Raw genomic sequence first — 245,672 nt, forward strand, 5'->3', positions numbered from 1 at the left:
CATATTGTGTGCCAATCCTCTTCCCCTCTTAGCCTGCTCTTAGGGGAAGAACTGTTAAAATAATTCACAATGAAATGTCACTAACATAAGAGATTTAAAAATATTTTCCTCTCCCAAGGATTGTTGTTGTTCAGCCATTTCAGACTTTTCATGGTCCCACTTGGGGTTTTCTTGGCAAAGATACTAGAGTAGTTTGCCATTTCCTCCTCCAGTTTATTTTACAAATGAGGAAACTGAGTCAAATAAAGTTAAATAATTTGCCCAGGGTCACACAGCTACCAAGTGTCTTGAGGCTGGATTTGAACTCAGGAAGATGGGTCTTTCTGACTTCAGTCCTGGCACTCTATCCACTGCAAAAAACCTTAGCCTCTGCTTCTCTATAATTTCCTTAAACTCTCCTACATCCCCTATTACATATTTATAGCCATCTTTCTTGAAGTTTCTGAGGCTTGAGTGAAATGGAAATTATTGTGGTAGACTCTGTAGGGAGACAGTAGACTCTGACTCTTTCACCTCCCATCAGGATGCCATAGCTGCCTCTTCAGAAAGGAAGTTGTATTGGTCTTTTCCAAAGGGTTTCCATTAAGTCTAAAGGAATCAACTTACCCAAGAGCATTTTCAAGCTTGGAGACCACAGTATTCACAGAAGAGCCAATCAAATCTCCAGCACCTCCTACAACACGATTCAGAATTTGTCCAATGGGAGTGACCTTAAGTTTTTCCACTTCCCCTGTAAGGTCCTGACCAAGTACTGCGAATAAAACCAATCAAATAATCAATAAGCATTTATTGAACACCAACTGCCTAGCATGTGGGAAGGGGCAAACCAGAGATTAAAGAGGAATCTTCCTGATCCCAGAACTCATCTTCCTGAGCTCAACTCTAGTTTCAGACCCTCCCTATCTGTATGATCCTAGACAAGTCACTTAACCCTGTCTGCCTCGATTTCCTCACCTATAAAATGAACTGGAGAAGGCAAACCACTCCAGTATCTTTGCCAAGAAAGCCCCAAATGGGGTCACAAAGAATCAGAAGTGACTGAACAATAACAGTGCTTGAAACAGTGAAAAGAGGATTAAATCTGGTATTAACTGGATGATCTTGGGCAAGTAACTTTGACTCTCTAGACTTCAGTTTGTTGTTGTTCAGTTATTTTCAGTTGTATCTGACTTTTCATGACCCCATTTGGGTTTATTTGGGTTTTCTATTGTTGTTATGGTGGTTTGGCAAAGACACTGGAATATTTGCCATTTTCTTCTCCAACTCATTTTACAGATGAGAAAAATGAGGCAAGCTGGGTTAAGTAACTTGCCCAAGGTCACACAGTTAGTAAGTGTCTGAGCATGGATTTAAACTCAGGTCTTCCTGACTTCAAGTCTAGTACTCTATCCACTGCCATCCAGCTGGGCAAGGCCTCAGTTTCCTCATGAATAAAAACATGGGTTAAACCAGTAGCCTCTAAGGTCCCTTTGGGTTTTAAAGCTATTATCCTCTGACTACATGATTTCCAAGATTCTTCTTAGCTCTAAATTCTTTGATCTGCCCCCTCAGCAGTCTGCTGGTAGACGATCAGCTCTCTGGGGGAAAGATAAGCTCAATACTTTTATGTTTGATCTGCAGGATTAAAATTTTCTCTCTCACTCTCTTAATTCTGGATAATCAGCAAAACAATCCATCAGGCCCTGATTTTTAGAATTTGCAAATTTCTGAGTTGTGAATACTCACACAGATCATTTAAGAGTAGTCTTTGAGCCAGTCCCAGCACATTCCTGCCTTCATCCCTTTCAGTCTAAGATGTGATGAGTCTACCCTTCTTTTCATCAACTGACAAGCATTTTGTTACTATGTGCCAGAAACTATTCTAAGTGCTGGGGATAAAAAGAAAAGTAAAAGCACACTCCCTCCCTCAGGGGGCTCACATTTTAAAGGGAGAGACAACGTGAAAATAACTATGTGTGAACATGAAGTATACAGAGTAGATGGGAGGCAATCACAGAGAGAAGGCCCCAGCAGCAGGAGAGGCCAGGAGAGGCTTCCTGCAGAAGATGGCATGTGAGTTAAGCATTGAAGGAAATAAGGAAGCCAGGAGGCAAAGGTTAGGAGGGAGAGCATTCTGAGCATGGGGGACAGCCAATGCAAAGACATAAATTAAGGCGAGCTACACTCTAGGAAAGTCTAATTGTTAGATGCGCACATAAACAAGCATCATTCAGATGAGAGCTGGAATTGCAGTCATGGGATGCAATAGATAGATCTGGCCTTGCACACCTAACCTGTGCCATTCACTGTCACTCCTGTTGACTCACCTTGAAGCTTGTCTGTAACCAAAGGTGTTTCCTTATTCAGAGCAGATTGCACATTACCCAGAACAGGATTTAGGCTACCCAACAGGCAGCAGGAGGGGCTGATGAACAGGCCACACAGGAGAGTAAGTCTCCAAAGGGAAAGCATCTTCCTGCAGGGAAAGGAGACAGATTGTGAGCATCAAAGGACCTAATAAAAATGAGGTTTTTACCAAGTGGACACTCATAAGAAGGACTGTTACTTTTAGAGTACTTCATCGCATTTTTACTGCTATTTTAGCAAGAAACCTTGAAAAATAATCATTTATTAAATGCATACTATGTGTCAGAATCTGAACTTAGTCCTAAGGCTACAAAGACAAGAAAGAAATACTTATAAAATTCTAAGTTTAGAGGTAAGAGGAAGCTTAGTGTTCTAGACCAGCACTCATTTTACAAATAAGGAAACTTAAACCAGGAAAGATTTAAGTCTTTCCCAAAGTCATGCAAACAGTAAGTGAAAGGTCTAGGATTTGATCCCAGGTACCTCAATTCCACAATCAATACTCTTTTCACTGTACTATGCTGCCTCCCAGAAGTCCTGGCTAACAGCAACAACTGCCCCTGCCACCGCCACCACCACCAGCATTTGTATAGTGCCCTAAGATTGGCACAACACTTAATTTATCTCATTTTCCACTTTCAACAACTCTGGGAAGTAGGTGCTATTATTATCATCATTTTACAAAGGAGGAAACTAAGGTAGACACAGGTTAATTGACTTGCTCAGGATCACACAGTTACTAGGTACCTAGGTCTGGATTTGAACTCAGGACTTTTTGACTCCAGGTGTAGCATTTAGTCTACTGCTTCACATAACTACTGAGAAGCTGACATTCTGTTACAGTGTGTGTGTCTGTAGTTTACGTATATATATATGCATATATATGTATATAGTTTGATGGGGCCTGTGGTGCCCTAATTTAGGGAAATCTTGGTTAAGGAAACTCCTTCTAACAGTGTACGTTTGTTTTTTCTCTCAACTTAAAGTGTTTGAGAAGTGCTTGGGTTACTGAGAGATTAAATGATTTGCTCAAGGTCACATGGACTGACTGAAAAAGTAGGTTGGAGACAGATTGTGAGGGCCTTTAAGTGTAAGGATAAGGTGTTGATGGGGCAGCTAGGTGGTGCAGTGGGATAGAGCACCAGTGCAGGAATCAGGAGGACCTGAGTTCAAATCTCACCTCAGACACAACACTTACTAGCTGTGTGACCTTGGACAAGTCACAACCCCAATTGCCTCATCCTGGGTCATCTCCAGTCATCCTGATGAATATCTGGTCACTGGATTCAGATGGCTCTGGAGGAGAAGTGAGGTTGGTGACCTGTACAGCCCTCCCTCACTCAAAACAAAGTCAAGAGCAAGTCATGTCATTATTTCTCTGATGGCATGGTCTTCTTTGGCAACAAAGGGAACACACATATACACAGATACATATACAAATACCTATTTATATATGTATGTACGTATGTGTGTATAAATATATACACACATGTAAATATAAACAAAAGTAACCAATAGGAGTTAGTCATAATTTCATAGAACTGACAAGTTGTAGATTATTCAGAGATAATCTAGTTCACCTCTGATTTTACAGGTGAGGAAACGGAATCCCTGAAAAGTTACATGGATTACCCAAGGCCACACTAATTGCAAACAGAGTCAATATTCGTACCCAGTTCCTCTGACTTCATATGTAGTGTGTTGATTGCTATATTCTCGCTTTTTTTCAATAGGAGTAAACTTGTTTCAGAGGGTGCCTTGGACAATGTCAGGCAGTGTATCAAGGGCAGAACAGACAGCAAATGCCAATTATGCCCATTCTTTTGCGCCTACAAAGATTCCCAGCAACTTTTTTGCCCCATACTCACAGGTTTTACCTGGTTCAATGAGGAGATTTGGATCCTTGTTCCTACTCTCTTCTGGGCTCTGCTCAAAACCTCTGAGGAGACAGCTGCTCTTATAGTGAGAGCATGAGGGGGAATGAAGGACAGTGGCCCGCATGACTGGGTCTGGCTCTGTGTTTGACCTCAGTAGTCTCCAAAATAAATAATCACTATACACAATGAGTAGTAAGACATGGGACTTGATTGTTGCTGAGGATGCCTAGATTGGAGGTTGCTGCCAAGATCCATGATACAATGGAAAGAAAAATGGATTTAGAGCCATAGGAGGGAAGGTTCAATCCTGTCTCTGTCCCTTGCTACCTCTATGTCCTTTGGCAAGCCACTTAACCTCATTTTTCTCATCTGCAAAATGAGGGGCTTGAACAGGATTGTCTCTAATATCCCTTTCAGCTCTAAACCAATGTTCCTATGATTAAAGATGAGAATTTCATGTTTTAGTGGGTTTTGAGTGGTATCTTACTACTAGACAAGGAGCTGATTGCAGTTTGTTGAATAAAAGGAAGGTCAAAAAGTTATTGCTCTATAGATAATAGTAGCCACCATTACCATATCATTCAAACATTTATAAAGCATTTTATCCAAGGGCAATCTTGTGAAATAAAAAAGACTAGTTTTTTTTATCCCCATTTCCTATTGGGGACCGCATTGAATTTTACAGTAAGGCAAACTGAGTCTGAGAGAAGTGAAGTAATTTGCCCAATATCACATATCTAATACATGTTAAAATCAGGATTTAAGCTCATGACTTGAATTCAAGGGGAGGTTCTTCAATACCATCACTGCTTCTGTGTTATCAACTCATTGGTATTGTTTTCATTTTTTAATATTTTTAAAAGTAAATTTTTTACATTTCATTACTTATTTGTTTTTAACATTCTTTTCTTTTTAAATTTTAAATTGCAAATTTTCTCCCTCCCTCCCAACCCCTCCTACATGCACTGAGAAGGCAATTGATATGACATTGATTATACATGTGAAATTATGTAAAATATTTCCATATTAGCCATATTTTTAAAGCAAGAAAAATAAAGTGAGAAAATTATTCTTTAATTTGAACTCAGTGTTCATCAGTTCTTTCTGAGGAGCTGGATAACATCTTTTCATCATGAGTCCTTTGGAATTCTTTTGGATCATTGTATTGATCAAAGTAACCAACTCTTTCACAGCTGATCATCATTACAATATTGCTGATACTGTGCATGATGAAGTTCTAGTTCTTCTCATCTCACTTTTGCCTCAGTTCATCTAGGTCTTGTCATTTTTTTTTCTGTATCATTTCTCATTTCTTATACCACGACAGTACTCCATCACAACCATATACCACAACTTGTTTAGCCATTCCCTAATTGATAACCATTGTCTCAGTTTCCAACTCTTTGTCACCACAGAAAGAGATACTATAAATATCTTTATCCATGTAGGTCCTTTTCTGTTTTCTTTTAAGTCTTTAGGACGTAGACCTAACATTGATATTTCTGGGTCAAAGGGTATGCAGTATTTTAGAGCCTTTTGGACGTAGTTCCAAATTATTTCCCAAAATACTTGGACTAGTTCACTACTCCACCAAGAATTCATTAATATACCTATTTTTACCTCTTGTTCTCCAGCATTTGTCATTTCTGATAAGTGAGATTCTGATAAGTACCTCAGAGTTGTCCTGATTTGCATTTTTTTAATCAATTGTGATTTAGAGCATTTTTTCATATGACTATAGATAGCTTTGCTTCCTTCTGAAAACAGCCTGTATATATTCTTTGATTATTTGAGGTTTTCTTAGAAACAACACTGGGAGAGGGGGGGGAGGGAGTCAAAATGGCAGAGTAGAAAGACGCACCTACTCTAGCGCTTCCCGCACAGCCCACGAAATACCTGTAAAAAATGACTCTAAACAAATTCTAGAGAAACAGAAGCCACAAAGCGATAGAGTGAAAGGGATTCCCAGTCCAAGGTAGCCTGGTAGGCCAACAGGAAGGGTCTATCACACTGGGCTCTGAAGGGAGCATAGCCCAGCCTTGGCCACGTGGAACCAGCAGGAGCAGGACCTGAGCAGGCCTTGGGGGTGGAATCCCTGGCAGCAGCTGCAGTTCCCAGATCCCTCAACTCACAAACACCAAAGACAGCTTCAAAGGTCAGTGAGAAAGGTTTTTCACCTGGGTGAGAAAGGATCAGGGTCCTCCCCTAGCCTCAGCCTCAGGAGGCAGAAGCAGCAGCAGCATCCATTTTTGGAGCTCTCGGCCTAAAGACTCTGGGGGAATTGAGGCGCTGATCTAAATCCCAGACCTGAGTGGCGTCCCTGGGGTGAGGAAGAGTGCTGGTGTGGTGGAGCTGGTGGAGGCTCTGAAAAGGGAATCCTGCTTGCAGATTCTGGTAGCTCCCAGACAAGAGCACAGGACAGGTGAGGAGTAAACTCCTCTCCCTTGATTGTGCCACTTTGGAGGAACTGAGAACTTACAGGTCCCCAAAATATACTCTCCTCTTGACAAAGGACTCAAAAGTCAAGTAACTGGCTGGGAAATGCCCCAAAAAGGGAAAAAATAAGACTATAAAAGGTTACTTTCTTGGCGAACAGGTATTTTATTCCATCCTTTCAGATGAGGAAGAAAAATGCTTACTATCAGAGGAAGACATAAAAGTCAAGGCTTCTGCATCCAAAACCTCCAAAATAAACATTTAATGGTCTCAGGCCATGGAAGAGCAAAAAAAAAAAAAGGATTTTGAAAATCAAGTAAGAAGGGTGGAGGAAAAATTGGGAAAAGAAATGAGAGCAATTCAAGGAAATCATGAAAAACGAGTAAACAGCTTGCTAAAGGAGACCCAAAAAATGCTGAAGAAAATAGCGTCTTTAAAAATAGACTAACTCAAATGGCAAAAGAGATCCAGAAAGCCAATGAGGATAAGAATGCTTTAAAAAGCAAAATTAAAGCCAAATGAAAAAGGAGATTCAAAAGCTCACTAAAGAAAGTAGTTCTTTGAAAATTAGAATGGAACAGATGGAAGTTAATGACTCTATGAGAAACCAAGAAATTACAAAACAAAACTAAAAGAATGAAAAATAGGAGACATCGTGAAATATCTCACTGGAAAAACAACTGACCTGGAAAATAAATTCAGGAGAGACAATTTAAAACTTATGGGACTACCTGAAAGCCATGATCAAAAAAAGAGCCTAGACCTCATTTTTAATGAAATTATCAAGGAAAGCTTCTCTAATATTCTGGAACTAGAGGGTAAAATAGATATTGAAAGAATCCACTGATCACCTCCTGAAAGAGTTCCAAAAAAGAGAAACTCCTAGGAATATTGTAGCCAAATGCCAGAGTTCTCAAGTCAAAGAGAAAATATTGCAAGCAGCCAGAAAGAAGTAATTCGAGTATTGTGGACATGCAATCATGGTAACACAAGATCTAGCAGCTTCTACATTAAGGGATTGAAGGGCTTGGAATATGATATTCCAGAAGTCAAAGGAACTACAATTAAAACCAAGAATCACCTACCCAGCAAAACTGAGTATAATACTTCAGGGGAAAACATGGTAATTCAATGAAATACAGAACTTTTAAGCATTCTTGATGAGCTGAATAGAAAATTTGACTTTCAAACTCAAGAATCAAGAAAAGGTAAACCAGAAAGAGAAATCATAAGGGACTTACTAAAGTTGAACTGTTTACATTCCTACATGGAAACATAATATTGGTACCTCTTGAAACTTTTCTCAGTATTTGAGTAGTTGGAGGGATTTCATATATATACATATATGTATATGTACATATATGTATGTATTATAAAGACAGAGGGCACAGGGTGAGTTGAATAGGAAAGGATTATATCTAAAAAATTAAAATTAAGATGTGAGAGAGGAATATATTGGGAGGAGAAAGAGAGAAATAGAATGGGGCAAATTATCTGCCATAAAAGAGGCAAGGAAAAGCTTTTTCAATGGAGGGGAAAAGGGGGGAGGTGAGAGGGGAAAGTGAAGCTTACTGTCATCACATTTGGCTTAAGAAGGGAATAACATGCACAGTCAATTTGGTATGAAAATCTATCTTTTACTACATGAAAGTAGGAGAGAAGGGAAGTGGGGTGGGGGGGCAAATGGGAGGAGAGAGTAATAAGAAGTAATCACTTTAGGGGAGGAACAAGGTCTAAAGAGAGAATAGAATAAATGGGGGCAGGATACGATGAAGGGAAATATAATTAGTCTTTCACAATATGACTGTTATAGAAGTCTTTAGCAAAGCTACACATATATAACCTATATTGAATTGCTTGTCTTCTCAGTGGGGATGCGTGGGGAGGGAGGAAGGGAGAAAAGTTGGAACTCAAAGTTTAAGGAATGAATGTTGAGAATTGTTTTTGCATGCAATTGGGAAATAAGAAATACAGGTGATGGGGTATAGAAATCTATCTTTCTCTATAAGAAACAAGAGAAGATGGGGATAAGGGAAGGGAGAGGTTTGATAGAAGGGAGAACAGATTGGGGGAATGGGTAATCAGAATGCATGGTGTTTTGGGGTGGGGGAGGAAGAGATGGGGAGAAAATTTGGAACTCAAAATCTTGTGGAAATGAATGCTGCAAACTAAAAATAAATAAATTTTTATAAAAAAGAAAAGATACTGTAGTGGTTTGCCATTTCCTTCTCCACTTCATTTCACAGATGAGGAAACTAAGGCAAATGACGTTAAGTAATGTCCAGAGTCACACAGCTAATTAGTGTCTGAAGTCAAATATGAACTCAGGTCTTTCTGATTCCAAAACCTGGTACTGTGTCCACTACACCACCTAGCTTCTATTTACACCTCGGAAATAGACAAATACAATGAAACAGGGCTAGATTTATTGTTTTATTCATTTTCTAGACTTCAGAAAGTGATGGAGAAAGGACAAAATGTTAATAATTCAGATTAACTTAAAAGTGTTTCTTCTGTACACTTTCCCCCCGGGAGAGCTGATTGTTAAAATTCACCAGTGCTCCCAGGTCTCATACTATAGAACTTCCCCTGAATCCTCAGTTCAGCCTTTATCCCCTTCCATCAAAACCCTCTACTGAGTCACTGAGGGTGACTGAGCTGATGCCACGCACCGTGCCTAGGGTACCTGGGGAAAGGAGAAGATCTGTGTGAGTAGAGGATAAGTGAATTTCTCTAAGAAAAATTAATGACAGCAAAGGATAGGTAAGGAAAATTAGCAAGTTGTGAAATTAGTCAAGGCCAACTGATAGTTAGCTAGATGATTGCTAAGGATTGCTAGTTCTCCCAGTCAGGTATGTGCTGGAGGCAGCTGCAATGAGTTCAAAAGAGTTGGTTGTTAGATTTTGTGACCTACTGAAGACCAAAATAAGCTGAACCAAAGAAACATTATATATAATGACTACAATAATATCAATGAAAGGAATATTTAAAAGAAGCTGAAATCTGATAGACCAGTAGTGATCCTAGAAAACAGATTATGAAACTTGCTTCTCTCTTCTCAGCAGAGACGTGCAGATCTACCAGGACAGAATGTTATATGTGTTGTCAGATGCTGTTACCCTATCAGGTGTTTTTGCTTAATTGCATTTCTTCATTACAAAAGACAGTTCAGTTTTTGGAGGGGTTTGGGGTATTTCCAGAAATGTCTGATGTTAAAACCAAGGACAACACTAAAACTCATTTTAATAAAAGAAAGAATGAACTTGTCCTAGGTTGAGCCCAAAAAGGGGCACAGGCCAAGCTGATCAATAAGGGCCAACGTTCACAAAGCTGCTTTTCCAGATACTTTCCAGCTTCACAGAGTCTTAGTGGTAGAAAAGCACTGGCCTTGGAGTCAAGAAGTTCTGAGTTCAAATACTACCCCTGACCCTTACTTAGCTTTCTGATCCTCTGAGTCACTTAAACTCTGACTTAGTTTCCTCATCTGTAAAATAAGGGCAATAATATCACCTACCCGCCATGGTTGTTGTGAGCATCAAATGATATGTTTGGGTAGCTCTTTGCAAACCTTAAAAAACTGTAGAAATGCTAGCTGTCGTTATTATTGCTATTGTTATTAATTACTCCAACCTCTTATAGTATACCCCCAAAGTAGTCATCTAGTATCCACTTGAAGACTTAGAGTTGGGGGAGTCCATTCCCCTCTGGGATGGCCCATGCCACTGAGGATCAGCTCTGGCTAGTTACACTGACCCCAAATCTGCCTTTCTACAGCTTCTCATTTGTGTCCTGCATCCCAAGTCTTTGAGGTAAGAGCAAGTTTTTGAGTGTATTAATGCGCTGCAGATGTTCTTAGGCAGCTGTGTGTGTTAGGCAGAGGTTTCTGTTTTTTAAAGGGTATCATGGAGAATGTCATAGATGTATTTTTGAGCAAATTTTCTTCCAGCTCACAAGGATTCCAAACACTCTAAGACCTTCCTTATAAACCAATGCTATCTCAGAGACAGACTCTCATTTTATCAAGGAAGAAAATCAGGCCCAGAGATGAAATAAACTTGCTCAAGGTCACATAGTCAGTGGGCCAGGTCACATAGTCAGATAGAGTCAGGGCCACGACTCTATTCCATATCTCCTGACTCATCCTTTAGCTCTCTCTGCACTGCTCCTTTATACCACCATCCTAGTAAAGGAATTTGTTCAAGGTCAAGTGAGTGGCAGAGCCCACAGGACCCAGCCTGTGAAAAGTGGACCAGACTCAAAGTCAGAAAAGACCCGGGTTGATAGCCCAGGTCTTACCATCTATGGTCTTGAAATTCCAAGTCTTAGTCTTACTAGATATGTAGCACTGGGCAAGTGACTTCATCTCCAAGGCTCAGTTTCCACATAGGTGAAATGGGGATAATAATACCTGTAACACCAACTTCATAGGGTTTTAGTGAACAAAACTCTTTGTCGTTGCAGAAATGAGAACTGTTAGCATGATTCCAAACACTAAGATTCCCTACAGGCTTGTTCTGGAACAGTTAAGACAGAGACATTCCTAGGATGACAGAGGAAAGCCTGAAATCATCCCAGAAAAGAAATAAAAAAGAGATGGGGATGTTTTTGTTATAGGTACAGTCAGTCTTCTTGAGGAGAAAGTATTTACTTTTCATTAAAAAGAGCAAAGCTTATTCCTTGGGATGAATACTTCATTGAGCACCTCTAGCCAAGCATTAAAGGTCATAGGTTCTCTGGACCCAGGCACCACCCTTGGCAAGTGGATGGGCTAGCTGGAAGCTGCAGTAGCCCCTAATCCTGACCTTTGCAGTTTCATGGTACATTGATCACCTGTGCTCTGAAACCTGAGACAGTTTGATTCTTTCTCAAGCACACTTAAGAAAAGTGAAGGGACACTACAGCCCTCAGGATTAGGCTTGAGCAAATGGAGATCTCCTTCCTTTTTGCCTTAGTCCTGACGTGAATGAAAAGGCATTTAGGACACATATGGAATGGAACCTGGTGAAAAGAAGCTACACACACACACACACACACACCCGTGAGACAGCCTGCTCCAAGCTTTGGGATGGCTTATACTTAGAGTCTGGCAGCTTGATATAATAGAAAACACTGGCTTTGTAGTCAGAAGAATTGGGGTTCAATGTTGGCTCTGTCAGCATATGTAACACCTAACATTTCTTGGTCTCTTTTTACTCATTCTAAAATGAGTACTCATCTCTGAAAGCTCTTCTGACTCTCAATCTTATGAAGCTCTACTTTATCAAATCTGTTCCTCTGTCATCAGAGGACTCAGAGAAAGCAAAGAAAAACCCTGAGAAGCAGGGAAAAGGTACAGGGGAAGGCTGAGGAATAAGAACAAGAGGAATAATTTATCAGATACCCTGACCCTTGGAGTCAGAAGACCTAGGTTCAAGATACCACTCTGGCATATTTCTAAGTTGCATGTCCTTGGGTAGGTTACTGAAGCTTTTTGAGTCCATAAATAGAAGGGGATGCTCTAGGGGGCATTACGAGTTCTTAATCTGTGTGTGTGTGTGTGTGTGTGTGTGTATGTGAGTGTGTGTGTGTGTGTGTCATGGCCCCTTCGGCAAGCCTATAAGATCCTTCTCAGAATAGTTTTTAAATGAATAAAATTAAATGCATATGATTACAAAGGAAACAAAGTAAATATTAAAAAAACAACAACACACACCCTCTAGGTTAAGAATTCCTGCACTGAGGAGGCAGTCAACACAGTGGAGCAGAGATAGCAACCCAGCCTAATTCTCCCAACATTCTCCTCCAAACACCTTTAAAATAATGCTCCAAATTGAATTCTGGCATGATAGAGCCAACGAAAGGTTGGAGTGAGGCATTTCTCTAGCCTAAGACAATTTAATAGGATGGCAGGAGAGGTCTGTGACACCAAAGCAGGGCACCCTGGGACACACACTATGGCAGCATCAGCAGTGGGTGTTAGAGGTAGATTCACAGACAGTAGCAGCATCAGCTCTCAGCCCAGAGAAGCCAAGGGCTCAGACAATTGGTCAAAGGGGGACCCTATGCTGGCACCGGGTGCAGGATCTGGCACTGTTGGGCAACTCTGTTGCTCATATGTAGTTCTGTTTTGTAGTTCCCAGGAGGAGAGAGATGCATGTGGTTGGTCACAGGGGAGCAGGGACTCTGGTCATGGTTCCAAGGCAGAAAGGAACACTAGCAACACTAGTAACTTGTGGCTGCAGAAGAGCAGGGACCCTGATCAGAGCTGAGAGGATCACTAGCACTAGCACTCATGGCTGCAGGAAAGCAAGGACCTTTTCTAGATAAAGATCAGAGGACAGACCAGAAAAAACAGTCACTACACCTCTTTCAAGGGCACACCAGCTTGGAAACACTGAAAATTTACAGACCCCTAGAACTGCTCTGAAAACAGCAGTAAAAAAAGAAGCCTGAAGCTTGTGTCCATCATTGCCTTCCCACTCCCGGGTGAGCATAGTCTAAATTTAACATCAAGTCCAAAGTCAAGAAATAGATTGAGAAAATGAACAACAACAAAAATATATTTGACTATGAAAAGTAACTATGGTGGCAAAGAAGACCAAGACATAAACTCAAAGGAAGACAACAATGTGAAAACAGCTACAAGCAAAGCCTCAAAGAAAAGATGCTAATTGGTACAAGCCCAACAAGAATTCCTGAGAGAGTTAAAGAAAGAGATGGGTGGTAGAGGAAAAAAATGAGAAAAGAAATGAGAGTGATACAAAAAATATGAAAACAGCAATAATAGCTTGGGAAAAGAGGCACAAAAAGTACTAAAGAAACTAACACCTTAAAATATAGAATTGGCTTCATAAATGGTCAAAGGACATGAATAGGCAGTTTTTAGACAAAGACATCAAAGCTATCTTCAGTTATACGAAAAATTCTCTAAATTAGTAATGATTAGAGAAATGCAGATTTAAACAGTTCTGTATTACTACCTCATACTATCAGATTGACTAATATGAAAGAATCATTTCACTGAGTACCTCGTGATGTCTTTTTCATATTTACCTTCTTATATTTCTCTTGGGCCTTCTGATGAATACAAAATTTTCTATTCAGGTCTGATCTTTTCTCCAAGAATGCTAAGTCCTCACTTTTATTAAATATTCATTTTTCCCTGAAGGATTATGCTCAGTTTTCCTGGGGAAGTGATTCTTGGTTATAATCTTAGTTCCTTTGACTTCCAAATTATTACACCCCAAGCCCTCCACTCCTTTAATATGGAAGCTGCTAAATTTTGTGTGATCCTGACCATGGCTTCATGATATTTGGGTTCTTTCTAGCTACTTGAAATATTTTGTCCTTGACCTGAAAGCTCTGGATTACGTCTATAATATTCCTTGGAGTTTTCATTTTGTGATCTCTTAAAGGAGGTGATCAGAGGATTCTTCAGATTTCTATTCTGCCCTCTGGTTCTAGGACATTGCGTCAGTTTTCCTTGATAACTTCTTGAAATAGCATGCCTAGACTCTTTTTGATCATGGTTTTCAAATAGTCCACTAATTCTTAAATAATGTCTCCTTGACCTCATTTCCAGGTCAGTGTTTTTCTGATGAGATATTTCACATTTTCTTCTTTTTTCTTCATGTTTCTGCTTTGTTTAATTGTTTCTTGATTTTTCATGGAATTATTAGCTTCCACTTTCCCAACTTGTTCAACCATTCCCCAAGTGATGACCATCCTCTCAATTTACAATTCTTTGCCACCACAAAAAAGAGCTATTTCCCTCTTTTAAGACATCTCTTTGAGATATAGTCCCAGTAATGATATTGCTAGATAAAAGGGTATACACAGCTCTGTAGTTTTAGGGGTAAAGTTCCAAATTCCTCTCCAGAATGGTTGGATCAATTTAAAACTCCACCAACAGTGCATTAGTGTCTCAATTTTCACATATATCCTCCAACATTTATCAATTCTCTTTTCTGTCATATTAGCCAATCTGATAGTTATGAGGTGGTAACTCAGAGTTGTTTCTATTTGCATTCCTCTAATCAAAAATTATTTTAAAGCATTTTTTCACATGACAAATAGATTTGATTTCTTCATCTGAAAAGTGCCTGTTCTTATTCTTTGACCATTTAGACAATCAGTCCTTGATAAAGACACCCAGCAAAGGTACCATAGATAAGCAAATTCAAACCTTAGTTCAGGCTTAGAAGTCTCAAAGACATACTAAGCAAGGAAGTCTGTATAAAAGAATTAATGAAAGACAAAAGAACATATACTTGTAACAGAAAAAGATATTGTTGAAATATGCACAAAAAGGGAGGCAGAGCCAAGATGCGGGAGAAAAGGAGAGATTTGCCTGAGTCCTCCCCCAAACCTTTCCTAATACCTTTTTTAAATGATTATAACAAATTCTAGAGCAGCAGAACCCACAAAAAGATGAGGTGAAACAAATTTCCAGTCCAAGACAACTTGGAAGATCAGCAGGAAAGGTCTGTTGCACCACAGAGAGAGAGAGAAGTGCAGTCCAGTGCAGGCCAGTCCCAAGCAAACTGGAGTAGGGTTCAGGGTAACTGAATCAGTAGCAGCAGTGGTGGTTTTCAGACTTCTCAGCCCACAGATGCCAAAGACAACTTAAAAAGTCAGCAGAAAAGTTCTGTTGCTCCTGGGTGAGAGTGGAGCACAGTCTAGCATAAGTCACTCCACTGTAGCTCCAGCCCCAGCAGACCTTGAGAGTACCTTAATCAGCAGCAATAGCAGCAGGGACATCAGCTGCAGTCGTGGCTGCTTCCAGAGCTCTCATATGGTAAGGGGGTCAAACAACTGGGCACAAGGAGATTATATGGATCTTTTTGCTATCACTGAGGCAGGACTCTGTTGCTTTGCTCATATTCAGGTCTGGGTCACAGTCCTAAGTGGCAGTCCTGGGGTAAGGAGGAGCACCACAGCAGCAGAGCTTACAGCCACAGTAGAGTGGGGACCCTCCTCACAGTATCAGGGCAGAAAAGAGTGCTTATGGTGGATCACAAACTAGAGAAGAAGGGAGGAGAGGAGTAAACACCTCTCGTTAGACCATACCACCTTAGAAGAACTGAAAACTTACAGGTCCTTAGAAGCATTTCTGAAAACAACTGTACAAAACTCCTGAAGCTTGAAACAGTCTGACCTCTATGTTGGAAGTAGAGTCCTATTTTAACAGTTAAATTGGAAAATAAGCAAACAGTGGGTTAAAAAAAAAAAACACCTTTGACTATAGAAAGTTACTGCGGTAACAAGGAAAATTAAAACACACACTTAGAAGAAAGAAACAAAGTCAAAGTTCCTATATCCAAAGCCTCCAAGAAAAATGTGAATTGGTCTCAGGCCATGAAAGCACTCAAAAAGGATTTTGAAAATCAAGTAAGAGAGGTAGTGGGAAAACTGGGAAGCGAAATGAGACTGATGCAAGAAGATCATGAAAAATGGGTCAACAGCTTGGTAAAGGAAATACACACACACACACAAAGAAAAAAATACTGAAGAAAATAATACCTTTAAAAACAGACTAGCCCAAATGGTAAAAGAAGTTCAGAAAACCAACAAGGAAAAGAATGCTTTAAAAATCAGAATTGGTCATATGGAAAAGGAATTCCAAAAACCCACTGAAGAAAATAATTTGTTAAAAATTAGAATAAAACAAGTGGAAGGTAATGACTTTTTGAGAAGTCAAGAAATAGTCAAACAAAACCAAAAGAATGAAAAAAAATGGAGGGCAATGTGAAATATCTCATTGGAAAAGCAACTGACCTGGAAAATAGATCCAGGAGAGATACTTTTAAAATTACTGGACTACCTGAAAGCCATGAACAAGAAGAAAGCCTAGACATTATCTTTCATAAAATTATCAAGGAAAACTGCCTTGATATTCTGGAACCAGAGGGTAAAATAGATATTGAAAGAATCCACTGATCACCTCTTGAAAGAAATCCCAAAAGTAAAAACTATTAGGAATATTGTAGTCAAATTCTAGAGTTCTCAGGTCAAGGAGAAAATATTGCAAGCAGTCAGAAAGAAACAATTCAAGTATTGCAGAAACACAGTCAGGATAATACAAGATTTAGCAGCTTCTATGGTAAAGTATCAGAGGATTTGGAATGTGATATTCCAGAAGGCAAAGGAGCTAGGGTAACATCCAAGAATCATCTATACAGCAGAACTAAGTATAAGCCTTCAGTGAGGAAAATGCATATTCAAGGAGACAGAGGACTTTCAAGTATTCTTGATGAAAAGACAAGAGTTGAATACAAATTTTGACTTTCAAATACAAGAGAAGCATAAAATAATAAACAGGGAAGGGAAATCATAAGGGACTTAGTAAGTTTAAACTGTTTATATTCATACATAAGAAGATGATATCTGATAACTCATAAGACCTTTCTCATTATTAAGGTATTTAGAAGGAATATATATATAGACAGGGAACACAGGTGAGAGCTGAATGTGAAATATAAAATATGAATATACATGAAAATATGTAATATATGAAATATACATAATATATGAAAATATGAAAAATAAAATTAATGGACGAGAGAGGAATGTACTGGAAGAAAGAGAAAGGGAGAGGTAGAATGAGGTAAATTATCTCACATAAAAGAGGCAAGTGGAGGGTAAGAGTAGGGAGGTGAAAGGGAGTGAATGAACCTTATTCTCATCAGAATTGGTCCAGAAGGAGAATAATATACTCAAGAAATCTATGTTACTCTACAGGAAGATAGAAAAGGAAGAGGATAAGAGAAGAGGAAAAGGGTGATGGGGAGGCATATTGGGGGAAGGGGTAGTCAGAAGCAAAACACTTTTGAGGAGAAACAGGGTGAAAGGAGAGAGAGAATATAATAAGTGGCGGAGGGGAGATAGGGTGGAAGGAAATACAGATAGCAATAGCAATGGTAAAAAAAAAAATTTGTAGCAAGTTTCTCTGACAAAAGCTTCATTTCTCTAACATATAGAGAATGGAGTCAAATTTATGAAAAAAATAAGAGCCATTCCCCAATTGATAAATGATCCAAAGATATGATCAGTTTTCAGGTGAAACATATATAGCCATCTGAAGAAAATACTCTCACTATTGAGTGGAGACACTGAAATCAAAATAATTTTGAGGTGCTACATCATACCTATTAGATTGGCTAATAGGCAGAAAAAGCAAATGACAAATGTCAGAGGTGATGTAGGAAAAATGAGACATTAATGCACTGTTGGTGGAATTGTGCGCTGATTCAACCATTCTGTGAAACAATTTGGAACTATGCCCAATGGGCTATCAAACCCATACCACTAGTAGGTCTGTATCCCAAAAGAGATTTAAAAAAAAGAAAAGGGCCTATATTTACAAAAATACTTATAGTACCTCTTTTCTGGTGGCAAAATATTGGAAACTGAGGGGATACCCATCATTTGGGAAATGTCTAAACAAGTTGTGTTATGTAATTATGATGTAATACTATTATAGTAATTAATGATTAGCAGGACACTCTCAGAAAAACCTGAAAAGACTTACATTGGCTGATGCAAAGTGAAATGTACTGTGTAACAAGTAATAGTAATACTGTAAGAGCATCAGCTAGGAATGATTTAACTATTCTGAATAATACAATGACTCAAGACAACTCTGAAGGATTTATGATTTTAAAAAATGCTATCCATCCCCAGAGAAAGAATTGATGAAGTCAGATTGAAACACAGCTTTTTACTTTATTTTTCGAGCTTTGTTTTTCTAGTCTGTGTTTTCTTTCACAACATCAAGACTATTATGGATATGTTTTACATGACTACACGTGTAATCTATATTGAACTGCTTGCCTTCTCAGGAAAAGAACTTGGAACTCAAAGTTTTATAAAAGAATGTTACATGTAACTGGGGGAAATAAATTCACTAAAAGTCATGCACACATAGTACCATTCTTTCTTAATCTATAACTGGTTTCAGTGTCATGACAGTGAAAAATCAGGTTCAGGTCCAGTCTTAGGTTCAAAAAGGGCCTTAGGTTCACAGAATAGTCTGTGGCTGGGTGCATTTATTAGACTATGACTAAAGTCAGAGGCTTTGAACAGAGTTAAGAATATATCTGAAGCTGGACCAGAACCAGAGGTCAGCCTGAAACCAGAGTCAGGGCTAAGCCTGAGATCAGGGTAAGGTTTCAGTCTATTCCAAGTGTGGGGAACCTGCAGCCCCAAGACCACATGTGGCCTCACCCCTGGTCTAGACCTAGTATCAGGACTCATTCTGTAGCTGTGAAATAAAAACATTAACACATATATGTGAGGATAGAATCTTCTCTTTTTCAAATTTAACCATGCAGCCAACCAACTCTGACTGTCACTCTAATAGGAGAAAAGATTCTCTGTGACCTCTTGACATGAAGAAACTTTTCCATGTTTAAGGTTTTAGGAAGAAAGTAAAGCACTCTTACTCATTAAAGGAAACAGAATCTCCGCAGTGTTCCTTAGAGTCAACCTACATGACTAGATGAATCTCTTTTGGGAGTTTAGCCAGAAGAAAACAGAAAGAGAAGGTCTAATTACCTGAAATCAGAAGAAATTGATTTGGCAAATTATACCTCTCAACTACAGCAGTCCTACAGTCTGGTTTAAAGCAAAGTCTTGAAAAATAAATGAAACAAATCAGTCTTAGATTTTACAAAATTTTACATTTTTATCTGGTCTTGAATTTTACAAATTAAAGGTCTTTCTCGGGAGATAATGACAAGAAAATATTAGCATCACAGGAATTGACTTTAGATGAGACCTGGAAAACAAGGGGTTCAACAGGGTTCAACCCTCTCATTTTACAGGAAAAGAAACTAAAGCCTAGACAGGGGAGTGACTTATCCAAGGACACACAGATAGTAAGCAGCAGAGACAGGATTAGGGACAGGAGGATCTCCTGACTTAAAAGCACTGCAAAAATATTGTTGTTACTGTTGTTATAATAGTAATAATAATACCTCTCTGTGCCTCAGCTTTTTCATCTATTCAATGAGTCAGTCATACTCATACTGCCCACTCCAAAAAGTTGCTGTGAGCAGTTGTTAAACCTTTTAAAATATAGAAATGAGATTCATTGCTGTTGTTGATATACTGCTCTACTACATTAGGGTAGGGTTCAGTATTTGGCCAGGATCTGAGGTAGAGCCAGAGGCTGTGGAATAAGTAAGGAGCTAATTGTCCCAAACATGATGAATCCTGTGGTTCAGCCCCTCCCTTACTTCTGAATGGCAGCAATAGGTTCAAGATACATATTTTAATACTCTCTACTTTTTAATTCTATGGATTTGCTTCTTTCCTTCCTCTTCTCCTTTTTTTCTTTCATTACTCCTTTCCTTTCTGAGATAGTCCATATGAGCACAGGGTAATTATAAAAACAATAATGAAGATAATACTTAGACCACAGGAAAATATTAAGTTATTAAAGTACTTTCTTTGGAATTTAATCCATTGGGATGAGTCATGCAAGGATCATTATGTACATTTCACAGAAGAATAAAAAGGGTGTGTCAGAGAGGTTAAAGGACCGTCCCTGGATCACACAGCTGGTAGGTATGAGAACTGATCACTGAACCCAGTTATTCAGATTCTAAATTCAGCATGCACATGTGTATATATAGCGATTTGCATGGATGTACATGCACATTGGGGATAGGGAAGAAAACCAGGCTGTTTTAAAGGTGAACAAGAACAGGGCCATCCTCCCCACTAAGACTACTAGATGGCCTGCTGATTTGGCCCTTATCGTAGAGAAAGGGTAGAGGTTGGAAGGTGGTATCTGTACCAGGGACAGTTTCAGGCCAAGATGAGGAAGCAGTACAAGGAAATGGGCACAGTGCCCACATGAACTACCAAGATAGTTGCTGGTGGGGAGGGTGGCGAAATGGATATTCATGCAATCCAAAAGAAAGAAACACAAAGATTATGATAGACTGTCATTTTCTTGGCTAAAGAACATTAAGACCACAAAAGTCAGGTGGATCAGGTGTTTATGAGAGTGTCAGACCTATCACATGGTTAGGCCCTGACTATTATGGACACTTCATAATTGGATCATGTAGCTTTGAATTTTACAGAATGCATTTACTTTTCTTCCTTCCACCAGTGTAGTTGTAGTATCAAAGGAGAGAAGTCGGACATTCCACAGTTGTTGCAAAGATGAAATCAACGTACATTGGCAACAGATTAGATATGGGGATGAGAGATAGTGAGCATGGCACTTAGGTTGAGTATCTGGAGGATGGTGATACCATCAACAATAACAGGGAAGTTTGGAAGGCAAGAAGACTTGGAGAGAAAGATAATGAGTTCATTTTTGGACTTGATGAGTTTAATAAGTCTACTAGGCATCCAATTTGAGATATCTAATAGACAATTAGTTATTCATGATTGGAGGTCAGCAGAGATGTTAGGAGTGGGTTCTTATTTAATCTTCACATCAGCTTTTGAAACAAATATCATTAATACAGTTTTACACGTAAGGACATTAATTCATGGGGGGTTCATATAACCCAACCAGAGAGAGTGAGTGGTATGGACGAGTGGTGAAGCAAGTGTCTGTCAGTCCGGGCCTTTCTATCCTATGTCATTTCCCCCAAAACCTATTCACTTCCTTCCTCCTATCAAAACCTACTTTCAATTCCTTAATTTCCACAAAGGCCATGGATTAGCAACTAACAGACATTTCAAACTTGTTTGTCTTTACACTGACCTTGCCGTATAAATTGTTTCCTTGGTTCTGCATCATTCTGTTTTTCATTTTACAAAAGTCCTTAAAATGTTTTTACTTTTTTGAAATTGATGTTATATTTGTAAATTGTTCTCCTGGTTTTACTTACTTTACTCTGCATCTGTTCATACAAGTCTTTCCTTTGGAATCATAGATTTTCTCATTTCTTGCAGCACAATATTATTCTATCTCATTCACAATTTGTCCAGCTATTCCTTAATTGATGGACATTCTTTTAACTTCTAGGCTTCTTGCCACTAAAAAAAGAGCTTTTATAAATATTTTTGTACATAAAGGACCCTCCCCTTTTTCTTTGATAACATTATTACCTTATATTCTGTGTTCTGCCAACTGTTTGACAGATGCTTAAAATAATTGCTTTTTTATAATAAAATCAGTTTTTGAGTGCAAGGACATCCTCTGCAAGATTCCCAAAAGCATCTTTAGTATAGCTCTGGTAGCAGATAGGATGTCAGGGATGAGATATATATCAACTCCTCATGTTTCCCTAGCACTTGGTACATTGTCTGTCATATATTAAGCACTTAAAAATGTTTACTGACTTACTGACTAATTCTCATTTTAAAATAAAAAGATTTCCCCAGAGAACTTTTTCTTCTGATGCTAATCTCATTCATTTTGTTTGAACAAAAGCTCCATTTTTATGTAACTAAAATTGTCTGTTGTATCTCTCACAATATCCTTTGTTTGGTCAAGAATGCTTTCCTTTTCCATAGCTGTGAAAGTTATTTTCTCTTCTTCTAATATATTCATCATGTATACATTTGGAGTTCATTATTGTACATGGTTTTATATCTGTTCCTTCAAATTATAGGAAACTGAAGCCCAGACATGTTAAGTGACCTACCCAACGTCACATTGCTAGTAAATTCCAAAGTCAGATTTCAACTCCAGGTTTTCTGACTCCAACTCACAGGTTTTCCCCACTATACCACACCACATGTTATGATCTGTTATTCTTATCCTCCAGCCCTCATATTTAATTTTCCATGGGTTCCCAGAATCCTGCTGCTATCCTCACTCGTCCCACTGATCATGGAGAAAAGTATGTGATAATCTACAGGTTCATCAGTTCTAGAGTTGGAAGAGATCTTAGAGATTATTTAGTGTAATTCCCTGATGTTACAGATGAGAAAATTTCCTGCTTCCATATCATAGGGGAAAGAGAAGTCCTTATGGTCCCTGATTAATTGACAGGACACAAAAGAGGTCACCACCTCCCCAATCCCCAAGATAAATATAGGGGACCATCAAATCTCTCCCTGCCCCCTCCAGGGTCCTGTGTTTGGGGACAAAGACTCAAAACATTTAAGGCTTCAGGGCAGGGATGATCTATATAATAGGAAGTTGTAAAGATTAGGATTAGAGGCTATGTCAGGTCGCAGCTAACCCATCCATCTGTCAAAGGTGATAGTAGGGTCCAAGGAGTCCATGATCTTTAATGCTTAGAGATTAGTTAGAGATGCTCAAGGAACCAGGACCTACATGGCTCTGCTCTTTTTAATGAAGAGTAAATACTTTATAAGTCAATTAGCTATATATGTGTGATCTTGACTGTGGTTCCATATTTGAATTGTTTCTGAGTGTTTGAAATATTTTCTTTTTGACCATGGAGCTCTGGAATTTGTCTACATTCCTGGGAGTTTTTGTCTTAGGATCTCTTTCAGGAGGTGATCAGTAGATTCTTTTCATTTCTGTTTTACTCTCTAGACTGAAGATATCAAGTCAGTTTCATTCATAATTTCTTTGCTCCATCTGGACAAATACTTTCCCTCCTTTTTTTAACTGAAATTGCATTTCCAACATTGTTCAACTTATGATTACTCTTTAAAAGGTATTGGAAAAATGTTGCCTCTTAATTTGGATAGTAGTTCTCTTTTGTGTAAATAAATTTTAGTTCATGTCTTTTGTTTTTACATCATCATTTTTCCAGCTATCTCATAATAAATAGTATTTTTTAAAACAAAAAAAAAAGAAGTAAAAAAGGAAAAACTCAGCACAATAGATCAATACATTGAAAAAGTCTGACAATATGTTCAATAGGTAGCAGTTGTGGCCCTTCCACCTCCATGAAGGGGTAGTTTGGGAGTATCCTCTTATATCCCTCGAGTCAGGTTTGAGCTCCATAATTTTGTTACATTTACTTTTGATGGAAAATTATTGGCTATCACTCTAACCAGAGGATATGAGGAACACTAAATCACTCCTTGGTGACCTGAAGAGTGGAATTGTCTGGCATTAAAAGCATATGCATTTGAAAAAAGTCACTTTGCATCTCTGTTCTATGCCCAACACAAATAGTGTCAAATTTAAATAGAAATATATCTCTGCCGGCCACATACTGATTTAGAAAATCATAAGTTATCTTTATCTATGTTGCATTATATTTTTATTTTGTTAAAAAAATTCCCAATTATATTTTAATCTGTTTTGGGAAATACTCAGGAGTTTTGCAGATGCTTTCAGGGCTGCAAGTTTGATACTTCTGCTCTAGGTGAATGCCAGCTTTCTAGGTAATTGTCTCTATCTTGGGTACTATAAGATACTCTCTCTCTCCTTTTTCTCTTCTCCAGAAATAACTAAGAAACAATTGCTCCATCCATGTTCCCTATCACCTAATTAATGATATCATATCCCTACAATAAAGATGTTTCCTTATTGCTTCATGATAAGATATGCTGGCCAAGGTTCTCAGATCAAGACAATAGAGAGAGTCATAATTCACAAAACTACTATATGCTTCCATTTGACAGAGATGAGACTGGCTAAGATCCAACCAGGCCACCATATAAGCAGACCACATGTGGATTGATCCAGCCAAATAAGCCACAAGCCAATCCCGACAGAACATTGAGCTCAATCAGACTATAAAAACCTAACCTGATTCCTGAGTAATTCATCCAGACCAGATGGGTCAATCCAGCCAAACTATAGGTAGATTAATACCACAGATCTTCTGCTCAATTTAATCATACCACAGAGCAATGTATTTATGCTGGACAATTAAACCTGGTTGGTTCAAACTTTTCAATTAAATTACAGCACTGGCCAATCCATCTAGGTCATTAAGCATTTGAACTGTGGCATAGATGAATTAATCCAACCATATCATTGTCCACTCCACCCAGAATGCTGAACAGTCCATTCAGACTAAAAGTCAATCTAATCAGATCATGATTGATCCAGTGAGATCACAGATTTGTAAATTCAGACAAATGGCAGGGCAACCAATTCAAGTTCTGGTTGCTCAATCCAAACAGAGCTCTAGACAAACCGCTAGTCAATTCAAATAGGTCATTGGCCAATCTACCCAAATAATTTACTTAAATTATTTTTTAAATAGATTGGATATCTGGGGTAGGGGAGAAAGTATATATGAAATAAGGACTATAAAGTCCTATGTATAAATAATCTATATTGGAATGAAAGAGGAATTGTTCTCCCACCTCAAAAACCTATGTGGGAAAGCCATCCCAGTAACCAGATGAAAACTACAAGCCTCCAAGTGCCAGTTCATCCTACAAACCTAAAAGTCCTTGAATCAAGGGCAGAGGATGTAATATTGAAAATGACTGATTTGTTCAGAGTTGTTTTTGTTTAATTCTTGGTGCCCCTCACATGAAGAGAACAATAGAGAATTGTGTAAGAGAGCTGAGATAGATATCACCTTTCAAACTGAAAAGGAAATATACCTGGATGGGGGGAAATGGAGACATTGGTTTAATTTCCCCATCTGTATAATACAGGTGGAGTGATTGTGAGATTATTGATTCAGAGCTGGAGAGGAACTTAAGAGATCATCTAGTACAGAGATTCTTCTCCTGAGACCTGCGAACTAGATAGATAGACAGAGAGATAGGTAGATAGACAGACAGAAAGATGAATAACAGAGAAGCAGACATAGAGAGAAAAAATAGAAACAGGTAATTAAATTTTAATATAAATGGTTTCCTTTGCAATCCTGTATATTTTCTTTTATGCACTTGAAAACATTACTCTGAGAAGAGGTCCATATTTTACCAGATTGTAAAGGAAGTCCAGAACACAAAAAAAGGTTAAAAGCCCCAGGTAGTCCAAACACTTCATTTTACAGAAAAAGAAACTCAAGTCCAAAAAAATTTACTGACTTGACTGAGGTCACCCAGGTGGTAACAAAGCAAAGCTGGAGTTTGAGTCCAGATTCTTGGGTTCCAAATCCAGTGTTCTTTCCATTGCACTAACCTTCACAATTCTATGATTAGGACATGGGTATGACCAATTCTAGGGGACAAGGAGGCTCTGGGGACTGGACCCATAGGCCTCCCCCTTCCCCCAAAGCCTCTCATAGAGGTGAACACTCAGTTTTCTCATGCTACCAGTCTCTCTTCTACCTCCCAACTCTGATCCTTGGACTTTGAGAATGGCTCCAGGTTTATACTTCTGCTTTGGTGAAAAAAATAGGAATCCTTTGTACAAGGACAGAATCTGAGTGTGGAACAAAAACCAGTCAATTGGCAGGACTCTTAGAATATAGAGCATAGAATGTTAGGACTACAAGGAACCTTAAATATCTGAGGGCCCGAACTCTGCTTATTGTTAAGGCTATGGAGACTAACTGAGCTGGGCTGTCAGACCCTTGCCCCCCTCAGCTTCTTATCCTTGTTCCCTAACACATAAATACAGAGAGACTCTCTTTTCATCCAGAAAATTGACATCCTGATCAGCTCCATATACTAAGAGATAATAATAATAATAAGAGCACTTACATAGTGCTTTAGGGTTTGTAAACTGCTTTACAGATATCTCATTTGATCCTCACAACAGCCCAGGGGAGTAGTTATTATCTCCGTTTCACAGATGAGGCAACTAAGGCAAATAGAAGTTAAGGTCACAAAGCTAAGTGTCTGAGTCAGGATTTGAACTAGTCCAGCTTGCTATCCACTTCAACACCTAGGGGCCCTACACTGTTCACACTGATCATAGGGATCTCTACTATGCTCCATATTTATCAAATTGAGTTTAACTAAATTTATTGTAAGAAATTTAAATTAAAAAATATGACAACCCTCATTTCTCAAGTACTTTTCTAAGCACTTTCTTCACAATAACCCCATAATGTTGGTTAATGTGGGGTTATTTTCCCATTTTACAGTTAAGAAGACTAAGATCTGAAAGGGGAAGTGGTTTGTCCAGTCCCACAATTAGTAAGTGGCAGAGAAGTTCTTAGTTAAAAGATTCTTGGATCAAAGCTTATCATACCTTTCCAGTGTTCTAATACCTTACTCACCAACATATAGCCTACAATCCAATGACTCCAGCCTCCTTGTTGTTCCTCACACAAAACATTCCTTCTCCCAATTCTGGGAATTTTCTGTTTATTCCCCATGCCTGGAATGCTCCGTCTCCCCATCTCTATCTCCTGGTTTCCTTGGCTTTCTTCAAGTCTCACCTAAGATCCTATCTTGGAGGCCATCATCACTCTTCCTGACTGATGTCTTACCATTGGACTCAGATGACTCTGAAGGAGAGATTGAGGTTGATGACTATGGAGGAGACAGTGAGGCTGATGACTTTGCACAGTTCTGTCTCACTTAAATCCAATTCACTTGCAAGCCAAGATATGACCTTCTTGATGTCATTGATGAGAGAGCAAACGATGAACAACAAGATGCTACCTTCTACAGGAAGCCTTTTCCCACCCCCTCCATGCCAGGGCCTTCCCTCTGCTGATTATCTCCAATTTATCCTGCACATATATCTTGTATTTATATCGTAGTTGGCATGTTGTCTTCCCCCTTAGCCTGTGAGCCCCCTGAGAAAAGGTGCATTTTTACCTTTCTTTGTCGCTCCATCACTTGGCACAGTGCCTGGAACATAGTTGGTGCTTAATAAATGTTTATTGACTGACTGGTGCAGTGATGTTTCTATTAAATCACTCTTCTTCTCCTTCTTCTGGAATTCAATTGTGTTGGTCTGCTCATCGCTCACCAGACTGCCTGCAGTGAAAACAATCTCCTATTGAAGGAGAAACACCAGGCATCCCCATCTTCTGCCAAGGTGGAGCACCCCAATTCCCCATGCCCTAGGACTCCCTGACAGGCCTCCTCAAGGGGAACATCTCTTCTGGATTAATCATAGATCCAGGGAAAGTCTTTCAGCAGGAGAAGGAAGGATATTGGGGAGAGAAGAAAAGGCCGCTTAAGGTTTTTTTTCAGGATATTCTTGTCAGCTCCCAGCAAAAAGAAAACCAAACCACACAGGTCTCAGCAGGAATCCACTGATCTGGGCTGGCCTCAGCACATCACTGAAAAAATCTTGCAAAAATAATTATGATAAAAGTTACTAACCATTTCCTTCATCATGTCAGGAAACATTCCTTCTGCAGAAGACCTCGGACACTAAAAGTCTGCACCACTCATCCTAGCTTGCATTGTAACTATTTTGGGAACATGCCCAGTTCTTCTGAAGAGCAAGATCTGAACAACCCTTCTTTATAGCCCTTTCAATATTTAACACAGGGATGAACACATCACTTTGGATTTTAGGCCTGGCTCTGCCACTGATTCTGTGACCCCGGGTAATTGACCTCTTGACTCTGGGTCTCAGTTTTGTTGGAGCAGAGGCTTTTGAGGTAGGAGATAATTTTGATAATCAGCTATATATGGTAAATTTTACCAAAAAAAAAGTTTTGCAATGTTTCCTCATCCATTAAATAAGGCAGAAGAAATAATCTCAAAGATCCTTTCCAGAATGGACATTCTATGTTGCATCATCTAAGGTTCCTTCAAGTTCTGACATCATTAGGGACCTTCTGTCTCAGTAGTCTTTACAGATTTGTCTCCAGGGTGCTAACATCATTCTAACTTTAACCTACTCAGGAAGAGATTTCTTCTCCTGCTAGTACTACTTCAATGTAGGAAAAACCTTTGAATCTTCTTTTATTCTGCCCTCTAGAGCTCTCAAAAGAGTTTAACAATGCAAAATCAATCTTCAAAATTCATTTTATTTTTCAGTTAACAAATGAATTAATTTTAATTTAATTACTTATTTTTTTACAATTTAATTTTGTTTTTAATTAACAAATTTCTCTCCCTCACACCTTTCCCCCAAACACACTTATTGAAAAAGAAAATTTGAATATGCATCATCTAGTTATGACTAGTTATGACTTAACAGTGAGGAACAAGAGAGGGACGTGATCACAGCTGAGCACTGGGAGGATGACATAGGATAATGAAGGATGGGAAAGAGACAAAGAGGCTAGGGATTAGAAGACTGGATGTGAGAAAGCTTACTAAATTATCCTGCAGAAGAGGTGATAAGAACCTAAAGAGCTAGAGCAGTAACTGAAGGAGAGCTATGCTGGGGGGAAAGTGTTCTATCAACCACAGCAAAAAGGCAATATTCCAAGGGGGTGTTAAACCACAGCTTGTGGGATTTTGGATTCGTGGTAATAAAGGATGTTAAAGAGTCATTGCAGGCTGATTCTGTCTGTGGCTCATTGTTATGGCTTGGCAGTGTCCAAGCCAACCAACAGGCTCAGGAGTATTTATCCTGGTCTCAACAGGCATCCGTGGTATGAGGAGTACTTGCTGTGCTCTTCTTCCCCTGAAACTGAGAGCAAAGGGGTAGAATGATTAATTTCAGAGACAGAGATGCCTGGCACACAAGGCTATAACCAGAGGACAATAGAGCATATCAAGTTGGAACTGGAAGACATCTTAGCACATAGATCATAGAAGGTCACACCTGGGAAGAACCTAAGAAAAAAATATAGCCTGTCAAAGCTTGGAGAAAACATAAAGCATAGATCTGGAAGTGAGTTTAGACTAATGGACACAGAAAATTAAAACTGGGAGAGACTTTGTCATGTAGATGGTTCGAACTAGATCAAGAACAATGGAGGTCACAGAGGTAGAAGGAAATTTAACCCATACTTTATAGAATATCAAAGCTAGAGGGAGCTTAGAACAGAGAACATGAAATATCAGACACCTTAGTACATAAAATCCTAAGCTGGAAAGTATAACTACACCCCTCTCCACCCTACTCTTGGTTACCCTGTGTGCCCTTTACCTCACCTCTGGACAATTTTTTTTCTTTTTATTAATTTATTTATTTTTAGTTTTCAACATTCAATTCCACAAGATTTTGAGTTCCAATTTTTCTCCTCATCTCTCCCCTCCATTCACCCCAAGACAGCATGCATTCTGATTACCCTTTACCCCAATCTGCCCTCCTTTCTCTCACACTCCTCCCTTCTCTTATCCCCTTCTCATCTATTTTCTTGTAGGGCAAGATAGATTTCCACACCCCATTGCCTGTATGTCTTATCTCCCAGTTACATATAAAAGCAATTTTTAACATTCATCTTTAAAACTTTGAGTTCCAACTTCTCTCCCTTCCTGGCTCCCCACCCACCTCCATCGAGAAGGCAAGCAATTCTATATAGGTTATACATGTGTAGTCATACAAAACATTTCCATTAACAGTCATGTTGTGAAAAGCTAACTGTATTTCCATCCATCCTATCCTGCCCCCCATTTATTCTATTCTCTCTTTTGTCCCTGCCCCTCCTCAAAAGTATTTACTTCTAATTACCCTCTCCTCCTATTTGCTGTCACTTCTATTATCCCTCATCCCACCCCTGCTTACCCCCTTCTCCCTACTTTCCTGAAGCATTAGATCTTCATACCAAATTGAGTGTTCATGTTATTCCCTCCTTAAGTCAAATCTGATGAGAATAAGATTCATTCTTTCCCTCTAGTCTCCCCCTTCTTCCCTTCCATTGAAAAAGTGTTTTCACTTCTTTGATATGTAAGATAACTTACTTCATTCTATTTCTCCCTTTCTCCTCCTAATATATTGCTCTCTAACCTCTTAATTTTATTTTTTAGATATCATCCCTTCATATTCAATTCATCCTGTGCCCTCTGTCTATATATATATACGATCCTTCCAACTAACTACCTAAATACTGAGAAAAGTCTCAAGAGATACAAATATTATCATTCCATATAAGAATAAAAACAGTTCAACTTTAGTAAATTCCTTATGATTTAGCTTTCCTATTTATCTTTTCATACTTCTCTTGATTTTTGTGTTTGAAAGTCCCATTTTCTATTCAGCTTTGGTTTTTTCATCAAAAATGCTTGAAAGTCCTCTATTTCATTAAATGACCAATTTTTCCCCTGAAGTATTATACTCACTTTTGTTGGGTAGGTGATTCTTGGTTTTAATCCTATCTCCTTTGACCTCTGGAATATCTTATTCCAAGCCCTTCAATCCCTTAAAGTAGAAGCTGCTAGATCTTGCGTTATCCTGATTGTGTTTCCACAATACTCAAATTATTTCTTTCTGGATGCTTGTAGTATTTTCTCCTTGACCTGGGAACTCTGAAATTTGGCTACAATACTCCTAGGAGTTTTCCTTTTGGGATCTCTTTCAGGAAGTGATCAGTGGATTCTTTCAATAATTGTTTTACTCTCTGGTTCTAGAATATCAAGGCAGTTTTTCTTGATAATTTCTTGAAAGATGTCTAGGCTTTTTGTTTGATCATGACTTTCAGGTAGTCTAATAATTTTTAAATTGTCTCTCTTGAATCTATTTCCCAGGCTACTTGTTTTTTCTAATTATATATTTCACATTGTCTGCTATTTTTTCATTCCTTTGGTTTGGTTTTGTAACTCCTTGATTTTTCATAAAGTCCTTAGCTTCCATCTGCTCCATTATAATCTTTAAGGAATTATTTTCTTCAATGAGCTTTTGGATCTCCTTTTCCATCTGGTGAATTTTGCTTTTTAAGTCATTCTTCTCCTCTTTGGCTTTTTGGATCTCTTTTGCCGTTTGGATTAGTCTATCTTTTCAAGTATTATTTTCTTCAGCATTTTTGGGATCCCTTTTATCAAGCAATTAACTATTTTCATGATTTTCCTGCATCACTCTTTTTTCTTCCCAATTTTTGCTCTGTTTCTCTTACTTGATTTTCAAAATCCTTTTTGAGCTCTTCCATGGCATGAGACCAATTCATATTTTTCTTGGAGGTTTTGGATGTATGACTTTGATGTCTTCTTCTGTTTGTATATTTTGGTCTTCCTTGTCACCAAAGTAAGATTCTATAGTCTGATTCTTTTTCCAGTTTTTACTCATTTCACCAGCAATTTACTTGACTTTTGAACTCTTTGTCAAGGTAGTTCTCTGCTTGCAGTGGGGGGGTAAGGGAGTGTACTGTCAGCTATTTGATCCACCCACAATCTGTGAGCCTAGAGCTCCAGAAACAATCACTATCACTGACCCTGCTGCTGCTGTGACTGCCAGGTGCTCCTCTGCCCCCTCCACTGCCCTAGGGCTGGGGCCAGATCACTCTATTCTCTCACACAGGTCTGATAGGATTTTTCCACTGACCTTCCAAATTGTCTTCAGCATTTTGAGGAAGCCTGGAAACCACCACAGGTGCAAAAAGTTCAGTCCTTTTGAGGCCTGTTCAGGTCCCATCTGTGCTGGCTCAGTCGGACTATGTTCTGCTCCAAGTGCAGTGCAGTAGATGGTTCCTGTCAACCTTCCAGGCTGTCTTGGGCTGGAAATGTGCTTCACTCTATCATTCTGTGAGTTCTGCAGTTCAAGAATTTGTTTTGAGTCATTTTTACAGTTATTTGGCTGGGTTTGTGGGGAGAGCTGCAGCAACTCTACCCCTCTCCCTGACTATTTTTTTTCATAAAACAGTAATATCAAAAGCTTAAAATCTTATGACTCAGACTCATTGTGAGAAAAAATAATGTAATCTTAACATCCCTCATTCCTGGTCCCTGCTAGTAGTGAAGGATCCAGATTTCTCAAACACAGAGTTGGAGCTCCAGCTCTCCCACACAGCCTCAACCGTCTTCTTCTGTGCAATAATTCACTCTCATACCTCACTAAAATTCTTACTGAGTCCCTCATTCACCCTTATATGAGTCCCTGAAATCAACCTCACACTTGCCATTTACAGGGTACAACACTATCACATTCCCTCTACCCATCCTCTCCTCATTTCTCTGACAGTCTTACTCCAAAAACTACTTAAAACCAAAGATTTACAGCCCTACTGGAGGGATTTCTGGTCCTGTATTCTCCTTTCTTCCTGCTGTTTCTCCTTATTGCTTTCTCTCAGAGGACCAAGCCTTGCAGGGGATTTGCTTAACCCCTTCCTATGAGCCTATCCTCTCTTGTTATTGAAATCTGTCTCCTACTATACTCCTGAATTTAAAGGTCTTGATGGTTAAGGTCTCCTTCTAATTCCCTGACCCTTTGCCCTGCCTCCATCCCACTCCATGGTCCTCCATACTTCAAGAGGACCAAAATGACATCACCATGTTGGGGTCAAGGTGCTGTATGTCCAATTATGACTGAGCTCAGAATGCTCTACCACAGGTTGGGCACAAATAGTCCATTCAAATATTTCAGGTGGAGTGGTTTTTTTTAATCCTCAACAAATGTTTATTAAATTGAATAGTCATATGTATACTTAGAAAAATGATGGCATCTCATTCAGTGGGTGTGATAGCGCAGGTGGTAAAATGTAGTGTTCCCCATCACATAAGCATTCTGTGATGTCACCTAAATTGATTGACAAGAAAGACATATGGACCTATAAAGCCAGAGGCATTAGTGACTAAGTACACAGGGAAGAGTACCCCATACCTCCTTAAAGACAAATGGTCATTGATCTGCTATTTCCCACTCACCACCTCATCCACCTTAACACACAGTCCTTCTGCTCCAGTGACACACCCCCATGATTGCTCTGCAGGGAGTGTCTTGGCCATCATAGGCATCAAGAGCAATGCCCAGTTCTCCTGTCAAAGCAGGTATCACATTGCCTACATCAATAAGTCAACTGGCCCAAGTTCCCACATATAAAATACAGGCCTAACATGGTTTAAGTAGGAACTTAAAGCTTCCTTATGATACCTAGTAGCCATTTTCTCCATTCTCTGCTGGCCTCCAGATCCTTTTTTTTTTCTTTTTTAAGTATAAAATCAGCAGCCCCAGTAAGTAGTATGTGGAAATCACAAGCCCAGCTGCCAGTCCTGGGATACCTGTCTGTGCCAGTTTTCCTCCCTGCTTTCCCTATTAACTGCATGGGTTCTGAACTCAAGGTTGCCTAGCCCCCAAACTCTTCCAGTCCCTAGGGCAGTATGTTTGCCCCCCTCCACTATGATGCTGTAGCCAGTCAGTCAATCAGTCAACAAGTGTTTATTAAGTGCCTACTAGGTGCCAGGCACTGTGCTAACGCCTGAGAATACAAAGAAAAATGAAGGACAATCCTCACCTTCAGAGAGCTCACTGTCAGATAGAGGAAACAACATGTAAACAAACTTTGTTCAAACAAATGTATAGGCATTTATGTACAAATCAATACAGATTAGAAAGAGGATAATCTCAGAGGGAAGGCATAAAGATTAAGATGAAAAGACTTCTTGTGGAAAGTGGGGTTTTAGCTGAGAAGGTAGGAATGAAAAGGGAAATAATTAAAGCCATAAGGAAGAATCAGTGGAAATGTCCAGAGGAGGGAAATGAACTATTTGAGTAATAGCACAGAAGCCAATCCAATGTAACAGGATTGTAAAGTAAAAAGAGTCATTAAGGTATGAAAAGACTGAGAAAGTATGAGAAGATGAGGTTATAAAATGCTTTAAAAACCAAACAGATGATTTTATATTTGCTCCTGGAGGTGATAGATAACCACTATTATTGAGCAGGAGGTGACATGGTCATACCTGGTCATGCCTTAGGAAGACCAATTTGAGTAGAGTTTATGAGTTTATTAGAGAATGAGCTTGTGCATTGATACTGTTGGGTTGTTGGGGATCCCAGGAACATAGATTTAGGGGTACAACTCAACTGTAAACCTCAACCAAGACTACTTCATAGGTAGGTTGGGGAGAATGGATAATGAAACACCTCCATGGCAGAGACATAAAGACTACTAGGACAGAATATTATATGCATATAAGGATTCTATATCAAATATTTTTTTAACTAATGCTTTCCTTTGTCATAAGGGAATGTTTAATCTGAAGTAAATGAGAAATTAAGGTGAAATAAGGTCAAAGACACCAATTTTTTTTTACCAAAAGACTGCTTCATAGATTAATAGACTTAGATCTCGAAGAGACTCTGGTCCTTTGATGAAGGGTCTAGAGCTATGTTGGTTCCTTTCAACATAAGACAAATCAAATGTTTCAGTAAAATCATACATTTCAGAAAGTCTCTCTCCAGCTGGATGCTTAGCATTCCGCATCTATGAAAGCTTCTCAACATCTCTCATGTTCAAAGAGGTATATTTCCCCAGTAAGCCACTATTCTCTCCATCAACATCAGCACCCTATCCAAAGCACCCAGTCAACAAAGCTTCCTTGCCCTGCTCACTTGAGAGTATGCATGAATTTGCCTTCAGCACTAGGTGGCACAGTTCTCAATGTAGCAAAGTTTCTAGCTGTCTCCAGAATACCAAAAGAGAGTGCAAAGATGAATGACTGACTCCTGCAGGGTCACCAGAACATGAGGAGTAGCTGATGTGACCTGTGTGGGGTAATTTTTTTGGTCTCGTTGCTTATCATTAAGTACTTGGAGATCCTTGGCTTGATGCTCTAATTTGTGTACCACCACTTCCATCCCACCTCCCTAACAACCTATCACAAGTAACAGAGGAGGAAGGCACTTTCAGAGGAATTCAGATATTACAGTCTTCCTATGGACATGGCCTGCATCATTCTGTGGCTTCCTTCCCCTATCCTTGGGTCATCTCTTCAAGTAATAGAACTAGGAAGATTTCAGAACCATACCAACTAAGCTCTATGTGATGGAATTTTATCCTATGATCAAATAAGATAATACCAAGATAATAAATCACTCATCTCTTCTGCTGGACTTTCATGGGTGATGGAATCTAAGCCCCAGCTTATTTAGAATCTCCATATGCAGTCCCATTCATGTAGGTCTCCATGTCATTCCATGTCACTTATGTCACATAAGCACCAACTCAGTCACTCCTTCACTTTACCTTTCCCAAAACAATACTTTCATCCCAAATTTCCCCTACCAATGACTCCTTCCCCTACTCTTATGGAATATACTATCAGGGAAATCATCCTTACACTCAAGTCACTCATCAAGTGTTATCTTCAACACACTCTCACAGTTTTCCTCACATTCCATCTATGATCACTCATCCTTTCTCAGCACAAATGATCATTAGAAATCCACCCATGCCTAGACTAGTCTCCAACTGTTTGTGACCAAAGCCAGTCCCAAGGTTATGTCCTGATACTTGTTGATTGTTTCTGCAAAACTGCAAGCATCTGTAATTATAGAGCATATCTGCTCTTCTTTTTGTTCTCTAGGCTCCACAATTTCCTAATAGGATAGACTTTTAAAGATTATGTATCCCAATACTTTCATTTTACAGATAGGGAAACTGAGGCCAAGAGAACTAAAATGTTATGTGTAACTAACTGTCTTTAAATATTGAATGATAAGACTTAGGAAGGACTTGATTGTATTATTCAAGTATCTGAAGGGCTATCAAACAGAAGAAAGATCCAACTTTTTCATCTTGGCCCCAGAGGGCAGAATAAGAACCAATAAGTAGAAGTTATAGGAAAATAGATTTGGAATCCATAAAAGGAAAAAAAATACTGATAATTAAAACTGTATAGCAATAGAATGGCCACCTTAGAGGCAGTGAGTTCTCTGTGATCAGAGGTCATCAAGCAAAGACTGAAAGGATCCCTGATCAGGAAAGCAGTAGAAGGCGTTCCCTATTGAAGGAAATAATGGACAAGATGGCAGCTGAGATCCCTTTGATCTTGGAGATTGTGATTCTATGTTAGTGGCAGAGACAAGAAAAAGGTTTAGATGCTTGACTCCCAGTACTGTGCTCTTTACATAGTACCATGCTGACCTTCATGAAAAATTCTCACCACAGGGGGAAGCTTTCTTTAAAATAACAGATTAAACCAGGCATGATGCCCCACACCTGTAATGTTAGCTACCTGTAATGTTAGCTACCAAGGAGGTGGAGGCTGATAGATTGCTTGACTCTGGAGCTCTATATTGCACTAGTACTAAAGTTAAAACCTCAATATACTCCTGATGACATGACTGAAATGACTCAGAAACAAAACTCCTGATGAGTCCCCAGGAATAGAGAAGGAATGTGTGCCAGGTTACGTAAAAGGAATAAACCAACCCAAGTCAGAAAAATAGCAGACCAAAGCTTCCATGTTGATCAGAATGGGACCAGGACTGTGAGTGACTTCTAGCTACTGGGCGAGATAAAAAGAAGGAAGGAAGGAAGGAAGGAAGGAAGGAAGGAAGGAAGGAAGGAAGGAAGGAAGGAAGGAAGGAAGGAAGGAAGGAAGGAAGGAAGGAAGGAAAGAAGTAAGGAAGGAAGGAAGGAAAGAAGGGAGGAAGGGAGGGAGGAAGGAAGGAAGGAAAGGAGAACAAGAGAGGGAGGGAAGAAAGGAGAGAGAGTCAAACAACTTCCTAGATCAATCATAGAATCAGAGACTTCAAGCTGGAAAAGCCACTTCAGGAATACCTCCTCCACAAGTCACTGGTCTGCTTTTGCTTTTAATTTCTAGGAGCAGGTAGCTCACTACCTCACAAAGTAGCTCATTTTGTTGTAGTATAGCTCCGAGTGTAGGGTCACTTAGGTGACTCAGTGGATAGAGTTCTGGTCCTAGAATCAAAAAGAACAGAATTCAAATCTGACTTCAGACACTTCCTAGCAGTGTGACCCTATGCAAGTCACTTAATTTTATTTTCCTCAGTTTCCTCATCTGTAAGATGAGAAGGAAATGGCAAACCACTCCAGCATCTTTGCCAACAAAACCCCAAATGGAGTCATGAGGAGTTGGACACAATCGAAACAACAAAAACAAAACAAACCTCTGATTGTTAAGTTTTTCTTTCTTTATAACATTAGAGAACCTAATGTTATAGAATGTGAAGAATGGGGACTTTACCTTGAAGGAGCCAGTTGATAAAAACCACTGGGAAGGATTTCTCCTGCAAAAAGAAAAAGAAAAGTAAGAAAAAGAGCTCCTATGGCTCATTCTCATGATGGCAGCCTGGCTTCCTTGCCACTAACCTCAGAGTTCTATCTCCTCAACCTCACCACCTCTAAGAAGCATTCCAAGATAAGCCCTGCTCCTTTCTGCCTCCTTTACTTTGAGCCCCTTAGCATCCACATATTCAGTGTATACTGTTACTGTGCCAAAACTCTTGTTTTAAACTTTTTGCATACATATTTTACTGCCTGTTATCTGTTGGACATTGGCAGTAGAAGTAGTAATGAAAGTGTAGTAATAGTAGTAGTACTAGTACTAGTAGTAGTTGTAACTACAGTAGTAGTAATAATAGTATTAGTAGTAGTACTAGCAGCAGAAGTTGTAAAAGTAGAAAGTAATACTAATAAACTAATAGAAGTAGCAGTACTGGTAATAATTGTGGTAGTAACAACAATAGCTCTCCTTTCAGTAGAACTTGAAGGTTTATAAAGCACTCCCCTCAAAATAATCTCGTGAGGTAGATAGTATGAGAAGTAGCATAGCCATTTTATAGATGAAAACACTGAAGTCCAAAGAGGTTGCCTGACTATCCCACAGCCACACAGCTAGCGTTAGAGCCAGAAGTCAAATCCAGGTCTATTGGACTTGGAGTCAGGAAGACTTCAGCTCAAATCCTGCCTCAGTCACTCACTGGCTGTGTGCCCCTGGACAAGTTACTTAAACTCTATTATTATTATCAACTATTAACCTCAATTTACCTCAGTTTCCTCATTCATAAAATGGGGGTAATAATAGCACCTACCTCCCATGTAGGTTGGTTTTGAGGATGAAAGGAAATAATATATATAAAGGGCTTTGCAAAAGATAGTGTGATATAAACACCAGCTACTGTTGTTATTATTTCATAGCCGTTTCTTCCTTCCACATCCCCTGAAGTACTTAGTTATATTGAGAAACTTACACAGCATTTTAAGCTATTTCACCACATTCACCCATTCAGTCACCACAATAGCCCTATGAGGGAGGTAATACAAGAATTATTATCTTCATTTTTTGAAGATGGAAACTGAGGCCCAGAATGAAGAATGGGCTGCTTGAGGCCATACTCTAGCAAGAACAGAAAAAGTATTCCAGACCAGGATTTCTGATTCCCCAGCCAAAGCTCCTTCTACTACATCTGGCCTTAGACTTTTTTCAGTCCATGTCCTTTGTTCTCAAACATTTCTCATGTGAGAAACATGAGCCCCAAAAGAGGACAAGTGACTAGTCTAAGATCAGGAAGAGAGTATATGCAAGACTCAGTGTCCTGAGTCTCAGGCTGGATATTTTCCAGTGCCCCACATTGCCTGCTATAGCTGATTCTACAGAAATGATGGCTTGACTGCCTGACAAAGGAGACATAGGGAAATATGTGTTATAGTGAGAGTGAAAGGATAAAAAGGAACCTAATAAACAGCACATACCTTAAAGTCTAGTTCATAAGAATACCCGGCTGATAAGGGCATCTTGGTGAGAGCAGAATTAAGTTTTTCAAGCAAGCCAGTGGAATGTACATCTGAATGAAAGGAGCAAGAAAAACCAGGTTAAGAGCAGAAACTAAGTCTCCAAACAATACTGGCTCATGAACAGGCAACCTGCCCATTATATTGCAGCTCCCAATGTGCCTTGACATTTCTCTAAGTCCTGAATTTGAAGTGAAAGGATCTGGATTTGATACCTTGTTCTGTACTTATTTGTTGTGTGACCTTGGGTAAGTGTCTTCCCCTATCTAGGCTGTCTTTTGCTTGTATAATAAGGTGACTTAATTAGATTACTTTAAGTCAGTCAGTCAATCAACAAGCATTTATTAAATGCCAAACATGATGAACTGTGTGTCATGGGATCATAGATTTAGAACTGGAAGGGACCTTAGAGACTAACAGGTATAAAACCTCTCTTACAGATAAGGAAACTAGGGCACAGAGACCTTAAGTCACTTGCCCAGAATCCCATACTTAGACTCAAATGCAGGACCAAAACTCAGGTCTTCCTGGCTCCAAGTGCAACTCTAATCACCATACCCCTTAGCTGTGCTAATCTCTAGGAACACAAAAGGAAAAAAAAAATGTCCCTCCCATCAAAGAACTCACATTCTAACAGGGGAGTGGGTAGAGAGAGGAAGTAAATAGCTACACACATAAACGATGAATTGAATTAGATAGCAGATAATCTCAGAAAGAAAGATATTAGCAACTGTCAGGACCAGGAAAGGCCAAGAAATCAGTGACGATAGCTCTCCCAGGATCATACCATCTTGGAAACACACAAAAACCCACAGATTCCCTCAGAACTAGCTCTAAAAATAGCAACATGAAAGACCTGAAGCTTGGGACAGTACCTCCCCATAGGCAGGTGAGCAGAGCCCAATTTTAACATAAAGTTCAATGTCAGGAAATAGGCTGGAAAATAAGCAGGAAAAAAATAACTTGATCATAAAAATATGCTATAGTGCCAAGGATAATCAAGATACAAATTCAGGAAAAGAAAACAACATGAAGCTAGCTACAAGCAAAGCCTCAAAGGAAAATGTTAATTTAACCCAACCCCTACAATAATTCCTAGAGGATTTAAATAAAGAGAGAAGAGTGGTAGAGGAAAAAAATGGGGAAAGAGATGAAAGTGATGCAAGAAAATTATGAAAAGAAAATTAACAGCTTGGTAAAAGAGGCATAAAAATACTGAAGAAAAATAACACCTTAAAAAACAGAATTGGCCTAATAGAAAAAGAGGTACAGAAGCTCACTGAAGAAAATAATTTCTTAAAAATTACAACTGGGCAAGTTAAAGAGAATGACTCTATTGAACATCAATACACAATAAAAGTCAAAGGAATGCAAAAATAGAAGAAAACATGAAATATCTGATCAGATAAATAACTGACCTGGAAAACACATACTGGAGAGACCTATCTGAAAGCCAAGATAAAAGAAAGAGCCTAGACATCATATTTCAAGAAATTATCAAGGAAAACTACACCAATAGCTTAGATACAGAGTGTAAAATAAAAATTGAAATAATGCAATGATCACTTTCTGAAAGAGATCCCAAAATGAAAATTCCCAGAATGTTATAGTCAAATTCCAGAGCTCCCAGGTCAAGAAGAAAATGTTTCAAGCAGCCAGAAAGAAAAAACTCAAATACTATGGAACCATTGTCAGAATCACACAATATTTAGCAGCTTCCATGTTAAAAGAAAGGAGAGTTTGGAATATGTTATTCCAGAAGGCAAAGGAGCTAGGATTACAACCAAGAATAATGTACCCAACAAAACTGATTATAATCCTTCAGGGGGAAAAGTGAAAATTTAATGAAATAGAGGACTTTCAAGCATTCCTAATAAAAAGATCACAACTAAATAGAAATTTTGACATTCAGACACAAGACTCAAGGGAAGCACAAAAAGGTACACATGAAAAAGTAGTCATAAGGGTCTAAATAAAGTTAAATTGTTTACATTCCCATATGGAAAGATGATACATGTCACCCCTAAGAATTTTATCTTCCAATAGAGCAGTCAGAAGGAGTCTACCTAGAGGGCATGGATGTAAGCTGATTGTGTTGTAATGATGTCCCCCAAAAATGAAAGGGTTAGAAATGTGGATGTACTGAGAGAAAGGAGAAGGGAGAGGTAGAAGGGGAAAATTTTCTCACACAAAAAGGCATACAATGAAGAGCTTTTACTGTGGAGGCAGAAATGAAAGAGGGTGAGTCATGTTTGAACCTCAATCTCATTGGAATTGGTTCAAAGAGGGAAGAACACACACAGAGAGTTGTGCATAGAAATATAACTCACCAATAGGGAAATAGGAAAAGAAGAGAGAAATGGAAAGGAAGGAATGTTAAAAGGGAAGACAAAAAAAGGATACAGTGGTTAGAAGCAAAATAGACTTTTGAGGAGGGACAGGATAAAAAGAAAAAGATGGAGAAATAGGATGGAGGGAAATACGCTGTTAGCACATAACTATGAATGTGAATTGGATGAACTCATCTATAAAACAGAAACTGATAGCAGAATGGATTAGAAACCAAAATCCAATAATATATTGTTTATGAGAGATACACTTGAAATGAAAAGACATGCACAGAGTTAAAAATAAAAGGCTAGAAGAAAATCAAATATGCTTCAGCTGAACTTTAAAAAAAAAAAAGGCAGGAGAAGCAATCATGATCTCAGCAAAAGCAAAAGCATAAATAGACCTATGTAAAGAGATAATCAGAGAAACTACATTTTGCTAAAAAGGTATCTTAGACAATGAAGTAATGTAAAAATGTTTTACAGCAAGTTTCTTTGATAAAGCTTCATTTGTCAAATAAATAATGAGTATAAACTGAGTCAAATTTTTTAAATTAAGAGCCATTCCCCAATCAATAAATTGTCAAATGATATAAACAGGTGGTTTTCAGAAGAAATTAAAACTATCTAAAATTACATGAAAAAAATGCTCTAAATCACTATTAATTAGAGAAATGCAAATTAAATAACTCCACACCTATCAGAAATGACAAACGCTGGACGGTTTAAGAAAAATTAGGTACACTAATGAACAGTTGGTGGAGTAGCGAACTGGTCCAACCATTCTGGAGAACAATTTGGAACTATCCAAAATGTTCTAAAACTTTGCATACACTTTGATCCAGCAACACCACTACTAGGTTTATATACCAAAGAAACCAAATGGAAAAAAGGACCTATGTGTAAAAAATATATATTTATTGCAGTTCTTTTGTGATAGCAAAGAACTGGACATTGAAGGGATGCTCATCAATTGGGGAACAGCTGAAAATGTTATGGCAAATGATCATGATGGAATATTATTGTGCCCTAAGAAATGACAAAGAAGTGGTTTCAGAATAACATGTCAAGACCTATCTATATGTACTGATAGAAAGTGAAGTGAGAAGAACCAGGAGATCACTGTGCATAGTAAAAATATTGTGAGGATGATCAGTTGTGAGAGACTTGGCTACTTTGATCAATTCAATGATCCATAAAGAAAAATATTATCCACTTTCAGAGAAAGAAGTGATGAACTCTGAGTGAAAACACAAGTTTAATTTTTTCATTTTCTTGATTTTTCTTGCTTTTTTAAAAATATGGAAATATGTTCTGCCTGATTTCACATGTATGATTGATATCACATTGATAGATTTTTTTAAAAAGTGTAAAAGTGTGGAAGAGGGAAGGAGAAATTTAGAGATTCAAAATTTAAAAAGAAAAGAATGTTAAATAAATAATAAAATTTTGGGAGATTTGAAGGGAGAGATAATAAGTTCAAGTTTGAATTGCTGACACTAAAATGTGATGAACTATGGGACATATAGTTCAAGATGCCAAAAAGTCATTTGTCGATGCAGGACTGTAAGTCAATAGAGAGACCGGTGCTAGATATGTAGATCTGAAAATCATCTGCATAAAGATGATAATTGAACCCATAAGGGTTAATGAGATGAATGGATGAGATAGCTGAGTACAAAGAGAAGGGAGTCTAGGACAGAGCCCTGGAGGTCACACAGGCTTAGCAAGAGTGATCTATCATGAAGGCAAACAGGTAGGACGGGAACCAGAAGATTGCAGTGTCATGGAAACGTATAAAGACATTAAGGAAAGAATTAAATGATATTCCTAAGGTCCTTAAAGCTCTAAATATTATGAATTCATGTTGAGAAGTTTGGTCTTCTGGAATGCAGAAGTTTTTTCATGTGTTCCCATGTTCAGACAAGTGCAATGGTATTTGGGCTGGAGAATTTGGGGGTGGTTATTTGCAAGGGTTGCCTGTCTCACAAGGACCTGTAAGTACAGTAGGACTTTTGAAGAAATGCTTAGCTTCCCAGAGATATGATCATTTGAATTCTTTGTTTGAATGCTTTGAATTCTAGTTATGATACTAGTTGCCACTTCTCCTATAAGAGGCTCAACTTTTTCATATTTAAAATGGAAAGAATAATCATGCTACACACCTCATAAAACTGTTGCAAACCTTAAATTACTATAGAAAATACGCTATCATCAATCATCATCATCATTAATTATTTCTCTATTTAAAATCCAGGGAGACATGAAGTTGGGTCTGACATAGGAGAAGATAACTGCATGAATATCTGAACCTTGGGTAGGATTCTAGAAATGAGCTTGTTACATGAAGGTGAGATGGATTCAGTGACACTGTCTCACTGGTCATCCTCCTACCCAAGGACCCACGTTGGAAGGTGACAAACCATAATCAGAAGTGTTATAGGGCACAACCCTCAAGGAAATCGCATCTATCTCTGCTTCACTAGCACTAAATTCTAACCCCAAGACTAACCCAACACAAGTTGTCTACTGTAGTGTTTAACTACAATTTATGTTTCCATTGGTAAGGGTATGGCATCATTCTAGGACAATATCAGGATTTTATGCAAGGAAAAGGTTTTTCCACAGGGTGACTAATCCAGTGTATCTGACTACAAGCAAATTCACTTTTCTAAGGAAATAAAGAAGAAAAACACTCTCAAAGACTCACTATTCATGGTGTGCAACTCTTGAGTGATGACAACAAACCAGAATCTAACCACAGGACACAGCTACAACACAAAAAAACACAATATGGTTTCAGTAAACTTAAACTCTTGGTTAGGAAAGCACAGAGTGGAGTTTTCCAACAAAAACAAAGGTCTAACCACTAAGCTCTGCCATTCTGAAGACCATTTTGTACAGTGAAAAGAAAACTAACTCTCAATTTAGGAGACTCCAGTTCATATTGTTACTATACCCATAATGTTAGGCTAGTAAAAACTCCTCTGGGACTCAGTTTCCTCATCTATCAAATGGGTAATATTATCACTAAGGTCTCTTCCAGTTTTAAATCTATGATCGGGGAACTTGCAGTGGTGTAACCTTAAGCAAGACTTTGGATCTTAGTTTCTTCCTTTATAAAATGGGGCGAAGGAGGTCTGGTAAATGATCTCTGATATTAATTTTAGCAATGGAATTCTGTGAATTCTCAACAATAATAACAGCAAGAAAAACCACTGAATTTGGAGTCAAAAGGCCTTGTTTTAAAAATGAAGTTTTGCCCCTTCCTATGTTTGTCACCTTGGGAAAGACATTCAAACCCTCAAGATCTCAATTTACTCCTCTGAACAATGAGGGTGATCTAGACATATCCAACTCATTTCCAGTGGGAAGAAAGAGGCCATAAAAACTCCCTAGTGTGGCCCTAAACAAATTAAACATTTTTAATCAAAATGAATACAACATAGATTATGTTAATTTTTCTTTTCTAAGTGAATGTGTGCTTACAGGGATTCATTTCTATTTGAGTTTGACACCACTTGGTCAAATTCTCTAAGATCCCTTCCAGCCCTAAATCTATGAACTGCTCATCTATGTTCCCCATTTTTTCTCCCCAGGTTTCCCACTTACCTTCTCTCCCTAGGAAGAGAAGGAACAAATTCAGTACCTGACACTTTGACCTGATTATTTTGTTTTTCTATTCAACAGGAGGAAATAGGACATCAAAAGGATTCTGGAAAACCACTTCTATATCTTGCCTCCAGTTATTTGCTTAAGAGAAATCCCTGCCTGGAAGGTCTTTCTTATTTCCACCACTCATAATCTTTACTTTTCTTCAAGGCTCAGCTCAGATTCCATCTTCTCTGTGAAGCTTTCCCTGGTGCACCCAGGTGTTGGTTCCCTCTTCTACTTCAAGTTCTATTTGAAAATGTGTTATCTACCCTCATAGAATGTAAACTATGTGAGGGCAGGGGATATGCCCTTTTATCTTTGTATCTCCAATACCTAATCCAATGGCAGTAATCACAAAGAATCAAAGAATTGCTGATATCAAGAGGCCTTAGAAGTCATCTAATATAACCAAACTTGAAAAAGAACCCCCTCAACATCAGGCCTCCAACGTGTTTGCCCAGTCTACTCAGAGACTCCAGTAGTGGAAACCCATTCTCTCCTCATCCACTGCATTTTACTTTTCAAATAAATTCAATGTCTTCTATGTGGCAAGCACCACATAAGGTGTTGGAATACAAAGACAAAAATCAGATAGTCTCTGCCTGCATGGGGATCATGTTCTACTTAAGGAGCTTCCATCATTCTGCAATAGCTCTTTTGGATAGATCTAGTAATTAAGAAGTTCTACCTTGCATCAAGCCTAAATTTGCCTCTCTACAAGTTCAATATTTAGCATCTAGATGTGCCCTGAGTGGCTAAGCAGAGTGGATGTAATCCATTCCTGTAACAACTCTTCAGATCCTTGAAACTAGACATGATATTTGTCATTTACACTTCTTCATAATCTATCTCCTTTCCCATCCTTCCATTCTTCTTATACTTTACTCCTTTCCATTCATTTTACAATATAGATACACTGACTTTCTTGCAGTTCCTGAAACATGACAATCCATCTTTCAACTCCATGCCTTTGCACTTGCTTTTCCACAAACTTGGAATACTCCATCTTCCTTATCTCTACCTCTTAAGTTCCTTAGCTTCCTTTAAGACTCAGTTTAAAACCTACCTTCTGCAGGAGACCTTTCTCTGTCACCCCTTCTTTATTGAATGTGGAGATGAAATTTCCTCCCTAAAACCTTTGGGATACCAATATATCCAAAGATTCTGGTCTTTAGAAATATCTTTGGCAATATCTCAGCAACCACATCTACTAAATCTTTCAGTCCTCTGCAATGGAGGTATTGGGGCAGATGTCATAGACAGTGAGGTATCCTCTATTGCTTCATTTTTCTTGGGTGACAAATACTTACTAGCCTTTACTCCTGTACTTTTCTGTCCAAATATTATCCTTCTTGATAAAGAAAACAAAAGGCAAGAAAAGTTACACAGTTCTGCCTTTTCTATTTTGTCCATTATCATCATCATCATCTCTATTCCCAATAGTGTTCTTATCTTTTATTTGTTCATTTTATTTTCCTCACTATAGCTTTAAAAAGTAAACCTTTTGTTACATTATTCCAACTCAGGTCTTTAGCACTTTAATATTGTGTGCATGGGTGTGACCATGACATCCTTTTTAAATTATCTTCCAATATGACCTATCTCATGTGTATCTTACTGCCATCTTTTATTTATATATATATATTATATATATACATATATATATAATATATATATATATATGTCTTTTGTAAATTAAGTTTGTTTGCTTGAGGGAAACCTTGTACATCTCCATTTTTTCTCTTCACAATTATTGATCTGTCTTAAGAATTTTTGCATAGTGTGCACTTAATAAGAATTTTTAATTGAAGTGAACTGAACTGGAGTAGAGTAACAAATGGTGAAAAAGATGGAAAGAAAGGGTAATAAAGACATTATGGTATAGTGTACTATTATAGTGTAAAGAGTCTGCATTTAAAGTTAGAGCACCAAACTTTGAGTCCTGATCCTGCCCCTGGCACACTGCATGACTTTGATCAAGTCATTGTTATTGTGGTGGTGGTAGTGCTGGTTGCTGCTGCTGTTGCTGCTGGTATTCTCAGGGTCATAGTTTCCTAAGTAATAAATTTGAGTGGACTGAATGGTCTCTAAAGTTTGTTATGCCTCTAATAATATTATATCTCTTACCTCAACCTAGCCATGACCTGCACTGACACGTGTGATGTGATCTCTGGCCAGTTGCCAAACTCACCATTACTGGTAAGGCTTTCTGCAATGCTTTAGGCATCATGCCACTCATCAGATTGAAGAGGAAGCTAGGGGAGAGGAAGAGAAGTGGCGAGGGGGGGTAAACATCAGTTGAGTTTTTGAAAGTTTAAGTAAAATTATTTAAGGTTATAAGGAACATAGCAGACCGTTTAGTCCAACTGCCTTACTTTACAGATAAAGAACCTCAGGCCACAAAATTTCAAATGCATCACTCATGGTTATCTAAGCAATAAGTGCCAATATTTAAACTCAGATCTTCTGGCTCCAAATATAGTATTCCCTCCCCCCAATCCCTTATAAGCTCCAAAACAACCCAGGGGGAAAACTTCATGTGTGGAGGGGAAAAAAGAACACACTGAATTCAGAATCAGAGGATAGGTTCAAATCCTCTCTGGGCATATTTTTTTCAATAATAAGAAAGGGTTTTGACTAGATAACCTCTACTGTGCCTTTCAGCTCTAGACCCTGTGATCCTATGAAATGGACTAAGAAATATTAAGTCTAAAGGATCTGGATACTTTCTAAACTGAACAAGATCAATAGACCAAGGTTGGCTGCTGTCCAAGGTTCTCATGAGGAGAGGCAGGTGGCCACTGGCCATGGTGCTGACTCCCCTAACTGGCTTCCAGAGGAAACTTCCTTGAAAGCAAAGCAAAACTACCTATGAGGTATCTGGCCCTCCTGAAGTCAAAAATGTGACTCTACCTATTCAGCAAATATCAGAAGTATAGAAGTTCCATTCTTTGCAGGTTAATTTACTCAGTTCTACCCTCAATATTATTTCTTTAATTTTTCAGCAAATAGATATTAAGAAACTAATGTGTGCAAGACCCTGTGCTAGACCCTAGAATTGCCAAGAGAAATTTAACATAGACTCTAGTATCAATAAGCTTAAATTTTAATAGAGGAGGGAGGATTACAAGGATATGAATAACTATGATATATGAAACAGCACGAAAAGTGCAAATGATAGATTCAAATACTATGGGAAATTTGAGAAGTTATGGATTACTTTTGCCTGAGTGCCAAAATGGGAGGGGTCAGGAGGACTCTTGGAGGAAGGGAATTCAGTAAACAGAGAGGGGATGGGATAAGACTAGCAAAAGGAGCTCAATCCCCTAGATACTTTCTATTCACCCTCCCTTGATCTGGATTCTGAAGTCATTGAAGAACGCATTACAATTTCCAACTACCAGTATGGACTCTCCCATCGAGTTATAACCCAGTTCAAATGGAGCCACAATGTTCACATCAATGGTGGAACCACTAAAGAACTGGAATGGCCTGACATTGGGGGAAAAATGTGTGAGAGACCTTACACAGCATTCTGGGAGCTTCCTTTAAAGAGTGGGAAGCTATCAGAATATCAAACAAAGGAGAATTTTTCAACTGAGCCCTGCTCCCATCAGTACCCATCATATCATAGAATGTCAGAACTGAAATTACCTAGCTCTACTTCTCTCTTACTGGGGGACTCTGAGAGATTAAGTGTCTCATCTAAATTCATTACAGTGAACAAGTAGTAGGGCTGATATTCAAAGCCAGGGATTCTAATGTGAAATCCATTTTTCCACTACACCATGTTAACCAGACACTGTGTTCTTTGTGAGTCTTATAGTGTTGCCACCTAAATGGTAGTGACCAGGAAGAAGGGCACTCTGTCTCTACTTTCACCACTCATGCCATCCTAGTTTATGCCACTTTTTGGAACTAGACCTGAGCTGATTACACTTGACTTTCTATAACTGCTTCCTTGGGAAAATACTTGATACCAAAGATTCACTGCTACCAAGAAACCAGTAGCTTAGAACAGGCAGTTAAAAAGAAAGGACAGCAGATGCCAAATCTGAAAACAAATAGGGCCAATGGCACATTCAGGTTGAGTGGGTGATTTCATGAGAAACTGAAGTCACTTGTCCTGCCCTAAATCCTATAAAATGATAACATATAGATAAGGGAATTCAGAAACCATCTAATTCAATTCCCTCATTTTGCCATTAGAGAAACTGAGACTCAGAAAAGTTAAATGACTTGTCCAGGGTCCCTCAAATAATAAAATTCAAACCAGAATTTAAACTTATATCTTATGCCTGTAAATTCGATTTTTTTTTCTATTTGACAGTGATTCACCAGCTAATGTCTGAAATTTCACCATCAGAAAATGCATTCCTTTGGTTTAAAACTTTGTTTCCAGTTGAAATGCACCTATTCTCACATTCATAGAGAAGTTCATAGCTTGATCTATCACAAGTCAGGAAGGACCTTTAGTACATGTTATATGAAGACTGATGAAGGAACTTGGGGTGTTTAAGTTGCAGAAATTAAGACTCAGAGTATAAGACAGTATAAGAGGTATTAGACTTGTATTTGGCTTCAGGGAGCAGAACCCTGAGTAATGGGTGAAAGCTGCAGAGGCAAACTGAAGCTTAATGTCAAAAGATTCCTAACAATTAGAAGTCCACATGTGAAATGAATAAACTATCTCAGGAGTTAGTGGAATTCTCATCCTTTGAAGTCTTGATGACTGTATGCTGGATGACTACTTTTTAGGTATATTATAATAGAAATTGCTATTACTTATGGATAGGATTAGTTAGCAGCCAGCATCCCTCTCAACTAACATTCTGTGATTCTGTAACAAGTAAAGTGCCTGGAAACTTAATAAATGGTTATTGATTGATTTTCCTCAAGGCTCTAATGGTCCTCAAAGGGAGGATGGAGAAAATATGGGTAAGGAGGTAATACATTTCCTCCAGCATGTTACTAAATCCCATTCTCTTTTGCTTCACCAGGATTAATAAAGTGCCCTCGACAAAGGCAGGCTGTCCAGGACGCTTTAAAGGGGATATTATTTGGTTAACCAGTAATAGAGGCAGCATGTTATAACGGAAAAAATTCTTGATCAGGAGTCCGAATATTTGCAGTGTGGTTCTGACCTTGAACAAGTCCCTTTCCATCTTTGAGCATGTTTCCTCATCTTGGCTGTATGAAGGAGTCTGTACAGTGTTTCTCTGTGTGTGTACATTCTAAACATTGTAGAAATTTATGCAACCAGAGTCATGGTCACAACACATAGCATTTGAGGTCTGGGAGGGATCTTAGAACATAAAAATCAGAATTGGGAAGAGGCTTAGTCTAGAAAACATCAGAGCTGGGTTTAAAACAGAATACCAGAATAGGAAGGATTCTTAGAATACAAGAGTAGTTCATATTTACATAGCGCCTTAAGGTTTGCAAAGCACTTCATATACATTATCTCACTTAAGTATAAAATTTCAGAGATATAATTCAGAACAGAGAATGTTAGACCTGTATACTGTTTTATAAATGAGGAGAAATCAAGATGTAGAAAATGAAAGTTACTAACTCAAAGTCATTCAGCAAGCCAGTACCCTAGTGAAGACTAGAATCCAAGTCTCCTGAGCCTTAATCCAAGGTTCTTTCCTCCCAATCAGATTAAATATTTGAGGATTTGGGTAATATTTGCATAAACTCTTATTACCATCTCTCTAGACCAGTCATGTAGACTGATTTTGGGGTGCTACAGAACTTAGAGATTCATTCTTCAAGCCCTTAGCATTACTCAAAGCAAATTTCTGTTCCAAAACATCTCCAGCCCTTTCTATCCCACCAGAATTTTTTGGATGTGTACCATTTACTGCAGCAAGAATTGAAAGCAAGAATAGATCAAAGCCTCCTATCCTTATAATATATCAAAGAACACTAAAATGTACACTTCCTGTTGATCATTAGATGGTGGAATATCAGTGTCACCTTTGAAATTTTGACATAAATGTATGTGTGTATGTGTATGTGCATGTGTGTACATCACTCTGTCTTGATGATCCACTCACCATGGGAAACTGAGAGTAAGTCTGGCCTGAAAGTTCATTAGAAACTTGGAGAACTTGTTAACTTTCCACGATGCCTGTATTATCTTCAAATCCAAAATTTTGAGCCTATAGCATGAGAATAAGAGGGAAAAATGGATTATTACAGGATTCAACTATTCCAAGAATTGTATCACCCTCTCCCCTCAAAAAATAAACACTGATTTATAAGAATATCAAAATGGTCCTGAGCAAACATGTGATTGCAGTTTATCTTTGGTACCCTTTCACCTCTCCATTTTCATTCCTTCTTCCTTCTAACTACTGGGTGGCCAAATACTGACCCTTGCTCAATGTTCGTATTCTATGTACCCATTCAGACTAATCTTTGGTATATTATTAGCCTAGTAACTCATGTTATCTAACATTAAGGTGTTTACTGTTAATTAAGGTATTAGTTCTGAATCAAGATGTTAGCTGAAGATAGTATGGGAAAAGGAACAGAAAAAGAACTTAAGAAAGGGGGAGGAAGAAGATGAGAAGGAGGATGAGTGGAAAGAGGAGGAGGAAAAATGGACTGAAGGATAAGGATCCAAGTTGATGGCCTAAAAAAGATCAGAAAAAGGACTAGAGGTGGCAGAGGAGAACTGGAGAAGGAAAATTAGGACTTGAGAAGTAGAAGCAAACTACTAAAACAAGTAAGAGCTTAGTAAGACAAAAGAAAGGAAGTTGGATGGGGATGTCAAAGTACAAGAGGAAGTAAATATACTAATGAGGTAAAGAGCTAAGAGCTAAGAGAAAGTTATGAATCTCCTAAAGAGAAGAGACACTTGAGAAATGAACAGTTGCCTTAGAAGATGGTGTCCAATAACAAGATTCTGATCTCTCTTCTTCATTCAGAACAATTCACATTAAAATATGAATATGGCAGCCTCTTGATCATGGATGGAGTACACCTAACAAAAACTAACAAGAATGTATTTCTCTAGTATCTTGCTAATCTAATCAAAAAAGACCTTGAACTGAACAAGAATGCATAGGGAGAAAATTACCTGCATATTTCTAACAATTTGAATACCATACATTGTACTTAAAGCAAAGAAAAAAGTGCTGTAGAGATGTTCAGAAATTCATAGGAAGCAAAATCCAAGGAACCAACAATAAAATCCATGGATTTATGGGTGTCTTCACAAATATACGAAGAATGAGCAAATCACTTAACTTTCTAGTTTCCTCAACTGTAAATTAAGTTCTTGGGCTGAATTATCTCTAAGGTTCCTTCCAAATGTCAGTATATGATTTTACAGATAAAAAGCAAGGTAAACTAGGCATTATAGTGAAAGGAGTCAAATTTGACCTTATAAATATCACTAAGATTTGGTGTGAGGCATATGAATGGATAATTGCTATGGAAAGGAAGAATCTATTTTGTTTAAAGGAGAGAGAAAGAGAGAGGGAGACAGAGAGGGGGGGGAGAGAGAGAGAGAGAGAGAGAGAGAGAGAGAGAGAGAGAGAGAGAGAGAGAGAGAGAGAGAGAGAGAGAGAGAGAGAGAAATATCCTATGTTTACAATATATTCTTATGGGAAAAAAATTAGAACTAAAAAGCATGGTAGAGTGCTTTGGGTAAATTAAAGAAGTCAAAAATAGGAGCAAAAATAAAATACTATAGATCATTTGGACAAAAAGAAGGAAAAATATGAGAAGTTGAAACATAATAAAATGTACAGCAGCTAATAATTTCCTGGCATGCTTTATGACAGTTTTATCAGTGAACTTTGAAAGATCATGCATAATAGGCAAGGTACCATAAGACTGTAAAAGGGCAAATGTCCCAATTTTCCAAAAAAGGAAAGAAAGTAAAGCCTGGGAATTTCACATCAATTAGTTTAACTTCAATTTCTGAAAAAATTCTAAAGTGTATCCTAAAGGAGTAACTAGGGAAAATCTAAAATTATTCTCAAAGAACCAGGATAACTTTATCCAGAACAATTTGTAGCTGATGATCTTTGCTCCCTTTGATGTCAAGGTTACTACACTGAAAAATTAGGAGTGACATAGATATAGTTTGACTAGATTTTAGCTGAGCATTTGACAGTCTTTCATGTTATTCTTAGGGAGAATATGGAGAAGTATGGAGTATATGATAGTAGAGTTAAGTGGATTCAGAATTAGTTGAATGACTGGACCAAAAGAGTAGTCATCAATGGTTTGATATCTACTTGGAAAGAGGTATCTACAATTTATAATTTCACATCTCTTGACTACATTTCTTTTTCTTCAGTAACACAACCACTACATTAGTTAAGGCCCTCATTATCTCTTGCCTGGACTATTTCTATAACTTTCTAATTGGTTTCCTTGCCTCCAGTGTCTCACCACTCCATTCTACTCCCCCCAGCCCCTCTCCCGTCTGCCAAAGTGATTTTTCTAAAGCACATATCTGACTATTATACTTCTTTCACTCAGTTTCCTTAGTAGTAAAATCAGAGGGTCAGGCTAGATGGTATCTAAAGTCCCTTGAAGCTCTGGCATTCTATGTCCTGTGCTCTAAGGTTGATTCTAATTAAATGTTCCAATTCAAGGAATTAAGAAACCTTGACTGATTAGCATAACCCCGAATCCCCAGGGTATAGCATTACCAGGATTTTGCCTGTATATCCAAACTTACCAGCTCTTTTGTTTTCCATCATTGATTTTTGCTGGAATTCCATCACTCTCAAGAACTGCAAGAGGCCTTTTTCCTGGGAAGCTCAAGAGCAAGGGGACCTGCCTCATTGAGGAGGAAGACTTCCTCACGCTCTGAATTGCCCATAAGATAATATAGCAGCAACTTACTCATTCAAGAATAGTGTTGATTTTTGAGAAGGAGGTCTCCAAGGAGAGGTTTCTGGTCTACCAAGTCTTTATTGAGGAAGTCTTGGCCATGAGAAATGCCTCCTGCCTCAGTCCCCCTTGCATTGGCAAATTGAGTTGGGGTCTCTGGGACACTTCCAATGTCCACATCACCAGCTGCCTTGGGGACACCTGACCCTGTAACACTGGGTTTGCTGGGTGGGCTGGAAGTCCTAGCATTAGCCTCCATGCCAGCTCTGTGTGTGTCATTCTTTCTTGGGACATCTATGGTTGAACTGACTCTTTTACCACCATCTGGGATATCCTTCTTCATGGTACCAACTCTTGGTTTGGTTGCATCTGACCTGGAACCCTCAGTAATGCTGGCATCTCCCACATCATGTTTGACATCCTTTCCAGCTGGAGTTGGGTTCATCTCCCCATCTGTGCCAGCAATGGCAGTGTCAGAGACCACCACCAGAGTTTCAGCAGTCCAATGTCCCAGCATGGCTAGAGCCAGGCACAGTGCCAGCACCACCACCAGAACTTCTTGTCCCAGATTGACTTTTATGGGCAGAAGCCCAAGAATGAGCAATAAGCTCTCCAATGTCACCAGAACATCCTCTACCATCCCTACTATCACTAGCAGAAAAAGATTTACTGGAATCAAGAGTTTGACCCCCTAGCCTAGCCTCAGAAACCTTAGTATTATCATAATCACCTTCACTGCCTTGACCATGGCTACCAGATGTGTCTATATTTTTTATAAAAATTTCCACTTCATCCTGACTGTTAAGATAAGATGTCTCCATATCAAAACTCTTATTAGCATTAACTTCAAAAGATGTCTCAGAACTTCCTCCTCTGACTATGGCCAAAGAGGGCACAGCATTCTGTTCAATCATCTCTGAATCCACCTTCTGATTTGACTCTGAAAACCCAGCCCCAGAAACATGGGTTTTATTACCTTTTCCACCTTCTGCAGGCTGAGTGCCATAAGATATACCAGTATTACCTAGAAGAAGAACACCACTACCAGAGAAAGTTAGTTTGGCCACACCTCCTTGGCCAGAAAGATCCATCCCAGCCAAAGAATCTTGTCCAGAAGAGCTTAATCTGGCTAATGTCCCTTGGCTAGAGGATCTTAACTCAGAGTGTGTCTCTTGGGTGGAACGGCCTGACTCAGGCAAACTCATTTGTTCATAGAGGCCTGATCTAACTGATGTCTCTTGGTTAGAGGATTTTGACCCATCTAATGTCCCTTGCATGGAGAGATCTGATTCAGTCAAAGTCCCTTGTCCAGATTTATTTGCTCCAGCTGATGTCTCTTGGCTAGAGGATCCTGATCCATCTAATGTCCTATGTGTAGAGGGGCCTGACCCAGCTAAAGTTCCTTGGCTAGAGAGCCTTGGTTCATCTAATGTCCCATGGTTGGAAAGATCTGACCCACTCAAAGATCTTTGTCTAGAGGAGCTTGATCCAGCTGATGTTCCCTGGCCTGAAGGGTTTGATCTAGCCAGTTTCTCTTGTGCAGAGGAGGATGATCTAGCTAATGTACCATGTCTACTGGGGCTTGGCCTAGGTAATGTCCCTTGGCTAAAGAAATCTGATCGAACTAATGACCCTTGTGTGGAGGTATCTGACCCAGTTAATGTCCCTTCTATGGAATGGCCTGACCCAGCTAATGTACCTGGGCTAGAGGGACCTGATCTATGTAATGTCCCCTGTGTGGAAGGGTCTGACCCATCCAATGTACCTTGGCTAGAGGGACCTAACCTAGGTAATGTCCCTTGTGTGGAAGGGCTTGACCTAGTCAATGTCCCTGCTATGGAGGAGTCTGATTTGGCTAACATACCCTTTGTGGTTGTCCCTGTCCCTGATAATGTCCTCTGGCTGGAAGGGCCTGACCCAGTCAATGTCTCTTGTATCGAAGGGTCTGACCCAGCTAATGCACCTTGTTTAGAGTGACCTGACCTAGGTAATGTCCCTTGTGTGGATAGCCCTAAACCAGCTAATTTCCCTTGACTAGAGGGGCCTGATCTGACTAATGACACTTGTATGGAGGGATCTGACCTAATTGATGTTCCTTTCTTATAAGGAACTGACTTTGCTAATGCCACTTGTCTGGAGTGACCTGACTCAGCCCAAGAACCCTGTCCAGTGAGATCTGCCCTAACTAATACCCTTTCAATATAAGGGCCTAATGAAGCCAAAGCCTCTTGGCCAGAGGTACCCCTACCAATTACATTGTTTTTTATAGGTAGGGTTACATTGTGCGTACCCATTTTTACTTGTTCTGTTCTAGTCACACTGGTTTTCATGGACCGAGTGGTCATCTTCCAAGGTCAGGCTGTGTTTATAGCAGTTTTTCCATGTTGGGCCACATTAGACACCTCAATGCTGGTTTCAGAGTCATCCAGAATAATATGCTCAAATTTTTCACGGTTGAAATGAGGACTGTGTTGCTTCTTCATCCTCAGATGGCTTCCAGCTTTGACCTGCTCGCTATTATGACTTAAATGTCTCATGCCCTGAAAACCCCCACTTCTTATAAGACTTCCATCACTGAAAAGCCCTGTGCCAAGCAAGCCACTACTCCCATGCAGTTTGACTTTCTCTTTGCCTGGTGGAAAAGAAATACAGCAAAAGTTTCAGAGACACCAAACTCACAGAACCTCAGAAAACCTCCAGGGGCAGCACTGACTTTCAACAAGATAGCCCTGGTCATAGCACAGAGGTTTATGCTGCCCAGCCTCAAGAAGAAGGCTCTGAAAACTGTCAGGAATCCAAACTGGATTCACACAACCACTGATTTCCACTCAAGGTACCTGCTACCCTTCACCCACCTCCCATGTCCTATATGTACTCTCTCCTTCTGTTCCCCTGACCATTTGGTTCAGGTCTGTAATTTCATCACTGTGGAGAGCTCCTTTTGTAAAAATTACCTTCCCCAATGCAAATAGACAACTCATTTATAATAACTTAGAATTGACTGGGACACTGAGAGACTAAATAATTTGCCCATGTTTCCACCACTAATATAATATCAGGGGCCTTGAACCTCAGTCATTGGGATTCTAAGTCTAAGGGCTCTCTATGCACTATGCCAGATTTGCTGTCAGACTCTCAGAGGGATTTCTGTGCCTCAGTACATCATCTGTAGAATGAGGATAATAGCTGCACCTACCTCATAGGGTTGTTATGAGGATCAAATGAATTAGCACTGTGTAAACCATAAAGACCCATATGAATGTTGGTTAGTAGCAATAGCAGTAGTAGTAGTAATAGTAGTAGTAGTAGTAGTAAGAGTTCACTGAAAATAGAATGTGAGGGCTAGAGGGGACCTAGGAACATAAAGTGTCAGGACTAGATGGGAATTTGGGATGTCAGAGGTAAAATAAAGGCCCTAGAATACAAACCATTGGAGCTGGATGGTACCTGAGGACTCGCTGCAGTTTAAGTTTGGTGAAGGTGATCTGAGTCTTCTCAAAAGACAGGTGGGAAAACAAAACTCCTTTACCCAGAAAGAAAAGGACTGGAAAAAATTAGCCACAATTGGAGGCAGACAGAATGAAGTCATGTGTTTCCAAAATAGAAATAATAGCTAACAGTCATGTAGCACTTTAAGGTTTGCAAAGTACTTTACATCTATTCTATCATTAGGGAGTAAAAAGAAGGTCAGAATGAGAGGAATAGGGAAGGAAAGGCAAAAGCCATGGGAGGAAAGCAAGGTGTTACCCATCTGCTGGTCCTTCTGGGAGAGGAGAAGGAATCAGGCAAGGAAAAGCTGAAATGTTGTTGAGATATTCCCGCTAACAAAGACAGTTTGGTTTCCTTTATAACTTGTAGTCAAACACTGGCTAAGGTTTTCCCAATCTAAGATTTTCTACTAAACAGTAAGGAGCTGAGAGTCTGGAATTGATGACTGACACAAGTCAATAAGTCAACCTTGTTGAATGGTGGGATTAGCGTCTCCCAGAGCCTATGATTTTGAGCTCTCAGGAGGCATGGAGTCACTTACTTGATCTTGAACCAGAACTCGCCAAAAGAGCGTGACACATATTGAGCAGAGAGCAGGAAACAACGAGGGACCACATTATCTTGACCATCTTCATTCTGCCTTAAGAGAGAATCCATGCTATCATCAGATGATCCACCACCACATCAATCTACCTATGCCCAGCACTGAAGAGTAAAAAAGAGTTTTACCATCTATTATTTCACTTGATCTTATGGATTCAAAGAACCTTAGTTGAAATTGCTCTGACACTTAGTGCCAGAGTGACCTTGGTTAAGCCACTTAACTTCCCTGAGTCTCAGTTTCTTCTGTAAAGGGGGGAAGATTAAGTGACTATTGAGGTCTTTCCCATCTCCAGCTCTGGAAGTATAATCTCGTGCTTTCTCATAATCATCCTGTGAGCGAAAGAATTGTTATCCCCACTTGACAGGTGATAAAACTGAAGACCAGGTAGAGTTGCTCTATAATTCATAAGAACCCTAGAACTAAGTGTGATATAACATGCTTCTAGCTTTGCCAGGGGCAATGTTAAAGCATTTATAGCCTTCCCTATCGTTTGATTCTCATCTATGAAATGGGGTTAATAATATCATTAACTCAATCCATCAATCAAAAGCATTTCTTCACTGCTTGCTCTTTGCCAGACACTATACCAAGCAATGAGAATGAAATTGTCCCTGACTTCAAGGACATTCTATCAGGGACACCACTAGGACACTAGACACTATAGAGACAGGAGACCAGGAAAGTTTTCATGAACATTAAAGATGATGCTTCCAAACTTGGAGGGTCGGTGTGAGGTACAAATATGTAAGGTCCTTGGAGAAAGCTCTTAGACATAATTCATTCCAACTCCCTTATTTTATGGATGAGGAGGTTGAGGTCCAAATAAGGGAAAGGACAAAGAAGGTCCTGACCTCCTCAATCCATATTTTATGTGCCCCCTTTTCTCCCCTCAAACAGCCCCCATTCTAGTCCCAGTCTTTCTCACCTCTCTGAATCGTTTCAGTGGTCCCTTCATTGGTCATTCTGCCTCAAGTCTCTCTCCTCTCCATTCCATCCTCCATGAAACTACCAAAGTGATTTTCCTAAAGCACAACTCTCACCATGTTGCTTCCATACTCAGTGAAGTTCATTGCCTCCCCATGAGCTCTAGAATCAAAAACAAGCTCCTCTCTCATTTAAAGCCCTTCACGACCTGGTCCCAACCTATCTCTCAGCCCTAATTATATTTCTGTCCTCTATGGCCTCTATGTCAAAATGATCTTCTTACTGTTCCTTAGACAAGACATTCAATCTCCTCCCTCCATGTCTTTGAACAGGTTGATCCCCATGCCTGGAGTGTGCTACTTCCTCCCCTGAATCTCTTAGAATTCCTAATTTTCTTCAAAACTTGACTCATACATTACCTTCTTTGTGAAGTTTTTCCTCATCTCGTAGCTTCTAGTATTCTCTTTCCCCTGCCTCCATATAAATTATTTTGAATTTATTTAGAGGCAGCTAGAGGTACAGTGCATGGAACATTGTACCTGGAGTCAGTAAGATCCGAGTTCAAATCTGGCCTCAGACACTAGCTGTGTGATCATGTCAGTCAAGCCCTGTCTACCTCAGGTTTCTTACTTTTTAAAAGGGAATAATAATAGAATCTGCCAGAGTTTTTTGTGAAGATGAAATGACATATTTCTAAGGTGCTTTGGCAACCTTAATGCACAATATAAATGCTAGCCATTATTATTATGTATGTATATTTATATACATGTTGTCACTCCTAGCAGAATGAAATCTTCTTCGGGCAGAGACTTAACTTTTTGTTTTTATAACCCCAGGATGTTACACAGTGCCTGAAATATAGTAGGCATCTAAGCTTTTTCAGAACAAGGACCATGATTTTTTCTTTCTTTCTTTGAATACTCAGTGTTTAGCACAGTACCTAGAACACAGTAAGTGTATAATAAATGCTTGTTGATTAACTGATGATAGCAGAACCTGGGTCTCTTGGTTTCTAGTCAAGGTTCTCTCCACTAAACCATGATGCCTCACACTTTTAAATATTAAATCTATTTTAAATTATTTATTTATTTCAATTAAATTTATTTCTATTTTAAATGTAAATTTATAATTTATAAATAAATTTATTTTATTATTTACTATACATAAATTATAAATAAAAATTTATAAAATTTAAACATACTTATTTCAATTGCATATGAAAACAGTTTTTAGTATTCATGTTAAAGAAAGAAAGATAAGAAGAAAGGAAAAAAGGAGAGAAGGAAGAGAAGAAGGAAGGAAGAGAAGAAGGGAGAGGGAGGGAGGGAGAGAAAAAGGGAGAGAGAGTGGCAGAAAGAGAGAGAGAAATCCCTGTTACAAACATGAAAAGTCAAAACAAATTCCTGCACTGGCCATATCCAACACACATACGTATACATGCATACATACATATTTGTACATACATTCCTACACACATGCACACACAAACACACACTGTGTTCTGAAAGTTTTGGTGCAATTTTAACCTAGTTTGAAATCACAAAGAGTTTTGAATATATTCTTGGTATGTCCTAATATTCGCTCTGATTCTATTCGTTCTCTGTCTAGAAAGGGAGCATGTTCTATGTGACTCATATGAAGTCAAAGCCAGTCTGACCTAATGATAAGTCTTGCTCAGTGAACCTGGGAGCACTCGTTAATCTAAGAATGCCTGGTTTACAAGCATCCCAGAGAGATGGTCCATATGTAACCCAGTAGGGGCATTTCATTCAGTTGTCAGTTCTCCATCACTAGAGATAATCCAGTAGAGACTGGAAGACCACTCACCAGAGATGGGACTGAGGGGCTTCCTGCTCAGGCATGAGTTGAAACAGATGCCTGCTAAGATCACTTCTTAGATGAGACCCTACATTCTTCCTTGATTCATGATTCTGAGGTCCCAAAGCCACTGCTTATTGCCCCCTATGGTTGTGGTTAGAGGAGAGAAGAGGAAGATGGAGGAAACATTCTCCATTCTAGAGAGTTGGAGAGGATCCTAAAGGCCAGCCTAAGAGGGATGGGAGAATATGAGGTAACAAAAGGGAATCTGCACTATCCATCACACCCCAATCTGCACTAGTGAACCTGGTCCTGAGTTAATCCACAGAATAATCTAATCAGCTCGGGGCCCTTTGATTCACCCCCAATCCTTTTGATGCCTTAAAACCCTTTGGTTTCCTCAGTCCAGTCTTTTCAATTGCCTCAGCATTGTGGAATGATGGGAAAAGCATTGATACTGGAGTCAGAGGATCCAGATTCAAATCCCACCTCTGAGACTTACTACCTGTATTACCTTGGACAGGTCACATAACCTCCTTAAGCCTTAGTTTCCTCATCTATAAAATAAGAAGATCACATTCGTTCATCTCTCAAGTCCCTTCCATCTCTACATCTATAATCCTATTATCAGTTTCATTAGCCCCCTCAGTTCCCCATCCTTTTTAATTTGCTTCCCTCCCATATTGTTGGGGTAATATAGAGTAGAAAGACTGTAAATTGAGGTGGTTGAAGTAGGTGGCCTTCCAGCTCCTCCTCTAAAACCCATGAGAAAGCTAGGTAGAGCAATAGATAAAGTAGGTTGGAGTCAGAATAGACCTGAGTTCAAATTCAGTCTCAGATACTTATTTGCTATGTGACCCTGGGCAAGTCACTTAACTTGGTTACTTCAGTTTTCTAAACTGTAAAATGGAGATAATAAGATCATCTACCTTGCAGGATTGTTGTAAGGATTAAATGAGATAATATTTGTAAAGCACTTAGCACAATGCCAAGCACATAGTAAGTGCTATATAAATACTTATTCCCTTTCCTTATTCCATGATCTCTTTGTTCTCTAAATACTTTAATTGCCTTTATTCCCTTAGTCCTTTCAGTCTTCTGACCCTCTCAGTCTACCATTTCTCCTTCTTCAGTCCCCAAATCCTCTAAGTATTTCATCTCCCTTAAAGTCAATCATTCTCTTTATCTTCTCAACCCAACTAGTCCCTTCACATCCCTATTCCTCTGACCAACTATTGCCCCAATTCTGTTGGTGACTGAAGCAATGACCGGGAGTGGGGAGAGAATGAAGAGGGGTTATGCCGACCACCATCAGAAAAAAAAATTGCCATGGAAATGTCAGCCATGGAAGTTAAATTTCCAAATGAAAGGGTAGCTGAAGCCATGATGTTGTCACCACACTTGACTTTTCAATAGGATTGTCTCCTATTAGTGTCCTTGACAAGCACACAGAATTTCAGGCAAAATATGGAGTTGGTGAGTTGGCCAGGAAGCCTGAGGACTTTCACATTTGAGGAATCTCTTCTTTCTTAATGCTGTAGCTTGATTTGGGGTCAGAATTCCCCTTTCTTTGGAGTCAGATACCACTTGCCTTCCAAGTCAACAAGAAGTTAGCATTATTACAAATAATGGATGGAACCATAAAGGTCATCTAGTTCAACACCCTCATTTGGTAGAAGAGGAAGCAATCCCAGGAGCCTACATTATTTATCCAAGGTCACCCGGTAGGGGTGGAGCAAGGATTCAAATTCAGGTCATAAGAGTACAAGAAAATAGATGGAAAGAATTTAGAGAGTGGAAGATGTCTCAGAGATCACCAAAGCAACTCCTCCATTTTACAGATGAGGAAACTGAGGTCTAAAGAAGTAAAGTGACTTACCCAAGGTTATTCAGGTAGAAAATGATTGGGGCTTGAATTCAGACTTTCATCTTCAAATTCAGTGTTTTTCTGGTTATAGTATGATGAAGGCTGATTCCGAACAAACTATGATTCTATGACTTTTTTCTTCTCCCACTATCTTCTAAAGCAACTTGTGAAAAAATTAGAGGCTTGTAGGACAAAGGCCACCTTGGGGAACTTACCTGGGATGGGGCTCAAGATTGACCAGCACACACAGTTTGTTTATAATTATGGGATTGGCAGCCAGGAAGAGGCCTTTATATAATTCTGTACTCAGTGAACTGCAAGAATGAGGAACACTGTTTGATTGGAGGGAAGTTGTCATTGACCCTTTAGGCTGATAAATACAGGTGAGGTCCTTCTGGGTGAATGTGGTAAGGAATAAGGGACAGAGCTTGATCTCTCTTTGTCTTTGGTACATAGGGGAGTCAGAAGACTTAGGAAACATTCTCTATAACATTCCTATTGAAATTCTCACAATTTCAAATGGTTTCTGAATATTCCTGTAGGACATTTACTGACAGAATTCATGTAATAGGATGTAAGCATGGAACCACTTTGAACTTCTGAACCATAGCACATTGCTCATGGAGTTGAGTCTGCATTCTAGTACCTTCCCAAAAGTGGCCTAAGCATGGAGCCCACCCAAAGGGGACTTGCTCAACAACATGGAAATTCTTCAGTCCATCAGATAATGGGGGATCCCCCGATTACCACTTCTCATTACATCTGAATATTACTGGAAAAAAAGTTACAACATTCATGAAGAAATCCATATTCAATTGAATTTAACACTTAAGTCATGGCTATACACCAGGCATTGTGGTAATAGAAATAGAAATATATATAGTAGGGACATAAATGCAAAAATGGATTAGCTCTTGCCCTCGGGGAGCTTAAGTTCTTATTGGAGAATACTCATGTACACAAATGAATATATACAAAGTAATAAGAAGTAATTTCAAGAGATTCAAGAGGAGCTCAGGAAGGTCTTGTGTAAGAGCTGGAAGCTGAGTTGTGTTGGGAAGAAGATGGGGATTGTAGGAGACAGAAGTGAAATGCAATTGCATTCCAGGGACAACTGCTTGACTATCCAAAGGCATGGGCAGGAGGTGAAATGTCATGTACGAGGAAGAGACTTACTAACTTCCAAGTCATTCTCAGTACTCATGATTGGACTCTAAATGCGACAGAGAAGTTTTTAAATTTTTTTAATGGTGGTGTTCAATATTCCTGAAAGAGAATCTCAATATTCTCAATAGTGGGAGCCTAAGGAGTCAGATTCCTTGGGCAGGGTAGGGATATTTGGGGAAGAAGCTATGGAGAGAGACAGAAGGAGTTGAAGGTGTGTACAGGAGTGTGGAGGGAAAGTAAGAGTCTTAGAGATTTTCTGTGGGGATAGAAACATTGACTCTGAGATGCAAAGATGAAAGTGGTGAAGACAATCAAGGTTAGCCTGGCCCGGAAATAGTAACAACTCACATTTCTCTAGCTCCTTAAAGTTTATAGAACCTATTCCTCACAACAACAATCTTGTAAGAAAAATATGTGGTATTATCCTCATTTTACAAATGAGGAAACTGAGAACCTGAGAGATTAAATGACTTACCCATAATCACAATGCTGACAAGTGTGTGGGGCAGAATTTGAACCCAGCTCCCCAGATGCCAAGTTCACAGCACTATTCATTATCCCACCTTGTCTGAGAAAGACTTGTGAGACTACTCATCATTGCAGGGGTTATGTAAAAAGTAGGCAGGCAATGAGCAGGATGACCCCTGGAGTCTCTTGTGTCTCTGAAATTCTATAATTCTAGGATGCTTCAATAGTTGACACAGAACCAAAAAAGACCAGAACATCAGTCAGATCTATAACGGTCCTAAGAACATATTACCTAGAATGTCAAAGCCAGGAAAGACCTTACCTAGATCACAGAATGTTAGAATTGGAAGAGACCTTAGCCCATAGAACATTAAAACTTAGAAGGAATAACATAGAATGTCAGGCAGGGCTGGGAGGGACCTTAGAATATAGAATGTTAGAATTGGAAGGAATGTAAGAATGCAGAATATCAGAACTGAGTTGGACCTTGGAATATAGAATATGAAAGTGGAAGGGACCTTCCAACCCAGCATGACCAAGCTAGGAGGGACCACTGAATATAGAATTAAAGTTAGAATGGACCATCAGGATGTTCATTCTATTCAAACCCTCTCATTGTACAGACAAGAGAATTGAAGATCAGGAGGAATAACAGTCCAAGGCACTTCATCTCCAAAGGACTACAGTTTTCCTACAAAGATGTGAAAACTAAGGAACAAAATACAAAAATGTTGGAGAGGAAAACAAATTTCCCAAGGAATTTAGGAAATTTGGGGTTTTTGTTCTTCCAAAAATACATCTGGAAGAAGAAAAAAATATACACATACAGGTCAACGATTCTGCCCCTCTTTCCTCTGACTATGACTAAATCTAGTCATATCAAACAGGCTTGATTCAGGTTAGACATGACACCTTTATAACTTAACTAACAGATACATTTTATATCTAGAATAGGTTGTTGTGTTTGTCCTTTGTTTTCAAAGAGGACCCTGACATCAGGAAGATAATGACGTGACTTGCTGTTGGCTTGAATTTGAGTGAGGAGGAACCTTACTTTCTCCTCCAGAGTCATCTAAAGAGGTGCTAAAAAGAAAAGTGAGTGTTACAGACATTTCTGTTTTTCCTAAAACAAACCGGATTGTCCAGAAGTTTTCCATCCCTGCTTTTGTACCTCTCAAGATATGGGATTAATGAGCCATTCCCCCTTTCTGTGCTTTGTCTCTTGCCAATTACATCATCTTGTTGTGCAAGTCACTTCCCCTCAGTGAACTTCCTTTTAGTCTCTTCAATATCCATCTGATCAGGCTACAGTGAGGAAAGCCTTAAGCCTTAAGTGCCATAGAAATGTGAGTTATCATTATCAATTTTTAAATCCAGAGGGACAGAGTTCATAGGAGTTAGTGTATTTTCTGCCGCAGGGGCTATTTTTGGCTCCCTTGCCAAGAAGGATTGCTTGAGGTCAGTTTGGAGTCTGAGCAAGGGAGGCTGAACCTTTTTCACAGTTCAGTCAATAGGAGGAGGAAAACAAATAACCCTCTGAACTAAGTTGGGCATCATATCCAGGAGACCACATGTCCTGATGTGATCATAACCTGGCATTGAAGAAGGAGGAAATAGAGGGAGCAGGTTCAGGTCCTTCTCCATTCCCGTAAAAAAAGTTGCAGGTGGGTCCATAAACTATGGGTCTTTATTGTACCATTTCCTGGAATATTCTCAGAGACCCCCTACAGGATGATTTCCAGGTTGGAAATTCCCCAAGAGACTATTCTCTTTTAGCTGAAATTCTAAGCCCATAGCTCATCTCTACCCTTCTCCTCCTCAAACACAGCAACCCTCCATCTCCCTCCCACTCCCACCCTATATATTGCAACCTTTTCCTTTATTTTCAGAATGAAGCTTCCACACTAGCACAACAGGTGTCCTCACAGTCCCACATACCCTCTCCCCCAAACCCTCTACCATTTTCAGCCACTGGACTGGTTGTGATGAGGCCTCAGTTCTCATGTACTACATGATGTTTAGCCCATAGACTTATGGATTACCTACCTAGAGCTGGAATGAATTAAACTGAGATATCATTGAGTTCAACCTCCTCATTTTACAAAAGAGGAAACTGGGGCCCAGAGATGGAGATTTTCCCAAAGGACTTGAAATCAGGTCCTTTTACTCTCTCTGTAATATCCTAAGTCTCCACATCTATAAAACAAGGAGTTACATGATATCTAAAAAACTTTCAGTTTTGAAGTTCTGTGTTTTTTATTATATGATCCTCTCCTTGAGTTGGCATAATACATTACCTCTTTCCCAGTGTAAATATTGACCAAGTAGCCCCTTCAGAGTTCTGAAAAGTTCTAAAAAGTGGGAAGTCCTTTATTTGAGGATCTGATTGGTGTAATAAAAACAGTTCTAGTCCAGAAGTGCAAAGATTTGGCCTCTAGTCATAACTAAACTATAAATCACTATATGTCCTGGAACAAGTTATCTCTAGGTCTCAAAGGAAGGCATTGAACTCAATTCTCTTTAAGAATAGGTTCCATTGGCCTACTAGAAGGTATTAGTTGAAATTTGATACTAACATTGTAGAGGTTGGCCAACATCCCTACAATGAATAAACTTTCTTTCAACCTTCTGACACTTAAACAGTTTCTGGCAGGTTTGTTAGAGCGCCCCCGAGTGCTACTCATGGAGTGGGGAGGGCAAGTGTGCCATAGTAGAAAGCACTATTGAAAGCTTTGGGTCTGAGTTCCAGCTGTACTACTTACTAGTTGTGTGACCTTGGGGAAGTCATTCTAATTTGCCTTGTCTCCGTTTCCCAATCTCTAAACTAAAGGGGTGGGGTCAGGTGGTTTCTCAGGTCCATTCCCCTCCTAATATTCAATGATTCTGAGATTTCTAAAGAATCATGTGTAGCCCCAGTGCATGATTTGACCATACCTGTTTGGATGACCATCAAGATGTTGACTGTGACATTGAAACATCCAGAAAGAAGTCAAACACACATAATTAATCATCCAGATATTTTCAAATCCCATTGGGTATCTGATTGAGTGAAAGCAATTTGCTGCTTACATTTTCTGCTCCTGTTTGAAGCAATATGTCATTGATGATGAAAAGAAAACATCTTCCAAGCTTTTGTATAAGGGTAGAGCTTTGTTTTCCGTTGGACCTGAGTCTTTGTGATCCCATCTGGGGTTTTCTTGGCAAAGATGCTGAAGTGGTATGTCATGTCCTTCTCCAGCTCATTTTACAGATGAGGAACTGAGGGGAACAGAGTTGAGTGACTTACCCAGGTTCAACTCATAAAGATAAGTCTTCCTGACTTCAGGCCCTGCACTCTCTATCCTTTGTGCCACCTAGCAGCATAAGGAGTGGGCATAGTTACACAGGTCACCACTTAGCATAGTAGAAAGTGTTTTCAACTCAGAATCAGAAGAACTAGATTCAAATCCTGGCTTTCATGCGAGCTATTTCACTTTGTGATCCCCAGCTTCCTCATCTATAAAATGAGGATAATAATCCTCTGCCTGAAAGAGTGGCAGAGAGGAAAGAAGTTTTGTAAACCTTAATACAATATGTAAATTTAATTTTACTTAATTTTTTAAATTTTATTTCATTCTGAACTTAAGAAACAAAACAAACATTTCCATAACATAGTAGAATAGAAAAATATTATTGTGCATGAAACTGCAAATCTATTACATACAACTTGCTATTCTTTTCAAATACATAATTAAGTATCATGTAACTTTTTTCCTTTATTTTTTTCTCCCAATCCCCCATCCTGCCCTAGAGATGGCTATCACTAGGCACAAATATGTATGTATTTAAAACCACTCAATAGATACTTCTATTTATCAGTTCTTTCTCTGGATTCAGATAGCATCTTTCTTCATATGTTCTTGACAGTTAATTTGGATATTTATAATAGTCAAAGTAACTTAATAACTCAAAGCTGGTCTTCAAACAATATTGCTGTTACAACATACAGTGTATACAAGTGTTCTCCTGGTTCTGCTTATTTGGTTCTTCGTTATTTCATGAGTCTATGTATGTTTTTCTAAGATCATCAAATTCATCATTTCTTATAGCACAGTACTATCCCATCACAATCATGTACCACAAGTTGTAGTCATTTGCTCAATTGATAGGCATCCTTGTAATTTCCACTTCTTTGCCACCACAAAGAGAGCCTCTATAAATATTTTAGAACACATAAATTATTTTCTTTTTTCCCAATCATCTTGGGAAACAGATCTAGTGGTGGCATTGCTAGATCAAAGGGTATAGGCAGTTTAATAACACTTTGGGCAAAATTCCAGATTGCTCTCTAAAATCGTTGGATCAGTTCACAGTTCCACCACCAACAGTGAATTAGTGTCCCAATTTTTCCATTTCTTCTCCAACATTTGTCACTTTCCCCTTCAATCATTTTAGCCAATATGAAATGTGTAAAATAATATCTCAAAGTCATTTTAATTTGTATTTCTCTAGTCAATAATTATTTGAAGGATGTTATATGATTATAAATTGTTTTGATTTCTTCATTGGAAATCTGCCTGTTCATATCTTTTGAACATTTGTCAATTGGAGAACGACTTGTAATGACTTCTATAAGAATACAGATTTGAAAAAGTTCTTTATATATTTCAGATGAAACTTTTATCTGAGAATTTGTCTATAAAAATTTTCCCCCAATTTTCTGCTTTTCTTCTGATCTTGGCTACATTTGTTTTATTTGTCCAAGAACCTTTTAATTTAATGTCATCAAAATTATCCATTTTACACCTCACACTGCTATCTCTTGTTTATTCACAAACTGCTCACCTGTCTATAAGTCTGATAAGTCATTTGGTCCATGTTCTTTAAATTTTCTTACAATATTTCTCTTTATATCTATGTCATGTATCCATTCTGAACTTCTATTTGATAGATGGTTTAGATATTGGTTTATGCTCGATTTCTGCCCTACTGCTTTCTAGTTTTCCCAACAAATTTTACCAAACTATGAATTCTTATCCTCAAAACTTAAGTCTTTATCCTTGTCATATACAAGTTTATTATGTTAATTTGCTGCTATAAGTTGTATGTCTAGTCTGGTCCACTAATCTACCTCTCTATTTCTTAACCAGTGCCAATAATTTTGACAATTACATCCTTATAATGTAGTTTAAGATCAGGTACTGCTCAACCTCATTCTTTTACATTTTTTCATTAGTTCCTTTGATATTCTTCACTTTTTGTTCTTCCAAATTGTTATTGCTATTTTTTTCTAATTCAGTAAAATTATAATTTTGGTAATTTAATTGAGATGGCATTGAATATATAAATTAGTGTAGGTAAAATTGTCATTTTTATATGTTGGCTCTGCCTACGTATCAACAGTTAATATTTCTCCAATTATTTACATTTGATTTTATATGTACAAAAAGTTTGGGTATTTTTATAATTTCATTCATATGGTTCCTGTGATTGTTTTGGTAGGTGTACTTCCAGATATTTTATCCTATCTAGAATTATTTTGAATGGAGTATCTCTTACTATCACTTCTTGCAGGGCTTTGTTTGTGATACACAGAAATGCTGATGATTTATGTAGATTTACTTTATATCCTGCTACGTTGCTAAAAATTATTCATTATTTCAATTAGCTTTTTAGTTGAGTCTTTGGGATTTTCTAAGTATATCATCATATCAGTTGCAAAAAGAGATAGCTTTGTTACCTCATTCCTTATTCTGATTCCTCTATTTCTTTTTCTTCTCTTATTACTATTTTTAGGATTTTGAATATAATATTGGTGACAGCTAGCATCCTTGTTTCACACATGCTCTTGTTGAAAAGGCTTCTGGCTTATCACCATTACAAATAATGTTTGCTGATGGTTTTAAGTGAATACTTTTCATCAATTTAAGGAAAAATCCATTTATAAATATACTTTCAAGTGTTTTTAATAGAAATGAGTATTGTATTTTATCAAAAACTTTTTCTACATCTACTGATATAATAACATGATTTTATTTCTTTTATTGTTGAAATAATCAATTATGTTAATAGTTTTGCTTATGTTAAACCATCCCTACATTCCTGGTATAATAAGCTGCGTAGTATATTGTTGTAATCTTTTGCCTAGCATTTAATTTATTTATCCATTTGCATCCCTAATCATTAATGAGATTGATCTCATAATTTTGTTTCTCTGTTTTTACTCTTCCTGGTTTAGATATCACTGTCATATTTGTTTCATAAAAAGAGTTTGGTAGGATTCCTTCTTTGTCTATTATTCCAAGAAATTTATTATATATTGGAATTAGTTCATCTGTAAATGTTTGATAAAATTCTCTTGTAAATCTGTTTGGTCCTGGTGCTTTTTTTTCAGGAAGTTCATTTATGTCTTGTTCAATTTCTTTTTCTAAAATAAATCTATTTAGATATTCTATTTCCTCTTCTACTAATCTAAGTATTTATATTTTTATAAATATTCTTCTATTTCACTTAAATTATTAAATTTATTGGCATATAATTGATCAAAATAACTCCTTATAATTCTTCAATTTCATCTTTGTTAGTGGTATAGTCACCCTTTTCATTTTTAATACTAGGGATTTGGTTTTTTTTTTAATCAAATTAACCAATGATTTATCTATTTTACTGGGTTTTTTCAAAAAACAAATTCTTAGTTTTATTTATTGATTTAATTTTTTTTACAGTCAATGTTATTAATCTCACTTTTAGTTTTTAGGATTTCTAACTTAGTGTTTAATTGGGAATTTTTAGTTTGTTTTTTTTTCTAGTTTTTTTTATTGCATACCTAATTCATTAGTCTGCTCTTTCCCTATTTTATTGATGTAAGCATTTAGAGATATTAATTTTCCTCTGATTATTGCTTTTGCTACAACCTATGGTTTTTGATATGTTTCATTATTGCCATTCTCTTTAATGAAATTACTGATTGTTTTTATGATTTGTTCTTTAACCTATTCATTAAGATTAGGTTGGTTAACTCCAAGTAGTTTTTAATCTACTTGGTCCCTTATTAAAGAAGACCCTTTATTAAATAAGGTCCCTTATTAAATATAATTTTTATTGCATTATAATCTGGAAAGGATACTTTCAGTATTTCTGCTTTTCTATTTTTAACTCTAAAATTTTTATGTCCTAATATGTGGTCAATTTTTGTATGTTTAATATTATTATCACTGATGATTCAAGGGGTAGCCCCCAGATACTTATCAGGAGCCAAAGTACAGGTTAACTATAATGGCTGGAGGACTAACACCCAACTGCCAATTACAGATGGGCCCCTTGGTAACAACAGGGGATTCTCCCCCCCCAAAAAAATAATTGACAGACATGATTAATGAGGCAGAGTGCATTGGAGTGCCAAACAAGAACAAAAGGCTCTCAGATTTCAGTTGTGCCAAGTGTCCTGGGGCCACCCAGGGGCCTTGTTCAACCTCACACTGTGGCTTTTGTATTAACCTAATTCCTGAGGTGGTGTGTGTGTGTGTGTGTGTGTGTGTGTGTGTGTGTGTGCATGTGTGTGTGTGTGGTACGTGATATATGAGGACACTACTGATGACTAACAGTGAGCTTCAAGCAGCCTAGCAATGGAACCAGGGTATACAACTGAGTAATATCGGATACTAGTGGAATGCAAGAGACCAGTTAGCTTTTCACAGAGAAAAAACAAGATCACAGTCAGAACTAGGAAAGACCAGAGAGACCATCTAGTCAAATTCCCTCATTTTACTAAAGCCCAAGGAGGAAAGGGACTGTCCCAAAATTAAACAGCAAGTATTTGTCAGAGCAGAAACTAAGTTTCCTGTCTCCTCAATTTATTATTATTATTATCTATAACTGGCACCACATCCTAGGCTTTGAATTCAGGGTTTGGGTATTTCATAGGCTTATAAGATATAATGTTGGAAGGGAACTTGGAACTCTAGGATCTTAAATGTAGAGCTGGAATGAATCCTAGAGAGCATCTTGTCTATTTTTTATAGGCCCAAAAAAGGTGAAGGGGCTCACCAAAGGTCACACAAGTAATAAGAAGCGTAGGTTCCAATCTGGAGGGAATACTCAGAACAGTAAAATCAGACTCACTGGAATTGTAATATTGGAGGACTTGTATCTAGAAGGTATTTAAAAGATCATCTAGTGCAATCTTCTTCTTTTACAAAGGAAGAAACTGAGTCCAGACAGGTGAAATCACATGGTAAATATCAGAGCTGGGATTTGAACCCCAGTTCTTCTATTGCCCAATCCAGTCATCTTTCTACTACATCACACTGCCTCTTATCCTAAAAGGCTTAAGAAATTTTGGAACAGAAGCAACTTGAACTGCTAGATTGTCAGTGTTTCCAGCATGGGAGCCTTCAAGCTACAGTAAGCTGGCTCTGAGACCACCCCTCTCCCAAATTTATACCCAGGATGACTGAAAACTGGGAATCCTAGCTCTCCAGGAAACTGATATCATGCCATGAGGCAGCATGGGGTTGTGGAAAGAGCACTGGTGGCACCATTATGGAAACTCATCCCCATCTAAAGTGCAGAGAAAAGGGAATCTTTTATTGAAAGAGCAACATGAACAACAAACAATGTTCAAAACATCCTCCTCCCCACAGCCCTTGACCACATCTTTCTGGCTGGTCTTGATCTCAGTTCAGCAAACTGAGAAAATCAATTGCTTTGGAGCAAACCATGGGTTTGTCTAAGTCTAACTCAATCAAGTTAGCTTTTGGTGACAGATGTCTTTTGGGGAGAAAGATGGGCTCAAGCACCATCTTCATGAGATTGCTGTGAAAGAGAATATGGCCCTGTTTCTTCCAAGATATGATGATGGTACTATGGAATATCAACTTGTAGATGGAAAGAAGGGGCTTACAACTCCATGACTTGGCCTTCTTGAACTCATGCACTCAACACAAGGAGGTCCTAAGGGAACAAAGCACAGAAGTTCAGGTCACATCTGTTCCTTGAGAAAGAGAGCTTTGCAGTTATGAGAACTTGGTGGGGAAAATGACAAAAGGATTTCACAAGGTGCCCCCTGTAGTACTATTCTCAGAGTGTGTGCCAGGGGTCAACCTTGGAAGAAAGATGGCCTTAAAATGAAGCCCTACTGGAGTAATCAAAGACAAAGGCTTCAGTACTCACACCTTTTGGATAGGGTCCAAGGCAAACAAGCCCCATATCAAGTTCCTCAGATTCAAGCAGACCAGTGCTGCAGGACCAGAACACATTTCCTTCTTATTCCCACTTATTGAAGGCTCAGACTGGCTTCTGCCTGCTCTGAGTTTTCCTTGATAGCTCTGTTCTCCACATCTAAAAGTATTCTCCATCTCTCCAAATTTTCCTAAAACCCTTTGGATCTCCCCTCCAACCCTATTACCCTCTATTTTTAGTAAGCTGTATCCACCTTAAACCCTTTAAACACAGGAGCTATGTTGTTTTCAACTTTATATTCCTGGTTCTGAATGGAGAGCTAAACATGTGCTGAATTGATTTGGATTAGAATTCTCTTCCAGAAGAAATAGTGCCACAGAACAAATTTCTGGTGTGGATTTGAAAAGTCAGCAAGTCTACACTGATTCCATTTAGTTCTCTGTCTCCAGTCATGTTTCCGAAAGCCCCCTTCTGGCTCAGTGCCTGCTCCAGTGCCTCAAGTCTCTTGACTACAAATATACTTGCATCTTCCATCAATGGACATGTGGAAAGTCTTACTGGACCAGATTCCCAGTGGAACCAGAAAAGCAGCAGGTGTAGTAGAAATCTCATTGGTCTTAGAGACTGATGTGCCCCTGGATAAATTACCTAACCTCTATGTGCTTCAATTTCCTCATCTGTAAGAAGAAGATAATAAGCCTACCTTGCCTCACTCACAGGGCTATGGTGACTATGGGATGAAATGTGGGCAATAGAACTCTGTAAACAGGATAGGCTATGGAAATGAGCTATTATGACAACAGAAATCAAACCGCAAAAGACTCCTAAGGCCTGATTGCTTTGGGTCCTGGATGTTATCTCTTGGTAAATGGGCTGAGTAGAAAAGGGGGTAGATAGGTGAATGGGAGGGAAAACCAACAGGAAAACAGATACCACACAGGAGAAAATAGATTCATCATGCCAAATACCCTCACCTCCAAGACATCAATGTCAGCATTGCTGAAGTCAATGTTCAATATTTTGGGAAGTGGAACTCCAGAGCCTAGCACAGCTGTGAAAAGAGGCAGGCAGGTATGATCAGTGGAGCACAAGGGACAGCAGCTACCTCATGTGGAAGGTCTCCATCTACTCCATATGAAGGTAACCCATAGTTTAACATGAACCATTTTGTATAAGACTTTCCTAATTGGTGAAACAACGATGACTCAGTGCTTCATGCTTCCATGAGAGCAAGATACAAGAGATTTGGAGAAGAGAGATCCATTGGATTTACTCTTCAAGAGGGACACACTTTGTTCTAAACTTTCTTCAAGGAAAAACCAATACAAAAAGAAAAAAAAGGTTTTGGGAAAGAGCAGACATGTAAAGGAGCCTCAACATGTCCCTGATTTCTGGTCTGCCTCCTTAGAAACATTAAGGAATTTCTCCTTGTGTGAGATCAGGGCCCATCTCAGTAAAATGAGATTTCAGTTCATTCCCCTCTAAAGAATTCATTTACTCACTTGTATTTTCTGGCATAATGTAATCTGGAAGAATTTTCCAATTTTTATTTTCTATTTGCTGGGACAAATGGTTTACTCACTTTTCACCATTTGTGATTGTGTTCTGTACAATTAGCTTTAGGTGAGGAGTCAAGCCTGCAGATGTAAACTTGGTGTACACTCCTCATTTAAAGGAAAGCGACCAAAGAATCTACTGGCTTTGTTGATTTGAAGCCTAGAAAAACAGTGCCCCTAGATCAGCGAAGTTTAGGGGGGCAGAGAGATATAATCCTAGTCTGGTACCTCTCTCAGAGAAGAACGGAGAGGCCAGCCTCAGCACCCCTTCTACTCCAATCCAGAGAGGCATCAATGTCTCCCTTTGAGAGAGATGGGCAAGATTCTAGAGATATTTATCCATACCTTCCCATAACATGTACTTGACAACCTATGTGGAAATATACAACTTAAATGGACAATACAAACCCTACAGGTAGGGACTCCATACCTATGTACCTGAAGGTACCTAGTTGTCACATATTTTCTACTTTACTAGAATCTAAATTCCTTGGGAGCAGGGACTCTTTTTGTTTGTCTTTGTATCCTTAGTACATGTGCCTATTACATAGTATGTAATTAACGAACACTTGTTGGCCAGCTGACTTATTGCAGACAGAACTGACCCATATTGTAGCAGGTACAATGAAAATTCCTCTTATTACATTGTCTGAGAGGCTGACTGTGACAGAGAGTAGTAAGGTTCATTCTAAGGTGTCCAGAAGGAGTACAGAAAGAGGGTCAGAACTTGGCACTAGAAGGGAGGAATCTTGGATTCCAGCCTCTATCTTCTATGTGACCTTAGCCAGCTCACTTCCTCCACTCTGAGGCTCAGTTTCCTCCTATGAAAAATGAGGTGGTTTAACTAGACAGGCTCTAAGGTCCCTCCCAGCTCTAATTTTCTGAGGCCTAAGTTCCCTTCTAGTTCTGATATTTTATATTCAATATTTTATATTCAATATTCTCAAATTCTTTGATTTTTATTTAACTATCAGAGCCATCCCAGAGTCAGACAACTCTAGGGTTCTACACATTCAATAGGTCCAAGGGATATAATAGCCCATTTGAGTAATATTCAGAATAATGACCCTAAGTCTTTAAAGATTTCTATTTTGTTTTGTGGGTTCTCCTTAAAAAGGAAGAAGTATGTCATATATATTTAAGAAGATTTGCATCCACAATTGTTAAAGAAAAAAAAATACCTCCTAAAAGGCAAAGGGTGATCTTCAATTATTTGGAAAATCCAATTACATGGATCAGAGGACCTTGACAATGCCAGAAAAATGAGGTATTATTCTATTACAGGAATGACATTGTAGTATACTCAATAACTACCTCAAATCTGAACTCAATTGATTTGAAATTAGCTACTGTGCTCATAAGTGTGAAATTAGAGTGTATGACACAGACGATAATCTCTCTACAAAAAATTGGTAGCTGTCATTACCATTCATTGCCGGCATGAAAGCAAGGTCAAAAATTTTGCCGACCAGCACTTCCATCAAGCCAACCTATCAAGGAGAAGAAAATGATTTTAAGAAGCTTTAAAAATGGGAGCAATTGCTTAGCTGTAACCCAGAGACCTTCCCCAACTCCCCTTAAGAAATATGATCTTTAGTGCCTGGATTTTAAATTGATTAAGGGAAATAATCAATCAATAAGTATTATTATGCACCTACTATATATCAGGCACAAAATTATATGAGAAGCAGCAAATCATAGCATAGTGGATAGAGAGCTGCCCTTAGACCTCAGTTCAAAACCCATCTCTGACAAATGCTGCCTTCAAGACCCAAGACAAGTCATTTAACCTCTTAGTGTTCAGGCAACTCTCTAAAGCTCAAAGTTGCTAATCTGTATTTTTAGAGGGAGTTTCCTCACAGGGAATCAGCCCCCTTTACCAATTAAATCACAGGGCTGATCTAAAAAAAGAAAAGGAAAAATATTCCAGGTCCTCTCCTGGGTGTTAAGGATATAGATACAGAAACAGGATAATGCCCTACCCTCAAGCACCTCGAGATAAACCATTCAACCCAACATTCTCATTTTACAGGGGGAAGAAATAGAGTCTCAGAGAGGAAAACTCACTTGTCCAAGGTTTTACATCATGAATAAGCAGCAGAAGTCAAATCTCAAACCCAGTGTTCTTTCGGCTCCCTCCTATAGAACTACCACATATGCAGCCTCAGTAACACTACTTGGGGGTCCAAGAGGCCATCTCAGAAGTCACAATGTATAAGGGCTACAGTAGCTCATTTTTTTAATTCAACAAGTGACATTCTCAGTGTTACAATCAGTGAAACCTTAAAGTGCATGAAGCACTGTAGGCAGACAGTTGATGCTATGCATAGGCCCCTGATTGATTAATTAATTAGGCAGTGCCTAATTGTTGAACATCAGTCCTGAAGGCTGTTGAAGACTAATTATTTCATGGGTTCTGATCTGCATGGGGAAAACACCAAAGGTGATGGAGCATGAGGGATCTTACCCAGTAAGAGACAAGAGTCCTTGCTGGTTCCCTTCTTGATGAAAGTGTGATGTATTATCTGTGCTGTATTGAAAGAAGCCCTGAGCTGAGAGTCAAGACCTGGGTCTGAGCTCTAGTTTTGTCCCTTTGGCCTTAGGCAAGTCATTTCCCTTCTCTGGACCTCAGTTTCCCTACCTATTAAACAAGGGGCCAGGATTAGATGATCTCTAAGATCCCTTCATGATCTGACCCTCTATGTTCTATGTTCTAAATCTCTTCTAGCTCTGACATCCTGTGATGTTGTTGCAATAGCTTCCCTTTTCCTCCTCCAAGAATTTGGCACTTACATCAAAATTGCCCACATTTGAAGTTTTCAAGGTCAGTTCTGTCCTAATAAAAAGAAAGCATCCAGTTAAGATAATGCATGTTTCTCAGCAGTGATGGATCGGATAAAGAATATGATCAGAAGTGTTATTCTCTGAACTAGCACCTCTCATTCCAGCTGTGAACCTTACCCATTATGGAGCAAAGAAAGCAGACAGACTCAATGAGTTGCTTACTTGTCCAGCTTGGCATCAATCATAAGCTTATCGCCTTCCACAGAAAAAAAGGCCAAGAGATCAGTGTTCTGAAAACAGAAAATATTTGAGAGGTATGTGAGGGACAGAAGCAGCCTACAACCCTATGTCAGCAGAAGAAATGTAACTTCTAAGAAGTGCCTTGACATAACAGGAAAAGGTCATAGCTGGGAGCTCTGAGGATGAGACTTGGTTCTATTGCTAATTAACTGTATGACATGGGGCAAATCATTTCATTTCTCTAGATCTTCATTTTATCCTACACCAGTGTTGATAATAACCCCTGGACTAGTGTACTCAAGAAGACTGCTGTGAGGATCTGTCGGGATTAGGTCTATAAAGCCCTTTGGAAATGGTAAAGCATTATATAAATGGCAAGGACTGCTGTTGTAACTGTAATTATGAGTTATCTCAATGCCAATAAGATCAAGGTCATGGACATTATCTCTCCATGAATGACTTATTTTCTGACAAGACTGCCATTCCTTGTGTCTCCCTGAGAGTGGTGTGTCACTTCCTACAACAGGCATCTAGCTATAGATAGAGGGACGTCCATCAATTCCAGGGTTATTTTCATTTACTTCTGATTCATTAACATCTGATCAATAGAGGATAAGTCTCATCAGTTGATTTGGAAAAGACTTCAGACATTTCTACCTGAAGTGGGAATCCCATCTACAACATGACAGAAAAGTAGCCACCCAAACTCTGCTAGAAAACCTGTGGTGAGAGGAAGCTCACTACTTTTGGAGTCATTATTGGATCACTTTGAGTATTAGAAATATCTTCCTTTTATTGAATCAAAATCTGCCTCCTCCTAACTTCCAACTATTGTTCCTAATTCTCTCCTCTGAGGTCAAGCAGAAAGGTAAACAATCTTTGCCATGACAACTCTTGATTTTTTGAAAATAGGTAAAGAGGAGCCATTTATTAGAGGATAGACTAAATGACCCCAAATATACCTTCCAATACTGAGATTCAATGATTCTGTGAATATATGTGTCCCCTAAGTGTTTCCCTCTCCAGGCTCAACATCCCTCATTTCCTTTGAATGGCTTTGTCTGTGAATCACTCACTGGCCCGGGTTAGGAGAAACAATGTTCCCTACCCATAATCAGAAGGAGAAAAAAAAATAATGCTTTATCATGATCACTGATTGATAGCCTATAATAAGTACTTTAGAAATGGCTGTTCTTCTCCACCATCAAAAATGGAAGTCATTCATCCTTAGTACACTTAGGAAGGGGTTCTAATCCCCCAGAGAGACTTTATTCTATCTGATCATTAAGTTTTTAGGAGTCAGGTCACAGTGACATTCTTTTTCCAAGAACTTACCACATCAAGAAGACAGATAGTAGTTTCTACATCATTTGGCTGGGACACCATGATTTCTGCAGTAGCAAAGACCTTCACCAGAGCTTCATCTTTTTGTAAAGAGACATCAGGAGGACTGGGGACCTGGATTCTTATGGTCAATGGTCGTGACTCTGGATACTGCTGGAAAACCTGGAGAAGCACAGACAATGAAAAAGTGAGACCACTTGACTCTGGAGTCTTCATCAGTAAATCATGCAGGAAAATAGAGGACAGTCAACTTTTCTTGAATTAGGAAGGGTTTCCTATAGCTATGGGGGTCCTGATACTTGGACACAGAATTCTTCTACAAATTTATAAAGTGAGGGCATTAGACTTTCAAATCTCTTCTAGATCTTTGTCCCAAAGTCCCTTACAACTATAATATTATACATTCTAAAGTCCCTTCTGGTTCTGATGCTTTATGCCCTTTATTCTAAAAACCCTTCCAACTCTGAGACTGGTAAAATGAGTCTGACTTCTGAGGTCTCTTCCATCTCCAAAAATCTATGGGTTGGTGATTCCATGCTTACTAAATAAAGTAAGATAAATCTGCGGTTTACCTAACTCAGATCCCACTGACTTTGATAGAATCCCTTATTGTTACCTTTCCTTTGAGAAGAGAGTTTCCTAATTATTTGGCCAAATCCCACTTTGATCATCTACACTCAGAATCAAAAGTTTGGTGATGATAGCACTAGTCATGCTATTTTAAGTAGCTTCTTATTGCCCTAGTTTCCTTTCCTTTAAAGTGGAGGCAATAATACTTAGACTGCCTCCCTCACGAGGTTGTTATGAGGACCAAATTAGGTCATGTATATTAAAGACTATGTAGCTTAAAACTCTTTACGAATATGGTCTATTGTCTCTGCTGTTATTATCATGCCTTGGAAATCAATCCCCGCCTCACTCTTCCCTCTCTCTCTCTTAGGACTTGGTCTCAGAGACTCTACCTAATGACCCATGAAAAGCCTCACCACCACCACAATGCACCTGGCGAAGGAAAGAACACTCCAGATTGCCAGGCATCTTTTCTTCCAATCCAATCCAATCTTTACTGGCTATGTTTTCTTGAACAAGGCATTACCCTTCTTTAGCCTCAGTTTCTTCCTTTTTAAATTGAAAATAGTAACACCTGAACTGGCTTCTTCTTAGGGCTGTTGTGAAGTTGACCTGATGAGGACTTCACGGGGAATCGGGATAGAGCAGAACTCTAAGAACCCCTAAATCACACCAATCTCACTCACCTTAGGGATCAGTGCCCCCAGAGTGGATGTGGTTAGAGGAGGGAGCTCAGGAAACTGTAAAGAGAAATAAAGATAATTTCAGTGAACCTCCCTACAACAGATGTTGGAAATGAATTCCCAGGGATTCAGATATTCTCTACAAGGTAAAAAAAATTCATCCCATGAAAAAAGTCAAACTGCTTTTCACATAGACTACCATTCAAGAGGTCTGGATTTACAAAGCCAACCTTAGAAAGGCTAATTTCAGGTTTTTGCCACACTATTCTTGCAATTCCATTTACTTTTGCCAGGTGGTGCCTATTTTACATAGACTGGGTGCAGCAGATAAAGCACCAGTCCTGGAATCAGGAAGATCTGAGTTCAAATCTAGCCTCAGATACTTACTAACTGTAATCCTGGGTAAGTCACTTAACCCTGTTTGCCTCAGATTCCTCATCTGTAAAATGAGCTAGAGAAGAAAATGGCAAACCACTTCTGTGTATCTGCCAAGAAAACCCCAAATGTGATCACAAAGAGTTAGACATCATTGAAATGACTGAACAACAAGTTTATCACAAGAATGGTTAACAGGAGCAGCACGCAGAGAAAATAACAATGGCGCTTTCCCCATCATACATACAGATATGTGTACATATAATGTGTGTATTATGTGTTGTGTATACATATGTATACATGTGTGCATACATACACATGTGCCTCTGCATAGTGTGCACATATATTGTATATGCAGTGTACACATATATGCTTGTATGCATATGTATGTGTGTATTGAATATATATACATACTTATATATTTCAATAGTTCAAAACATCTATTATTTCATCTATGTGCAGACTTCCTCCACCAATGAAGATCATGGTCTATTAGTAGTCATCATAAATTGTGGCATTAATCATAATAATAATAATGCCCTTGTGGTCAAGTTTATGGAGAGGAGCTGAGTTGGTTTGCAAATGCCAAGTGCACAACCAGTCTCAAGGCCCACACTCAGGCCATCTGTCTTGGCCTGACAGAGCTTTCCATCCATTGGCACAGTCATAAAGAATACAGGATCACCTCCACACTACAATGAGGCATCAGCAGAACTTTAGTAAGGGGTAATAATAATACTCCATTAAAATAGCACCAACATTGACTAATTAAGTGACATTTGCCTAATATTTCCAAACTACAGGGACCAAATGGTTCAAACAAATGGTAGGTTGGTAAAGTTTTTCACACATCAAATGATGTAACAGTGTAATAGAGAAAGTGTAGAAGAAAGAAAGGTTGATGTATGCAGTGGGAAGAGCATTGAGACCCAAAATTGAATCCTGATTCTGACTCTTGCTAACTGTATGGCCCAATGTAATTTACTTCCCCTCTCTGGACCTATGTCCACAAAATAGGAACCATATATGCCCAACTATGAAATAAAGGGCTTGAAATAGATCAGGGTTTCTTAACCTTCCCTCTGTCCTGGAATTCTTGGGCATTCTGGTGAAACCTATACATCCCTCTCAAAATAATTATTTTAAATGCTTTAAACAAAATTATTTAATTACAAAGGGAAACAATTATATTGAAATACAGTTATAATATTTTTTGAACCTCTACCAACCCCATTAAGAATTCCTGGTAGAAGATCTCTGTGGTACCATGCCCTTCTAAATTCTATAGTCTATGTAGATATTTGCCTCCATGCCTGACCTGGCACAGGTTCAGCTAGGAAATGTCCCAGACTAAATGGGTCCAAGTGGGATTACTTGCCATGCCATCAGTGATGTCTATATCCAGTGCCCCTTGCTTCTGCAGGAGAGCCAACACCGAGCCCAGGAAGTTGGCAGAAATTGCAAGTTGGGAATTCGTTGAGTCACCCATGGGTGGCAAGTCTGGCATCTTGGGCCTTGGCATGGTGGCTGGTCGACCCAATGGATAGTCAATCAGACCTCCTCCAGCCTCTCCAACAAGAGTCTGTCAGGAATAGGGGAGAAAGTTATGATGATGAAGAAGAGACGTATAAGAAGCTACATGACTTCCTGAATGGATCACATCAGTCAGTCAACAAGTATTCACTAGGCACTTACTAAATGATGCACTACTGACATTCACTCCCCTTCCCTAAGAGAGCTTGGAAAGTTGATAACTGGTAAGCATAGCCACTGTAGAAGCCACATAAACATACAAAAAGGCACACCAGGAAAGCTTTGTAAAAGTACAGTAGAAAGAAGAAGGCACAAATAGTCATACAGCTGAGAAGGGTTTTCTTCATTGGTTTATTTTCCATTCCCAGATAAGTCAGTGGAGGCAGCTAAATTGCACAGTGGATAGAGCACTAGACCTAGAATCAAGAAGACCTGAATTCAAATCCATCCTCAGACACTTTCTAGCTCTACAAACCTGGACAACTCACTCAACCTCTGTTTGCCTCAGCTTTCTCACTTATAAAAGAGGGATAGTAATAGCCCCTATTTCCCAGGGTTATCATAGAGGATCGAATTGCATATTTGTAAAGTGCTTTGCAAACACTAAAATGTTATATAAATGTTAGCTATTAGTAGCAGCTTACAAGAATCCTATCATATTATTATTAATCATTCACCCTTCATTTGTTGAAGAGGAACAAAGTCATTTTGAGGGTGATGTCTTGATTTGCTAAAGTGAGGCAGAGTTTCACAAAGTAGTCAGCTTCACTCTCAGTCATTGAAGTCTGGTAGCAGGACAAAAATCAGGAGGACTGGCGATGGCTCAGGACACAGTAGATGACCTTGCAGTAATAATAATATTGACCTATAAGCTCCTTATCCTCTAATCATCATTGACCAGTAGAACCTAATGCTGGTGATTATTGCTAGCCATTTGTCTTTGAAGCAAGTTATTATTGAGAAGAGGTGGTGGGTTCCATAAATGGAATCCCTTCAGAACACATACAAACAAGAGAACATACAGTGCTCACACAGTTCTGGGAGGTCTCTCCCTGTCAAGTAAATTAGTGTGGTAGAAAATACTGGAATTGGAGACCAAGAATCCTTGACATTTAGAACTGAAAGAGATCCTAAAGACCATCTAGTCCAGTTCCCTCATTTTATAGATGAGGAAAGTGAGGTTCAGAAAAGCAATGACTTGCTCAGAGTCACACAGGAGGTGTGCTCAAATCCATTCTGCTGTAGGACAATGAATAAGTCACCCTCCCCCTCTCCAGATCTCAGTTTCCTCATCTGTAAAATGAGGGAGTTGTACTTTTAAATCCCTCCCAACTTTAAATACTACAACCTTATGAGCTTGGTATTTGGATACTGCACTCCAGAATAGTATCTCGTTTCTGTATTTCCCAAGAGAAAAGGAAACCCGGGGAAGGGACCCATATTTGCCTCTCTGTAGAATCAACAAGAGAGAACTATGGTGCTAAATTCAGATTAAGATGAGGACCAGGTGTTGCTGATATCACCTGATTTCAGGGTAAACTGATGCAGCTTTGAATCTCTCTGGAAGAGTGGAAAGGGCTCTAGATTTTGGGTCAAGAGAACAGAGTTCTATCAAATGCCCAATAGGGGCACTTACTGACTATTTAATCATGGACAAACCATTAATTTAGCCTCTCAGAGGCTCAGTTTCCCAGTCTGTAAAATGAGGATGATAAAATCCTCACAGGGTTTTGAAACCCTATTTTGAAAGGGTTTTCTTAAAGGAAAGGGCTCTAACCACCTTCCAACACCACCTCAATGAAATGGCTAGACTTACATTTAGGTCCAGCTCCAGGAATTCACCAGTCACCAATGGAAGACTTGAAAAGGTATATTGAACACTTCCTAATATACCAAGTGGTATCAAAGCTGCAGGGAAACAGGTCAGAGGTCAGGAAAAAAAAAGGTGGATACCCTTCTATCCACATCACTTTATCCATTCATTCATTCATTTAACAAATATTTATTAAGAACATACAGGGAGGAGCGGAGATTAAACAAATAAATTATTTTTAAAAAACCTACTGTGTGCAGAGCATTGTGTTAAGTACTAGGAGAGATACAAATGGGGTAATGTGGATAAAGGACTTTGAGGTAAGATACCATTCCTGCCCTCACACAGTCTAGTATTGAGACAAGACCTCAACATCATTTACTGTGATATATAATATTAAACAAATGCTAGAGAAGTGCAAAATGAAATTTTTGTTTTCAATCTAAGGGGAAAGCTCTTCATCAACTCAAGGATGAGAACCAGGGAAGGCTTCCTACAGGAGGTAGCATTTGACTTGGTAGAGGAGAAGAGAGGACATTCCAGGACCAAGAAATAGGTCAAGCAGAGGTACAGAGATCAGTGAATGAACAGTTCAGAGGATGAAGAACAGCAAATCGTCCAGTGTATCTAGAGTAGTGAGCTTGTGGAAGGGAGAGTGTGAAGTAAGTCTGAGAAAGAACGATATCACCAGATTGTACAGGCCTTTGAAAGCCAGGTAGAGGTTTTTTCAACTTGACTAAGTAGGCAAGAGGGAGCCAGCTTCCTCCAGGCAACCTGGGCAGAGAAATGGCCTCCCCTAGCCAAGCTCGACATTCCTCACAGGCCAGGCTTTGGACAAAGTGTTTGAGGAGCTCGGATAGTAGGGCACAGGGTCACACATTTAAATTTGACCCCAGAGACCATCAAGTTCAACTCTCTCATTTTAAAGATGGGGAAACTGAGATCTAGAGAGATTAAGTATCTTGCCTAAGGTTACATCGTGCAGGAGAAGGACAAGATTCAAATCCAAGTGCCCTGATTCCAAATCCAATGCTCTTTTTAATGTACCAAATACCTCCCCTCCTGTTCCAGTCTCTCACTCTACCCCCCAAAATGTCCACTATCAAAGCTCTTCAGAGCAGCCATCTCAGGGTCCTAAGTATAAAGAACAAGATAGGGAAGCTTGATTCACAGCAGAAGTTCCTTCTGATAATCATAAAATAAAACCAATGGCTCCTTGAGTCCCTGGATGTACTTGGAGCTTCCTTCCTGCTCAGGGTTATGCATAAGAACCCTTTGATTTCCTACACCCACCTGCCAGCCTAGGAAGGTTAGACTGCCAACCCACCAGGTTATCCACCCCTCACCAAAGCAAAAATGAAAGGAATTTCTTTCTAGTAACGGAAGAACCTTATAGAAGCCCAGTCAAAGGTGACACTGATGACTTGGACTGGCCCTCAGGATGTTCATGCCTGTTTGGAATGCAGAAGACTTCAGTCCTCCATTTGTCTTACATAGAATCACAGCATTTCAGAATTAAAAAACATCTAAGAGAGCATGTAGCCCAACCCAAACCTGAGCAGAAAAATCCTAAGAAGCAGTCATCCAACCTCATTTAAAGACTTTAAGTGATGGGGTACTTATTATCTCTCAAAATAGCCCATTCCTCATCTGCTAAACTCAAATTACTAGGAAGGTTTTTTTTCCCTCATATTGACCCAAAATCAGGCCCTCTCTACTATTTCCACCATTTGCTCTTAGTTCTGCCCTCTGAGGCCAAGAAGTGCCAACCCTGATCCCTTTTCTACATATCTTCTCCAGTCTAAACACCTCAAATTCCTTCAGTCAAACTTCTTTTAATATGGTTTCCCAACCTCTTGCCATACCCATCACCTTCCTCTGGATGCTCCTGAATTTAGCAATGCCTTTCCTAAAATATGTTACCCACAACAAGACACAATACTACAAATGTGGTATGACCAGGATCAAGGACCATGGAGCCATCTCTTCCCTCATCCTAGTCCCCAACTCCAATGTCTCCCTGCATTTTCCCCTCTGGAAGGGTTTGGGGAAGAAGCATAGAGCTTTGCCTCACAGATCTCATAGGAGGAGCCCTTCCCTTCCACTGAGCTCAGATGTAGAAGCCTAGAAGGAAAGGACTTGGAAGGATTGGGAAGAACAGAAACCTAAGGCAGGAGAAAACATGAGAGGATTAAAAGGACTTACAATCCACAAGACCCAGTTGGTCATTGACAAGGCCAAGTGCAACATCCACAATTGGACAGAGCTGAAAGGAGATAAAGCAGCAATGTCACAAAGAGTCACGCCAAAACACAGCCCACAGGGGTCCTCGAGGGCTAGAAAGCTCATCAAGACCCTCGGATCTCTAGTCTCAGAACAGATGGGGGGATTTTTGTGAAGAGCCTGAGGACATTCACTTCGCAAACTCCTTCTGGAAGGGGAGGACCTCCCTTCAGGAGGTTGGTCTGGTCAGAAGAAAGCCTAGTCTCAAGGCTAAGAATTCAAGGAGACAAGCCTTGATGCTCCCTTCCCACTGAGAAACAGGATACATCTCCATCAGACTTCAAGGCCATCCTTTATGGGTCTTTGATAGAGTTTCCTCCCCGACCATGGGGCTCTTTATATGATTCCATCATCCCTCTTCCCAGTGGGAAAAAAATAATTGTCGTCACTTCAGTTGAAAGGAATTCCAATAAAATAAATACTATTCTCTTCTTTCCCTTCCCATAGAAAGATAAAAAGTTGATTTAAGAGAAATTCAGAGCATTTATTGCTTGAATTCTTCCAGGAAGAGGAATCTCACTACCTCCCAAAGTAGCCAGTTCCACTATTGAACAGCTCAAGGATCAAGAACAAAGAACACAGCACCCTTGGGGTTTCTCTCCCACTTACCAGGTCAGGAAGAACATTGGCCAGGACTCTGTTCACTAAGTTATCCACAAGATTAGGGAGCAAGCTAGAAAAGCCAGAAGGGAAAGGGAGTGAGTAGAAGTTGACCATATTAACATCCCCTGAGTCTGCACTGGGGAAAGAACTTTTTTTCCTCCTAGTGGGATATAAGGCAGAAATTGCCTCATTTTTTGGTCAAATACTCAACCCATATAGTAGTTGCACATAGTAGGCACTTAATAAATGTTTGTCAAATGATTAGCATGCCATCAGTACGTTGGCACATGGTGAAGTTCAACATGTCATGTCAAGAGTATCATGGTGTAATATAGTGGGAAGAGTGATAATCCTGGAAATCTTGGAATCAGAAGAGACCCAAGTGCATATTCCACACCAAACACTGATTAGTCACATGACCAGAGGCAAGTAACTTATCCTCTCTGAACTTCAGGCTCTTCATCTGTAAAGTGGACATAATGTTATCTGTAGCACCTAATTCACTAGCTTATTGTAAGAAACTATTTATAAAGCACTTTCTAAACCATGAAGCATTATATAAAGGTCTTTGTACGGTATGTTCAACTCTCCCAGATGGCTGTGGGGAAAAAAGCAAGGAGTAAAATCAAGGGAATAATACAATACAATAGCTACAAAAATGCAAATTAAAGATCACTTAGAGAAAATTAATCTATGAGTAATAGGAAAACAGTGGAGGACGTGGAAAAGAGATGACATCACATATTTACTCCCTCGTGACAAGGGGGAGGACTACTAGGAAAGAATATTTTATATACTGTCAGACAAGGTTAAAGTATGTGATGTAGAGATAGAAGACATCAATAAAACTTTCCCCCAAAAAACCCTTATTTAAAAAAAAAAAGCTAGAAAGTCAGCTGTGTTCTCTGCCTTTTCCTCACACTTATTCTTCACGTGATAATAACAAGAGCTCACATTTCTATAGTGCCCTATAGTATGCAAAATGTTTGCCTTACAGCTTGGTAATACAAGTATTAGCCCATGTTACAGGTAAAGACATTGAGATTGAAAGAAATGGGGTCATGATTGCACAGCTAGTGAATTGGGGAGTTAGGAGGACAATTCAGGTCACTTCCCTCCAAATCAGGGCTCTACTTGCTACATTCTATCCAAGTGGGAGGACTGGTGATCACCCATTTGGGAAACTGCCTCCAATACTGATCAGAACCTACCTATAACGTAGCAGATAAGTCCTAGGGAGTCACCTGTAGCAATACAGTCTAAATTATTTAAACTTAAGTAAGCCGGAGTCATACAGCTAGCAAGCATCAGGGGCAGGTCTTCCTCACTCTAAGTCCAATGCTAGCCACAGCCCCAGGTTGCCTCTACATTACACTATCTCTCACTAGAACCATTGAGAGGCAGTTAAGTATTCTGTTCCTCAGGATAGATCTCCTGTCATCCATCTCTCGTGTAAGTCATCTGTCACAATAGGGATCAATGAGAGAAGTGGGAATGGCTTATTGCAGCTCATTTCTGTCATACAGGAAGCAAATCGATGTGTCTATCCAATGTTCAGGGTTTTTTTTTATGTAAAGAACAACATCTAATGAAGGGAGATGCCCAGACCCAGCTGTCACTCACCCCCGAAGGAGTTTGACCTTGATGCCTCCCAAAAGGGTATCACATCTCTCGATGACCAGTCGGGGATAGCCTGTGCGATCCATGGTCAGCCGGACTTTGGCGGTGATATTCACTTCTACAGCAATTTCCAGGAAGCCAATAAGACTGGAAAGAACAAGAGGGAAACAGTTGTCTGCCCAAGGGCATGGACCATGCCTTGACCCTACAACTACACAGAGCTAAGACACAGCCTAAGTCTTCTGATGACAAGACCTTAGACCAGTATACTGCAGCTTTGTTGCTAATCCATGTGAATGACAGCTCCAGAGTGAAGGAGACTCACCTCTTGCCATTGATGGCCACTCGAGTGTACAAGCTCAGGTAGACTCCCACGCCAGGCAGGAGCCTCACAGATACTCGGGGAAGTGTTAGTTCCACAATTCTTAACCTGCATATCAGAAAGAGCAGAGATTAGCACAATAAGTGTTGGTAACAAGAAACTTGGTGAGCTGATAAGCATGCCCCAAAATGGAGAACAGGGCACCATACTAAAGGAGGGAAGGAGCTAAGAAAAAATTCAGGCCTCACAGACTATGAAAGGAGTCATTGATTTCAGAACTGGAAGTGACCTTAGAAACAATCAAATCTAACCCCTTCATTTTATGGAAAAGTGAAGTTCAGAAAAGTTAAGTGACTTTCCAAGGATCATACAACTCATGAGTATTTGAAGCAGGATTCAAGTGTCAAGTACTTAATAGATGTTCATTGACAGACTGACTAATTCCAATCTCAACATTCCAGCACCTAGGTCACCTAGCACCAAGATCATGAACTCCCTGTCTCTAATCTCAATCCAAATCACAGCGAACATGATACAGCTGGTTCATAGAATATTTCTAGTCTTGAGTCCTAAGCCTGGGTTATATGGCAATGGGGCAAATCACTGAGTGTATATACTGGGGTTGCCAAGGATGCTCTGGCTGGTGCTTATTCAAGCACTGAGCCCACAAGTCTCACTTGTGGATGGTCTTTATTGTTGAGACGTCCATGGCTAACCTTGACAGTGAACACCTTTCCCTCCATAATTCTTACTTTCCAGAGCTATCACCCATTAATGATCAGAACATGACTACAAGTGAGCTGTCATGTGTTAATCTTATTTAATTACTTGAGATTTTACAATAAAACCTTTAACCAATGGTATTGTGCTTTCAAGGCCACTTCAGTCCCCAATGACCCTCTGAGAAGGAACACAGCCAACTGTGTAATAATAATAAAAAATAAAAGTTATAATAATTTCCTTTTCCATATCATTTTAAAACTTACTTGGCTTCGTCACTCAACAATTCCATGAAATAGGTAATGCCATTAGCATTATCTTCTTTTTATAGATGAAGGAAACAAAGCTCAGAGAAATTAATTCACTTGCCCCAAATCACACAGCTATTAAGTATCAGGGTCAAGATTCAAACCCTGGTCTCCTAATAAGACAAGGAATCTTTGCATTTCATTATCTCCAAGTCATTAAGATAAGGAGACCCAAGGAGGAAATCCTCTTGAAAATTCCCTCCTGAAGAAGGAATGGTTTAAAATAAGATTATCATATGTCTTTGCAGTATTTCTCAGATTTCCTTCATAAGCACACTCTGACATTTGGAAAGACCTGTGCCCTTCCTACACACATCACATTTGCAGGAGTAAGAATATCGTAACATCACAGGGTCATAGATTTAAAGCTGGTAAGGACCGCAGAGAACATAGAGTGCAAGGATTCTTGACCTGTTCATGTGTCAGACAATTGCTTTGACCATCTAGTGAAGCCTACAAACACTTTCTCAGAATAGTGGTTTTTAAATGCATAAACTAAAGTGCATGGAATTACAAAGGAAACCAATGATATGGAAATAAAGTTATTTTTTTTAAGTTCACAGGCCTCAGATTAAGAACTCTTGATCTCCATTCAACCCCCTCATTTTACAGATAAGGAAACAGGTTTAGAGAATTAAGTGATTTGGCCCCAGTAACACAAATAACAGATGACAAGGAAAGGACATGAACCCAGGATCTCATAAGATCTAAGGCTTTAGAGTTGACAGACTTTAGAAATCAAGTAGTCTAATACTCTCTGGGCAGCTTGGTGACACAGTGGATAGTGTGCAGGGGCTGAAGTCAGGAAGACCCTTCTTTGTGAGTTCAAATCTGGCCTCAGATACTTCCTAACTGGGTGACCTTGGCCAAATCACTTAACCCTGTTGGCCTCAGTTTCCTCATCTGTAAAATGAGCTGGAGAAGAAAATGGCAAACCACTCCAATATCTTTGCCAAAAAAAAAGACAAATGAGTCAACAATAACTCTTTCTTTTTAAAGAGAAAAGAAATGAGGCACAAAGAAAAGTCTAAAGGCCTACAGAAAACAAGTGACACAGCCAGGATTTGACTCCAAGTTCTGTGATTCCAAATTCAGTACTCTTTTCTGCCCCCATCAGACTCTATCATGAGCAAATGGTATATGAGATTCAAAGTTTTCCTTACCCTGTGATTCCCTGGACAGTGCTGAGGATGCCACCTTCGCCAAGGACACCAAGGACTCCTCCTCCTCCGAGAAGGCCTCCATCTCCCAGAAGGCCACCACCACCAAGCAAGCCCCCTTGTCCAGACAGGATGCCATCTGCAGCCAGCATCCCTCCCGTGCCCAGAAGCCCTCCTGGGCCTAATGCCCCAGAGGCCACACCAGGAGGGATCTCTCCAGGGAGTAGTTCACGACGCTGATTTCTAGCAATTGGAACTTCAACAGACCTATAATTACGACCACTACGGTATCTATCACTTCTATATGCATTATTGACATTTCGAAGATCCCTGAGGGTCCCATCTGTTTCTAATATTTCACCATATCTGTATTTGCCACCAAGATGAGCAGTATTTTCATTGGACTCAATGACGCCATATTTGTAGTTCCCTCCAAGTTGCTTGCCATTGGTGTATTTTTGGCGGGGTTCCCGAACATGGAAGTCATTATAGGAAACACCACTGGCACCTCGAGGAATTTCAGCTCGTCTGTAGTCATTATAATGGTGTCGGCCACCACCCAACAACCCACCACCACCGCCACCACCTAACAACCCACCGCCACTACCACCACCCAACAGCCCACCACCACTGCCACCACCTAACAACCCACCGCCACTACCACCACCTAACAACCCACCGCCACTACCACCACCCAACAGCCCACCACCACTGCCACCACCTAATAGTCCACCTCTGCTACCACCACCCAACAACCCACCACCACCACCACCACCTAATAGCCCACCGCCGCTACCACCACCCAGCAGCCCACCACCACTGCCACCACCTAACAACCCACCGCCACTACCACCACCCAGCAGCCCACCACCACTGCTACCACCACCACCTAGCAGATTTCCTCCAACTCCACCTAAGAGATCATCATTGTTCCCACCACCCCCACCACCAAGCAGGCCTCCTAGTAGGCCACCTCCACTCCCTCCTCCTCCTCCTCCACCAAGCAGGCTCCCCAGCAGAGGGCCCCCACCATCGCCTCGAGCTTTACCAAGGGGAACCTCCCTCAGGGCTGATCGTAGAGCATCTCCTTGCTGCAGGGTACCAGAAATGGCTGAAAATAATTCAAAGAAACTCTGTGAATCAGTATAGCCTTCCTTCATAGGAACATAAGATCAATGAATTTTACGGTAAGAAAGGATCTCAGAGATCATTTGGCTCAAATCTCTCCTTTAACAGGGATAAAGATGGGGGGGGGGGGAATGTGTTTTGAAGTTATGATTCCGTTGATACAGGGAAATTCCCTGTAAGGAAATTCCCTCTACCAATGCAACTTCTTTGCAACTTATCATCTTAGTCAGTGGCATGCAGCACTGAGAGGTTAAGTGACTTGCCCAGGGTTACACAGCCAATATCTGTCAGGGGCAGGGCTTGTATCCTGATCTTCCAGGCTCCAAATCTAGATCTCTATGTATCATGCCATAATGTCCCTCCTGAGTTCCAAAAATGGAAAGATACTTAACTTAGGTGATACACCTAGCAAAGTGTCAGCTAATGGATAGAATGCTGGAACTGGGGTGAGAAAGCCTTGGGTTTCAATTCAGCCTAAAACACTTATTGGCTGTGTGACTCTGAGCAAGTCAATTAACCTGTTTGCCTCAGTTTCCTTGTCTATAAAATGGGATAATCATAGCACCTACCTCCCAGGGTTGTTCTGAGGACCAAATGAGATAATAATTATTAAAACACTTAGCGCAGTACCTGGCACATATTAAATGTTAGATAAATGCTAGAATCAGGATTTGGACCCATCCTCTAACTCCAAATCCAGGGTTTGGTTTGGTTTTTCTCTTGTTACAACATGCCTCCTCTTCTTCTTCTACTAAAGTTCCCTTAAACACTTAATTTTATGATAATTTTTTTTCTGATTGCCCATAGATTTTTTTTGTCTTGACAGAGTAAAATCCCAATTATCCAGAATTCCCTTTACTGAGGGCCTTTGATTAGCCAGAATGTTTTTGTTATGCCCAATGTAAAAAGAAGAAATAATGAGCAAGAAAACAAGCCAGTAATTCCTGGGGGTATCTTGGGCTCAATTCACCATCAGCCACATTTCACAGAGTTGCAAGAAAAACAGCAGGGACTGACTAAGAAGCACTGAGTTCTGGGCCTACCTCTGTCACTTCCTGGTTTTGTTGGGTTTTGTTATTTGTTTGAGTTTTTTCCAGACTAGATCTGTGATTTTATTGTTAGAGAGAACTCTCAGTAGATAGACTTCCTGTCCCAGTACAGACTGGCACCCACTCTGCATATTCAGTATCTGAACCTGAGGCACTGAACTGGACCAAATATGGAGGGTACATCACCATTAAGAAGATGCCCCATCAAGCCTTTTTACTTACTTTCACAATCAACAAAGGATCTTTTATTGACTGGAGTAGGATCACTGACTATATACATACAGACAGACACATATATACATACATATACACGTTTGCACATGCATGTGTGTGTAAACAAACAACAAAGTTTGATGGCATGGCATACAGGAATCCCTTAACCCACCATTCCCTTGTCCTGCCCTCCCCTACAAAAAAAAAATCAATAAGTTTCATGAATGTGGATGAGGAAGGACTCATCATGCCTTCTTGCCATACTCCCTACAGGACAAAGGAAGAAAAAGGGGTTCCCAGGGCCAATTCTACTGCTCGTAGGTTAATAGGGATTCTTTAAAAGAAAAAAGAACAGAAATCAAGGGTCAGATCTTCAAGGCCAGGTTTCTATCCACTATTCTGTGCTGCTTTTCTTACTTTCTAGCTTTTTTTTTTTAATTTGGGAAGTATATTTACTCTCTCTGGGACTCAGTTTTATCCTCTATAAAAATGGAGGTGATAACCCCTGCTGTGCTTCCAGCCCCAGAGCTCATGTAAACATCTGGTGAGCTGATGTGAATCAGAACACTCTGTCTATGTGGGCACAATTGGGAAGGATGGGAACAAACATTTATGAAGTACCTACTATGTGTCAAGTAGGTAGGTAGTGCAGTGGATAGAGTGCCAGGCCTGGAATCAGGAAAAATTCATCTACCTGAGTTCAAATCTGGTCTCAGATACTTACTAACTGTGTGACCCTGGGCAAGTCATTTAATCCTGCTTGCCTCAGCTTCCTCATCTATAAAATGAGCTGGAGAAGGAAATGGCAAACCCCTCCAGTATCTTTGCCAAGAAAAGCCCAAATGGGGTCACAAACAGTCAGACACTTCTGAAATGATGGAACAAGGATAACGTGCCATATGCTGTGCTAAGCACTTTATAAACATTATTATTGTTACTGGTAATATAATGTTATTATTATGCTCCAGCTTATCCAGAAAGAATTTCTATTTAACAGTGTAATCCTAAGGCCAACAACAAAGATTCGGCTACATTCACTAGACTTCACTGGCTAAGGCAGAGAAGTTGTCTTATATACAAGAGAAAGATGTTCAGTAACACAATCTAGAACAAAAAGGGTTTTGGAAGTAACTTCTATGCTCAACTTTCCTTACTTCAAGTGTTCCATATAAAACCATAGATAGGATCAACTAGTCCAAAATCCCTCATGTTATAGACAAGTAAACTGAGGCAATAGAGGCAGCTAGGTGGTTCAGTGGATAGATGCTGAACCTGGAGTCAGAAAGACCTGACTTCAAATCCAGCCTCAGACACTAAAGGCTGCATGACCCTGGGCAAGTCACTTAACCTCTGCTTGCCATAATTCACTAGAGAAAGAAATGGCGAAAACTCCATGGACCACATTGGTGAACGATGGTCCATAGGGTCACAAAGAGTCAGACATGCATGAAAAGCTGAACAACCACCAAAAAAAAAAAAACAGAAAAAACTGAGGCATAGAGAAGTTAAGGTGACTTGTTCAAGATGACACAGTTAGTTGGCAGCTGAATTAGAATTTGAAGTGAGGATCTGACCCCCAGTCTAGAACTCTTCATTACATCATGTTCTGTCAGAGCTGGAATGGACCTTAGAAACCATTTATTTCAAACCACCCACCTCCCTCACTTTTTCAAAGAAGAAAATTGAAACCCAGGGAGGGAAATAACTTGCCCAGTCCTGAGTTAATGACAGGGCTAGGATTTAAATGCAGGTCTCCTGACTGTCTCCAGGTCTTTCCATTGCTTTGTCCACCCTCTGGCAGGGTCTTTATTCCTTCCCAAACTCCCCTCTTATAGCACAGTACCTGGCACATAGTAGGCATTTAATAAGTGTTGATTGACTGATATCGACACAAGCTCATCAAGGGATCCACTTACCATTACTGAGGGCTTCTTTGCTCACTCTGAGGACTGTATTTGTTTCAGACCGAGTGCCAGTGAACACCATGGAGCCGCACAGAGCTGCCAGGCACCACGTCTTCAGCATCTTGCCTGTGGTTCCCTAAGAAGAAAGCTTCTCTTTAATCATTAATGATAATAAAATGGAATTTATTAAGCATTCACTAAGCACCTACTGCAAAGAGTTGTCCTTTGGCGTGAGGGGAACATACAAAGTTTAGATACTATCATCTCTGCCCTAGTGGAACTCACAATCTTATTAGGGAATAAGATGTAAACTAGGGCAGCTAAGTGGAGTAGTAGATAGAGTGCCACTTTGGAGTCAGGAAGATCTGAGTTCAAATTCAGCCTCAGACACTGCTTAGCTGTGTGACCCTGAGCAAGTCACTCATCTTGCTTGCCTCAGTTTCTTCATCTGTAAAACGAACCAGAGAAGGAAATGGCAAACTACTCCAGTTTATTTGCCAGAAAAACCACAAATGGGGTCATGGACAATCAGACATGACCGATTGTGACTAAACAATAACAAAAGGTACAAACGGATAATAGAAATACTGCCTATACTATGTGCTAATTGCATCACAGTTGCAAAAACACAGTTCTAGATGAGATATAAAAGGAAAAATCATTATTGGTAGGGGGGACCAGAGAAGGCCTCCTGTAGGAGGTGGCATCCAAAGGATGGATGGGAATTTAATAGGTGAAGAAGAAATGGAAGGCTATTCCAGGTCTAGGAACTATCTGAGCAAAGGATCATGTTGGGATGGGTGTGGGGAGAGAGTAACATCATCTAATTTATCTGTAACATAGAGAATATGCAAGGGAGTGATATAAGATAAGGCTGGAAATGTAGAGTGGTACCAGAGGCAACTTAGTGGCACAGTGGATAGGGTTCTAGACTTGGACTTAGGAAGACCTGAGTTCAAATCCTGCCTTGGATACTTACTAGCTGGGTGACCTACGCAAGTCACAACCTCTGTCTTCCTGTTTCCTCATCTACATAATGGGGATAACATTAATATCTACCTCCCAGAGTTGTTGTGAGGATCAAATGAGATAACATCTGTACTTTACACACCTCGAAATCCTATTTGTAGGCTTGCTGTTATAACCAGATTGTAAAGAGCTTTGAATATCCAGTAAAGGATCACGCACTTTACTCAGTAAGGAAAAAGGCGCTATTAAAGTTTTTGCAGCAAAGAGTAGTGGATAGAGTAGTCAGAAAGACATGGGTTGAATTCTGCCTCAGACACTATGACTTTGAAAGTATACTATGATAATATAAAGATGGGTAAGATAAACTGTGCAAAATGCATTGGAGGTAGGAGATATGCATAGAGGATGTCTGACAGAATGCAGTGGAAGTGGGAGATATGCACAAAGAAATCAGAGATGGGAGAGGATGGAAGCCATGACACCAGTTAAGAGGCTAATTGCAATAATCTCAGCATGGAGCATGAGAGCATGGGTGGTAGCAATAGGTGAAAAGATGGAAGACAAAGAAAATGGCAAAGGCCCTGCCAGGGTAAGATATAGTCACAAGTCATGTGAGGAGGTTGTAGTAAATACAACAGTTAAGCTGAAGGCATCTGGTTTAGATGCTTGTAGACAAAGATCTCTGTGGTCCTCTCCAGCTCTGAAATTTCACTGGATCATGGGGTAATAGACATATCTGGAAGGGTCCTTAAGAATCATCTAGTCCATTTCCCTCATTCTACAGAGGTAAAAGTTGAAATGCAGAGAGAAACGACTTACCCAAAGGCACACACTTAATATGAATCAGAGATGGGATTGAAACCCAGGTCCTCTACCTCCACATCTGGCAGTTGCCTTTCCACCAAGGAGCCTCTGTCAGTCTCCAAATCTGTGATCCTAACACACTCAGAGAGACATCTGGGCATCCTAGGTTGGCCCAAAACTGAACAGGGATCCTCCCCAAAGGAGCCTGAGGCGTCACTTTACCTGTCCGGGCACTGGGTTAAGCAGGGTCTGATGGTACCTCCTCTCCAGGTGTTTTCCAGTCCAGGGAGATCCTGTCTCCTGGATGTCTGGATGTGAATGCCTTGAAGCAAGGCTTGCCCTTTTATAGCATGTAGATGCTAGTAGGGGGGATAAGGGGAAATCTGGTAATTGAAAAAGGTCAGAATTAGGATTTGCTCAGTAGGAAAAGAAAAAACAAAAACAAAAACAAAAAAACCTCAGAACTCCAAACCACAGTGTTTTGTGGTTTGTGACTAAGTCCCATGGAAATGATTAACCACAACCTTAGGTTCTTCAGAAGATATCACATAGACCTGTATTTAATCAGCCCAGGCTGTTATCAAGCATTCCTGAGGATGAGGAACTGCCCCTGAGACTGGCAGCTGACTGGCCCAGGTGGCTGGCTGATCCAGCCCCTTTCCTGTTCAACAAAGAGATAGTCATCCCCTTCCCAGAAGAATCCAATTAGGACCCTGAACACAGTTCTATTTAGCTCTGACCAAGGCTGGGAAAAACATGGGACATAGCCATGAAGGGGCGGGCGGCAGGACCCAGCAGTGCAAAGTGCACTGATTTGTTGTCAGAAGAGCTGAGTTCAAATCCACTACCCGGCACTTAACTACTTCTGTGACCCTACACAATGCCTTTTTCCTTACCTGCAAAATAGTGATAATGACATTTGTAATACCTATTCCCACAAAGTACCTGTAACAGTAACATTGCTATTGAAATGTGATATTATTTTTAAGGAAACATAATCTGAATAATCTTAGCCCTCCATTAATGAGGTAGGTAGTCTACCTAACATCTCAGGTGCTCATGTACCACAGGGAATGTGAGGAACACTCACCCATCCCAAAATATCTTCTCTCTGATGGGTGAAATGTCTGAAATGTAGCAATGCATTTCTTCAAGCTAAGAAATATCTCTTTTAATTCAATTAAATGAACTAAATAGCTACACTGAACAAATTAATTCACCATCTGCTGTTAAGCCACCACTATGTACTGCTGGGTTCAGCCCCAGGTTTTCATCCCTGAAAAATTAGGAAGTCCCTGCCCTCAAGAACTTTGCAACCTAATAAGAGAGAGAATGGAACACATATAAAAATACGTATAAGACACAGGAGACATGGATGGCACAGTGTTCTATAAAAATATTTCTATTTTTAAAAATATTTCTATTCTAAAAAATATCTATAGAAATAATCGTAGTTAACATTTTATAGCATTTACTATGTGTCAGGCACTGAGCTAAGTGCTTTACAATTCTTATCTCATTTGATTCTCACAATAACTCTGGGAAGTAGGTGCTATTATTCCCTCCCATTTTACAGACAAGGAAACTGAGGCAGACTCTGGTGAAGTGACTTACCTAGGGTCAAACAGGTAGTACATTTCTGAGGTCTGTCTTCCTGCTGAGAGACTCAGTGCTCTATCCGTCATGCCACTGAGTTGCCTCTAGCTGTCTAGAGACATCAGAACTCAGATCCATGAGTCTTTTGTCTCCATAGGACTGATAATGAAACATTCCTCCCACTCTTCTTGGTAGAGTGGTGGTGGATTACAGGTATGGAATAAGGAATGCCTTGTCACACACGTGCAGCATATTGGTTTGTTTTGCTTAACTGTACTTTGGTTAAATATGGTTCTCCTGTAGGATGGACGTGGCATTTGAAAAGTGAGAGTGTCAATGAGTAAAGCAGACAAGGTTTGAGGTTTGGGAGGAGGGGTACTGTTTGGGTTTTTTTACCTGGAAATATCAATTGGGAAACACCTAAACAAATTGTGGTACGTGGATATAATGGAATATTACTTTGTTATAAGAAATGACAAACATAGGGAGTTCAGAAAAGCATGGGAAAGGTCTAAATAACATGACAAAGAATAAATTAAGCAAAACCAGGGAAATGATATGTACATCATGACTACAATAATGTGAACAGAGAAAACCAAAAAAAAAAAAAAAACAAATGAGGAATTGAACACTGTGTGATTATGATAATCAAGTCTTGTCCAGAAAAGAGCTGAGAAAATGAACCTCATTGACTTTCCTGAGGCAACTAAGTGACTTTGTGGATAGAGAACTGCTTCTGGAGTCAGGAGGACCTGCACTCAAATCATGTCTCAAGCACTTACTAGCTAAATGACTTCTGGCAAGTCACTAAACTTCTGTCTGCCTCAGTTTACTCAATTGTAAAATGAGGATAGTAACAGAACCTGCCTCACAAGGTTGTTATAAGGATCAAATGTGATATCTGAAAAGTACTTAACATAGTACCTAGCATATAGTAGGGTGTTTGGAGTGTTCGGAACTGGTACATCTAGTGTGAAGGCTTGCTGAGCCCTTTTCAGGGCTTCTCATCCACCTTTGGTGCCCATCTGATTTGCCCAACTTTCACCTGTGGCTCCCAGAAGGTGTAGCATGCACAGAGGCCACACCATAGTAAGCTGTCTTATCAGATGGGCTAAACCAGGTTGAGGGTAACTGACAGGCTTCAGATCCATCAGTGAGTTAGGGGGATATCTATCCCCAAGCATGTAAAGACTTTCCCCAGCGAAATGGATGAATAAGAACAATGTGTTCCAACAGCCAGGAAGGCAGCTGAAGCAGATATTGTAGAATGCTTCAAGCTTGGTCAGACATTGAAGATGCCAAGATCATCCCCTGCATCCTGGACCATCACCAGTTATCTTGACTTTTGTCCTGCCACTGGACTTTAATAACTGAGGAAAATTTTGTGCAACTCTACCTTACTTAAATCCAGTTCAGGAGCAAGTTAAGACATTACCTGTGATGTCATTGGTCCTCTTCGAAAATGAAGGACAAGCAGGATATAGTAGGTGCTTCATAAATGCTTATCCTCATTTTTGTTACCCCCTTATTGTAAATGTGGAAGACAATAGATAAAGAATATCACACTCATTGTCAAGCTTGTTTGACATGTTGGCTTATTTAGTGAATGCTTTCCCCCCTTTTTTTCTTTTTCACTCTTTGTTATAAGGGATGGCTTGCTGATTGAGTATAGGAAAGGAATTTATTCAGAAATAAAGTTGATAAAAACTAAATGGCCAAAATAAGATAAAGAACTGTCTAATGACTTAGCTAAACTCGATGAGAAAGAAATTGCTTTCACCCAGGGGAATCAGGGAAGGCTTCCTTAAGAAGGTTGTACCTAATCTGATCCTTGAAAGAAGAGAAGGACTTTTGCCAGTAGTTATAAGGAGGGGGTGCATCTCAGGTACAAGACCAGCTTACAAAAATCATACCTGGAACTGGATAGAAGACTGGTGAGAATCTGGGGAGGGGAGAGAGAAAAGGGCAAGATTAAGAAACACCTTCTGGTCTAGTTCAGTTGGTACATAGAAAGAGTGAAAGGAAATGTTATGAAATAAGTTTGGAAATGTAAATTAGAGCCAGATTACAGTGGACTATAAATTCCAGGCTAAAAAGTTCACAATTTATCCTACTGCAAAGGGAGACAGAGATGAATAAGATGTAGTTCTATTTGGGGGAATTATTTCTGAGCTAGTAGGTGGGATAAGATAGAAACACAATTAAACATATTACAACATAGTGTGGATTAAATATCAGAGGAAAGGCACAAACACAATGCTAAGGAAAGGATTAAAGAAGATTTCCTAGAAGAGGTAGTATTTGAAGAATATACAATTTCAACAGGGGGAGATAAGGGTTTGGGATAGGGAATTCTGGGCATAGGGAACAGTATGAGCAGAAGCATAGATACTGGAAAGCAAGGGATGTGCTAGGGAAAAAGTGAATGGATGAGTTAGAGTCAATGAGAGAGTACCAGAAAGGATGGTGTTGTTTTTCAGTCATTTTCAGTCATGTCAAACTCTTCATGACTCCATTTGGGGTTTTCTTGGCAAAGATACTAGAGTGGTTTGCCATTTCCTTCTCTAGTTCATTTTACAGATAAGGAACTGAGGCAAGCTGAGTTAAGTGACTTGCCCAGGGTCATACAGATGAGTAAGTGTCCAAGGCCTTGGTGAAGATTGAGTCCTCCTGACTCCAGGCCTGGCACTCTATCCACTGCACCACCTACCTGCCCCACCAGATAGAAAGCAATTTACAAATAAGTCTGGAGAGATAGGGTAAAGCTAGAATTTGGAGGGCTTTTTGAAAATTTCTTTGATATTATTGAAGGTTTTTGAGAAGAGAAGGGTGAAAGGTTCGTAACTATGAATTAAGAAGATTAACCTGGCAACACCTACCAGGTTGTAGACAGGAGAGAGTGGAAGCAGAAAATATCAAAATATTCTAAGTGAGAAGTAATGGGGACCAAAGCTAGGGTGGTAGAATTAAGACTAGAAAGGAAGGCATAGATACAACATGCAGATATAATTAACAGAACATGGCAATGAATTGGATATGAGCAGGGAGGGAAAGGAAGGAATCAGAAATAACTTATAGGATTTAAGACTGAAAGACTAAAAGGATGGAAACTTCTTTAAAAGGCAAAAGCAGATGAGCTAGAATCAAGAGACTGGTCAGTGTCAGAGGCCTCTGGGAGAGTGGCAAATCTGGCTCTTTGGTATTTTCAGTCTTTGTATGAATTATCGTCTCCACTGTATTTCCTCACTAAAAAAGGGAGACAAATTTTCCTTACTTTTCTCATTTACCAATTTAGGTGGCACAATAAATGGAGTATTCCTGTGAGTCAGGAAGACCTAATTTCAAAATCCTACCTACTAGCTCTGTGATCCTGGGCAAGTCAATTAACCCTTATCTCCCTCACTTTCCTCGTCTGTCAAATAATGATGATAATGCATACCTACATTTTTAAAATTGTGTCTTTTTCTGGTCCCCTTGACCATTGCCCCTCTTCTTGTCAGTACAGTAAGTTTAAAAGCAGCCAGTATAAAGGGGCAAGAGCAGGAAATAAGATTCTAAGGAGGAACCTACAAGTTACAAACTGTTCAAAGGAGCATAATTTACAAACTATATCTTATATTAACCAAAATTCACATCCTGGTAACATGTGATGAATCAATCAGAGTCAGGTATATCTGTCCCTATTTCATCATTTCATAAATTAATTATCCATTCACCTACCTCTCAGGGTTTTGTGAGGTTCAATGAAATAATAGTTCTAAAGCATTTTACAAATCTTAAAATGCTATATAAATGCTAACTTTTACTTTTATGTGTAATGTCTACAAGAGAAGAGAAACAAAGCCCAACTTTCAGGTAACTGAAATGTAACTGAGTTCCTCTTATAAATGAATCTATTAGCACTAAAACTAGTGTGAATCAGTTTTGGGGTAAGCCAGTCTTAAACTCTACTGACACCATTTGGGACAAGAATAACATACCTCAGTCAAAAATTTCCAAAACTGAATTAAGGACAATTCAGTTCAACAAAACTGTTTCCATGCTTTTGTGACCAGAATCAGGCTAGTCTCCACCTTAAAGTAAATGCAAATTCTGAGGACTTACCTCACCACCAGAGTCAAAATTCCAAACTATCAGAACTGGAAGCAACCTTACCACATGGGATGTAGAATGTCAAAGATGTCTCCTAATTGATGTGTTCAAAGAATATGAATGGTTTTCAGAAGAAAAGTAAACAATTAATGACCTTATGAAAGATCATTCCAAATCACTAATAACAAAAGAAATGCACATTACACAGTTCTGAAGTTTGACCTCACATCCATCAAATGAACAAAGCTCATTAAAAAGTCAACAGTTAATTTGGAAGGGCTGTGAATAATCAGGCACTTTTGACACTGTCAGTAAAGCTATTCATTGGTACAATTGTTCTGCAGATTAATTTGGAATTGTGTGAAAAAAAGTCACTGAATTGTTCATACCCTTGAATTTATGATCCCCCTAATGGGCAAGTCCCTCAATGAAGTCAAAGACTTCAAAGAAAGAAGGGTTCATATATAACAAAATATTCATAGCAGTGCTCTAGGGAGTAGTGAAAAACTGTGGGGAAAAGATTAGCATGTAATACTTGGTGCATGACTGAACAAAGTGGGGTACATGCATGTAACTGAATACAATTGAGCTTTAAGAAATGATGAATATGAAGAATTCAGAGAAACAAGCAAAATTTTATGAAATGACACAGAGAACAGTACACACAATGTCTGTCCTGATGTAAAATGAGAACATGATGATGAAATGGAATGAATGATATTGATCCCAGGAAGTGATTAGGAAACATAGCATCCTCCTCTCAGTAAAGATGTGGGAACTAGGGCGGTGGAATATAGTGTACACTATCAGATGTTGTTTCTGTGTGTGTAATAGCAAGCACCCTAGCACACCCAGGGTGGTCTGCTAGCACAGGTTCTTTGATCTGCTTTATTAAAGAAAGACAGATTCAAAGGAGTGAACAATCCTTCTTTAATTAAACATATAGAAGTCATCCACTAGTTCAAGGGAAAGGTCAACACCCTGAACAAGGAGAAAATACAAGCAGAGAAATTAGCACAAAGATCAACAGATAGGGCTCCTACTGTCTGAACAAAGTAATACAATCACCTACATACACCACCAGATGGGGGAGCACCAAAAACATCTGATTAGTTGGGAGCCTCTTAACAAACGACTGGTCAGAGTCCTGTCCAGGCAATCAAAAGGTCCTTCTCATAAGTGAAGCCCCAAAGCAAAATATCAGCCTCAGAATATATATACACTTTCAGAGCCAGAAGGCATTACAACTCTCATGACTAGTACCTAATTACGTTAGTACCAAAAGGTGTGAAACCCTTCCTATAAGTAAGCCTCCCCCTAAATAAGTTCCTCCCACAATGGGCTCTATGTGACTCAAGTGTATCATAGCTGGGCCAGAGTTTAAAGCAACAAGACATCCATGATTGAACACATGTGATCACATAGGCCTATTAAAGAATGGGGAAGATTTTCCTATTCCATTAACATTGCACTGCGACAATCATCTTGTATTTGTAGATATGTGTCTTTGTATAACAAAGAGTTAAATGAAAAAGAATGTTAAAGAGAAACTCTTGTAATGTAAAAACAAAGAACAACGATAAAACTTTTTAAAAGAACAATGTCAGTCAGAAGAAATCTTTGAACATTAGAATGATTAGGTTGGAAGAAACCTTAGAAAACATCTGGTCCAAATCTTTTAATTTATAGTTGCAGAAAGTGAGACTCAGAGAAGAAGTAATTATCTTAGAATCACACAGCATATCAAGGACTATAATCATTTCTCATCCTCACTCCCCTTCTTTCTTCTCATTCAGGGTCACATTTATTTGCTAAACCACATCCTGAATCATTCTCCCACTTTTGACAATAATGTCGCAGCAGAATCTAGCCATTTAATTTTATTGTTGTTCTGAACTTAACAAACACCAAATAAAATGAGCATTTTTGTATACGTAGTAAAACAAAGACAAAAAAAAGATTGCAAATGAAACTGTGAAACTCTACTTTTACAGCTTTCTTTTCTTTCTTTTTAATTATGTAACAAATTTAACATGTAACTTTCAAAGTTATCATGCTTGTCGAGGATTCCTTCTGGCTTTTTTTCTATTTTTCTTTATTGGTTCTTTCTTTATGGCCACACCTACCCTCTTTGGGGGACCAGCACCTTTTCCTGAACTATCCAGTCCCTTACCCTAGTACAACCTCTGAAGGTCCACAACTATTAGTTGCAGGTTATAGATTCCCCAGACACACTCTGTTTTGTCAACATTAGTCAAGCTAAAACATGGCCACACTACACAGGCAAACTGAAAGGGGAACATTGCCTCTAAGTTAGGAAACCTGTATTCTGGTTCTGGACCAGCTAGTTACTGGCTATTATATGTCATCTTCCTGGACTTCAGCTTGCCCTCCTCTGAAAGGATGATAAAAATACTTAGACTTATTTTGTGAAGACAGCACCAACAAGCTCACCACTAAGTGATGAATGTTTTTGCAGACGGAATGGTCTTCAGTCCTGGGTGACTCCATTCTCCTTCTGCTGTGATAGTGGGAGATTGATGGGAAAGAGAATATAGGACTCAAATGATCACACAGTTCTTATGATGTCTGTAACTATCAGCTTAACTATTAATCCTCTAAAGGTAAGACACTTATACAGTGGCCCAGTGGATACACTAATAGAAAAATGGAATCATAGCAATCTTAATATTTTCCTTGTAAGCAAAAACAGAAAATGAAAAGGAACTTGTAGCTAAATGAGAGGATGGGTCAGAGATTCTCTGGGGAAAGGTAAATGTAGGAGTCAGCAGAGTTTGTTCTAGTTGCATTCAAAGATAATACAAAGCATAATTTCATGAGATATTTGGTCATCTCACCTTGTAGTATTCATATGAAGCACTTATAAAAAACATGAAGATAATTGTGAATAATATGCCAACATTTGTTGCAAAGCATGAGGGGGTAGAGAAATTCTACCCCAAGAAATTGCTTCTTCCTTTCAAAAAAAATTAAACATGAATTTAAATACATGGTAACTTTCATACAAAGGTACACCTGGGGAAGAGGACAAGAATATGTTGGAAAATTTGGATTTGGAATAAGAAATGAGAGTGGCCAAAGGTTTAGAGCCTATACAAAAGGTTCATACCTCTGGATCATGCAATCCTTAAGAAAGTCAGGAAATGCTAAATGTGGTAAGCCCCAAGGAATGCCCCCCCCAAAATGAAATTGATTATATTCCAATAGGAAACAACTTGTCACCAATGTGGGAGTAATTTTCTTTTCTTTTTTTGTCACTTTCAGTTTTATTAATATGTTTTGTTTTTACGTTACATACATTTACAGATTATTCCCACTTTGAAAGAGGTGCTTTGTAACAAAGTAAACCAGTTAAATAGAGTTAATAATTCAATGACTTCATCTAAAGGTGGATGAAACAATTCACGTCTATCACACACACACATACACACACACACACATACACACACACACACACACACACACACACACCACTTCCGTATTTTTTTTTAATGAATGGGAATCTATTTTCTCTCTCTCCCATCCCCTGGGGGGAAAAAAAAAGAAAAAATTAATTTCTTGTAACAAATATGTATGGCCAAGCCAAAAACAAAACAAAGCAAAAAAAAAGCAACTGTTAGCTGTATACAAAAGAGGGAAGGAAGGAAGGAAGGAAGGAAGGAAGGAAGGAAGGAAGGAAGGAAGGAAGGAAGGAAGGAAGGAAGGAAGGAAGGAAGGAAGGAAAGAGATCCAATCCAACAAACATTTATCAAGTGCCTACTGTGTGCCTGGCACTGTGTATCTATATGTTTATATAGACACATGCATGCATGTGTGTGTATGTATGTATATATATATGTATCTATATACATACATATAAATTACTACAGAGCCTAAATCCGTTATCATCAGTCCTCTGAACTCATGGCCATTGTTTTAATCATAATTCTTACAGATTTCTGAGTAGTTTATTTTCACATGGCTTAGGGAGTCATTTCCAAATCAAATTTTATAATATTGATTTCTCAAAGATTAAAATCAATACTAAATAGTAAGAAAGAATAGAGATGAAAAGAGGATATTGCATCCTATTAAACCAACTCCAATCTGACATTTAAATAAACTAGTAGCACTCAAACATGGCAAACAGATAAAAGAATAGCCACTGACACAGTTTATCACCCTTTCCAAAGGAGTTGCAACTTGGAAAGCAACCACCAGACCAAAAGAGCCAAGATATTCTACTCTAGTCAGTAAACACTCAATCTCCTTGCCAGGTGGAAAAAAAAATACCAAGAAAACAGCTAGATTAGCTTAAAATATAAACTGTTAAAATTTGGTAAAATGTTATGGAAGAAGACAATGGAAGTTTCAGAACAGAATTGATTTGTAAAATGAGAAGTAGTAGAGAAAAAAACAGGTTTACAGAAAGTGTAATGATAAAACCAATTAAGCATTTCATCTCAAGATCATTTAATATAACTGGTATTGGTATTTAATATAATTTTTATATAATTTAATATATTAATTTATATATAAATATAAATATATATTAAATATATAATTTAATATATTTAATTTATATAATTTAATATAATTGGTATAACTGATATAATTAAAAGGTAAAGATACAGCAAAAAAAAAAAACAGAAAAGATCTGTCAAGATTAATATAACTATTCTGTCAGTTGATGAAAATGGAACCATAAGTTTCAACTCTAACATCAGAGCCTCCTATGTACTACATGAGTAAAAGAAATGTCAGTAAAGAAGATAGAAATACATAAAGCATCTGGACCGGAACAAAGTATACTTACACAAGGACTATGTTAGAGGTAGCAAGATTTTATAAGACTAATTGTGAAATATGACTTCTCTTGAGCAGAGAGGTGATGGACTAAAGGTACAGAATTAGAAGTTTTCAGTTATTCCCAATGGATTCGTTTTGTTCAACTATAGTAACATATAGCAAGGGAAAATTCTATTGGGAGAAACAGGAGTGAGTGGTGACAATATATAAAACATGCAATATATAAATGTGACAATATATAAAATGCAATGTACAAAAATAAGTAAAATATAATATATAAATATGACAATGACATGAAAAAGAAAAGAACATCAATAAAATATTTAAAAGACAGGGCTGATAATGAAGTCATTAATGATGGTCCTTATTATAATGTTTATTCTTTTAAGGGAGATGGTCCTATTAATTGTGATGAAGTTACCAACAATTATAATAGTGGTAGTGACGATGGGTTTTTTTTTCACAAGATTTGAACAAAGTATTCCTGACTCCAATTCTAGTCTTCTAGACTAGGCCACCTAGCTACCTCTAAAGCTAGAAAGAACCTTAGAGATGATCCAGTCTAACACCCTCATTTTACAAATGAGGAAACTGAGGCTCAGAGAAGTCAAAGTCCCAGTCCTGGTGAGTGATCAAATCAGGAGAAAAGTATCTGGAATCATACACCAAATGTCAGACTCACATCTTCTAACTACAAGATAAGGGCTCTCTCAAGGTGCTCATGATAATCATGCCACCCAAATGGGGCAAATTAATATCAAGTAAAGTCAACTGTGTAGATAGTACAAATAAGTGGGCAGAAAATCTGCCCCTACCAATTCATCAGTTCAACCCCAGTCATTAATAATAATAACACAAGAGTAACTAACATTTATATAGAACTTACTATATGTCAGGCATTGTGCTGACAATGCTTCACAATTATTATCTCAGTTGATCTTCACAACAACTCTGGGAGGTAGGTTCTACTACTATCCTCTTTTTACAGTTGAAAAAACTGGGGCAGAGATTAAATGACTTTCCCAAGGTCACACAGCTAGTCAGTATCTAAGGCTGGATTTGAACTCAGGTCTTCCTGATTGATATTCTATTCCTCCGTTAACCATCCACTCACCTACTTATTTTGCCTCTCTGAATACTAGTCCTCCTAGCATATTATGCAAGAAAACTCTAAAATCCTGATTCCTAATCAGAAAAATTTCTCCGCTTCTCTCCAAATCTAAAGCTCCTTCTCCAGAAACGATATGAAATTAAGCAGTTCACTAGGCAGTAGGAAAGTACAGCAGGTGAGGAGCTAGACCCCAGATCAGTCAATGATGCCAATCACCACACGACCTTGGTAAGTCATTTCTCTTCTCTGAACCACAGTTTCCTCAGCTGTCAAATGGGTAACCCCTGTCGTGCCTCTCTTCTAAGGATGGAGAGAAGATCAGACAGATATGACAATACATTGCTGTGGTGGTGGTGATGACGATGATGACGATGATGATGATGATGATGATGATGATGATGATGATGATGATGATGATAATGATGACGATGACGATGGTGATGATGATGGCGGTGGTGATGATGATGATGACTCTCAAAGTCGTACTGTTGCTTTCAAGTCTACAAAATGCTCTCCTTGCAGTCATCTTGGTCCGTGGCAATCAAGAATAGAAACTATAAGATAATAATGCAAGCATTATTATCTCCATCTAACAGATGAGGAAACTGACGCCCAAAAAGGTGAAATAACTTGTCCCACGGTAACCTAAGAAAGACATTACGTATTAAGAGCTATGGCTACTTATCCTTTTGTCCCTTGAAACTTTCTCCTGCCTGAGTCCTTTTTGCAGAAGATCTATCAAAATTGAAGCACTGAGGTGATCTTGAATCTCCAGGCTCTTATCCAGCTCTTGAATTCCTCCATGTTTGTTAAATGCATTAGGATGACAACATCTGGTAGGTATTATTCTGTCCTCTTACATAACAGTGACCACTACAGACTGCCACAGTAAGAATCAATCCAGATTTCATCACAGTACACACTACTGAGACTCCTGGGGCTTTTGGTGGCCTTTGATAAGAACAAACTTGGGTTTGGAGTTACTTCCTCCAGGCTTATGCCTAAAATGACTTTCCTGAAGATTAGCTTGGATAAAGGCGCCAGCCCCACTCCCAAGACTGGCTCAATCAAGCCACTTAGGCTGCTAGAGATTGCAATCTGCAGTCTACAGCTTAGGTGGCCTAGAGTCAGAACAGCTCCTTTGTCCAAGCAGATCTTGAAAAATTAGATCTGGTTTTCAGCCTCTGAGAGAACTACCAGGGCTACTTACAACAGAAGTGACTGCAGAGCTATCATGTGAATTCTCACATCTCTTCAGCCTCATTTTTACATCTAGAGAGAATTTTAGAGCATCATTGTCTTTATCAGCATCATTAGATGGCAGGATGTAGAGAAAATAAGAACCAGATTTAGAGTCAGAGAAAGTGACTTCAAGTCCAAATTCCACCATTTACTTCTTGTGTAACCTTGGGCAAGTTACTTCACAGTAATATAGGGTTTAGGGCTAGGAGGGACTTCGGAGGCTATTGAGTTCAACAGATGGAAGAAACTAAGGCTAAGAGAGTTTAAGTGACTTGACCAAGGTCACACAGAAAGGAAGAGTCAGAGATATAATTTCCTATTTAAACCAGATATAGCTTGCCTTTTGTATATTTATTTGCATGTGCCCCCACCTTAGATTATAAACTCCCTGAGGGCAGGGGTATATATACTGAACATATCTTTTTGTATCCCCAGTGCTTAGCACAATGGTTGGCACAGAGTAGGCACTTAATAAATGTTTATCGATTCATCGATTGGTACTTAGGTTTCCTGACTCCAAGCACCATGTTTTTCCCATTTTGCCACCTAACTGCTTCTCTGCCCCTGCTTCTTCCTCTATAAAATGAGGAGGTTAGGTTAGATGGTCTCTAAGGTCTGAAACCTAGAAATAATCATCATCATGGTGGTATTCAGGAAAGGAAAACTGAGAGGGAATGTAACATAGTTTGTGAGGAGAAATCTCTGAAATGGAGAGCCTTTGAATCAGAAAATATAACAGATAGGAAATAGGATTGTTAAAGCATTTTCTAATGCGCAGAAAACAATAAAAGGAAATTCAAAAGTAAATACAGACAAGAAAGGTGTGTTGAATTTATTATATAATTTTTTGCATGGTGGAGCTGACAATGTGGGTCTATCATCCAAAGTACATTTAATAGAGATTGGGCAGCTAGGTGGTGCAGTGGATAGAGCACCAGTGCAGGAGTCAGGAGGACCTGGGTTCAAATCTCACTTCAGACACTTGACATTCACTAGCTGTGTGACCTTGGGCAAGTCACTTAACCTCAATTGCCTCATCCTGGGTCATCTCCATTCATCCTGGTGAATATCTGGTTACTGGATTCAGATGGCTCTGGAGGAGAAGTGAGGCTGGTGACCTGCACAGCCCTCACTCACTTAAAACAGTCAAGTGCAAGTCATGTCATCATTTCTCTAATGGTATGGTCTTCTTCGGCAACGAAGGATGAACTCAAGCACAAATAGAGATTAATCCTTCCACATAAAATCCTCAATTTCTATTTTACTTCATATGTGGAAAAGATTTCTCTCTCTCCCTCTCTCTCTCTCTCTCTCTCTCTCTCTCTCTCCCTTTCTCTCTCTCTCTCTCTCTCTCTCTCTCTCTCTCTCTCTCTCTCTCTCTCTCTCTGTCTCTCTCTCTGTCTCTCTTACTCCTTATCTATTTTGTTTCTCTGACTCTGTTTCTGTCCTTCTCTCTCTAGTATTCATTATTTTTTTTTTAACTAAAGAATCAGAGAATATTAGATTTCCAGGAGACCTCAAAACATAGACCATCAACACTGGAAGGATGTTGAACACAGACTTTTAAAGAGCTAAAAGGAACCTTAGAACAGAGAACTCCTCCTTGGATAGCTCACAACTAGAGTAATGTTTTCAGTCCTGTGCATCACATGTGAGGAGGAATACAGGCAACCTAGAGTACATCCCAAGAAGGAAGACCCAGAGAGTAAAAGCATTCATGGAGGACAGCAGGGAGGGTTAGCCTAGAAAAGAGAGTCTTAGCAGGAACATTGTAACTGCTTTCAAGTTTGGACTCTGTCCTCAGGAAAAGTAAGGCTGTACTTGTTCTCCTTGACCCAATGTAGAAAGAACAAGGGGAAATGCATGGAAGGAGCACAGGAAGATTCAGGCTTGATAGCAAGGAAAGACTTCATCCTGATGAGAACTTTCCCAAAGTCGAAGGGTGAGCCTTGGGAAGTTGTGAGTGCCTCTTCACTAGAAGGGGAGGAGTCAGGAGAGCCACTTGTCTGAGATTTTGTAGGTAGCCAAGAAACCAGTGAGGTCAGGATGCTCGGGTAGGCAATTCGAACCCCAACAATCAACCCAGTCTGACTCATCTCCTCGAGTCTCCCACCCAGGAGTCCCTAGATCCTTGGACAACAATGGTATCCTGCATAGAAAAAAAAGGATTCAGAGACATTCTCCTTGGTAATATAAAAGTCTCTGAAGGAAAGGAAATGACGTGCCCAGGATCACAAAGCTAAACCCCAGTTTCTTCATCTGTGAAATGGATATAACAACACCTATTCTAATTCCTTTACAGGAATCAAATGAAGTAATAGATGAAAAGGTGTTTTATAATCATAAAACACTACAGACTACAGACAGTTTTCAAAGAACATGCAGAAGTAGGGAAAATATGTGAGGGCCAGACAAAGGGCAGGTAGCTGGAGCTGGACAAAGGTCTTCTCTCTCAGCAGCCAAGCCCCAACTCTGCACAGGCAGCAGTCTCTCCCTGAATCCATTTGTCTGTTTTCACTTGGAGGCAGGTTTTATGTGGTTTTTTTCTAAGTTCTTTTCTTGGGAGGAGGGACAGGGGGAGGGGTCAAGTACCTAGCAGAGGGTCAAGAGCAGGAGAGAGAGCATAGGATCCTACAGGAAAGTTAACTAACACAGGTGTTTCTGTAGGGTGCATATTTCTTTCAGAATTCTTTATATAAAGTTGAATTTGTATAATGCAAATTTATGTAAAGTGGGAACTGTCATACAGGCAGGCTGTTGTTATATAGAGGATTGTGTTGTATTCATATAAATTATAAATAAGTGCAAGACATGCTGGTGTGATGAAGAAGTTCATGGTAAGGATCTCTGTACTATCAGATGGAGTAGGGGTGTATATACTGAACATATAGCAAGAATTAGGGAGAACTCAGAATGAGCTCGAGAAGAATATAGTTAAGAAGCAATTGTGTCTATTTATCAATTTATGTACAATGCACCATAATGTTTCTTTGGGATCTGTTTTAAGATTGAATAGTATATACGTTTACATATATATACTGAGGCATGTATGTATTTATTTATCCATGAAAATGTAATATATGATCAAAAAACTTTCTGTAAGTCTGTTCACTTAAACAAGATGGTCTTGGAGTTGGCGAGACATAGTTCAAGTTCTCCCCTGGCACAAGTGACTTATAGTCTCTGGATTTCAATGTTCTCATTTTTTAAATGAAGACAATTCTTTCCATAGATTCTGCCTCATAGAATTATCATGAGTCTTGGCAGCTCCTTAAATGCTAAATTGATGCCAGCCAACCCTTTATTGGAAATACTAGGTTGTTATTCTCATTCACTTGATTCCTCCTTGTGGAGGGTATTGAAGGGGACTCCCCAAGGTGGTGACAGTGAAACAGAAATTCTAGTAGGTCCCTCCAATCTGGAAAGGCTCTGAGTTTGAGTCCAGTGACAGAATGTGGGTCTGCTGTCCCACACCTTCAGCTGTGTTCAGAAAAATTGATCACTATTTGCTCCTGGGCTGCACAATAATGATTCTGTTTTGTGAGGGTTTTGTTTTTGTTTTTTGTTTTGTCTATTTTTTGACAGCCTCTCATGAAGACCATCTACTAGGGTATAGAACAGTTGTGTCAGCAGAAGGGTGTGTCCGTACTGATGAAATGACAAGTGCTTTAAGTACTGAAGGACTGAAGTATGAACACCCAAGTTACCTCAGTTACATTAACACCCACCCTTTGGTCTCCATTGTGAATACTTGTTCTCTTCAAGAAAAGTAAATCAGCTGCCCTGCCCCCAACACACACACACACACACACACACACACACACACACACACACACACACACACACACCGAACTAAATATGAATGAATTTGAACTTATCAGTTATATTACTGTTATTATTATTATCATCAAAGGTTAATAATCTCATTTTCAGTCATGTCTGACTGTTTGTGACCCCATTTGGCATTTTCTTGGCAAAGATACCATACTGGTTTGCCATTTCCTTCTCCAGTTCATTTTACAGATGAGGAAACTTGGGGTTAAGTGGCCAGCCCAGGGTAACACAGATAATGAAGTGTCCAATGTCAGATCTGAACTCATGAAGATGACTCTTTATGACTCCAATCCCAATTCTCTACCCACTGGCCCACCTAGCAGCCCCACTCTAATGTTTTTTTCCATCAAAAATTGACCATATCATCTGGGGTCAGTACAGAGCCTAGACATTCTCATTCCACCCTCCAAATTCAGTTGCTGGACTGCCAGGAAGGGAAAAAGAGAACAAGAGAACTGGGTATGGTCAGAGAAAAAAAAATCAGTCAGGGAATGCAGAAATAATAGAATCCTTTATTGAAATGAGAGCACCTGCAGGGGTAGACCCTGAATGCTCTCCCAATTAGACCCCATGTTCTAAAAGACCTTCTTGGGGAATAGCCTGAGTTGGACTAGGCACCATTGCCAAAGAGTCACAGAACCACAAAGGACCAGCTCAGGACCCAGGGATTGAATTTTTTTTATCTACTCTAAGACCCACAAGAGAATCATTGTAAGAGGAAACCAGGAAAGTTCCAAGGTCTTCACCCACATCTTCAGAAAGTAGCAGAGCCCTGGGGATTCCTCCATCCCCTCAGCCTCGTGAAGCCACGGTCAGCAAGACAGCATTCTGGAATGGTCAATTAAACATAGATCCATTAAACTTCCCTGTCCCTCTCCCAGACACATTTTCATCAATCCCTCAACAGATTCAAAAGCTCCGTGATAACAGGACTACTACCCTACCCCCAGCATTCCCTATCACATAGGAAGAACTCAGGAAATGTTTATTACATGATCTTAGTAAATTAATTCAGTAGTATTGATTGATTCCCTTTCTGCTTTCTCAGATCCCTCCACTGTGCCTAGCACAGAACCAGAGGCACAGTAGGTGCTCAGAGCAGATGGACTTGTACTGAGACTGGGTTCAGATCCTAACTCTGTTACCAGCTACATGACCCTGATATTAAAATTATTATTCAATATATGTTTGTTGATAAGTCATTATTAATTGCATCACAATATTTAGATCTGGGGGAAAAACTTTAGAAAGAATCTAATCCAACTTCCTCATTTATAGGTCAGAATATTAAGTAAACTTCCCAAAGTCATAAGATAATGGAAGTATCAGAGCCAAGATCCTAAAGCAAGTTTTCTGATGCCAATGCTAGTTTTCTTTCTGATGCAAAAACTACAATAACGTTGATGATAATCTCACATTTGTATAATCTTTTAAGGTTTATGAAGGACTTTTCCTTCACTACTCCATCTATAAAATGAGAACAATGATCCCTGCCTTGTTCTGCCCAACTCAGAGCATGGCTACTATGAAGATCAAAATAGAAAATGAAGGACAAACTGTTTTGTGTTCAAAAGGAATAACTAATAATAACAGCTAGCATTTATTATTGCAAAGCACTTTACATATGTTCATTTATTCCTCACAACAACTCTAGGAGGTAGGTACAATTATTCCCATTTTACAGATGAGGAAACTGAAATACAGAGAGGTTGAGTGACTTGACCACAGTTAAGCTGTGGTCCTGACTCCAAGTTCTGTTATCTATCCACTGCCCCACTTAAACTGCATCAGAGAGTAATTTGTGAGGTATTTCTCTCTAAAATAACATGAAAAGCCTATCCATTTGAAATCAATAATCAAAGCCTTACTTACATCAATGATCTCCAGAGCAGCATTTGCAAAGTTGACATTGAGGATCTTAGGTAGAGGGATGCCTCCATCCAAATGCACTGTAAAGAATTAGGAGATGAGACATTAGCCAACATGTGCAGCAAGTTAACTGCTGAATCTAATTGTCAGAGACCTGAACAAAGAGATAAGTCCTTCTCCTGGCTCTCTACTGACTCTTTAGATGACTTCAAGCCAGTCAATTTCCTTCTATGCAGGCCTCAGTTTCCTATTCTGTAAAAGGGGACAAATCAATGGCCCACCTTACTCCACAAGGAGGATAGATGAGGTGATTGTAAGATACTTTCCACTCAGAGCCACAGAGTAAAGCAAGTGAGAGCTGTTGCCATTTACGTGACTCTGTAACTAGCTGGTTCAGTGGATTAAAACTCTGTACAATGGAGCCCATGGTCATGCATTTGATCCCTACCCCACTGAGCTTTGCTCTGTCCAAAAGACACAAGTGTGTGACCTTGAACCCAAATGTAATGAGTGTAGCTAATTCAACATAACTCATACCTCTGTTGGAAATGTGATTCAGAGATCATGCCATCCTAATGGGTTAGTGCCATGTTAAGGGGAGTCTCTGTCTTCAACAGGAAGACACACCTTGGTAAAGCAATCACTCAGTAAAGGGAGTAGCATGAAACATGGGGTCAATTTAGCTCCCCTGATACTACAGGAGCTGTTGATGAGAGGAGGTGAATGCATAGACTCAGAAGAGGATATGCGCCACCACCCCCAATCTGGGGTCAGTTACCACTAATTTATCCACCTAGAATATATATTTATGGTATATATAAATGTATAGGCAATATTTAAAATGAAGTATCAAGAGTTCCCCCTTTTCTGGTGACTCTGAGGCCAAACATAAGGGACAGAATTGGTAAAAGGACCCCAACTATGCTATTTAGGAGTGGAGAGCAGGGACTGAGTTCCTGATGAAGGACTCAGATTTGTGATCACAGCCCGTAGTAATATTGGCTCCTGCACCCTTTGTTGTTCAGTCATGTGCCACTCTTCATGACCCCATATGGGGTTTACTTGGCACATACTGGAGGGGTTTGCCATTTCCTCCTCTAGAGGATTAAACTAGATCACAACCCCACCCACAGTTTACGAATCACTAAAGGGGTTCTGAGTGGAAAAAGTTTAAGAAACTCTGGATTGAAGCAACAAGAAGTTAAGTGACTTGCCCAGGGTCACATAGCTAGTGAGTGTTTGAGGATAGATTTGAACTCTGGTCTTTCTGACTCTAGACCCAGCACTCCTATCCACTGACCCACCCTTATTTCCCTTATATTCAATTTCTATGCTTTTCACTGGGTCTTGCTGATGGGATTAGAAAGATAGTCACTCTATCTTACTCAGTATCCCACACACAAAGCTCTAATTCCTATCTCCATGCATTTACCCTGGATGTCCTGCATTCCTGGAATGTACTAGCTTTTCATGTATGGCTTTAGAATCCTTTGCTCCCTTAAGACTCAACCCAAGCCCTTTTCTACGTGAGAACTTTCCCTCAACTTCCTCCTCCTCCTCTTTCCACAAACTGTCTTGCATTCAGTATGTATATATTCTGCATGTAGGTATATATGTACACTTTGTTTTCTATTTTACTTTCACCTTTGTTCCTTTTATATCTATCACAGTGCCTCATATATAACAAGTATTTAATGTTTGTTTTGATTGACCAGTTGTCAGAAGGTAAATCATGCCTGTGTAAGGAGGCAGAGTTGGGAGTCTCAGGAGAAATCTCATTGGTCTTATTCATCTATGGGTTGTAGGTCAAGAATGGAATTGGTTACAATGACTTAAAAAACTCCTTGTAAAAAGGGATCAACCCCAGGCTGTACTGATTAAAACATACAAAACCCATCTGTTGTAGGACTAGTGGTGAAGGAACAGTGGGGCAGAGCCTTAACTAGCAGCAACAAACTAAAGGAATGGTTGGCAACACAGACATGGAAAGCAAGATGAGGCCAGACAATCCATACCATTGAGTTTTGGCAAGTAGGTCGCCCGCAAGACATCACTGAGCCATTCTTCCAGATGCGAAACCTGAAATGGAGCACACAGAGGGGTTGGCAAGCATGACAAAGGTCCCATCATCTCCTTTCCTCCATTAATTAATTAATTAATTGCAGTCTCTCTTTCTCTCTCTCTCTCTCTCTCTCCACCTATATATACATATATATGTATATATATAGGATATATATGTATGTATATGTATATATAGGATATATATAGATATATATATATACATATATATATCTATATATATATAGGCTCAATATATTTGCCTCTGGTCTTGTCAGAGAGCCAACACCACAGACAAGGAGACAGAGGTCCTTGCTGCCTCCATCTAGCCAACACCCCTGAGGATCTGGGCTACTTAAAGGGAGCTTCTACAGGTACATTTATAGCATATTAGTCCTTGTGTGAGTACCTCGATTTCACTCTTTGCTCTGAGGCTTCCTAGACAAACAACATCTAGCAGTGTGCCCACTGGTGGACACATGATTCCCTCTCTTTGAATCTTGAGCTCCTCCTCTATAAAATGAGCACAACATTGCTGGAACTACCAAACCCACAGGGATGTTTAAAAAAAAAAAAAAGACTTTAGCAGCCTTGTACTTTTATACAACCTATAAACTATGGATGCTTCAAAATCAACCCTGATCCCTTTCCCGCTCAACTAGCTTCCATGGTCCAGTCCTAACTTGGACAATATTTTATATTATCTTTTCCCTAAAACTTACCCCTTTTCTAGACTTCCCTAATACTGTTGAGGGAACCACCCTTCTTCCAGTCACCCAAATTCATAGCCCTCAGTATTGCTTGCCCCACAATATCTAAGCAGTTGCCAAATCTTGTTTCATCCTCCATAATATTTTTCACATATATTCCTTTCTCTCCACTCACACAGCCACTGCTCATGTGGACCTTGATCTTCCCTTAACTGGACTATTGCAATAACCTTTGTTATTATTATTTTTTTTCAGTAAACAAGCATTTATTTTCTCTCCCTTCTACCTGATTCCTTCAATGGAAAAGAAGTATATATGTATGTATGTATGTATATAGATATATATAGATATACATATATGTATGTGTATGTATATAATATATATGCATATGCATATGTCTGTGTATTTATGTATATATACCTTCTAACCAGTCTCCCAGTCTCTAGTTTCATTAGATTCCAATACATCTTCCACAGCTATGAAAATGGTTTTCCTAAAATTCATGTCTGACTATGTCACCTCTACCTACTTAATAAACTCAAGTGGTTCTTTGTTGTCTCTAAAATGAATTATAAATTCCTCTAGCATTTAGAGTTTTTCACTACTGGCCCCTCCCTAATTTTCCAACCTTCTTTCCCATTACTTCCCTCCCCATACTCAACAGTTGAGTCTTATTGGCCCACTTGTAGTCTTCAATACCCATTGATCCCTATCTGGCCTTTGCACCCACTGTCCCCCATGCCTGATACACCTTCCCTCCTCCCCTCCACTTCTTAGGATGCATTGATTTCTTGAAGTCATGGCTAAAATGCTGCAGAAGGCCTTTCTTGGTCATCTTGCCCATACCCACCCCAGCTGCTAAGGCCTTCTCCTCCTTGTATTATATCTACTTTCTACATAGCTTCTATTCACCTATATGCATTTATCTTGTCTCCCTAATTAGAATATAAATTTCTTGAAGGTAGGTGCTGTCTTTGCTTTTTCTTTGTATCCTCAGCATTTAACACAGTGCTTATCATATAGCAAACGTCAAATGGATGAATGAATGAATGAATGATGGTACCACAAAAGGTAGTACTTGTCCTCTATAACTATTGGTTCTAAGGGCACAGATACCATCCAAAATTTGACCATTCCTTTAAAAACTACCAGATCATTTATCTAGAGCTTTTTAGAATCTGTTCATTCTTCACCCTGAGCTTCCTAGGGGTAACAACTTCCTCATTCTATAGAGTTAAATGACTTTTTATTGGTTCTAAAGCTGCCTCTTTCCAGTTTCCAGGGAGCACCTGATCCTGGCCCTCAAGAATCCCACTTAATCTCTCCAACAAACACCAGTGTTCTATCCAGAGCTACAATGGGCTGTGAGTCCGTGGTAGAAAAGACGCTTGACTAGAAGTTGCAGGACCTAAGTTTGAGTTGCATTTTAGCCACTGACTCAGTCATTATATCTCTCTGAGTCTTAATTTCCTCTTCTGTAAAATGGATATGATAACAGACATGCCTCCTTCATGGAACATTGTGAGGATCATTTGAGAGAATAGATATGATGAACTGTGAAGGTCTGCAGGGGATCAAGACCATCCATTGGCCAACCTATCCCCCAAAAGAATTATACCAGGGACTTCAAGTCACAATATATACAAACAGTAATTTGAAAACAGAGAAAGATACCCCCCAAAGTGTAGAAGATGGGGAGGGGAGGCAAGGAGGAGAAAGCTTACCATGGATATCTTTGAGACACTTGGCCTCAACTGGGGTGCAGTTGCTTCTTCAAACCTGCTGGATCCCTGACTCCCTTCCCGCTAGCAGCTCAGGCCCTCAAAGTGTTGTGCTCTGACCCTCTGAACCCCAAGGACATGCTCTGCCTGGGTTTGGGGTTAGTGGAGCTGAAACAGCGGGGACTGTGTGGCTAAGCCTAGCCTTCACATAAGCAATCGGTGGCATTTCTGGGATGGCTCCAGGGATGGCCCACTCCCTTTCAAGCCCATGTCCTTCCCCAAGAACTTACATCAAAGTTAGCAGAATAGGAAGAAGCCAGCTTGGCACTGAGTCTGCAGGAAGGAAGAGAGATGTTAATGAGTTATGGATTGTGTGTCTAGGTTTCCCCAAGAGAAGACAGGGGAGATAAAGCAGAGCATAGGCCCCAGGACTTCCTCCAAACTCATAAATTTTTCTAAAACTCTATTGTTTTAAGGGACTAATACTAGAGATCATCTGGTCCAAACCTTTCATTTTGTAGAAAAAAACTGAAGCTCAGAGAAGGAAGGAAAGAAGCATTTATTAAATGCCTACAATGTCCCCAGCACTATATCTTCTCATCTGATCTTCACAACAATATTATCATTATTCTTATTTTATACTTGAGGGAACCGAGGCAGACAGAAGTGAAAGGATTTGCCTACCCAGGGTCACACAGCTAGCTAGGAAGCGTCTGAAGCTAGATTTGATCTCAGGGCAAAGACTATCTTTCTTTTTATTAATTGGATTCCTAACATTTAGCACAGTGACTGGCACATAGTAGGCATTTAATAAATGTTTATTGGATTGGGTTGCCTAGGTCTTCCTAACTCCAGGCCCAACAGATGAAAACTTGCCCAAGAAATGATAAAGCCAAGAATTGAACCCAGGTCTCTTGACCCCAAGTTCATCATTATTTCCATTATACTAAGTTGACTTCCACAGCCCAGAGATACAAGGAAGGACCAGGAGAAAGAAAAGAGAGGAGAAGGCAGTCCTAGACCACTGACCACAATGGTTAGCTTGGATTACTGTGTTTCTGTTGGGGCCTAGAGAGGGACAGATCCTCTTGGTTGTGAGAAAAAGAAAAGGAAGGAGCAGGGGAATTGTGGCTGGTTCAGACAGACAAAGAAGCTATGATCTGAGGAGAGTTCTCTTAGAATATCTCCCCTATGCCCTCGTCCCTGTTGCTGGACAAGATCGTTATGCCTTTAATTCGCTATATGACCCCCAGGCCACAGACTTCTCCTCTGCGAAATCAAGGGAATGTACCATCAGAGTTTTTAACTCTGTGTGTGTGTGTGTGTGTGTGTGTGTGTGTGTGTGCGCACAGAACTAAAATACATAGGACTATGAAAGAAACCAATTATACAGAGATACAGTTATAAAAAAAAACACTTTTTTAAACACACATCCAAGATCAAGGACCCCAGATTAAGAACTTCCGGACTAGGTGATCTCTGCTCTAACTGAAAATAAATCTCCTACTTGCTAAGGGTTATGTATTAAATGCCTTGAGAGGGAATAGTTGATTATCTGAGAACATTAGTAGGGATTAGCTTATCACCTAAACCATTACCTTGAGGCACCGGAGATTTGGGAAGGGGTAGAAAAAGGGGAGGTGTCAACTAACAATTATAACTTTCTAACAAGGAGTTTAAAGAAAGGAAGCCTAACATCCATGCACATTCCATTAGAGTTGAAGTGGAAACAAGAACCTAACTCAAGAATAGGCCAGTTGTTCTCTGCAGCTTAACATTAACCTGCCTCTTTGCACAACCTTCTGAGCCAGTGGAAAGGTCAAATGTGCCAGGGAGAGTCTGAGGTCAGTCTAAGAAAAGAAGTCTGGAAGGAGAGGTTTGAGTGTGAGCTAATGAGAGCTGTGGGGGAAGGGGGGGAGAGGGGACCTTCAGTAGTCAGAGGCCAGTGTGAAGGAAGGAAGGAGGGAGGGGGGAAGAAAGGAGGAAAGAAGGAAGGAAGCCAGCATTTATTAAACGCTTACTGGGTGCCACATACTCTGCTAAGTAGTTACAAATATTATCTTACTGATCTGTACAAGAACCCTGGAAAATAGGTGCTATTATTATCTTCACAGATCACGAAGCTGAGGCAAACAGAGGTTAAGTGGATTGACCAGTCACACAGCCAGTAACTGTCTATGGATAGATTTGAATTTCAGGCCTCACTTAGTTGCCTCAATGTTGGCAGACAGCCAAAGTCCTAGAATAAAAGGTGCAGGGGGTATCATCTAGTCAGGCCTGGTTCAGCTCTAACAGTCACACCTAACCCACTTTTATTCAAGACCTAGAGAGATAAACACTTCTTCAAGTTTTGTGGTCACTTCATCAAGGTGGTCATGTATATTCCTGGGCATTGAGTATCTGTAGCAGAGTTAAAGAATCATAGAATCTCAGGGTTGGAGGGGACTTCCTGAGGCATTGAGTCCAACCTGTAATTAATTCCCTAATCCCAGGACCTCCCTTGGCTATTACCATGAGCCTTTCCTCTTTCACACAGTTCTGGTCAGAACTGAGACCAGAGAAGTTCACCCAACCCATGACCAGGCCCAGATTCTTAGGGTCAGTCACCAAACCAAGAGCGACAGAAGGTAGCATGACCAATGCACTGACCAGGGTACTGGACGGAGAGTCAAGAGACCTGTACTCTAGACTGGGCTCTGCCACTAGCTTCCATGATACTTTAGGTAATCATTTCCCTTCTCAACTTTAATTTCCCTCTCTATCAAATGAGGGAGTTAGACGAGATGGTCTGTAGGGTCCTTCCCATCCCCAACATTATTGAGTATTATGTACTAAGGAATCTTCCGACTCCAAATTCTATATTCTTGGGTTGTTCTAGCTCTGATATGGTACATTCTAAGGTCCCTTCCCTTATGTAATATTTTGATGTAATATTCTCCATCCTAAGATCTCTACAATTTCAACCTTCTATATTCTAAGGTCCCTTCAGCTCTTAAGGACCCACCCTACCAAAGGTCCTCTCTCTAACCCACCCATCTTTCAGGTTTTTTGACCTGGTTTTGAATCATGGCTTTCACTTTCTGTGACTTTAGATAAATGACTTAGCCTCCCTTGGTCTCAGTTTCCTCATCTGTAAAATGAAAGGATAGGAATAGATGATCTCTAAGTTCCTTTTCACTTCTATTCAAAAGGCACTGTGAGGTGGATTATGCAAGCTCATTACTATTCAACAGCATACCAAGGAGAAAATAATGTCTGCCCCATTACCGTTCCAGAGAGAGAGACACGTGGAGTTTAGTTGCTGAGGTAGCCAGATGAGCACTCAGGGTCAAGACCTGGATGACGAAAATAGATAAGCAACATTAATTTGATTCTCAGTCAGTTCTCAGTGCACTGAAATTGAATAGAAAAAGAAACCGAATAGACATCCTTCCCTTTACAGAAAATACACACAAAAGTTGAATTTTATATCAACTTTTTCTCTCTGAATGATGATTTAGTCTATTTTTGTTGATAATTTCTGTTTTGATCCAAACTTCATTTCCAAATATGTCTCCTTCTTTTCCCTATCTAGCAAGCCATTCTCCATTGTAAAAACAATTATAATTTTTTAAAGAGAAAAATGGCTCTTCAACAAAACCAACCAACACATCAACTTTGTGTAATAGTATGCGCGACATCCACACCCATCATCCTTCACTTCTACAGAAAGGTGGGAAAAGGCACTTCCTCCTCTCTGGACCTAGTTTGATTTATGCAGTCATAAGTTTCTTTTTTTTTCCTTTGCTTTTTCTTCCTTCCTTCTTTTTTCTTTCCACTTATATCACTGTTGACACTGAGTAATTGTCATGGTTCTACTTCCTCCCTTTGCATCAGTTTTCTGAATGATCTTAAGTAAATCCTTCCTGCCATCCCTCCAACCCCATGATAATTTCCCAGGTGAAAAAAAATCCTCACATGTAAAAAATGTTTAGTACAAATGGGTGATCAGGCTATAAATTCCAGGATTGTGATAGAATGGAAAAAGTTCTGAGCTAGAATCAGGAGACTAGCTCTGGTACTAATTTATTGGAAAGTTATTTAATTCCTAGGCAGGAAGGCAGTTAGGGGGCTCGAACACCAATCCTGAAGTCAGGAATACCTGAGTTCAAATCTGTCTCCAGCTACTTTCTAGCTGTCTAATTCTGGGCAAGTCAAATGCTAGGTGTTATTATGCCTTGATGTGTTGTTTTCCCCATCCTCCAAATGAAGGGATTGGATTACACGGTTTCTAAGATTATTTTCAGCTCTAACTTTCTATATACTAAGGTCTCTTACAGTTCTGATATTTTTAAATTCTGTTTTGATAGCCCTTTCCTGACCCTCGCTCATCCTTCTGCTCTCTCAGTGCACGTTTTCCCAGTAGGGGCTACCATGAACCATCCTCCAACGTAAGAGGCTCTGTCACTGGGCTCGGAGACGAAGACCATTCTCAAGGAGGAATCCAGACATACTGTGGTAGGCCTTGCTGAAGTCAGTGTTTGACCTCTCAAGTGGAATGTGCTACTATTTTTATTACTATTATTGGTATAATTGTCATCATTATTTTCCAGTAATAACAATTATTATGTAGTAGTAACAATAGCACACATATAGAGAAATTTAAGGTTTATGATAAACTTTTATCACAAAAACCTGTGATGTAGATAGTGCAATGAGCATTATCCTCATGAGGAAACTGAGGCTCAGAAAAGTTAAATTACTTTCCCAAGTCACATAGACACTAAAAGACAATGATGTAATTCAGATCAGGATCCTCTGACTCCCAATCCAGTGGTAGCACTGATGTGGTAGTGGTGAATGTACTGAGAAGGATAGTCAGGACTTGAATCCAAATCCTGAGATTATAAATTCTATGACTTTTGCACATCTGTCATTATCAGATCAGTCCAGACATTTTCTGGTCTGGGATTCAGAAAAGCAGAAAGGATAGGTGCTCACCGAATTCAGCGAAAATAAGGAATCAGGGATCCCATGGGGGTGGTAAACAAACACCTCCATAGTCACAGGGAGGGGCAGAGAGGCTTTCCCACTCTTCAGCACAAATGCTGGTACCTCCCTTACTCTCAATGTGATCATCAAAGGATGGTTTGGGGGCAGAGTTCCCAGGGCCTATGGGAGAAATACAGGGTAAATTTCCATAGCAAAGACGAAGAAGCAAAACAATCAAAGAACCAGAACTTAAAATCAGAAACTTTTAGAGCTAGAAAGCACAGCAGATTCTGAAGATGAAATAATGGGAGTAGGGGAAAGGATCCCAGCCCTCCGGGCCGGAAGAACAGCTGTAACTAGGACCAGGTAATCAGGACTTTCCCAAGGGCACCAGAATTAGGAGCTGTGCTGACAATACTTGTATTCCTTTCAGAGCAGATGTAGAAACAATCAAGCTTAGCTCCTAATTAGCAAAAGTAATTAGTTAACAGAAAACCATCAGAGTTCTGCCCCCTTCTCCCTTTCCCCTTTTCCCCACCCATTAGAGACCTTAAGGTGACTCAGGCATACAAGGAGTTTCTGTTTCCCTGTAAGACTCAGCGTCCCAGGGTTTCTCCCACACCTAAGAGTTTTGTCTCAAAGTCCAAGGTGCCCCTGCCCCCACAAAATCCCTGAATTTGTCTTTAAAAGTTGTTTGAGTGTATCTTTAGATTTCCTTGCCCTATATAATGAAAATGCTAGTTACAACTCTTGGGGAAGGGCATTTCAGAGGTTCCCCACTGATGCCCCTTAGAAAATGAAGCTGCCTGCCCAAACTTTCAGGGTCACATGGCCTAACCCAGGCCCTACACTGCTGTGTCCAGGCCACAAAGCACATGATAACCTAACCCCTTTCCATCTCTTGCTCTGGAAATCATAATCCAAGCAGCAGAACTATCCCAGAAAGAGACATTCAAACAACAGTTCTGCATCCACTCATCATCCATCCCTGTGACTTCCCTTCTTCCTGACCACTCTCTGTAATGTCTTCTCCTATTAAGCTCATTGAGGAAAGGGACTAGCTTGCTTTTTATTTTCACATCCACAGCACTTATCCTAGAGTCTGGCACACAGAAAGCAATTAATGAATGCTTTTCATTTCATTCATTGATTCAAGTCCCAAAACATCCCTTGGACATCTAGATCTATATCATTCATCCTTTCTCTAATTAGAAATTTCTTCCTCTTATCTAACCCAAATCCCTCTAATGCCCACTTTCTCTGATCAGGTGACCTAACTACTACATAACCTATAAGATGATTTTGCCTATCTCTCCCTCTAGTCCTGGGAAAAGCTAATGTATTTTTTAATTACATCATACTTGCTGCCACCACCCAGATGGAACCCTACCTTTTGACAAAGAAAAATACCTTATATTTCTTCTAGACCTTAATGCCATCCACTGCTGGGTAGATAGCCTGATTTGGGGGAGGAGGAACTTTGATGGTGCTCTGTGTTAACTATTTTTGCCAAACAGGTACTAAGTCTCATTATACCCATATGTGTTGCTAAAGGAGCTGTTAAAACAGGTCCCAATTTTGGTGCCCTTGGGAAAACCCAGATAGCCTGGCCCTAGTTACAGCTATTCTTCCAGCACTGGAGGGCTGGGATCTTCTCCCCTGCTCCCATTACTTCATCCTCACATCTCTGCTGTGCTTTCCAGGGCAAAAGTTAGTAACCAAAAGGCATTTTACTCTGTCACAGGGTAGGATTCAATATGGAGGCAAGGAAGAGGGACTGAGGAAATAAAAAATATTTTTTCAAAAACTGTTTTCTAAAAAACAAGAAAAGTTGTTATAAACTCAACATTATAATTAAATATGCAACTGAAAAACCTTCAGAGGCAGTAAGATGGTACAGTAAGACAGCATGTCAGGTCTAGCGTCAGAAAGACCTGATTTTGAATCTGGCTTCAGGGGCAACTAGAAGATTTAGTGTATAGAGTACTGGGCCTGGATTCAGGAAGCTGTTGTTGTTCAGTCATTTTCAGGCATATCCAACTCTTCATGTCCTCTTTAGGGTTTTCTTGGCAGAGACACTGAAGTGGTTTGCCATTTCCTTCTCCAGCTCATTTTACAGATGAGGAAACTGAGATACAGGGTTAAATGACTTGCCCAGGATCACACAGCTAATAAGTGTCTGAGGCCAGATTCTGAACTCAGGAAGATGAATCTTCCCGATTCCAGGCCAGGCACTCTATCCAATGTGCCATCGAGCCCAGAGTCAGGAACACCTGACTTTAAATTCTGCCTCAGACATTTTCTAGTTGTGTGACCCCAGGCAAGTCACTTAACCTCTGGTTGCCTCAGTTCCTCATCTGTATAATGAGCTGGAAAAGGAAATGGCAAACCAGTCCAGTATCTTTGCCAAGAAAACTCCAGGCATGACGGCCCACAGGGTCATAAGGAATTGGAGAAGACTGAACAGGGAGGGCTTAATAAACATTTGATTGTGTTCTTCTCTTAACCAATTATACTCCACCTTGTATTTTTCTTATGTGTATGTATCATCACCTGATGAATGAAATCTGCTCCTTGAAGATAGCGCTTTCACATGAGATCACATGAAATCCCACATTTAAGGAGCTTTGCCAACTTTAAAGCTCTGTGTAAATACAGACCCTTATTGCTGTTATCCTTGGAGCTGATCCCCAGTGGCCACTAGCACCCCGCTCATCACAGCACTTACCACTTGGTGAAATTAAATGAACCGAATGGGATGGGCTTGAACAGGGTCCCTCCCTCTTGAAAAGTCTCCAAGCCCTTTGCCTGGACTTTCTCTCACTTTCTATTTTGCACTTAACTCGCACTTCCCTGAAGCACAGTTATTTCTATGGGAGTCTTCTTCCTTCCTTCACCTTCCTTTCTCCCCTCCCACATCATTAGTCTGCAGACTCCCAGAGAGCAGTCTCTGTTCCATCTCTCTTTGCATCCTTAGCACCAAGCACATTAAAGATGCTTAATCAGTCTGCCGAATGATTTAATCAATCTCTAGTGTCCTCATTCTTCCCTAAGCTCCCTTCAGGTCAACTGTGACCTCAGACTTTTCTTCCATAAAAACTTGTTCTCAAGAAAGGATAGGATGTCAGTCAGAAATATCTGAACATGAATTTTGAATAGCATCAATAAAGGGCCTTGGAGATATGATCTAGTCCAGGGGTGGGGAACCTGCAGCCTCAAGGCCACATGTGACCTTCTAGGTCCTCTTTTGACTGTCAAACAGCAGAACTTGAGCACCTAGAGGGCTACATGTGGCCTCCAGGTTACAGGTTCCTTACCCCTGACTAGTCCAACTCCCATTTTGTACAAAGGAAGAAAGTGAGACCCAAAGGTAAGAAATGACTTGTCCAAGATCACACAGCTAATTAGTGGCAAAACTAGAACTAGAAAGAAACCAAGTCTCTGGCCTTCCTTAGATCTGGGTCAGAACCTTGACTAGGAATCCTAGCACCTGGTGCAAATTCAAGAGAGTGAGAGAAATTGGACCAGTCAACACCCTCTTGGGATTGGGGAAGGGGAAGGGAATTGGGCCCTAGGAGAAACAATCCAACCTGTAGTGCAGTTGTGAGGAGAAAAAGGCCTTCCCTGCCTTTCCATCCCCCTCCTCTGACCTACACTGGCATGTGACTGCCCACCCTCACCCTCTCTCAGGCTCACCTTTCCCTCAACTTCTACAGGTAGAAAAGACAAAAAGAAACTCAGTCTCCTGAACGCAGCATGGAGGAAATAGCCCTCTCCTAAAGATACTGGCCTCTGAACAAACCCCTCACAGCCTGGCCCTAATTGCAGCTCTAATTCCTACAGTCCTATCAAATAGAGTGGGTGTCATTCAGCCTAAAGTGAAGCCCAAAACTACTTAACTATCCCATGTTCTCTTATGATTTACTGAATATGCTTTTTCCTTGTGGGGAAGAAGGACCCAGAGTGAAGAAGACAGGCTAATAGCAGATGTGACAGCTTCACTTACCGTGGGAAGCAGCCCTGCCAAAGCTGTGGTTGTCATGGGGACTCTGCTCGGAACCTGTGTGCAGACCAGACACAGTCAATTGGTGGAGAATGGTCATATATGGTTAAGCTAGAGACCTTGAAGCTGTGTTTGGGAGGATGGGGCTAGGGAGAGGGGACACAAGCATTGAGAAATATCAGCAGCCAACAAGGCCATTTCCCTGCCTCTCCTTTTACCTATGTATATGAAAGGTAAAAATCATTTTATACATATATAAATATATACATACACATATGTATATTATATGTATACATATATTAAATTTATAATTTATATGTCATATATTTATATGGCAATTTAAGATTTGCAAATATTTTACAAATATTATCCCATTTGATCCTTATAACAATCCTGGGAGACAGGTGCTATGATCATCCCCGTTTTGCAGATGAGAAAACTGAGGCAGAAGAGGTTAAGTGACTTGTCCAGGGTCACACTACTAGTAACTATCTGAGGCTGTATCTGAACTCATGTCTTAATACTCCAGGACAAGTCAACCATTCATTCACTTCATCAATCAGCTGCCTTTTCAAAGTACTTTTTTATATTTCACCCTCTCAATGGAAACCGGAATTATTGTATGCTTTTAACATAGGAAGAAACAGTTTCAGAAAGGGAAATAGTTCACATTGTCCATATTTAAAGTGTTTTTTATTTTTTTGGAAGCTAATAACTTTATTTTTTTTTTTTATTTATTTAACTTTTAACATTCATTTTCACAAAATTTTGGGTTACAAATTTTCTCCCCTTTTATCCCCTCCCCCCCCAAACACCAAGCATTCTAATTGCCCCTATGACCAATCTGCTCTCTCTTCTATCATCTCTCTCTGCCCTTGTCTCCATCTTCTCTTTTGTCCTGTAGGGGCAGATAGCTTTCTATACCCCTTTACCTGTTTTTCTTATTTCCTAGTGGCAAGCACATTACTCGACAGTTGATCCTAACACTTTGAGTTCCAACTACTCTTCCTCCCTCCCTCCCCACCCCTTCCCTTTGGAAGGCAAGCAATTCAATATAGGCCATATCTGTGTAGTTTTGCAAATGACTTCCATAATAGTTGTGTTGTATAGGACTAACTATATTTCCCTCCATCCTATCCTGTCCCCCATTACTTCTATTCTCTTTTGATCCTATCCCTCCCCATGAGTGTCGACCTCGAATTGCACTCTCCTCCTCATGCCCTGCCTTCTATCATCCCCCCCACCCTGCTTGTCCCCTTATCCCCCACTTTCCTGTATTGTAAGATAGGTTTTCCTACCAAAATGAGTGTGCACTTTATTCTTTTCTTTAGTGGAATGTGATGAGAGTAGACTTCATGTTTTTCTCTCACCTCCCCTCTTTATCCCTCCACTAATGAGTCTTTTGAGTGCCTCTTTTATGAGAGATAATTTGCCCCATTCAATTTCTCCCTTTCTCTTCCCAATATATTTCTCTCTCACTGCTTGATTTCATTTTGTTTTAAAGATATGATCCCAACCTATTCAATTCACTCTGTGCACTCTGTCTCTATGTATGTGAGCGTGTGTGCATGTGTAATCCCACCCAGTACCCAGATACTGAAATGTTTCAAGAGTTACAAATATTGTCTTTCCATGTAGGAATGTAAACAGTTCAGCTTTAGTAAGTCCCTTATGACTTCACTTTGCTGTTCACCTTTTCATGGTTCTCTTCATTCTTGTGTTTGAAAGTCAAATTTTCTTTTCAGCTCTGGTCTTTTCATCAAGAATACTTGAAAATCCTCTATTTCATTGAAAGACCATTTTTTCCCCTGAAGTATTATAGTCAGTTTTGCTGGGTAGGTGATTCTTGGTTTTAGTCCTAGTTCCTTTGACTTCTGGAATATACTGCTCCATGCCCTTCGATCCCTTAATGTAGAGGCTGCTAGATCTTGTGTTATCCTGATTGTATTTCCACAATACTTGAATTGTTTCTTTCTAGCTGCCTGCAGTATTTTCTCCTTGACCTGGGAACTCTGGAATTTGGCCACAATGTTCCTAGGAGTTTCTCTTTTTGGATCTCTTTCAGGCGGTGTTCTGTGGATTCCTTGAATATTTATTTTGCCCTCTGGTTCTAGAATCTCAGGGCAGTTTTCCTTAATAATTTCATGAAGGATGATGTCTAGGCTCTTCTTTTGATCATGGCTTTCAGGTAGTCCCATAATTTTTAAATTGTCTCTCCTGGATCTATTTTCCAGGTCTGTTGTTTTTCCAATGAGATATTTCACATTATCTTCCATTTTTCCATTCTTCTCTCTTTGTTCTGTGATTTCTTGGTTTTGCATAAAGTCATTAGCCTCCATCTGTGCCATTCTAATTTTGAGAGAACTATTTTCTTCAGTGAGCTTTTGAATCTCCTTTTCCATTTGGCTAATTCTGCTTTTGAAAGCATTCTTCTCCTCATTGGCTTTTTGAACCTCTTTTGCCAATTGAGTTAGGCTAGTTTTTAAGGTGGTAATTTCTTCAACATTTTTTTGGGTCTCCCTTAGCAGGGAGCTGATCTGCTGTTCATGCTTTGACTTCATGTCTCTCATTTCTCTTCCCAGCTTTTCCTCTACCTCTCTAACTTGATTTTCAAAATTCTTTTTGAGCTCTTCCATGGCCTGAGCCCATTGGGTGGGCTGGGACACAGAAGCCTTGATTTCTGTGTCTTTGCCTGATGGTAAGCATTGTTCTTCCTCATCAGAAAGGAAGGGAGGAAATGCCTGTTCGCCAAGAAAGTAACCTTCTATAGTCTTATTTCTTTTCCCTTTTCTGGGCATTTTCCCAGCCAGTGACTTGACCTCTGAATATTTTCCTCACACCCACCTCACCTCCTGATCCTCCCAGCCCGTGTTTGTGGTCTGAGATTCAAATGCTGCTTCCAGCCTCAGGGCTTTTGGCGGGGGCAGGGCTGCTATTCAGTATGAGATTATGATCTGGTGCTGAGATCGGGGCAGGGCCACCTCTCAGGCTCAGTTCCCTCAGGGGGTTTATGCGCAGACCTTCCGCAATGGATTCAGGCTCCCGCCCGCTTGGGGAGCCCCTGTCTGCAGCCGCCTCTCAGCTTCTACCTCCCGGGGGGGGCCTGAATTATGGGGGCACCCCACTCCCCTCTCGACCCGCCAAAGAGACTCTCTCACCCACCCCTGTCACCTGTGGGTGGAGGGACTTGTGCGGCCGCTGGAGATCCCGTCCCTGAAGCCTGCTCGGATCTGTTTCTCTCGGTGCCGCAGCCGTGGCCGCAGCAGGTCTGGGCTGGGCTTTGTGTCTGCAGCGTGACGGACCTTTTGCGAGAGGTTTGCAGATCCCTCTGTGGGTGGAGGGACCCGTGTGGCCGCTGGAGATCCTGTCTGTGAAGCCTGCTCGGATCTTTTCCTCTCGGTGCCGCGGCCGCGGCAGGGCTGCGCTCAGCTCCCAGTCCCGGCGCCCAGTCCGCAGCGCGAAGGACCCCCCGGCGAGAGGTTTGCAGGTCTCTCTGGAACAGAAATCTCCCTCGCTCCAATATTCCGTGGCCTCTGGGTGCGGAATTCGCCGTGAGTTACTTCCCTGTAGCCATTCTATGGGTTGTGGGTTCAGAGCTATGTGTATGTGCGTCTTTCTACTCCGCCATCTTGGCTCCTTAAAGTGTTTTTAAAAGGCCCACCAAACATTTACCTTACCGCAATCCTAGGATTTCCAAGGATTGATTATGCTTGTTTTATAGTTGAGGAAGCTGAAATCCAGAATGGTGACTTTGGCTTGTCCAAGGTCACACAGCAAGTTGGTGGCAGAGCTGAGGCTTGGACCCTGGACTTCTCTCTGAATCCAGGCTTTCTCCCATACCTTACTACCTCCCATGTTCCCTTCAAGACAAATATCAGCCCAGACTGAAAGGAGAATATGGAAAGTAAGCCAATTATGGATTCAGGGTTGGAAGAGACCTTAGAGATTATCTGGTTCAATTACCTCCTTTTCCAAATGAAGAAATTGAGGCCAGAGAGGTTAAGTTTAAAATGACTTGGTCAAGGTCACACAGATTAAGTAGCAGAAATGGAATTTGAACCAGGACCTCTAAACTCAACTCCTGGATTCTTTTCATTCAGCAAAATTGGAAAAATGCTCCAATCTCTGTGCTGAAAAGGGGGTAGGACAGGATGTCTGAGTCCCACAGAGAAGACCATCCCCAATGCTGGCATCTCTAGACCTGCACTAAATTCTAGCCCCCTGTCACTCACCAGTTCAGGTGTGATGTCAAGATCCAGGGCCCCATTGGTCTGCAGGAGTGCAAACACAGTGTTGAAGAGGTACGATGGCACTGTCACCTGGGAGGTGTGATCCTCCTTTGGGGGCAGCTTGATAGGCTTTCGAGGCTCAGGGAAGTCGATCAGGTTACCAGACACACTCTTAACCACAGGCTGGGAGCAAAGGGGTTGTGGGGTAGGGTGGAGAAAGTGGGAAAGGATATGATTCTGACCTCATATATTGGCTTCCAGCCTATATCCCTCAACTCCCCATGTAGACCCTGCCTTGCCACCTATGTCCAGGCATGACACCAATCGACCTTAAAGAACTGGGACTAGGGAGTCCTTACACTGAAGAAAAGCTGCTGTCAAACCTCTGAGCAGCCATCATGAGGAAGAAGGACCAGACAAGGCTTGTTGGATCCCAGAAAGTAGGACTAGGACCAAGAGGTGAGTTACAGGTGGGCAGACTTCAATATAAGGCAGAATTTTCAAAAATTCAGAGCTATTCCACAATAGAATGACTGCTCAGGAGATAAGGAGCTTCTTTTTAGGAAAGAGGAGGGAGACAGAAGGGGCAGTCTAGACAGAGGTCGAATGACCACTTCTCAAGGAAACTAGGGACAGGCTTCCTGTTCCGGCATGGGTTGGATTAGATGACTCTTCAATTCTCTTTTTAGGTCTGAAAGTTGTTCTTTCAGTAAAAGCTGCCATAAGCTCCACCCACCCACCCAGGTACCCACATCCAAGCTTTCTCTAAGAAACATTTAGATAGCTAGAAAGTGGCCTGCAACAGCCCCAAGGCCTCCACCTTTACAAAAAGAAAAAGGTGAGCCATTCACAATTTTCACCTAGATGCTTTGCAGTAGCTTCTAAAGCTCACTTACATTGAAATCCAACTGGATATACTGGTTGGAGATGATGGGCAGGGTAGCCAGTGTGAATTCCACAGTGCCCAGGGCACCAAGGGGGACAAGACCTAAAAGGGAAGGGAAAGGAAATGTCATTAAATTAGCCCTGGGCCCAGTGACTCCCACCCACTACAGTCCTGGCCTGTGGGTCTTTATTCCACTTAGTCTAATGTTTTCAAACATTTAATATGTTATAGTGGAAATTGCATTAGAAGTGAGGTTTCTCACTACATGAGAGGCAGGGTGATACAATGAAAAGAGAATCCCAGTTAAATCCTGACTCTACGCTGACCCTATGTGCCTTTGGGCAGGTCCCTCCGGGCTCTTTGTTCTTAAATTTTCATCTGTGTAAAAGGCAGTCAGTCCTGCCTAACTCAGGGGCTATTGTGAGGATGCACTGATATGTATAACACTTTAATTAGTTGGAAGTTCCTTGGAAATGTCAGCTATAATTATTAATAAAGATAGCACACATCTGTTCACATCTTCCCAACACCTCCCAGAGTTTTCATGCATGTTCTCTTGCTAGAGCTGCCTAACAAAAGCCTTGTGAGAGATGCACAATAAGGATTATGAATCCCATTTTCTACAGGAGGAAATTGAAGTTCCAAAATGGGGAATAATTTGGCCAAGGTCACACAGACTTTAAGTCCTTATGTGACAATAGAGAATGAAACAAAGAAGAAACCAAGAGGAAGGAGTGATAGCAGCAACTTACCCAGCACAGCGCTCAGAAGCTCATTCACCACCACCAGGATGCTTTCCACGATGGGACACAGCTACATGGGAGAGAAGGAAGACACATTGGAGAAGTCCTGGGACTGTAGCACTTAGACAGGGTTAGGCTAGACGGCCTCAGAGCACCCCAGCCATTCTACATCTGATTCCATGATCCCTCTCTGGGCTTCAGCAGTAACATGCATTCTTTAGATAATAATGATGATGATGATAAAAATGATAACATTTGTAAAGCATTTCAAGGTTTACAAAGTGCTATACATATATTTTTTGATGCTTACAACAATCCTAGGAAAATGGTGATATTATTATTCCTATTTTATAGTTGAGGAAACTGACGCAGACAGAGATCAAATGACTTGCCCAGGGTCACTCAGCTAATAAATGTGAGAGGGAGGATTTAAATTCATCTTCTTGACCCTAAATCCAGCACTCAATCGCTTATGTGTTTCACGTCACAACCCCTCTGTTCTTTGGTTTTCTCAACCATAAAATGTGGGCATTAGGATGACCTTGAAGGTTCTGTCCAGCTTTAATTCTATGATCCTATGACCTAAGTTAAATCTCTACACAAGTTGCTTAACCTTCTTTGGCCTCAGGTTCATCAATTATAAAGCAAGGAGGTCTGACTCAATTACCCCTAAAGGATCTTCCACTTCCTAATCTTATGGGCCTTTGCTTTATTTTTCAGGGTCTTAATTAGCTCTGGCTGAGTCCCAATGGGGCTGTAGCTGTAGGATATCCTTTGAGACATTTCTGGGCAGTGATACTGTGCCCAATGTTTTCTCATCTGTAAAATGGGGATAATAAGAGCCTCTTCCTCCCAGAACTATTATGAGGATAAAATGAAGTAACACTGGGGGAGTCAGTTAGGTGACACAGATACTTCTGTGACTATAGTGAGGAGACCAAACTGAGTGCAAAACAAGCCTTAAACATGTATTAACTCTGTGACCCTGGGCAGTCACTTAACCTCTGCCTTGGTTTCCAAATCTCTAATAGCACCTACCATCTGGAGTTGTTGTAAGGATAAAATGAGACATTATAAAACACTTTGCTAAGCGTGACGTGCTATATAAATGCTAGCCGTTGCTATTGTAAATATTATTAATATTATTAACGTTCTTGTTTCCCTGCCTCTGTCCCCTTCTACTGAAACTGCCCAGTGCTGGGAGCTGATAGGATCAGACAGAATTACCTAAGAGGGTTTTCATAAGGGAATTTTAGATGCAGGGATTTAAGGACTTAACGGGCATCATTTGGGAAGTTATATAAATTTCCTAGCATGGTCCAGACTTCAAGGGTCAGCTGGAGGGCAGCAACCTGGCAGGGTCAGTTTGAGACTCACCAGTCTGGGCAGCACCTGGAAGAGTGTCTGTTCCACCACACCAAAGAGTGGGGTTGGCAGCAGTCTAAGCCAAAGCAACAGAAGGGTTAGTCATAGAAAATACAGAAGTGGGTCTTCTCTAAGGGATGTGAGATCCAAATGTCCCTATAGGGTTTCATGGGGCTGGGGCAAACCTAGAGGCCATAAGAGACACAAGATATCTCTAGCAGGTAGGGTAGGTGGGACATTCCAACTTGGTTACAGATTATTCTCCTTCATGAAATCCATGGCTCAATCATCAGGACCTTCTTAATGTTCTTAACGAAGGTATTCCACATCTGTCTCCATGCCTTAGTACTGCTTGCTCCCCATGCCTGGAATATGTGTCATCCCTCTTCCCCCACCTCCGCACATCAGCCTCTGAGATTCCCTGGTTTTCTTCAAAGTTCAGCGGAAATACCACCTTCTCCATGAAGGACTCTTAACTTTTCTATGTGCCAGACCCCCTCGGGAGTCTAATGAAGCCCATGGATTGACCCCCTCTCCAAAGAAGGTCTTTAAATGCATAAAATGAAATGCATCGTATTGCCAGGGGAAACAAATGTATTGATACCATTATCAATATACATACTGCTTATTTGTGTTCATGTATATATATAGTTTTAAACCAAATTCACAGACCCCGAGATAAGAATCTCTGTTCTACATGAAACACTTCTTGGTTCCCCTAGTTGTTAGTACACATGTATAACACACAAACACATATTATTGTGCTTTTACTTTGTATCTATATACAGCATAAACTTTTATATGTGTATGTGTGTGTACCTACATGTTCATCTTCCCCATTAGAATGGGATCTCTTTGAGAGCATTCTTTTTTTTTTTTAATATCCCTAGCATTTAGTAAAGTTCCTAGTTTATAGTAGGCACTTAAATGCTCGTAGTGCAGTTAGGTGGCACAATGAATACAGTGCCGGACCTGAAGTTAGGAAAACCAATCTTCCTGAGTTCAAGCCTGTCTAACAAATGTTTGTAGATTGGTTAACTAGAGGACCCAGCAATCAGGGAACAGAAGTGCTATTTGCTCCTCTAAACATTTGTATCCCAGCAAAATCAGGTGACCATAAAAACTCAGGACTGCCTTGAAAGGTAAAAGACCATAGAAAGGCAAGTCTGGAGGGAGAAGATAGGAGGGAGAAGATAGAAGCCAGAAGAGAGTCTTATAGGCTAACTGGATGCAGGGCTCTCTCGGCCTCAGTTTCTTTCTTCCCTGTCCTACCCAGAAGCTCCCATCCCTGCCCCAACTCCCACCCAGACTGATGGGGTCTCCTTTGAAAGATCTTAGCAAGAACTCTGCTCAAGTATGGCATCATATGCAATACCAACAGTCCTATTGTTTCCCTTACTGGGCAGGCCTTAGCCTAAGACCCAAGTTTTTTCTCCCAGACACTGAAATTTCCTGTCCTCCACCTACTATGGAGGTGGAGGGGATGGGGGAGTGCATGGAGAAGAGAGGGACACACTATCACAGCCCTACCTACTGGCTCAAGACTTTGATCTGAGAAATTGTTCCCTGCAATCTCACATTCTAGTATGATCATCATTCCATAATGACTTGCCTGATATGTAAATTTAAAGGGAGCTAGGGCCTAATGTTCCCTGGGAGGGCTAAACCATTAGTAGTTGACATAGAAGTACAAATTATCCAAATTGGTTAACCCCTAGACCAGAAACATAGACTATAAACCATCAGAGCTGGAAGGAACTTTAAAAAACATAGTTTATGTAGACTGACAAAGTTGGACCAAAACTCTAAAGTGTATCTAGTCCAGCAATAGGCTTGTAAATATTTAACAACTAGCTCTTTGAAAAACAGAATGTAGGCATGACACTCTTTTAAGTTTAATCTGCTCTATTAACATGGACCCTGTCTGACCCTGAGGCAATCAACAAAATAATCAGGCCCTGATTTGTAACTTGCCAATTTCTGGGGTGTGAATACCCACACTGAAAAGTTCAACAATCAGCTCTCCTAAGCCAGTTTGAGCTGGTTCTAGTATATCCCTGACCTAGTCAAATTTTCTAATTTTACAAATGAGGGAACTGAGATCTGGAAAGGAAAAGTGACTTTCCCAAAGTTACATAGTCAGTACCAGAACCAGGACTAGAATCTAGGTCTCCTTACTCCCACCAGGCAATTGTACCCATTTTCACCCAGGAAGATAAAATTTTAAAAATTAACTACAAGCAGAGCCATGCTTCTAACAAGATGTGACTCCAGTCAAGATGGCATCTTTCTCCATAACCTTCCTTCTGGGTCCACTAGGGGGCATTGTCTGACTTACAGTCACCAAGTCAATGGTTCATTCATCCAGCAATGAGTCCAAGTATCGTTTTGCAACTTTTGTTCAACTGGCTCTTAATTTTTACTGCCACACTTCAAGAGTGAAGCAGAAAGAATGGTAGATTTGTTGTCAGAGGTCCTGGGTTCCAATCCTGACACTGTACAACTTCAAATGAGCTGCTTAGAACCCCATCTCCTCATTTGTAAAATAAAGGAGGGGTAGACTGAGGTTCCTTCCATTTCCAAATCTATGATCTTATAAATAGTTTTCATTCTGTTCAGCAGTCCCCTTCCTCCCTTCTCTACATCACATTGAAGTTTGACTAAAGTTGGAGGCCATTTCCAGGCTCATTCTGCACTTCTCATCTTACACAGGTAGGGAAACTGAGACTCATAGAGATTAAACAACTTACTGAAGGTCATTCAGCTAACTGGGGAGAAAATGGCAGAGCTCTGATTTGAATCCACATTTTTTTTTTACTCCCAAAGCCACTGTTCTTGAACTATGAAAACCCATAGCCCTCACAGGATGGAAAACTAGCCAGAGATACCCATAGAGTAAGTCCTTCCCTACCCCCACCTCCACTCCTTAGGCACCTTTACCAGTAGGCACACTAGTGGGACATTAAGGGTGCTGGGAAAGCTCCTCTTTACCTCTCCATAATTTCCTCCCCAATCTGATCACTGAGACCTCGAATCCATTAGCTGGTAAGCAACTTTAGGGCAGAGATTGTCTTTTGCCTCTTTTTGTCTCCCCTGCACTTAACAAGGTCCCTGGAACATACATAGTAGGTGCTTAATAAATGCTTATTGTTTGAGTGATCCACCTACAGAGGCAGATACAGAGAACAGAGCCCTTTACATACCTCACTAGAGCCAAGCCCAAGAATGCAAGTCTCCCTGGGAGAATAAATATCTTGGGAAGAAGAGAATCCCCGTAAGGAATCTCAGAGCTTTGCTGAGTGTAGGCTGGGGAGGCGACACCATGAAGGGAAGAAGGGCCAGAGCTGGCAGGCATCTAAGAGATCATCAGGGACCAGTGCCTTGTCTTACACATGGGGAAACAGGTCCCGGAGTGACAAGGGATTTGCCCAAAGTCACACAATAAGAAACAGAATTGAGCTTAGGTCTCTTGACTCCTAGCCTAGGACTCTTTCCCATTATTCCACCCTAGTAGCAACATCACCAATACCACTCCCCTTCTTTGTTCCTACACACACATACAAACCCCACCTTCCCAAATCCCACCATTAGAGCACTTCACCTCTTCCTGTTTTTAGGACTTTCAAGAGCCCTCTATGAAGAGCTGTGGTAGCCAGGTGGCACAGTAGAAAGAGCATTGTGCTTGGAATCAGGAAGACTCATCTTCATGATTTCAAATCTGACCTCAGACACTTATTAGCTATGTGACCTTTAACCCTGTTTGCCTCAGTTTCCTCATCTGTAAAATAAGCTGGTGAAGGAAATTGCAAACCATTCCAGAATCTTTGCCAAGGAAACTCCAAATGGGGTCACAAACAGTCAGACACAACTGAAATGACTGGACAACAACTATGAAGAAGTCAAGCCTTCTAAGTGGAGACCATTTCCTGCTCCCAGGGTACCATCTCTACCTTTCAAGTTCTATTATTCCAGTGATGAAGTAATGTGTCTGTTGAGGTGACATGATTAGCCTCTGTGTAAAAACTGGGTGTTAATATAATAACACAAACAATAGAACTCTCTGTGTATATATTACTTTGTGATTTGCAAATCACTTTACAGAGGTTATCCCATCTGAGCCTCACAACAACACAGTGAACCAGGAGCTCCTGCTATCCCCATTTTACAGGTGAGAAACTGAAGCTAAGAGATAAAGGGATTTAATTGCCCACTATCACACAGCTAGTAAGTGCCTGAGGAAGGATTGAATAACAATATCTATCACTAATATAGAGCTTAAAGGCTTGCAAAGTGTTTTAGAAAAATCATTTCATTTTCACAATAAACCTTAGAGGTAGATACTATTATTATCTTCATTTTACATATGAGGAAACTGAGACAGAAAGAGATTGGTCACTTTCCCAGGGCCACATAATTAATGTGTTTAAAGCTGGATTTGAAGTCAGGTGTTCTTGACTCTAGACCCAGCTCTCTGCCCATGGTGCTCACCTAGCTATCACTGAGGCACTTAAAATGTGATTTGATAAAGGGGAATTGCCTGGATATCCCATGTTCTATTTCATAAGTGGAAGATGAAATTATGGGACTATCAGGTTCAAGAGAGGTCCAGATCCCAAGTTCCAAGAAGAGGTAATCAGAGTCAGAGGACCTTGGATTCTAGGGGTCATGTGTGAGAAAGGAGGTGTTTCTTTACCTGCCTCCAGCCAAGCTCTAATCCCAGTACCTACCCAGTAACTGGCCAGTACCTACCCAGATAGCAGGCTGATGTGACCCAAAAGGGTATCGCAACTCTTCACAATGAGGATTGGTGTGCCCCTGGGACTTATTCCCAAAGCCAATTTGGATGACACGTTCACTTCAGCTGACAGTTGCAAGAGGCTCCCCAGGGGGCTGGGAGAAAATTCAGAGAGGAACTGTTAAGGGCTCCCCTCCCCAAGTGGGCCAAGAGACCAGCACCATGCCAGTAAAGGGATAAGGATACTCCCAAGGGGCCACAGCCAAATGCGTACATGTTTTAGGTCTCATTAAATGTATCTAAAGGTCATAGAAAAATGGGCTATCAGGACTGGAATAAACAGTAGAATATAGAACACAGAATGTTAGAGCTGGGTTAGAATAAATAATGTTAAAATTTAAATGTAAGAGCTGAAAGGAGTATAGAACACAGACTGGCAGAGCTGAGAGGGACTTCAGAACACAGAATAGCAGAGCTAGGAAGAACTTTAGAACACAGAATATTTTTGAAAGACTCAAGAGACCACCTGGGACAATCTTGACAGATAAGAAATATTAAACCCAAAAGGTGAAGTAACTTATTCAAGACTACACCTTAAGTCAGTGGCAAAGTCCATGTCAGCATGCAAGTCTCCCAACTTCAAGTTTGGAACCTCTTTCAAGACACTATGCCATATCTGTATATGTGTATTATTTACCTCTTGGCCCCCATCCACTTCCCTGAACCCAGTTGTCCCCTTTTCTTATCCTTCATCCATTCACTGAGCTCCCCTCTCCTTAACTACACCTCACTGCTCTCAATAATCCCCTGCCACTGAGCCCATGGTCACCCACCTACCACCCAGCCTGAAGCATGAAGTTTAGCCTTGCAAAGCAAAGGTGGGATGCCCACGAGTCATCAGAAATGGCCCCTTCCTAAGAGTCCTATTTACCCTGATCCATGGAGGCCAACTTTGGTCAGCAGGTTTAACCGCACCCCAAATCCTGGCAGTAGATTCAGGGATACCTTGGGGAGCGTGAGTTCTTCAATCTTCAACCTGCCAGTTAAGGGGAAGGAAAATGAGTCAGACAAGGTGAGGTCTTGGAGAGAGAAGGCATCCCTCCTAGGTGGGGTAGCATAGGGCAGCCTTCTCTAGAATGGTCGTGCAATGGAAGAGGAAGTCCTGGCTATGCCTGGAAGCGGAGGTGGCAGGCCTTGGCACCTTGGGATTTACTGCTGAAAGAGGACTTCAAGACCAACTAGACCGATACACTTGAGAGGTTAAGTGACTTGCCCATGACATTAAGTGGCATGCCCAGCAAGTTAGTGGCAAAGTTGGAACTAGAACCCAGGTCTGCCCACTGCATGCCGCCTCTCTGCCAGGCAGAGCCACACTTTTTTAAAATTTGTCGCTGTTATTGTAGTTCTTTCCTGTGAGTTTGAACTCTTGGTGTGAAAACCTTCTCTGCCAATGCAGATTTGTGCCTGCTTTGCACCTTCTCAATGACATGCTCAGCCTGGAATTTTCCATGTCACATTTAATCTAGTCATATCATAGACAAATTTGGTATTAGACAGAATATCTAAAATCCAAATGTTAGTTGAATGATATTAGAGGTAGGACCTTAGACCAAAGAACACAGTGTTAGAAATAGAAAGGATCTTAGACTATAGTGCTACAGTTGCAAGGAATATTAGAACATAGAATGTTAGAGCTGGAAGGGACTTTAGAATCTAGAATATTAGAGCTGGAAAGGACTTTAGAATCTAAAATGAGAGTGACTTTGGAATCTAGAAAATTCTAGAGGAGGCCTAGAACATAGAATTTTAGAGCTGGAAAGGAGCTAGAATATCAATGCTATTCTGTGTTCTGAGGTCCCTCCCAGCTCTGCCATTCTGTGTTCTGGGCTAGAATATTAATGCTAAAAGGGGCTTTAGAACATAGCATATAAGAACCGGACAAAAAAACCTTAGAATCTAGAAAGTTAGAACTAGAAGGAGTTTAGAGGATAGAATGCTAGAGCTAGAAAGAACCTTAGAACTTATCTGAAAGTACCCTTAGAATCTAGAATGTTAGAGATAGAGGGGGAACTAGAACACAGCATTTAGAGCTAGAAGGGAGCTTAGAGCATAGATAGAATGTTAGAGCTAGAAGGGACTTTAGAACACAGGATGTTAGAACCAGAATAGTTGCTAGAATAGTATAAGATGTTAGCACTGGAACAGACCTTCCCAAAATTACAGAATCCTCATTCCTCAAAAGATGAATGGTCAAAGATGTGAACTGGCAGTCTTCAAGAGCAGGAATGTAAACTAGTAGAGAGATGCCTGGGGAACCAAGAGGTCAATTTGCCTCGAGGTCACACAGCCAGTTTGTGTCCTGGGCCAAACTTGCTGCTTCATCTTTTTTAACCCACCAAGTGAACCTGTCTGTCCAGCCTACAAAGCTCCCACAGAAATCCTTGGGGAAAAGCTGTCCCACTCTCAACAAATATAAATAAATTGAATTGAAAGTGACTTACCCGGAGACTTGTTGCACAGCTCCGACTATCCCACCGAAACCGAGCAGGCCCCCTCCTCCAAGCAGCCCTCCAGACCCAAGTAGCCCTTGATTCAAGGATGTGACAGTCCCCAGCACATTCTGTAGGATGGGACCACCCACTAGGGAATTCTGGACAGCTGAAATGAGTGACAGAAAGTTAGGCCCTTAGGTGCGCTCCAGGCTGAACAAATACGCCATACCCATTTCCTGAGAGACAGCCAACCTCACTAATTTTATAGGATTTCTAGCCAAAAAGGATCCTAGATATCAGATAGTACAACTCTTTTATTTTACAAGGAACAAACAAGGCCCAGAGAGCTTAATGAACTGCTGAAGGTCACACAGCTAGAACAAAGTGGAGTCAGAATTCAAACTCAGATTTTTTTCCAAATTCAGTATTCTTTCCAGTATACATACTGCCCACTTCAGGTCAGTAGGCCCAAACAAAAGTCACTTGGTATCCAAGTCAGCCAGATCCATTACTTGAAATAATGTGAAGGAGAAAAAGTCCAACTTAAATCAGTATTTAACCTGAATGGACCAATGAATTCCAGCCAGATCCCAGGGTTCTCCTTCCTCTCACAAGACATCCATACTCAAGTTCTTGTGTCTGGAAGCCCTGAGAAAAAAAATTCTTCCCAGTCCAGGAGAGTGTATTGAATTTAAAGCAGGGCAGGAAACCAGAAAATGAATCCAGCCAAACTCTGTCATCCAATCAGGAAGTGGTCAGACTCTCACAAAGAAGGCTCATCTCTCCAGAGACTCAAAGTCTGGGGGAGATTATGTAGGTCTGCCTATCTCCAGACTCCCCTTTCCTATCCATCCAATATACGTTGCCATATTGATCTTCCTGATATGTTGCTTGGATCATTTTGTACCCCCACCCCCTCAAAATTCTTCAGTGGCTCCCTATTGCCCCACATGGATAAATTCCTAAACCTGAACAGCCTCTCAAACATTGCTTTGTATCCCTCTCCTCCCTCCCCTCTAAACTCCAGCCATTGTGTAGTGATTGGAACAAGGCTTCCAGTCTTATCATTAGTTGACCTTCATTGCTCTTTTAGGAGTAGATAAACATTCAAAGGCCTGATTAGGACTAAGGCTAGAACTATGGTTTAGACTAGAGGAAAACAACTCCAGAATTGTACACAACCTCAGCATTTCAGTGAGGAGTATCTACAATGTGTCCTTGAACCTATCAGGCTGGGACAGGTGAGCCAAGGATTCACTAATGACTAGGGATTTGGAGTCTTCTTTCCTCTTATGGCTTCTGTACCTACTCTTCTAATTCAAGTACCTTCCCCTTCTCCATATTTCCACATCCTCCTGGGCCCACTTTTTCCACACTGTTCATCTCGTGAGACCCTTTGCAATGGTTCAAATGAGGGATTTTAAGTTTGGGGAAAGCAGTGTCTGTTGCTGAAAGGAGAAGACAGATAAAGAGACACAAAGAAAGAATTGCCCTCTAAAGAGAGCTGCCCCATAATGAAACCCACCTCCACCTAGATTTTTCCATAGCTCATGTGATCTGGTTGTATGGTAAATATCTAAGGAGTCGGAGAACCTAAATAGCTTGGATCCAAAAGGAACTTAGAGCAAGGAACACAGAATATTAGATCTGAAAGGAAAATTAGAACATAAAATGTTAGAGCTAGAAGAAATGCTAGTACTAGAACAGACCTTCACACAATTACAAAATCCCTATCTCTCAATAGATAGATGGTCAAAGGTATGAATAGGTAACTTTCAAAAGAGATGCAATCTAGCACAAATTAAAACAACTCTGAGGTTTGCCTTATACCCACAAGTTTGGCAAAGATTATGCAAGTGGGAAGTAATAAAATGTTAGAGGTGCCATAGAAAGAAAGGTATTCCCTTTCGGGAGAGCTGTGAATTGGTCCAGCCATTCTAGAAATACTTTGGAATGAGGTAAGGAAATCCATTGCACCGTGTATAATCTCTGACCCAACAGTACCACTAAAGGATACCTGTTAAGAAAAAGTCAAAGATATAGGGAAAGATCCCATATGTATAAAAAAATTGTAGCATTTTTTGTGGTAGCAAAAACCTAAAAACTAAGTAGGTGCCTGTCATCTGAGAACTGACTGAACAAGCTGTGTTTTATGAATATGATGTAATATTAGACTATATAATTACTCCATAAGAAATAAGTGTAAATTATTCAGAGAAACTTGAGGAGATGGTGAAGAATGATGTAAAGAGAAGCAAGATATCAATTTGTGCAACGATTACAGTAATGTAAAAGCAACAGTCTTGACTCCACTGGACTGGCAGAGAAATAAGCCTTCCTCCTACTGGTACTTCTGTGTTACAAGAGATGCTCTTATTGAGGAGGCTGGGTTGGGGAAATGAGAACTTTTTAAAGTAACAGTGAAATTTTTTTCAAAAGAATTATGGAATCACTGAGTTGGAAGGAGCCACCACAGTCACTTAGTCTAACCTTGACCAAATCAGAAATCTATTTCTCAAAAGCTCTGACAATAGTCATCCAGCATCTTCTTGAAGATGTCTGGTGATAATATCTGAGGAGTTCCGTTATACTTTTGGACAATTCTTGTTAAAAAGAGTTTTCTTCCATCTGCTCATACTTGTTCTCTCATGTCTTTGTGACCTCACATGGTTTTCTTGGCAAAAATATTGGTGGTTTGCCATTTCCTTCTCCAGTGAATTAAGGCAAACAGAAATTAAGTGACTCACCCAGGGTCATACCGCTAGTGCGTTTCTGAGGCAGGATTTGAACTCAGATCTTCCTGACTCCAGGACCAGCACTCCATTCACTGAGTCACCTGGCTGCCTCCTTTCTTCCGTCCACCTCCCTACAATTTCCATCCAGTGTTCCTAACTCTGCCCTGTAGGGCTTCTGCTTCATGACAACCCTTGAGCTATTTGAAAGCAGCTATCAGCTCTGCCTCGAATCTTCTCTTCTCCGAATGAAACATCCCAAGTATTTCCAGTCAATCATTTTATAACACAATCCCTAGCACTCTCACCATTCTGGTCACTGGATGTACTCCAGTTTCTCAAAGTCCTTCTTAAAATGTGATGACCTGATATGGCAGTGCTAGTAGAGTCTAGTAGAGTCTGACCAGGGCAAAGAACAGGGGGCTACCATCTCCCTCATTTTCTAAAATCCGATCCCTTAGTTTTACAGAAGAGAAAAGTGAGTCCCAGAAAGAAGAAGGTCCCATATGAAGGCAGTGGCCAAATCAGAAACAGAGACTAGGTCTTCTGATTCTTGGTCCCATGCTTCAGGTACAGGTTGGGCTAAACTGTGCCCCCTTTTAAAGAACTATTCTTTGTTTCTAGGATTCCTTTTCTTTTTCAAGGTTTTTCTTGATACTCATTTAAAGAGGTTGTCTGATGGAGTGGAAACACCTCCAGAATGAGAGGCAAGAGCCCTGAGTTCTAGGAAACACTCCACTCCTCATTAGCTGTGTGATCTTGGGCAAGAAACTTCTCTTCTCTGAGTCTCAGTTTCCTCCTTTGTAAATAGACATGATTTTATAGATGCTACCATCTCACAGGGCTACCATGAGGAAAATACCTTGTAATCTGCAAAGGATCTAGAAAAACCCAGTGCCTGGACACCTAGCATGAATGTGAGGTTCATGAGCAAGACTCACCTGAAGCCAGTTCATCTTTATCAATCCGTGCAATTGTCCCGACTGTTTCTAGTAGTTCTTGTGATGGAGTCAACAACCCAAAGAATAGGACCACAGAGAGGATGGAGAACATTGTCAGCCTAATACCTGGAAGAGTTAGGAACAGGAATTCTCAGTCTTCTGCACACGCACGCATGCATGTGTGCATGTGCAAACATGCACACACACACACACACACACACACACACACACACACACACACACACACAAGCTTGTCTTGACTCAGCCTCATTCTTAGAGGATGACCAGCCCCTTCCTCTCTAGAGAGCTTATTTTGCAATGGTAAGGAAAAGTGAAAGACGGACAAATTTGGGCATGGTGTGTCTGGAAAAACAACTAATGGCTAGAGTCATCTAGAGTAGAATGGCTTCTGTGCGAGATAGTGGAGTCCTCCGTACTAGAGATACAGCCAAAGGCTGGGATGCCCCTTCTCAGAAAAGTTGGGGGACAAATTCTTGTTTAGGTTGGACTAGATGACTTCTGAGGTTCTGTGTATGATTCTGTGATGCTGCATTTTTTAACAAGACACAGTAGTCCTCCCCCTCATCAATTTATCTCTTCCCTGAAGCCTTTCCAGTTTAATTTGCCACTCCCTCACTTTCCCACCCAATTTGGTTTCTTCCATCACAATAGCAAAAGGTTTAAAGCTGGACGTCATCTTAGGCACCACCAAGTCTGGCCTCCTTAAGTGAGGAAACTAAGGTCCAAAGAGCTTCACCTCTTTGATGATGATGATGATGACTAGTATTTATATGACACTTTAAAATTTGCAAAAACTTTAAAAATACCATCAACAACCCTGGGAGGTAGGTACTATTATTATCCCATTTTACAGATGAGGGAACTGATGCAGACAAAGGGTAGGTGACTTGCCCAGCATCACCCAGCTAATAGGTTATCTGAGACTGGATTTGAATTCAGATCTCCCTGAATGCAGGTCCAACATTCTATCTACTGTATTGCTAAAAGTCATACAGGTAGACTGAACTGAGATTTCAGGCCAGGTCCTCTGACTCCAACTCTAAGCCTCTTGTCTTTGTAAGCTCAAGGTAGGTGTTTTTAGCCCCACAAGTATCTGTTTATATTGTTTCATATTCACTTCACAAGTGGGATGGCCTAATCACCAAGTTCACTTTGGACCTTAAGATATGTGAAGGCAGACAGCGTGTATTCTCTCTCTTCTGTTTGCCTCCATAGAACTTAGTAGAAGGCTGATAACATAAGAGACTGAGTTTTAACTGAGGGACCAAATATCCATCACTACCAAAGAGCAGAGTGAGATTGGATATATAAAGAGACATATCCAAAGGACCTAACTTCACCCCAATACCAGCACCAAGAAAAAGCCGCTGTCTCTTCTATACCTTACACATTCAAGTTCTCTGTAACCTAAGGTCCCCAAGTGGCCAAGGATGCTTGGCATGACTCCAAGCAGCCTTATTCAATCTGGACAAACAAAGCATTACAGTGAGAAAAATACAGTCCTGAGAGCCTGGAAACCTGCATCTGATCCCAGATCTGCCACTGACTCTCCATAGGATCTCAGATGAATCACTCTCATTGGGCTTCAGTTTCCCCCTCTATCAAACAAGAGATTTGGTGACATTTCTGTCTAAAGTCTAATCTGACTCAGCAGAGGGATTATATGAGAGCAATGAATATTGAATTTATCTTGGAAAAATGTAAGGAATAGTTGATGGGCAGGTGGCAATGCAATAATACATACCACTATTATTCTTTTAGGTTGCTAGAAAGTTTTAGGTTGCAACAGTTCTGTGGACAAATATTATTATCCCCACTTTACAGAGGATGCTTAGATGGGACAAGGTGACTTGTACAAGGTCACGTAACTAGAACGTATCGGAACAGGGACTAGAAATTAGGTATTTTGATACCAAGACCAACATTATTTCCACTCAATTAATAAACATTTATTAAGCAACTACTGTGTGTTAGATATTGTGCTAGGGATGGAAATATACATGAAAAAAATAAAACAATCTCTAATCTCACTGCTCCCTCTGAGATATATTATAGAGGAGACATTCTCTAGTCTAAAGTCCTTTCACATGCTGACATTATAGGTCCTAAAAATCCTTCCAGCTCTGACATTCTATGTTGTAAGATCCACTTCAGCTCTGATATTATGTGATCTAAGATCACTCCTAGTTGTGACATCCTATATGTTCTAAGGTCCCTCATAGCACTGATATTCTATGTCCAATGTTCTAAGATCCTGTCCAACTCTGATATTACACTCTATGTTCTAAGGCAGGGGTGGGGAATCTACAGCCTCAAGGCTACATGTGGCCCTCTAGGTCCTCAAGAGTGGCCCTTTGACGGAATCCAAACTTCAAAGAATGTCCCATATGACTTTATCCATCTATCCATTATCTATTCCTTTAATTTCTCCAAGAGAAACCCAGCATTTAGCACTTTGGGCTAGTCCCTATGCTGCACCTGTTAAATTAGATAAAAAGCAGATATGTCCCATTGTACAGATGAGGAAACTGAGGGCACAGGGATGTGAACTCTTGTGAAATCAAAAGAAGGAAAAGGGGGAGTTGGAAGCATTATATTTCTTGTCCAGAAATCAACCTAAATCCATATAGATACAAGCTCAGGAAAGCAGGAGGAGATACTAGCTCATAAACGGTGGTGAGGGGCTATAGTAGCAGTAGTCAGGGAAATGAGGATTAATTTCATTCTGACTCATGGACCACTTCACAATACAACACAAGGTTTTTTTCTGCTGCTGAACCAGAGAGACAGTTAAGTAACTCTAATGACATTTTCATCACTTACTTGTGGAAGTCCCTCCTCCTCTCTGAGCATCATGTCTAAAATGGTAACAGCAATGGCTCTCCTCCATTACCACATAAAATCTACAGGGATATAATAAAGTAGCAGCATCTCACTTTTCTCCCATAGTTCTCAAAACATTTAGGGATTACTATTTAAACTAGTACAGCGTAAAATCATTAGGTTTGGAATCAGGAGGCATGAGCTACAAATGAGACCTCAGTCTCTTCATGTTCAAAATGGGGGTAGAATGGTCTCCAAGGTCCCTGTCTGCCTCTGTATCCTATAATCTATTTTCATCCCTGTTTTACAGAGCAGGGAGAAGAAGCTCAGAAGGATGACATGTTCAGAAGAGGGCTCCATCCTAGGTTCCCAGAGGAAATAGGACAGCAAGTCAGAGAGATAACATGGTAGGGAGAAAAGAGCACTGGATTTGAAGTTAAAAGATGTATGTTTGAATCTTGAATCTGCAATTTTACTATTTGTGTGGCGTTAGGAAAGTCATTTTCCCCTGTATGAACCTCAGTTTCCCCCTCTACATACTATGAAAGTGTTGAGCTAGATTATCAGAGATCAGAGATTTAGAGCCGAGAGGGACTCTTAAAGGTTATCTAGTCTGATTTCTTCATTTTGCAAATGAGGAAACTGAAGCCAAGAGAGATTATTTTTCCCAAATTCACAAAGATACTAGACAACAGATAGGATCTGAATCTAGGCTCCCTGAATCCAAAGTATGTATTGCTTCCACTGCACCAAGATGCTGCACCTCTCTATAGTGTCTTCCAGCTCAATAACGCTTATGATCCTCAATTTTAATTTCTGAGGAAACCCTATAGGATGTACTTTATTGTCTTACCCGCTACCTGTAGTGGGTGAGTCGAGAGGCCCTTCCTGGATACCCGCTTGCTCAGTTCCTCCTAGGGGACTGGGGTGACAGGCTTTTTATTTGAACTAACAGCTCTAGAAATGGGGAAGATACAAAAGGATGGGGATAGCCAAGAAACCCATCAGGGTGTCAACAGTAAATTGTGGTTTTGCTATTGACCCAGGCTAAGCCTTCCTTCTGGGAGAGAAAGTGTAAGCCAACAATTGAGTAATGCAAAGGGGATCGGTTGCCCTATGGGTCTGAGCCAAATGCTATGAGATTCTTGGAAAAGGTAATGGCTCATGGAGGGGATGCTAGAAAAATGAGCCCCTGGCTCCAGGAATCAGCTCTAGTAAAGTTAGTACTTTGCCATTGGTGGAACATGTTGCCACCCTTTGACTGGTCACATTTCAATCCCAAAGCAGTGTGGTATAATGGAAAGATTAGTGGAGTTGGAATTAGAAGACCTGAGTTTGCATCCCAGCTCTGACAGTTAATATCTATGTCACCATGAGCAAGTCATTTTTTCTCTCTGGGTCTCAGTTTCCTCATCTACAAAGTAGAAATGATAATATTTATACTACTTACCACCCAGGACTGTGGTGAGAGAGATTTTCTGTAAACCTTAAGGCACTCAAGAAAGTAGTTCTTGTCATTATCAGGCAAAGATTTTGCCAAAGATGGTAGAAAAGAGGAGAAGACCTCAGGGAAGGAACTAGCAGGGGAGTCATAGAGGAGAGAACCCTCTGAGTGGCCATTTAGGAGCCTGGTTGATGAGAAGAGACATGCCATGCAATGGAATGTAAAGACCAGATGAGGATCCTGAAATCTTAGGTTCTAAGCCCTGTTCTACCACCCACCATACAACTGTGCATAAATTAATTGCCCCTTTCCAGGCACCGGTTTCTATCCCATACTCAGTAGGGTGTAATGGAAAGAGTGCTAAGCTTGGAGTCAGAAGGCCTTCTTTTTAAGTCCTTGTTCTTAGATTAAAGTACCTATCTACCTCAGGTAAGTCATTTTCACTTTCTGGACCTCAGCTTTGTCATCTATAAAATGGGAGCATTAATAATTTTACTAGCCAGGTACCTCACAGGACTGTCATAAGAACAGTGATTCACAAATTATAAAGTACTATAGAAATCTGTTCTTTTTTTAAGATCTCCATGTACCATATATTTATAACAGCACTTTTTGGAGGAGAAAAGAACTGGAATTAAGGTAGAGAGTCCATCACTTTGAGAATAACCAAACAAATTCCATTAGCTGAATGCAATGAAATATTGTTCTGCTATGAGAAACTATGAATGTGATATACACAATGAGACATAAGAAGAAATATGAAAATATGTAAAGTAGCATGAAGAGGTTCTCAAACTTATTTGGTCTATTGTCCCCTTTTCAAAAAAAATACTCAGCACCCCTCTGGAAATCTACTTTCTTTAATCATTTGACTTTTTTTAAAATTTGCATCATTTCAAAAACATATTGCCCCCCTGGATCATTCCACTGCCCCCCAGGGGGTAGTATCATCCACTTTGGAAACTTAGAAAGGGGATTAGTGGATAGAATGCTGGACCTGAAATCTGGAAGTTCTGAGTTCAAATTAGTCATCAAATACTTAACTGTGTGATCCTGAAAAAGTCCCTTAAACTCTGCCTCAGTTTCTGCAACTGTAAAATGGGATAATAATGGCACCCACATCCCAGGGTTGTTGTGAGAATCAAGTGAGATGATATTTGTAAAAGAGCTTAGCAGAGTCCTCTGCACATAGTAGGTTCTTAATCCATCCAAGTAAGAAGAATCAGGAAAACAATTGTGACAATGGAAATGGAAATAATAACAAAACAATGAAATTGAAGGTCCACAAGTTATAATAGCTAAGGATGTTCCCAAAGAAGATATTTGAGGATGCACTTTCTTCCCTTCTTGGCAGAGGGGAGGACTATGAGTATATGACAGCACATACAAAGACAAACATTTTCAATATGTTTATTTTGCTGAACTGCTTCTTTATTTTTTGTTGATAAGTTTTGGCTTTCTGTGAGTGGGAGAAAGGGAGGAAAAAACTGGGAAATGCTGGTGATGGAAAAACAAAATTTATCAATAATAATATATTTTTAAATGTAATCTATTACTGTTATCCATTCATCAAACAAATACTAAGCATCTGTCATCAAGGGTTAGCTTAGACCTACACAACACACCGCCCTGGGCTATTTGAGGACAAAGGACATAGGATGATCTCCCCAAAATGTAGAAGATGTAAAAGAGAGTAAAGATGTAATGAGTGCTTTGTCCATGCCTCACTTGACTGGCCTTCCACTAGTCACTACTGTGCCAGAAATGTAACTTGGCTGGTGGGTTGCCACTGAGCACTCTCTTCTGTTTGTCACGTGACCCAGGTAACCAACCATCGTCAGTCTGTCTGTATTCTGAGAAGAGCTTGAATCTTATCTTTTCTGCTGTTTTCTGTCATTACTGGCATTGAACAGGAACAAAGTGAGTGCAGCCATGCACCAATGCAGTTAATGCTCATTATAGCATCGTAGATAAGTGGCAACATTCCCCTCCCTTGCTGCATGGCCATCCTCTAAATTACTTGAGTATCTGGTGCTCTCTCCAAGGTCAGACACTCAGTTCAGTATTTCTTTGTGTATGAACAGTTTCTATGGAGATTTTTTTAGTTCTAACATCAAAGTTTTGGGGATGACTTTGTGAAATGGGTGATAAAAAGAAACAGAATATTGAATCAGAACCTAGAGTGTTTAATCCAGAGTGGACAAATACTCATTCACTTGCATGAGAGACAAAATATTGTGCCTTGTTTGCCAAGAAGAAATAGTCATTCCAAAGGAATACAATTCTTGTCATCATTTTGAATCAAAACATCCTGACTTAAGTAAATCGGACACCCATTAAAAACAAGTTAAAACATCCAAATTGTTGAAAAATCCCAGAGGGGAACAATGTTTTTCTTTAAAAAGTAAACTCAGAAAATGAGGCGACTACTAAAGTTACTTTTCAGATTTCTAAAGAAATTGATTTCAAACATGATTCCAGGGTACAGTAAACTAATTGCTGACAAGTGTAATAGGTCTCATTAACTAAATGTCAGACTGTGAGGCAAGGTGAATGGTAAGATGAAAAGGCACAGAATGCCATGGAGTATGGCAGCACCACTAAGTAGTCAAGGGGAAACTATAACTGTGTGACTCTAGACAGTACTTAACCCCATTTGCCTCAGTTTCCTCAGCTGAAAAATGAACAAAAGAACGAAATGGCAAACTGCTTCAGTGTCTTTGCCAAGACAACCCCAAATGGGGTCACAAAGAGTCAAAAACAATGGAAACAACTCAACAACATAATAAGGTGATAAGAATAAATGTTGTGTGAGTCCCTCCCAGCCCTGAGAGTCTAGATGTTCTGCCCTGGTCAGACTCCCATCTGCATATTTTGCTCTGAGAACCACATGATAGGAGGCCTTATGTTAAGTGTATTAGGCTCCTAGGTGGGACATTGGAGAGAGCTCTGTACCTTGAGTCAGGAAGACTTGAGTTCAAATTCAACTTCAGATGCTTATTAGCTCTGTAACCCTGGGTCACTGAAACTCTATCTGCCTTGACTGGCTCATCTGGAAAAAGGATTTAATAATAATGATAATAATATATTATATCATATTATATATTACATATAATATCATATAATGTATAATAATAATAACACACTTTCTGCTCAGGGCTGTTGTAAAGTGCTGTACAAACCTTAAAGCACTACATGAATGCGTGCCATTGCTCTTATTGCTGTTAAATGTTTGCTGTGGCCAGACAGAGTGACCAGGCCAGGGAGGGGGCTGAAGACTGAAAAGATGAATGTAAGCTCCTTGAGGACCAGCACTATTGCATTTCTATCTTTATATCCCTCCCATCTAGCACAGCACCTGGCACAGAGTGGCACTCCATAAATGCCTGTTGATTGATGGACTGAATGATGATGCAGGCCAGTTACCAACTTAACCTGTTGCTTTGTCTGTGCTGCTGAAAATTCCAAATCTGACTGCCACACCACATAAGAATCAATTGGCTAATACATGACTTCATTTGTATAATGGGTAGTGTATGTATATTATATATATATATATATATGCATATATATATATATATATATATATATATACATATACGTATGTATGTGTAATGGGTATTGTATTCATTGCCTTCTCAATTGGTGGGAGAAGAGGGGGAGAAAGGGAGAGAGTTTGGAACTGAAAGGAAAAATAAATGATTTCTTAAAATAATGAAAGGAAGAAACTGAAACTGCCCTGGAAAGGAGAAAACTTAGAGAGGTCCTAATAGCTGTCTTTAAGCATGTGAAGAGCTTTCCTGGGTAATCAATCAATCAACAAGCATTTATTAAGCACCTACTATATACAGGCACTGGAAGAAGTGCTAGGGACAAAGACAATGAATGAAACAACTTCTGCTCTCTCAAGGAGCTTACGTTCTGTAAGAGGAGATATGTTCATTTATAAAGATATACTAAATATACAGAGATTAAAGACAAGTTAGCTATATATGAAGCAGTTAGAGAAAAGAGCTTAATGTAGAAGGAGAGCATTAAGACATATTCTGCCTTTCCCCAGAACTAAGAGCAATGGGGTAGATATTGAAGAAAGATCAGTTCTGCACAGTACAAGGAACATCTTCCCAACAATTAGAGAGCTGTCCAGAGGTGATATTAGCTACCTCTGAAGTAGGGGCTCCTCCACCCCTGGAAGTCTTCGAGAAGAGGCTAGGTCACCCCTTGTCAGGGCTATTTTAGAATGGCCAGATTTTTAAGTTTTAATCAAATGACCTCCAAGATTCCTTTCAACTCTCAAGATTCTTTGATTTTCTATTCCCTTCCTACCCCCAAGTTATTTCTCTTTTGTCATGTAATTACCTTATCACGCTCCACTTTTTCCTTGAAGCCTCCCCTCACGGTCTGGAAAGGAGAGAGATGGCTGTCCTCAACTCCTACAATTTCCTATACTACTCGGCATCTTGTATTTATTGTGTGACCATGGCTGAGTCACCTAACCTCTCTGTGCCTATTTCCTCATCTGTAAAATGGAGGGGTTAGACTCATTGGCCTCCAAAGCCCTCCCAATTCTAAGTCCATAATCCCTCCTAATTAAAAGGTGGTGAAGGGCTCTCATTCATAACTGAGCAATAGTTCAGCCTTGGTGAGGGGAATTCAGCAGAAGACCTCAAGTACCAAAATGACATTCTTAGTGCAAATGGCCTCCCATGCTAATGGCAGATGTAAAACCTTGATGATAAAGCAAGAATTCAAACAACTTCAGGAAGCTTCATGCAGCCATAATTACTGTAATATTCCTGGGAAAGTTGAAGGTAACTCCAGTCCCTATGAGATTTTGTAGATGTTCTGTGCCTGGTTCATTGGCCTATTATAAATTGTTTCAACTGACAATGCTTTTTCCGTTGGTGTGGATGTTTGAAATTTACTCACTGGGGAGTCAATTCAAAATCTCAGGCTCTCAGTCTCTCTTCCCCGCAGTTATTTCCAAGATTAATTAACTATGGGCAGCTAAATGGCACAGTGGATAGAGTGCTAGACCTGGAGTCAGGAAGACTTGCTTTCAAAGCCAGCCTCAAACGCTTATTAGCTGTGTAACCCTGGGCAAGTCACTTAACCTTGTTTGCCTCAGTTTCCTTATCTGTAAAATGAGCTGGAGAAGGAAATGGCAAGCCACTCCAATATCTTTGCCAAGAAAACCCCAAATGGGATCACAAAGGTCAGATGCATCCAAAACGACTGAAAAACAACATAATTAATTGTGTTGCTGAATTCATTTCCTCAGTGCCTTTGGCAATTCAATGGTTCATTTCAATGATTCAGTTTAATACTTCTTCTGACCCTTTGTTCAAAACTCACTTCCTCCAGATTAGTCCCTCTTGGTTAGCCTTGCCAGTAGGACGTAGACTCTGATGGAACGTAATCTTAAAGGAAAGGATTCTATTCAGTCTGTATTCCCAAAACTAAAAACAGTGTCTGGCATAAGTAAGTGTGTAATATATGCTTGTCAAATTAGTTCTAAGTGTTACTCGGTTCTAGGTCACCTTTAGTTCTCCTGTGACTCATAAAAGCCATACTTGGTAGGCCATTGTATTATATCAATAAACCTACAGTGTTACCATCTCTCCCTTCCCCCTCACACTCTACCATGATCTGAGGACTCCTTCAATTCAGAGAAGCATGTTTCCTTTTCCTTCTCCTCATTCACAAAATGACTAGCTCAGTCCACAGTCCATCATCATCTCCCTGTAACTCCATTGTACTCATTGTAGCACTGTAACTCATCGCTCCTAGTTCTCGTCCCCTCGGGATGAACAGAACAAGACTTAACCCTCTTCTACATGACCCTCTTCTGATTCCCAGAATGCCTCCTTGGCTTCTTTCTAAATACCTTGTATTTATTTTGTATTTATTCTCTGCATAATTATCCTGCCAAGGTTAGCTGATGAGCCAAGCACATTCACCTGCAACCTCAAAAATTCAACTGGAAGGAACCATGAAGATCATTTGGATCCTTGGCTTACTTCCCAAAATTTTCAACTGAGTTGGACATCTGATCATGTGCTCAAGTGAGGACATTGATGTCCAGAAGTGAGTGACTCATCCTTTTCTATTGTCTCTAAAATAAGTAAGGAAATATTCAGAGCACTCGGCTTCTTTTGAGGAGTACCAGTCATATGGTCTGAATGAACTATAACATCAGGTACTAAAAGAAATGGAGGAAGTGATTCCTGAGCCACTGCCAATGATATTTGAAATAATTGGAGAGGCATCCAAAGACTTAAGAAGGATAAATATCTTGATGAATTGTCCATTAGTCCTTTGTTGTCAGAGGACCAATGACATCATAGGTAATATCTTGACTTGCTTGTCAATTGAATTGAAGTGAGGCAGAGTCACACAGAGTCATCAGCCTCACTCTCTCTTCAAGAGCCATCACAGTCCAGTGGCAAGATGAAAATCAGGATGACTAGCAGATCCAGGATGCAGTGGATGACCTTGGCATCTTCAACATCTGATTAAGTTCTAAGTGCTCCACAGCACCTACTTCCCCCGCCTTCATGGCTATTGTAAAAAATTGTTCTCATCTGTCCATCCCACTCAGAGAAAATCTTTACCTGTTTAGAATAGACATTCCTCTATCTCACAGACAGGTTTGAAGTCTTCCAGTTACCCTTAACCTGATTTAACCCATCTGCTGAGACCATTTACTGTGGTGTGGCCATTGTGCATGCAACATCTTCTGGGAATCATAGGTGAGAGTTGGGTGAATCAGATGGGCACCAAAGGTGGATGAGCAGCCCTCAGAAGGTCTCAGCAAGCCATCACAGCAGAAGTGCTAGTCCTCCTGAACACCCCACACACTCCAGTATGTGCTAGGTAACATATTAAGTGCTTCTCAGACATTATTTGATCCTTATAACAACCCTGTGAGGAAAATGCTGTTATTATCCTCATTTTACAATTGAGGAAACTGAAGCAGACAGAGGTTTAGTGACTTTCTGAAAGTCATTTAGCTAATAAGTGTCTGGGGTATGATTTGAACTCAGGTCTTCCTGACTGCAGGCTCAGTGCTCTATCCACAAAGTCACTTTCTTTTTAAACATGTTTTTGCCATCTGATTGTTCATCCTTGGTTTTCATAGAAGACCAATGACATCACAGGGTGACATCTTGACTTGGATGTAAATTCAATTTAAGTGAGACAGAGTGGCAAAGTTATCAGCCTCATTCTCTCCTCCAAAGTCTTTAAAGTCTAGTGGCAAGACAGGAGTCAAGACAATTGATGATGGCCCAAGATGCAGTGGGTGACCTTGGTGTCTTCAATATCTGCCAAGCTCCAGGTGCTCTATAGTTCCTGTTTCAGCCACTTCATGGCCACTGGAACAAACTATCCTAATCTTCCTGTTCTGCCAGGGGAGGTCTTCACATGCTTGGGGCAGACAACTCGCTACCTTACTGATATATTTGAGGCCTCTCAGTGAACTCTCAACCTGGTTTAGTCCATCTGCTGAGGTTTACCAGGGTGTAGCTACTCCAAATGCTACAGCTTCTTGGAGTCGCAGGTGAGAGTTAAGTGCCAGGTAGACACCAAAAGTGGATGAGCAGCTCTGAAAAGGGCTAACTAAACCCTCACAGCAGAATTGCTGGTCTTTCCTGAATATCCCATACACCCCAAATGTCCTGACACTCAAAAAAGAAAAGATAATTTAGCCTCAAGCCTATAGTCCAATGAACTTGACTTCAATGCCTGAGAAAATTCTGGAACAGATTATGATTAATGAATTAGAAAAAGAAGCAGTCTTTTTAGATGTGGGGGTTCACAGTTGTGGAGCACTGCAAAGAACAAAATATTTTTCCATGTGTTGATTTTGCTGTTTCATCTTCCTCTTTTCCCTTTTAAAAAAATTGTTATAAAAGCTAGCTCTCCGGGAGAGTGAGGAGGAGTGGGATACAGAGAAAAATCTAGACAATGTATAAAAACAAAAGATACAAAAAAATGTTTTAAAAGAAGCAGAAATAACAATGAGCCAGTCTGGTTACATCAAGAACAAGTCATTCCAGCTTAAACTCATTTCCTTTTTTGACAGGTTTACTTGATTAGATTAGGTTAATGAGGTAGGTATAGCTTACCCAAATCTGAGCAAAGTATTTGACAAATCTCATATTATTCTTATGGGAAAAGAGAAAAGAAACAGGCTAGATGATAATAAGGTCACATGAATTTGGAGCTGCTTAAGCCTTTGGATCCAAAGAGTAGTCATTAATGGTTCAATGTCATCTTAGAAGGTGATCTCCATTAGAGGACCCTAGAGATTGGTTCTTAGCCAAGTGCTATTAAACACTTTGGTCAGTCACTGGGATAAAAAGGTGTCATGCTTATAAAATTTGCAGACACAAAGCTGGGAATGATAGCAATGCATTGAATGAGATTCAGGCTCCAAAAATATCTTGGCACTCTAGAATATTGGACTAAATCAAATAAAATGGAATTTAATGGGGATACTTGTAGGCTGACACTAGTGACCAAAAAAATTGCCTTCTCAGGTGCAAGATGGGGGAGGTGTGGCTAGAAAGCAGTCCTTCTGGGAATTTTAATAAATTGCCAAGCTTAAACTTACTGTTTGCTGTTGTTGTTACCATTATAATTATTATATGGGAGAAAATATTATTATTATTTATTATAACATTACATATTACTATATAGAACATATTATATCAAAGTATACATAATATATACATATTATTATATATTATTAATATGTATTAAGTGGGAGAAATAGTTTTATTATATTACATATTATTATATGGAAATATAATATACCTATTATTATATTATTAATATATCATATGGGGAAATAGTATTTTGTCATACTATTACATATTCTGATTATTATTATATGGAAGGGATAAGCTAATGTAAACACAGGCTGCATTAAGAGAGTCATATATGCCAGAGCAACTGCCATAGGATCCTAGTATTTTGAGCTAGAAAGGATCTTAGAAGCTATCTAGTACAACCCACTCATTTTATAGATGAGGAAACTAAGGACCAGAAAAATTAAGTGACTTGCCCAAGGTCACATAAACAGTGAGCAATAGAGTCATTTTATAAATAAGAAAATTGAGGCTTAGAGACATTAAGTAACTTGATCATAATCACATAACTAAGAAATGTGGGAGCTGGGAGTCAAATCTTCTCAGTCTCCTGGCTCCAAGTACAAAGATGTATGTCCATGTCTGTGCATGCTTCCTCCAGCACATAAGACATTCATATGTGTGTACAGTTATATGAATATGTGTAGATGTGTACATATGCATGGATGTATATGTACGCAATGTGTGAATGGGTGTACAAATAGATGGTTGTATCTACGTGGACAGGTAAATACACACACACATATATATATATATGAATGAGGTTTTATACTTGTATTTGGATCTCTTAAAGTGTATGCCTGAGGACAGACCTGTGTCCATATGTGTATTGTATTACACCTATGTATATATACATGTTGATGTGTTTACAGATATGCATTTGCCTTTTGTGTGTTTTTTTGTGTTAAGTCTGTGAATCTCCATATATCAATGTGAGTATGAGCAGGCATGTGTGTGCATGTGTGTGTATGTGTGTGTGTATGTAATGAGTCTGAGGGCTAGGAGTAGGGATGGGTAGATGACCAGACCCAATGAATGGCTGGCCACAGTAGGTGACATTTTTGTGCTTTCGCTCAGACATGGGCCCTTTGCCTATAGACCCAGCTGCATTCCCCTTCTTTCCCTGACTGTCTTGGAATAGCCACCAGGGGAAAATAAGGATCTTGATCACAGTTTGGGGCCAAGAGCCATGATAGTGAAAGCAAAGGGGAGTGAGGGAGAAGTGGATTCAGTTCTCATTAGGAACACAGCTTCTATCATCCCCATTTGGAGGGAGGAGACAAGAATCACCCAGACCCTGAGTTTAATCTTATCCCCTGCAATTCCACTCTGATGTCTTCAACAGGGAAGGCCAGGCTCTATGAAGGAACAATGATACCATTATGAAAAGCTTGGCATTTGGCACAGCAGAGAACAAATCTTCTTGATAAAGCTGGAGCCAGCATTGGGGAAATGCACCAGGGTTAATCCCAAGGAAGCAACTGGATGAATGAAGCCCGACAGCCAGGAAAGCAGAGCCAAAATAAACTCAGTCCTGCCAAAGCAGATGATCCCTTACTCAGATGGCTTAGCCTGAGCACACAAGTGCTGGGTTCAGAACATGAATGTGATGGCCTCACAGAGAGCAGCAGCACCAGCGCAGTGATTTAAAGAGAGCCCTGAGCCTGGGAGTCGGTGATCTTAAGCAAGTCATTACTCGTCTCTGAGCCTCATTTTTCTCTTCTGTTCAGTGGACCAATCACCTTGGCACTACCTACCTCACAGAGCTATTGGAAGGAGAACACCGAAATCTTCAAGGACTATAGTAGTATGTTACTGTCGTTATTGATATTATTACTTTTACTTGGAAAGAGCCTTGACCTGGGAGTCAAGTACTAGTTCTGCCACTTATTCAATGTGACCTTGGACAAATTTCTCTTCCCTCTCTGGGCCTCAGTTTCCTCATTTATAAAGTAAGAGGATTTTACAAGATGGTCTCTAACATACCTTTTTGCTCTGATAGTATATGGTCTACAGTCCCTCTATCTCTGATAGCATGTGTTCCAAGTCCTCTCCAGATCAGAGATCCTATTGTACTCATTCAAGTAGGGGGGTATACAAAGGTAGAGAGAAAGAAAAATAGGAAGCAATACCAGGAGTCCGTTCCGTTTGGAAGAGAAAAGCTCCCAGACTCTGCCCTATTGTCTCTCTGGCCTACAGTAGGGTTTTTGCTGAGCTACCAGAAGAGCAAAACCAAGGCAAAACTTAGCCACTGTTCTCTCCTTTACATCGTGCCAGCTCTATGGAGCCTCAGAGTCCTCATCTGTGACAGGTGTAATAAATCCTGCAGGCCCCACCTCTGTAGATTCATAGGTCCTTAGTGATCATCTACAGCAAAGAGTTCATCTGGTGAAGCCTACAGACCCTTTCATATAATAATGTGGGGTATTTTTTTTTTAATTCAAAACTGAAGAAAATGCTAGATTTCAGCTAAAGGTTAATGTAAATAAAGATGCATTTTTTCATGTCTAAGTTCATGGAAATCTCGCCATAGGTGGGGATAGGGATCCATGATCCCAATTTAATCTAGTCCAACATCCTCATTTTACAGAGAAGGAAAGGGAAATTGTCCAATGTCCAAGGTCAGAAGGCAAATTCAGGTTTTCTAATTCCCAACCCAGGGATTTTCCCATTATACCTCATATATGACTTTTATGAGGATGAAATGAAATTATGGGTGTAAAACAGCACCATGTAACTCCTGGTGCTGATGTTCAAAGCCCTCCATGATTCACCTTCAAGATGAGACCTTTCCGGCCTTATCTCATATTTTTCCCCTTCAGATGTTCAACATTCCAATCAAAATCTAGTCTCCATCTCCATCCTCTTTCTGCCCACTGCCATCTCCGCTAGAGGAGTAGATTCTCCCACCATCTCTACCAGTGGAAGTCCCTACCTCCCTCTCTTTCTTCAAGACCCAAATCAGAAGCCAGAGCCTCACCTTGATCCATTCTGCCCCTCTCAAGCTGGGCCCAGGTAGAAGTGGGACCTCCCTCTTTGACTGTCCCTGGTATCCCTGGGTAGATCTTTTCTTTGCATTTATCTCTCTGTCTACTTTGTATCATGGGTGTCTATGGTGTGAATTCACCCTTTCCCCATCAGACTGTAAGTTCCTCCCCCATAGTATCTGTGTAATTCATTGATATCACCGGGGTCAGTCTCAGGGCCATACACACAACACACATTTAGTCAGCGCTCATCGAATGAATGAATGGACAAATGAATGAATGAACACAGATAGCAGCTATTTTCATTGTTATTATTATTGCTAATAATGATTGAGGATGGTCAACTGGACAGGAAAAATAATGAGTGATCAATGAGGGGACTTTGTAGAAAATTCTCCCTCATGGTGATTGAAGGACAAGGGGGGTTAGACAAAACACCCTCTGCAGTTCCTTGCAGCTGAGAGTCACTATGGGTCTGCCTGCTTTTGACCACATCCAGCTGCAGACTAGAGGGGAAGTGGGAGTGCTGCTGACTTTTGCTTTCTACCACCTCTATCCCTCTCTCTTTGTCCTTCCCTTACCCTGCTTCACTCCCCACCTACCATCACCCCCAATACAAACGCTACCAATCACCCACTGCCAACCCCTGCTGCCCAGTGTCTCATCTTCCAGTGCCACTTGCAGTATATTGGCCTTGGTGCTTGGGTTTAGGTCACATGGGCAGTGTGACTTGCCAAGGGTCACATAGTAGAGGAGTGGCAGAGCTGGACCTAGAACCCAGGTCTCTGAAGTGATCATGTGGAGAGGGGAAGAAAAGCTCATGAGGGTAGATTTACTGCAAGCAAAGATTTCAGTCAGGTTACAGTGAAGGCATTTATCCTGATACTGAGACAGGCCACAGACAATGCCTTTTCCCTCTCCTTATCTGAGAAAAAACATTCATAGGCAAAGTGGAGCAGGCTGAATTCTGGAAGAGGGGTAGACTCGGCTCTCTTGACCTGAGGCAGGTATACTGGGCAATAAGACAGCTCCTCCTCTCCCCTAGGGTGTCCGCAGGTCCACCACCAGGGCACTCTGACAGAAGAGAAGAAATAAAACTTCAAGTAAGAAGGACCTCTTTGCCTAATTCCTGTGGAGAAGGGTGCTTGGGATGAGGTGCATTCCACCTTCTAGGGGACCTGAAACCGGCAATGAAACCTGTGCTCAAGAAAACAGTGGGACCTGGTCTTGGGAGTCCTGGGGACAGGGTGGAAAGAGGCAATAAGAAGGACCTGGATTCCTGCAATCTGCCCCAGGGCATCTTGGAATGAACAGAGGAGTTGAGTCTCTCTCTCTCTCACACACACACACACACACACACACACACACACACACACACACACACACAGCCGTCTGCCTTAACCCCTGGGAATAGCCTGATGAGCTTGATGGAAGGTGTCTAAATTAGAACCACAATTCACTAGGAAGAGAGGAAGGGTATGCAAAGAGGGAGATTTCTGTTAAATTAGGTAGCAACTGTTTCTAGAGCAACCAACCCATGATCTTTCCCTGCCCTCTTAGGATTTCATTCAGATCTATTCCCTACAGAATGAAAAGAACAAGAGCCCAGGGGCTCAGAGTCACATGCTAAAGCAATCCTGAGATTTATCTCAGTATCTGTGGGTCTCCTCTAAAGCCTGCTCTCAGATTTCTTCTCCTGGCTCTATCTCTAACCTGCTGCATGACCTTATGCAAGTCACTTCCTTTCTATGAAACTTCAATAACTTCTCTGAAAAAAAATGGGAATAATAGTGCCTGACCTGGCTCCCTTGCACAAAGTAATGTGTGAACTGGAATCACAGAAAGGGGAGACCGCTGATACTTCTGGGACCAGGTTTTCCATAATGTTTTTGATCAGTGCCTTAGCCAATCATAGATATCACCCCTGGTTCACTCTGGTTCAGGGAGACAGTATGGAGTTGTGGAAAGACTCCAGGCCCCTTGACCATCAGAGGAAAAGCCAGAGAGACACATCAAGAAGGAAGGTGACTTCCCCAAAGTCAAACAGAGTTAGGACTTCAAGCTAGGCCTGATTCCTAGCTGGTAGTTCATTCTCTTTGTAGAAAACTGCTCTTTACTCAGAAGTAGGGATTATAGTGGGCTGAAGAGAAGGGAATCTGAAACATCCCTTTGTGTCAGTCCAGGCCTCTTCGCTCCCTCCTAATTTTAGAGATAAGAAGGCAGGAAGCAGAGAAAGCCCTGACCCATACCTCCACAATGGCCGGCTCTGATTGGCCGTACTTAGTGCCCAGGAAGTCTGGAAGGGGGAACCCAACTGCCAGCGCACCTGAAAAAGATGAGAGGACACTATGAGCAGGAGGCAAAGCTAGGAATGGATTAAGGAGAAAAGGAAAGTCACCTTAGTATGGGCTAAAGTCAAGTAGATTCAGCATTTCTATAGTGTTTAAAGTTCATAAAAGTATAGAATTTTGAACTGGAAGGAAACTCAGAAGTCATCCAATCCTTCATTTTACAGATGAGGCAACTGAGGCCCAGGAAGTTTAAGTGATTTGACCAAGATCATGCCAGTAGTTTAAGGATCTGAGACAGGATTTGAGCCCGTGTCTTCTTGACTTCAACTCCAGTACTCTGACCACTACACCACCATGTCTTGCAAAGCATTTTTCTCATGGCAGCACTGTGATGTAGGTGGTATCAGGATTATTATCCCAGTTTTGCAGATGGGGAAACTGAGGTTTTAAGAGCTTTAGGTCACACCACAGTCATACAGCCTTATGTGTCCCAGGGACAAATCCAGGGTCCTGAATTCCAGTCCAGAGCTCTTCCTGCTACTGTCATTCTCTCTGGGTGTGATGTTTAGGATGCCAAGACCAAGACTGGTTTCCCCAGGAGCTTGTCATTGCTCCTACCTCTACTCATCTGGTCACATTCAATGCCAATGAATAGGCAAGATATTTGACCACGGTCACATCTCCACTGCCCAGGTTCCCTCCCTGCCCTCTCCCCAACATCATTAATTAACTCTCCCATGATAAAAGCAAAAGGTCTTTTGGCCCTCACCATTGATGACTGGTACATATGCCTCTTGGAGTAAACTAGCTAAAAATTGTTTCAGCTTTTTCTCCTGCAAGAAACAGACATAGGGTATCAGAAAACCATGGTTTCGAAAATAAAATGTCAGAGGGACAAGGGATCAGAAATCATTTAGTCAAACTTCCTAATTTTATAGATAGGGAACCTGGGACCCTTCCACATTTTCCACTAGCCATCCTCCCATGAAAAGGACAGAGGTACAATCTGGCCCTCATTCTAGATACCCAGTCCTAGAAGGTAACAGAACAGAGACCTTGACTGGATTGAGTCCTGGGAGGAAGAAGATGAAGACTCCCTGAATATTACAGGTCCCTGAGATCTTTTGGAGAACTGATGACCAGAGCAAGGTTCACTACTCTGGGGTCCTAGGGCTTTGCAAGAAGGTGGTCCCCTCCAGACAGGAAGCCCCACTCTCACCAACTAGGGCTTACCCTTGTTTGCCTGAGCTGCCAAGAGGTTGGTAAAAACAAAGTATCACAGATTCATCAGAGAAAGTGACCCTTAGAGGTCATTTTGTCCAATCCCCGTATTTTACAGATGAGAAAACTGAGGCCCAAAGAGTAACAGTGACCTGTCTAAGGTCACATAGGTAGTATGTGCCAGAGCCAGCATTCAAACCCAGATCTGCTGATCGCATCCTCAGTATTTAATCCAGTGTACCAGGAGCAGTCACCATCTTGGGTTCTGTGTATGCTAATGCAAAAGGAGTGCTCTACACTCCTCAGCCCCAATTAATGTAACTAACAAGATCCTCTACACCAGAAGTATTTAACCTGGGGTCTGATAATTTGGATTTTTAAAAATATTTTAATAACTATATTTCAAAATAATTGGTTTCCTTATAATCCAATGTATTTTTTAAATCCTCTGTATTTTATTTTATGCATATAAAACTATTATTCTGAGAAAAGGGCCATAGGTTTTATGAGACTGCCAAAGGAGCTCACAAAATAAGAAATGTTGAGAACTCCTGATTTACACCCTGACTCCTTTATCAAGGAGAATGCCTCCTCGTCTGAGCATTTTCTTAGTTCCAATCATGGAGACTGAGAAGTCAAGAATATCTCCCTTACACTAAGCAAGTACAAACTTGACTCATCCACCCCTAGATGCCATCTGTGCTGAGGGCAGCATCTCCTATGAGCCAGCAGGTAGATATCTCTTCCAAAAAGCCAGCAAGGAGTAAGAGGATTTTATTTACTGCTCATTATTATCCACTGTCTCAGCATGCTAACCTTCTCAGAAGATGGAGGGAAAAGACCCTGTTGCTTGACATAATAAGAATTTCACAAAATCCTACCATTTTAGGGAACAAATTGATATTTGTATGGTGATCTGAAGCTGCTAGGGCTGAGGGAGAGAAAGGAAGAGGGGGTGGTTGGGAGAACTAAGTCTCATCTATGTGCTACTAGGAAAATGGGGACATCTCCTAAGGAGATCCATGAGTCTATAAAGAGGAGGGAACCAGAGCATTGCTCCAAAGTACTCCGATTGATTAAGGGATTAACACTGCTGAAATCCAACTCTAGACCATACCAAGTTGGCTCTTGTCTAACAGCCACCCTGTTGCCTCCTATTTTTTTTACTACCTACAGATAATAACCCAGGAAGAATTAAGGTCCCCCACAGATTCTATTCTATTCTATTCTATTCAACTCTTAAACATATACCACTGTTAATATGGGACTAAGCATGCATATGGGAAAGGGTTGGGAGGACAGAAGAAAGAGTGCAGTTGGCTTCATGAAAACCTGTGACCCCTGCTACTACTTAGTTACTGTTTCTACTTTCAAGTTCCTTCTTCCCTGGTGAAATAAGTGCTTAGCCACTGGTTTGAGATGGGGTCATCCTATCTTCAGTGTGCCCTGGAGAATGGGATCCTATTTGCATGCCCAGAATGTTCTCCCTTCTCTACTCCACCTACTGACCTCCCTGGCTTTCTTTAAGTCCCAACAAAAATCCCATCTTTGACTGCAAGCCTTCCCCAATTCATCTTAATTCTACTGCCTTCCTTCTGTTAATTATTTCCTATTTATCTTGTATATAGCTTACTTTGCATATGTATGTTTGTATATTGCCTCCCTTATGAAATTGTAAGATCCTTGAGACAGGGACTGTCTTTTTACCCTTTTTGTATACTCAACTCTTAGCCCAGTGCCTGACACTTAATAAGTACTTAATAATTGTTCATTAATTGATTGATTAGAAGCTAGAAATCTCTCCAAATAGTTCTGTATGGATAAAACTACCAGAGAGCTCTAGCTATGGCAACAGGAGTTGGTCACTAATGTCATTAGTTCATGAAGCCCAGGTACTCAGTGCTAAGGAAGTCAAGGTTTTGTGCCAACTGATTCACAGCTACTTCATCTTATCCCCTTCTTCCTCTCCACCAAAGAAAAAAAGAAAGAAAAATGGCCTCAAGGATGTTGTACACAGAGAAAAATGGGAAGTTCTGTTGTCACACTGCTGATTCACAAACCAACCCTTCCTCTCCTCTTGACAGCATGGAGTCAATAGAGTTCACCAGCACCTGGTCAGACCTGATCTGGTGGTCTAGTCTGACCACTTGTCTCTGCTTTGGCATAGCAGATTGTGGTTCTATCAAGCATGTTGGTAGAAACCAATGGAAAATGAAATGAACCAAAGCAGGAAAACAATAGGTACAATGATTACAACAATGTAAGTGGAAAAAAAAACCATAGAAATCATAAGCTATGTAATTATAATGACCAAATTTGACCCTGAAAAAGAGATACAAGAATGTAATTCTCTTCTTTGTAAAGGTGAGCAACTATGGGGTGTGGAATGCTGCACATATTGTCAAATCAAGTCAGCAAGCATTGGTTAAGCACCTGCTATATGCCAAGAAATATACTAGGCACTGATGATGCCAAACTCAGCTGATGCATTGATTAGTTTTGATGAATTGATTTCTTTTCTCTTTCTATTTTTAAGTATTGTGTTATAAGGAACGATTCTCTGGATGGAAGAGGAAAAGGAAGTATATATTAAGGAAAGATAATTAAGGTGGTATGAAGACAAGAGATAATGCAAAACTTTTAAATAAATACATGTCAGATTTGTTCGTGGTTAGGATATTCCCAGGGAACATGGGAAATTCAGCACTGGGATACTACCCACTAATGAACATTTATACAAAGACTTATGTCTCCTCAGAACCATACTATTTGAGTCTGAGTTCAGGGAACTAAGTCTCATCTATGCACTACTGGGGAAAAGGGGACATCTCCTAAGGAGACCTATGAATCTATAAAGAGGAGGGAACCAGAGAACTGTTCTAAAGTACTCCAATTAATTAAGGGAATTCAACACTGCTGAAATTCAACTCTAGACTGTATCAAGTTCTCTCTTGTCTAACAGTCACCTTGTTGCCTTCTATGTTTTTTCACTACCTACAGGTAATAACCCAGGAAGAATTAAGGTCCCCTACAGATTCTATTCCCAGGCAATTCCTAAATATGTACCATTGTTTGTAAGGGACTAGGCATGTGTACGGGAGGAATTGGGAAGGGATGGGGCAGAAGGAAGAGTGCAGATAGCTTCATGAAAACCTATTCCCAACTACCACTTAGTTACTATTTCTACTTTCAGAACCCTTCTTTTCATTAACCAAGTTAGAACAAAGTCCTCCATAAGGGTTATTTATGACTATATGGTATCTAATAATAATAAAAGCTAAAGTTGCTAAAGCATTTTAACATTCGCAGATTTCTTTAACCACACTATATCATCAGAACCTCACAACATCACAAGTTAGATGCTCCTGTAAGGATTATCCTCATTGTATGGAGAAATTAAATGATTTATTCATAGCCACCTAAGCTGCTATCAGAAGCAGGATTTGAACACAGGTCTTCCTGACTCCAAGTCCAATATGCTCTCCATCACACCACATTACCTCCCCCATATAAAGTAAGATAAGACAGAAGTTCTGTACATTTACCTTAAAGGATCCAATGGAAGAAGATGCCACAGAAAGGTCTAGCAATCTGCAGAGAAGAAAGAGAAGTCAGTCAGAGGTAGGAAGGGGAAATTTGGGTAACCTGGGAGACAGGGACATCTGCTTCAGAGGAAAAAAAGGTTACAACATGGCAGGAGGTTGTGAAAAGCAATTCCAGGCCCCCCTCCACCCCCAGAAGGGCCCAGGTTCATGCTGGGACTGTTCCTGCTAACAAGAAGTTTGAACAGGAGAGACTCCAAGGTTGATAGCTTTCTGCTCCAGATCCTCCTACAGCCACACACTCTACAGCCATGGCCATGAGGCCATTTGCTCTTTGGGAGCAAAGGATTGAATCTTCTCATCTTCCTGAGTGTATCTCCCCACCTCCCAGCAGGAATAACTAGGATAGAATAGGTTTAACCTACTCAGGGTGCCTGGTGTTGATTCTTTTTAATAAGGTCACACATTTTCTTTCCCTTTTGAAAAAACACATCTGCATTGTGTATGTATATCTCAGTGTGACATTATATCTGAGTGTGGCATGTGATCATTAAGCTATATATTATGTACTTCATGTATATCATGTGTATATTTCATGTATATCTTGGATGAGTATGTATTACATATGTACCACCTCCAGGGTATCATGTAAGTATATTCATTTCACATGTGTCATGTAACATGTGAGGTGGCGTATCCATATGCCTAGTATGTTAGATGGTAGTATATTCTTTGAGTGAGTGTATATTACACACTTCACAGACAGATGTGTTCTGTGGGTATTTCATGCATGAGTGTCATGTCATCTGTCCATGTGCATATTTGTCAAAGAGGATGCTCTTGTGCCAGAGAGAGTGATCCCCACTTACTTGTCCATAGATGTGGCCATGTGCACCTTGTCTTCACTCAGTGAGTACTGAATGTCCAGGCTGAAATGCTGCCAGTGGCAAAGAACAGGAAGTCAGTCCAGGAGCATGGCACTTTTCAAACACATAAACCTTTCAGATATGTGCTCAGGCATGCCTTCCTCCAGACTCTCAAGTCTAATAGACATAACCAGCCTTCAGGTAAGGACATGTATGCCAGGCTCTCCCTGCTCCCAGTCTCCACCAGAAGCAAAGATATGGGGAGGCAGCAAGTGGGAAAGAAAGAGGTGCTGCTTCAGCTACAGGTAACAAAGAACTTAGACTCATATGCACACAATTCGTTCATTTTGTCATGCCTTTCTTATCAATCTCCAAAGACCTTCCTTCCCATTTCTATTAATTACTTCTAATTTCTACTAAGGTATTTTTCTCTGACAGTTCAACCCCTACCAGATAGTCCAGAATATTCATTTTAATCAATGAAATAAGGATAAAAATGTTTAGGAGAAGGATGGGAAACATACAATGTAGTTTGCCTTGGTCCTGTCAATAAAGATGAATTCAAAACATAGATATATAGAACCTCAGAGCTAGAAGGGACTTTAGAAACTCCCCAACCCAATCATTCCCTGTTCTTTGTCTGTTCAAATCCAAGATTCAATAAGATTATCATCAGTTTTTCCAATCCCCATACCTTCAGTCCCACAATCTCACCAGCCAAGGATTTCATCTCCATAGTTACTTGTGCCCTGCAAAGCAACTAGCACGATTCTAATATTTTTCAAATGATAGAATGATCTTTATCTCCCCTCAACTCTTTGTCTGTATCATGGCCAACTCAGTCTGGTTGTTCACTCATCAAATCTCTAGTCCCCCTGGACAGGGGCTCTGAGGACCTCTCACCTAATATCAATATCCCTTTTCTGTCTCCTCTGTAATTTTCTCCACAAGGGTTGTCCAGACTCTCCATAAAAACTTCCAGTGACAGGGAACTGGTCTCTACTAATTGAGGCAGCCCATTCCATTGTTGAGATTTTAGGAGGTTCTTCCTAATATCAAGTTAAAAATCTGCCTCCATATAACTTACACTAACCAATGCTAGTTCTGCCTTCTAGGACCTAATGGACCAAGTCTAATCCCTCTCCCCTACGAGAGTCTTTTAGATATCTAAAGATGCTAATCATGTTGTCTCACATGGAGCCAGTAAGACAATTAGATCAGATCATATGAACAGTTGGCCAATAATTGGCCTCTAGTAAGTTGACCAATCACAAGGATAGATAGGCCCTATTAGTGAAAGAGAAATGGTCTGAATACTCACAGTTTCTAGAACAAACATGGAGGAAGGACCTGACTTGGAAGGAACAGCAAACATCTCTATTGTGCCATGGAGGTTCAGCATGCTCTTGCCTGGTTTCATGATGACTTTGGGGGGCTTACTGATTCTGATTTGGGTCATCAAAGGCACTGATTTATGATACGCCTTACCAACCTGCAAGGAATCCCAGAGACTCTCTTCAGGACAAATCCTGTGGCTGTTGGCCTTAGTAGAAATGGAGGAAAATTCCTCACCATTGTTTTTGCATTGGACAAAGTAGGTGTACTATTCAAATATTTTTATTTCTCCTTATACCCAAGCACCAGGAAATGGAGAGAATGTTTCCCTTACTTTTTTACAGTCATAGTCATATAGACCCCCTCCAGTCACCTTTGCCAAATATAAGAGACAATAAGCTGTTCATGTGACACTGTTCACTTCTGACATCTTCAGCACCATTGCCTTCTCTTAGACCAAAGGGACAGCAGAAAATGTCATTGTTGTCCAACAGTACCAAAAGACTGGTGGTAGAACTTGTGGTAAATAAATTTGAGAAAAATTCAGTGTGCTGAGGTGAGATTTCTCCTAAAATGTTTCAGTTAACCAATTAAAAAAAACAACACCCCTCCTCACACCTCCCAGAAATTAAAAAAATCCACACATATTAGGATTTTCATCTAATTTCATTTGATTCTGTATTGTGGCAACTCTCTTGGCAGCTTGGCCCTGGGAATGTGCTTATAGCATTTCAAGTCTGATCTCAGGCATAAAATGTCCTCACCAGCCCCCCTCCCATCTCCCTCACAAGGTGGAGGGAAGGGGCACAAAGGAGATAGAGTGGGATGATAGAAGAACGGTTTTTAAGCCAGAAAAATCAGGTTCCAATCTTAGCTCTAATATTTATTGTGTTCAAGTCCTTTAACCCGAGTCTCAATTTTCTCATCTGTAAAATGAGAGAACTTGGTAAGCAATTTCACTAAGGTTCCTTCAGGTTCTCAATTTACAGTTTGCTGACTTATCTAGGTCTCTCTTTCCTCATCTATAGAACTGGAATGTTAATAATGCCTGTTCTACTTAGCTCACAGAGTTGTGGTCAGGAAAGTGTTTTGGAGAAACAGAAAGTGTTTAGAGAAAAGTGAATTATGATGGCCTCCCTCAGCCAGTTTTGTGGAAAAGGGGACAACAATGATTTTTTTCCCCGTGGCCCAATCTAAAAGGTGAAATGACATACCCGAGGCACGAGGCGAGCTAGTGTTTTGGTCGTATGTGGGGGGAGCTTGCCAATCTGCAAAACAAAAACAAAATCTCAGTTTGACAAATTGTTATGACATACTATCTATGAAAATTGCACTCGGCACTGAGGGATAAAAAGATGAAGAAGCCAGGATCCTACCCCTCAGGAAACTGAGTCAAACAAGAGAAGGAATGAGTGTCACTGAAGGTAGAGGGAACCCCAATAGCGATGGATCACAAGACCCCAGACCCTTCAGACTGCAAGGAGAGTAGCCTCCCATGTGTTGCCAGGAGTACGGCCAAGATCATGATCAGGGAGTGGAAAGTAACTCACAGTTTTGCCTTTGACATCCACATCAAAAGATTTCTGTAGGAGAGTCAACTCTGCAGAGAATAACGCTGCAGAGAGCACCAGTTGGGATGAGCCCTCTGGGTAGTCTTCTGGGACTGTGATAGCAGCTCCATCTTCAGGCAGATCAATGGTATCACCCTCTTCTCGCTGGACTACAGGCTGAATAATTGGGAATGGGATAGATGGACATTCTTTCATCCACAAGAAAAATTAACTCTTGTTTTTCAGTTGTACACACTGATACTAAGGGCAGTTAGGTAGCACCATAGTACACAGAGTGCCAGGCCTAGAGTCAGGAAAACTCATCTTCTTGAGTTCAAATCTAGTCTCAGACAATCCATTTAACCCTGCTTGCCTCAGAGAAAATGGCAAACCACTCTAGTATCTTTGCCAAGAAAACCCCAAAATGGGTTCATAAAGAAACAGATACAAGTGAAATAACTTAACTGAGGCTAAATAGCAAAGCAGTATGATGTCTATGAATGCTAAAATGGTAACATACAAGACATCTTAGCTTTGGAAATGAAAGATGAACCTTTGAGGTCATCTTGCCCAACCCCTTCATTTCTCAAGGAAACCTAGGCGCAGTAAGGCAAAGTGACCTATCCAAGAGCATACATGTACTAAGGTAGTAGGTACTACTTACAGACTGTAAGAGACAGAGCCAGGATTTAAACCCGAGCCTGGAACTTTATACCTCACTACCTCCATATCACCTCATCAAAATTTGCTGTTTCATTGTCACAAGAGTTAGTGTGACACAGTGGAAAGAGTGTTAGCTTAGGAACCAAGAGACATGGGTTCTAGTCCTGGCTATACCACTGACTTCATGTGTGACCCTGGGCAAGTCACTTCCTTTCCCAGGCATCAGCTTCTCCATTTGGGAAATGAAGACATTCACTTTGCTGTTCCATAAGGTCCCTCTCCGCTCTGATAGTATATGTTCTAAGATCCCTTCCTGATTGAACATTCTCGTTACATGAATATTTCCACAAATCACGTGTATTGTGTTTAGGAGGAACATAACATCAGTATTGATAGACTATTGATCTCTTTTTCTTTTTTTGAATTAAAAGCAACCCTTTCTCATTTAGCCCCACGGCAGAAACGCCATGAGAATAATTGTTGTAAAACAAGGACTTTTAATCTGGGGTCCATAAATGTTTTAAAAAATATTTTAAGAACTAAAATTTCAATATAATTCGTTTCCTTTGTGATTATATTTTCTATTATGTATTTAAAGGCATCATTCTGAGAAGGGGTCTTGAGGCCTCACCAGACTGCCAAGACAAAAAAAAAAACAGATTAAGAATCCTGGTTCTAAAAGGGACCTTGATCATCTCTTTCCATCCCTCCAGAATCCTCATATCATTTCTGAGTCTCACTGAGGTTGATATATGACAAGTAGAAGATGGGATCTCATAAAATCAAAAGGTACGTGAGAGGCCCTACTGGACATTCAGCACAGTATGGGGGATACTCCACTAACTTATCCTGTGCCACAAGTGTCTTGTTCTCCTCTTCCTTTTCTACCAGTGCCCATTTGTGGTTCTGGACACTGAGTCCTATCCATCCAGCTAAGAAAGGTCCCAGCCACACTTAAGCACTTACACTGAAATCCACTTCTATGTAGTTTGCTGTGGTGGTTGGGATACCTGTAAGGATGTACTTGATGCTTCCAGCCTCACCCACAGGCATGGGATCTATGGTGGAAAGACACAGAACGCACAGTCAGGGACCCCTGCATAAAGGATGTAGGGAACTGACTAGGTTTATGAGATATCCCTGGGGATGCCCAAATTTCACCAATTGGTTCAGGGATGGGGTCATCATGAGAGAAAGGATTTAGCACCCCTCAAAAGTGGGAACACTCCCTTCAGAAACCAACCAGCATAGGGTGAAAAGCCATGGAATGGCCATCCGTAAAATCTTCTTGTTCTGACTCTTTTGCTATGTGACCTCAAATCATTTTTGTTCTTTAGACCTCATCATCTTCCTCTGTAAAACCTGAATTGGATTCAGTTTTCCCTGAAGTCCTTTCTACCTCTAACATTCTATGACTCTACCAGATGGAGAAATAGATATGATAATAGTGGTGGTGGTGGTGGTGGTGATGATGATGAAATTTACAATTATAACAACATACCCGTGAGGTGAGTCCACTTCTGGTTCACATATTCAAGGACGGTATCAATTGCAGGACACATCTGGCAAAGAGAAAAGAACTCAAGTGAAAGAACAGCCAGAGTCCCTGCCATGGGCCAAAGGAGGTGGGTGGGCAGATGTTCACAAGCAACTCAGAGTCCTGCGCCAGAAGCCCTGGGACCTGGTACTCTGCCTGGTTCTAACAATAACATCCTCTGGGATTTGGAGAATTTTTTCCACACTTTGGCCTTCAGTTTTCTCCTCTGTAAGATGAAGGAAGTGTAATAGGTCAGTGCTAAGACTCCTCGTAGCTCTGCCCCTGCTTTCTACACCTGCTTTCCACCTCTAGGAATAATAATGAACTTAAAATTCGCATTCCTCCATTCACAATTTCAGGGACTCCCTAAGCCAAAATTCCCTTCCTTAGCCAACACTCTCCTATATGTATTTTATTGTACTATTAGAATGTAAGTTTCTTGAGTGTTTCACTTTTACACATGGCATATAATAGTGCCCTCCATATGATAGGTGCTTCATAAATGCTGATTAATTAATGAATAGACTGATTAGGTCCAGGAAAACCCAGTGTAATGAGAACTCAAACTTACCATGCCAGGGAGAATCTTCTGGAGTGTGCTGTCCAGGAACTTGTTGACCACTTTAGGAAGCATGCTGAACAGAGGCACAAAACATCAATGGTTAAAGAAGAAAGGAATGGAAAAAACAAAAGGAAGATGGAGGAGGAGGGCAGGAAAGAGTAAAATGAATGAGTGAGCATGGGCAAAAGAATGAATGAAGTGAGTAAACAGAGAAAGTGAGTGAGTGAATAAATGAGTAAATTAGTGAATGAGTGGCTGAAATTGTGAATGGGTGGTGAATGATCCACTGTTTTGACTGAATGAAAAAAAATGACAGAAAATAAAAAGAAAGAAGGAGTTTTAGTGCATCCACATGGAGGAGAGAGGGGTTAACATGATATTGGGAATTGTGTTTATGTCTGTTGAATATGAAATATATGCTTCCTTTGGGAAGAAGAAGAATGGTTTGATGCTAAACTTGGGCCTCTAAGCCAAGGCAGCAAGTGAGAAAGATGGTTGCTGGTCGCTCCAGGCCCTGAAGAGAACTGACACCCAGGCTTAGGGCCAATGCAACAGACCTTGCTGGACTAAGAAGAGCTCAGGGCTCCTGTCAATGCCTATTCCTTAGCTACAAAAGCAGCAAACCTGGGACCCCAGGGCCCAAATCTCCGTAACAAGCCCCTGCTGATTGCTTGCTCAACACTCACTTGCTGGGCAGGTTGGTTTTGACGCTGACCAGAATGATCTGACATCCTTCACTCTGAAACAGGGGCAGCCCTGTCGCCTCATCCTGCTGCAGCCGGTTAGTGGCCGTGATGTTCACGACCACAGTGATTTCCATTGTCCCACCTATAAAGCTGAGGAGGAAAAGGATAGATTTCCTGGAATCATCTGCAAAGACATTGAATCTTCATCAAGCAACCAAAATACTGGAATGTCAGACATGTAAGGGGCTTTCATCTAGTACAACCTCTTCACATTATAGAAGAAGAAACCGAGGCCCAAACTGGTTAAGGGATTTGCCCAGAGTAATACAATATGTCATGAGAAACCCAAGATTAAAACCCAGGTGTGACTCCCAGTCCAAGGTTGTTACTGTTGTGTTGTGGTTCAGCCTTTTTTAGTCATGTCTGATTCTTACTGACTCCACTTGAGGTTTTCTTGGCAAAGATAATGAAGTGGTTTGCCATTTCCTTCTCCAGTTCATTTTACAGATGAGGAAACTGAGGTAAACAGGGTTAAGTGACTTGCCCAGGGTCACACAGCTAGTAAGTATCTGAGGCTGGATTTGAACTCAAGAAGATGAGTCTTCCTAATTCCAGGTCTGACACTGTATGCACTGTGCCACTTAGCTGCCCCTCCAATTCAGGGTAGTATTTACTATATATCAGAACATTTTTGGTTGGGTTTTCTTTTTATAGCAGTCTTAAAAGTCGATCTGAATAATCCAGACATATCTGGAAGATAATAAAGTTTAGGCAGGTAAATTTGAATTCATTTCTAATGCCCATAAGTGCCATGGAAACTACAGCTCTGAGGGGAGGTGATGAGTTGTAATGAAGATATGGTGTCTAGAATGTAGTTCTAAGACTTTGGCTCAGTTCTACCACCCACTTCTTGAATATTTGAGGGCAAATCATGGAACTTCTGGGTGTTGCTATAAAATGGGAATATAAATCTAGAGTTCCTATTGAAGAGCCCCATCTAGTTCAATCCCTTCATTTCACAAGTGAGGCTCATATAGGGAAAGTGATGTGCCCAGAGGTTATACATTCAACAGGACAAAGCCAAGATGCAAACCCAGGTCTTTGGACTCCAACTCTGGAAGGCAGTATGGTCTAGTGGATAGGGCACTGAACTTGGAGTCCAGAAGATTTGGTTCAAATCCTACCCCCAACATTCACTAGTTGTGTGACCCTGTACACATTACTTAATTTTTATGTGCCTCAGTCCCCTCATTTATAAAAAGTAAGGTTGCTTCCAGCTTGAAATCCATGAGCTTGTGATTCTTTCTACAATGTTATACAGCCATTATGCATACACAATTTATATATGCACACACACACACACACACACACACACACACACACACACAAAGTTTCCTGGTTTAATTCCTACCCTAAAATCGATCCTCTTTCCTATCTTATGTCTATGTTCCAGCCTGTAGGTCATCCAGCCTTGTCCAGTGCTTCCACTTCTGCTCACAGGGTTTGAGTCCCACCTCTAAGTGACAGGTTTCATAAGGTCTATGCAGTTTGAAGATCTTCAGGCCCCTGAAGAAAAGGATAGCCTACCAGGGAATATATCCCAGTTCCTACCACTCACCTCTTCCCTGTGATGGTGATCTTGGTAGACACACACTGGAAAATTCCCACCCCTGGCAGAAAGTCCAGTGTGATGATAGGAGGGGTGACCTCTTTCACCTTCATCCTAGGAAGATTAGTGAGACAGTGAGATAAGTGTCAACATATAAAAAAAAAAACAAAACAAGGTTTAGACTTAGGAGACCTGGCTTCTAACTCAAGCTTTGACACAGACTTACTATGTGACCTTGGGCAATTCACTTTTCCTCTCTGAGTCTATGTTTCTAGTTCTGTGTAAATGTTTCTAGTTCTGTGTTCTAAGGTCCTCTTCAGCTCTGATATTCTATGTTCAATGTTCTAAGGTTCTATCTAGCTTTAAATTTCTATCTTCTATCTCCTGAGGTCCTTCCCAGCTCTGATATTCCATGTTCTCTGCTCCCCTTGAGACTTGATGCCTCTTTCAGGACACTGGGAGATGACCACAGGTCATTTTGATAGACCCTATCCTGCCCCAGAGCTCCTTTCCATTTCCCAGGCCATCTCCACCCAAGTCCCATCCTCCTCCTCTTTCCTCTACCCTTGTCCCAACACTCACCCCGTCATGCCCTTAATCGGCTTGACCCCAGGCTGCTTCTGGCTAGCCATGGCTGCCATTTTTTCCAATATCTGACTCTCATCCATGGCATCCTTCACAGCTAGAAGAGGCCCCAGAGAGACAGTATTAAGTAAGATCATCCTTTTTTTGACCCAGCACCCCCAGTTACCCCAGAATGCCCTCCCCTACCTTTTGTACATATCCAATCCAGCCCATGTTTTAAATTTCCACTCAAATTGCTCTTTCTCCACGGAAGCAAAGGTCAAGTTCAACATAAGCCCCAGGTCATTCTTTTCATATTCTCAATGCAGCAGACCTAAGGAAACATCTGCCACAATCACTAGGGGACTTTGCTGCTGTTAATTTTTTATGGATATGAGTCTTTCTCCATCAGACTGTGAGCTATCCCAAGGTAGGACACCAGGCAACAGTGTGGTGGAGTAGTTAGCATGTACTAGACTTAAAGTCAGGCTGACCCGGGTTCAAATCCTGCTTCAGAGAGTAGTTAGCTGTATAAAAATGGGCAAATCAATCAGCTTCTCTAACTCTCCAATGGCTTGTTGCAAGGATCAGAGGAGGTCATTTTCATATGGACTATTTTGCAAAATCAATATAAATATTAGCTATTTTCATTCTTTTCTCTCCTGAATATCACCCTAGGACAACTACGCAAAGCAACCTCCCTCAGCATAGACCTGTAGCTTCACTAAGTGATTGATGGATAAAAGAAGGGGATAGACTACTTTGGGGATCATCAAGGAATAAACCCCACCCTTCCACTGTCTCCTATGCCAGGAAAACTTGCTGGACTCTGTTCTCTTTCACATTCTTCCCAGTTGTCTCCCTTATTCTTCTCCTATCTGTGAGAGTGCTGGAAATGAGATCAAGGTCAATAGAAGGAAGTCCTCTGGCTACTGATACCTGATCCCTGCCAAGATGGATGCCTAAACATGGTCACAGGCCTTGCTTCATAGCCCCAGTCCTAGAACTAAGTCTAGCCCCTTTCCTAAGGCAGCCTTAAACTTAGCTACATGCTGAGGCCTGATCCCAAACCCAGAATAATCTCTAATCTTGACCCTAGATTGGGCTCTGACCCTGGCACTAGACTGAGCTCTAATGTTGAGCCAAGACTGGGCCCTTAACCCTAGTTGCAGTTCCAGACTGAGCTCAACCCCCACCCTTGACTGAGCCCTGATCTTGTTCCTAGCCTAAGCCCTGACCTCAACCCTAACCCCAAATCAGCTACAAACTGAGTCCTAACTCTAGACCCAAACTAACTGCTAACCCTGGTGATAGGTCTGAGAATGAAGGACCAAGAATGAAACTAGCATCTAGTGATTTAAAGTTATAGCCAAAGCCATCATAATGAGCTTTATGTATAGACAGAGTGGGTGGTTGCCTATTTGGGAGAATGTGAGAGACATTAGGAAGGCTCCCCCCCTCACCCTCACCTCACATATCTCTTCCTGACACCAGTCAAAAGATGCAAGGGGAAACTATGTTACAGTATTCAAGACCAATTTCCCCTAGAAGGAGGCCCATCCTGAGCTTTTATCTCTCATTTATAGTATAAATGAGTTTGAAAGAGACCTTTGTTTGTCTATGAGCTATGTCTTGGGAGGGAGGGGGAAAAAAGTAAATTGTCCAACCTAGGACACTTCAGGAGAAGAATGACCTGGCATATACCACTATGGAGATCCCTACAGAGTGAAGACTAACTCTCCCCAGCCCAGATGTTCACTCACCTTTTTTCATAAACTCCATTCCCAGCTTCAGTAGGGCCCCTGGATCAGCCTTCAAAGGTATTAGCAGTACACATGAGACTAGGCAAAGAATCCTCAGCATGGTCGGACACCTGCAAATAAGATGACTGCTGAGCCTAGATGTAGGGTCCTGAAACTGAGCCCAGGTTGGCCAGGAAATGTGGAGCTACCCAACCTCAACCCAAGGTTCTCTCTTCAAACCATTTTCTGAAGAATCCAAGAGTCCTCATAACCTTGCTAGCAATTCACCTCTAATCTCGTGATTCTGAGCAGTGCCAGTGTGCCCACTACCGATGCTTTTTGACTAAAAGAAGAACAGGGCCATTGACAAGAACAGGGAGGTTGAAAAAGATCACCTTTGGGAGAAGAGGATTAATACCATTGGGGTTGCTCACACTGTCTTTTCCTGGGACAGACAGGTAGAGGGGATTGAAAGTAGTCTTCTCACTGGGGTAACATCAAGTAAGTGACTCCATCTATAATTACCTCATCCCATCATATAGGACTCCTTCTTATAGACCATCACCTTGTGTGCCATTCACTGTACCTAGAGATCAGCTCTGGGTACACATCCAACCATTACCCCTGAAACATTTGACTCTAACCCACATCTCAAACCCTGTCTCCTAAGGCTATTGTTCTTCTACAGGACTTTCCATTCCAATCAGGCTGTGCTATACAATATCCTGTTGTATAACCCCCAAGTGAATTCTTACTTGCAGGCCTTTATTTATGCTATTTCCCTTCTGTGGAATGCCTTCCTTACCTCTATCCCATCCTCTATCCCTTCCTGTTTATTTAGGTCCTATCTATCCCTCAAGAGCTTCTTCATCTCCTTTATAAAACATTTCCTTGCAGCCCCAACCTTCAGGGATCATTCCTTGGTTGATTCACTCTTAGGAACTCCCATGGTTCTTATCTGGGCACTGAATATAAACTGCCCAGTATTATTAGAAATCTCTGATCACTATATGACTTTGGAGAAATCATTCCTCCTCCCTCCCACTTCCAATTGATTTCAATTTCCTCCGATAGAAAGTGAGAAGGATTGAACTTCCGAGGTCCCTAACTCTAACATGCTGTGGTTTGTCCTGATAACTCCTCAGCTCAAACCTTGCAAGGGCAGGGATTGCTGTTTTATATGCTACATTGCCTATCACCAGCTAAGTAAACGTTTCCACTGAATGTAAACTTTATGATCGGAGAACTGAGGGGAGGTTTGGGGGAACCAAGATTGGGGGAGATTTCAATGTGATTTTAATGATGTGGGGAAATTCTGATGTGAAAAAATCACTTCACTTAAGCAGATTAGCAAGTCATCTGTATCTTAATGATTTTAGCGATCAATGGTGATGGAGTGACTTGCCCAAAGTCACAAAACATGTATGCATCAGAGACAGGATTTGAACCCTGATCTTCTGGATTTCTAGGCCAGTCATCCACTAAGTCATATTGTTTCTTAGTTGGCCTTTAGTTCTAGAAAATGGATCCCTTTTTTCCAGGTCAATTTGTTACCACTCAGTGAACATCTAGAGAGTGAAGCCTTCAATAACTAGAACCATTCTTACCTTGACATGTCCTTGGAGTATGGAAGTCCTCCACGTAGCCAGCCTGAAGCTTCTTGCTCTTTCCCTCTGTGGTGCTGAGGGAGAGGAAGGCTATTTATACTTGAACATGATTAGCTGTGGGAATAATAAGAGGCTTGATAAGAATGCAGATAATTATCAAAGAAAAACAACAGACTCAGTTCTGCAGTGGTTTCTTACCCTTTCCAATGTAAATAGAATCTAGACTGTCAGAACTGAAGGAGACCCCTGAGGTACCTCAACAAACTTTGGAATCCCTTGGCCAACATGCCTGAAGAATGGTGATCCAGCATCTATTTGAGGACCTCCAGTGACAAGGAGTTCACTACCTTCTTAGGCTGCCCATTCTGCTTTCAGGCAGCTCTGATTATTAGGAAGTCTTTCATTATATTAAGACAAAATCAGCTTCCTTGTAACTTCCACCTACTGGTCCTAGCTCAGCCTTCTAGGTCCAGGCAGAACAAATCAATACCTTTTCACCATAAAGATCTTTCAGATACTTGAGAGTTATAATCATGGAAATTGGGGGACCAAGCTAGAGCAATGATGGTGCTGGAGCCATTTGGAAAGACCCAGAATGACTTGGCAGTAAAACTAAAGAACAGGAAATGGAAGTTCTAAAAGCATCATGTAGGAAAGAACAGAGGATGATGGGACAACAAAGCTAGAGCCCAAAGAGTAAGACTGGGCAGACCAGCCAAACACAGGTCAAGCAGGCTGCATCTCAACATTCAGCCACTTGGGGGTGCTTCAAGAAGATAATCTCAGACATGACAGCAAAAAGAGAACTGTTCAGCCGTGACAGGACCTGAGATCTGTCATAAAACTCGCTGTGTCATCTTGGATAAGTCACGTCCTTTCCCAGTTGCCTCATCAATAGATGTAGTAGTTAGACTAATCTCTAAAGTCCCTTTTAGCTCTTACATTCTGGGTTCTGTCCTAAGGTCTCTTCCAAACTCAATACTTTATCTTCTGGCTGGCAGCTAGGTGGTGCAGTGGATAGAGCACCAGTGCAGGAGTCAGGAGGACCTGAGTTCAAATTTCATCTCAGACACTTGACACTAGCTGTGTGACCTTGGGCAAGTCACTTTAACCCCAGTTGCCTCATCCTGGGTCATCTCCAGTCATCCTGATGAATATCTGGTCACTGGATTCAGATGGCTCTGGAGGAGAAGTGAGGCTGGTGACTTGCACAGCCCTCCCTAACCCAAAACAAAGTCAAGTGCAAATCATGTCATTATTTCTCTGATGGCATGGTCTTTGGCAATGAAGGACGAACACACACACTTTATCTTCTACATTTCAAGATCCTTTCCAGCTTGAAGATTCCATGACTCTCTGTAAATGTTGAGGATTAGGGAGATGACCTACCTAACCCTGGATAAGTAGGAGAAATCACATCTGAAAGGAAAAGTCTCTGTGTCTCCCTTTCTTCTCCCTACAAGGATCTACTAATGCTGGATAACTTTTATTGTCTAAAGGACAGTTCACCTCCAGGAGAGTGAATGGAGGCAGACATTCTGCACTGATGGAAAGAAGGTAACCAGAAGGAGAATTCAAAAGAATGTTTCTGATAATGGCTCATGTTTTAGCACTTTTAGGTTTATAAAGTTTTAAAGTTTATAAAGTACTTGCTCCTTGAGGGCAGCAATTTTTGAACCAGATAGTAGATCGATTATTATCCCCATTTTACAGCAGAGAAACTGAGGTATGAACAAGTGATTCCTCCATGGTCACAGAGACAGAATCTGCCAGAACCAAATCTCAAACTCAAGCCTTGTGCCCTCAAACCCAGTGTAGTATCTGTGGCTATTCTCTGCCTTCTAAAAGAGACAACGTTTTGTGGAGTTAGTTCACTCAGAAAAAAAAATTAGGCCTTACAAAGAGAAATGTATTATGGTATCTTGGAAGAGGCTGACACTGAGAGAAGGATTAGCCAGGACTTAGCGAAAGAGCCATAGAAAACCATCCCAGTCACTGGAGTCTGAATCTATCTTGTGTCTATGGATGATGGATGGATTGTCTGACTATTGATAGTCTCATCCTACAAAGGCAGTGTCTGAAGCACAATAGCCACTGTACACCCAGAAGATTGGCTGGGACAGGGGGTCCTGTGCCCCTTTGGCAGTATGAAGAAGCCAATGGAGCTCTTCTCAGAGGAGTGTTTTTAAATGCATAAAATAGACAGGATTGCAAAGGAAACTAATCATATTGAAATTAGAATGTAATTTTTTCCATCCAAGTTCATAGACCCCCTAGAATCTGTCTAGTATATACCTAGAGAATGACAGCACAGGAGAGAGAGGACTGGCCTGGGAGAAAGAAGACCAAAGTTTTAAGTCTGGATTCTGTCATTGACTCGCTGTGTGAACTCAAGCAAATCTTAGCACTTCTTTCATCCTCATTTTTCTCATCTGTAAAATGGAAACAACAACAATTGCTTGACCTCCTTCACAGGATTGTCATAAGGACTGATTCAATTCAAGAAGCATCTATAAAGCACCCGTTAAGTGAAAAATACTATGTTAGGTTCTGGGTCTGCAAAGATAAAAACAAAACAATCCCTGCCTTCAAGAGCTTACATTCTACTGGTAGGGCGTAGTATGTAAATGGATAAATCATTATAAAGTACATATAAAGTTTTTTTTAAGTATTTTCAATTTTTTCAATTAAATTCAAAAAAATTAAAATTCAAATTTTTTTCAATTAAAAAAACTTTCTCCTTAAATATTTTTAAGTATTTTCAAGAGATAACAGTGGGTTGGAATCAGGAATGGCCTAGTGGCAGAGATAGCATCTGAGCCATACTTCAAAGGTAGCTAAGGATTTGGATAGGCAAAGTGAAAAAAGAGCATTCCAGTTGTGGGAGAACACCTTTGCAAAGAGATAGATTCCCCCATAGGTAAGAGAATGGGAGACAGTGCACAAGAGGAGACTGAAGGGTCATTAAAGTACTAGGCATGAAGGAGAGATGATTGTTGGATCCTCCCCAGTTCAAAAAACATTTATTAAATGCCTTCTGTAAGAAAAAGTACCGAGCTAGAGACACAAACACACAAGTCTATTCATGGTAATTGGAGAAGGAAGAGAAGGAGGGAGACAGAAAGAAGGGAGAAGACAATGAAAGGGAAAGGGAGGAGAGCAGAGAGAAGAGTAAAGAAGACAAGAGAGAGGAGACAAGAGAAAAGAGAGCACAGAGATAGAAGACAGAGAGGAGAGAGAGAGAGGAGAGAAAGAGAAGAGAGAAAAAGAGGAGATGAGAGAAAAGAGAAGAGATAGAGACAGAAGGAGAGAGGGAGGGAGGGAGGAAAAGGGAGAGGGAGAGAGAATGATTGAACTTTGAGGACTATAGGGACCTGGAAAGGCTTCCCAAAAAGCGATGGCACATGGTCTAAACCTTAAAAGAAGCTAGGGGACTCCAAAAGACAAGAATGAGAAGGAAAGGCAGCCCAGGCATGGAAGATGGTCAGTGTAGAGATAAAGAAGCAGTAGACAGAACAGGAACATGTGGTTAGAACATACAAGGTATGAAGGCGAGTTGTGTGTAATAAACCTGGAAAATCATTTGGAAGCCAAATTGGGAAGGACTTTCAATGTCTAGCTAGAGCCTATATTTGGCTCAAGAGTCAAGGGACACTGTAGTTTCTTGGACAGGGAAAGGACATGGTGAGACTTCTGCTTTAGTAAGATTATTCTGCAACTGAGTGAAGGATGGATTGAAGAGGGCAGATCCTGGAATCTGGGAGTGCAGACAAGAGGCAGTGAGGGTCTGAACTAAAGCAGGGATGGTGGGGCAAGGAGAGGAGGGCCGACGTGGGAGATTGATTATGGAGACATAATAATATATAAATAATAAATAAATAATATAAAACTATATTAATAAAGTAATTAGATATAGGATGTGAGAGGAAAGAGTCGTTTCAAAAAGTTTGGAAGTGTTTCAGACCAACACAACTGAAAAGACTTAAGTTATACCTCTTGCACATACATGCGTGCATACATACAATCACACATACGTACATATATCATACATTTATACATCCATACATGTATGTATGTTCTTGTTGCTTAGTCCTTTCTATTGTATCCAACTCATCATGACCCTGTTTGGGGCTTTCTTGGCAAAGATACTGGAGCAGTTTCCCATTTCCTTCTCCAGCTCATTTTACAGATGAAGAAACTGAGGCAAACAGCGATAAGTGACTCTCAGAATCACATAACTAGTGTCTGAGATCAGATTTTAACTCAACGGGGATGAATATTCCTGACTTCAGACCCAGCACTCTATCCACTGTGTCACCTACCTACATACCACCTAGCTACCCTTCACATATGTGTGCATGTGTGTCACTTAAAAGCTTTCTACTGATCTACTTGACCACATGTCAGAACTGGATAGGACCTTAGAACATAGAACATCAAAGCTGAAAAGGACCTTAGCACAAATAATGTCAGAACTGTAAAAGACCTTTAGAACATGGAATGGCAGAGCTGGAAGAAACTTTAGAACTTAGAAGGTCAGACCTGGAAAGGATCTGATTACATGAAGAAGTAGAGCTAAAAGGACCCTCAAAGATGATCTAGTCCAACCCCCTCATTTTTACAGAAAGTATTAGCAGCAGAACTTAAGTCCCTGACTCCCAGGCCAGAGCTCTTCCCCCCACACCTAATTGTCTACCATAACAAGAAAGCATGCTGAAAACACACATATGCAGAGGTTCCTCCCTATGTGCCTTCTCCAAGGACAAGCCTGCCCTTTTCCTCTGAGAGATGGACCCAAGATGGTAGGACTGAGAAGATGGAGCAACAAACATCCCAGAGGCACCTGGCCCAGCTAAAAGCAGGCTCATCGCTGTGAGGCTCAACTTTCTCCAGTCCAAACTCATTTTGTCTAGCCTCAGCCCTGAATCTCTGACGCCAGTCAGCAAGAGATAGAATCATTGGCTTATCCAATTGGCTTCTCTGACCTGCCATGGTTTACCTCAAAAGCCTCAGAAGTCCTCAAAACCACAGCCTGCCAGGAGGCAGCTTCCTAAGTCCCAGACTCACTGAACCAGCTGAACACAGGCAACCCTATACCTTCCCTTTTAGTATATGCTATGGGAGAGGGACAAGACATAGAACCTGGAGACCTGGATTCTAGTCTGAACTTTGACACTAGTCATCCATGTGACCTCAAGCAAATTACTTCCCTCACTCAGCTATAGTAAAAAAATAAAATAAAAATAATACAATATAATAATACAATATTTTATAAAATAAAGGACATTGTACTGCCATTTCTAAAAATCCCTTCCAGACTTAAAACTGTTTTTCATCTGTAACACTGATTTTTGATGCTCTGCATGTACAGACTGCTTCCCCTTTTGGAATGTAAGGGCAGGAAGTGTTTTGCTTTTGTCTTTAAATCTTAGTACCTGAAACACTACCAGGCACATTAAGTTGGCTCTTAACTTGATGGATTGATTGAAAATTCTTCCGTGTTTTGGTATTCAATGAGTCCTTCCCCATAATCAGAAAAATAATCAAGCATTTATTCAGTGCTTGCTAAGTGCTAGGCAGTGCTGAGGATACAAAGAAAGGCCAAATAAGGATCCCTGATCTCAAGGAGGTCACATCCTAATGGGGGAATGACATTCAAAGTGTTGTAGACATAAGATGTATCCAGTGTATGTGGAAAGTAATCAAGGAAAGAGAAACAGGAAAGGTCTCTGCAGAAGGTGAGATTTGAGCCAAGTTTTGAAAGAAGCCAAGAGTAAGAAATGAGGAGGGAGAGTATTCCAGACAAAGAACACAGCCAATGAAAAGGATGGAGTCGGGAAAAGCATCATGAAGCAACATGTTCAAGGAATAGCAAAGAGACCTGTGTCATTTCACTGTAGAGAATGTGGAGAAGAGAAATCATAAGAATATTGGAAGGGTAGAAAGGGGTCAAATTGTAAAGAACTTTAAAAGTCAAACAAAGAATTTCAATTTGTTTCTGGGGTTAATAGGGAGCCACTGGAGTTTATTGAGTAGGGGAGTAACATGATCACCTTAGGAAAAATCATTCTGGCAGCTGAGTGGAGGATGATTAGAACGGGGAGAGACTCAGGGGAGGAAGACTAACTAATAGGCTGCTGCAATAATCCAGGCAAGAGATGATGAGGGCTTATAACCTCATGGTGGTGGCTGTGTGAATGAGAAGGGGAGATATGTGAAAGATGGTGTGAAAGTAGAAACAAGACTTAGCTACAGACTAGATATGTAGAGTGAGAGTGAGGAAAATAGTAGAGGATAACAATGAGGTTATGAGCCTTATATTAGCAATGTTCTCAACAGTATTGGGAAGAAAGAGTTTGGGGGGGAGGGGGAAGATAGTGAATGCTGTTTTAGACATGTTGAATTTGAGGTGTCCAAAAGGCAGCCAATGATTCAAGATGGGTAGCTTGGGAAAGAGACTAGGGCTATGGAGATCTGGGAATTATTTGTGTAGAGATAATTGGACCCAAGGGAGCCAATAAGGTTGTCAACCACAACTCCTTTCTGTTGTTCCCGAATGTAGGAGGTAACATCTCCAAGCAGTGAGGTGGACACAAAAGAAAAAGGTTTTGATTTTATAGGTGCTCAAAAAGCATTTCATAAGGGGATATATGGTATACCCCTGCCCCTTGGTCTACTTCTAAGATAGAAGAGAGCCAAAGGGAGGACATTCGGCCATTTCAAATGGGTTTCAGAACACAGCTTACCAATGAGGGATTTTAACCCCTTATTCATACACACTACCTGACCAGCTCTGGGGATGCTACAAAGTATGGAATTTGGTTAGAATACACTTGGGAAAGGTCAGAGTCAGTAAAGAGAGGTCTTCTACCAGAGTCGATAAGGAAAGTGTACCACATCTGGGCATAATTTCCTTTTTTCTCTTACTTTTTAATTGTTTTATTTTTAAAATTTAATTAATTTGTTTTCAATTTTTAACAATCACTTCCATAAGTCTTAAATTTTCTCCCCCTCCACCTTCCCTCCCCCACTGAGATGACGTACAATCTTATATGGGTTCTACACATACATTCTTATTAAACACATTAGTCATGTTGCATAGAAGAATTCAAATGAATGGGAGAAACCATGAGCAAAACCAAAACAAAACATAGCACAAGAGAGGATAGTCTGCTTCATTCTGCGTTCCAATTCCATAGCTCTTTCTCTGGATATGAATGGTATTTTGCCTCAAGAGTCCTTTGGGAATGTTTGAGGTCCTTACGTTGCTGTGAAGGGCTAAGTCTATCAGAAACAATCCTCAAACACTGTGGCTGTTACTGTGTATAATGTTCTCCTGGTTCTGCTCACTTCACTCAGCATCAGTTTATATAAGTCTATCCAGGTTTTTCTGAAGTCCAACTGTTTGCCATTTCTTATGGCACAACAGTATTCCATTATATTCATATACCACATCTTGTTCAGCCATTCCCCAATTGATGGGCATTGCCTCAATTTCCAGTTCTTGACCACCACAAAGAGAGTTGCTATAAATATTTTTGTACATGTGGAATCCTTTCCCACTTTTGTGATCTCTTTGAGATACAGTTCTAGGAGCAGTCAAAGGGTATGCACATTTTTGTAGCCCTTTGGGCATGGTTCCAAATTGCTCTCCAGAATGGTTGGATCAGCTCACAGCTCCACCAAGAATGAATTAGTGTTCTAAGTCTCTCACATCTTCTCCAACATTTATCATCTTTCTGTTTTGTCATGTCAGCCAATCTGATAGGTGTGATGTGTACCTCAGAGTTGTTTTGATTTGCATCTCTCTAATCAATAGTGATTTAGAACATTTGTCATGTAACTACAGATAACTTTAATTTCTTCCCTGAAAATTGCCTATTCTTATATCCTTTGACCATTTATCAATTGGGGAATGTAAATTTGAATCAATTCTCTATATATTTTAGAAATGAGGCCTTTATCACAGATACTAGTTGTAAAAATTCTTTCCCAGTTTTCTGCTTCCCTCCTAATCTTGGTTGCATTGGGTTTGCTTGTGCAAAAATTTTTCAGTTTAATGCAATCAAAATTATCCGTTTTGCACTTCATAAGGTTCTCTGTCTCTTGTTTGGTCATAAATTTCTCCATTCTCCATAAATCTGACAAATACACTATTCCTTGCTCCCCTAGTTTGCTTATAGTATCAGCCTTTATTGGGCATAATTTCTTTAATCATCATCTTAGATACAAATGTTGCAGTGGTTTTTGAAGTCGGGAAGGCTTCAACCCAGCAAATCAATTCATCAACTACAACCAGACAATGTTTAAGAGGTCCTGTCTTGGTCATATTTAAAAAGTCTACCTGCAAGTGTTCAAGAGGAGTGAAAGTAAAGGGGAATTCACCAAGAGTTGAAGTCTTAAAGGCATGTTGATTAAGGGCTAAACATGTGTGACAATTTGAAGTTATACGGGCTGCCATTGGGGTGTGATACCAAAAACAACCCACCCATGACTAATTGAATTATTCTCTGTGTGCCATAATGACTACCAAAATGAAATTGATGATAAAAACTCTGGGAAAGGAATGGGTACCTTCAGAAGTGACCCAGACACCAGAGACCTACTTTGCATGGTATTACTGATTCTATTTTTCAACCTCAATATCTTTGTAAGAAAGAAGATGCCAGTGCAAATCATCAGGGTTGTTAGAAGTCTTGTCAAAAAATGACAATGAATTACAAAGGTGGAGAACAAGAGTAGGTCCTTCCAGAGCAGCTACATCTGTGTGGACATTTCCAAGGAAAACAAGATCAGTTGCATTTGTATGAACACAGTAATGCACAATAACCAATACTCTGGACAATTTTGTGGCAGAAAGATCTTTAATTAAGTTAGAATTGGCAATAACTTTACCTGAGGAGGTCAAAGATCCTCACTGCAACCACAGCATCCCAACTGCATGGCATACTCCAAAAGCAGAACAAGAGTCAATGTATCTGGTGACATCTTTACCAGGGGCAAAGTGACAGCCCTGAACAAGAGTAATCAGTTCAGCAGCATGGTTACTGAGATAAGAAGGGAGTAAGGCAGCCCAGCCTGCACTGTAATCAGAGGCTTGCGAGGCTCCTGTAAAGCACTCTCCATCCCTCATAAAACAGGAGCCATCAGTATAGAAGATCAAATCGGGATTGTCTAGAGGGACATCAATAAGATCACCATGAGGTTTCTCAGTTAAGTCAACAACAGAGGCACAGTCATGCAAAGGCTCAGCTGAGATAGGAGACTAGGGAGCAAGGTTGCAGGATTAAGGACAGAGTACTTCATGATGGTGACGTTTTCCCTTCTAAGAAGGGTCACTTCATATCCAGCTAAGCCTTCGATCGGAAAAGGCTCGAGTGCAATGGCATGACAGTAAAACCTCAATTTTGTGAAGGCATTGAATGGTTAATGGATTTCCCAGTTCCAGGTCATAAGTCTCTTTACTAAGAGAGCAGGGGCTGCAACAGTCCACAGGAAAGATGATGCACCAATAGCTATGCTATCTATGTGAGCTGAATAGCAAGCTATGGGGCACACTGTATGTCCCAGTGATTGTGTGAGGACACTGAAGCTACTCTGCTTTGTTAACGCACAAAAAGAGTAAAGGGTTTACTGCAATCTGGGAGCCCTCAGGTCAGAGCAGACATCAGCGCGTTCTTAAGAAATGAGAGCAGCAAGATACTCAGGTTCAAGATGTTGAAATTCAGAAATTTGTTCTTTGGTCCAAGCAATAAGAGGTTTATTAATAATAAGATATATAATACACAACACATAGCACTACACTATAGTATATATACTATTATACTATATAATATTTTAATATAGTATTATATGATATATAATAAAATAATTTTGTTATTTATATATTATATAATATAAACATATATAAACATAAATATATAATATTCACATTATATTATGCAAAATATTTTATATATTTATATATGATTATATAATATTATTTTATAATAATATTACATAATATAATAAAATATATTATTGCTATTGTCCACCAAATGATGGCATCCACTGACAACAATATCCTGCACCCCTAACATGGCATGCACCTGCTTCTTAGTCTTAGGAACTGACAGATGTTGAATTGCCTGTATGCATTTCTGAGAAATAGAAAACATTCCAGCAGATAGTACAAAGCCAAGATACTTTACCTGAGATTTGCATCACTGTGCTTTTGATCTGGAGACCTTGTGTCCACGGTGATAGATCTGGAGTGAAAAAAGATGAGCATTCTTCCAGCAGATGTCAGTTGTAGGTATGGCTAGTAGAAGATCATCAGTATATTGGACTAAAACTGAGTTTATGGAGACAATGGAGGCCAAATCTGGCTGTAAAGTTTGAGAGAATAGAGTAGGAGACTCAACAAAGCCTTGAGGTAAATGAGTCCATGTCCACTGATGATTACTCTGACAGATATGTGAATTCGAGACTTATAGCAACATTACAAGTTTACTATATATTGTATTATATTATATTATGTTACGTTATATGTTGTTGTGCTATGTTGTTGTTATATTATATTATACCACATTATACCATACTGTACCATACTATATTATCTTATAATAATGTGTATAATACAATATATAAATAATATAAAATAATAATATTATTATGTATTATATAATATATATGTATTATAGTTATACTATAATTCTATATAGCAAATACCTGTAGAATAGGTGGCATCATGAGGAACAGAAGAAATAACTGTGGCAGGGTTGGGTACCACAAGATGCCTTGGTATAACATATGCATTAATAGCACACAAATCTTGAACAGACCAGTAGACAGGTTTATTTTCAGGGCCTGTTAAGAGGTTTCTTAACAGGCAGCAGAGGAGGATTGCAGAGCGACCTACATGGAACCATAATTTCTTGCTTTATTAAAGAATCAATAATGGGTACAATTCCTTCAATGACTTCGCTAGTGAGGGGATGGATACTGAGGCACTGATGGTGGTGCCTCCACTTTCATAGCCATAGTGACTGGGACAGCTGACTTTCAAAGGCCCACATTGGTGGAAAAAGTGGCCCATGAAGAACTCAGGATATCATGGGGAATACTAGGGCCATTGTTACAATCATCTTGAGTTGGTGCCACAGGAAAGAGTAAAAGAAGCTCATCATTAGAAAATTACTGAAAAAAGTCAGTCAATAATGGAAATATGTAGATCAGATTGTCTGGCAGCTGTAAGGTTAAAGTATTATCTGGAAGGTATAAAATGGTGGTATTAAATTTACACAGGAGACCTCTTCCCAAAGAATTAGCAGATGCATTAGATGCCTATAAGGAGGAATGCAAAACGAACAGGGAGTACACCACCACCTCTTGTGGCCTTATCTCCCATGGGCTTCCCTCTATTCCCACTATTTTTATAGACTGAATAATGAAACAATCAGAGCTGGGTCTTTTATTATATGAGGAGCTCCAGTATCAATAAGGCAAATCAATAAGGTAATTTTTCAGAGCAATGCTTTGTTCTCCAATTATGGGAGAGACAGAGGCAAAGCAAACAGGGACAAGGATATTGGAAGTAGCACTATTCCCTGCCTTCCTCTGCACCTTCATGCGCAGAGGTCTCCCTGTTGTTCAAACACTTTTGTCATTTTGTTCCTGGACCCTTCCATGCCCACTGTTCCCTTCTATTTGATTCAAGGGCTGCCTGAATCAGTTGTCCCTTTGTGGGGCATAATTTTGCACCTGAAGCCAATTTAGGTCTCATCCTTCAGTTTTAGTAAACTGGGGGTCCCTTTGGTCTCACCTTTTCATCATGCAGTATCTAACAAAGCTCCCTCTTTTCCACAATAAAAACAATCCTCATGACCTTTATTGAGATGCTGAATTAGTCAAGGCTGAAAAATAAGTTGGCTGGCCAGAAGTCTGGACAGCTACAAGGAAAGACTTAGGCTGAGCCTCTTGTTTGCACTTCTCTTCTGTCAGTACTAGCCTTAACAAGCTCTTTTCCTTCCTAAACATAATGTGCAATCTCCTTTAGTTCCCCTGGCATGAGTTCATGCCAGCCTGAAAAGTACTTGAGAAAGTAGTCCTTGATCTTAGGCAGCAGTGGATTGATAAAAGACTACATTAATAATCTTTGCCTCCCATTGGTTTAGGGGATCTAATCTAACATGTTGCTTTCGACTCTTACATAATCTGTTATAAAATCTCATGGGGTTTTCACCTGTTTCCTGAATGGTCTCCTGAAATTTACTAAAATTATTTGGTCTCTCTGCAAAAAGTTCCATACCCCTAAGTAAGGCATACCTAGCCTGTTGCAACTGGACAACCTCTGCAGGTTGGTTAGGATCCAGTGGGGATCTTATACTGGCCAGGTTCCCTGATCTCCTGGATCCGCAATCTACCTAGTTGTAATTTCAATAACACCTGCTCTTTCTCCTGGAGATAATAGGATCTCTATGAGATCAGTCACATCTTGCCATGTTGGTTATAGCCATGAAAAATAACTAGGTGTATCTTTCCTTCAGTTAGAGAAGTCTAATGGCCTAAAAGGATAATGTTCTTTAATAAGACCTTCCCTTCTGCTTGGTGTACTTCATCATAAAAGGAAAAATCGCAGCAGGCTTCTCTGTTCCTTGAATGTTTATTAAGGAAGATGGTGTTTCTGAAGGATAAGTAGGGTGGGGAGGGGCAGAGAGAGGAGGAATGCAAAGGACTTGTGAAGCTTGGTAGAGAAATGAGGGCTGACCATCTTTGGACTGCATCTCCCAGCAATTCCAATAATTCATCTATTCTAAACTTGCTTTGGGAGATTGTGCAATAAAATTCTGTAACTCTTTAAGAATAGAATAGTCAGAAGTTCCATACTTTGTCCAGAATCATTCCTTTAAGCCTTTTGTAGTCTCACACCAGATTTTACAGCTTACTAGATCTTTCCTGGTCTTCCCCTGCTGGAGAGAGAATCCACTGTTATTTCAGGCTATTAAAAGCTTCCCTAATGGGAATCTTATGCTTATGCTTGGTCCCATCTCTCCTGTGAGCATCCCCATCAGGACTGGCAGTCTTCACAGGAACTTCCCCTAAGAGAATTGGACTCGATTTCCAATATACCTACCTTTTAGTTTTTTCTTCCTGAGAAGTTTCCCCACTAAAGATGCTATTGACTATTTATGGATCATAGCAGGCAGTCTCCCAACTTTCTGAGTTCTGCCTCCATGGGAGTTTTTACCTACAGCTAACACTAAAAATATTTTAGGAATTTGTTCTGGAAAATTTCTCAAATACTCCAAATTCTTAATTTTAGGGCTCCATCTCTAAGGTTTTTAAGATCAGTCAACTAGAATATGTTAAAAACAGATGGTCAGTCTCTGGAAACTCTTATGTGAAGCTGAACTAGACAAACAGGGTTAAGTGACTTGCCCAACATCACACAACCAGTAAGTATCTGAGATCAAGTTTGAACTCAGGAGGATGAGTCTTCCAGATTCCAGGCCCCTCTATCCACTGTGCTACCTACCTGCTTGAAGTAATGAGATGTACAGTTTCTACAATTTCCTCAAATTATCTACATTGATCACTAAATTCAGACTTTCTAAATATAGCCCTTCTTTTATTTCTGGTGGTGATGACCTGGTTTTGAATTGTCTCCACATAAAACCCTCTATTTCCACAAAAATATCCACATCCCTTTATTTGACATTTCCTTGATGAGTTTGTGTAGCTATCACCCATGAAAAGCCTTTGGGTGCCATTCTTAGGTCATAACTGTTTCATAGCCTCCATCCAGCAAGCAACTTTTAGTTACATTTGCCAAATCTAGTCATATATACTATCATCCTTTATTATTTCTCAGTGAAGTTGTGTGTGCTTGTTCCAAAAAGATTTCTGCAAATGTCTTTACTTTTCATGTTCCCTAAAAATATTTGTCAATGCTTTTTCTAAATTTTCACACAGAAGTATTCATCTTTCTATAGCTACCTTGTGAGAGTGAAGAGCCCTCTCCTTCATTAATATTGTAGGGATTTTTGTTAAAAGACTTTCCAAATATTATAGGATCCATTTTATAGTTCCAAATGTAAATGGCATTGTATAGAACATTAACATGCTCTTCCCACTCAACTTTGATTTCAGGATGAAAAAAGTTGCTCAACATATTCAACCACAGATTTCTCCTTGATAGCTTTTTGCTCAATGAGTCTATTCTGAAACAATTTGTGACGTATTTATAAGTATTGCCTTCATCTATGGATTCGATGTGTCCTTCAGATTTAAGGACAAAATCTTCAGTCTCTTTCTTGCCTTTGTGTACATTAAGAATTTTACATGTAGTGAATCCAAACACTTTAATTTCATTACTAATGAACAGATTAGTGAATTGTATAACACATGAATGAGCAACATTATATAAAATAAATTCAACAGCCCATATCCTGGTATCCAGGGAGCTTCCCTTACTTACTGATACCTCTTCCTCTATCAATCTTCACTCTTAATATCACAGAATCTCAGAGATGGAAGGAACCCCAGAGATTAACCTACACTTGAGCAGAAATCTCTTCTGCAACTTCCCTGGTGAGCAGTCATCCAGCCTCTACATCAAGACTTCCCAAAGTTGCCCACCCACCTTTTGGATAGGCCTAATTGTGAGGATGTCTCTCCACACTGAGACAAAAATCTCCCTTTCTTCCAGTTCTATCCATCACTCCTGGATCTGCCTCTTGGGGACAAGCAGAACAAGACTTTCATATGATAGATCTTCAGATCCTTGACAGATATTATAAATCTCCTGAGCCTTCCCTTTTACAGGCTAAATGATCCCAATTCCTTCAACTTGTCATTCAAGGTCATTTCTCACCCTGGTTACCTTTCTCTGAAAGTTCTCTAGTTTATCAATGTCCTTCCTAAAATGTGGCATCCAGAATGTATCCTAAGACTTGAGATCAGATTTCACCTGACCAGTACAGAGGGCAGCCAAACTCACACCTGTAGTATCATAGACTTCCTCAGTGTAGCCCCTCAGGGAACATTAGCTTTTTTGGCTTCAATCTCTCACTGTTGACAGCCCTTCTAGTATTTGAAGATATTAATCATGCCTCTCACCCTTCCCCTAGACTCCCCACTTCTCCATATTAAGTTCTTTCTTTAAGTCCCTAACACAATTTCCTCCCAGACTGAAGAAATTTAATGACAATCATCACCTATTTCCTCATTTTTGCTAAAGGCCTAGTCCTGATGGACAGCTCCTAAGGAATGGGTCTTTGGTTTTCTGTTTCTTTCAATTATCAATATGTTTAGAATGGTTTTACATATACCAAGTTTGTTTAAAAGACATTACTGCTACTTTATGATTCAACCAAAGAATCAAAGATGCATTGGGCAATATGATCCCAGAAAGAGAAATGACCACAGCAATTGATCCCAAGAAATAAAGACCTCAGAAGATTTAGCCTGTAAATTTATACATTGGAGGATTTATTTAATATGGGGTTGGGAAGAAGTAGGAGTATCCTTATAGTCTATCTAGCTGTAAGTTCCTCCTCCAGAGGAGATCAGAAAAAAAGAGGAAAGGAAGGAAAAATTCCAGATAGGTACAGCAGTATTAACTCTACAATCACACTGTCAACAAAAATAGGATTCAGAGCATTAAAGAAAATTTGGATTTGATATTCATCCAAAGTATAGAATGGTGAAACAAGAGAGGTGCAATTAAGCACAGTTGCTCTGCCCAGCAGCCTCTCATAGCTCCATGTTCTTCTCCTTTTCAATTCTGGATATGAAGTCCACAGGATATCACAACAGAATCCTGGAAGGCAGAGAAAACAAGTTTATGTTATGGGAAACCAGGAGAAAGTTTGCAGTTACCCTAGTAGTGTGCCCCAAAGGCTCACAGAAATAAAGAAACTCAACATCTAGTTCTAGACTTCCCATTAATTTGCTATATGAAGTTAGACAAATCTTTTAGCTTCTCTGGGCCTAGAACCATAGAACCACAGATTAAAGGATGAACATAACCTTAAGAGTTCATCTCATCCAATCCTCTCATATTTCAGAGGAAAAAACTGAGGCCCAAAGAGGGAAGTTTTTGGTTTTGTTTTGAGACTGGATCTCCCTATCTCAGCCAGTGGTCACTAATAGACCCATCCTCTACTAATCAACACAGAAGTTTTGACCTGCTCCATTTCCAACACAGGCTTGATTCTCCCCTCATTAGGCAGCATAGTGGCTCACCTACTCCCCAACCCTAAGGGCACATTGTATTGGTTCCATATATCATGTGAACATCTGATTGCCTTTAACACAGCTGCAGTTCAGAACTCCCAAATTTAAGGAATCTACCAGCCTCAGTTTCCCTGACATTAGAGATTACAGGTATGCACCACCATGCCTCACCCAAAGAGGAAATTTTTTTGCTCCAAAGCACTAAAGTCATGATGTGAGGAATAGTCCTGGATTTGGCATCAGAAGACCTTGGCTGAAATCCCAACTGTTATTTATTACCTGGGTGACCTAGGGCAAGTCAGCTAAACCCTTCTGGCCTCTGCTTTCTCAAGTGAAAAGGGGGGGAGACGATTCTGGGAAGATGGCAGAGTAGGTCAGAAAATTACTAGTTCTCAAGATTTTCCAACACAAAAGAGATAAAATGGCATTTCAGGGCAAAGAAAGTGTGGGTAAAATAAATAAGAATGGGACACAACAAGGGTACCCCTCAAATAAAATAATCTGAGAAGATCTGAAGAAAAATCCCGGAACAATATTTGGTTCCTGTGAAGAGTAAAGACCTCCAGGCAAAGTTCTGCTTAAAAAACAAGCGGCAAGGCCTGGGGTTATCTGGGTTGGGAGGCTACCTCAGGTCCAACCACAGAAACTTTTACCTCCAGGACAATGAGGGGAATTGGGTGTCTGAACTCGGGAGGATTGAGGGAACTTCTGTTGACAAGGAATGCCAGACTCAGGGACAAATAGCTGGGGGCAAGAAGGAATCAGCACAGCCCAATGAGTGCAGAAGCAGTGACATGGGGATGCCCCTGTCTGTGGGCACTTAGAGAGAGCTCAAGTTTGGCTTTGGTTACTCTTTTTGGTTGTTTCTAAATGGTTTTACATTTTAAAGTTATGTTTCTCTTGGCTTTCGTATGTCAACATTTCTATTAAGTTCAGGTTTGTTTCTTTTTTTTAACAAAGTCCTGAAAGTCTGACAGATGATCAAATGTCCATTTTGTTCCACTCAGGGTTGTGCTTAACTTTGCTAGGGATGATATTTTGGGCCAGAACCTCAGTTCTTTTGTTCTTCAATATATAGTGTTCCAAGACCTGCAGTCCGTTAGTGTCTCTGCTACTAGGTCTTGTATGACTTTAATTGTGGCACCATCATATTTAAATTTTTTTCTTGTTGCTCTTAAAATTTTATCCTTAAGTTTGGGGTTTCAGGATTTGACTATAATATTCCTATGAGTTTTCCTCATAGGATCTCTTTCAAGTGGTGATTGATGGATTTTTTTTCTATTTCTATTTTCCCCTCTTGCTCTAATGCTTCAGAACAATTTTTAAAAATTATTTCTTATATTATTGTATCAAGAATGGGGGAAAAGAACAAAGTAAAAAAGGAGAACAAAAAGATTTACAAGGAAGCAAAGAGAAGATGGACAGCTCTCAATACAACGTGTAGCATTTATCATACAGGCTTTCTTAAAATGAAAAGTTATTACTATATACTTTGAATCCTCTTTTATGTTCTGCATGCATGTGATATGCTTTTTTGTTATTTTATTTTGTATTTAAGTTTATGGTATGTTTCTTTTTCCTTTCTCTATTCTGTATTTGAGTTCTGGTAGTTCAGTCTGATTTAAAAAAAATAAAATAAAATGAAAGAGTTGGACCAGAAAATCTCTAAGGCCCCACTCAGAAAAAATTCTATGTTCCTAGTAAAAGGCAGGCAAAGGACTCGAAATCCAGTATTGTACATCAACGTGTGTCCTCAATTTTAAAATCTGTCACATGGACGTAACTGTTTTTCCTGCCTCATAGAAGTAATGGATATAAGAAAGTGTTGAAAAGCTCTGTATGTAATCTGGTATGAAAGGTACGTTACAAATAGAGTAAAAGGTCACATGATGTCACGGAAAGAGGACAGAACTGGGGAATCAAGAGTCTAGTTTGAGATCAAGCTCTGACCTTTACAAGCTATCACTTCCCCTCTCTGTTTCTCTCTCCCCCCCCCCCCCCGCCCCATAAAATGAGGAGGTTGGACTAGGAGCAGCAGTTCTCAAGCATTTTGGTATAAGGGCTCCTTTGCCCTCTTAGAAATTATTGAAGACCCTCCCAAAGAGCTTTTGTTTAGTTTATATAGGTTTTAGCTATTGCTGTTTACTATATTTGAAATTAAATGTTATAGTATTATTAAGAAAATAGTTTTACCTTTCTGACCCTCAAAAAGGGTCTCAGAGACCTCCCTATGGATCCCCACCTTACTTTGAAAACTGCTGCACTGGATGATCTCAAATGTCCCTTCTAGATCTGAATCCTGTGTTGAATCGTATATTAAACATATGAGAACTTATAAACTATTATCTCTATTTTATAGATGAGGAAACACAGCTAATTAGTAGCATAGCAAAAACTAAATCTCAGACACCCTAACTTCCCTACTCTTCTTTTAGTAAGCCAGGTTAGAATTGTTTTTAATCTCAAGGGGGAAGAGCATTGGCTATAGAGTTGGAATACTTTGATTTAAATCTCAGCTCAGTCAACTTATTAGCTAGACAACCCATTTAACCTCTATAGACCTCAGTTTCCTCATCTGTCAAGTATGGGAATATGTCCAGATGACCATCTTCCAAGCTCTACATCTATGGTCCTGTAAACCTCTGGACCTACTCATGTTTCCCTGGTCATTAATTTGTTACTTTCCTCCACAAAATCTGCAAATGCATTTCCTATTCAACCTGGTTCCCCTAAGCTGGGACCACTCTTCCCAAGCTGTCTTCACAGGTAGGCAGCAGAGATTGGACTCTAGAGGAGCCAGTGGGGTAAGACAGAAAGAGCAATAATCTGGGTTCAACTCTAACCCTCAGCTGTGTAATCTCACCATTATCTCCAGGCCCTAACTTTCTCGCCTGCAAAATGAAAGGGCTGTGCTAGATGAGTTCCAGCTCTTTTTAGTTCTAAATCCTGTCATTCCATAATATTTCTTAACTCTTCATGTCTCCCTCCTACCCATGCCACCCCAACTCCCCAACTCCCAACCAAGAGTCAGGAGGACACAGAGCCAGGCCTTGGCAGAAGATGCCAAAACATGATCTTGTCATTCTTACCTCATACATAAAGATCTCAGGGTTGACGTAGCTCACTTTAATAATGGTAGGAAGAGCAGCTCCTAAGCCAAAGAGTGCTATGAAAGGAGGAAAAAAAAAACACAATCAGTTGCATCCTTCCACTGTCCACTCATACAAAAGGACCTCCTCCCGTACCAAAAACAATCATTCAAATTTCTTTATGCAATGCAAGGACCCCATATGCTGCTCCAAACATGGCCATTCCTGTCCTTCCCAAAATTGAAATTCAAATGTCACCAAACGAAGAGGTAAGATTCCAGGAGGAATCCTATAATTTCCCTTTTAACTCAGAGTCCAACACTGCCAACTCAGTCATGTTCCAAAGCAACAGAGTCCAGTGGAAAGGGGTTAGCGTCTGTTTCATATTTAGACCCTGATACTAGCTAGCTACCTCAGTGACCTTAGGCAATCACTTATGCTCAGTTTAATTATCAGCAAAATAAGAGAAATGAACCAGTAGGTTTCTAAGGTCCCTTTTTTAGCTCTACATGCATTATCCATGAATGTAGGAACTAGAGAAGAACATCTAGAGAGGAAACTTGAAATTATACCACAAAAGGATTAGCTGCATGAACTGGAGATATTTTATCTGAAAGAAGAAAAGACTTTAATTGGGGAAATGATTTTCAAACACCTAAAAGGAATCACAGAGAAAAGGAACCAGACTTTTTTTGCTTTTCCCTCAAGAAGAACAACTAGAACCAGTAGGGAAAGTTACAGGGAGACAGAATTTAGACCCTTATAAGGAAGAACTTAACTCATTAACTGTCAAGCTGGAAGATCCAGTGGATAGAGTACTCTTGAATCAAGAAGACCTGAGTTAAAATCCAACATTAGACACCTATGACCTATGGGACTCTGAGCAACTTACAATCTCGGAACTGCCTCAGTTTCTTCAACTGTAAAATGGAGACAATAATAGCACCTATCTCATAGGGTTGTTGTGAGAATCAAATGTGATATTTGTAAAGTACTTAGCACAGTACCTAGCACATAGTAGGTGCTTAATAAATATTTAACCCTTTCCCCTAGCCAGAACAGAAAGAGCTACTTTCAGAGGTAGCAAGTTCCCCATATTATAGGTACAAAAACATGAACTTGGTCACTTTCAAAGGATCATAGCTTTACCCCACCCCCAGTCAAAGAGACCATAAAGGGGTTACCTGAATAGATTCAGATAATCTCTAAAGTTGCCAACTTTGATATTCTGGAATTTAGGAGGAGAGAGGGAGAATAAGTCCATGGTTACCTAATCACCCCTTTTGGGATTTTAAAGCTTTCAGTCACTTCCCCATCAATCTCCATATATTGAATAAATAGGTGAAATTCTTTTAGTCCAACCCCAGCTAAACCTGCATATAGGATCAGAAGGTAATAGACCTTACAACTAGAAGAACTCAGTTGGACATCTGGTTCAATCCCCTTATTTTACAGATGGAGAAACCAAGGCCCAGAAGTTAAATGGCAGAGCCCAGATTTTAACCCAGATCCTATGACCCCAAATTCAGCCTCTGTTCTCTATATCACATTTCTCTCAGAAAGGACTCTACAGTATTCTGCAAGCATCTCCATTTTTGCTTCTTAAACTAACAGAAACATGCTCTGAGATGCACCACCCAAAGGCACCTTGTCTCCCAGGATATGCACGTTTCCCACCCTCCTCCCCCTGGCTGAGGTTCTTACCATTCAGGTGATCATCCACGGGCTTTTTGACTGCAGATATTATTAAAGGCTTCACCTTCAACAACTGGCATCAGATATCAGAAAGATGCATTCCCGGTGTCAGACAAATCAGAGTGCCATGAACCAGTGCCAGTGAGATGAGGGCAGGCAAAGGAAAGAAACAAAGGGACAGACTGAGAAGACTCTGCTCCTCAAACAAAGCTGAGTATGTCTCTCCTCTCTTCATATACCTTCCATGGTTCTCCTTGACCTGTATGATGTAATCTAAACTCTCTAGCCTAATATGCAGGGTTCACACCCTGACTCTACTACTGGTTTACTATCTGTGAGACCTTGTGTAAGTCTCTTCCCCTTTCTGGGAAGTCAACTTCTTCATCTATACCATTCTAGAATCATAACTTTGGAGGTGAAAGAGACCTCAGAGGTAATCTAGTATAGCCTTCTCATTTTACAGGTAGAGAAACTGAAACTCAGCAAGATTAAATCACTTGCCAAAGGTCACACAGGCCATAAATGGCAAAGCCAAGATCCCAACCAAAGTTCTCTAAATCCTATGATTCTGTGATCCACATTCAAGCCCCAGTTGACTCCTCCAAATTCATCTCCCACTAATCCCAAATACGGACAGGTGATGCAGTGGTTAGAGCACTGGACTTGGATTCAGGAAGACCTGAGTTCAAATTCAGCTTCAGACACTTAATAGATGTGTGACCCTAAGCAAGTCACCTAATCTCTTCCTGCCTCAATTTCCACAACTATAAAATGGGGATAATAACAATGCCTAGATCCCAGGGTGGATAAAATGATCTGTTTGTAAAGAGCTTTGCAAACCTTAAAGTGTTATATTAATACCAGTTATTATACACATAGCAGTAACACTGGATAATAATAATAATAATTACCATTTATATAGTGCTTTGTAAACCTATTTACACGTGTTATCTCCTTTTATCCTGACAACAACCCTGCCTTTATTATTAATCTCATTTAACAGCTGAGGAAACTGAGACAGAGATGTGACTTCTCCAGGGTCCCATAGCAAGTAAATGTCTGGGGCTAAATGTGAACTCAGGTTTTCCTGACTCCAAGCCTAATGCTCTATCAACCTCATTGCCTAGCTGCCATTCCTTGACTTTGTCTTCTCTCTTCCCTTCATGTCTTTGCTTACTTTGTTTTTTATATTCTGCATGAAATCAACTTCTGTTAAAATTCTGTCCTTCAGAGTTCAGCACATATTTACTGCTATGCCGAAGCGTAGGGAGTTGTAAAGACTTACATCAAAAGTACCCACATTGGAGGAAGTCACTTCAAGCTCAATGTCCCTAGAAAACAATCACACACACAAAAGTTAAAAAAAAAAAAAAAGATGAGGCAGGTAGCCCTCCTTATTAAGTCAACATCAGTCAGTCAGCAATTATGAAGTACCCATTGCATATCAAACACTGTTCTGAACAGTGGTCTTAGCTTCACCCTTTCTTCATACTCTTCCCCACCTCACTCTCCACAGACGTAACTCCTTCCAATCCTTGGATGACCTGATTTGGTAAAGAAGCTTTAAAAATAAAAAAAACAATCATGCTATGAGGGAAAGTACTCCTGGTACAGGAATGTGGACACCCAGATTCTGATCCTAACTTTGCCACTAAATACCTATGTGACCTTTAGCAAACCTTTTCTCTTTGTCGGACTTCAGTTTCCTCCTTTGAAAAATGAGAAGGTGGAACTAGATCTCTAAGGTCCTAAGATGAGAGATTCCTAAGTATAGACTAGAAATGGGTTTGTCTTCCCTTTGAAGGCTCACTAAGAGTTGTCAAAGAGGAATGTGTTCAAACAGGGATTCTTGACTTGAGGTCCAGGTACCTTTTTTAAAAAAAATTGGATAATTGAACTTCAATATAATTTTTTCCTTTGTAGTCCTATTATTTTAGAAATTTTAAAACATCATTCTGATAGGGGTTCCCATAAACTTCACCAGGCTACCATAAGTGTCCATCACACACATGCATGTACTCACACACACACACACACACACACACACACACACACACACATGAACCTCTGACTTAATTAAACTAAAACAAATGGAAGACTTGGCCACTGTTTACCTGTCTGGCTCTTCCTAAGACTTTAGAAACTCTGTATTCCTGAATCTTCTGCTTTTGGGGAAGGTGGGAGAAGCTAAAAGCATGACTTACCTGTTAGTACCATCTGAGTCCTTTTTACCCAATATTAGCAACAAAATCACTGGGGAAAAGGAGGGGAGATATAGATATAGATGTAGATGTAGACATAGATGTAGATGTAGCTATAGATATAGATGATATAGATAGATATAGATTAGATATAGATATATATGACATTTGTACTGGGAACAAACTAGAAAAACACCTCTACCTCTTCCTTTTGGGGCAACAAAAGTCTATGGATGATTTCTATTCAATTGTCTTCTCCAATAATGACAATGATCATTCCTCCCTTACATTCCCTATGGTGCTTCACGGGTTACAAAAGGCTTTCACTCCCATATTCATTCAGTCTTCAGAATAGCCTGGGAACAGGGCAGAGATTATCAAGACCATTTTATAGATGGAGAGGTGAAATTCATAGAAGCATAAGAAAACAGAGCTAAGAAAATTCATCTAAGAAAGCTGGGTATGAGCAGTCAAAAAGGTGTGAATAGCATCTAACTCTTCTATTTACTTTGATCCAATACAATTTCATTAAATATGGACCCCATCTTTTGACTATTCACTATACTATATTATATAATTTCAGATCTGGGAGGAAACTTCAAGATGATCTAACGTAACCTTCTAATTTTGCAAACAAGGAAAATAAAACACAAAATTTGATTTTCCCAAGAGCATACAAGCTAACAATATGGCTTAGATTTTAACCCAAGACTCTGGATTCCTAGTTTGTTTCTCCTTTCAATGATATGGATCATGAAATTTAGAAGTGGAGGATACCTTAGAGATCATAGAATCAAGTCTCCCTCTTTTTCACAGGTGAGGAAACTGAAGGCCCAAGTGTTTAAGTAATTTTTCCAGAGTTACCCAGGTAGTGGGTGGAGAAGGCAAGATTTAAAGGCAGCTTCTTTTAATCCAAATCCTGTGTTCTTTCCATGAACCCATTAGACTCTTGAGCAATTCTGATTACCCTTTGCTTTCCATCAATAATGCTATGCTAGCTGCTTCTTACTTTAGGAATGACACATTAGCCCTTAGCTTCTCTCCAGACATAGTGATGTTAAGCTTCAGCTCCACGATCTGTAATGAAAAGGGAAAGAGTCAAGAAAGAAGCAATAGCTTACTCTAGACTATATAAGCACACTAGTCTTCAAAGACATACTCGAGTGAAAGGGCAGCTAGGTGAGGCAGTGGATAGAGCACCAGTGCAGGAGTCAGGAGGACCTGAGTTCAAATCCCACCTCAGTCACTTGAAACTCACTAGTTGTGTGACCTTGGGCAAGTCACTTAACCCCAATTACCTCATCCTGGGTCATCTCCAGTCATCCTGATGAATATTTGGTCACTGGATTCAGATGGCTCTGGAGGAGAAGTGAGGCTGGTGACCTGCACAGCCCTCCTTCACTCAAAACAAAGTCAAGTGCAAGTCATGTCATCATTTCTCTGATAGCAGGGTCTTCTTCAGCAATGAAGAATGAGCACGCACACACACACACACACACACACACACACACTCAAGTGGAAGGATGAGGATGTGGGGAAAGTGATGGGAGAAAAGGGAAAAAATAATAACTAGTCATCATCTCTGTACCTATAGCTCTGGATTGATTGGACTTTGTACCCACATTCAACCAATCAAGAAATATTTATTAAATGGTTACTGTGTGCCAGGATCTCTCTTAGACACTGGGAACACAAATAAAAAAAAATGAAGTAGTTCTTACCATCAAGACCCTTACATTCTATCAGGGGTACAACATATATACATATAAGTATATTCAAAGCACTTTTCCTTTCTCTGACATGAGCCACCAGATGAAAGCAATGAGTTTGGGGGGTCATAAGCAATACATTGAGGGGAAGTATTAAGTATTTTAAGGAGAAAACAAAGATGAAAAAGGATATGATGAGGCAGAGGTAGAAAGTTGGTAGAAGAATGTGATGTAAAAAAGAAAGAAAATAAGGACCACTGAACATTAAAAATTAAATATAGTTTACTCATCTTTAAAATGAGGGAGCTGGACTCACTGGTCTCTAGGGTCCTTAGGGTAGGTAGCATGGCACAGTGGAAATATAATTGGTCTTGGATTCAATTCTACCTCTGCTACTTACTATCTCTGTGAACTCAAACAGGTCACTTCACCTTCCTGTGCCTCAGTTTAATCATCTATAAAATGAGGGGGCAGTGGATTAAATGTCTTCCAAAGTTCCTTCCAGGCTTAGATCTATGATCTTATAATTATTGAAAGGATGATAAATTATCAGAGTTGGAAGGCACCTTAGACATCATCTAGTTCTATGTGGGAGGGTTCATCACCCTTTACCAAAGATGAAACTGAGGTCCAGAGAGGATAACAATATGCCTGGGATCACCAACTATATCTTGACTCCAACATTGTGATGTCATTTTAGTCTTCTTCAAGCATGAGGGACAACAACCAACTAAGACAGTAGCAAACCAAGGAAATTTTCTTACAGAAGAAAAGTGCTTAAAAGAAAACTGAAATCTACAAACACTAACTGCTCTCAATGAGTTTGAGTCACTATATTTGGAAAACCTCTATCTCTATGTATTGAAGCAACCAAGAAGTATGATTGCTGTGCTACCATCAGTGATTTTTGAAAGATAATGGACAGCAGGAGATCTATTGAAGAATTGGAGATGCATAAATGTTGGATTCGGTATAACTAGGAACAGATGATGCAAGGGGACAGATCCGGGCTGAACGATAGGGGGAACTTCCTAACAACTAAATGTACCCTCAAATGGAATGATGTACCTTGGGGAGTAACAGTTTCCTCCTCATTGGTTCTCTTCAGACAGAGGTTACGTGACTACTTCCCAGTTGTTACAGAGGGAGTTTTTTGCTACATGTGGGCTAGATTACATTAGACAGTCTCTGAGTTCTCTTCCACCCCTGAAATTCTGGGATTGCACCAAAGCCTGGAAGTGAATAGAGTCTGCAAACTAGAAACTGATGAGTTTAACTTAAGTTCCTGATAGAATTCTAGAATAGATTATTAAAGGGATTATAGGGCAGCTAGGTGGGGCAGTGGATAGAGCACCAGTGCAGGAGTCAGGAGGACCTGAGTTCAAATCTCATCTCAGACACTTGACACTCACTAGCTGTGTGACCTTGGGCAAGTCATTTAACCCCAACTGCCTCATCCTGGGTCATCTCCAGTCATCCTGATGAATATCTGATCACTGGATTCAGATGGCTCTGGAGGAGAAGTGAGGCTGGTGACCTGCACAGCCCTCCCTCACTCAAAACAAAGTCAAGTGCAAGTCACGTCATTATATCTCTGATGGCAGGGTCTTCTTCATCAACGAAGGATGAACACACACAAAGGGATGATTTGTGATAAAAATGATGGTCAATAAGAGCCAAGAGTGTTTCCTCAAGAATAAAGTCATTCACTGTCTGAATTTGTATAGAGTAAAATAAGTAGAACCAAAAGGAAAATATATATAATGGTTTACAAAGCAATTTTTTTTTCTAAATGACTAAAGGGGAGTTGAATTTGGAGTACACAAAAAATCAGCAATAAGCCAGAGAAACAATAATGAAGCAAAGCTCTATACTTTTAGCAAAAGCAAGAAACTTCTAGGGCAGAATGATGGATACATTGCAAAAATAAGGGAAGAATTTAATTTTGAAAGTAGAGTGAGAAGAGGGAACTATTTCCAGAAATGACTGATATAAGGACAAAAGATATCAACAAAACTTTTTTCCCACAACAGCAAAATCATATGGAAAATTATTTGCCCCACCATTCTGGAAAAAAATTAGAATAATGTGAAAAGAGTCACTGAACTGTTCACACTCTTTCATCCAGAAATATCACTATTGGCAATTTAATGTTTTTCTATATTTTGCTACATTTCTTTTTCTTCTAAGGGATGGGTTGAGGAGTGTGCTGGCAAGCATTTAACAACCAGTTTTCTGAAGAGAAGGGAGGTGTACATGCAACAAATTTTTAAATTTAATCTGCATCATTAATATTCTCCCATCTCTTTACCAAGTCTAGACAACCAATAAAAAAATAAATCAAATTCGGACTTGTAGTATCTGCCGACTTCTGAGATGTGAATTCTCACACTGAAAATTAACAGTTGGTTCTCTTGAGCTCATTCAGTCTTGCTCCAGTTCATTCCTGTATTATCCAAGGGAAGTCAAAGTCATGAATAAAAGTCTCATAAATACCAAAATGTTTGTAGCAGCACCTTTGGGGGCAGCAAAGAACCAGAAAGAAAGTGGTTGTTCAATGATTAGGAGCAGCTCGACAAATTGTGATGTATAAAAGTGATGGAACATAATTGAGCAGTAAGAAATAATCAGAATGAAAAATAAGGAGTATGAGAAGACTCGCATGAACTGATACAAAGTGAAGTAAGCAGAACCAGGAGAGCAATATAAAATAACCATAACAAGGTAAATGCAAACAACACCCAAAAAAGCCAAATTACAACTTTTATGATCACTCTCAGTCCAGATAATGAAGGTGAAACACACCTTCCTCCTCTCAGTAGGAAGCTGGGGAACTGTCAGATTCACTTGTTTAAGGTTTTTTTCCCCCTTTGTTCTAAGGAAGAATTCTATACTAGATGTTGGGGGAAGGAGATGGAGATAAGGAATACCCAGAAGTGACTGTGGTATAACAAACAAAAATATTAGTAATTTTTTTACTTAAGAGAATTCATTAGAATTGTTTCATATTATATCATTAGAATCACATTCTTGACAGATTCTCATCCTTTCCAAGGATGGCTTTCCCTGTAGAGTTTAGGCCTTTTGATCTTTCTCTGAAATCAGCTCTCTCTGGTGAGTTCTATCTAAACCTTTTATAACCCATGGCCTAGGCTTTCCCAAAACTCTAGGTTCAAAGGCCCCCTAACCCAATCCTGGGGACAGGCTCCAAGAGGGTCTTTTCTTTGGCTAAACTCACTTCATGTCTTCTTTGATAGAGTTACTAGACAAATAGATCAGAAGAGTGATATAGATATAATTTACCTATATTAGAGCAAAACATTTGACAAAGTTTCTAATATTATTCTTGTGAACAAAGCAGATAGATAGTTCATGTAAGTATACTTTGAACTACTTGAAGGACACTACCCAAGGACCATTCACTAATGGGTTGATGTCAACATGAAGGGCAGGGACTAATTTTTTCATTTTATCTTTTTCTCCTCAGTCTTCAACACAATTTCTGGATCAGGCTTTCTTCTGCTACTAGTAGTCAAAATGTACTGTAAGTAGACATTTAATAAATTGGACTGGATTGGGTTGGATTAAATGATAGAAGGGTTTCAGTGGCATGTCCTATGGTGTTCATCTTGGTGTTGAACAATTTAACTTCCCATATTAGTGACTTCAAAGAAACCATGGAGAGCATGCATATCAAGATTTCAGATGACATAAAGCTGAGTCAGCTAACATACTGAATGACAAAATCAAGATACAAAAAGATCACAGAGAGCTCGAATTATGAATTGAAATTATTAGGATGACATTTGATAGGGATAAATTTAAAGTTCAATACAGACTTTAAAAAATCAGCCTCATAAGCAAAGGAGAGCTCATAAGGGGCAGCTAGATAGAAAATGATGGGGGGCAGGGAGGATCTAAGGCTGTTAGTGAATTACAATCTCATTAGGAATCAACAGTGTGACATGGTAGGTCAAACAAGGCTCCTAGCATGCATGAAATCAGGCATCGTGCCTAGAATGAAGGAAGTGACACTACTCTACCTTGGCCTTAGTGGCATGGCAGGGCAGCTAGGTGTTGCAGTAGATAGAGAGTCAAACCTGGAATCAGGAGAAAAATAGCTCAAATCCCACCAAGATACTTACTAGCAATGTAATCCCAGTTACATTATTATATACAAGTTATTTAACCTTTCTGACTGCCTCAATGACATCTTTTGTAAAATGGGATGAGTAATAGCAACTACCTCCCAGTGTTGTTGGGGGATCAAATGGGATAATAATTGTGAAGTTTTTAGCACAGTGCCAGGCACACAGTAAGCACTATGAAAATGTTATTTATTATTAGTCAGACTAATCCTGAGTATTTTGTTCCATTCTGCCCATCACATTTTAGAAAGGACATTGAAAGGGCAGAATACATCTAGAGAAAGGCAGCCAGCATGCTGAGAGTCCTGGAATACTTACAACCACGTTTTCAGTCAAGAGAAGATTCTGTAGGGAACATGCTGGTTGTTGTCAAGTATTTACAGAACTGCCATTTGAAAGAAAGCATACTTAAGGACTGGTTATTCTGCTTGGTTTCCAGAAGCTAGAATGAGGAACAAAGGGGAAAAATTTCCAAAGAGGCATATTTTGATACGATGTAATGAAAACACTCTAGTAATGAGACAAGTCCAAGAGCAGATTTCAGGAGTTGCTTCAGGAATTAATGGATTAATAAATTAACTCACTGAAGAGTTTTTGAAGGTGAGACTGGATGACATTGTCAAAGTGATTGTCAAGGATGATAGAAAAGGAATTCATAGTCAATTCTAAGTTGGACTAGTTGTCTACTGAGAACTTTTCCAGTTTTAAGAGTCTGTTAACCTGTGAAAGGTATCTTGGAACAGGAAATATTACAGCTGCAAGGGCCTTTAAACACAGGATGTCAGAACTGGAAGCTGCCTGAGAAACACAGAATGTCACAAGAGAAAATGACGTTAAGTATACAACAGGTCAGAGATAGGCAGGATGAAATTTAGGGATGAAAAGGGCCTTGAAGTATAAACTTTCAGAAGTAATTGGCCTTAGAATAGAGAATGTCCAAGTTGGAAAGGACCTTATAACCTGGGATGTCAGAACTGGAAATGATCTTATAAGACAGAATGTCAGAGCTGTGTGTTTTTTCCCTTTTGTTCTGATTCTTCTTTAATAACATGACTAATGTGGAAATATATTTAGGATGATTGTACATATAAAGCCTATATCAGATTCCATGCTGTCTTGGGGAAGGGGGAAAGGAGGAAGTGGGAAAAATTAGAACTTGGGGTTAAAAGACTGCCCCAGTCCAGACACAGGAACTCTTACTCCCAGAACAGTGAGGGGAACTGAGCATCTGACCTGGGGAAGACCTACAGAACCTCTGTTGACAAGGAGCACCAGAACCAGCTGTGCTGCAGAAAGTGGCAGGGGCAAGAAATAACCAGCACATACCTGGTGAGTGCAGAACCAGTGGAGCAGGGCATCACTGGCTATGGGCACTTAGAAGAGGCTGGAGGTCTTGGTTTGAGTTCAAGGTGAGAGGGGAGAATAGAAGAAAATCAGAGGCCAGAGGCACCATCTCCCATACCCCAGGACTACAGGCAATTATAAAAACTAAATTATTACCCAAAAATTCACAGACAAAGGAGAAAGAATCCAACCATAGAAAGCTACTATGAAAACAGAGACCAGAGTTAGGCTTCAGAAAATGATACTGAAACAAAGAAACCCTCATCTACCCCAAAGAGCCACGTCAAATGGTCACCTGCCCAAAAATAATTCATTGAAAAACTTAAAAAAGACTTTAAAAGTCAAATGAGAGAGATTGAGGAAAAATTAAAAAGAAAAATAAGAATAATATGAGAAAAACAAGAAGATTATGACAAATTAGAATTAGGAGATTAGAATTAGAAAAGGAGATCTAGAATCTTAAGGAAGAAAATGATTCCCTGAACATCGGAACTGGGCAAGGGAAAGTCAGTAAAATTATAAGAGATGAGGAAACAAAAAAGCAAAATATAAAGAATGAAAAATAGAAGAGAATATGAAATATCTCATGAGAAAAACAAGAGATCTAGAGAACAGATAAAGAAGAGAAAACATAAGAATAATTGGATTACCTGAAAGTTTTGGTCAAAAAGAGAATCTTGATACAAAAATGCAAGAAATAATTAAAGAAAAATATTAGAAGAAGAGGGGAAGGTAGAAATAGAAAAAAAAATCCACCAATCACCATCTGGAAAAGATCCTACAAGGAAAACTCACAGCCAAATTCCAAAAACTCCAGATCAAGAACAAAATATTATGAGCAACAAGAAAAAAACCAATTTACATATGAGGGTACCACTATTAGAATCACACAAAACCTAGTATTGGCAATACTAAAAGACTGCAGGTCTTGGAACACCATTTGCTGAAGAGCAAAAGAACTGGATGTCTGGCCAAAAATATCCTATTCAGTAAAGTTAAGCATAATTGTGAATTGAAAAAAATGGACATTTGATCAACTGTCAGACTTTCAAGACTGTTAAAAAAAAAAAAACCTGAACTCAGTAGAAGATTTGACATACAAGAGCCAAGAGAAATATAAGGTACATAGCAATGGCCAATTACAAGATACTAAACAAGGATTGAATGTTTACCTTTTATGTATGGAAAACGTAAAACATACATCTGAGGTTGTTACTATTAGTTAGGTTGTTTATAAGAAAGATAGGGGTAGACCTGAGTATGATGTGACTTTAAAAAGTAAAACTCGTCAAGAACAGCTAAAAAAGTAATTATCTTATACAAATGAGGTGCAAGAGGAAGAACAAATACAGAAGAATTAGATGGGGGAGAGTGGCTTTTAGTTCTGGAAAGCTACTTTCCATTGGGAATGGGTTAAAGAGGGGGAAATACATATACACTAGAAGAATATTTTTAAAAAGAAATAAAACTCTAAAAGGATAGGGAGGGGGGAAGGATAAAGGAGAGGTCCTTAGAGGGGAGGGTGAGGGAAGAGGTTAAAAGAGAAGTATAGAAGAGTGTTTAGATTTAGGGGGATGGGGGGATAAGGGAGGGATTTCTGGAGTGGGGTAGGTTAAGGAATAGGAGGGCAAGGTAGCAGGTAGAAGTAAAGTAGAGGAGTTAGGAGAGATAGGAAAAAAGAGATATGCACAAGCATAAGAACAAAAATAAAAAATAAAAAAAAATTTAGAACTCAAAACTTATAAAAGTGAATGCTGAAAACTAAAAAAATAAATAAATAAATTTAATTTAATAAAGAATGTCAGAACTGGAAAGAACCCCAAGACATGCTGTTTTTTGAAGCTAGAATGTCCTCCTATCCCAAAGTTCTCAACTTCAACCTCTCCACCCATCCTCTTGCCTGTTAAAATCCAGTGTATTCTTTCATGTGTCCTATATGTGTACTTAACCGATTCATTTAACACTGATGAATCTCAGGATCTTGATCTGTAGAGTGGAAATGTTGATGGCATCTGTCCCTATATTACATGACCCTGACAAAAATCAGTGAATCACTGATCTCAGTACCCAGCCTGTGTAGTGTGCTTTAGAGAACTGACTGGGTTAGAGGGGGATCAGGCAGAACCTAGAGTCAGCTACTCCATGCTCATCCTCACCATATCCAGAGAGAAGAGGGACTTGAAGGCTGAGTTAGAGGAGATAGCCAAGGCCTCCACAAAGTAACGGAGCATTAACGATGTTTTGTTGCTATGGATCACAGGGGCAGGTGAAGTATTGATCCGGGCTTTCAAAGTTATGGGCATGGACTTAGGGAATTGGTGGTGGACCTGTGGAGGGCAAAGAGAAAGAGGACCCTTTAGGCTTCCTGCTGGATCCTGGGAGCAGAGACAAGCCTCCTATGACACAGGATACGCCAAACACCATCATCTTTCTTTTCTTATGGAGGCCATAAGGTGTTCATCCAGGACCGCAGTCCTGGACTTTAATTACTAAGCCTGTAGTCAGCCCTGTCCCACTAAAAGCAAGCAACAAATCTGGGCTTAATCCCAGGGTAGAACAGTGAATGGAGCACTGAACTTGGAATCAGGAAGACTCATCCTCATGAGTACAAATCTAACCTCAGGCATTTACTAGCTGTATGACCCTGGGCAAGTCACTTAACTCTGTTTGCCTCAGTTTCCTCATCTGTAAAGAGATGTGGAAAAGGAAATCATAAACCACTCCAGTATCTTTTGGGTCATAAAGAGTCTGAAATGACTCAATGATAACAAAAATATGACCCATCAGCCCAGGGTCACACACATATGCCTTTGCCCAGCAAATAAAAATCATACTATCCCTAGCTCCTTGTCACCATCAACCAGACGCAGACAGAGACATCTCAGAAACAGACCTCAGGAATCAGGTTTCCCAGCACTGATGTGGTCAGCTGGTTGCTTTTAGAGTTCTGAAAGTAATAAAAATAATAACAATAATAAATTCATTAGTGAAAAGCCACACAGCATATTGGAAAGAAGTGTGAATAAGGTATCAGGAAACCTAGGTTCTGGTCCCAACTTTGCCACTGACTCAGTGGGTAACCCTGCACGAAGTCACCTCCCACCCAACCTCAGTTTATTCTTTATAAATATGCCAATTCAAGGCAACAAGCATTTAAGCAGAGTATATTCAAGGTCAATAATCCTTGCATTATCCTCCTTATAGGTATAATGAGAGGACCGAGTAAGAGAGTAGAAATAAAATGCTTTGATATAAGGAGTCCCCAGTAGAGGACTGGAAAAGGCTATGAAAAGGCAGTTTTCAAAGGAAGAAATGCATGCTTTCAGCAGTCACATGTACCAAATCATTAAAAACACAATAAATGTACATTCAGCAACTGTAAAAGCAAGCACCCCTATATACACAGAAGGCCTGCTATCACAGGTTCTTTGATCTGCTTTTCAAAAAGAAAAGGCAACTTTTGGGGGTGGGTCAATAATCACTTTAATCAAGTACATATATTATTCACTTAGTTCCAGGGAAAAAGTCAGCACTCTGAACTTCAGAGAAATAAAGAGCAACAGACAGGGCTTCCAGCTGTTTGACCACAAGGAATACATACATCACAGATCAGCAGACAGATGCAACTGCCTGACCATATACTACATAGTTAGCAGAGAGAGAAGCACCAACATCTGGGTTTTCAAAGTCAGGGGGCTCCTTAGTGGCTACCCAGAGCCTTACCTGGCCAAACACTTCCAATGAGTAAGCCCCAAAATAAAACCTCACCTCAGAATATTCAGAGCCAGAGAGCATCACAACCCTTGAGAACCAGTGTCTCATTAACAAAAGGTGTGGGCCTTCCTACAAATCTCCCCTTAGTGGGCAGGACCATTAATGGGTAGGAAAGATCTTTAATCTTTCTGATTAGCACCATAACAACCCTGAAGTTTTGCCACACACCCATGTGATTCAAAAGGTGACAAAAGACAAAAATGGCAAATACTGAAAGGGAGGGGGTGAACATACCAAAACACATATACACTGTTGATGGATAAGTGAATCAGTCCAATCATTCTGGAAATCAATTTGGAATTCTTTTTTTCTTTTATGTGAGTCTTCTTGTACAAAATGACAAATATGGAAATATTTTACATGATTGCATATGTATAGCCTATACCTTATTGCTTACTGTCTCACAGAGAGGGGAGAGGAAGAAAGGAAAAATAGAATTTGGAGCTCAAAATTTTTTTAAAAAGTAAAAAATTTATTTTAACATGTAGTTGGGGGAATATATGTCTGTGTGCGTGTGTGTGTGTATATACACAAAATAAAAATAAGGGGAAAAAAGTAACTTTACTACATATATTCTTTGACTAATAATACTACTTACTAGCCTTATGCTATAAGCAGACTGGAGATTGAAGGGAAGGTTATATGTGCATGTGTGTGTGTGTATGTATATATACACCCATACACACATACACACACATACATATATGTGCATATGTATATATGTATATGTCTATACACACATATATATGTATATGTTTATACATATTGAAAGGAAAGTGAGTGCCTATGAGGTGGAAAAGGTATGAACAAATGGAGACATACGAATGTAGGGGAAAATTATAGCACGAGAAGAAATAACAAATATAAAGAATTCAGATAAACTTGGCAAGACTTATATGAACTGATACAGAACACAATAAGCAAAACCAGGAGAAAAATGTACATAGTGACCACAATCATGTAAAAGAAAGTAGCACTAAAAGACTTGGACACTTTCATTAGACAGTGACTATTCTTGCTTTGGGTGATTAACCTTGAAATCTGCCTTCCTCCTCTCAGGAAATCAATAAGGCACACATTTTCAAAAATGGGCAATATTGATTTGTTTAGCTTGCCTGTACTTGTTACAAGAGAGCTAGTAATGGTGGCAATGCATTCTTGTTTATGGACAGGGTGGGAGAGGTACTCAGGAAGTGGTAATAATATAAAAAATAGCTTCAAAAATATTTAAAAAGAGGAAAAAGTAAATTGGTAATTTAGAAATGGAAGCTAACATCATCGTCATTGTTGTTAAAAATACCTTTTATTCTCCATCAAAACTGCATCCTATAACTAATCAAAGCATGATGTGGAGGTGGCCTTGGGTTCGTGAAGGCCACTCCAAAGGAAGAAGAGAAGGAGCACAAACTCAGGAAGGTCTTACTAAATTGAAATGGCTTTACATCTCTGGCCATTTGCTAGCCCACCATCCAAAAACTAACCTACCTAAATTTAGGGAGCATCTTCACTAAGAATTAACCACAAAGGAATGAATTTTCTGGTCAAAGCAATTCACAAAACCACCTACTAAAGGCATGGAAAGGTGATTTACCTGAGTGGACCCCGGAAGTATCCATATGGATTAAATCAAGTACCCAGACAACAAATCTTTCCATGGGCTTACTTCCAGGGAGAGGAAAATGTGTGTGCAGAGGTAAAGCTATATTCCAGGAAACACAGTAAAATAACCTTCCCTGATGATGTAATTGACTCCATTCAGGTACCTGAAAGCATCTACTCCTACTTCCTTACAAAGGAATCTCTTCTGTTTTACCTTAAATGTCTCATTCCATGTTTTACTTCAGAAGTTTTCTCAAGCCTCTTAAGAGCTTCATGTACAATCATCTTTCTTATTATATTATGTTATGGAAATGCTTGTTTTATTTCATAAGTTAAAAATAAAATTTTAAAAAATTTTAAAAAGAGTTAGATAGAACAAAAATGTTAAGTACATTTTAACATAACCACAATCCCAAATGTGTACAGCACTTAATACTTTTTTGAAGTGTTTTTACATGCAAGATCATATGAAAGATCAAATATTCATTATTGTCTTTATTTTGCAGATAGGGAATTCCATAAAGAATTCTAAAAGGAATGATGAGAAGAATGTGAAAAGAAACTTATGAGGAGAAAATACTAAGAAAGGGGATAAAACAGGCATATTTTTGTAGGGAATCACAGTAACCCACACAAAATCTGCCTCCACTTACCAACTGGCCTGTGATGTCTAGATTAATAGACCCAGACTTCTGCATGAGGAAGTAGATTGCGTCAAATATCTCATTTGTAAACACAAAGTTAAGCATGGCATTCCTAGAGCCCACTCGTTGAGGCAGGGAGAAGGAAGACGCTTCTGGGGGGAGAATAACTGGCTTGCCCAGCAGGTAGAATGTGCTCTAATCAGAGAGTTTGAGGAAGAAAAACAGGATCTTAATGAAGACCTCGAGAATATTAGTATTATTCTTGAAGTCCAGAGGACTTTACTGGGTATAGCAAGGAATCAGAGAAAGATCAGATTACCAACAGCAGTTGGGTATGATCAGCAAGACTGACTCATTTCATGGAGGTGGGCACCAACTCATGAAGACCCACCCCAGGCGCACATTTGCAACAATGAGCCTTCTTATATGGAGCCCTTTGAATCCAAGCTCCCTAGTCCCATCTTAGACCCACTTCTAACCACATCCAATACCAGGATTTTTATTATTATTAATACCAACTCCCTATCTAATCATTCTTGCCACCTGCTTTTACCTCCTCATAGTTCATATGGTTTTCATTATATTTGAAGATGTTTCCTTTATACTTGATAGAGCCTTTCATGATGGATGTCCATGTCTTTTATGATCTTTCATAAAAACCACAGAAGCAGACACCATCTCTGCTGGCCTTCAGCATGGGTTTGGGGTCTAAAACCAAATAAGTGATCCAATCCCTGATTATTTTATGCTGTATTAGAGGGCTTTTTAAAGAACCTCTATACTCCAGTCCCATCAATTCAATTTATTTCAATTCACTCAATTTCTATGTCTATAAAATGATGGGAATATGTGATCTCTAAAGTCCCTCCCTTCTAGTGCTATGAATTCAGCAAGTATTTATTAAGTGCCTATTGTATGCAGAAGCTAGTATTAGGTGTTAAGGAGAAGATGGAGATTAGATAAGACATGATCACTGACTACATGGCCCTCAGGAGGAATATGAAATATACACAGGTATTATAATATTCTTTATTTTTATTTCTCCTTCTTCCCAACATATTCTCTCTATTCCAACTAAATCCATTTCCACCCTGTTTTTACAGCACATAATATTCACCCCCAGTTTCAATGTCTTTGTTTCTCTCTCCTCACCTGAAGTATATTCCATCCTCTCTTCTCTAAATCCTGCCATCTTTTGAAGTCCAGCTCACATCCCACTCACTCCAGGAAACTTGTCTTTATTACCCTCACCCATGGTAGTCTCACTTTCTCCAAGTTCCTGCAGTACCTAGATTCTGAAGTGAATTAATCCCTTGATTAAATAAAAGGATTAAATCCCTTGATTAAATGAGCATTCTTTGCTCATTGTGTCATGTTCCATTCCCCACCCCTCCTGAATAGGCTTTTAGCCCCCAGAGGGCAGGATCTGGACTTCTGTCTCTAATCTACATCACAACATAGCCCAGGCAGGTACTCAAGGAATCCTAGGCTATTTGGATTTTTAGGGAAGCAAGTCCTTTGTCGTAACCTGAGGATTTCCAAACTAAAAAGTAGAAGTTATGACAGGTGGTTGGAGACTAGTCAGTAATAGGTAAGCTCAGTACTTACATTGATAGCCAAGGACATATATTCTTCGGTGATGGTAGGTAGTTGGGCCAAAGAGTAGCTGATCTGGGATTCAGGACCAAGAGGGTGGGTACCTAAAATTATAAAAGAACAAAATCTCCAGTCTAGAACCACCACTAGATATTATTTAGTGTGATAAGGGCCACTAGGTGCAGTGGATAGAGCACTGGACCTGGAATCAGGAAGATCTGAGTTCAATTCTAGCCTCAGACACTTCCTAGCTGTGTAACCCTGAGCAAATTAACTAACTTCTGCCTTCCTCAGTTTCCCTATCTGTAAAAGGGAATAATAATTGCACCAACCTCCCAGGGTTGTTGTGAGCATAAAACGAGATGATATTTGTAAAGCACCTGGCACATAGTAGGTGCTCTACAAAATCAAATTTCCTTCCTTTCAATATTCTCATTTTATAAAGGAAGAAAATAAAACCAAGAAAGAGGAAGTGCTGCCTGACTAAAGTAATAAAAAGAGTTAGTATCAGAACTAGTCAATAGTCTATATTCTAACAACCCTCCAAATCTGCCATTCTGTGTTCTATGGTCCAAAAGCCTTTCTAGCTCTAATGTTCTATGGTTCTTATCATAGGCATCAGGTATGGTGGAAAGATCATTGGATTTGGAGTCAGACAGCCAGGCTTTGACCATCTTCAATACTGACTAGGTGGATGAATCATTTAACCACTCTGAGTCTCAGTTTCTTCCTCTATAAGATGGGAATGATAGAGTGGTAACATGATATATTGGAGAAAACACTCAATTTGCAATGGGAGGACCAGAATTCAGATTCTTGACCTACTACTCAACAGATTTGTGAGACCTTAGGTCAGCCACTCCCTTTGGGTTTCAGTTTCCTCATGGGTAAAATCAGCAGAGTTGAAGCAGAGGATCTCAAAAGTCACTCAAAATTTCCATATCCCATAGTTCTATGAACCAAACTTTTGATTCTCTAGATTACAGGGCTGCTGAATGGAGAGTGCTTCGAAAACTGGAAGGTTGCATAGAAAAGTGTTGGCTTCCTCACATAGCCCAAGACACAGGCCTGAACACAGAGCAAGTGCCCATCTTGGAGATTTATTGATGACTAATTATTCCTGTGATTGTATTCCCAGATACTGGTTAAGTACTCACTATTCTCCTGACTTATGGTTGATGATCCTTGAACCTGAGCCCCATGAATCCGAGCCCAGCCAGAGGATGAGCAGTCAAATCAAGCGAGCTCACAATACTTACCAATCATTGTACCCAGATAAATATTCAGTGCTTCCATCATGGAAAAGAGCTTTGAACACAGCTGTGCCAACCAGAAAGAGCACAAACAACTCATTAATTAAGTAGATGGTCAAGGCTAAAGAAGGCAGAGCCAGTGGTCATCTGCACTAATCAATCCATTAGCAAGTGTCCATGAAGTGCTTATGATGTGTACACAAACAAAAAGGAAACACAGTCTTTTCCCACAAGGAGCTTATATTCTTGTGGAGGAGACAGCATGTACATAACTAGATAAACACAAGAGAGTAGATGGAAGGTAACCTCAGAGGGAAAGACATTAGCAAAAGTGGGGACTGAGACAGATCTCCTGCAAGGTCCATCCTTCAATATCCCTCCTTTCCCAATGAGCCTGAAATGACTTCAGTGGGGATAAAAACCATCCTCAAATAGAAGACAAGACTGAAAAGGTCAATTAGGCTGAGAGAAGTAACCCAGAAACAGATGGACATTTATGGGGAGGGAGAAGGGAAGGGCAACATACATCAGGTCTTAAGAGTCTCTGCCAAGGTCAAGAGATCTTGGAAAAGAGGGTAGGTGATTGGAAAGAGCAGAAACAATGGTGAAAACCAAAGCTGGAGACACCAAAGACAAACCTGACCCCCTAGGCCAGCCCTGGGAACAATTGCTTCCTCCTTTCAGGACTGTTCTATGGGCACAAAAGTGAATTAAAACCATAAGGAATGATAGAAGCATTAATTAATGTTCAAGAGTTGACATCAAGTCATATTCTTTCTATATGAACCCACAATGGATTCCTACTTGAGTAGGAATTTCATTCCAGGAAATAATGTTTATCTATTGGTAAATTCCTCTTTTTCTGTCCTCAAAAAAATGTAAACTATGTAATCCAGAACATTTCTCTTTTTTACTGTAGGACCCACAAAATTCTTGACCCAGAGCTAAAGCAACTCATTCAGGTTCCTAGATAATACCAGTGCCCACTGCTTCCTGCCAAAGGCATTTCCTCTGTTTCAATCTATGCTGAAGTAAGCAGGGGAATGATGATCAGCACCTTTTAAAACAACAATAACCATCCTTCACAATTTCTATATAGCACTTAGGGGTTTTTCTAACTGTTTCTACATCCACCATCTCCTCTGAACCTTAGGGATTCCCCTACAAAATCAATAGGGAATGGACATTCCTCATTTACAGATGGCAAAATTGTCCAAGGAAATCCTAAGAACAACATGAGGAGAATGTTGAGTAGGATGTGAACAGATGATGGTAGGAAGATGCTGCAGGGGGGATATAAAGAGAATCCTACAGTCATAGGCCTGTCCAGCCACCTCCATAATGGAGAAAAGAATCCCTCTTTAAACCTGCCAAGGACTACTCCTCCTCTATCCCCACAGGCTCAAACAAACCTCAAACCTAGAAAGGGACCCCTCCAGATGAAAACTGACCTGGTCCCTCAATTCATTTGGCAAAACAGATAATACAGCATGGTGTATTTCACAGATGAGAAAAAAGGCCTTGCTTCAAAATGCTTAAAATTCTATTACTATCAGAATTGCTAATTTCACTAGCATATGAGGTAAACATTACAAAAAAATTGAAGCCAAAAGGTTCTTTACCTTATCAGGTATGACAATCCTAACGTATGCATTGGCAGGACTATATAATTCTTTTAACCTAGAGAGGCCAAATAAAATATGCCTATCAGATAGAGTGAATGCACATCCCTCCAGCTCCATAAACTTAGCCCAAATGTCCAGGGTGCAAGCTGCTCCCTCCATTCACCTGAATCCCCTCCCCTGCAACTTCCTTCAGTGCACCCCATCAGGATATCCCTATGGTCTATCCCCTATGGGAAAATATAAAGGAGGGTTTATATGAAGCTCACAGTATTTTCAAGAAGGAGGGGACCCCAGAAATCACTTGGTCTAACCTATACCTTTTATCCTAGAGGCAGCTAAGTGATGTAGCAGATAGAGAGCCTCACCTGGAGTCAGGAAGGCCTGAGTTCAAATTGACCCTAGGCAAGTCATTTAACCTTGTTTGCCCCAGTTTCCTTATCTGGAAGCTGGAGAAAAAAATAGCAAACCACTCCAGTATTTGCCAAATGGTGACACAAAGAGATGGACATAACTGAAACAACTGAACAACAAAATACCTGGATCCTAATGCCCTCTACAAAATCCACACTATTGGTCACCCAGTCTCTGCCAGAGGACCTTCAGTAAACACACTTAGTTACTCCCAAAGGAGTCGTTCCATCCCCGGGCAAATATAATTATCAGAACATGCTTCTCTATGTTGAGACAGTGTCCTCCTTCCTTCCCTTCCCCCTACTGCTCCAAGTTCAGCACTCTGGGGCCCCTCAGAAAAAGTCTAAGCTTTCTTCTGTGTGACAGCCATTAAAATACCATTTGCATGTGACAACACAGGCTAGACTGGGTATTCTCAGGCACCAAGTAATCAAAGGCTCTATCCAAACAACTGGGTAGAAAGGCAGCTGCAATATATGGGAAGGATTACTGCATTTCAAGTCAGAGGATCTGAATCCCAGATTTGCTACATGTATGACTGTGAACAAATCATTTAACTTTCTGGGGATCCATTTCTTCAGCATCTATAAAAAGTGAGGGGAGTAAATCAGACCTCTAATTTCCCTTCCAGCTTTAAATGCAACAATTTCTCATGATCTTGGGACTAGGAGTCAGGAGGTCTGGATTCTTGTCCCCGTCCACCAGCAAATGACCTTTGGCAGGTCACCAGTATCATAGCCCATAAGTTATCAGAGCAGGAAGGGATTTTTGGTCCAAATCCTTTTCTTTCTTCAGAGAAGAAATTTGAGGCTCAGATTAAAGGAAATTACTTGCCCAAGATCAGACAGCAAATGAGAATCAGGGTCAGCACTAAACACCTAAGACCCTACTTTGTTCAGACCTTTTCCCGATATACCATGCTGAAAGAAGTCTCAATTTGTTCATTGGTTAATGAGCAGGAAGTAGAGAATTAAAGCAGAGGATCATTGGCTCAGGAATACCTTATATAATTTTTTCTAGGACTACATCTGAGATATTTGGGATGTCTGAGATCTCCGGTGTCACCAAATCCAAATCATCTCCTACATTATTGTCTTTGCTTAGGCTGTTCTCTCTACCTAGAATTCCCCTCCTTTCCTGTTTACCCATGGAATTTATAACCATTGTCAAATGTCAACTCATTCAGAAAGTTTTCTTTGATTTCCCCTAGGCTGATTTAAAAAAAAAATTCCCTTCAGACTTCAAGTAGCACTTTGAACTTCTCTGATGTAATACTGTGTATTATAATTATTTATGTGTTGTTCTACTTTTAAACTATAAGCTCAAGGCAGGCAAGGACCCTGACATATAAATTTGAATTTCCTAGATTCCAGAGGCTCTGCATGTAGCAGTTATTCAATGTATATTTATTAAATTAATGAGTAACTAATCAATGAAAGTCTAGAATCCCTGGTATAGCTGAAGACTCCCAGGAGACCTATCACTTCAAAAGTCCCATATCTAGGTCCCTGATGATGTGACACATGTGAGATAAAGAAATACTAGGACACATACCCATCTTCTCTGTAGGTAAGAGTGGTTTCCTTAATTTCGGATTTGCAGAAAGAAAGGTCCACAAATGGTGATCCTGTGGTGCTTTGAGTAATGATTATGTCTGCTATGGTATTAAAACCCACTCTTAGTTTCTGGAGATTCTTCTTTCTGTACAAAAAGAACCCAGAATTTGCTTTTTCACTCTTTTGACTTCATTTAACTATATCTTGTCATCTCACTGAGTCACTGGCTTCTGTTTGATCCAATCTAATTGTCAGGGAGCTTGTTGCTTGGGCAAGGTTTTGTAACTCTTGTACCAAATCGTTAATTTCCTTCTCAATTCTGTCTTCCATAGGTCCCATTTCTTTTCCAGTTTTTTCTGTACCATTTTCATTTTTTAACAAAAAAAATATTTTAACTCCTTTAAAAAAATTCTTGTTCATCTCATCCAAAAATTCTAGTTGAAATTTGCTCCTATACTGTGTTATTCTTTGAGATTTTGCCTGTAGATATTTCAGTCATTCTCTTTTTCTGGATTTATATCTTACACATCCCTGTCACCATAATGGGTTTTTATGGTGAGATTTTTTTCTTTACTTGTTTGCTCATTCTTCCAAACTACTTCCTAAAAATTTTGGACTTGATGTTAGAGTTGGACTTTGTGTACTTCTGAAGGGAAGGTCTGGGCTAGTCCTACTGATGCTTTCTTGGGGTATTGGGGGTCGTATTGTTCCAGGATCTCAGGAATAGCTAAGCTTTCAGAGCTCCCAAAGTGGTCTGATCCAGATTAAAGCCTGATTGTCTCCCTGGTCTAAATATTGTAAATTCCCATCCTAGATTTGGGTCTGTGCAACAGCAAAATGCTGCTGGATTCAGCCCCTATCAGTCAGGTGGGAAGCTTTGTTGGTTCAGAGTGACAGAAATGTGGGTTCCCCTTTGGTCTGGAATTCCTGCCCCTTGCCCTGGTCTTGCTTCTGCAAGCTTCAGACTGGACTACAGCTATAATTGAGTCCCTGCTCTGTTCCTGGGTTCAGTTATCACAGTCACAACACTGCTGCTTGCTTCTAATACACAGCCCAGGGCCTGGGGGGTGCTGGAGGTGCTGGAGGTGATGAGGCAGGCATCATGGTACAGATGCCCTCCTCAGTCCACTCCAAATGTGTGACCAGGACCTGGATATATGGGTGGCAAAACTGTCAGTTGGCATATGTCACCATCAAGGTGCCCCAGTCTAGGTCTGGGGGTGTCCCAGTATGATCCTGGGATTACTACTTGTCCTCAGGCCCAGTCTCTTCCTGTGCTAAAGTGCTCCACACTCCTGATCAGACCCCAACCTTAGTGTCCAGAGACCTTTCTGCCTGTCTCCTTATGCTGATATGGACTAGAAAAATGACACTGACTTTTTCTTGGACTAGCACATTTTCCAGATCTTTCTGGAGGAGTTTGGGGGTGAGGGGAGCAGAGCTCACAGTAGTGCCTTTTGCTCCTCCTCCATCCTGACTCTAATAGCCTTTCCTCAGTCCTCATCTTTGATCTGTCTTCAGTCTCCAACACTATCAATCACTCTCTTCTCCTTCATCCTCTCTTCTCTCTAGGTTTCTCTGACCCTGCTCTCTCTCAGTCCTCTCCTTACCTGTCCATTTCTTCTCAGTCTCCTTTGCTAGATCATTCATGCCCATTAAAAGCAGGTGTCCCCAAAGTTCTGTCCTGGGCTTGGTGATTGCATCAGTTCCTATAGATTCAATAATCCCATCTAGATTGATGATTCCTAAACTAGTCTTAATCTCTTTCCTAGCCTTCAGTCTTGTATCTCTAACTGCCAATCAGACCTCTCAAACTGAATGCTCATGAAATATCTTTAACTCATATTTAAAATTTAACTCATTTTCCCTTTCCAAAGTTTCCTCTCTTCTTAACTTTCATATTACTGTTGAGGGAACCACTATTCGTCCACTCACCTAGCCCCACAACCTAGATGTCATCTTCAACTGAGTCTTAGGTTCTTCAGCTATTGAACAGAGGTAATAACCCCATCCCTGATTACTGCTCCAAACAAGATAAAAGTATGGGAGTAGTGCTTTAAGGAGGAGAAAGTATCATGATGTGAGGTATAGAGAGGATTTCTGGGCAGCAATCCCTGGCCAAAGGGGGACCCAAAAAAAGGAGGAATTGTTTGGAATCCTTATTGAGTCATTTTTGCTGCTTGAAGGTTAGTAGGAGCCAGAATTTAAACACATTCCCTCAATTCCCAGCTCAACCCTTCCCACAGGAATCCCCTACACGCATTCCATCCCCCTGCCCTGACCCAAGAGTGCATACTCACATAAAAAATGTTATATTGGCATGACCAGCAGCAGACAGGCGAATCCCATTATTAGGGGTAAATTTCAGATCAAAGAGGGAAATATCATTGTCAAGCATAAAGACCCTGAGGGAAGGGAAGTGAGCATTAGCTGATGGTTTCTAGGATGAGTCTGTGTCCTAGCTTGGGCCCTGAGGCCAGAGGCAGCAAGGAAGCAAATAGTTAGAGCTGTGACCCAGAGCCATAGCATTTCAAAACAGAACTCACTATCTTTCCACCCCAAGTACCCCCATCCTCGATGTCTCCCAAGTACCCAACTTCAGGGTTATCCATGACCCCTAACTTCCTCTTACCTCACATATCCAATCAATTGCCCAATCTTATCATTCCTACCTCTATAACATCCCTCAAATCCACCCCTGTTCTTCACTCATATAGCTCTGCCCTGGTCCAGGCCCTCATCACCTTTGGTCTGGACCATCGCAATAGACTCCCCATTAATCTCATTGCTTCAAGTTTCTCCCCACTCCAATTCACCCTTCATTTCACACAGCAACCAGACTTAAGCATGTCATTACTCTTCCCTCTCATCCACCCCCACTCAATAAATTCTAGTAGTTGTTTATAACCTTTAGAAGCAAATATAAATTTTGCTGTTTGGCATTTAAAGATCTCCACCACCTTACTACTTTCTAGTTTTCCAGTCTTCTTACATGTTCTTCCCCTTGCACTCTATGATCCAGCCAAATTTATTCCCCTCCCATCTGTGGGATGACTTTTTCAAAGATGCCTTTGCACTGACAGGCCACCATACCTACAATGCGCTTCCCTCCTTCCCCTGCCCTATCCCCCTTTTAGAATCCTTTAAAACTCAGCTGAAGTCCCACCTCCTTCAAATTTTTCCTCATCTACCCCCCCTTACCCTCCCATCATAGCTCCTAACACCCTCCTTGCCAAAGAGACTTTATACAGTACTTAATATATGTATATGTGTGTGTGTATATATATACATATATGTATATATAATATGTAGAGTGTATATTTATATATGTTTATTGGGTCCTGCCAAATTAAATATAAGGAACTTGAGAGCCAAGACTGTTTCATTTTTTTCTTTGTAAACTAACACTTAGCAGAGTGCCAGTCACGTAGTAAGTGTTTAATAAATTCTTGCTGATTGATTGATTGGCAGCCAGCAGGGAGGGGTATACTGAGAAGCTGCGGCTATAAATGTCATTCCCTTCTCTGGTCCTCAGTTTACTCATTTTTTAAAAATGAGTAGGCTTGACCTTATGATTTAAAATTGTATGACCTTAAGACTCTCCCCTTCTCTTTTACAGTAGCAAAATGTCATGCACCATGGCAGAGAGATTTGGGCTCAATAACAGCTAAAATGAAAGTTTGTTTTCCCATTGGAGTCATCCCATGTAGGTAGGTAAGGCAAGAGCCTGGGCCTATTATGTAGATATAGCTGGCTCATACCACACGACATGAGTTTTCATTTTCCCTTCCAGAGAGTTTTCCATGAAGGAAGGAAAAAGCATTTATCAAGCACTTACTATGTGCCAAGAACTATGTTAAACTCTGGAGGATTCCAATAGAAAAGCAAAGACAGTGCATTTTCTTCAGAAGCTCACGTTCTAAGGAGAGACACAACACACACAGGAAGGTTTCAGCTCTAAATGAGAGGAGAAAACTCCACAGTGATGAACACCTAGCCAGGTCTGCAAGGAGTCTGGCAGTGAAGTCCATCTGCACAGCCTGCTGGTGGAGATAGCCCAGAGGCTTCCTCCATGAAGAATCTTCCCTCAGCCCACAAATTCTGTGGGAATGTGGAGTCTCACAGAGAGGCCCCTTATAGGAATGGAGTCCCAAACTCAGCCACTGAAAGAACGCTTCATACATTTAAAGCTGAAAAGCAGCTAGGTGAGGCAGTGGATAGAGCTCTGGACCTGGCATCAGGAAGATCTGAGTTCAAATCCAGCCTCGGACACTTACTAGCTATGTGACCTTGGGCAAGTTACTTATCCTATATTTGCCTCAGTTTTAAACTGTAAAATGGGGCAAACAGCTGCACCTATCTGCCAGGGTTACTGTAAGGATCAAATGAGAAAATATTTGTAAAACAATTAGCATAGTGCCTGGCACAGAGGAGACACTCTATAAATGTTCACTATTATAGAATAATAATTGAAGTGATCTAGTCCAGCCTCCCTTTTTACAGAGAAACAAATAGAAGTCTAGGAAAGCCTTACCTTAGAATCTTGGAATCAAAGCGCTCCAGAGTCTTAAAAGAACCACAAAGGGCACCTAGTCCATCCAACCCCTAGCAGTACAGGAATACCCTCAATCACATACTCTCAAGTGGTCATGCAATCTTTGTATACCTCTAGTGATGGGGAACTCATTACCTTATAAGCTCTTTCCATTGTACTATACTAAAGAAAAGGAAGAGGGATGCAGTTTAAATCCTTTAGCTTGCCCAAGGTCACACAACTAGTAACACTCCAGAGCCACCATATAATACCGCACTACCTCCCATGGGAAGGCCTAAGTGAATAAATGCTTGTGCTCAGATGTGGAGGATAGGAGAAGAGCAGGGACACAACCATGTTTGACTTGGATAGAATAAGCATTGTCTGCAAAGGAATAGCAATGGCTTCTGAGAAACCTTGGGGGACACTGGCCCACTGGGGAACTTACGGAGTACGTTGGAAGTAACCTTCTTCTGGGTTAAAAAGATCAGGGAGTTGGACCTGCAGGGCAGTCTGGAAAGTGGTGCGCCCCATCTGTGCCACTGAGTAAAAGAAGCAGAATTTCAGAGTGTTGCAGAACATCAGTTATGATGGACCTTAGAGCTCACCTAAACCAGGGAGGGAAAGCAATGAACTATAAGGCACTACAGTGAAGCAGACTCAGAAACCACATCTCCTGGTATCCAAGTTTTCCCCTGTTGGACACCATCCTCCAAATTTCCCCAGACCTGGGGCCAGAGAGGAAGTTCCATGCCAGACTTTAAGGTAGGAGAAGGCAGAAATGATTGCTTACTTTTATAAGCATTTTATCATTTCAAAGCACTTTATATTCGTTATCTCAGTTGACCTTCCCAACTGCCCTGTGGGGTTGGTAGAGAAAATGTTATTTTTGGCACTTAATAAATGTTTATTGATTGACTGTCAGACTATTTGACAAGGGAGTAAATGGCCTCATGGAAAAAAAAAGTAAATTACTCAAGGTCATACAATTAATAAGTGGTTAAACCAGAACAGGAACCCAAATTTTCAGATTCCAAATTCAGAGATAATTAGAATCAAAGCACCCAAGAGCTTAAATGAACTACAAAAGACACCTAGTCCATCCAATCCTAGCACAGTAGGAAGACCCTCTATAATGTGCCCACAAGTGGTCATGCAATCTTTGTACACCTCTAATGATGGAGAGCCCACCACCTCCTGAACTATTTCCATTGTACTATAGTAGATAAAAGGAATATGGATGTAGTTTGAAGGAGACTCCATCTTTTGGCTCTTTATTGGAAGGAGGGAGGGAGAGTAGCAGGATCCTAGACCTCCAGGGCCTAGCATTCTAGAGAGATGACCAACCCTGAGGGAAGGTGTGCCCTCTGAATTCCTGGGCCAGCCACACAACTTCCTCTTGAAATCAACAAAGGCAGATGCAGCCCTTGTAGAACAAAAGAAAGTCAAACAGAGTGGTGACAGAACCAGGAAAAGAGTTGGAGCCTCTCAGACCTAGCTGTTCAAAGGCAATCAGCCATTTAACTTGTGTATCCATCATACACTACCATGGATCACTGACATCTATTATCCTCTGCCAGCAGGAGGGATCCAATGGCCCTCTTGGCCTAGATGTGACACAGGACCAGAAGATTCTAGCAAAGGCTACTACAAATTTGACTCTGTTGGGCACATTTTAGGAAGGATATTGACAAACCAAAGCACATATCCAGAGGAGAGTGACTAGGAGGGTGAGAAGACTAAAGAGTAAACCAGGATCAGTTGAAGAAACTAGGAGTGCTTAACCTAGAGATTTTGATAACTCTTCAATTATTGGAAAAGTTGTTATGGGGTAAAAGGATTAAACTCAAAGGCAGAACCAGAACAATGGGTAAAAGTTTTCAGCCCCCAATAGTGGGTAGAATCTCTAAATGGTTAGACCTGAAAAAAAGTAAAGTGGGTATCTCAGGAGTAGGTGAGTGCCCCATAAGAACATATTCCAATGGAGGATTATAAAAGACTCTGCTTACATCCCACCTCCTCAGGAAGCCTTTGGAGGGAAGATGTACATGGGAGGAGGATAGCTACCAGTTCCTTCCCTTAGGAATGATCTTCCATTTACATCACATAGTATGTATGCAGTTGTTTTCATATTGTCCATCCCTTGAGCCCCCTTGAAAATGATGTATATGTACAAAAATATTTATAGCAGCTCTTTTTGTGGTGGCAAGGAGATGGAAATTAAGAAAATGCCCATCAACTGGAGAATGGCTGAACAAGTTGTCATATATAATTGTGATGGATTACTATTGTGCTATACGAAATGACAAGCAGCTTGGTTTCAGAAAAACCTGAGAAGACATATATAAACTGGTGCAAAGAGAAGGGAGTAGAACCAGGAGAACACAGTAACAGCAATATCATAATGGTGATCAAATGTGAAAGACTTAGCCATTCTGATCAATAAAATGATCCCCAAAAAACTTCAAAGGACACATGATGAAAAATGTTATCCACCTCCAGAGAGAGATCTGATGAACTCTAAGGCCAGAGAGAAGCATACTTTTTTCACTTTCTTTATATTACTTGTTTTTATTGCTTTTTCTTTTTTTTGTAAAACGGCTAATATGGAAATATGTTTTGTGACTTCACATGTATAATGGATATCATATAATGGACATCCATGTATAATGGATATTGCTTGCCTTCTTAATGGGTGGGGCAAGGGTAGGAGGGAGGGAGAGAATTTGAAAATCAATATTTTTTAAATAAATGTTGAAAATAAATTAATAATTTTTTTAAATATAATATAAGCCCCTCTGAGGACAGGGAGTGTATTGTTCTTGTTTTCTCCCAGCACTTAGCATAGTGTCTGGCACCTCAGAAATGCTTGGTTAGTGTTTCTTGACTGACACTCTGAGAAGCTGCAAGAACACTGAGGAGCTCTCTCATGTATGTGGCTGTGACCAGACACATGATAAGAAACCTTATGCCTGGGAGCAGACATCAGTCAGAACCAACACAGTAGTCTGTCTGACCCAAGAGGCATGTTCCTAACCCTTTAACGGTTCACACATAAAACCTTTTACTAATCCTAGGAAGAAAGGGACCTTAGTACACAGAACTTTAGAGTTAGGAGAGCCGTTAGAACAGAGGTTATCAGAGCTGGGGAGATAGAACGTCAGTGATGGAAGAAACCTTAGAAAACAGAATTCATACCTTAGAGGGAGCAGAAAATGTCAGAGCTACAAGGGGCCTTAGAGATTATCTAGTATAATTCTTTTGTTTTATAGGGAAGAAAACAGAGAAGCAAATGAGTTAATATTTGCAAAGTACTTAGCACAATGCCTGGAGCATAGTAAGAGCTATTTGTTAGCTGCTGTTATTGCTGTCATTATTATGTCAAATATTTTATTCAACAGAAAATTCAACAAAAATGACGTTGCAGAAAAGGGAAGCATCTAGCCCAAGATAACACAGTGAATTAGTGACAGAGATGGTTAGACCAGAGGACAGGCCTTATGACTCCAAGTCTAAAGCTGTGGTGAAGGACACCAAACAGTACAATTTCAGAACACATGCAAAACCAGTGTGCATGACCATCCGGTGCTGAGTGACCAGTCAACACCAAACTTCCCAAATCTAAGCTAGCACAACTCAAACTCTGAAGGTTCATCATCAGCTGCTCCCACTTGCATCCAGTCTGAAAGTCCTGACTCCTCACTGGCCTTTTACTCAGGTTCCCAGCCTCTGCTATGCAATCACTCTGCTCTGATTAAACACAAAGATTAATTTAAGGCACCATGAATTCTACCACCAGTATTCATCCCAAAGCCATGAAATTTGAATCCTACCTCGGACAGTTACTAGCTGTATGACTCCAAGCAAGTCTCTTAATTTCTCCGCCTCAGTTTTCCCATCTGCAGACAGGGGATATCGCCTATCTCACAGGGTTGTTGTGAGAACCAAATGAGATAACATGTGTAAAGTGCTTTGCCAACCTTCAAGTTCTACATAAATGCTATTATTGTTGTTATTGCTGTCATTATCACATGGCAAGTGGCACCCACAGATGATTACAGAGCTATAAATAGGGCATGGCTATCAGGGCAAAATTTAGAGGATATAAAAATTTAGTCCATGCACTACCACAGCAATAGAAACCATGAGTTTGTTAACCAGCTGTTAACGTGACTAGTTTTTTTTTAAAAGAAGCTATCAGAAGATGTTGTTAATAACATTTTTTATAAGCCAACCAACTCCCCTTCTCCCTTAACGGAAATCCCACATAATTACTACTCCCTGTGTTCTTTTTATGTCATAAATTACAAAGTTAATTTGAGGGTACTTCTTCTACTGCTTGACCCGGATTTGCTGCTTGTTCCAGCATTGAAATGACTCACAACTATTCTGATGGACAAGATCAGTCAGGCCTTCACTTACCATAGTCTAGGGCTGCCTGGTTAATCCTGGTTACAATCCTTGGTGAGTAGGCTTCACAGAACGGGACCGACATCCCAAGGAGGAACCCCAAGGTACAGACTAGAAACATGGCTGATCCTGATTATGAGTTACGGATCAAGGAACCTGGTGGGAACAGGATAGCTGGTACCTCATTGAAAGGGTTTGGGGATTAAAATGGAGACAGTTCTGTCAAAAGTGATCCAGAAAACAAGCTACACGAGCTTATACTTAATCAACTCCCTCTTCTTATTTCAGGAAATATGGCAAAAGGGAAAATATAATCAAATTGAGAATTGAGGACCTGAGCTCTAATCCCCCATCTACCACTGACATGAGGTGTGACCTTGGATATTTCCCTTTCCAGCCTCTATTTCATCTCTTATTAAATAGATGTGACTACCCCTGCCTCACCCACCTCAAAGTATGGTCATAAATAGCCAATGGATAGAAAAGTGGGAAACATGCTTACTATCCAAGTTCCTACTAGAATTACCCCATTTGGGGGGAAGACTTTACCTACATTTTCAGATTTAAGAGAGTTACAGAAGGAAAGGGAAGAGATATTTTGGGGATGTTCACAGAGAAACATACACCAATCATCCCAGCTTGGTCCCCACCCTGGACCCAATCACTTGTTCCAGTAGACAAGTGTGGAGGTTGGAAGGCCCAGTCCTATGCCCATACCTGCCTTAGCCCTACTGGTATTCAGGAAAAATGCAGAGATCTTTTCTCAGGGACCTTGGAGAATCAGAGGCTAATGTCACACAAGCACTTGTCTTACTGGATGGGTTTGTTTCCCAGACTCAAGTCCAGCTCTACACTTCCCATGTCAGGACTCGAATCCAACAAAGAACCTGCCAGAGGTCTAGTTAGTTAATCCTCTGCATACAATAATTGATTGAAAAAACTGGGGATATTTTGTATCTGGAATAGACAAGACTTCCATGAAGGACTGTTGAGCAGACAAAGGGCTAAACTCAATTTTCCTTAGAAAGTTCCTTGAAGAAGCAACGGGTAAAAACTAGAGATAGATTTCTGCTTACTCTTGACTTAATTCATTTTTCCAAAATGTTCACAACCTCAGCCACCTTTCCACCTGTTGAAACCTCCCACTGTGGTCCAGTTTCCTGATTGTTGACTTCCTGATTGTTGTCCACCATTTCTTTTTTTTCCTGTAGGACATTATCTCTTTTTATTTAATTTATTTGCTTTGTTTTCAACAATCATTTCCCTAAGTTTTAATTTTTCATCCCTTCCTTTCTCCTTCCTTCCCCAAAATGGCATGCAATCTTATATGAGTTCTACACATACATTCTTATTAAATACATTTTTACATTAGTCATGTTGCATAGAAGAATTAAAACAAATGGGAGAAACCATGAGAAAAACACAAAACAAAACATAACACAAGAGAAAATAATCTGCTTCGTTGTGTGTTCCGATTCCGTAGTTCTTTCTCTGGATGTTTATGGCATTTTGCATCGAGTCCTTTGGGAATGTTTTTGTTGACCACTATTTCTTGACGAACCAAGTGATACTTCACTCCTGGTTCAACTCTCTCTCCTGATTTTTTCATCTCCCTGATGCCTTGCTTCACTTAGGTACCCTCCCCATGCCCCCACTTTCAAGTTCTCCTTTTATGGAGTGTCTTCCCCTACTGGGCAAAAATTATCTTATTTAATTGTACTTGTATCTGGGACTTAGCAAGTGTCTCACATAGTAAGTGCTTAACAAATGTTTTGTGTTGACTATTATGGAAGTGTTTTGCATGCCTATACATGTATAATCTATATCAAATTGCTTGTGGGTAGGGAGGGAGGATTTGGAGACTTGGAGAGAATTTGGAACTCAAAGTTTTAAAAACGAATGTTAAAAATTGTTTTTACATGCATCTGGGAAATAAGATACATACAAGTAATGGGTTATAGAAATCTATCTTGCCCTACAGTAAAATAGAAGGAAAAGGAATAAGAGAAGAGAGGGAAGTGATAGAAGGGAGGGCAGATTGGGGAAGGGGTAATCAGAATGTATGTTGTCTTAGGGTGGGAGGAGGGGAGAGATGGGGAGAAAATTTGAAACTCAAAATCTTGTGAAGTGAATGTTGAAAACTAAAAATAATTTAATTAACAAAAAAGAAAACAAAGCAAGATAAATGCTTTTGTTTACCTACCTCTAAATGTGGGCAGCTTGGTTGCACAGTGGATAGAGCACTACACTTAGAATCAGGAAACAGCTTCATAAGTTCAAATCCAACCTCAAACACTTGCTAGCTGTGTGATCCTAGGCAAGTCACTTAACCCAGTTTGCTCATCTGAAAAATTGACTGGAAAAGGAAATGGCAAACCACTCCAGTGTCTTGGCCAAGAAAAGCCCAAATGAGGTCATGAAGAATTGCAACTGAAACAACTAAACAACACCACCTCTCAATATAAGGAAAACCTTCCTAATCCTTGATTGTCCCAAAGTGGAACAGGTTGCCTGAAGAGTTGACAGGTTCACCATCGCTGGAGCTCTTCAGCCAGAAGTTGGTTGACACCCCCCCCCCCCCATCAATGATGTCTTAGAGGAGATTCCTATATAGGTCTGAACTAGAGATAACTTCCAACTTTAAAATTCAATGGGGTCAGCACTTATAGCTTTTTCTAGGTCCTTCCATTTCCCCAAGTTCAATATCTCACCAGTGGTTCAGATCAGCCCCTTAGCTGCAGTAGGGCAGGGGTTATCAGTCCTCCTAAGTGGAGAAAGAAACTGAGGACCAGAAAATACCCAAGGTCACCTAGAGAATTAGTGAAAGCGACAGCACCTACATCTTGTAACCATCAAGCTGGTGTTATCCACTCTTCTGAGTTCCAAATCACCAGAGTACTTGGACAAATTTAATTACTTGCTAAAAGAGACAGACAGGATCCTGTAGGACTCTTTGAGAATAAGCCTCCAAGATCATCACTCATCCTATGAAAAAAATTAGATGTCAGCACCATAGGTATTAAAGTTTAACATTTAGAATGTTAAAGAGGCCTGAAAATATAGAATGCAGAACACCAGGGCTGAAAAAGACTTTACAAAGTAAGAGCTTAGAACATGGAACATTAAAACATTAGATGTAGAGCGAGAGAGCTCAAAAAGACCATAGAAAATCAAATGTAACCATTGGAATGGACCTCAGAAACTAGAACAAGGAAAGTCAGAGCTAGAACGGACCTTAGGACTTAGAGGGGCAGAGCTGAAAAAGACCTTAACAATGATCTAGTCCAGGGTTTCTTACATTTTTTTGTGCCATTGACCCACTCCCAACTCTGGCAGTCTGTTGAAGTCTGTGCACCCTCTTCTGAAAGTAATGGGTTTTTCAAAATAAAATAAATAAGAATACAAAGGAAATCAATTCTACTGAAATGTGGTTACCCAAATAAAATTTTTTAAACAGTTCATAGATTTTGGGTTATGTAGTCCAATATCCTTATTTTGTAGATGAGGGGAACTGGTCCAAATACGGGAAATGATTTGTCCGATTATCACACAGCTAGTAAATGTTAGTGTTAGCACAAGTCTCCTGATGAGATTTTTGCATTGAACCCCATTGCTTCCTTATGATTCCTTCATTCCCCCACCAAAAAAACCCCCAGCTTTTCCATTCATACCTCAATCTGTTCCCTGTAAAAGATGAATCATCAGAGGTTAGGCCTTTTTCCTCTCTCTGGGTCAGGGACTGCTTTATAAGCCTCCCAAAGAGGATGACACAGTGGGAAAAGGGAACAGCAATCATGAGCACTTTATGCCCAGGGAGGGGCCCGTTTCCTTTTGATAGGCACTGTTTTCTCTGCAAATAAGGACCTTTGCCAACTGTATTCATCCCTGATGAGGTAATAGAAATATGCCACGTCGCTGGGCATAGCTGCCAAAGGGTCTGTCAATAAATTGACATCTCCATCTCCTCCCAATGGTAGCCAGAGAATTCCCAGAAAGAGAGGACTTCTTGAAGTCACAGTAATCTAGTATGAAGAAAAGGTGGGACAGAAATTGCCAGGAAAGAAGAGGGACTGAGTCATCCCCATATCCAAGTCAAAAATTCCCAGAAGCAGGGTTAGGACTGAGATGATCTTCATTCCAGGGCTGTTGTAAAGAAAGCAATTTGTAAGCCTTGAGTAATTAATATGACTTCTCAAGCCTAGAAGGTATCTACTATCGAAGGCAAAAATCAAGAATGGTATAGTGGAAATCAATTAACAAGCATTTATTAAGCACTTACTGCATACCAGGAAAAGAGAATTGGATTTGGAGTCAATTCAAATTCTGGCTGTACTACTAATTATCAAAGTCATCTTAAGTAAGTGATTTTCCCTTCCTAGCCTTCAGCTTTGCTCATTATAAAAATATGTAGGTTGAACCAGATTTTTCTCTAAAGACCCTTCTGGCTTGAAATGCTATGATCCCATGATCAACTTTCAGAAAGATGCAATGACAGCTTTGAGATCAGTTGATCCCATCCTAAGAATGTTTGGTTCCACAGCCACAGACTGAGTCCTTGCTCCAGCTCCACCCTGACACCTGACAATCAGGCCTGAGCCCTAAAGATGGTCCAAGACTAAACCCTTTCCTGGCCCCAGGTGGAGCTCTAATCTCAGCCTCACACTAAGCCATAACTAGCTGACTGACTCTTTCTGGGAACTCTCTGGCTACTACTGGCAAAAGATGAATATATCAGCTCTAGATGGCTGAAATGTGCACTATAGCTCCTAAGGGATCCCAAGAAGAGAGTGGGATTATATAAGTACAAAATATTCCCAATGAAAATTAAGACACTGATGCAATGTTGATATACTGATTCAACCACTCTGTAGAGAGCAACTTGGAACTATGCCCAAAGGGCTATAAAACCATGCATACCCTTTGACTGAGCAATTCCACTACTAGGTCTGTATCCCAAAGAGATAAATAAAAAATAAAAAGGAAAAGGACCTATTTGTACAAAAATATTTATAGCAGCTCCTTTAATAGTGGCAAAGAATAGGAAATTGAGGGGATTTCATCAATTGAGAAATAGCTGAACAAGCTGTTATGTATGATTGCAATGGAATACTATTGTCCTATAAGAAATGATGAACTCTCACAAAAACCTGAAAAGACTTACATGAACTGATGCAAAGTGAAATGAGCAGAACCAGGAGAACATTGTATACAGTAACAGCAATATTGTATGATGATCAACTGTGAATGACTTGCTCTTTTCAACAACACAATGACCTAAGACAATTCTAAAGGACTTAGGAGGAAAAATGCTATCCATCTCCAGAGTAAGAACTGATGGCATCTGAAGGCAGATTGAAGCATATTTTTTCTTTATTTTATTTTTATTAGGGTTTTTTGTTTGTTTTCTTTCACAACATGGCTTAAAAAATATGTTTTGCATGACTACACATTTGTAATCTATATCAAACTTCTTGTCTTCTCAATGAGTGGGGAAGGGTGGGAGGAAGGGAGAGAATTTGGAAGTCAATTTTTAAAAACAAATGTTAAAAATTGTTTTTACATGTGATTGGCAAAAAAATTAAATATTAAAATATTTTCAGCAGAAATAAGGTAGAGGAGTTAGGAGAGATAGGAAAAAAGATATGCACAAACATAATAAATAAAGATTAGGTGTAGAATCTCTTGGGGAAAGTACATGTTTATATATGTGTGTATTATATACACACATGTATTTGTCAATATCTCTCTATATAAATATATATACACACTTAATTGTAGCCTAGGGAAGGGGGAAGGGGGAGAAAAGAACAAAGTAAAAAGTATATAGCAGAGAACAAAAGAAAACCTACAAGAAAGCAAAGATGGATAGCTTTCAACATAACATGCAGTATTTAATATATTGGCGTTCTTGAAATGAAAATGCATTGCTATATATTCTGAATCCTCTCCTATGTTCAGCTGACATGTTTTTTCTTTTCTCATTTTGTATTTAAGTTTATAATATCTTTTTTTCTTTTCTTATTATATATTTAAATTTTGGTGTTTGTTTAAAATAAAAAAAGATAATAACAAATTTTTAAAAGACCAAAAACATTTTTAGGAAGAAAAAACACAAAATATCCCCACTGCTGAAGGGAGGAGGCAGGAGGATGGGAGATAGGACTACACAAAAGGAAAGTCATCATGATGAAGAATTGAAAGCTCTCTCTTCCTGTATGAATAGCTTAACTGCCTCTGGGCCCAGCTATCTCTGCCACAAGAGATTCCATCCTCCAGCCCAACTTGGTGGAAAGAAGCCTGGAATAGGAGTGAGAAAATATGAGTTCAAATATTCAGCACTCAGTCAGCAAATGAGGCCAAGTTATTTCCTCCTTCTGTTTCCTCCTCTATAAAATGGAGATAATAACTCTTTCTCCACCTAACTGGTGTGAGAATCATAAGACAGAACGGATGAGAAAGCAAATCCATTTGTAACACATGAATATATGAAATTGTACAATTATTTCAATCATGTCCGAATCTCTGTAACCCCAATTGAGTTTTGAGGGGTTTTTTGGCAAAAACACTAGAGTGTTTTGCTACCTCATTTTACAGATGTGAAAACTGAGGGAAATAGGGTTTAAGTGATTTGCCCAGGGTCACACAGCTAGTAAGTGTCTGAGGCTGAATTTGAACTCATGAAGATGATCCTTGCTAACTTCAGGCTGGGTGCTTTATCTACTGCACCACCTTAGCTGCCTGTGGTTATTAATACCATTATTGATTCTATATGTACATAGGAGCTTAAGAGTGAGACTAGAAAGCAACTTAGAGCTCCCCTATTCCTACCCTTTTTCACAAACGCAGAAACTAAGGTACAGAGAAGAGATAGGACGAGCCCAAGGTCACAAGTGGCAAAGCTGGCATCCAAACTCAGGTCATATGTTTGTATGTGTGTATATATATATATATATATATATATATATATATATATATATATATATATATATATATATATATATATATGTATATACATAAATATACACATATATGTATAAATACATGTATATGTATGTATGTATTATATCTTAATTCCAAGCTGGAAGAGACCTTAGCAACATCTAGTCCAAGGGTTGGAAAACTATAACCTGAGAACCAAATCCAGCCCATCATCTGTTCTTTTATACAGCTTGTGAGCTAAAGTGGTACCATTCTTGGTGACATCATTGAGATACCATCTTACTCTTGCCAATGCTTTCATGACCTTTTAGGGGCTTCAAACCATTCAGAGTTTCATATGGAATCCTTGTTGGAGTGTTTTCTCTTTAACTTCAGAAAATAATCCCCTTGGAGGCAGTGGCTGTGGTGGCAAGAGACCTAGGTCTGTCATTGGCTTGCGGTGGGACCCTTCCCCTCTCTGGTCTTCTAGAAAATGGGGGTTAGATCTGATAGCCCCAAAGCTTCCTTCTAGCTTGAGTGTTCTATGAGTGTGAAAATGAGAGGAAGAGCCAATGAGCTATAAATGGTTTCTCAGTACCTCTTCTCTGCCTAGCCTAGTTCTGGGCCCTGTGGGTAACAGAAAAAGGGGACAGGAAGTATTTACTAGTTTGGAGGCACTGTGTAAGTCCCCTAACCTCATTATGCCTCCTGCACATCAGGAACTATCATGTATTGTTGGAAAGATAAGACTTATGCACAAAAAGCAATCAGAAACAATACCAGAAAGTCGATAATAGAATGATGGATGAAGTCTTCTCACACCCAGTACCTCACAGCCCATAGGGAAGAGGCATCACCGCAATGTTTAACCCCCTTTTAAAGATGAGGAAAACAAGGTCCATAGAGATCAAATGACTTATCCAACATTGCATAGTAAATTAGTTGGGATACAGCTAAGGTCTTGATGCAGAATGATGAAATTTTTAAAAAGCAATAGACTAGGAGTCCAGTCACCTCAGCTTCTGCCAACTCATTATATGACCTTGTACAAATCACTCCCCTTCACTGTGCCTCAGTTTCCTCCTCTGTAAAATGGCTTCTTAGTTGGCTTCTGGATCCAAAGTCCCATGAGCACTGAACTGGGGAGTTAGAAGATGTAGACTCAGCTCTATCTCTGCTGCTTACTAGGTGTACCCCCCTCAATTTCCTCCTCCCTAAAATGAAGAGAATGGACCAGATGGCCTCTAGGACCCCTTTCTACTTAAATCTATGATTCTGTGACTTACATCCCTGGTTCTTTCCAGCAGATCATACAGCCAAAGAAGGGAATGGTCAGCATGAGCAAAGGATCTAAAAACAGGAGTCTGGCATGAGGGAATTCTTCAGAGTCTGGAAATAATCCTCTTGTACAAATAAATCCTTCTGCACAGCAAACATGTAGAGGATTACTATCTGCCAACATGTTGTTGCTTTAATGCTCTTTGTCTCAGTTTACCAGTCCATGAAATGAGTGGAACATGTAACTGTAGAGTTACTTTCTCATCACTGAAATACAAATTAAGCTCAGTGGAAGGAGATAACAAACATTTACTGAAATGAAGTCATATTCACTCTGAAACAGAAAACTTTTCACTTTCTTAGCATTTCCACCACAAAAAAATACCTAATGGCTCACTGGAAGTCCTGGGCATTTGAACAGTATGAGCAGCAGTGTGATATAATGGAAAGAATGCTGCCTCAGAGTAAGAGGACCTGCGTTCGAATTCCACTTCTGATGCTAACTACTCGTGTGATCTTGGGCAAGTCACCAACTCCTTGGATCTCAGTTGTTTCACCTAAAAAGTGAGGGGGTTGGACAAATTGGCCTCTGAGATCCTTTCCAGTACCAACGTCTAGATGATGGGGCAGTCAGTGTTCTGACTCTCCTGCTTAAACACTCGGATGTCACTACAATTCAAGGTTGACAATAGCCAACACCTTTCCATTTATTTAGTCAATCAATAAACATTTACAAAGCATCTGCTACTGTACACAAGAAATTCAAGAAAAGAGAAATACTTTAATCCAGGGGATCACTTAAGGCTTAGAGAATCAAGGAATCAAGGTTTAGAGCTATGGAGAATTTCATAGGTTATATAATCCAACCCCTTCCTTTTCCAGATGGAGGAACTGAGGCCCAGAAAAGAAAAGCGACCTCAAAGGATTAAATAAATGTGATGTAATAGTAGCAACACTAGTAGTAGCAGTAGGGAAAAGGGAAGGGACTAAACATTTATATAGCACCTACTATGTGCCAAGCATCAATGAACTCTTTATAAATACTATTTAATTTAACCCTCACAACAACGCTGTAAGGTAGGTGCTGTTATCTCCATTTTACAATAGGGAAAACTGATATATATATATATACAGGTTAAGTGACTTGCCCAGGATCACACAGCTAGTAAATTTCTGACTTTGGATTTCACCTCCTGAGTCCAGGTTCAGCATTCTATCTGCTATACCACCAGCTGCCTTCCAGTAGCAAAGGAAAAATTAAGTCAAGACAAGTAGGAAATACCATAGCTGAGATTCAAACCCAAGTCTTTGAACCTCCAATCTAGTGCTCTTCCCATTGCCTGGAGGAGGTGGTATCTAAGCTGGACTTTGAAAGATAGATGGGATTTCACAAGTAAAGGTGGAGAGAGGGTCCTTCAGATGTGGGCAAAGTTCTCTTACCTAAGAGCAATGGGTCCTTATTTTCAGTGATGATGAAACAAGGTTGTATAAATGTGGGCCCAGCGATACAGTGAGTGGTTCAGGGAAGAGTGGAATCTTTGGGCATAAGAGTGCATTTTGATGTAGTCACCCAAAAAAGCACTTTCTGTCCCCTATAGACAAAGGCAGAATTGGGCAATTGTATGTATTATAAATTCATCAAGACAAAGCTCATGGAAGCAGAATGAGTCCCAAGAAAGATGCAGCACCACACCAGCTCCAGGTCACATGAGGTATGTTACACACCTTTTATAGATGAGTACAATGTAGCTTAGTGATGTTATTATTTTTCCAACTTAATAGAGTGGAGCTAAGACTAGAACTCATAGTTCTTGTTCCTCAAACTACCAATCTGTAATATAGGGATTATCTGGGTCAATAAAGAGCAGTAGCTAGTGGTCAGAAGACTTTGATTTCAGCTGCTTTTCTACTATTCATCCCATTTTGGATACTTCTCTGAGTCTGCATTTCTTCATCTATAAAATGGGAACAATAGTCACTGCCCAAGCCTACTTCAGAGGGCTTTTGCAAAGATCAGGAGACAATAGATTTGCAAGAATTTTGTGACTATAATAGTGAGAGGTATGGTGGTGCAGTAGGTAGAAAGTTCCTGAGTCAAGAGGATATCCACTGAAATCCTGCCTCTTGATGAAATCATACCACCTGTGTGACCCTAGGCAAGTTGTTTAAGCATACAGTGGCCACAGTCAACTTTCCAAGGCTAGAAGTTAAATAGCATTTATAGACCTACATTGGTAGAGGGCGTTTTCTTCACAGGGAGTCCCCTTTAGCAATCAAATTATAGGTCTGATTTTTTTTTTAACCCCCACTGTATGTTATCTTCCTAGTCACCATCAAGATGAATTGTCCAATATACAGCCTGGATTCCATGGGACCACCAAAGGAAACCAAAACCTCAGTGAGATAACTCAATTGTCCTTGGTCAGAACAGAATCAAAAATGGTGATATGGAGTTGTTAAAATTGGTTTGAGCTCAATCTGCTTAAGGGTCAACAGATCTCCAGGAATGAATTCAGTCAGAACTAATCTTTGGCTGTATAGGACATAAGAATTCCCTCTAAAA

The 245,672-nt window shown here is 40.1% G+C and overlaps 4 protein-coding genes across 4 annotated transcripts; all 4 read right to left on the reverse strand.

Moving 5' to 3' along the window:
* Positions 1-72,668: 72,668 nt before the first annotated feature.
* Positions 72,669-95,612, reverse strand: BPIFB4 (BPI fold containing family B member 4). Its single transcript, XM_072642704.1, has 16 exons — positions 95,504-95,612; positions 92,246-92,308; positions 91,201-91,705; positions 89,013-89,117; positions 88,691-88,834; positions 87,074-87,137; positions 86,387-86,447; positions 84,185-84,276; positions 82,214-82,417; positions 80,464-80,517; positions 79,199-79,369; positions 77,846-77,913; positions 77,633-77,675; positions 76,266-76,329; positions 74,258-74,334; positions 72,669-73,055 (listed from the first exon to the last, which is right to left on the reverse strand). Exons 1-16 carry the CDS (start codon positions 95,610-95,612, stop codon positions 73,032-73,034), a joined length of 1,848 nt encoding a protein of 615 aa, XP_072498805.1. The 3' UTR covers positions 72,669-73,031.
* An 18,832-nt stretch (positions 95,613-114,444) lies between these two features.
* BPIFB3 (BPI fold containing family B member 3) lies at positions 114,445-147,523 on the reverse strand. Its single transcript, XM_072642717.1, has 15 exons — positions 147,404-147,523; positions 143,740-143,896; positions 142,170-142,274; positions 141,253-141,393; positions 136,516-136,579; positions 135,148-135,208; positions 134,406-134,497; positions 133,513-133,692; positions 129,284-129,337; positions 125,287-125,457; positions 123,574-123,641; positions 120,597-120,639; positions 117,833-117,896; positions 115,821-115,897; positions 114,445-114,776 (listed from the first exon to the last, which is right to left on the reverse strand). Exons 1-15 carry the CDS (start codon positions 147,513-147,515, stop codon positions 114,741-114,743), a joined length of 1,425 nt encoding a protein of 474 aa, XP_072498818.1. The 5' UTR covers positions 147,516-147,523; the 3' UTR covers positions 114,445-114,740.
* A 16,850-nt stretch (positions 147,524-164,373) lies between these two features.
* BPIFB6 (BPI fold containing family B member 6) lies at positions 164,374-181,621 on the reverse strand. Its single transcript, XM_072629975.1, has 15 exons — positions 181,522-181,621; positions 179,777-179,876; positions 179,204-179,308; positions 177,586-177,735; positions 176,909-176,972; positions 176,302-176,362; positions 175,767-175,858; positions 174,138-174,314; positions 173,802-173,855; positions 172,574-172,744; positions 171,256-171,323; positions 170,390-170,435; positions 166,393-166,456; positions 165,582-165,658; positions 164,374-164,406 (listed from the first exon to the last, which is right to left on the reverse strand). Exons 1-15 carry the CDS (start codon positions 181,619-181,621, stop codon positions 164,374-164,376), a joined length of 1,362 nt encoding a protein of 453 aa, XP_072486076.1.
* Positions 181,622-198,555: 16,934 nt separating this feature from the next.
* Positions 198,556-235,200, reverse strand: BPIFB2 (BPI fold containing family B member 2). Its single transcript, XM_072642729.1, has 15 exons — positions 234,926-235,200; positions 230,952-231,045; positions 228,270-228,374; positions 225,968-226,114; positions 224,000-224,057; positions 222,384-222,444; positions 221,137-221,228; positions 219,538-219,723; positions 216,405-216,458; positions 215,668-215,838; positions 207,320-207,387; positions 205,395-205,440; positions 204,119-204,182; positions 202,415-202,491; positions 198,556-198,909 (listed from the first exon to the last, which is right to left on the reverse strand). Exons 1-15 carry the CDS (start codon positions 235,032-235,034, stop codon positions 198,868-198,870), a joined length of 1,374 nt encoding a protein of 457 aa, XP_072498830.1. The 5' UTR covers positions 235,035-235,200; the 3' UTR covers positions 198,556-198,867.
* Between the last annotated feature and the right edge of the window lie 10,472 nt (positions 235,201-245,672).

This window comes from Notamacropus eugenii, chromosome 1 (genome assembly GCF_028372415.1).
Source record: "Notamacropus eugenii isolate mMacEug1 chromosome 1, mMacEug1.pri_v2, whole genome shotgun sequence".
Classification (NCBI taxonomy): domain Eukaryota; kingdom Metazoa; phylum Chordata; class Mammalia; order Diprotodontia; family Macropodidae; genus Notamacropus; species Notamacropus eugenii.

Coding starts and splice junctions, on each gene's coding strand:
- BPIFB4 (XM_072642704.1), bottom strand. CDS start 95,612: ATGCTGAAGACGTGGTGCCTGGCAGCTCTGTGCGGCTCCATGGTGTTC. Junction 88,835..89,012: donor GTGGCCATCAATGGCAAGAG/GTGAGTCTCCTT, acceptor TGTTCTTTCCAG/TCTTATTGGCTTCCTGGAAA. Junction 79,370..80,463: donor TGGGGGCACTGATCCCTAAG/GTGAGTGAGATT, acceptor GTGCTTCTCCAG/GTTTTCCAGCAGTATCCAGA.
- BPIFB3 (XM_072642717.1), bottom strand. CDS start 147,515: ATGTTCTCCATCCTCTCTGTGGTCCTATTCTTTGGGTTGTTGACTCCA. Junction 143,897..147,403: donor TAAAGATGAACTGGCTTCAG/GTGAGTCTTGCT, acceptor CACTCATTTCAG/CTGTCCAGAATTCCCTAGTG. Junction 123,642..125,286: donor CCTTATTTTCGCTGAATTCG/GTGAGCACCTAT, acceptor TTCGTCATCCAG/GTCTTGACCCTGAGTGCTCA.
- BPIFB6 (XM_072629975.1), bottom strand. CDS start 181,621: ATGCTGAGGATTCTTTGCCTAGTCTCATGTGTACTGCTAATACCTTTG. Junction 173,856..174,137: donor TGGATGTCAAAGGCAAAACT/GTGAGTTACTTT, acceptor TTTGTTTTGCAG/ATTGGCAAGCTCCCCCCACA. Junction 166,457..170,389: donor CTTCCATTGGATCCTTTAAG/GTAAATGTACAG, acceptor TGTTTCTTGCAG/GAGAAAAAGCTGAAACAATT.
- BPIFB2 (XM_072642729.1), bottom strand. CDS start 235,034: ATGTTTCTAGTCTGTACCTTGGGGTTCCTCCTTGGGATGTCGGTCCCG. Junction 224,058..225,967: donor CTTACCTACAGAGAAGATGG/GTATGTGTCCTA, acceptor TGGCCTCTCTAG/GTTAAAAGAATTATATAGTC. Junction 202,492..204,118: donor CGTGGATGATCACCTGAATG/GTAAGAACCTCA, acceptor CTCCTTTCATAG/CACTCTTTGGCTTAGGAGCT.